Source organism: Hesperophylax consimilis, chromosome 1 (genome assembly GCF_061612785.1).
Source record: "Hesperophylax consimilis isolate HC1 chromosome 1, BYU_Hcon_1.0, whole genome shotgun sequence".
Classification (NCBI taxonomy): Eukaryota; Metazoa; Arthropoda; class Insecta; order Trichoptera; family Limnephilidae; genus Hesperophylax; species Hesperophylax consimilis.
In genome coordinates, this window is record NC_142836.1 from 34,435,953 (window position 1) to 34,670,779 (window position 234,827).

Below are 234,827 nucleotides of genomic sequence, written 5' to 3' on the forward strand. Positions count from 1 at the left end.
AAGGGTATCAATTATTTTTAAGTCCCGTTGGCGTCATGTATCTTTTATCAGGAGATTTTTCAATGTGGATGAGTGTTTCAGGCTAATAATTATTGCTTACAAAAAGAATAGAAACGTTAAGTATCAGGCCTGTAAAACCTCCTTTAACGTTCAGTCTTCTTCTTACGAACTCCTTTTCGGTTCTGGTTTTATTGTATAATGTGGCAAATTGAGTTCTTTAGAAAATGATCTTTAATCATTGAAATGAGTGTGTCTGAACTTAGTAAAAATTAAATAAAACACATTTTTGGCGATGTTTTTTTCTTGAATTAATCGAAACCGGCGGCTGGTGTTAGGCGGGAATTTAAACTTTATCGTCATCTAAACAGGGAGTTTTGTTATTAGCGACCCGATTCAAAAATCGTCAATATTGGTGGTTAGTCGATTGAAATAAATAAAAAACAAGTCTCTTAAAAGGGAAGGTGAAATGGAGGTGATAATAGGGATAAAGGATTATAGAATTAATCATTTATCAATTATTTTTGTTTGTCCACCTCTATTCGGGGTAAACTTCCCTTTTGACGTTGGCGTTCATCAACGCCTTCCTTACCCAACACGGATTAATGGATAGAGACATCGCACTAGCAGTGGATTTCTCGTGATATTATTTGATTAAGACAGAATATCCAGTCCAGGTTCATACTTCAATTTTGAACAAACTAGTAGTACAAGATTCTTATGAAGACAGTTTGTTGTTAAAAATTGTGTAAAAAGTACAGAAGCCTACTTTTTAGTTAATCTTATTTACTATTAGTTGATCTTTACACTTTGGACATAGTGGTAATAAAGTTTTTGAAAGAAATATTTTGTAATATTTTATCAGTCAAGTAAATGTATTCACAGGACGTGAATAATGTAATGCGTTGGTACTAAACAAAGATCAACAAAGGTAGAATCTTCACAAGGCTGTGTTAACCCTAAAAACTACAAGTATGTAAGGTTAATTATTATGTTACAACGAAATAACATATTATGAAATAATGGGGAACCGGTTTCATAAGTATAGCTCATAATTTAACCATGCATTTTCATCGCGATTGGAAACCATCATATATACGAGTAGTTCGTCGGGATCTTTTAAGTTTTCGGTTCTGACGATAATATTCAATAGAATTACTTCCGACTTCAATAATATAATTACCCAAAAAACTATTTTTTGTTCGTTGGTTTGCCCTAAACTAGAACGTGCCTGCGTTATTGGGTGTTCATTCTATGATGTTCACATTAATCATATCGAAACTGAACAGCACGGTTTCTTAAGAGGAAATGGCTTGAAGGTAAAGGCTAGAAAAATACGATTACTCACACGATGAAATTGAAGTAAAGTCAAACCTTTCTTCTTTAAAAAAACATAGGAAGGACTTTAAACTCATCTGCATTTTTGACTCATTTTTCATGATTGACTCACCTATAGTGTTGCAACTCATCCCGTTCAATATCCCTTTCCATAGAATCAAAAATAATTAATTGCTTTTCCTCAATTAATACTCAACAATTTATGGATACCATTCACCAATGTTCAACCTTGTTGAATGTTGTTAACTTAATTTTTTTTTTGTAAGGCTTTATGATTTTTGTCAGTCATTACGCATGTAAAATTTAGTAATGATGCGGCAGAAGTCATGAACTCTATCAAAACCTTGTTCCTGTGTTAACTTGACATTATATTTATGACTTCTCTGCCCTATTTCGTCATAACTGTAATTTTTTAACTATCCTATATTGTAAATTTTCTCCTTTTGTATTTTGTATTAAAATATCATCTATATTATTATACACCATTTACGCATATATTTATACTATTACAAATTGAATTACGTTTTCGTTTTGAGGTTTTTCTTTAAACTAATATTGCTTTGAATAACAAACTTTAAATTTATATAAAGATACAAACTTTACTCTGGAGAAAAATATCCAGGCTGCGGATGTTTACTTTAACACAATAGTGTACTGAAATCTCCGACATGAAGCAATAAATGATCAGCACCTTCATGGAAAACTTTTGGAAATTCAAACGAAAATATTGTTTACCTAATGACAGAATGGAGATGTTTAAAATCGCGTGTTTGCAAAACCAATCAACTTAAAAAAAACATCAGAAACTTCTTTAGAAAGCAATTTCTACAAACGTCTTGTATATGGCTAACAAATCTTCCCAAAATGGTTGGTTCTACCAGACATAAAAAAAAACAGATTTTTAAACTTTTACTTGAAATGTGATCATGGTTAAGCCATTTTAACTAGATATTAAATAAATAACAGCACATGATAGTACAGTATGACGCAAACAGTTAAAATACGGAAACCAAAATAATGGAGCGTTTTCGTTGTTAATTTAATTTTCTATCCCGAAATAAAATTCTAATACCATCATAAAGATATTTGGCTAACGGTTAACAATGTGTGAGTACAGTTTTTTTTTCTTAATTACGAATAGGAATGCTTATTTAAGACATATGAGTAACCAAACAACAACGGTTAAAATGTGTGGAGTATTCCATTAAATGTATATTTTTTCTTATATATATTATTCTTGTCCAATGTGTGAGTGTGAGCTTATCAACTTCACTGCGATTAATTGACGATTTTTTATGAAAGAGTTACCGTTAAATCATTGATGGCGAACAAAAAACATTGGCATAAGACAATTTAGCATTGTTCTTTAAATGGTCTGCCCTAAATTCACAGAAGGCAATAAATAAACACGTTGTTGTTCGCTAAATACAGGGTTTTCCAATAACAGGTGTTATTTTGAATAGCCCGCTATTTAGGTAGATGTTACTTTTGAAGCTGTCATTTTGTGACAAGTAGAAACTACGCCATTAATAAAAATGGAACGATACACGCTTCAACAACGCATTGAAATTATTAAAACTCACTCGAGTGAATCAAATGCAAATCATCTTGAGTGATGAGGCCCATTTCCACCTCGGTGACTTCGTCAACAAGCAAAATTGTCGCATCTGGGGCTCGGAAAACCCAAGAGTTATTGTTGAAAAGCCTCTCTATCCTCAACGTGTGACTGTTTGGTTCGGTTTATGGTCCGGCGGAGTCATTGGACCTCACTTTTTCGAAAATGAGGCTGGAGCAACAGTTACGGTGAATGGATCGCTATCGAGAGATGATTAATGATTTTTTATGGCCGGAATTAGATGGTATTTATCTGAACAACGTTTAGTTTCAACAAGACGGCGCTACGTGCCACACAAGCAACGAAACCATTGATCTTTTACGATTGAATATCAAAATAACACCTCTTATTGGAAAACCCTGTATTACAATTTGTACTGAATTTCCATTTGATCTGCTTTTTATTAGAGAATTTCTGAGGAAAGTACTTTTTACATGTAGCGTAGAATTCAAAGTATGTTTTACAGTAAAAAGCTTTTTAGTTGCTTTCGCAAGCAGTTTTAAATACTTTTTTGTATTTTTTACTATTATTATTATTATTTTTTTTTATAGTGAATACCTCACAAGAGTCCCAACTGCTCCCGTCTGGAGCCAGTGAGACTATGGCATCCCCAATTGGGGGATGTTGTGAGGCTGAAGGTAAGTGGGGAAGGGAAAGAGGAAGTCGGGGAAGTACCTGGCTATTTAGATCTAGTCACTAAACACGGCTAAAGCCATTTGGAGCAACGTTTCAATTTTGAATGGTGGTCTTACACCAGGGCGATACTGGTAGTATCTTCCACTCTGGAACGTGCCGCAAATATACTATATATTATTTTAATTAATTAATTGTGAAATAACACAAATTAATCAAATAAAATTTATTTGCGCACGCCGGGTTCAAACCCGCGACCTTCGGAATGGCAGTCCAATGCGTTACCACTGGACTATGCCGGCCATTATGATGACCACACGATAATTTCTCGGAAAGAATTAATGACATTGACATATTCCTGTGATTTTTCAAAATGAAGAATATTATCCGTTTAAAGATCATGATCTGTGTTTTAATGTGATGAGTTTGATGACTTAACACGTACACGGCAATAATAACATACAATAACATCATTTTTACCATTGTTTAAAAGATTAACACATTAACAAATGTGGTTATAGCAAATAAGAAGATCCGCAATCTAAAAGAAGAATCCACCACAGGCTAAAAAACATTATTTTTATATTTGTATTTGCTTAAACATGATTAAATATATTTTAAAATTTAATTCTGTGGTTTGCTTTTGAAATAGCAAATGTCAATTTTTCGACTTTCGGGGGCCAATGTCACACTATAAAAATCTCTTTTCTTACTAAAAGCATTAAAAATCAAATTCTCTGTAGGCCTTGTGAAATTTGAAAATCTGTAAAAAGTTTCCTAAGAAGTATGCCACATAATTATCATTCATTAAATATTATGTTTATTTAATCTTTCGCTATTTATGCTTTAAATAACAATGCTTATATATAAATGGTGAGTACTTTGTTTTAAAAGTTATATCTTTTGACAATTCTGTTAAAATAACTATATATTTTGACTATTCTATTAAAATAATTTTATAGTTTTAGTATTCTATTAAAATAATTATATATTTTGACTATTCTATTAAAATAATTTTATATGCCATATAGTATATACATGAGAATATTAAACTAACATAGAGGCTCTTTTACTCAAAAAACTTATAATAACTGACCTGTAGAAATGATTTATTCATTAATATTATGATTCAATGTATTAAAAAAAGTTTATTAATAAACAAGTTCTGCCACCGTTCTGCCTTCTGAAAGGCATTATGAAACTGTCAGATAAGTTTGATACTTAAAAAACGTTATGATGTATCTTCTTGATTTGACCTCTCATTTAGAAACACATTAAAAAAACGTATAAACGATTTACGCACCATTCATCTTACAAGAAGAGAAAAGACAAATGGCGTATTTATTTATTGGCGTTAAATGCGCATGCTAAAATAACATCAAATACAATGCGACAAGCGAGACATGAAGTTTGTTAAAAACATTTTTTATTTGATTTAACCAAATAAAAAAAACTTTTATTTCCTCGTACATTTAAACATTGTATTCAGTCATCAACCTACCTAGAAAATATGGGGAGCTGCTAGGTATGGAACCAATTGCTATTTATTTTTTCTGATATCTTCTTTACCATGTGTGCTAAATTGCATCATGCAATTTCGTAAAATTAAACACATATACAACAAAGACATATGAATGTAACTTGGTGGGTTGATTAAAAAGATATTGGTTGGTAATATATAATATTTCATTGATTATTGAATGCCTCTGCGGAATGGTAAGTTCATCGGCGCTGGACTGTAACGCCTCGGTTTAAAAATTCAGATTGGCATATTAATACATGAAATGAAATATTAAACCTTAGTAATATCGTTTATTGGCAACCTATCCGTGATTTATTAATTCAAATTTATTTCTAATATATGAAACAAGGTTACTTTGTTTGAACCACAATACATTTATGTTTTAACAAACTCCTAGAGAGAACCAAAAATTATCAAACTTTCATCTTCTCCTTATCCTTCCTCTCGCCACATTCTTCAGCTTCACAAAACTCACCAACATATTGTCAAAGGTCCACTGATTTCGAGTAGTTGGATTTCTTGTGCGGTTTCACAATGAGGAATAAAATTTAAACGTTTTCTTTCATTGCATTCATAAATAAGTATTACCGTTTCATTTCAATTGATCTTTGAGATGGCGGTGATAATAGTAATGTATCATAATGCATAAATTATTACCAATTTTTGTAAACAGAAAAGTGACCGATGGAGTTTATTTAGCACTTGGTAAAAACCAAGTCATCATTTTTCTTTAATATTGCCAATATTTGCAAGTTTTGTATGACCACCAAACAATGAACCTTTACTTAGCGATGGCGATGGTCGGAAATTGGTCATATTAAATAATGATTCAATAATATGTTAAATATTACCACGAAAAACCATATTTTTTTATTGTTTTTTTTTAATATGTTCACGGAAGTAAATTGGGGTTAGTCGGTATAGACCCAGAGTATGTTTAAAGAGTTAAGAATATAATTAGCATTCATTGCGTGAATTACAATAAGTGAAAAAAATCCAGTCATTGTGAAAATGTGATATCAATTCTCCAGACAATGCGAAAAAACCAGCCATAATACGAGTATTGTCATTAAATAAGGATAACCTAAAACACTGAATAATTGTTCTTTCTAGGGGTCACCAAACTTCAACATGGCATCATTCATGCGCTCATTCACCGAGAACTATGGACAGAAAGGATTTAGTAAGTATTCTTATTATTCATGAATATTATTCAACACACTATATCTGCTATAGTTTTTGTAAAAGCAGAAATCGTACTACCTGCAGTACAGAAAATTGATGATAACGGGACATATTATTTGAATCTTCGCCCCTTAAATGGTGGCATTTATAAAAATAGACACTTTGACCCGGCCCCTGCTGCAATGTGTATGACATAAATAAGTTGGTCGCACAAAAGAGACGATTGACGAGGAATTAGACTTGTGCGAGACACAAGTATTCACACAACAATAATTATTGCTTCTTACCATTGGTCAAAGGGAACAGATAAATTGTCAGTTCTTTGGTGCATATTATTGTATGATCAATGTGAAAGTTTAGATTTATGTTATGAAGACAGATGCATTGGACAAAGCAATCTCTATAGCTTTTCCCATCAACGATAATGCTGAAAATATACGAATGTAATTTATGATAAATGTTAATCTTGTCATGTTGTATCTACTGAGAACATTTATGTTTTTCAGCAACATAATTATTTCCAAAATTTCACGGGAATATGTAGGATAGGATTTATTAATGCGGGTCTTGAAGAGGCCCGGATTATATGAAGGAGGAAAACAGATCGGTAGCTCGTTCTACATACGAGCTGACTTGCACAAAAATGAGTCGAAGAAACGACACGTTCTAATGAAGCCAACATTAACCGTGAACAGGTATTCCGCTGGGGTCTGTCAAGTTTCACGTACACTGGAGCACCGGGGATCAATGCTGCTAGCTCCTTAGATCAGGCTTCATTAAAATACCTGTAGTACAGAGTACGCTTGCCTACATTTGGTCTATGCATCAGAGGTGAAAATCCAATGGATTGTCAATCAGACGGACCGCCCTCCTTTGCACAGATCAAATAGGTTTATCAAGTACTTTGGGGCTCAAGCCCAGAGGTGGCTCTCAAATGCAATTATTGGGCGTACTTCAGATTTGCACAGGGTTAGCAGCTCATTACTATTGATGAATAGTTAGTTCTTTGGAGCCGCAGCTACTTGAGCCGGTCTAATTATGATATTCGATGGATGACTTCATAAATTAGAGAAATCATTTATTTCGCAAGGCTTCAAAAATCTGTGAGAAAATCAGAAAAAGTCCAGTGTGACTTGTTTACTTTTGCAAAGTGTGTTCTTTTGAATTATATTTTGTCAACAAAGAATAAGAGGTATTTTGTACCTCTGAGTAAACATACATTTCTCAGGTTTTGTCATAAAAATTAATGTTTTTAGAAAACCCATAAAATTTCGCAACCATGCTGTATCCTATTTGAATAAATAACAGCGTTTCGGTTGTAAAGATGGTGATCAATATACTAAGATTTCTTCAGAAAAAGACACATTTGTATGGTAAACATCACTCCTTTAATATCAAATAAATATCTGTTCATTAGCAAATATATTTTTGAAAATTTGTAGTTAATACGTAAATAATGATTCAGAGAGAGTTACTATTGAGAAATTCCATAATATTCATATTTTCTGTGCCACTTACGTCATGATCGTGTAGGTGTCAACCATGCTTTCAACAAGTGAATCATTCGAAAATAAAGCAAATTGCTTACCGTTAAAACTAATGTAAGGTACCTTGGTTTAATAATAGAGAGTGGCATAAAGTGAAAATTACAAATCAATGTAATTGTAGAAAGGTTATGAAAATTATTGTATACACTTTTGGAATGAGAAACATTTTAAATTTTAGAAAATTTGTTTTTTAAATTCGAATTTAGTATTGTTGGCTGTGGTAGTATATTCACATCATTTATTTTACCATTTAATGTTTGGTGTTGGAGTAGGAAATTTCTCACCTTCATTTAAAAAAAATCATACATCTAAATTTTAATACGGAGACATATAAACTGATTATATTGCTATATAGCCAATAAATTGAACTATATTGTACCGTTTATTTTATATTTTTTGGATATGTAAAAACATTATAAAAAAATTATAAATGCTTGAATTCTGCGAGTGAAAATGGCATATTATGGCGTGCGTTGCTCAAGACGTTTTGCAAACTTGGTATAGTAAGCCGCAAATCACTTGATTCTAATTTATTATTTTTGGAGAGTTCTTAACGAGTCGAAGGTTTGCTAATTTGCGTTGATGACAAAAAACACAAAAAAAATTTACAGTTTTTTATTAGAACCTAAAAACTATCGACTTAAATTTATTAAAATAATTTGCATAAAATTTTCTGTGCTTTTGGCGCAATCGCGGGGTTAAATTCATGTTTTTGCATAATCTTAAGATTACGACGATCGAAATTAGTACCTACTTATGGGATAATAATCCTTTATCTATATAATGTAGAAGCGCAGGTAGTTCACGAGAGTGGTTTATTTATGGTTCACACTCTCTCACCTACTAACTGTAAACTTGTAAAAACTTTCAGTAATCTTCATATTCAATATATTAAATGTATAACTATTGCTCTCGGAGTTTAACTGTATCTTCATATTCAATGTATTAAATGTATAACTATTGCTGTCGGAATTTAACTGTAGCTACCTGTTAATCTACACAAAATACATATTTAACAGTACCTAACTATAAGTACATCGTTAGCATTAATGTAACTACAATCTAAAAGCTTATTGTTGAAGATCTGCCTGTATCAGTATTTAACATCTGATTTTCTACTTCTAGGTGACGAAGTAGATAAATGGCTATTTATGAAGGACCCAATAAATACGACAATGATCTTGGCAGCATATTTAGCTTTCGTTTTGAAAATAGGACCTGCCTTCATGAAAAATAGACAAGCAATGGAACTAAGAAAAAGTATGATAGTTTACAATGGAGTCCAAGTTTTATTTTCTATGTTCCTGATATGGAAAGTAAGTAATACAAAATGTGTCAGTTTTTTAGGAATAAATTTATATTCATTTGATTCATAATTTTTTCGTGTGCGTACGTTATTGATTTATAATTTCCAGAATACAATTAAAATATTTATTTCGTTAAAACCTTGAATGCGTGTTTTTCACGTATCCAATAATTATTATGCAATAAAAACACAATTAAAGACATAATTTATAAATGCTTTTATAAGTGGCACACGTTGACAAAAACCATCATAATATTTCGTCATACAGCAGGTGCTATAAATATATGGCAGGCTTGTATATACGGCTTAATTTAACGATTTTTATAAATCTTACCTACTTTACAGTCATTGGAAGTGAAAATCCCATTGAGATCGATGTTCTCCCCATCTTGCAGTCAGAAGTTGGAATATACAAACGAAACGAGATTACAGGTAAAACGTTATTTTTTATCATTTACATATTGGCTATATTCCTTCTGGAAACAAGCAAATAAAGTAATTTCGATTCTTTGCCTCCTCGTATGTTGGATAGATTAAGTGACGTGGCAATATTCTGGATCCAGGAGACAGCATATCTATAAGCCCATCCGTGACCAGGAATTAGAAAACAATATTCGGCCCCTCCTATGGCGGAATTTTTCAGTTGAATTGTTCTTGAAAAGTTGTTCTTGAATTTCCAAAAAAAAATCGTTATATTCACATATCTATTGTACAATCGATATGTATATCTATATGGGACGTGTGAGATTGCACTAACCTTCCCACATCCTGGAATAAAAATTATTATTATATTGGAGTCTCTCGGAAGAACAAAACTACATACTTCCTTTCCACTTGTTTCGCAGAAATTCATCGCTATTTTTTTGTCGGTTCAAAGGTTCCACGTTAAATGCCGAATGTAGATCCGTTTCAGCTTTTGAAAAAATTACAATGAGAAGAAGAAGACAACAGTCATGTTATAAGCTTATTCCGATTTGATAGAAAGCTGAAAGGTACATTAGGGGGTGACAGATTACGCTATAAGGACAAAGCGTTTTATATAACTCCATATTGCTCGCCATACAATCCCATACAGACCTGTCACACCTAAAAAGCTGAAACGTACCTTAGGGAGTGACACCGTAATTACGCGGCTGTCACTTGCCAAAGTGACAGATCCTATACAAATAAATGATATTCCGCGGCAGTCTCCCAATTAATCTGACCCCCTCTCCTGAGGAAGATTATAGCGTAGTGTGCCACCCCAACATATAATACGTATATGCCTCGCCAAATTATGCTCGTATAATTTTAGAGCGTTATGTTTAGAAGGCTTAAAGTCGGCACCTTTCAAATGGCAAAAAAAAATGATGCTGAATGGCTATTTGATATTATATTTGAATTTTTTCGAAACAACTGGCCCTTAATGCACTTGTTTCGGCGTGAAAATACAACAACTATCCATGGATTAGAATCTCGCAAGGAAAAAAGACATGCTAAAGTTATGAAAGAACCGAAATTCGAAGGATATCTGGGTTACTACTTACAAATTTGAAAATTGTTATTTTTCTTAAATTTAAATCAATTTTCATAAATTTCAGTTTGCTGAAGCATCGTGGTGGTACCACTTTGCCAAGATGACCGAATTCCTGGACACCATATTCTTCGTTCTCCGCAAGCGGAACCGTCAGGTTTCCTTCCTGCATGTATACCACCACTCAGTGACCATGTACTTTTCGTGGCTGTTCCTCAAGTACACTCCCAGCGAGCAGGGGGCCATTGTGGGCCTCATCAACTCCCTGGTCCACGTGGTGATGTACGCCTACTACATGATCTCCGCCATGGGCCCAGCCTACCAGAAGTACATCTGGTGGAAGAAATACATGACAGTTATTCAGCTGGTAAGTCCGTTTTTATACCTTCTTCTTCAGTCGTTACCGCATTGCTGAAGATCGTGATCCCCACATCAATTTCCCTGGTGAACAAGGCTTATCCACTCCTAGCGGTCCTATGCCGCAAGGAGAGCCACGGACGTCTTCGAAACTTCCGGACACAATCACTCCAACACGTTTTATCCTATATTTTATTGACATCTTTGAAGTAGGTACGGCCACCGCGGTCGAGGGGTAAGGCTCTTGACTAGCAGTCCGGAGGACGTAGGTTGAAATTACTTGAAACGGCTTCAGTTGTTTTTGGTGACCACATCTGGATATCCAGCTACTTCCCCACCTTCCTATTACGCATCTCCTTCTCCCCACTACCTTCAGCCTCATAACGCCCAATTAACGATGCCATAGTCTCATTGGCTCTTGTTGTAGGATATGTATATATCTGTGCGGTAATCTTACACAAGGGGACACTTGAGGGATGTGTGTAGTGTTTTAAAGAAAGGAAAGGAGGGAACGCATGTTGTAGAAGAGAGGAAATATGAAATCTGAGCTCATGACTAATATGTCATTTAGAACCAGTTGCAATTTAAATAACTTAAGTTTCGTTTTGTTGTCTAGCTGAAGGTTTCTGAACTAATTTTTGTTAGTCGCGAGGACTGTTTCATTTTTATATTTTATTATTGTTTCGTTCCATCCCAATCGTTCTTTGGAAATTAATTTTACTAATTATTTACAATCTAACTTTCGACAGTATCTCAAAAATGTGTACAGCAGTAAATACTCATCGGACTGTTGGATGTCTCATAAATGTATCTATGCTTTTAGAACAAGAACTAATGGTGTTAAAAGTTGCTTTGTACGTGACCGTAATGGCCATATAAACATGATTTGCGTGAGCCTGCCTTCATGAATTATTGTAAACTCTAGACTTTGATTTTTTCTGTCATTGTGGTATTGTATCGCTGCATTACCTATTTTATTTGTCCGATTAAATTCTCTCCATTCAGTTCGACGAGCATTCAAAACATTGGTATGTGGGACATGTCATTGTTTCGAAAATATTTTTTGCTTGGGCAGTTAGAAACATGATAGAAGATACTCACAGGGCTAATAGTGAAATGTCGGTCGAGATAATTTCTTTGCAATGTAATACGCAAAGAACAAGAGGTCAATCTAATAATAATATCTTATCAGTCCCTAGATACCTCAACAACGATTATTGGAATTCATTGTTATATTAAAACATCGACACCCGTGTGTACACGTCGGAGATATTTGCGCTAGTTGTTGTTATTTGACCCGAAACGGTATTGATCTTTAAAAGGAACCCACAAGAAAAAAATGTGTATATTCTTGGTATGCCTTATATTGTCACGAATGTTGGTAATAGACACTAAAATCGCTTAACAAACGGAGTCTAGAAACGTTCGATATCAAGCTAAAAATCGTTTTTTTTATTTATTATATAAATAATTTTATAAGAAAGCAACAAAGTGAATCAAGGGAAACGATCACAGATAATCATAGCTACAATACTGTATTTTTTAAAAGTGGTTTCCTTTACGCATTCATACATTTATATTGAAAACAAAAAATTGTTGTTTACATTTATATTTTTCATTAAGTGATTAATTTTGTTATTTGTATTCTACCCAAGGGAAACGAAAGAAAAACCTTCAATTTATCGAAAGCATATTTTTGGTATTCATAATGTACATCAATTCATTATAAAGATTAATCAAAATAGGAATTTAGCACTAAGCTTCGCCTTAAAAAAACCTTTTCAGCACATAATGAATGTATTAATGATGTATTTCTGAAATCTTTAATCCCGCAGTAATGCGAAAATCACTGTGCTTGGATTACTTGGATCACTGTGCTTATTTATCAATAGACGTGTTACACTTTCAGTCATACATTCATATTGAATGTGTTTATTGTTGCAGGTCCAGTTTTGTATAATCATCGCGTACTTGTCTCTTCTGTCACTCTCCAACTGTGGCCATTCAAAGTTCGTCACACAATTCTTCATTGTGAATGCATTCATCTTTCTGTACATGTTCCTGGATTTCTACAGAAAGGCGTACAACAAAAGCACCAAGTCTCTGGCTAGCGACTCACTGAAGAAAGCGGCGACTAACGGTTTGGTCCCCAAGACCTCTTCCAAAGGCTTCGTAGGTGATAATGAAGCCTATTTGCAAATTTCTAAAGATGCCGATCTTATTAATAAGGCTGAACAAATGTGTAAAGTAGAATAAATGACACATTTATTACTAATGTCTGATCATTTTACAGTTTCAATTATGAAGGTGTTAACTTACTTAAAAAGCAATTATTTATTAAATTTAATATATGGTAGGTGTGTTATTTTATAAAACAATGATTCGATTTTGAAAAATTGTACTGTAATTAAGTATTTTTTGTACTTTTTCATGCGCATTTCTAGACAAAAGTTTAACACATTTTAACCCGTTGGACAATTTTGGGAGCTTTCGTCAAAACTTACTTGATTTTGTAAATTGTTCCGTCTTACCAAATAATGTGTTTATATATTTACAAAAATAGTATAAAGTATACCTTATGTGGCTTCCCTAGAATAGAATTATTTTTAAACGTATCCATGTGGATACGCTGGCTTTTAAAAGGTTAGAAAAGTTTTTTTTGTTGTAAAGTTGTTGTTTTAGTGTTAATAAAAAAAACATCGGCAAGCGACTTTAAAAACTTTGTATTTGTGGCCTTCAAAATGCTTATATTCTCAATTGCATACATACGTTGATTTGCAATACCTAGTAAATATCGAAGAGTCTTTCATTTCAAATCATTTTTCATGTCAAGAGCAGTATTTTATTTTGAAATACGTTTAAAAACAGCTAATTTATCTATAATGAAATGTACATAATGTGAAAATATTTCGCGCAGAATGTGTATTCTGACAATTTTCCCAGGACAAGTAAGTACATTGCAAAATATCAAAGGCCAATCGATGAAATAGTAATATCTGAAAAATTGAGACATTTTGAAAATGATTTAAGATTTATATGTACATTAAGTGACAAAGCGGTTTAATAACTGAATAAAAATGCTAAGTTGAAAACACTACAACTGGCAGGGAGAAAATGAACAATTATCTAGTTGTTAGATTTAGCTTTTGAAATATTATAATTATGTTATGTTTTATAAGAAATAAAAATAATTCTAAAAAAATTTTTTTTTTCTAAATGGCCTAAAGCAGCGGTCCGTAATCCGCGGTCGCGACCCCAAATGGAGAAGCGAATCATAATATTGGCTTTTCCAAAAAGTCAACAAGGTTTTGTATAAATTGTATCCTTCTAAAAAGTGAATGAAATAATGAAATCCAGCTAGAACCACCTAGAATCCGCCAACTCCGAATTTCTAAGGATCTATATTCATAAGCACACACTTCGCTACAATCTTTACATGATGCACACTGTAATGCTTTCCAAAACGTCAGCTAAAAAACCCTAAAAATAAATCACAATATCCCATAATTTACTAATCTAAAAATTAAGTAGGTACCTATGTAAAAATTTTACTGTAATAATGTGTAATCATTAAAAGAATAAGGCCATCGCATAAACCATTACAAATATAAGAAAGAAACCTACACATTCTAGATAGTGAAAAATACCTGGACCTACATATTTTCAAACGTCTGACCTTTAAACAGCTCATAGAAAAACTAAAACAAAAAATCATTCCTCTAATTATTCTACAAGACACTAATTAGTGTCTTGTAGAATCGCTCATTCTCTACCAACATAGGTAAAGAGATTCTTATACCCTTTTTAGCCAAATCCAGTCCCAATTAAATTATTTAATAGAAATATTTAAAATATTTGAAAATAATACTGAATAAGATTATAAAAAAACTCTTAAATTACAACCCAAACACCCCAACGACAAAACTATATCTATCTATGAACATATTGAAAATTATACGAATATAACATAAAATGCCTTTTAATCTATAAAATGGACGAAAGCAATATTTATAAAAAAAACGTCAAGTACACGGACACTACACAAGTTAAGGCATAATAATTAGTAAAATAATTAATACAGTAAAGACTGAAAGTGGTAAAAGAGGCATTGGCCACGTATACTTATTTACATTATCCTTCCCTACAGCCTGAAAATCGAGAATGTAAGTGAACAAAATTATAATGTAGGTGCATATATTTTGATTTTTCATTTTTTGACTTTATGTCCGGTTAAATCATCCCCACAGGAAAAACTAAACCCTTCCACACACTTTTCCACAAATGATCATCTGATCAAACTACATTATGCAAGTGTATTATATAAGCATAATAAATACAAAATAAAACAAAAACAACGGTGACCGGATAATTCATAACATCTTTAAAAAGTTATATAAAGTCATGGAAAGTGATGAAACAAAAACTTTATTAACTGGGTTAAGTAGGTTATGTTATGTTAGATTTAAAAAAAAAATCACCGTTTTTAAAGACTATATATAACTTTTTAAAAGTGTGTTGAATAGTAACTGTGTTGAGTTAGCATAGAACCGAATTTCCTTAATTATAATAAATAATAATTGCTTCCGGATTGAATTTCATTATCATGGTGATCTACAGTTTTGTAATGAAAATTTAAAAAAATATTAACTTTCATGAAATAAGCCCACATGGTATTTCTTGTGTTCTTCTTAATTCTATGTGTTCGCATCACTAAGAAATAACAAAATACTAATGAATAGAGCCAACCATCTATGTGAAAATCTGAGAACTAATAACTGTGTCTCCTTATAGTCAGGTTTCATTCAATCACTGTCGGCACACTTGGGAAAGGTTGGTAGGTTTAAAAAAAAACCTGTTGTCAGCTTATATTAAACCGTACAAGGTGAAATAAGTATCTGAAACTTAACCATCTCACCTACAGATGGCGCAGCTTGTATGTTGTTTATAATTTAACTAAATTATTAATAAGCATGTGTATCGAAGGTACCGAAAACCGATGTATTATTCCACCGGTTATGAACCAATAACGCCTCACTATAATTGGTTATTTTAATAATTGTAACTCATTTCAATATAAGTTATGGTGATTCATCAATAAACGAGGCTGTACAAATATGTTGAGTAAAATGAATAAATAAAAAAATAAAAAAATTAAGCTCAATACTAATTAAAATTATAAAAGTTCTTTAAAAACGCAGTGAGAAGTCAAAGCCAGTGTATTTTTAACTGAGAGTATATTTGATTTATTGGTTGTCATGCGCTTATGTTTAAAGTATATTTAGTTTATTTGTTTTCATGGGCTTATGTTTAATCTGTATACCTACACTAAATCGGATTTTGTAAATAGAAAGGAAAAAAACGACGATAATTTTTTTTTCATAAATGCCCTGGTAAAAAAGATATGATGAATTGCTTAATGTTGGTGGTTTAAATGTGCGCATAAACACGCCTCTATAATTATTTTGGTGGTTTAAGTGTGCGCATAAACACGCCTTTATAATTATTTTGGTGGTTTAAGTGTGCGCATAAACACGCCCTTATAATTATTTTGGTGGTTTAAGTGTGCGCATAAACACGCCTTTATAATTATTTTGGTGGTTTAAGTGTGCGCATAAACACGCCTCTATAATTATTATTTATTTTTCTCGGTCAGCAGTTCTAATGTGAGGGTTGCCATTTTGTCGTCCGAACACGTGTATAATTTCAAAAATAAAGCATCGATTAAGCTAGCCAGTTTTTATTACAATACTAGCTTTACCCCGCCACGCGTTTGCTGTGGCTCAGTCTGTATATGCAGATAGGGAAACAATAGCGCTAGGTATTTAAAAACAAACTTATACTCAAAACGAATGCAATGTTGTGTCAATAAAGTAATGGGTGGAAGGACTTTCGGAGATTTAATATTTTGAACAAACGAACATTTTTATTTTTACAGATAGATAGGAAGAATTTTTTTTACTAAGAAGTCTTTCTATATTTTACGTCGACTGATTGTATTCTACGGTTCGAAATTGTCTCGATCTGTTGGTGTTTAAACTAATTTTTAAAATAAGCGTACTGAATATCTTAGAATGATTAGTTGAAAAGATATTATCTTGCTCTCAATGAACGCAAAATAGTAAGTCAAATTAATCATTATTATAAGTAAGTTTTATTTTCCCCGGCTTTGCCCGGAAATCAATTGTAGACAGTAATTATAATCTTATTTTGAACGCCAAGTGTGCGAAATTTCGTCAAGAGTTATCAAAATTCTTGGGAAAAGGAGTTGGGGGTAGTTTTTATCAATTTTGAGAGTGACCTTCCTCCAGTTTTGAAGATCAAATATACTAAATTTCGCCAATCTCGGAATAAAACTGTAGATTTGTTTTAATAATCATGCGCACACCGGAAACTCTTCTTGTTAATATATATACACCATGTTTCACGCTCTTACCGCGAAACTTTGGAAGTTGGTGACCCGTGAAAAATCACGGAAATATTGTAATAATTGAATTTGTGAAGCTAAAACATCGTTGGTAAACATTAAAAATAAATAGTGATCCAGATTTAGATCTGTCAAATTTTTAAACAAAACAAATACACATTTCAAATATAGAAGTATGATTAGTAAAATTTAAATTGGTACCTGCTTTATCGCTCCGTTCCCACAATCAGTTCGAATTTAAAAAAAATTGAACCTGATTTTACGCGAAATATTTCACACCACGCACAACATCATAGACAACCGAAATAAGTATCTTTGATGATGTTAAATAATATTTAATAAAATTACTTTTTAAGGATATATTTTTATTGTGCATTAAGATTACAAGAACATTATATTCTTGTAAGCATATTATTATAAATTATAACAACATAATACCATTCATAAAATTTTTTTACTGAAAAATATAAATCAGAACATTCATCAAATTACCACCCAATTCCTGTACCCTTAACTTGATTGTGTATCTTTTAAGATACACTAACTAAAATTGATCGTTAATCCTTCATTCTAGTTTCCTTCGTATTTTTGATGCTCTTCTACTGTGATGTTAAACTACTGTTAAATTATATTTTAAAAAATCGCTTAGTGATCATCTATAAAATAATTACATACGGTGTTAATTACCGTCAAACACCTTTTTCATTTCTAGAAGTTTTTTTCAAGAGCCCTCTTTAAAAAATGCAAGAAGTTCAAAAATCAAATATTTTTGGAGTTTCTGACTTACAATATACTTTAAACGTAAGTACATTAATATTCTCTCACACATTTATTTATCGGGAAAAAATATTTGACAATTTAAAGAAAAAGATACAATCTGGAAAACCTACTTACGCTGATTTTTCTTTACTGTCTAAGATAAATTTCAAATATAATTCCAAATACAGAAAAACCTAGCACAATAATTTTTTTACTAGAATATTTCTGTCATTGCCAAGTTAAGGGTTAATAGTTTATGAGCAATTAATAATCTGAAAACAATACTCCCACTCTCGATATATAAAACCTAATCTAGCTTTTCTCACAATAAATTTCAGATTTTTTATTCGTTTGTATTACTCGTATTCAAGAAAAAGATAAAACCATTACTAGAATAATGTTATCGTCCTATGGAATTAAAATGAAGGCTACGTCTTTTTTGCAAGCATAAAACCACCATATTTAAAAAAAGTATGATACAATATTTACATTCTTAAATTAAACCTTGAATGTAGTTATGATATTAAATTTAATATTAGAAGATAATTTTAAGGCATTCTAAAAGCATAATTTGATCACGAAATAATTGAACTGAAATTATCATTAGTTAAAATTTTGTGGAAGACAATTTTGACTTTAAACATTGTTTTCATTCAAGTAGGTAAGCTCTTGCAATACATCGATTTAAATATCAATATGATATTCTTTTTATTATTCAAGTTTTTAAGCAAACGTATTTTATTTACATCAACGAGATATCAGCCCTCTCATTAAAAACTGACAATTAAATTTTCTTGTTGGTAACTTACATATTCCAAATAATATGTCCGATTATTGAATTTATTGCTGGAACATTTACTTTTTCTATGCTTAAGTAGGTACTATCCTTTACAATAGGTAGATACTTAACTTGTAAGAAAGGCATCAAGGGTTCCTGCCTTTTTTAGAATGCCATTCCATATTATCTAAATGAATCATACTTATCACCAATTAATTTATGTTACAAAACTCCAATGTATAATACTATTCTAAGAATATAAAAGCATTGATTTCAACACCTTACTCGTGAATGATTTTGAGGTAAAAAAAGTAAAATAGTTGATAATAATACAATGATTAAGTGGTAGAAGAAATAAACTAAAAAAATGAAAAATTATAATTATAATGGTTTCACCAAAAATTAAAGCAGACTGGAGTATTATTGGCCCAGTAACTGATAATCACATTAACGCAATGATTAAGAGATAGGCAATCATTTAAATTATACAAATGAAAAAAAAACACAATATGGCATAATTATAATATATGAAATGTAAGTGAATATCGTAAAGTTTTAACACCAAATCATTTTTGTCGACACAGTCTTATAAAAAAAACTAAAAATAAGTTCACCCTACGAACTTTTAATCTTCCCGTTGCTACCTTCTACTTCGGGAGTTTGTGGCGAATTCAGTCCGTTTTTGACTCCGTTTATTTTGCCGTTGAGAGCTCCATTGGCGTGTCCGTTGGTGGTTGACTTAGAGGCTGGCTTGTAGGACTTGTTGTAGAAGTCTGCAAACAGGAAATAGAAGAAGACTGCGTTGGGGAGGGTGAGGCAGACTGACCAGCGAGGGTAGCCGCAGTCGTAGAAGATCAGCTGGGATGAGTGCAGGAAGGTGATGCAGAACTGGAGCTGTGGAAAGAACAACGTTCACACGTTAGATCAGGATCGTGCCTATTTTCACTATTAATTTATCTATTTCATTATTAATTTAATTAATTAGTCGCTATTTAATTACAATTTTTTTCTATTTAATAATTAATTCATTTATTTAATTAATGTATCTGTCCCAATACTTTACCATGACTCGGTCGTCTTAAATACCTGTACTTTAAATCATGTCTCTATAAAATGTCGTTACTGGTATGTTATTAAAAAACCATCATAATGATTTAATTGAATATAATGTTTAACCTCTAATCATTATAGATGCGTTTTTATTGATCTAACTGACTCCGAAGTGCGTCACTAGCATGGAATTAAATTATCTCGATTTGCGTCGTTTCGGCTAAGACTCCGACTATCAACCACAGACGACAATAACTACATGAGAATACTAAAAAAAATTGTCTCATGAATTAAGAATACAGTCAATATATTAATGTATTTTAATTGTTTCGTGACCTTGAGAATAAACTAAAGTTTAGACAGATTAAAGAAGAGAACTTGTTTTTTGGCCTTTAACTATTCAAGCAACTGCCTACTCTTTTCTTCTTCTTCTTTAAGTTAAGTTCAGATAGACTGACAAAGTTGTAAAATAAAATCTACAGCTGAATCTCGCCTACTGATTATTATTTCTAAATAATTTGAAATTAAAGTGATCATCTCGGTAGTAGAGCGGATATCTGCTTGGTTCTGACTAAATTTACGTTTTTGCACATAAAACCTTAAACATATTAAACCTCAGTCTATTAATGTGGAAAATGCTGTCATTATCAATGTGATGAGAGATCATTATTCAAAATCGGAACACTTAAATAGTTTTAGCTATGTATAAGTGATGAGATACAAACGGTTATTTCCCTCTCCCAATTCCTGGCCTCCAGAAATCATCTATCCAAAATGAGGATGTCATATTTCCAGATGCTCAAAGGAGTATGGATTCAGAAAAAAAGGAACTAATCTTAAAAACAGTTTTTTACGAATATATGTAACAACTACCCTGCAACATACTTTTGACATACTCTCTCTCTCTCTCTCTTTATATCATTGACCTCATACTGTGTAAATGTACATAGGTATCTATATAGGTAAGTGTACATTATACAGTCCAATTCTGAAAAAGGTTTTTTACAACCGAAACTAGTTGACATTATTTGAGTATACTAATAAAGTGGTTCAAGTTCAAGTCAATATCTTTTTATTTCATCAATAGTTGTAAATTAACTCCGTAGCCTCATTTTTAATCAATGAAATTAAAATACTTTGTATACACCACCATTAAATCAAAATAATCGACATATTTCAAAACCAGAGGTTCCTTCGTTAGTACACGTTTATCTTGACGAAGAATCCTTTGGTTTCTAAACATGTCGATTATTTCAAGGTTATTGCTAAATTTTAGCACAATTATAATATTATTATAATGCGTAAGAAAGATTGTAAGTCGATATGATTTCTCACAATTATTTTACTGCTTCCTTGCGTTGATATCTAGTAAAATTGTAATGTTTACTAACTGTCGTTAGTAAGATTGTATTTCTGTGGAAGCGCGGGGGACTGGCGAGAGATAATGGTTGCAGTGATTGGCTGATTTTGGGTGGCGCCAAACCAACATAAATCCGCCGACAAATCAGCGGACGCTGTTCACTTTGCTACAATCTTACTAACTACAGTTAGCAACATTTTTATTTTACTTGGTATCAACACGAAAAACCAGTAAAATTGTGAAAAATCTTACAATATTTCTAATTCCCTGTAAAATTATGACTGCTAAAATGAACCAACAAAATTGTGAATACTACGGACCATTATAATATTTCTAGTAAAACCAAAATTTTACTAATCTTGCAATATTACTGCGGCATATTATGAAGTTTTTTGAAGTGAAACTTCTTTACGCGCGTTATGCATTTTCGAGGACCGGAGTAAAACCGACTCATGACCGTCACGAAAAACCGTGATCATTTCGCTATAGGAGCCTAGCTAATATTATATACCTAGTTTAGGTCACTCTCCAAACTCAGCTTCGCGGTCTAGAGGCAGAGCGCCCCACTCTCGTCGTGAAGAACCGAGGTTCGATCCCCGCTTTAACTTTTTTTTTTTTCTTTTTGTGATTTTTTTAATATGAGGAAAAGTGATAAAATGCTCTCGTGTTGCGACTTTGTAAGGCATACATATACGAAAATATCTACATTTTTTTAAATAATTTTTTAAAAATTACATAAATTTGTTAATTTTAACCGATAGTCTCCCGAAATGTCTAAATCCATTTAGTGAGACTCTAGACCGGCAGGTGTTCACTCGAGTAATTGGCTAGAATTGACGGTCGGTACCTATATGATATTTTTGTCGAAATATAGCTTACAAATCGAGCCGGTAGAGTCGCTCGGTATTTTGATTAATTATTTTTATTTTGAATCATTAAAATTACTAATCAAGGCCGATAACGTGACTAATTATTCTCGCAGACGTGCGTGACAAGTTTTTTTAGTAAAAAACACACCCATTATTAATTAATATACGGACAAATATACGGAAATATTTTTAAAAACGACAGATATGACTACACACTGCCGATATATCTTCTATTCGACCCTATGTAAAGCGTTAACGAGACGTTATGTGATATTATTCATTTGCCGTGTTTGAAAACGAAAATTTACACGTTAAAAGTCAATTGAGGAGTACACGTTATACGCGGTTCTCGTCGCGCGAGATACCTCTCCTCGTGGTTTAGAGGCAGGGCTTTCGACACTCGTTATGCAGGACCCAGGTTCGAATCCTATATTTTTATAACTTTTAATTTTTTTTATCACATGCTACTTATAAATATGTCAATATTAGGAATCTAGTTAAACTTTCATTTGTTAACAACACGCCTTTAAATAAATTTATGCTTTTTAAAACTATAATGTACAGTATTCTAAATAATAATAATAATATGAAATGAAAAGAGAGAGAGAAGAATACTAAAAGTTTTTTTCTTCATTAAATCTTCTTATTTAATTAAAATAATGAGTGTGTACCATCTGCAGGGTGGTGATGTGTTTCTTCCACCAGATATACTTCTGGAACCTGGGTCCCATGGCGGCCAGCATGTAGTATGTGTACATGACGATATGCACGAAGGAGTTGACGACGCCGATGAGCGTGCCATGTCCTCCAGGATAGTACTTGGTGGCTCCCCAGGACACCATGGGCATCACGGTGTGATGGTACATGTGCAGAAAAGTGATCTGGCGTTCCTTCTTGCGCAGGACGAAGAACACGGTGTCCAGTAACTCAGAGATCTTGGCGAGGAAGTAGACGTAACATCCTCTGGCCACCTATTAATTGCAAAAAAAAAGTTATTAAACATAAATTGTTTATCTAAATCTTAATTTTTCGAAGAAAAGGTCTTCTAACCGGTTGTCACTTTTTGATGGAATTATTAATTTTATTAAAAAAGCCAACTAACTTAGTTTACATCGACATTTTTTTATATAAACCATCTACATATTTCGCGAACAACGTTTGTTTTATCAAGAGTTAATGTACACTTTTAGATCACTTTGGCGAGGGATGGTAGAAGGTGGGAGGAGGGGTAAGAGTGGGGGTAGTATATTAGAATTATTCATTACCATATTAGAAGGGTAAAACCGGTTGAATAGGAAAATATTTAAAAGAGATCTTTGATGAACTTATGAAACTAACGTTGTTGCATGTACATTGCGTATATAAAAATAAAATGAAGTAAAATAAGTTATTTGCCTTTTAAATTAAATATTCAAATCTTTTTCTATGTCTACAAGAAGGAACTTTTAAGCTATTAATTTTGCAATGCTTCCATCGAACTATTTTCAACTTTAAAAGTCATTCCATTTCAATTAACGAATGAATTGATAGGTTTCATGCTAAACATTTAGTAAAAGGAGAATGTATAAACACGTGTTTATAAAAATGATTATACTTTTGCATTTCGTCATTATACATGTATTAACAGGGCAAATGCAGGCGCATGAACATGTGTTCCGATATATATGGAAAGTACTAACATTTTATTAGGAAACAGCGTGCTGTCCCGTTTTCGATAGAAACTGTTCAAAAGTTTGAATATTCAATCATCTCAAAGATGATTTCATTTTGACAAATCAAGTAGGTACTGATTATAATTATCCATCACGTGACTTACTCTCATAGCTTCTTGGGTCTCCGATTGATCTACTGGCTGACATTTCCAACTGTATTTGGTGAGCCACGCTGCATCCAATCCCTGGAATAAATTTTAAAATACAAAATTAATCACATAATTTTAGCTACGGACGTCAACAATGCTATTAAACTTTTAAAGATAACAATAAACAATAACCATAATTTACGATTAAACGTCATATTTTCAAGAACGATCTTGGTGACTCATGGTGACTATGCATGTAAATGAGGAATCTAATGGACATATATTTCTCTGAAAAGCAATCAGTTGCCATTTGAAGACCAATAAACAAGTTTCCTTCAAAAATCTTCAAACTTTAAATTTGGTTAAAATAATGATCAAACATCTTTTATTCCCTTTTTACAACAAATAAGATAATAAAACAGTATTTTATTGTATTCTTCGGCGCTTTATTCAGCACGTATTTCTAATTTTGTATTCATTGATAGAGATTTTAAATTCCACGCCTTTTTATAATTCCAATAAAAGATCTATCTGATTTTGTTGTCAAGCCTCTTCCACACGACCCTCAAGAGTTCAATAACACTAACTTATCGTAAGTTATAAATATAACTTTACATCTTACGACTTTTGTCACTGGTTTATGTAAATCATTATGAACAGGATTTAAAAGATGGGTAAATTCATTCATTTGGAATTTTATATTTACATATGGATAATAAAACGTAAAAGTAGTATCCGCCTACCATGCGATTGAACAGGTGGCTAATATATTTTGCGAGAATTCGTCAATAAAAAACTTAGGTTGTGTAAATTGATTCAAATTATTTTAGATTCGTACAATTTACCTTGTCACTCTTTTCTTAAATAGTATTTTTAAATTTATGATGGAGAAGTAAGAATAATATTTTATGAAGTTTTAAAATGGAGACCGGATAAATCATCAAAATGATAATTCATCACACCTTTAAAAAGTTATATAAAGTCATGGAAAGTGATGAAACAAAAAATTTTGGGTTAAGTAGGTTCGGTTGGGTTAGGTTAGGTTAGGTTAAAAAAGATTTCATCGTTTTTAATGACTTTATATCACTTTTTAAAAGTGTGTTGAAAAGTCACTGTGTTGAGTAAGCATGGAATCTTTAAAATATATTTTTTTTAAACAGAAAAGTGAGGAATTCTCTCAGAATCGCCCTAATTAGAGATCACCGTTGTGATCTTAAAGCACATTTTAATTACACTGCGACTGTGTAGCTTAAAGGGAACCAAACCGAATAATGTTTCTTTATGACTCCCCACCAGGAACGGCAGAATAATTGTATATAATGAAAGCTGTCCGTTAGACAAATCCCAGCATTTTCAACGCTTTGTTAGATACAATTTAAAATTTATTGATAAAGGTCAGTTTCTCATCAAACGTAATACGAAGTTATTTCATTAGCGTGCCTGATTCAAAACTGGAATAAATCAGTAATAATTACAGGTTTAATTAATTAAATTGTAGTTTTTATGTTTCTTAATGCCTAAAGGCACAAATACAAATAGGTAGGCTGTAATTCATTTTACATTTATTAAATACCAGCCATCACGATATATTATAATAGGCCAGATGCTTGCATTTTATCATGACTTGGAAACATTTGTGCATTGGATTTCTACTAAGATTTCGAAAATATTCCAAAAAATACCATATATGTTTTAAATAATAAAATTAACAAAACCGGTTTTTTTAGCTTAATGTCCGGTCGACCAATTTTCTTCATTTATTTTTATAAAATTTCACAGTGATTTTAATTTTAATATGGCAACACTCAGACTTCCATTTGACATGATTATTAAGTAATCTTTTTTTTTATTTTTTTTATTTTTTATTTAGTAGCTATATTATACATTTTTTTAAAATTTTTATAAGAATATATATATAAAAAATAGATGTTGATTATATTCATAGTCCTCCTCACTAGGAGATCCTGTGCTGAGGGGGACTAGGTTTTGGATAAGTTATTCAGCGACTTCTATGGTATGACTCCATGTTTTGGGTAAGGGTTTCCAGAAACTTCTACGACGATGTTTTAAATATGCTAGTAAGTTCTTTTTCCGGTAATTCCTTAAGCCAAGATTTAATGTTCTTAACGCAGTTGTTTTTTGTTTTGATTTGTTTGATACTAAGTGGGAGTTTGTTATATACCTTTACTGCTAAAAATTCAGAGCTTCTTTGTCCAAAGGTAGAGTTACACTTTGGTATAGTTAGTATCTCTGTTTGTTTGGCTCTGGTTTTGCTTTGAAAGATGCTTGAAATTAGTTCGGGTCAGTCTGACAATTTTCCAGAAACAGATTCATGCATGATGACAATCTTCGCATAGTCATACACCTTCTGACAACTTCATTTTTCGAAAAAAAAATTGAGCAAAAATCATTTTCCTGTATTGCTCAATGAAACTATTAAATATATTTATTTATTTTTACGATCTCTGCAGACCGTCAAATCCAAGTTTAAATAATAAAACATAACACAGAATTCGCTCCCTGTCATAATTCAAAATTCTGACAGAAATTATGACATGGAAGTTTCGTAAGTTTCTTTGACTTCTGACATAGCGACATTCAAAAGAAAAAAAATTCAATGTTTAAAAAAAAATCAGTTTATCCGGTTTAGTTTGTCCGGACTGGTCCGGTCCTTCCAGTTTAAAAATAATTGTCCGATTTCACGGATAGAAATTTTCAAAAAAACACCATGGTGAACTTTTGCCTGAATTGAAAAAAAAATTAAATGTGACGCAAGTTGTTTCGTTCTTCAAGTTGGATTCGTGAATCTCATTGCCTTTAATGAGGAAATATTGACAATTTTCTGTGTTTATTTTTATTTTAGTTTTTTTTTTTATTTAATAAATAGTTTACAATACATGTGCAATTTACTACCAATTAAAGATTTCCTCTACTAATACATTATGCCAATTAAACAGTATAATAGGTATTACATACATATAATTACAACAAGAGATATTCAATAATAAATCATTATATTTTATGTACTTTGGTTCAGTTGGGATATATGACTATGATTTTACAATTGAAGATATCCACATCAGAGGGAATATTATTATAATATGAAAATAACAACATCAAAGGGAATGTTATTATGATATCATCATCAGAGGAAATGTTATTATAATATGAAGTTTTAGTGTTTTTCATTAGTTTATAAAATAATAATATTTTTGGTGACTTTTTATGAGAAACTGCACAAGAGTCCCAACTGCTCCCGACCCTCTGAAGACAGTGAGACTATGGTATCCCCAATAGAGATATGTCATGAGGCTGAAGATAGTCGGGAAGAGGAAGGTAGGGAAGTACCTTGCTATCAGATCAGTCACCGAATACGGCCATTTCAAGCAACGTTTCAATTCTGAATGGTGTTCTTACACCAGGGCACAATTGAGAGTATCTTCCACTTTGGGAGGAGCCGCAAAAATTATACATACAAGTAAAACAAATAAATTTTACTTGCGCACTCCGGGATTTGAACCCGCGACCTCTGGCTTTACCACGACCGGCATAGACCAAATCTTATTACATCAATGACGACCGGCCTTGAACTCAAAACAAATTTAATTCAAAACAGTATTTCACATCACGCACAACAACACAGACAACCGAAAATTGTATTTTTTATGAGCATGATATGTTTACTTGCTTTCAACTATTATTCTGATATTTTATATTGAAAATAATCTGATGTTGACATTCTCTAGAAGAGTTAGTCTAAAATATTTAAACGGAATAAAGTGGATGTGATAGCTCTTGCAGTGTTTACTCTATGTTTACAGTTTTGTATTTAGTCATTGACACTTATTACTGGTTTCGATTCAATTATTATTGAAAACTAGATTTTTAATTAACATATTTATAATAAGTAAAGGCAGTTAAGTACTTAACAACATTACCAACATCAGGTTTAACGAATACTTCGACAAGATTAGCAGGAATGGAAAATAAGACGTAATACTAGACCAGTTCTTCAATTATAGCAAAATTGCTTCTTTACGTCATTTTAAATCAAATGAAAATAACCAACAATGCATAGATATACCACTACTTTTGATAAAAAAATATCGACATGTTTCAAAACCAAAGGTTTCTTCATCAGAATACAAAGTATACTGAAAAACTAGAATACACGTACATTAGCATAGTCAAAAAATATGGACAAATAAATAAGGTACTTGTACACATTCCATCTAACTGCTAGGAAATCCATCTAGCTTTCGAATTTATCGAAGAAAGTTCATTTTGATGTATAATTTGTTCAGTATTTGGATTTCTAGTTATATATATGTAATTTAATATTTCTATTACATAAACGCTTCAATAGTTGTCTTTTAAGTGACGCTCTAAAACCATAAATTTTTGTGGTAATTTTTGTTACGAATTAGCCTTGCTAAAGTTTTCCTAATTCGATATGTAGCCGCTGTGAGATTCGTGCAAAATCCATCTAATTGCTTGTCAAGTTTCCAGCAAAACATATAACTAAGAGGCTAGTGGAAACATAAAACAAATACGATAATATTACAGAACTAAAAGAACAATTAATTTTTATTACCGTCAATGATATAATTGTATTACATTGCTCGCCATCTCAATAGGATTGTTGACTGTAGAAGACACTAAGCGATTACTATGCCATGACTATGCAACAAATGGAAGAATTTATTCATTAGCGGGGATTCCTGTTTCCCTGTTTATGCATCTCTACAGCTACCGCAACATAATTTATTAAATAAGTAATTGTGAATAGATAATTTACATTTATTTCTAGTAAATGTTTGAATGTATTGTTTTAAAATATAAATTCCAATATCTTGGGAGACCTGTACTCACAGGACTCTCAGAATCAGAAATCACACTTAAATCTACAGATTAACGCGACCCAAGACTCTAGACTCTAAAGATACTAAAGCATGGGAAAGACAAACGGGTTGTGCGTACTATTTATTTATTAACGCTCTATTTTAAGGGCTTTAACATATGAATAGTTAAAAAATACAGTTCATATCCCCTAAACTACCTCATTAATGTTTTTTTTAAATTGTTAAGTGATACATTGAATATGACATCCACTGACACTTGGTGTAATTTTTTCCCTCCATAAGAATTCTGGGCAGTGATAAATATGGTAGTTAGTCACAGAATTTCTGCATTGAAATAGATCCCGACTTCTAGTATTTCGTATTGGAATCCAAAATTCTATGTAGTACTGTAGTGTTGTAGAAAGCTTATGACCGGTCAGTGGCTGAGTTGGCATCGCGTTTGAGTCCCACCCAGGCGTGGTGCGTTCGATTCCTAGCTATGTTCTCCATCACAACACAAGCAGCACTTTCCGCTTACTGTGGTGGCAGTAGAAGATTTTGAAATATTATCAGGTTATTCGTAACCAAGGAATGTTTGTATTTCTTTAAAAAAAAAAATTAAAACTTGAAAAGTTTAACAAAATTTTCTGCAATACCTATTTTAAAACTTAGAAAACGTAACAATTTATTTTGTATTCTTTCAATAGCTTGTACATGAATATCGTAATGTGTGTTCCAGGCAGGAGAATTGTACTCAAGTTGACTTCTAACAAAGATAACTTCTAACAGTGTAATAACTTAATATTATTTAAATTTCTAGTTAACCTAGTTATATATTTGGACTAAACCCCTTCTAGCTTTTACACACAGATTTTTTTTTATTTTCCTTTGCAAATTTGCAAACCAAATAAAAACAAACGTGCTTTCTGTATATTGGCACGATCGAAGTACAAAAGAAAATAGACTAAAATTAAGATAAAATAGCGAATCAACGCTACCGACTAGTCTGCGTGAAATCACCACCGGTTCTTTGTCTTTGTCGTTCCTGGAAAGAAGCCAAATATGAATTACGCAGGGATGGTTTCCCATCGACGCGCGACGTTTTCTACATTTATAAGGAAAATATTCATAGATCATACTTATTTATGTATTGAAGTATAACTACGTAGGTATATTTATGATGAGTGTAAAATATCGAAATTGATTACCTGCCATTTTCAAGGAATAAATTATCAATTCATTATACAACAGCTTCATCGCCACAATTTTCCGTGTAACATAAGGATGCTGACATGTTAATAAACTTTATGAAAATGACTCTACAGCTGTCTTTATGCGCCATAAAAGGCGTCTTTTATTATTGTCAAATTCTATCCCATATTTTTTATTAATCTTGCAAGTTTTATTGAAAAACATTATAAAAATGGGGTATATTCTGTTGCGATAAAGTTATGTAAATATTTATTACGGTGGCATAAGGCACCGCGCATTCTTGTTCACCCCATCTTACTACAAATTTAAATACAAGTATAGAAGGTAGATACAATTCAACCCAGCTAGAGGTATATTCGTTTCGGTACAACCGCCACCGGTGCACTAGGAAATACTGCATTTTGGGCACATAACTTTGGGGATGTGTTTGAAACTAACACTATTCATAGAGAGGATTTACTATCTCTATAAAAAATACTTGATAAAAACATAGGTATATAATGCGTGCAAATAATATAATATTCTAAATTTTTATATTTGACGCGCTTATTTTTGTTCTGGTTCCCTCGTTTGTATTTGACTATCATTATAGAAATCTTCACAACTGCAGTGTGAAGAGCCCGTAACAACTGAGCGGAACTACTCTCGTACCAGTCACGTAAGTTTCGAAGCCAATAGACCACACGCTGCTTAATGTAAAACTGTATGCACCCAACGCCAACGAGCCGAGAAACAGTATGTATGCACCATATAATTTTTTTTATACATGAGGCTATTCTTGATAAACTCACTTGAAAATCTGTTCCACTAGTCGAAACTTGTTATGCTGATTTCACACAGAGTGTCATCATTTATTTATTTATCATTCTTTATATATAAATAAATAAACATATTTCGCTTTATAACTATACATGGTGTCCTGGAGTAAAGTTTGCCAACTTCGGGAGGTGATTCTATATAATGGTAGAAGTAAAAAATAAACAACTTTTTTCGAAAGTTCCGCGTTTATTTTCCCATATAAAAATATTTTTCCATAGAAGAATATTTATTTTCCCACACGAACAATTTTACCCGAAAACTTCTTTAAAACGTGGGAATTTCGAAAAAAGTTATTTGTCTTTTTTACTTGTATAAGTGCAGAATCACCCACCGAAGTCAGCGCATTTTGCACCCGAATACCCTGTATAATTCAATGCCGTTAGCATGAACACATAATAATATTATTCTTATCTAACAGTAATGTTAGGTAATTATATAAAAGATTTTTCCTTATTTTACGTTATGATTTTGTTCACTTATCTTAAGATTAAAGAGTTTTATATTATTTATTTCTTATTCGGAAAGGACATTGTGAACGTGTATAACCCCATTATATATTCTTCTTTTATCACTTTCAATATTTTCTGAATTAGTTTATAATTTATTATATTGTCTTGTGTACTTAAACAATACATCCGTAAAGTTTTACAACATTTTCAATAAAAAAATAATTAGTACATTCAATGAATGTAAAATAAATACTGTTGACTTGCCTCGTAAAATAGAAAGACGCTGACGGCGACCTGCAGGAAGTTGTATACGACCAGAAGGTTCTCAAGGGAGTAAGGCTTTCGGTGCTTCATGTACCGGGGCCCCCAGTTGAGTACGAAATAAAGGTAGGCACCCAGAATCGTCATTCCGGGCATCGGGTCGCTAATCAGGAACCAATGGTTCGTTCTGTGATCTGGAAAATAATATGAACAATATTTACATAAATATAGAAGCCAAAAAATATATGTTAATGCATCAAGAAAAAATAAAAATAAAAAAATGTTGGAAACTCTAAGTCTATAGTATGGTACAGTTAAAAATGATGTAAGTTATTATGATCGAATCAACTCAGTGATCAGAGCACTTCCCCGGCAAGGAAGAGGTACTGGATTTAATTCCTAGATGTTCTGATTCCTAAACCGTAAATACAGTATACCATGCCAATATATTTGCAAAATGTTGTGGAATAACTTGTTAAAACGTTTCATCATTGTATTTTCTGCACCTGAGAATCAACATGATCTTCTATTATTTGTTTTACATTTATTTTCTCGACCCGTATCTGGAAATCATTTCGAGCAAATCAATAATTTACTTGTTTCAAATCCATGTTAAATGTAACGCAATATCCCTGAACTATTTAAACTGATAAAAAAGGGATAGGTTTACATGTTAATGATGTCAGTAGCCGGAAAGAAAGGATAACGCTATTTTTTATTACTATTGTGTGAGCATTTCCCTTTTGTGAGCTATGAAAAAAAAATCATTGACGGGCTATCTTATCAAAACAGTTCAAATCAGTAGTTTATTAAAAAAAATAATGAGCACACGCAGCGATAATTAATTGCATTTAAATCATATTCTTCCCGTGTAATTACCGATTTCAGGAAATACACAAAACAATAAGCGCGATGTTCGCTGGTAAGTGGGTGGATGTGCCGTGATGAACTTCCTCTTTCTCTAACTAGTGCTATGTTTCTTACAATGTGCAGTATTCGTAATCTCGGTTCAATCTAAATACCTCAAAGACTGATGAAGAGTATTGGACAGCTCAAGTCTGTTTGAAGCGATAGCTAGATGTGTAGATAATAGTTAAGAGGAACAGTTGGACAGGGTTTTTAATGCAAAACTTCAATTTGTATTTGAGGACAAAACACTGAAACCCCTACCATACTTAAAAAAAAAATAAGAATTTATTTTTTTTAAAGCCATAATGTTTTTCACTCTATGTAGTTCCTTATTATAGAAGAGCGCATTACTTAATAAACATTTCTTCTACATTATAGGCTGTCCTTAAAACAATACGTTTATTTATATTTGTCACTTGATAGGTTTGTCAAAGTTATTAAATAATTAATCACAACTTACCAGAGAGATCAGTGAAAATGAAGTCATAGTATTTGGTGATAGAATTATTGTATAATGACGTCATCTTGAATTATTATTTTCTCCTATACATAAAATATAAGTTGGTTTCCCCAGCCAACTGTTTCCCTCACAACAATAATTGCAAGCAAAACAACTTTTATCACAGGTTAATTGAACTTTTCCTCATTCGGTCATCTTGTGCTTTCCTCAATATCTGAAACAATAAATAATGACAATGGTTAAAAACAGTAGGTAATAAAGGTATTAATATTGTGTCTTGTAATACTCGTTAAGAATTCTGACACTATGACATTGACTGTATTGAAAATAGATGCATTAATAAAATGTGCCCACTATTCTGTATATTGTCATTTTAAACAAAGACAAGACAACAAATACCAAAAGACAAAACCTAGAATTGGCACTACAGAATACCACAATAAATAAAGTAAACGCAAATATTTTTAATACAAAGGAAAGTGATTACTTGATGCATGGAGTAAGTAAGGAATGCCATTAGAGTCAACAAAATATACTGAAACATATATTAATCGTCTAAGAAAACCTAGAATATAGTTAATAAAAATAACATCCTGGCATCAGGATAGCATTATTTCATGCCAGGTGTATCAAGTACGTAAAATACATTATTATTACCCAACGTTAAATAATGTCTATCACAACAATTATGTAATGCTGTTTTAATGATTGGATCAAGTCTCATAAAAATCGTGAAAACATAATATATTATAATATTCTGAATAAGAATTTGGTTGGTTCTTATCTCGCAACTCAAATCTAGGTCACAGTCAACCACTTTTATTTGAAGAGCAAACTTGAAGTTGAACGTCTGATCAACACGATTATAAAGCTTTTGACATAATGCTTTTTAACCGATGAATAACTTACGCATTTTATCAGCCTTGGGCCACTCGTGGAAGGCTGTTTCAGTTAATTGGTATCACGTTAAATACTCAAAAATGGTTGTGCATCCTCAACAAAATTATTTACGACGAAGGTAAAATGATGAAATTTAGGCCTAGGTTCTATTTGGTTTGTTGATATCGGTATCTTATGCAACAAATAATAACAAAGCTTGTATTATGGATGTTATGTCTTAACTCCTGTATTAGATATGGCGTAATAACGTTGTCCTTGGATATCAAAATGCCTTTTAATTGAATAAACACACTGCCCGTATATAAAAGCACTAAATCTTATGTTTATTAATATTTCACATAATGCCACTGTGTACACATTGGTAACTTATTTGAGCGTGTATAGCCACTTAACCGAGCAAACTCCGGCAATTATTGCAAAAGAATTTAACATCTTACCGCGTCTATAACATCACCTTAAACCAAATAAAACAAATACGAGTTGCCTTAGACAAATATTATAACACGAAGAAAATCGAAAGCGAAGTAGGTCTATACGCAATTACGCATGGCTTATGCTGTACAGGTAGATCTGATGCGAGATTTTAAATCAAAGAAGAAATTTAAAACTTCTCAGACTTATAAGACTTGTACGAAACTTAATCTTTCCAATAATCTTATATTATATGGAGCGGAAGGATGGAACTTAACAAAAGCTATGAAAAAAATGTCTAGAGACCTAGAAACTTCAGTATTTTAGAAATATAATGAGACAATGTTTGAATAACTTTTCATCTAATGCATCCAAAACCTCAATTTTGAATATATTGCTATCGCGCAAAACCCCGAAGTACCCGGAGCTAGTGGGTTTATGGCACCCCTAATTCAGGAGTATTGTGAGGTTAAAGGAAGTTGTAATAGAAAGGAGATTGAAAATAAGTAAAATGGAAGAAGAGATTGTTGGAAAGAGCATTATTAAAAAGCTGGTCTTAAGCCATTTTAAGCAATATTTCGATTCCGAATGGTGTTATTCACCAGGGAGATACTACGATTATAGGAATATAGTTTATAGCTAATGTGAATATCGTAGAGGTTTTTGACCCCAACACTTATCGACTTATCCCAATATGCTGAAGTGTTCATATGAACGTGACATAAAGAAGAAGAAAATGCTCACATTCCAATATATATTCTTTGTTGGTTCGCTCAGTTGAGAGGCGCTGATATAGACGACAGAATAACATTTAAAGTATTTCATGCTGAAAGGAAAACTGCTAAATGTTATTGGATATTTAAAAAGAAAATTTAACATACCAATACATCAAAAACAATTTTACCGTCGAAATAATTACACAAGGACAAATTTTTAATTGACGAAATTACACTGTATCTATTTTTTAATAATATAAAATTTTAGAGCATATAAATTTCCAAATTGAAAAATAACAAAGTAAGGTTAGTTTAGATATTGTTAGATTTTTCTGACGGGTGTAATTCAAGTGGGTGCAATTTAAGTTGACGTTATTCTGCCCATATATAATTTCGTCCATGTGTAATTTCATCCGTGTGTAATTCTGGCAATGAGTGAAATTCATGCCTGTGTAATTTTTTGATAAAACCATATTAAGCAGTCGTTATTAATAATTTATACCAATATTAATGTAGACGATTCTTACGTAACGTATAAATAATATTATTTGTGAAATAGCCGGTGCAAACATTAACCTGTATGGAAAAATGTTGAAACACTTAAGAAGAAGAAGGGATAAAGAAGTGAGAGAGAGGGGGTGAGGAAGGTTTTGACATATCTGTCATTAGGTTAAGCTACGAGTATTTGAACCAATTTAATTGTTGATTTGCGAGATCTCACCAAGGCGTTGTTACTATGGCATTTCGAACCGGGAGATACTAGCAGGATACCGATTCGTAGACTACAAAATAAGATATCGACGTAGGCTTATAAATATCGCCAGCCTCTAGCTTTGATTGATATTCCCAAACTCAAATCTGCCACTATATATTTTAAATAAGTCGTAAAATTAATTCCTGCGCATGGAATTTTTTTTTATTAAAAAAATTCAAGTCAACGAGAACAAATTAATATTTTTTAGGGTCGAATAGTTATTTGGGTTAATGCACCGGCCTGTCCTAACAAAGGTTTGTATGCACATTTGATCGCGTGTCAGTCGGTGAAGATGCCTCAATGAAACACGCTGCAAACCTGTTCCATTATAATACTGCAACATGCATTGCATAACAACCAAAAGATTGCACGGCGCACCGTTGCGCTTTGCAATGAAAGTACGCGCCCGGAGGAAACTGTGTTAGAGGCACAAGTTTATGTTTCACAAACCGGGTAAAACGTCATTATTTTCAATTATGATTTGGCGTTGAAAGTAATACCAGAACGGAAGGCGGCTATACGAAAACCAGTCATTCATAATTCACGCTTGTCTCACTCTGAAGTAGTAAAAATTGCACAGCTTTTTCTGAATTCAATTTTTAGCCCTCGACAAAATTTACGTTATAAGTTATGACGCGGGTGCTTTGAAACATCAATTTAATATATTGAATACACAAAGATAAAAAATGAGACAAGAAGTAAAAAAGTTATTACTTTCGCTCTGTCTTGAATATAATAAAGTTGTAAAGGCGAAGCTTAATGCTAAATCACTATTTTGATTCATTTTTAAAACGAATTTGTGTATATTATGAATACCAAAAAATATGTTTTATATAAATTGAAAGTTTTCCTATCGTTTCGCTTGAATTGAATACAAATAAAATAATAAATTACTCAATTAAAAATATAAATGTAAGCTGCTAAAAAAATATGTTTTCAATACAAATGTATGAACGCGTAAAGGAAACAACCTTTTAAAAATAGAGTATTATAGCCAAAATTATCTGTGACAGTTTCACTTGATTAAATTTTTTGCTTCCCAATAAAATTATTTACAAAATAAATAAAAATCAGTATTGTGCTTGAAATCAAACGTTTCTAGACTCCTTTTGTCAAGCGATTTTTAATGCCCATTATCTACAATATAAGGTATACCAAGAATATACACATTTTTGGTTGTAGGTTTCTCTTAAACGAAGAACCTTACTTATTTTAACCAGTTATGACCAAACATCAAAAAACTCGTTCGCATGTCGTCACTGGTTACTCAGCCTAGTTACCACACAACCCCTCACCCCGACCCTAACTGTCTAACACCTACTGATTTAAAAAATATTTTTTTATTTTAAAAAAGATGTAAAATATCATGATCAAAATTTCGTTGACATTTTTTATTCATTTTTTACTCATTTAAAATAATTAAGAAATGTCAGGAATCCCTGGTGAAAGTCAGTCAAGTGTCTGCCTTTTAACAACATATATGGATCAATGTTACAATTTCATCTAGTAATCTCATTTCATTTCGTTTGAAATAAATCTCATTTCGTTTGAAATAAAGTTAACTTTGTAGGTGGTGAGTAGAGAACCAAAAAATCTTTTTTTAACAATAAATCTACGCCAACGACTGTACATTTAACCAGTACACATTTTACTGACAGTTGTAAAGCAATACTCGTAATAAATTATAATATGGTTCGAATAAAAGTGCTGACAGTGATATTAGTTAATTGAAAAATTTTAAACAAATTTCCTTATAGGCATAGGTATTATGAGCTTCGAAAAGTATATTACTCTTAAGAGACAAAAAAAAATGCTGTGGATACAATTTTTTTAGAAAGAATATTGGTACCGGCCAAATGTGGAAATGTAAATTTGCGAAATTAAAATATTAGCATATAAAGGGTACTCGGTGCGACGCCTACGTAGGGTGAATTCAGAATATACTGCTACATCAGTGGAAAATATAATGTTGTTTATACAACGGTCAGGGCTTAATTCATAATCTGAAGAAAATTTATCAAAAAAAAAAATTTAAAAATTTCACGATTCCCATGATATCAAACATTTTCCTCTCTTTCACGTTAATTATTTGAAATATAACACGTCATCAATCGTGTCCCAGTTGTTTTATTCGCAAATACATATTTTAAAGCTTCGCAGAAAATAATGGAAATTTCACAGCAAAAATAAAATAACTTGGAAAGCTGCTATCATTCAATAAATCAACATATTTATATTAAAATACCTTTAGTTTGTAGTAACTTACTGCAGGAATTATACTTCAATACCAACTAACATAATATGACTGCACTCAATATCACCGGTAAATGACGTATTTTCGCCAGTCAGCACAGTCAGCACGGACAATGAGACTCTACTACTCTAGTGCAACATTAAAATCACCTTGCCATGTCGTTAACCTGAATTTGATATTATCTTCTCCTCATATCTTACATTTGATGCTGTGTGGTCGATGTGTAACTTTTTCTAACTAAGTAAGTCTAACTAACTAACTAAGTTTTCTAGGTATCATAACCTAGACCTGGTGTAGTCTAGATCTTAAAACACTAATTTTTTTTTTCAACTAACGGAAACGCTTATTTCACAAAAAACGCTAAAACAATACAGTATTTTTCGCTATTTCTCGTAACATTGATCAATGAATTGAAGACAAAAATTAATTCTAAATCAAACTCGTTAATGAAACAATCCATTTATGTATGTATATTGTATATATGCATAGTGATATATTTTATCTAATTATTGAAGCAAATAATATTTTTTTTCTGTTTGTTTTGTTGTAGTGTTTGTACTGCTGCCCCGGGAACCATTTATTGGAAAACCTGCACCCCTGTCATAGGTCACACCAAGTGGTTTGCTACGTTTGGTAAATTAGCAGGGGTACCCGGGTTCATCGGGTGAGGTGTGTTCATGATTCGCCTGCCCACCAGCTGCCTGGCTTGCCAGATAGTGTGTCTGTTTCGGGGAGATCTTTAGACCTCTCCAACTGGTTTCTTGACCTATCGCCTTGCACCGCAGTGGGAGAAAAAATAATAATAGGTAGAAATAACTTTTCAAAAATTACGTTGTGAGATAAAAATAATTGACTTGGCAAAGATTTTTTTAAATAGTTACAACATATATCAGATTTGGGGATTAATAGATAAGTTTAATTTGGCCAAAACACAATATGTTTACACGGATTTAAGTTGACCTTAATCAAGATTGTCGGACGAAGAAAAATAATTTAAAAATCACATCTAAAATAATTAATCTGCAAAAAACATAAATATCACATATAATACATTTGTTTTGTTGAATTTATTGTTTTTATTAGTACGACCTTCTTCAAAAATTTAAAAAATATTATTACCATGGGTATATACGTTTCTTGTGAAATATTTTTCAAATGAGGTATTTAATAAATCAGATTATGAAATGTTTATTTAAATTAAGTGGTTTTGCAGAAAATTACGTCATAAATCTTGAAAATTAGGTGATTTCGAAGTGTCCATGATATTAATTATTATACCTGGTGAGATTGCCAATATTTTAAAATGTTTAAATGTGTAGTGCACCAAAAATCCGCATTAGTACCGAATGAAACGAAAATAGCTTTAATATTTAAAAAAAATATGTATGTAAATATATTCCCACGCAAAAAATCCCTTTTACGACATAAAAAGATGCACTTTTGGGCTATTTTTCGAATGAAAATATCTGTCAACGTTATTTTCCGTGTTGATCCATTTTCTGAAAATATTTTTTTTTTCAAATATGAATTAGTTGATATTTTATTAGATTTATGAAAAAATTATTACTTATCATACACTATTATCTAAAAACACACGAGAAACGAGACCTTGCATTTAAATTTAAACTTATGTCTTATCATCGGAAAAGTTTATTTAACAAGAAATTTTTTTAAATATAGAAAATCACATATGAACACGTTATGTATATTTTTTACTCCTCAGCCATTGTATAACAATGAAAAACAGACATTTTTTTACTGATTTCATATCTATATTATGTCATAAATAAGCATTTCCTTTTTCAAAAGAAACGGTATGACCAATCAAAGGATTGTTAATACAAACCCTGTTTTTGCGCTGGATGACTAAGATTTTCTACATGTTTAAAGAATTTAAGGTATATTGATTGAATGCCTCACTAAATCCGTTAATATAAAAACAGTAACACGGAATAAAACTCATTTTACAATAATTAGTTATCAAAGCTGAAAAATTGTTACTATTCTTGTACTGTGAAACAACTGGCCCATAAAGAAAAAATAACAGATCTTGTAAATTAAAATAATAAAACTTTAACAGAACTTGAATTTTGATGAATTGTTCAAATTCTGTGAAATAATCCGTCCTTAGTAAAAACATGCAAAAAATGCTGAGTTGTGATGCGACTAATAAAATCCCCGGATTTTTTGCTTCTTATAATAAACCTGCTTGATTTAGATGATACCACCATTGTTGTCATTATTATAACTAACTGCTGCCAAAACAAGGCAATAAATATATTTTTTTCATAAATCTTGTTCCAGAGTCAAGGATGCTCACTTCTGTCTAGTACTCAAAACATGAGACTTAAGATCATATTCAGATTACAGAAGAATGTTTTGTCATTATAATATGTTTATGCTGGTAAAGATCATATTCTTAAGGTCAGTCGATAAATGTATCCGTACAAACAACTCATCCCCATAAACAAACAAAAAAATGTGACGAAATAGCTGGAGAGTCGCGGTAGGCATAATATAATATCTGAGAATAAAATTTTTTTCGATATGTGATTGACATTTGTAATGGAAAAATCTTCGCTATTTTTATCACTTTAAAATTCAAATATCTCGTTTTGATTTCATGAATTCGTTAACGGGATTTTGATGTCGAAACTCATTATGACATAATATACAAATGTAAGAATATTTCATGAAAATATATGAAATAAAACAATGGGAGATTAGAAAATGAGTTCATTGTTTCATTGACTCACAGATTACTTTTAATAGACATGCATACTATCTTCTTTCTCTCATTATCCTTTATCAATAGAATCTACAAACAAAATAATTTTATATATTTACCCTATCGATGTCGGAATAATCACATTTTATTAGCAACGAACACATTTTCTAAAACAAAACATCAGATTATTTAGCATTTGTTTCTTCTTAACACCACAAACTACGTTAATGTTAATACCCGTCATTTTTGTAAAACAATTATGAATTTTGTTTTGTTATAAAATAATATAATAAGGGAATCCAACGAGCGGAGCTTCCCGACGTGTATTCCGCTCGAAATCACCGGCCCCACTGAAAGCTATCATGGGCAAAGGGGGTGGGTGTGCACTGTGCAGGGTGGAAACACTCTTGAATAACTACAGCCCACCCCCACAAATGCTCATTACTGGCGGTTTCTACGAAAGGATCCAACCCGTCACACCCTGTTTTTTATGAAACCCTTGCACTTTTTATTACTTGTCTGCGATATTATCTGACAATTTTGATATCTCAGAATCTGTCTACGTGGGAAGCTTGCGAAATGGGGGTAAATAATTGTAAAAGGTCTGTGGGGATCGACATTAAGGGGAAAATTTGAAACGTTATACAAAAGGGATCAACTATGCTTGAACCATTGAATTCTGGTTATTTTTTTGCGAGACTTTTTTACAATTTCCCTCATTTTCTTACGTAGGATAGATTGCGTAATTACGGTCTTCAGATGCAAGAAGAAGATTTTCTAAGCAAAGTGTGCCAAAATAATAAAAGGGGACTATTTTTCACGAGGATTAAATAAATATTTTGTATTCTTTATCACTTTTGAACAGGGCTTTTACCAGTCTAGACTAAACTTGCCTGGCTGCGCAAGTGTTGCAGTGAGGGAGAAAGCAAATCGCAATTTGAGTATTATTTTACGACCGCTACAAAAATATGACTATTTTATGTATTAATAAGTATGGCTAATACTGTTATTTTATAAAGATCTGGTACTTACCCGTCTATCACTTAAGTTATTGTGAACGATGTCATAGGTGTTTTAAGTTTTTGACCTTGTAAATATTGTTTATTTTTGTATTAATACTAAGTGAGTAATAACTGAGTGTATCTAAAAACAGATTAAATACTTTAAATGACCAATCGACTAAAATTAACATACTTGGACAACAAAAAGCAAATATTATTGATTCAATTTTCTTAGTGACGAAATTACATAATTTTTTTAATATGTTATTTCCAAATTAGGTGAAAATTTTTAATCTTTACGAGGCAAGAACAAAAATAAAAGATGTCTTCATAATATGATCGTGATCAGTAGATGTAATAGTTCAATGTTAAAAGTAAGTAAATGGAAACATATAAGCGATATAACTACAAAACCCGCTGACTTTGCTGACTTCACGTTGCTGACTTCCTTCAACCTGAAATGAGCAATCATTATTTGACTGATGCAAATGATTACTAGGAAAATCACCACAAACATTCGAACACAGGTGTTTTTGGATGAATCTGATCTTATTCAATCAATCCTTATTACATCACCTGGAAATACTCGATCAGTCATTTAGATAGTCGCTTGTACCTAGATTGCATGCAGTTGGAAATACTTTATCAGACATGTTTTATATGTTTAACTGCACGAAATTTAGTAACAAAAAGGCTATAATGACATACATCATGAATAAATATTAAAATTAGTTTTTATTATTCTTTTGCGTCTGGTCTATATTGAATAACGTTCTAAGACCTTTTGGAATTTTTATTTGTCGATGCCAACAATTAACACAGTCTGCTAAGGCCAACAACTAGTCTGCTGTATTAACCATTTCTTAACTCCACTGGTGAAAAAGTGTAAAACAAAATGATTTGATATGAAGCAATGTTGATATTTAATATCATAATATACGAAAAAAATATTATATAATTTGACCGGTATCTTGATATGGTATCCAATTATGTATTATGAAAACTTCATACCGAAGGTCAGTGCTTGAATACTATTACTGACTGCCTATAAAACCTTATTTAATAGGGTGTCACAATCGTATTATTATACTATTGCCTTAATTTATCATATTGCAAATGAGAATAGCAAGAAGGTTGTACTTAAAACCTTGACTTCTATCTACCAGTCAAAAACACGTGGTGTAACACACGATAATAACAACACAATAACGTGAAATAATCGTGGTTTTTGTAAACGGGGATGATTTCTATACATAAATGTGATTTGATTTTAACGAAATGACTTTTCAAGGTGTATCAAAGATTTTATGTTGCTTATTTTCAAAAGAGTTTTGTACCGTTGCGTAAAAATTGATCAAATTGTTCTGTACTTGTTTAAAGATTAATGACGGTGATATTTTTAACTGGCTTTTCACACTTCAATAAACCACGCTCTCAAAATTGTTGTGTAATGGTGTTTAGAGGCAACACATCGGTTGTGTTGTTTTTTTTTAAATCTAAAGTGAATGTCATACATTGCGTGGGAGGGCCTACACCACTTTGCCTTGGAAAACCTATCACATTTAAGGTTACTGAGAAAAGCCTTGCATTCTGTATGATGTTTAAATCTGTTGCAATATGACTCGGACACGGACACCTCTAGCCTTATCACCTGTCTCCATTTAAAACCACAAGTGTGACAAATTAATGACCTGATTTGAATTTGATCTTTAACCCAAGGAATAAAGACGGCTATTGAAGTTGTTTGGACGTACATGTCGTATACAAGTGCTTTAGTTATTCGATAACTTGTAGTTAGTTGGTCCTAACGCTTTGGTCAAAAACAGGGTAAATATTTCATATATATGAGAAAAAAATACTTATATGTGTACTTAACACAAAGTTAGAAATAATTCTAATTAATTTGACTGGAAGAACAACTTTTGGTAATCCATCTTATTTGTCTAGAAAAACCTATTGATGATACAAGTTGTTCCAAATATTAGAATTCAATGCAAAGATGATGATATAAACATTTTCATGTTTTCTTCAAGATGTCGCAAATATGGCAGCAATATTATGATATAGTTTAAGATGTAAATATTACGTGGCTTAATAGTTGAATGAAATCACTAAGTCACGGTTAGTAAAAATCCCACACTAGGAAAAACTCCAAAGGCATTCATTACGAATCAGAAACGTAATTACTCCATGCACCGTTCTGTAGTAAAAAAAGACAGTTAAACGTGAAAGTGACTACTTTCACGTTACGAAACTTCTGCTTTGGATATTAGTCTCTTCGCAGTTTCGAGTTCCGAACCGATATTCGGTTGAGCTATTGTTAATGCGGTCAATGCGCCTGCGCTATTACGCCAGCAGTGTCTACTCGTGTTTGCACAGTGGGTGGGGTGGGGTTGGGGGGCGATAGAAACCCCTGTAGTCATGGGAGGATGCGGTAGGGAGAGGGTTGAGAGAACCGGGGTGGAACGAGGGAGAAAGAGACACTTGCCGTGGAAAGATCAATGCTGTCGGTATTTATTAAGCGAGCCGTTGTTGCAATGTTACTGAATGAATACGAGATCATCAAGTTTTGCAGGTGAACCATATCGGAGATTTAAAAGACAGATTCTCAAAGACAGATTAATTTATAATTGATTTTTTTTTGTAACAGTATGAATAGTTAATATGATTTAGTGGTGTATCAGTTAAATCTCAATTGCAAATAAGATACTCTGCATGAAGAAGTAAATACTTTCAAACGGTGAGCTTTAGCGATATCAAAAATTCGAAGTGTACCTATTGAAATTATTTTAGAGTCGTAATGCTATTTTCATCAGAGCCATTAAACTTTAAAGATACTATTAAATTGTTTAAAACATAGACAAAACTCTTCAAAACTTTATATATTCTAGCAAAGAGAATTCCTAGAAATCAGTTCTGCTTCTACAATACAACTGCCGCAATACAGCTAACTACAGAAGATGATGACCAAGAATGATTAGTGTCACAAACAAAGATAAATTTGATATCTCAAATATGGCGAGATTTGAATGTTATGTCACTTTACATAATTATTCTAATATTAATGTTATTAAAAAGCTGCAATTAAGCAATTTTTTTAGTGAAACTGGTGGTAATTAAAAAGATCCGGAATATTAAAACTCCCAGTATTTAAAAGCCCACTAAAATTGTATATATGATCGAAAAATATCATCACGTGAGTACAAATTAAAAACTAAGAATTTTGTGTGTTTTTTTAGATGCGACGCTAAATGTCTCTGTCCGAGTAAGCTACACTATGGCATTTGGAATATGTTGTAAGGGAAAGAGAAAAGTTATTAAATACTTCCAGGTTATTCAGGTCGAGTTATAAATATAGGTATCCCGAGCAATGGTTTCGTTATGTATATGATCATGAAATTAATTGCAAATCCCTTCGAAGTTATTAAATTTTATTAATTCCAAGCTTGAAAAGATGATTCATTTTAATACTTCTATAGTAAATTTACGAAGTTTTGATTTCATGACATATGAACCAAAGTTTTCTGTTCTTGCACAAAACCCACTTACTTGTGAAGAACTAAAGAAACAGAACTTACTTTTGCCTTCTAGGCATAAATAAACCACTCACTAGAACGATAACTTCGGGCTTTTTGTATGAAACAAATTGGTCCTAAAAAACCATAGATATGCCAATATATAGACAGAAAAATTCTCATTCGGAGCCTACTTATTATGTTATACACCAATGAAAAACTCTGAAAGTTTATTCCATAGATTTTCAGAGTATTTTTATTGGTGGATATTGCTAGGCAATCATATGACGTCACAATATTTCGGTTCCAATTTTCGATCGGAGTCATACCCCCCTGCTTCTAGGAATCGAATGATTAAAGACGTCATCAATAATTCGTTGAATGATAGAGTTCATAGTCTATGCTATAATCTTATTACGGTGTCAATAAACACCGCAGACAGACTTCAGATATTTAATGAAATTACATAAATCTACTTCATTTTTTTACGTCTGGGATCATAATTCAATACCATATGCTTGCTCTACCATTATTAAATAGATTTGAATTTGCCAGATAAGACACAAAAATACCGATCTGTATTCAATAAATTTATAAAAATTGAAATGCATACCCTGTAAAAATTCCATCTTTTGCAGACACTTGTAGCATTTTAAGCTTAAACCTAATCTTTAAAATTTCATTAAATATTTGCTTTACAAAAAAATATTATACAATATTCACCGACCTAAGTTTCTACGGAATAAAGTTCATACATATATGAATATTACCAAGTATATCCCTTGTTTTTTCAAGTATGTGTTCAAGTGTAAACATTGTTATTTTCATCTTTATTAGGTTATTTTTATAGGCATGAGATATTGATGGAATTTATGATCTGACAAGTATATATTTAATTTGGCGTAGTGCTAAAACGCATCGAAAGTTGTTTTATTATTCTATTTACTACATTTAAAATTACTTTGACATAATACGTCAATATAACCGAAATACATTTAAGTGTAATAATTAACGAAATCTGTTTACGCATCAATATATATAATAGTTTGTATGTGTAAAGTCACAATGTGCTACAATTTACATAATTTACGTAATTTACTAATTACACTAAAAAATCATGTAAATTATCGAATAAATTTCAAAACTTTTTGGCAAATAATTTCTGTATTACTGACAGTACCTATAATTTGATATTAAATATTAACCAGTAGAGTGTTAAGTGTACGTTTTTTTCCGGCAAGGAAATATATGTATGCTCAACAGCAGTTTTTGTTTTTCGATCTTAAAATAAATAGTGAATTTAGTCAAATAATCACAATCCAATATTTTCTCAAAACGCTGGCATTGGAATAAATGCAGTTATTGGTATTATTCGTGGAACAGAAAAAATTACACAACACAATAAAATGGATAACAACCAAGATTGTTGTATTTATTAATCGCAATCAGAATACGAATATGATTAGGTATATTGAAATGCATAAATCTGCATTTTAATGCAATTAAAACGATGATTGAAACAAAATAATGCTTAGTTTATAATATTTTAAAAATGCTTTATTTATCAGCCATTTATTTATCAACCTTTTTAACACGAGTTTTAAAAACAGATATGATGCAAAAAATGTCATCGAGTCTTTTCAATGATTTTCGATTTAGTGTCAAAAATACAAACGAGATTTTTGTTGATAAGGTTTTTAAGCAATAAACATATTTCTTAAGGCGATGTAATTTGAGCCGCTATCAATAACAACCCTTACGTAGATGGCGATAAGGTTTAAATTCCCGCTTAACACCATCCGCCTGTTTTGATTTATGCAAGGAAAAAACATTGCCAAAAAGTGCCTTTTATTTTATTTTGTGGATGTTCAGGCGTAATTTTTTTTCGATCATTTTATAAATAACTTAATTTGCCACATTATACAATAAAATCATAATCGAAAATGGGTTCGTAAGTAGGAGATTTTGAACGTTAAAGCAGTTTTCATAGGCCTTTACACTATTTTTTTCTGGGCTTATAAAAAGACTTATGTAAAAAATACTCGATTATTTCAAATATGTAATGTATTCTACTGGCAGTATTTAATTAAAGCACCTGAAACATTTCTAGGCGACCAAATTTTCAAACCAAAACACATGATTTTGCATTACTACGTATGGCATCGCCTTAATGAGTACCACACTTATATTGTGGGAATAGAATTATATTTACCAACTTTAAATTGAATGCGGTGATTAAACAGCAAATTAATATGTCAAGTGCTAAGCCGGTGGCTCACGGGCTCGAGAAGAAGAGCTAAGTCAATATTTGTTCGCCACAAAACTGCAAAGTCTTTGAAATGGCGTATTTTAATAAGTTAAAATAACGAACCTACGGTGTTAATAGGCAAAAGTTAAAGTGCTCGGAGGGTTAGATGGAAAATGTGTGTACCTAATTTTCGTAGAAAATATTATTTAAATTCTAATGTCTATGTAAAGAGTGGGAATATTACAACATTATCCACTGGACACAATATTACAACATTATCCATTGAACACAATATAACAACATTATGCATTGGACACAATATTACAACATTATCCACTGGACACAATATTACAACATTATCCATTGAACACAATATAACAACATTATCCATTGGACACAATATTACAACATTATCCACTGGACACAATATTATAACATTATCCATTGAACACAATATATTACAACATTATCCATTGGACACAATATTACAACATTATCCATTAGACACAATATAAAGTTCTCGAAGGTTAAAGTGTTAAAATAAATGACATTGATTAAATGTATTTTATACGATTTTAAAATAATTTTTAATATTTATTATTACACCATGGACCATAGCAAAAACTATCAAGAAGCCGCAATAATTAGATTGATCTGAATAGAAACTTTTTACAGGCAACAATTATTTATATTGTGGTTAAATTTTCTCCCAAAACCTGGTACCTGTTACATAATAGTCATAACCCCAAATATACGCAAGGGGAAATTCAGTTTAAAGTTATGACATTTAAATGGTTTTGTAAACTTAAAAAATTGAACGCCAAGCCAGTAACACACGGTTTATAAATATTTTATGCATTTTAACGTTCGTTTTTCTTAAGGTCATTAATTTTTAATTTTGAAGCAGGCATTTTATGAAATTGTACTTAAAATTGAATGATATGACAAAAATTATTTTATTACGTTAAATAACAGTGCAGTGTATAAAGAAGTACTAGAGTAAATAAAATAGAGAAACAACTATTTCGCAACGGTGAAAAGATTTTTTATTTCGTACTGTACAAATGTAATAATAACTCATAATGAAGTCATTAAATATGTAGTCAGTGTGTGCCATTTTAAAATTAATCAAAGTTTTGTCTTTAGAACTGTACGAACATTATATTCAAGTCACTTCTAGATGAAGGAAAGACCATAGATCCAAATACGGCTCCTATCTCAAGGCGGTCATAAGTCATATATATATATACATTTTTTTTTAAATAATGCTAATTAAAGGAGTGGGTATTCCATTACATTGTTAAGTTTTGTTTTTAATTTTTTAATTATTTCCATTATTTTCCAATTATTCCAAGTTAAAATTATACTTAAAAGTAACCATTCTTAAAAATGTAATTTTTTTATTAAATTTAATGAAAAAAAAAATTTAACACTAAATGCATTTGGTTAGTGTTATTTCACCAGCCTGCAAGGGATGTCCCTGTGTTTATCGGGTTAAGTTTACAGATTGATTTTATTGATAATTTAATTGATAAAAATAAGTATAAATTAAGTTTTATTTAAAAATATTTTAAATGATAATTTAATTAAGTAAATTATATAGGGTATTTGAGATAAGTATGAAGGGAGTTTAAGTGGTTAAAGTGTAGAATGTATGGGTATTAAGGTTGAAATATATTGCAAATGTAAGAATATATTAAACAGGATTCATCTTAACAGCTTTTTAATTTTTATTTTAAAATAATGTTTATGGACAAGGTTTTTATGCACACCACAAATGGTAACAAATAAATACGAGCAATAATTACTAGCCTGAAACACCCATACAAATAAAAAAAAATCTTCCGAGAAAAAATACAAATTAATAAAGAAAAATCTAAAAGAAATAATTTTTAATTGAAAACTACTAATAAAGTGAATACTTAGTGGCTTTGGAATTAGCTAACGTAGCGCTGTGGTAGAGCAGCTGACCGGCAATGAGAAGGCTGCGGGTTCAATTCCCATCAGCGGCGTTTATTTTTTCTCTGAAGATTTTTTAAATTATAAATTGTAATTATTTGTTTTACGATCAGTATTTAAACGCGTAAAAAGTCGAAATATCTACCAAATATTACAGCGTAATATTGTTTTATTGGGAGTAGGTACCAATATTTAGCTGAACATTTCTGCGTTCGTGCAAAACGGCCAAATCACAGATAACTGACTGCGGTTCCCGACATCATTCGTTATATCTTGTAATTTTTGTAAAAAAAAGGAAATGATCTGATTATTTCACGGTTGTAGGTTACTGGAATGTGACATGAAGGTTTGTATTACTTTTACTTTCCAAAGCATTTCCTATAGCAGAGTCACTCACGCGAAGTGCAGACGGACTTTAGTAAGAAGTAGTGAGAAGTTTCGCCGGTTTTGCTTTTTGCTGTCCTTAGAACGGCATGTCCCAGATAAGACGGGTTTAAAAGCGACCATTGGAGTTACGAAATTATATCGAGTTATTTAGCGTCAACTATGCAAGAGGCTGCTCTTGCCGCTAAAGAATTATGGGTTAGGCGCTCTTAAACCGAACAAAGATCCTTAGAATTAGCACGGGGGTATTTAAAAAAGAATATATATTGCACTCTACATTTATTTCTCTGAGAGCCTATATCATCCTTGAGGATGGCTATGAGTTACGTGCATATTATCTGCTGCAGCACGTTGTTAGGGGAACGTGGTATATAGTCATTACTTTTTCATCAGGCCATGTAATGTTCCTTTTAATAATTCAAAACTGTTTTGCAAGTAGTTTCGTTTATTTAGTCCCTTTGCTCGTAAGGTTTTCATGGGGATAACGTTTTAATTAACTCCTCATAAAATTTTATTTAAATAAACCACTTTTGAATTTTATTCAACGGTCTGTACTCTTGTCAACAGAATAGGCCGTTCGTACAAGGAGATACTTACAAGCGACTCGAGTTTTGTGCGTGGAGCATACCCGCCGCTCGTGAGTATCCGTCATACAATGTTTATAGTGTTCGTACACGACGCGACACGTTGACTGCGGGTTAGTATTAGAATAATTCTGTTGCACGCTACAAACAGTGTTGGTAGCACGTTATATGAGTTGAATTTGCATCCGCTATTCGTTTGACAGAAATGATATCTTAACATGATTTAAATGTTAAATTTATTCTGGAGATGGGAAAATATCCATGTTCATATAACTATAATTTACCGGAATACTTAAGAAATGATTTAGCGTAGAAGATTTAGATTGAGATTGGAAAGAAAGGTCAATTTTCAGTGCAGTTAAATAGCGGCGACGAATTCCCTAAAATTAAAATTTATTTCGTTGGATGCGAGAATCCAAAATCTTCTTTATGTTCGTCGCGAGAGTCACTTGACATCATATTAATTCCACATCTGCACTAAAAATGAACAAGTTCAGTATATTTCGGGTAGCGCCTTGTACGGAAATAAGCTTTAAAAAGTAACATATCGGTAGGCTACTTGTGGTTGCATCACAGTCACGTAGCTTGTAAATATCTCTATGTACGAAGGGCCTTAATGTGAAACTTGAGAGTTGTGAGTTATTCAGACTTTTCCAATAATAATAATATTTCGAGTTAAGTCAAAGCTAAACAACTCTCATTAAAAAACATCACCTGTATAAATTAATTATAAGAAACGTATACTGATATTACCACACAGAATTTAAACATACCAAAACGCAGTTAAAACCCAGTTTTCCCTGATATGTCTACGTGCTACGTGTATTTTAAATGTGGGATTTCATTATATTATTATTATGATATACAAATTAATATTTCAAAATATTAATCTGTTTACCATGTCAACCAAAGCAGTTGAACATGAAACAAAAGTTGTGCAAGTTCCATTGTATACTCGTAAAAATGCTTACTGCCTTCACTGGACAGTAAATAAATGAATAATTTATTCAAGGTAGCTATCGTCATCGATATACATATTATATATTACATGAGATTGTCGTGCATTAGGCGCACTACTAAATACTATAATAAATTTTGAAATTTTTAAAATTTTTTTACAAACTAAATTATGTTAAAGATACAGAAGTTATCGAATATAATCAAAACGTTGAAATGACAGCATAACTTCAATCAGTTGATTAATACAATTGTTTTAATTTTTTTTTCTGACGTTGGAAAATTAACAGGTATTATCACGAATGCAAGAGCAATTTCTCACTCATTCATGTTATTTTCTTTTATTTATTTTATTACACACCCTAGTGGGCTTTTTTTAAAAAAATACAAGCATTTTGTATCAGAGTAAACACTTAAAAATAAATACAATAAAGAAGAATGTAAACATAATGGCAAAAATGAATCCTCACGCATATAATTGAGTTTAAAAGATTCAACAAAACAAAATAGTAGAAGCGGAGAAGTTATATGGGTACATAGGTCTATTTGTGTCTAGAAGAATAAAAGTGATAGAATATACAACATTTATACTGATTATAAATAAATATATCATGAAATATATCATAATATATATTAATGAAATATATCACCCAGATCAGAATATTTGTTTCCGAGATTGTGAAGTCTCGGAATCCGAGAATTTTGGTAAGCTAGTGTCCTGGTGTTAATGAAGTAAAAAGGTAAGAAATGTCGGCATGATTTTTTGGGAACATGGATATTGATACATTGAAGTAATTCGAGACAGTCAATTTTAAAATGTAGTATTCTTTGTAACAGTATTAAATAAATTTATAAATAATTTATTTTCATTACTTTTATTGGTAATGTATTCTAACCATTAAAGGTTGTCCCATCATTTTCACGGCCACAAGCAAAATAACATTTACACAGCAAATTAAAAATTGAAAGCAATGATTTCATGTATTACGAACATTGATGTTTTAGTCTATGATTACGAAACATATTATGAAAAGAAAAAAAGGTTTTTAATACCTTATTTATTATGTTTTCAATTAGTATTTTATCGATTATCTATCAATCCTTAATCCGCTAAAAATATTCATCTCAAAAAAGTAATATTTATATCCGGAAAATCCACTGGCTCATCTACCGTGGAAAAATTTTTCGCGCTTTGAGATGTTGTTTTCATAAATTATTTAACCGTTTCATACACCGCGAACATAATCGACTGAGTAATAAATTAGCATGCGCTTTCTATGCACGTGCATTTTGCATTGTATAATATTTGATAGCTAATATTGTTAAAAAAAAAAACAGAAATTACTTTATCTAGACTCTAGATTATAAATATTCATATGATCTATTGGAAGTCCGGAACAATATGGTTTGTTCTAATAAAAATATAAATTTATCACTTTCAAACTTATAAAATCAAATTAATAATGAGCGTCTTGCGATTTTTTTTTGGAAAAGTTGTCTTTTCAACGCATGAATTAAAAATTTTAAACTTATTCAAAAATGCAGTTGCTTTAAAATTTGTTCCGGATCAGGAAGGGTTCGCCCACGGTACACCCTTGTAGTCTACGCAAAAACTTTATCTTGACTGTTAGAGACATTTTTTTCTAAATTATCTTTGTCGTGTGAACGGGAGTTATTTAACACCGATTGAAATGCAGAGAAATTGAGAAAATTATTATAAAGTATAAAGATAAACTTTATAGTGCTCCATGTATAATTTCACTACTTTACCAGTGTTTTGAAAGCAATTACAGAAAATTAGCAAAATTTGTTTAAATATAGGGTATTACTTAAATCGACGTCCACTACTAAGACGAATAAAAAAAAACTAATTTATCATTGAAGAAGAAGATAATACTAATAAATCTAAATGAAACGTGAAACAGAACAAGACACAGAAAAATAAAAATAAAATAACAGTCACAACTAGGAATTGAACCTAGGATCCATTGTCTTACTGGGACAGGCGTCTTAAACCATTCGACCATTGTGATCTAATTATTAAGGGTCATATTTGTCGATCTCATAGTTCAAATTCAGAATTAACTATATCATCTTGCAAATAATTTTTGGCATGTACATTTTAAAATGGAAACAAAGCTTCTAACGAAATTGGTTTGTAACCTAGATAGTGTCTCGGATAAACATGTCCTATTTTTATTTAAATAATACATTACGTTGATGGGTAAAACCTTATAAAAACTGAAACAGCGAATGAGCAGGGAAATAATAGAGAATATAGATATTTAAAAATACAATTAATTAGAATTCCATAAAATATTCATGAACTCAATAATAATAAATATTTGGAATATTTGCATACAAGCGTCTGCATTCCATAAATTTATCAATGAGGTTATAATTGTATGCATTTTCTTACACAGAAACCTAAGAGAACCAAGATTTATACCATTTTCATAAACCAAAATAAAATTTATTAAATTTATATATTCAAAGTAATTTATCGAGGTTTAAATAATTACATAAAAAAACGAATCCAAATCCATACACACACCTAAGAAACAACGAATTAATACGTTCATGATCGTAGCTTATTTACACTCGCGAAGCTATATTAAACCCAAGTAGGAAAAACAGCTTTTCATCAAACGTAAAAATATAAATAGACACTGAATTATATTATGTAAAACCATGCAAAAATCATTCAAGAAAAAATATTCAAGAAAAATATTTTTGATCAAATTTTTTTTTGTACAGTAATATGAAATAATGAACAAATAAATAACACACCGATTCAATGCACTACCGATGGTACAGATGAAGAAAAGCCACGAGTAAAGCAAACTAGACTTGTGTCCCGTAAGGCACGCTGGAAGTGACTGTCCGCCGAGACGATATAGCCTCACCAGTAGGTCTCTATGGCCCACCCTTGCAGCTATTGTAATGTTAACATGTTGACAGTTTCCCTCCTCCTACACACACAACACACGGTATCATCACTAACTGGAAATGATTGCATATAGATTAGTATTAAAGCTGTGTTGTTTGTTTGCCGTTTTGCTGACGAAATGGTCAGCGTTCGGCGTCTTCTTACGACTATTATCACCTGCTACCAACGCGCAACGTGTGTTGAGCAAAATAAATACATTTTCATGGTAGTCTAGCAAATATGTGCTATTTTAAATCTTCAAACACATTTGTAAAATTTGAATATTTCTATTGTAAATATTACATTAGTGGTGTAATAAAAATGCTTTACAATTACTTAATAGCAAATCAGTTGAATAAAAATAATAATATCACGATAACATTTTGTGTATAATTATTATTACTATTTCAATGTTCATCAGATTATTATTTTTTATGCTTACTGCAGTTCTAAACCAGTTATTTGTATTTTCTCTGTCGTACTCGATTAATACACGATTAATGGATAACTTAACATTTAATATGTCAGTTTTTTTCTATTATCTAAGTCTATTAAACTTTTTTTTCCCTATACCTATACACTAAACCATATAACTAACTAACCATCACGCCTTTTCTCCGCAGGGGTAGGCAGAGATGACGGACCGCCAAACAACTCGGTCTTGGCATCCACTTCTTGCCTCATTCACATTCATACATCGTCTCATACATACTCTTCTATTATTCTGACTCTTGACATGACCCGACTCGAGTATCTGATTCACTTGATCGTGACATGTCTTCCTCGGGCGTCCCCGACTTCTGCTACCATTCGCACTTGCATCATATATCCTCCTTACACTCCTTTCTTAACTCATTCGCCCAAACTGAGAGACTGTCATCCATACTATTAGCAATAAACACCGCATCATCAGCATACAACGGTCAACATACTTTCAGATTACTCAAAATCGCGCCCAATCCCACCTCTTGAATCTAATCGAGTCGACAGGAAAAAGCTATGGAAGGTTTTGTCCATGTATGGAGTGAATACGAATCTGACTCAGGCAATTGCGTCTCTGTATGAGGGAAGCGTAGAATGTGTTACGGTGAACGGTGGTTTTACGGGGTGGTTTGATATCACAAAATAATTGCGTAATGTCACTGTGGTTAATCTAGACACGGATAATCGTATGCAAGAATTGAGAGATGTGGGATTGGGCACTAAGCCATACAAATTGTAAAAATATGTAAAAGCACACCAGGGTGTTATTAACAAATAAATAAACAAAAATTACACATTCCCCATACGCACGAGCTCAGCTTAATTATGGTGGGTGCATGGTATATATGTAAATATACAATTATATTATTAATAATTTAAATACATTGAAATTTTGAATTCCATAAAAATTTTGTTGTTTTTTTTGTAAATGATTTAAAAACAATTTTTTTTGTAAATGATTTAAAAAATACTCTTTTTTAAATCAATATTTATAAAAAAAGTAATTTTGCTCCAGTCGCGTTTACGCAAGTCGTCAAAATTTAATATTTTATTTAATTAAGAAAAAACAGTTATTACCTCCCAAATAAACGTTTTCACGTGAAAACCTAAAATACGAGTTCCCATTATGATACTGCCACACTATGCTTTACGCATCAAGCGTTTTTTGGAATTGACCTATGACCTACCTATTGAAGTATGAGCGTGGCGATGATGTTATGCCGTGATCTGCAAGTCAGAAGATATTTGACAATGATGTGACTGGATTTGCTGTATTCCCGCGGCTGTCAGCTGTCCAGGTGACAGATTCCATTCAAAGAAATGATATTCCGCGGCAGCTCCCCAATTGATCTGACTCCCTCTCCTTCCGTAGAGGTAGCTTTATGTGACACAACAACATAATTTTAATCTCTGTAGGCCGCGCCCGAAAAAGGTTTGATGAGTATAGCCTGGTCTGATACTGGCCTTATTATACATATTACGATTGTTTATTGAATTGTTTTTACAGAAAAAGTGTTTAATGGGGTTCTAAAAGTGATTAATGGGGTTCTAAAAGCACTTTACGCGTAGGTCAATCATATTAGGTATTGATTCTTACGTGTGCTATCTTTGATGGTTCCACCGCAAATATACCGCATCTTATAGTTAAATATCAATAGCATATCATTTGCGGTAGATTAAATGCAAAATGAGTGAGTCAAAAACAATATGCGTAAAAAAGAGTGGCAAAATAAAATGCTTTGGGTGAGGTGTTTAGTTTCGAGGAATCAGATCGTTTTACGCTAGACAAGATGCTAAATAATATTTACACTACAGTATATTGTGAAAATATAGTGCAAACTTGTTGAATTAAGCTGTCCGGGATATTCTTTAAAATTCGGGGCATACTATGTATTTTGATTGTTTTTTTTATGTGTTTTCTATTTAAGCATCATCGGTGATATGAATAAATCGGAAACGCTCAAAGATATTTTTTTTCAGGGCCTATGCCATCAATCCATCCCTCCCACTGATGTCCACCTCCTGTTGGATAGGTAAAAAGGTCTCCATCAACGTTATCTTCAAATCCGGCCCGCAACGCAGTATGTGGGCAGACGCTTCCTCTGCCGAGAACTAGACAAACCTCACCCCCATGAACTCGGGCACTCCTGCTAAGCCACCGAATGTAGCGAGCCACTTCAGGTGACAAATTAACACCAGCAGGAGTGTTAATTATCCGATAAATGGTTCTCGCGGAAGCGTTTCCCCTACCCGCCGTCAAATTGTTATTCTATATACTAAGTTAGATATTTCATTACATTATAATTTTTATACTATATCCCTATTGTAAAATTCAATATTTTATTATGCAGATATCATGCATATACTTTTTTCAAAAGTGAAGACCCAAATAGGGCGTTAATAAATAAATAGATGAATTGGTTTCTTTATTTTGAGTAATCAAATCAGTTTACATTGGAGTTGATAAATAAATCTATTGAAAAATATGTTTTGAATAGCGCAAACTGGGTACTTCAAAGAAATGTCGTTTGGTGGTATTTCTTTTGCTGGTATATCGGCTTGCAATGCAGTTTGAAATTAAGCAAACGTGAATATATCATTTCTAGTGCAAACATTGTATTATAACTTTCAGTCATAGCCCATGGCAATTGTGTGTGTCTCAATATCAAATGAAAGTGTGAAGACACGTCAAATGACCGTGCATTCTAATCGACTGAATAATCACACCAAATTCTCTATGACCACTGTTATTCAACGAAAATACACAAACATAATAAAACCATAATGAGACATTTCTCCAGTGTTAACTCACTCACCGTCAGCATTAAATTACGTATTACCTGAATTAAACTCCTAAATATAGTTTTGTTATACTGCGAAATATTAATATAATGATTTGAAAACTATGTGCATAGAATAAATGAATCACGTAATAATAATAATAATAATAACATGGCATTTATATAGCGCAGTTTAGCTTAACTACTCGTATAACAAACTTTTTTTAAAATGGTAATTCAGTATTAATGGTTCTTAAAATTATTCCTACAGTGTGCCTTACCCAATACAGATCTGATATTATAACACTAAATACACTGTTTATACAAAGTGATGACAAAACATAGATTAAAAATAACAGTAGGACAGGACAAAACACGAATTTTAAAACTAAAACATAACATAAAACAGGAGGCAGTTTGTGCTCAGAAATGAGAATTTTCTGAGCAGACACTTTAAAAAGGTAAATAAATAATTACAGATAATCCATTTATGGGCGAAAAGAAAAAACCCATAAGTCAAATATAATAATATTGATCAATATTTTATAGATTTTACCCATACAGGGTGTCTGGGGATCAAGTGCACTAACTTCGGGTAGTGATTCCACGTGATGGCAGAAATTTAAAAAAATATATAAATGACTTTTTTCGTAATTGCATTATTTTTTCAAACAAAAAATATTTTTCCACTGTAGAATTTTTTTTTTCATACAAACCATTCATTTTTTTACCTGAAAGTACCTTAAAACGTTGGAATTTCGAAAAAAAAAATTATTATTTATTTTTTACTTGCGCACTTTACCCCCTGACACTTGTATTGAACGAAGAAATATATTCATTGCAAATTCCGAAAGGCAAAAAAAAACACGTAAATGAAGAAAGGGCAAGTAAAAATAAGCAATTGTGAGCCATATTTTCTTGAAATGATTATTAATATAGAGTTTTGCTTCAATTTGGGAGGTGTTGTGGGTACTGTCGCCCCGGGAACCATTTATTTGATAACCATTACCGCTGCCATTGGTCATCCCAAACGGTTTGCTACTTTTGATGAGGAGGGGTTCGTGGGAAGAGGTTTACAGACCCTTTGACCTCTCCAGCCGGACTCTCTCGACCCATCGCAGTAAGAGGGATGAATTCATATTCTGTTCAAAATTTTGTTTTAATTATCGGCATACATACAACAGTATTGTCTCAGTTCAAATCTGCAGCCGAATTCGTCCGGTGGATTTCAAATACGACGTATTCTTCGAAACCTACGGTGAGTTTGCAAGATTTTTTGGTTCTACATTCTAAATGAATCAATGGTATTTTTAGGTATAACAAATTAGGTACAAAACCTGAAAAGTTGTAATATTATCAATAAAAAAAACGTCCCCTACTCCCTACCCTACACCTCCTACCTAACCTTCACCCATATTTCCGGCCCAGAACTTCCTCCACTTCCTGTACTTAAAAATACCCTTCACTCAAGTTCCCCGAAGAGGAATTCGTTTTGCTCGTGGCCTACTGTGTGGAGTTAATGTAAAATGACATTTTTTTAATCAGCCTGTGACAGAACACTATACTTTCGTGGTTGGGTCTATTTCAGCATATCGCTCACCATACATTCCTATTGTTAGTGTTTGGCGAGCGATATACTGAAATAGACCAAGTCACAATGCGTATAGCGTAATGTGTCGCCTACTTTCAAGATTTGTTACTATGGTACATTCATAAATCGAAACCCTTTTATTCCCTTCATTTCACACACTCATGATATTTTGTTAACCGAAAGTTTTGTAAGGTTGGCGTTACACTCGGTAAAAAAAAAGATACGTAAAAGTCGGGTCTCCAGCGACCAAATCACCCAAACATCGGACAAAACAAAAACATTAGGTCGGGGCCACAACGTTTTTTTTTTATATATAACAAGATAGAGTCATTTTAATTAGCATAAAAGGCTTGGATTTATCCAGATCTAAAGATCCTAGGGAAAACCCGAGTTATAAGGTTGCCACTAGAGACTTCGTGCTCCAATATCAATGTACCTGTTGTAGACTATTGGAGACATCGTCAAAAGAAAAAATTAATGAACTTACAAAAAGTCTTGAATCTAGTGGTCAAAAAGTTTTTAAATATACGTCGGTTTACTCATTACTCAAATTTATATCAATTTATTAAATATATTCAAGAAGACGGAACATTCATAAATTTCGCAAACGACGTCAAAATAGAAAACAGGCGTGTTAAAAATAATTCTTAATTAATAGCATTTTACTAACTAGTAGTTCTGTGAATTATTATTACATGCTACCAAAGTGCAACATGTGCTTAGAAGAATAAATAGGCATATTGCTCGTGTTATTTTTAATCTTAGAATATTAAGTAACTATTATTAATAAAATATTAGCGGCGTAATAAAAATACTTTTCGTTTACTACTATTTAATAGCCAATTCAATATTTGAATAAAACGCAATAAAATTACAATAACATTTTTTGTATTCATTTTGCTACAGCCACGTTTGGGGCACGTCAAAATTTCATATTGGTATTTATTACTCTTAATTTTTTTAATATTGTAGACTGTGATGTTTCTTATTGTCTCGTATTTAATAAATCAAAACCAAAATTTCCTCTAAAATCGTAAAATTTGTAAGTAGTTACCTTCTTAATTATAAACCGTGTTTTCAATGAACCATTTAACTTTTTTTTAAATTTCAAATAAGGAATTATTTAATTTTTCCAAAGAAATGTCACTCTCTCGGTGACAATTCTTTTTTCAAACTTTCTTCTGACGCAAATGAATAAAAAAATGTGAATAATGGAGTCCAAGTAAACAAGACAATTTCACATTTATAAATTTAATCTTTACTGAACCATTAAAAAGGCCACTATATTGACCACATCGATACGATTGCCTAGATCTTCGAATCGATATTACTGGGCTTTTTGTTTTAAAACCGTTACAATTTGATTCAAATCCATTTGAATGTTCTAAGTCAATCAAAGGATTATGCATATTTTGATTTTTTTTAATTAACAAAATATAATGCCTAAGCAATAAAATCATTTTATGTTTTTAAACGCTCAAAAAGCCGAATTCACAAAAAATTGATATATTACTTTTGGTAATCCTTCATATTAAAATTATTTTGGGAACCGCTGATCTTTTACATGTTATAATTAGGAACAATATTACTGAACAAGCAAATTCCTTCATCGGATGATGAAATCAGGAAATTCTTTAAATTGAAATAAAGCTTTCTAAGCACTGAACTTCAAACCAATCAATGTAATGTACAATAGATTAGTTGTGACATACATTATTTGTGTTGAGGCCCCCTAGTAAGCGTTAAAAGATGGATTGAAAGGGAGATATATAAATAAGAATGTTAGAGGGAGTGCGCTAATATTAAAAAAAACTATAATAATTAAGCGAAAATAGTGAAAATATTTAATAACACTCATTTGAAGTAGAGCAAAAATTTATCGACAAATACTTTAGTTGCATTCCACACTGGAATTGCATGACAGACTGTGAATTTTTTCATGTCTATAACAGAAAAAAACGTGTCTTAAATAAATTTCTGAGCAAAAATATTTTTTTTTGGTACATAAAAACTAAAAAAGTTAACGAGAAACTTGTCATAAATAAGTAGAATTTGAGTATGCGGGGGCTTAATTCAGCGCGATACTACATGGTCACAACGATACGGACTGGGAATGAAAAAACCTAATGCGATGAAATCATTATGCAACCTTTGGCAATATCAGTGGAAACATCGATTACTTTGAAATATGGACACAAACAATTTACTTACGGTCACTTTGAAATATATTTTTGATATATTCAAATGTGACATTTCATGGCATACTTTCTCAAGGAAACGATTTCATGTGGATAGGTACCTACCCTCTTTTAGAAAATATATTATTTGTATTAGAAAGTTATTTTGTTACCGAATTTTTTTATTCTCTTATGAAGATAGCGTTAATAATTATGTTTAAAACTAAAAAAATTGATATTATTAGATAAATCATACATGTAAGAATTACAGTTCAAACCATGTCTACCAACTGAGCTATTCTAGCAAACTTTAGAACTGTAGCATTTCTCCATTACAACAGATCTATGTTGATATGATTTGGGATTTTCACGACCAAAAGTATTATTTTTATACATTTTTGGGGTATTATTTAGCCAACGTTTCGGACAGCCTTTCACTGTAATGTTAGAGCACAACACGGCGTAATTCCCCAAAATATATCACCATTTTTTTTTTTTTTGTTCATAGCCTGGGAAGACAAACATTCCTGGGTTAGGAATTATCTGACAATATTTGAAAATGTCCTGCTACCATCACAGTAAGCGGAAAATATTACTTGTTCCGAGATAGTCTCAAATCAGCCACTGACCGGTCACTATAAGATTATTCATATTCATAAGATTTCACCTTCGTGCTTTTTTTCATTTCACATTCATAAGATTTTTTGCAACTTTTTTTCATTTCACATACAGAGACTTTTTACAACTTTTTTTTCTTTTCACATTCATAAGATTTTTTACAACTTTTTTTCATTTCACATTCATTAGATTTTTTACAATTTTTTTTGCTTTTCACATTCATAAGATTTTTTAGAACTTTTTTTCATTTCACATTCATAAGATTTTTCACAACTTTTTTTCATTTCACATTCGGAAGTTTTTTTACAACTTCTTTTCTTTTTACATTCATAAGATTTTTTACAATTTTTTTTCGCAAGAGATTTCATAAGGTTGGTGCGATAGCACATTTATTGTATAAATCTTCCAGAAGATTCCGAATTCAGGTTCAAGTCACATTTAATAATAAAAACCTGTATAATGCTCATAAAAAAGCTCTAAAGTTAAAATAATATTTTTACTGCCTTGCCGGCGAGGTAACTCCCATATTTTTTAAATAGTAAATGTGAACAAAATATGATTAACATCTTAATACATGCTTATTGAATGTTTTGGGAATTAAACGCTGCTGTAAATTATTCAGCTGAATTATGTAAAAGGATGTGCTTATTAATTCAAGGTCCAATTAACTCCTCAAAAATTTGGAAACTATCGGTGAATATATGCAATGAGAAAATTTTAATAATACTGTATTTCTTCATAAGACATACTAAATTCAATTTCTTTGCTTCTTTAATGGCCACTTGAAGCATTTATTATAAGTTTTTATCAGCAAGTGTGGTAATATGTATTCTTAGGAAGAATGGCTGCGCGACCTTTTACATAAAAAAAACTTAAATTTGGATTTGAGGCTAACATACCCAATCAAACTGATTTTTTTATTCAATTATTTATAGCAAATATCTAGTATGATAATGTCCTACTTTATTTATTTGTGTTTTAATTTTTTAAATATAGGCCTCTAAAAAATTCATTTTTTTATTATTTTAGAGATATAACTTAATAATTTTGGCAATTATTTGTGAATTGCTTATTTACAAGGTATATAAATATGATGTAATATAAAAATTTTAAAAATTCAAAAAACACCTTTTTTAACGATTCATATATATTATACAGTAGGTATTGCAAGATTATTTTTTAGTAATTATAATTAATCCCAAACCATTTAAAAGTTTGCCTCTAAAATTACGAAAAAATATATTTTTTTAAAGGCTTATATATCATAATCTAAAACACAAATTATTAGAATTGCACATATCTCTAATAGATATTTGTTATACCTCTGAATAAATATATATATTATTCAATTTGGCCGCAAATCCAAATTCAAGTTTTGCATGAAAAAAGCCGTCCAGCCGCTACTCTTATCCTTTCAACAAAATAGTTACAAGTTGTCAATATGTTGTTTTTAAACCTTTTTCTACAATTTTCGGCATGTTTTTTAGACTTCTATTAAATGTGTTTTAATGAATAAGTTATTTTGAAAGCAAGAGACAATAACTCGTCGATTAATTGAAATTTCTAAAAAATGGTCAAGGTCATCTTCTCAAAGTTCAGATACCTTACCTAAAGACACATTGTAAACAGGTACCTCAAAGAGGTTAAACAAAATAACATATGGTCAATGTCTTTTTAACAATCCTTTCTAATTTTTTTTAGAAAGAACAATAAAAAAATGATTCAAAATATCGCATTTTCGCAGTAAAAAAAATATTTCAAAGCGCCACCACAGCTCTTGATGGAATTGTTATTGTGAGCTGAGTAGTTTAGAAAAACCAAAAAATGCAATAACAACAAAATTTGAACAAATTTCATGATGCCAGAGCTCCTTGTTTGCGAGTTTTTTTCTGATCAACATCAGATTTGTAGATTATCCCAGTAGATATCGCCTTGATGAGAGACCACTATTCTGCAACGAAAAGTTTTCTAAAAATCGATTTTTTTTTATTATAAAGCATGTATTCAAATTACTAATTTGTTACCTAACACACTTATTAATAAATTTAATAGAGAACAGAGAAATATTCCAGGGTCTGACTGGGGAGCTAGACTATTAAGGTGTAATCTTATTTAGTTGTTTTTTACGTGATTATTATTATATTTCTCCACCTTCCTATATCTTTCCATTCCTTCTCATCCTCCCTCTCCATTTCCTTCAAATTGGAATATGGGGAAACACATACATTACATATTTAAACGACTTTAAAATAATACAGAACTTTTGTAATTATAACCCAGATACCCCATCAAAAAAGTATACGAAGAAACGAAATTACTGAAAATCACAAAACTGTACGAATATAATATGCTTATTAATTTACAAAATCTAAAATGGATTTATACACATGAACACAACATTTATAAAAACATCACAAGTATATGAACAATACACAAGACAACATAATAAACTATACACACATTCAGCAAAAACTGAAAGTGGTCGAAGAAACATAGGCCACGAGGGTGTACACATACAATCTCGTTCCCAATAGCTTGACATCAGTAAATAGAATGAATATATTTTATAATGTTTTCTCTTAAAAATTAAAATGTACATATGTGAGTTATTTAATAAATTAAAATATTTAGATTTTTAATTTTATTGTGCTCTGTTAAGTTGTTAAATTGAAATTTGTATATTTAAATAAACTAAAATATAAACAACAACAAAAATGCCATTAGCTCGGGACTGTTGGGACGCTTGATTAAATAAATAAAAAACATATTACTTTTCTGGAAAGGAATTAATGTGATCTTGTTTAAAAATAATAAATCCTCGATTCATTCCGCATCTCACACCGGTCGTGAACAAATTGAAGTTTACGTTATGTAGTGCAAGGTCACTTTTCACACCCTGAGAATTTATTGTCTTCTTGTATGTTCGCCTTGTCTCCAACGGTAATTCAATTTCACGCCTTGCGTGTGTGTCTTTTTCACTTTTCAACTTATCACGCTACTTTTTATACTTGTATGATATTTATTTTATTATAAGCTAGTCGAAGGCTAATCAAGAATGATTTTTATGCACATAAGAAAGTTTCCTCGAAAAAACTCCACACTTAGACCTTGGGAAAATAATTTCCGTCAAGGCATATGCCATCTTTGGGGAAGTCGTGTGGTAACGATGGGTCGAGATAGTCCGGTTGAAGAGGTCAAAGGCTCTCCCTCAACCTGCCCGCCACGCAGTTGGTAGGCAGTCGCACAAGCAACCAAGACCAGAACAGAATTCATCCAGTGTATCCGGGCACGTATGTTTTTCGATTCGATTTTTTTTCGAACCAAAACATCTATATCTTGTCCCTTTTAAATTCCCTGTACATTCAATAACCAGTATGAAGCAGAACGCACCAAACGCAAAGCATTTTGATAGTAAATAGAATAAGAGTTTTTTTCCTTAAACCTATTAAGTGTTTTGATTCCTTTCGTATTGCAAAATATGTGTTCTAACATGAAGGCTTTCTTTGACAACACTTAATCAATACAAATATGAAATACAAAAAAAAATTCTCAATATAGGCAGTTAATAAGGTTAGGCTTAGACTTGGTAGGCGGTGGTAACCTGTTTGGTGGTAGATTGGCAAAAGTCTACTTCGCACCTGATACCTGAATTCCTTCATATACCCCTTTTACTTTAAATATACCAGTTAATGGCCTTCATCAGGCCCCGTCAGGTGTGCCTACCTCGCTTGACCTCTAGCAACTGGTTCCTCGATGCTCCTGCTTTTCCTCTCACGCTCAACACTTTGCGAAAGAATTTCATGTTTTATTGAATCTCAAGGATATACTATATCATACTCTTTTCCAAGCTTAATATATAACACGAACAGGTTTGCAGCTTTCATATGTTTAGGACTAACCCTACCTAGGTGTCTATATATAGAACAACCTTTTTAATATTCCTTCCCACAAGAAGAGGAGATGAGTTCAAGGCTTTTTTTGTTTTCATGTTAAATGGTTAAGAAAATATCACGATTCCGACCGGGGTCAGAGAGCACCAATTTTGAGATTTGAATGTCTGTTCAACGGACCGAATTTGAATCTTTGAATGCTAATATATTTAAAAACTGTATAATCATTAATGATTTGAATAGGAGTTGGTTGAAATATCAGCGAAATGACAACGTTAACCTATATATTATACAAGAATCCATCTACGTGTACTGTAATAAGATTGGTGATGAAATCTCACATCACATTTTATTATTAGAGATGGAAAACATGTCCTCATGAAATATCAAATAAGTTGGTTGACAATAATTATTATAATATTATTTGTTAACTGTTTGTTTTGTATATAGAAAGAAATGCCTAATTACGTTCACCTTGGCTATGCAAACAGAAATGTCTTCCATTAAATTGGAATTAACACCGAAGTGTAAATTGAACACTTCAACATCTGCGAGTTCCTTTTGTACCAAACTGTCTCCGTGTCTCTTAAATCTCTACGTTTGAGCATTTTATCATTTGCGCAAAGAAGTAAAATGACGCAAGCGTAGAAGATTGCAGTAGGCACAATCACAAGCTCTCCATTCATATTAAATACACGAGATGGCGTTCTAAGAAATTAAATTGATATGGGACAAGTGTTTTTGTCCCTGTCAAGTACTCCAATCGTTAATAAACCACTGTTTCTTCCAATTTTCAAAAATGTGAACCTCCTCCTTTCTTTCGGAAGTAAAACATATTCCGTTCATTTTTATATTTTGCTTCACGTAACACGATATCTGGATTATACTTTAAATTAGTAGTCGAAAAAATAACACTTAAACAACAAATTGTTGGATGCTTATTAATAATCAATTAAACATGTTTGCCATTTTTTAATTATAAGACAAGGTTTTATGTATAAGCATAAAGGATTACAAATAATTATAAGCAATAATTATTCGATATCTATATTATAATAGACTCAGGAGATATTTTCAATTTGTATTGATATTTCAGGCGACGAATTATTAGGTACTTATAATTATTTGGTAAACATGTTTGGTTTCTGTCCAAAATGTATTCATTAATTCCTAACATATATATTTTTGTAAATTGTTTTTTTTTATATATATAGTACGTGAAAAAGAAGTAGATAAAACAACTACTAAAAAAACTTAAAAAAAAATTAAAATAGAACAAGACACAGAAAAATAAAAAGGTAACGGTCTCAACTCGGAATCAAACCAAAGATCTCTGTCTTACAGGGAAACGCCTCAATCAACTAGTTTAGTTTTTTTTCTGTTTTATGTTTCTTTTTGATTTGTTAGTATTTGCTTCTGCTTCTAACGACATACTACATTAATGGGTATATCTAGCATTCAAAGTTATTAAAAGAATATACCATATATATATATAATATATTCATAGATAAAATCTTCTTTCGAAAGAACGCCCTTCAATAGTGAAATTCAAATACAAAGTAAAAACTGGTTATTTATAAATTCGTAAGATAGGTATTTGGTTGATGACAGATGACAGATGACGATGACGGGGTTGTCTCGGTATTTCACAGGTGTGGGGTCATTTTTGATAAAGCTCAGACCATTCTACGTTTATCTCATTGACACCTGCAACCGTAGTACTATGGTCTTATTAAATAGTTTTTTTCTTGATATCTTTATCCACGGTATTAAATCGTCAATGTAAACCGAAGGTTTGTAACAGATTTATCTTGAATCACATTTTCCAGAGTGCTCACGACCTTACCATCTACTTTTTTAAAAACTTGTTGAACAAATAGCCTTGAGAAACGATTGGAACAAGTACTCTGATCTTCCAAAGTACTGGTCAACCTCAAACATTAAACAAGGGAATATTCTTATCATAATTAGCATACACATGTTTATATAATATCAGCATGTAGCTCATAATGCTTCGGTACAAAGTTCAATTATTGTTAAACTAAGCTCTTAAGATTTTTTGCGAGAAATCACAATTTGGATGTTTGCTTTCTTACGTAAGTGTTGAATAATTCTGGAGTTATTAATTTTTTACAAAATAAATATGGGTATCGAACTTTGCACCGGATCGCTTCGATCACTGACCCATCCACATAAAAAAAAATCATAAGTACCAATAAAATATTAAGTCCCAAAAAAACTTTTTGCAGTAGCATAAGTTAACATTTTGGAACCGCGTCATTAAAACGGAGAAACAAATAAAAATGTTATATCTGATCGGATCACCGGTTCTAGCTTTGTTCGTCTACTTCTTAATAATATTTTTCTAGCACCTACTCAGATATCCTTGCCATGTCAGAGATCATGGCTTACTGGATCAATAAATCTAAATAAAAAAGAATATATACATGAAATTTAATCCTTATGCATATCTTCTTCTATTTTCTATTTGTTATTATTTTTTTCCAATTGTCAGCATAATTTTTTTAATGATAAACTATTGTTTATAAGACAAGGTTTGTATGCATAGCACAAATGATAATAAAATAATTATAAGCAATAATTAATCGCCTAAAATATCAATATCAATTGAAAATATCTCCAGAGTTAAAATAAATGAGGCCGACTATTTCAGGCGACTAATTATTGCTTATAATAATTAAATTTTGAGCATGTTTTTTTAATCCATATGTTTACACAATATTATTACTTTATACAATATTCCATAGGTCACCATAAAACAGGCAGCAACCTAGTATGATGGTTTAATTTATCTATTGTCTGTATATTTCGTAATTAAATATCATGTATTACATAAATTGGATTGGATTCAACAGATTGATATTTGGTCTTCTATGAAGATATCTGAAGAACATAGTCTTCCATATCACGATGATTGATAACTCTAGTTTTTTTATGAAGGAATAACATTTTAAACCGTATTTTCAGTGACTAGGTATTTTCATCAACATTCGTATCTCGAATATTTGGGATCTATTGATAGTTCTTATTTCAGGAGCCGTCTTTTGGACCAGTGATGCATAATTATGATCAGCGTTTAACATCCTAGTTTAAAAACATTAAGTTATTTAATTGATTAAATAGATGAAGTTGCTGTAATTATTGATAAATAGTACCTAAAACAGATTTTAACTGAATGCATCCGATGGTTTGTTAAAATATTAACTAATTTATGTTTTCTACGTTTAAGGCGATGCACTACGTCTTATAGTATTTTGAATCGAGCCGCTATCAATAACACACCTTACGTAGATGGCGATAAGGCTTAAATTCCCGCTTCACACCATCCACCTATTTTGATTTATGCAAGAAAAAAGCATGGCCAAAAAGTGCCTTTTATTTTATTTTGTAGATGTTCAGGCACAAATATTTAAATGTTTTTCAATCATTTTATAAATAACTTAATTTGCCACATTATACAATAAAGCCATAACCGAAAATGGGTTCATAAGTAGGAGATTTTGAACTTTAAAGCAATTTTCATAGGCCTATGCATTATTTTTTTCTGGGTGTATAAAAAGACTTATCTAAAAAATACAAGATTATTTCAAAGGCCAGGATGCATTCTACTCGCAGTATTTAATTAAAGCATCTGAAACATTTTTAGGCGACCAAATTTTCAAAACAAAAATACATGATTTTAAATTACTGCGCAGTGCATCGCCTTAACTGCCACTATACGGGCATGAGTCAAGTCTGGTGATCAAGATTATGCAAATGAATTGTAATGTGAAATTTATATAAAATAATTTAAGAAAAAAAAAAAGAAATAAAAAACACAAAAAACCATAAGGGATTTTGTATGCATATTAAGTACATAATAAATATGCATGTCAACGATTGTGTTGCCTTTTGTTCATGTCAATAAATCCATGACCATGACTATTGACCTCACGTGTCAGATAATTGCTTAAAAATATGACAATAGTTTGTTATGATTCGAAACGTCATAAAACTAGAGATTGTAATAAGATTGGTCTTAAAGTCTATCGTCCCGACACCAGCACTAGCGGTTCTAAGCACAACAATAAGAAAACTCGATGAAGCACTAATTATTGTGACTTATATGACTTGTGACCACTCCACCCATTACATTGTTTGTAACTAAAATCAGCAACAATAAAGAGTTCGAACATCTTTCTTATAATAATAATATAACAATAATAATAATAGTTTGGTTCTAGAATGCTTCAAGTGAACTTTACTATGATAAACTTAAAATTTTAAATAGTTTTCAGAGGTCATTCTTAAAATTACTCCTAAAATGCTCTTTAGAAAATAATATACGTCAAATAACATGACGTAAAAATACACAGTACATACGAAGCAATAATAAGATAATAGATTAACAATAACGTTTGCTATTATGGCGTAGGATAAAATAAGAACATATATTAAAATTTATTCTAAAACAGTTAAGCATTTTGAAAAAATAAATTCTGAGTAGAGATTAAAAAGATAAAAGTACAATAATGAGGCAACCAAAACCAAAAAATCTAATTAAGAACGGGTTGTTTTACAGAATTCATAAAATTTAAAAGTAGAATTCAATGTTCTGCGAAGGTTCTATTCAAGTTCTGTTATTATTTCAGTTTTGTGAAACAACTGGCCTCTAGTTATATTAGTAAGAGCTTCAAACTGTCAAGTCTACAGACAAAATACATTTTCCATATCCATTATAAATTTTAGATTTTACATGAGGTTGCATTAATTGACAATTTTTTTTATTATTTATTCGAACTCTAAGCAGAATTCTTGCCGGAACAGACTATGCAATAATTACAATAGCGTATTATCCAAGGTTGATATTTTCAGTTGCGAACTTACCAAATACAAGAGGTCCATAAAAGAATATTTCTCTGATGGTTTGTGAATAATGTTTTTGTCTCTCTTGTTTATATCTCTATTATGATTTGATTTACATCTACAACCTCTCTCCATGGCTATAAATGTATTGTTTTGTAAATTTTTCGTTTTTTATAAATGTTTTAATAAATTTCGTTTTGTATAAATTTTTTAATTCATATTCCTTTCTCACTGATTTAAATAACATATTCCATATTATGCTGCCTCGGTTAAAGTCACAAGGAGGAAATCCATAATTGGTTTTATTTTACTATATAGTACTTATGCACAAACTGATTAAATGTAAACTATCGATTTCCCGAAAATGTACCCACCTACAGAAAATCGTGGGTTTTTATACTTGCGTATTAAGCCGGTTAGCGTTTAGTTTTTTTAAGGTTATTTGCTGTAAATGATGACACAAATGAAGAGCTCAGGTAAAATGTATAAACTTGCGGTTGAGAATAAAAAATGACCTGATTATGAAATGAACATGCAAACAACATGCGAACTGCAGACATGCAACTGTGGAGAACGAATCAAAGGCTTCGCTTAGTTAACGCAAATCGTTCTCTCATAGATAAAGTTATGTTTTTAGAACTCACATAAATGAAATTGTATATCTTTATCCCAGAAACCTTTATTTTACTTTTATTTAATGGAATATCAAAACATTTTAAAACCTTCTTCATCTTTTTTTATTTCCGACAGTTACCTGTTTCAGCTTATCACGGGCTGGTGGCCGTGATAGGCTGAAACCTATAACAGAACTTGAATAACGAAGTGGAAAAAAGTTAAAAATTGTCATTATAATGAAATTCCACCAATAATTGTCAATATCAAAAATAGAAATCCTTCTGTTTGAGGTTTCTACGATATTTTAGTTCATCTACAACTCTGCTTACGAACATTTTTTTATTTATTTTTTATTATTTTAATATAGATCATATGGGTTACATTAATACATATATATTTTGCAAAATATAACATTTAGGTTCATAATTGGTCATGTATACCTTATCAGAAAAGAGGAGCTCTTGTGCCTGATAAGGGAGCCACGATTCTTACTTAGATTCTATGTTATGATATTATGTTATGTGTAAACTATATATAATAATATATATATAATGGTTTTGCATTTGAGTTTAAAGATTGGCGTAATAAATTGATTTCCACTTCTCATCAGTTTGTAAAATTCTTGATATTCTGTGTTATTTTTTTCTTTACACATTTTTATAATGGAAGTTTGCTTAAATATATCATCAATATTTGGTACTGGAAACAATTTAAAGGGCAATTTTCTTGGGAAAGTAGAGTTTTTTTAAGTATTACCGTAATAATGATTTTTTGCGAGACTTTTACTGAGTTTAGGTTGTTTTTATAAGATCCTCCCCGACCTATGATTCCGTAGATAAGCAGGGAGTAAACATACAAGATGAATTCCAGTCAGATGTACCCTCAGATCTTAGGATGTATCTTATCCTTCTAGACAAAGGAAGTTCCGAATTCGAGTCTTGATCGCGACATAATATTTTAAATTTCATTCGTGTAACGAACTAAGTAACCCCGCTGGGGTAGGCAGAGAGGATGAGCCGCCACACAACTCGTTCTTGGCACACATTCGTTGGCTCATTCATATTCATACATCGTCTCATACATACTCTTCTCTTGTGACGACTCGAGTAACTAATTCACTTGACCGTGCCATGTCAATTTAGGTCATACATTCCCCTTACACTCCTTTTTTCATTCATTAATTATACATAGCCAAACTATCTAAGGGTCCCTTTTTTAATCTTATTAATTACGCTTATTTCAGCTTTGCATTTTTTGTGTCATTTCTCACACGATAAAACACGGTTTTACCACACATACGCCTCAGGGATCTCCTTTCTACAGCATTTAGGCTACTTTAATCCTTCTTCTGGGTACTGCTCCATTGCGTACTGCTAGCTTCTCTTCTTTGTATTTTTTTTCTTAGCTCCAACAGCGTTCCGTCCTCCATTAATGAAGCTACATGCATTTACCCTTCTTTCAATATCTCTATCAACATTCCCATCCCCCGTAAACACACTTACTCCAACCACCTGCTCCAAGTATTCATCATTCACAACTATATTTGACAATGTTTTCGGTCTCTCTTTTTCTTTTTGTTTGTGTATTTTTTTTATATTACTGAAATTTTTAAATGATTATTATGTTAACAAATTATTGGATGCTGCGTCTATTCCGGAAAAAAACATACAGTCGCCATGTAATTTTAAAGGCAACAAGTGATATAAACATGCAATCTGTGACCAGCGAAATGTATTTATTAAAACCACATATTTTTGTCATTGACACACAATTATGACGTCTAAAGAAACCCATGGACATGGACTTCTCCGTTGGGTTATGATGCATTGCGTTTGCAAATATGTAATGCTGAGTGAGCACGCACGCTTTGAATATCGCTAATTATTAGGAAATACCGCGGTGCTTAATGAGACGTGAAGCAATTCCGTCTAGTTTGTATGTAAGTCCGAACCGGAGACCAAGTGCCGGGGAGAGCTGATGGCTAAATACACAAAACACTTGAAAGTACGAACTACTTGAAAATTTTGATATTTTGGTCACATTTGGAATCCTCATAAGATGATTTGATGATTTTAATTTAGAAATTTTATTCCGCGCATGAATCATCATTGATCACATTTGTGCGAAAACTAGAATATTTCCTGCGTAAACGACTGTTGGATCAGTAAATGTAGTTTCACCCTGTATATATATTTGCACCTTCTTAATACTTACCGAAGTTTATAAGGGTTTTTTGATATCTGATAAATTGTAATTGCTAAATCGATTAATCGGTAGTTTCGCCGTGTATATATATTTGCACCCTCTCACTACTGATCGAAGTGTATAAGGGTTTTTGATAACTGATAAATTTTTATCGCTAAATCGGTAGTTTCGTCCTGTAAATATATTTGCACCCTCTTACTACTTACTGATCGAAGAGTATAAGGGTTTTTGATATCTGATAAATTGTTATTGCAAAATCGATTAATCGATTTTTCCTGACTTTTTAATGATTTTCAATCGTTTTCCATGTGCAATGAGTTGATGAGTTTTACTTAAGTGGTAATCTCGAAGAAAAATAATTATTGCTAATTTATTAAGAATCTATTCTTATTGGTAATCCGGTTTAAAACGTGATTGCAGGCCTTAACTAATGAATTAACAGGTTCCCTGACAAACTTTTAAGCAATTACGAATATATTATCACTTATCAAAACACGTGTTCATGAAAATCAAGGCAAATGAACATCCACTTACCTGCAATCCCATTTTTAACCGGATTACCAATAATTTGAAAAGATTCTAAATAGCCATACTCATTTTTCTCCATGTAAAAAGTATAAATTACCTCAGAATTTGAAGTTAATCCCGTAATGTTGAGGAAATTCACAATGTTGATGATTTTTTTATAAGTGACGTCTATTTTTAACTGTACGAATAATTACAATAACTTTTTCTACTTATATATATTATACTTAGGTACTTGAAATATAGTAATGGTTTTATATTACCCACACTCAGGCAGTGCCTTAGTGGGTTTTCCTTTCTTGTGTATACAATTTTGGTAATATATATTATGTTATTATTTACTGTCTATTATTATGTATAATATATGTAAAGAAATGAAAATAAATAAAGTTAAAAAAAAAAAAAAATTGATCAATATTTGCGTTCGGTATTTAAGAAACTGCATAATGGCGTATTGGGCTGGAATACTGAAAATTTAATCGTTTAAGCGTAAAATATATCTTCTCGTTTAACGTGTGCAGTGCGCAGTGCACATCCTTTCAAGATCAGAATATATTTAAATCAAGAGTTTAGATTCTATATGATGGCCAGGGCACTTGGACGGCACAAGGTATATTTTACACTTGATTCTGTTTGTGAAACAAAGGAGAGTTGGGAAAAAAATAACTTACATTGTATATTATTTATTAGTAACAATAGCAAGTAAAAGAGATAAGTGAAATTTCATTACTTCAAATGACTTATTATTTCAGAATTCTTTTTGACACTCCTTTTTCTGTTGTGTTTTATGGATATACGAATATTCATGGTAGGATATTAAAATTTCAGTTCAAACTGCATTTTAGTAAACATGTGGGTATTTATTTAACGACCTCCGTAGTCGAGGAGTAAGGCTCTCGACTGCAAATTTGAAGATCGCGGTTTCAAATCCCGACGTGCGCAAGTAAATTTTATTTGATAAATTTGTGTTAGTTCACAATTGATTCATTTAAAATAATATATGGTATACTTTCGACGAATTCCACAGTGAAAAATACTGTAAGACCACCAATAAGAATTGAAACGCTGCTTGAAATGGCTTTAGCTATGTTTGGTGACCAGATCTGAATAGCCAGATACTCTTCCCCACCTTCCTGTTTCCCATCTTCTTTCCCTCCCTACTAACTTCAGCAGCACAACATACCCCAATTGTTGGGAATGCCATAGTCTCACTGGCTCCAGACGGTTGAGAGCAGCTAAAATAAAAATTGCAGTATGATTGTTGTGCCAATTAAAAAAATAAAGTTTTATAATTTAAAAAAAAATTAACATGATTTTAAATACCAGCATGTGTAGTTATTTTTTGTTTCATTCAGACATCTCATCTGGGTAAAAATCTGTCGGTAAATTATCGGGCAATACACTCTCCTTTAAGCCTCCCTCAGACATATGTTTGTCTGACTGGTATTGTTTACAGTTCCAATTCATGAGGTTGTGATATTTTCTGTAATCAATTGAAAAGCTCTTGTGAAACCAGTTAAAACAACAAATAACAAAGAAAAAATCATTCCATCCAAATTTCCTCATCTAAAGAGACACTAAAACGTCTACCAGGAATTACAATGTTCAGTAAAGTTTGATTATCGTTCTGATTTATAGCAAAATTTAGATATTATTGTAATAATCTTCGGTGTATAAAATAAACCTGTGGCATTAGGAAAATTGATACCTTTTGTTGACAAATATTCATCAAAGTTTTTAGGTAAACACAACTATTCATCAGTTTACATACTTTCACTAAGCCGTATTTTTTTCTACATATTTGTTATAAGCATTTAGTCATAATTTACAATAAATAGATATAAATTTGTTTTAGACCACTTTAACTTTAATTACACTCTACCGGTTTCGGAAGCACCCTTCCTTCGTCAGGAAAATATTAAAACTCAGTTTAAAACCAATTTATATATTTTTATTACGTTTTTTTCTGTCTGAAATTTTTAGTCCTAACTCTTACTAGTTTGCAGCGTAGGTACTCAATTTACATACTTAAAAATGTAAATAAGTAAAATTAAAACATAAAATGATACACTTATAAAAAGAAATGCGTAAATTAAAACTCCGTGAAAAATACCGTTTTTTATTAAAACAAAGTATATTGATTTTTATCATCAATTAAATAGAGAAATACATATTTATATGACAACCCTATTTCAAAATCAAATAAACTATAAATTTTAGGCCAAGTGCCGCAGAATAGACTCTTCAGCTCCGGAGGACACCCGTCTTCAGCAAACATTGCATAAACAATATCTGCGTAGTGTAAGTGGTTGGATTATACGCAGATTACGACTCTCGCGCTCTTCTGCAGGCGCTGGCCTACTTAAACGTGAAGATTTCATCAAAATGATTTATCCACCATTCTTGAAGATGCCTCGTACTATTGTGTATAGTCCTTGTTCCAAATGGGCTCAATAAAAATAGAAAAATCTGATCGGGGAATTTTATGTATAGCTTGACACACGTATCTTAGCGGGCAACCATTTTTTTATTTATTAATTTTATTTTAGCCATTTGAACAACTAAATTTTAAAATGTCTTATTTATTTTCCGACTTTATGTCCGGGTTAAATCTTCTACAATGGAAAAATTAAAACCTTCCCACACTTTTAAACAAATGATCATCTAGTCAATCCACATTATGCAAGTGCCTTATATAAGCATAATAAATACAAAACAATATAAATACAACACGTCAAATCACCAGAGATCAAATGGTAAAATAATTCAGATGCAGATATTTTTATATCAGAGGGTTCGGCTCGGTAGAACTTCTAACTGGACCTACAAATCCTACTGATCCTTCAGTATAAATATTTTAAAAATCTTTCGTAATCCTACATGTATTTAAAATGACTGATTTGTGCATTTTTATGTATAGACTTATTAACTACGTACGTATTATTATTATTATTATATTATATTATTACTATTTTATTGTTTACTAGCTGTACTCCGCCACGCGTTGCTCTTGCTCAGTCTGATTGGGTAGATAGAGAAACAACATCGCGTGTTGCTTTTACTTCCAACAGACGGTGCTGTTTTTCAAAAAAGCATGTTTTTACCTCACACAGTTTACACATATATAATACAAGCACATAAAAACACACGCGTATTTGAATGCAAGTTGTGTCAAAATTTCAAAGCAATTGGTGAAGAACTTTCGGAGATTTAAGATTTTAAACAAACGAACATTTACATTTTTATTTTACCAGAAGATTTCATTTTCTTTCGATTAATATTGCTCCTACAATCCAGCTTGAATCTGTCTATTTATTTGTATAGTAAACTATTTTGTGTATTGGCTTTACCCTTTTTTGGTAGCTTAATGTTTTTTCACATTCTTATGTCATGTCTGTGAATATCCAACATATTTTTATTACGGCTTAGGACATCAAAATCCTAAATTACTTTTTATTTTAAAGGTCGGAGAAAGTCCAGTAACTCGCAGGGTTTTGAAGCAGAAAATGTACGGTACTGTAGAGAGGATGTCCTCTTGGATTAAGGTTAACCTCGACCAATTTGATTTTTCAAATACACAACCGTAGCCGTTCCGGCCAAAGATAATGACACCTTGTCTTCTTCAACGGAGGCAATCTTCCCAATAAGTTAAAAAATATCTTTAAGTGAGCGGCTTAGACACGTGACTCATTTTAAGACCCGGGGACCCATAATGCAGGAGTTTAGTAACTACAAGGTTCACTCAGATTCTATTGAAAATATGCAGCATAAATTATGAACATAATATTACTATTGAAAATATAAACTATAACTGTGTAATGATAAATCTAAAAGTAATCAAGCTTTTCGACAAAAATTTTAATATCTGTTGTCATTTATCTTTTTTAAATCATCAATTCAATTTATGCTTTCATTTCATTTCACCAATTATTTTATCAACTCCCTTATACCAAGCGTTCACAGCTTATGTAACCAATATGCAAAAGTAGCAGATATTTGAAATAGCACCAAAAACCTACGAAACAAATTTAAGATATTTCTTTAAAACAGTTAGTAATTATTTAGTTTTCACTTTGTTTCCTAGCATGATTGTAAATTTTAGTTCATTTGAATCATACTCGTATTTTTACACTATATTTGTAATCTTTTTGTAATGTTTTGTAATACTTTTCTTGCAAATTTTTTTTATTCTCGTACAGTAAATAAATAAACAAATCTTATAAGTTTGTAGAAGAAATTCTGTATAAAGCCCCAAGACACTACACATCCATTGTCCTTGTACAATTCGCAAGTGCACCAAAGGCTGCCTCGTGCAATCTATTTGATAGATTAATTCAACTAAACGGAAGGATTGCAATCGTTAGAAAAACATGACAGGTGTGTGGTGATTGATTCATTTCTCATATGCATGCTCACAGTTCAGCGTTTGAAATGTAATTAATTGTTAAAGTTCTGTGGATCAACCCGTATTTATCGTTTCCTAATAAAATAGAGAATTTTCGCGAATATTTTCGATGCATTATCGTTGAAATTTGATGAAGATTCAAATTCTGTGAATAACCGATTCTACGCAATAAGAGTCGCAATTTGTACAAGATGAAAATTTAAAGTTGAAGTTTGTTTATTGTTTTGCACAAACTTAATTATTTTTTTAAGAAATACAAACATTCCCTGACAATAATTTGTAAATCCCCCGTTGCCATCACAGTAAGCGTAAAATGTAGCTTGTATAGTGATGGAGGACTTAGCCTGCCCAGAAAATGAACTCACGACGCATAGACGAAATGCCAACTCATCCACTGACCGTTCAATATTAGAATACCATCTACGTTTATATGATTATATTTTATGAGATAATCTTCAGGATAAAAATAAATAACCATGAAAAAGACAACTTAAAAAGTACTATCTAACTATGTAGAGTCAAAAATGATTTATTTACTAGTATCGCAAAAGACTATAAACCCTTTTATTAATAAAATTAAAAATTTATCTTTCCTGAAATATCTATAGTTCGTTTAGTTGTTTTTAACAGGATGCTTTTTAAACCGGTGACTTGTATATTATGTTCGTTTCAAGGTAAACATTCGAGCAATTAAATATGCTTGTTCAGTATAAAGACGCGGTTTCTTAAATAACTATAGGTTCTTGACCCCGCCAAGGACAGTAAAAATGAATGAATTGTAAATTAAAATTAATATACGGTGTTCGAAACTCTTATCAAGTGGAAACTAGAGAGCAAGAAGAGATCCTTTGACTTAATCAATCAAATTAAGTCTACTTTACAACTCATTGGTGCTAAGTGTATTGAAGTCGAGCTGCATTATCTGGGCCATTAATTTTACTATTTTCTTTTATATTTTATTCATTTTACGGCCGGAGTGTTTTAACATAAGTTTATGTGATATAATTTTGACATGATGAGAAATTTAGAACATGAAAAAGAAATAATAAAAATAAAATTACAATAAACTTTTTTTAATTTGTAGGTATGCAAAGAGACAACCAAATGTTCAAGAATAGGGTTGGAATAAGTTTTAATATGATCCACAAAATTCACCAAATTAACATTTAACAAGTCAATATCATCGTATTGATATCAATGGTGTAAAACCGCTGTATGGGAGAATTGTTTCATGTTGTTCTTGTGGGCATGTGTAAGTTTATAAGTTTCAGGAGTTCGCAGCAGCCTAATTTAGAGTTTAGTATTTTAAATAAGAAAGTTAAATCGTTTATTTTGCGTCTGTCTTCTAAAGTATGAATTTTACATTACTAATAGGAAAGGATAATTTATGTATACTAGCGGGATATTTATGTATACTAGCGGGATATTTAAGTATACTAGTGGGATATGTATGTATACTAGCGAGATATTTAATTTAAAATTTATGACATTTAAATTATAAACTATTGTGAGCCGTATGGAGCATTCTTCATTCCAATCGTAGAAAGAGAGCCTAAAAATTGAATGCTTCTTACTTTAGCCCCACCATAAATCATATCCTTGGGTAACCATACGTATCTCAGTATGATAAACTATATATATTCACTAAAATATACATCATTTTACTTAATCAACGTTCAAAAATCTAACAGTGGGATTCTGGCAAAAATTAACCTACTTTTGCCAGAGTCCCACAATCGGGGACGCCACCGTTGCCGTCGCGACAACATGGTCTATTGTGGAGCGAGATATACAAGTCTGTAATTGAATTCGTCTGTGAAGAGGGCGACCCGCTATCTGAATATGGTGGATTTTAAATTCTACTTATAACTAGTAGGTAGTCTTCGAATCCTACAATGAGTTTACAAGGTTTTTAGCATAACATAAGATTAACGATGCCGTTATAGCAAATTAAATGGGACAATCTGTAATGTTGTACTATAATATCAAACGAGGATCGTTCCTCATTGAAGAGTCAACTTTCTTTCATACATGTGAATCAATTTTGTATTGAACGATTAAAAATAATTTGATTGCAAACGAATTTAGAATTAAAATTAAATTAATTTCTAGTATCCATAGTTTGTGTTATAAGAAAACAGGCGGTGTTTTTAATACCCATGGTTTTTGTTTCAAGAAAACAAACAGTGATTTTAGTACCCATAGTTTACGTTACAAGAAAACACGCGATGTTTTTAGTACCCATAGTTTGTGTTACAAGAAAACACGCGGTGTTTTTAATACCCCTAGTTCGTGTTACAAGAAAACACGCGGTGTTTTTAGTACCCTTTAGTTTGTGTTACAACAAAACACGCGGTGTTTTTAGTACCAATAGTTGGTGTTACAAGAAAACACGCGGTGTTTTTAATACCTCTAGTTCGTGTTACAAGAAAACACGCGGTGTTTATAGTACCCTTTAGTTTGTGTTACAACAAAACACGCGGTGTTTTTAGTACCGATAGTTGGTATTACAAGAAAACACGCGGTGTTTTTAATACCCCTAGTTCGTGTTACAAGAAAACACGCGGTCTTTATAGTACCCTTTAGTTTGTGTTACAACAAAACACGCGGTGTTTTTAGTACCGATAGTTGGTGTTACAAGAAAACACGCGGTGTTTTTAATACCCCTAGTTCGTGTTACAAGAAAACACGCGGTCTTTATAGTACCCTTTAGTTTGTGTTACAACAAAACACGCGGTGTTTTTAGTACCAATAGTTGGTGTTACAAGAAAACACGCGGTGTTTTTAATACCCCTAGTTCGTGTTACAAGAAAACACGCGGTGTTTATAGTACCCTTTAGTTTGTGTTACAACAAAACACGCGGTGTTTTTAGTACCAATAGTTGGTGTTACAAGAAAACACGCGGTGTTTTTAATACCCCTAGTTCGTGTTACAAGAAAACAGGCAGTGTTTTTAGTACCCTTTAGTTTGTGTTACAACAAAACACGCGGTGTTTTTAGTACCAATAGTTGGTGTTACAAGAAAACACGCGGTGTTTTTAATACCCCTAGTTCGTGTTACAAGAAAACAGGCAGTGTTTTTAGTACCCTTTAGTTTGTGTTACAACAAAACACGCGGTGTTTTTAGTACCAATAGTTGGTGTTACAAGAAAACACGCGGTGTTTTTAATACCCCTAGTTCGTGTTACAAGAAAACAGGCAGTGTTTTTAGTACCCTTTAGTTTGTGTTACAACAAAACACGCGGTGTTTTTAGTACCAATAGTTGGTGTTACAAGAAAACACGCGGTGTTTTTAAAAGCGGCTTAACCCTTTTCATCATGACACATTTCACACTAAATTGATCTTATTATTATTTACGATGACCTGGGTGAAATATTGCATATTACATCTCTAAACATGTATTTAAGTTCTTGAACATAATCGTATTATTAAGTTAAATGAACCTTTATAACGTTCAGCAAAAAAATGAACGTGACGACTCATGTCAAATGAACGAATATAAATAATTAGATGTCTTTGAAAATGAATTGATCAGTGATATAATAATTATCTTTTTTATAAGAACTTGGATGGCACTATCAACGATCACCGCCCCCATGTACATGTAGGTAAAAAGAGAGATTGAAACTACAAATCTTAATAAAATGCTTGTAAATACTTTCAAATATTAAAATACCTATCCTTAAGAAAAATTAAAACACCAGAATCGCAAAATGAAAAAACTTATTAAAACATGTAAATAATTATTTGTATCTATCTCTTTTACGAGATGTATAAATATTTAATCCCCCCTCCCCCCCGCCCCCCTCCCATAGAAAACTAAAACAAATGTTTGTACTTTTCCAAACTTTTACCTGCGATTTGGATACTGTCCAGAGATTTCCATCTTGATATAACCACGTGGAATCTATAAATATACCACTCTAGAGTTTCCACAAACATGAATACAAATAAACTACATTCATATTTTTTTTCCTTTTTTGTTTCAACAATAAATTAAAGTAGCAAAGATAAGATAATTACAAAAATATTCTTACGGTGTTAAACTTTGAATCATTATTTCCAAAACCGCATCCTCCAGATAATAAAAAAACTCTTCTTATTGCAACGTCGTAAAGATTATTTGATTGTTTTGACGTCACGAGGCGACGCTAGATGGTTTGAAAATTGATTAGATGTACAATGATAAAGAAACAATACAACGTCAGTTTATTTTAATTAATAATTAAATGTGAACTTGAATTTCTGGAAACACAATTTGAAGGGTACCTACGTAATCATAAAATGATAATGCAACAGATGTTAGCGTCCGCTGTACCAACAGGTTTTATCCCAGATTATTTATTAAATACACGTTGTCATAGTAATTATAAGAACACATTTATGCGGGGGTAAACTACGCAATAGAACACTGCTTTAATTACATTATTGGTTAAGTACATATATTTAATTATTATTATTTATCTTATCTAACAAATACATAAACCTAATTGTAATATTTATGTGAACATTTTATCTCATTAAAATGAGATATTTGAATATGTATACACTTAACTTTCACTATATGAATGTTAATTATGAAAAAAAAAATTGCTTGAAAGGTTTATTTGTATTAAAAAAAATAATTATGTGATAATTTAGCATGCTGGGTTTAGAACTCTTAACTTCTGGTTACAGAGATGAATATATATGCACCCACACTATTACTGATGTTACCAAATGTTGAAAACCTAGTCATCAGACGCTTTTTAAAAACGTTAATGTTACTTCAAATTATATGACTGAGCATATTAACTATGTAAATAATGAAATAATAATTCATTTCTTCGAAACCATTACGAATGTTCTCAATAAATAAAAGACTACATGGCTCTCTGCCAATTGCTCTTAGAATACGGTATTATTGGATGGGGCCCTGCAAATGACAATATTCGAAAATCCCTCCTTAAATGCCAAAAAGCCATAATGAAAATTATTCCAAAAGTCCCTGTAAGAACTAGCACTGATGAAATCTTCAACAAACTTAACAAAATGTCACTTAAACAACTTTATTCTAAAACAATACTCCTTTACATTTATAAATACAAAACACAAGAAATAACATCTAACACATATATTAGAAACACTAGATCTCAGGGTCAAAAACATATCCAACAAGCAACTACAAATACAAAATTCGGGCAAAAAAGCTTCCTGTAATATGGTACTAAACTCTACAGTAAAATCCCACTCTCATTCAAAACTCACAACAATTTTCTTAAAATCAAAAACTGTATTCAAAACATGAATGAACTGAGATAAGAAATAGATAATATAGTGAAACAAAATACAGACTGAAACTAAAACCTCTCAACTAAACAAAAAACACAATACCTATTATTATTATTGTTTTTATTTTATTTATTTATTATACGCCCATAAGAGATTTTAAAAACATTTTATAATATGAACATAACAATTCAGAGAAACAGTAATAAATATTAAAATTTTCATTTGAAATTATTCAGAAGAATGGTATTATGCTAAACTTAATTGTAATTATTACTGAGGTTCATTATTATAGCCTTCTTGTAACTATATTCCCTGCAGTTGAACACATCATTTATTTCATCAATTATTTTTAAATAGTGAATTCATCTTGGAATTCTGTCACAATGTAATGATTTTTATTTAACCTCCGGTGTGCCAAGATATCCACCGTGGTTCTGAAGTTTGTATGTGAATTCGCCGCACCGTAGATTTGCTAGTAACTCCCTTTGTTTTTGTGGTATTTTGAATCTTTAAAAGTACTCCTAGCATACGAAAAAAAAATCCTTCTGGAAAGAATGTAATGTATCTTAATATTATTCTAGCTCGTCGTTTTGTCTCTTGTTTATTTTATCTGTGAAAAAGGGCTTCGTAAAATTCCATGTCAAATCTCATATTTCTGATTACAATATTTATTTACAGAAAAGCCTCATATAATTTATTTTTCTTTTGAAGAAAGCTTATTTAGCTGAAAAATAAAATGTTAATATTTTCGTTAGTCTTCATTTTTGTAAAACATTAGAGAAGAAAAAAAAAATCTCTGAATATAAAGTAGATATAATAAAAACTACTTGGTAGATATATTTATAATGTTTATAAATAAGTAAATACATTATCTGGTAAGACGGTACATTTTACAAAAAATATCATTTTGTCAGGTATTATGAAAAAGTGTCAGCCGGCGTACAGCGGGCGAGTTTTTACCCTTGACACTAAGGAATAGGTACTAGGTCGCGAGAGGATGGCATTCCGAGGGTTAAAATCTTTATAGCATGTTTAAATAAACTAGCTTATTAAAAAAAACGCAAAGCAAATATTAAAAATGGCAGTGTTAGATATATCAACAAAAATTAATGTTGCCTTAGAGAAATAATTTCAACATCGCATGCGTATCTTATTGGCTTCATTGTATTTCTTAGTCTACTCCGAGACTACCTCAACAATGCTCTTCCAGGAGTCCAGGAGTCCCATAGTGCCTTACTTCTGTGGCATGTGCGTAGCGCAGCCTCTTCATCTGTTTTAACGGCGACCTCTTACGTTTACGCTTGTGACCTACGTCATAAAAGATTTTCCTAAATTGACAAATCACATCAATATATTTATGTCACCGACGCCGTGCCCGGCCTGGTGACAATTTTGAATACAGCGCCATCTCTCTAATTCATGGTGAGGTTTTATGGTATGAATTATTCAGATAGGGAACAGCTGTCGAAAAAAAATCAAATCAGTATTTATAATAACAATTGTAGCTAAATTAATGTTATAATAAATATACTGAATTCATATTTGTTTTTTCAGTGATAACATTAAAGGCGTATTAGCCATCTAGAATAAAGGCTGAAAGTTTATTACAGCGAGCTTTCAAAGTCTACCAACAGATGTTCGATTATCGAAATATATAAACATGTCATCCGTTGTATTTTATAGTTTGCTATTTATTTAACATTGACTTTCAGTGATGCATATTGATAGATATTATAAATTGCAATTTAGAAAAAAATCTTGAAAGTAAAATGTGTAAGGCTAATGGTATTAATAAAAAATACCAAATAAATTGATAAGTCATGTATTTTAATTCTTAAATATAACATGAAAAAGCCAAAAATGATATCCCATAATGAGGCTGTAGAGTGGAAGATCAATAAAAAAATAATGAAACGTGTTTTGTCATTTCTATTTTTTTTTAAATCTAAAAAAAATATCACTTATCCTATATAAATAACATCTTCTGCCATTTGACTGTTTTTTTCGTAGCTAATAACTTAATTAAAAATAATTTTCAGATCTTTAGATTCAGCAAAGAACAAAGAAAACTGTTCACAAGACCCACCAATTTTTCATTTTAGATAGAAAAAATTTAGAAAGAGCTATAAACCAGTACTTTCTCGGAGAATGGCTCAATATAAGCAAAAAATGTCAAGATCAAACCTTTATTTCGTAATTTGGACCAGCATTTGAAATACCGGATGGCCGACTAGTCGGGACACCTTCATAATGGTCTTGCGTCACATTATCCACTACCGGCGCATGCTCATCACAAAGAGGGGGTTACCTTGCTCATAGTAATCACTGTGGTTATTGTACCCTCTCTAAAGAGTAATGCTCTAAGCGTTGTACTTTGGAACTAGATTATCATTCCAATGCAGAATGTTTTAATTTTAGTTTTAAATACGCATTGACAAAACTGATGGACTTTGCGAACATAGCTTTACAGTAAAAAAACTTTTGCTGAAAAGAACACTGATAAATAAATATGGCAATATTTTTCCAATGCAAAATGATTTGTAGTTTTTATATTTTGTTTTAAATATGTTGATAATTTTCACAAACCTTAATGAAAACACTGATACATAAATTTAATCATATTTTTATTCCAATTCAGTTGAATAATTTTTAAATACGCGTTTATAAAATATATGATAAACCTTTCAAACACAACTTTACAACTAGTGAAAAGAAAATTGATAAATAAATGTAACATCATCATTCCAATACAGAATGGTTTGAAATTTGCATTTATAGTTTTAAATATGCGTTGATAAATTTGAAAAACCTTGCCAACACAGCTGTCAAAAAGAAAATTACTAATATACATAACATTATCATTTCAATGCAGAAATTTTTAATACGCGTTGATAAATTAAGAAACTTAATCATTCCAAAACAGAACGATATTTAATTGTTAAATTAATCTTTAAATATGCGTTGATAAATTTGAATAAGCTTTCGAACACACCCATCTGTCGAAAACTAAACTGATAAATTTAACAATAAAATTCCAATACATAATGACTTGATATTTTTAAAATTAGTTTTAATTAATTCTTTGAAACTTGCGAAGACTGAAAAGAATATTGATAAATAAATCACTATTTAGGTATAAACAAAAATGTGTATGAATTAAATGTTAAAAACGTAAGAAAGAACTATTGTTTTTGTTACCATCGTTCGTAGTATCACTGTAAAAAAAGTTTATGATTATGTGCCAAGGTATTTATTTTATTTTTCAACTTATTTTATAAACCAGTATGATTGTAATTCTTTAATTGAATCTTACTTTTCTTGTATTTTTATACTTTTTACTTATATTTTTTTTTTCCATCTGGATGTGTGAAAAAATGTACATACATCTAAATAAATATTCAAAAACAAACATACCTCGTAATTAAGGGTGAAAAGTTTCTCATGTTTCGCTTGTACTTTTCCATAAAACATTAACTTTACATGACAATACAAATAATTTCAAATACTTATTAAATTAATTTCAAGGCAAATTTCATTAATATTTCTGGACATTTCATAAAAATCGGGATAGAGATAGTGTTCCAGAGCTCAGAGTCAATGAAATGAACTATAGAACTTCATAAACACGTATGCACTGTTTTCCGACTTATCTTTAAAATTATCAATCTTTGAATTTTAAATAGGTTTTAGTTCTTATCCAAGCGTTGATATTTTTTCACTGCCAAAAAAGTCATCACTGCTGTCATTATAATATGTTTTTGTATGATCGTTAGAAATTTTGACGTTGGCTCTACAGAAAACTTAAGTTTTCAAATATTAATATCGAAAAATTGAAGTAATATTTGAATTTTTTCCAAAACAAGTTTTATATAACCTTCCTAAGCTACAGCGATTTTGTTTTGTCGTTTTGTAAAACCGCGCGTTAAGCCCGTAGTTACAGACGAAAAAAAAAAAGCAAAAGCACAGTTAGAAAACCCACGCCACCAAAAATACATAATATCCCGGTATTGTTTTGAAAACCTTGAAAATTAATGTATCTCTTTGTTCAACAAATTTTATATACAAACTATATCTATAAAATCATCATCTAAAAATAAATACACTGACATTTTATTTGCATTTCACATTATCGAACTGCAATACTGCGTATTTACATATTATTAGTAGGAGAAAATTTACTAATATGAAATATTGTTAGTTTATTAAAAAATCTGGTGAAATTATTCGTTTTACTGTTAAAAAGGGGACTGGAGACCTAAAAAGACAACTTTCATAACAAACTATCGTATTATATACATTTATTCGGACAAGGCCATCTGCGTTGAACACGTGTTTAGATATATTCTGAAACACTAATATTTTATTAGGGAATGGTCATGCAGTCACATTTTTAACAGTATCTTGATAAAAAGCCGTAATTGTTTTTCTCCTTAATTTCCTTCTTTGTAAATAATTCTAGCGTTTTGGGTTATAATATAGGTAGGTATCTAATAAAAAACAAAATGTTTTTGTTCTTTCCAGTCCATAACATTTTTGGTAATATAAGTACCCACAATCATAAAAAAATCGCTTGAATTGGAAACACTATTTAATAAGACACTCTTGGCTTACTAAATACGCCACTTTGTTACTTAAATAAACTATGGCAATTTGGATTGTCATAGTTTAATTGAACTCATAGCATATCCCTTCAAGTATTGATAGCGAATAAATATAAATAAGTTTACAAGCAAAATCTTTTTTCTTTATTTGTTCAGTCCAAAGTAACTTTTTGTTCAAATTCATTTGTTAATAAATTGTTTATGAAAACTGGAAAAAAAAATTTAATGGGTTTTTGTGCCGTTGGTACTGTTCTTGTTCGTCCATTGACCAAATAACTACAAACATAGTATAATATAAGGAAACTTCAGTAATAAAAAGATGATGTAAATATCAGAGATGTGTTGCACAAGATAATGATATAAATAATAACAAAACAAAAAAGAAAAAAATGTAATACATATTAAGAAAGAGTCAAAAGAGTCGAAAGAGTCCCTTAAAAAAATCACTAAAAAATAATATTTTATAAAACAAAAGAATCATTGGTTGCTCACAAGTTATGTTACCTTGCAAACCGCGCAAATTATTTTAATTTGTATTATTTAATGTGTTTACACATATGTATGTGTAAACACATTTAAATATCCCGCAGCCAAGTGGGGGAGTAGGTTGTACCCAAAATTACTATTCTCCTTATATTCGCTTAAATACTTGACTGTAAATATTATATTATAATATTACATCTTAGTATTTTACGTATTGCTGCGCAAATACATAACTTACCATTAATAGTTGATTGAACAACTGGGATTTCTATAGTTGAAAAGCCCATATTACAGAAAAATCATGGGGTCGTCGGAAGACCCACTTGGTTACAGACGTTTTATTTTGCATCTTGGTCTGTCAAGAGTAAACATTGAAAAAGTAGGTGATACTAATAAATCTAAACCATCGGGACCTATTTATTAAACGTCATATTTGTCGATCTCATATTTCAATTTCAGTATTTACCAATATTATCTTGAAACAAATTTTTTCCCATATAATAGGTCCCAATAGTCAAGTGGTTAAGTCACCTGTTCCGGTAAGACAAGATCCTGCTTCGATTCCTAGTTGTGACCTGTATATTTTTTATGTTCTATTTTGTTTCATGTTTTGTTTCATTTTTCGTTCAGATTTATTAGTTTATCTTCTTCTTCAATGATTTATTACATTTATGGGTTAGAAAAAGTTGTTCTGCAATACACATTTATTTATATTTATTTTATATAGTACTATAATAATAATAATAATAATAATAAGAATTTATTCCAGAATGTATGCAGGGGTAGTGCAATACAATACATTCCATATTTGAAATAATATACGCAATAAGTAATAAAAATAATAATAAGGTTGGTAATAACATGGCGATTCCGATAGGCACAAAAAAGCGGAATTTAAGTGAAAAAAGATAAAATATAAACACAAAAATGAGCGTGAACAGCCGTTTATGGGGGATATTTGCACATCTCCCGTCTCCAGAGGGCCATCAGAGGGGACTCCATCCAGGCAACCATGGCAGCGATGATTTTGTTACTAGATTGGCGAATACTATAAATCAATTCATCGTTTTTCTGTTTTCTCTATAAACGTGTGCGGTAATGTTTGCTGTCATTTGTTTTCTAGATTTTCCCAGTCCCCGTTGACACATCTGACGTAACCGCAGTTGGCAGAATGGACAAGGATATTTGTGGGGCAAATATTTGGCACTGCAAAATACAACAATGTGACAGGTCGGAAGATAGGAGATTCGAGGATATATTATAAACAAACTGTTGCTAAAGGGAAAACGAACTATGAACTCGGTGAGGTTATTTTTCTCGACTCAATGAACAAATAATAAACGTACGATTTTTATGTTTTGTTTTATTGCACCCAGTCTGTTTTATCAATATACATTTTTTTCATATAAAGTAGTTGCGCGTGAGGTTTTAAAATTGAATTGCCTTAAAATGTGTATCCTTCAGCCCCCTTTGCCCCTTGTCCCCTTTCCTTGACCCGGGCCCAAAGACAAAGAGCATTGTTATCGTTGCATCTTCGTCACCGCGAACATTCGTGTCATTTGTGAATACCCGCATATGTTGAACTCGGCTGTGACTGTTTTTGGAGCACACATCGTCCAGTGAAACGTTTTTTACCTGCCGCAGTGAATGTCACTATTTTGTTTTGTGTTGAGTGAGCGAATGTTAAAAGGGAATTGCCCTTAATTGTATGCAAGCTGATAAGTGTAAGGAACCAGCGGCTAAGGAGGACGAGACCAGGGTAAGTCTTTGGCCTTTCCCACTCATTTCCTCTTGCAAACACTAAGGCAAATTCAATTCGTTTTTGTTTGTCTTAGTCTTTATCGCACTTTACCACAACCAACCCCGCACAATTGCGAACAAAGGATTTGCGCACCACCATAAAGCAAATACATTTTGACTTGACATTTTAAAAAAATAAAACGAAAATACTTGGTTTTAAGTCACTTTATTGATATATATAGCGATAGATGGCGCTAGTCATAAAGCTTACTCCAGAGTCCGTCAGATGTCGCTAGAGTGTAACAGATGCTTGTGAAGTTAAAGTGATAGGAAACAAGCTTCTCGAACCAGAGAATTACCAACCCTCGGGTAATGAACAGTGTAATTAAATCCAGACCAATTATTTGTAACGTAAATAAACGCAATTATAAGTAGAAACTTTTACTTTTTAACAAAGAGTTCCCAACCCTTAAATCTGCAAAGTAAGAACAGATATCACAAAAATACAACAAAAAATGAATGGCAAAGAATTAGTGGGAGACAGACATTTAATAAAACAAGCGTAATTTATAAAGCGCCATTTTTATTAAATATCAAATCTAGAGCGCTTAACAAGCCTTGAAAATACCTAAAAAGAAAACGTTGCACAAAAATTACCGTAACAATACTTAAACGCAACGCTCTACGTATTTAAGTATTTTCTAAAAAACTGTAAAAAATATCACCTCAAAAAGCTTTTAAATACTGCCTAGTTGGAAGAATTAATATTTGCATTAAGCGATGATAATATATAGATAACTCGCGTCAAGCAAATGGGTTCATGACCCTAAAAATATTAATAATTAGATTTTAAAAAATAAACTGAAAAATATTTAGTTGCATAACACGTTTGGTCGATAAAATTCGACGGACAAATTTGGAAGAGGTGATTCCCTTGAAAATTTTGAAGACCGGCTCTTTCATATGTATGCGGTTTGCGACAAACCTTCGCTTATATTTAGAATTTTAATAAATCTAACGTTAGTTCCGTGAAAAAAATGTTCAAATGATTGAAGTCGAGAATAAAATTTTGGAATAAATAAATAAAATAAAATAGTGGTGTAAACGAATTCGATTATTATTAATTAATCTTAACAAAAAAAAAGAAATGTTAACATTAACGTAAGTGTTCTTGATTATATTTGATCTCATTACAATTACAGTGTTTTATGTTTTAACAAGCTATGAAACATTTTTTTGCCCATCACAACTGTTGAAATGGAAAGGTAAAGCTAATGTTAGTATTAGCTATAACAATATTAAATATTGATTCGTCAGTTGGGTATAGCCGCGTACTCATCTACAAGCCGTAACTGCAGCTGTTGTAACTAGGTTCTAGTGTGTACGCTAGGGCTGTTATTCGGGCGAACCACGTTTTTTGGTAACGGTTACGGTTACAGCTCGCAAGTGAGTACGCGGCTTAAGTAAGCTTATATCATCGTCATGAAGGCATTCAAATGCATCACAAACCGTTACCAATATCTGTTCATTAAATACATTGTAATAATTGTATTAGGGCGTAAAACAAATAACACAGTTTTTCCAGAATCACTCTTTCTCAGTCGCCAATACCGGTCTAAAATCAGCTTAATTTACTTAATTTGCCAAACTTCATTATACGATTTTCGTTTTTCACCCCTATCTTCTCAAGAACATTGAAATACAAAGATACACATTACAAATAGGTACATAATGATATTCTGTAAAAAAAATGGAGGAATATAAACGGTTTTCTAGGCTACATATTTTATATTACGAGTATACGACACAAATGTTATCAATATTTCGTCATGTTTACGCTTCAATAACAACTTCTCCAATAATCGTAACTCATTGCAAGAGACAATGATTTTTAATGTTCGAGGCAAAATAATTTCTTTCAGAGCTGTATAGTTAAATAGAATTTATGGTTTGGCTAGTAGTTATTCATGATTTCATTTTAAAAAAACTATTAAATCTCATCCCAATTTATTCAAAACCACATAATTTCATTGTCATCCTTGCTTTTGATTCTCATTGGTGTGTCAAACGAAAGGTAAACACCATAAGTTTTTTAACTGAGAAGGTCAAGGAGACCTTGAAAATGGTAAACCAAGGTTTTTGAACTAGTACTAAATTATGTGTTGCGAAAAAACCCACTACGCGTGAAGATTCTTCTCATTATTTCATCTGACGCAAATGTTTTGATTCCTGGTGACGTAGTAAGGCTTCTGCGTATGTGACCTGATACAGCCTTCCTAAATAGTTTTTTCTAAGCTTTAATCTAATATCAAAGTATTCGAATATGACCTCATGTCTATGAACAAGCTATACAAAAAAATGGCGTGCAGACTTTGATGAAAAAAAAATTAAAAGTTTTTTGCTCGCATCTTAATTATGTTATTCGTAAATCAGCGTTAAAACACGGTAGTTATTTTAACTGGCAACCTTATTCAAAGCATACTACGTGCCGAAAAACAGGATTCACCAATAATATCAAGCTTTTATGAAGTTGTCCAGCGGCATGCAATTAATTTAAAAACTCCAAAAATAATATATTACACCGTCTCAAACACACAAAATCAAAATATAGCAGATATCTGTTTTCCTAATGCAACAAAAACTATTGCAGGTCAATTTGTGAATTTCTAGGTGAGTGCAATTATTTTCAGCTACATCGCACATCGCTAGCCTAAATATTTTGTTATATTATTTATCATTATCACATTCATTTTTGTGCTTTTCAATTATTAACTACTGTTGTAATATAAGTAATAAGAATAGATTTCACTCACGTTGTTGAAAAAACAATTATTAAATTCAATAATTTTCTATTACCAATACCAGAAAATGAGAACGCTGAATTCACGATCAATTATCGCATTTCAAAAGCTTGACTTCGCCATGTACAACGATTCAACTGTTGAAATTCGTAGTAGCAAAGCAGCCTTCGGAATTGGAAGCAAAAATATAAAAGCATTTCGTTTGAAAAGTAGGAATCTAGCAACATGCCGCAACGACAGCGATTTCCATCCAAATCGCCCCAGAATCGGCGTCCGCGGAGCGCCTGAATTTGAAGAAACCGACGCTAGTCAACCAGCAGGCAGCAGACAGCAGGCAGCAGGCAGGCAGGTAGTAGCTAATAGCAAGCAGGTATACCTTGAGATGTGATGCAACGCCGGCCAAAGCTTCAGTACCGGCTGCTGCCAGTTAGCTAGTATTATAGTGTGTTACATCAGGCTGCTTGCGCCGCGCGGTCCTGTCCAGTACTTACGGGTTGCTGTGTTCGTTTGATGGTGTTTTGGATCGGTACGGTCGATTCGGTTAAGCGTGGTTCATTCATTGTTTACTGTGTCAAAACCATGTAAGTCTGTGTTTTTTTTTGCCGAACGTTGCTTCATTTTTTTCTGAGCTCCACAATAGTATGTACCTACTGTGTTTTGATTCTACGAGGCCTCGATGCATAGGATTTTACTCTATTAAGGATAGTGTTTCTTAGAATAAGGACATGATTTTATATCAAATTTTCTTCTTTCCTATTCTAGCCTAACCAAATTATTCTTATTTTATTATTACATGGTAGGTACTTAAGTACCATAGTAGGACTTTAAGGTTTTTTAATTATTGTGTTAATATTTACTCCTTCGTAGAGTCAAAAATTACTTAATAGCTATTTGTGATTTTTTGTTGTCGGCTTTTTTCAATAGCTTTTGGTATGATATGTTTTAACATGGTCTGAAAATCATTTAATAAAATGATCACATATCTAAATTATTTAAGGAAAACCTTTACATTTGCTGTCAAAACTTTATTTCACAGCAAACATTTGGTAATGCAAAATATTTTACCAAAAATTTATTTTGATTGGTATTTGACAGCGGCAAGAATACCTAGAAACCTTAAGCATTAATTTATTTCAGAGAGGGACGATTTCAAGTTCAAAGTCATATTGACAGTTTATATGAAAGGTAGTTAAGCCGGAAAAATTTCAAAAAATAAATATTTTGCAATAAACATACGTTTACATTTTAATTGAAACGAAAATAAATTGATATCTTCAATATCACTTTTTTTTAAACTTATCAGTTATTGATTCAAATGTGCATAATATTTTACGTCAATTTCAACTGCATATTCAAATGATTGTATGCAATGTAATATAAAGACAATTATAACATCATAATGACTGAAGATGACAGAAATATATACTTAATAGCGCCTGAGGACGTTAGCGTCTGACTCTTTCACCTTGAATATTTTATAAAACCTGAAATTTGGGACCAGATTCACAAGTGCATGATGGGCGTCTAATGAAGCGATAATTGCGGCAATATTCTTCATGAAAGATAAATGCGTCAATGAGCAATTGCACAATTAGTGAGTGTTTATGTACATAACTTTGAACATAAATGTAAAGATGGATTTTCGTTGCGTGCTTAGAGAAAAGTAGAATGCGGGTACTTCTTTGGTTTAGCAATAATAGCCTCATTTGTAAAATGAGTTTTTAGTGCGATGAAATATTTGCCATCCTGATTTTCGATGGGTTAATAAGGCTCTTTTTGTTACCGTCAATATTCACAATTTATTTACGTCAACGTTAGCTCCGTTTATATACAAAGTGTAAACGTGACGAAACTGACAGCAAGCATGTAGCAAAAAAGCGCCTAGCGCTCTTTGTGAATGGCCGGCTCTTAAAAGTATCGACTACGGACATACTATTTTCTTTAAAATAAGGTTTTAGAATGCATTTCATCATTTTTATAAGACATACAAATATTTTCAGGTTATATCGCATTCTAACAACGCTGCCAATAATTAATTCAGTTACAATAAACCAAGTGGAATGCACTTTATGAAAGGATTTTCGAATAAGTGAATTGAACTTTTACAAGCTGAAATTGAGGCTAACAAAAACCATTAAGTCACTAGAACACTTACTATGGTAGATAATTGAGATGAATAATTATTCAAATGGTCAATTTATTCTAAATATCAACAAAACATTAAAATAAAATTTATTTAGCTCCGAGTGTTTTAATATATGTTCTGGGTCATTTGAGATGGCCGAGATATAACATTTCTCAATTCGGACCTTCAATTTGAAACGGAGAAGGTCAAATGTTGTGAATTGAATATGTTCAGTAATATACGAGTAATCCCACCCATTGGACGTACTTTCCATCCGTTCTTGGTCGGAATTGGTTACGTCCGTGAACAAACATTCTGAAAAAAATGATGTAATGAAGTAAACAAATAATTTTGTATCGGTATTGTATGGAGAACATCTCACACATTAATAAGAAACTAATTCCACTTCTTATACTATATTAGAGCAAGTAAAATCAAGACAAAGGAATAATTTTTATATACTGAAAACTTTATTGAATTGGGGGAAATTTTCTTTCAAGGCAGCGTACCACCGTCTACGGAGAATCTAAGGTTAAATTAAAAATAAGGATAAATACCTCAGAAAAGCCTTGTTAATATCATAAAGTTCATTTTCAAAGTATGTATTATGCAGAAATCAGTTTGTTGACCTCTAAAATGTTTTAATATATCGTAACCATAATGTGTTCAGTAAAATGAATTTTATGACAACTTGTTTATTTTGTTTAATTTACTTATATAATGAAGATTTACCATGGTGTAGTTTTGGTATCATAACATATATGTGCAGAACAACGCCTAATGCCACCAAAGCTGTGACCGGTGAGAAACACTGAACCCCCTTGTTGTCGCTTTGTTCTAGTCTCGAGCCCATCTCAGCTGACTTGTTCAGCCACGTAGCCTTTAGGGTTGAGCGCCATTATATACGAATTGTACGAAGAAGTAAATGGCTAAATTGGCATCGCATCTGGTTTCCACCCAAGCGTCGTGAGTTCAATTCCTTGGCTGGCTAAGTCCTCCACTACGACACAAGCAACATTTTCCGCTTAGTGTGATGGTAGTAGGATAATAGTTATTCGTTATATTTTCCAATTAAAAAAAAGTGTGAATCAAACAGTCAATCACATTATTCCTGAAAGTAAAAATACCTTGAACACAGCTGAAATGATTCTACATTCATTCATATTATCACTTTATTTTTAAGAGAGTCATGGACAAAACTTTTGTTGCAATTTATCACATCCGCTGAACAACGTTTTTTCACCAATTTTATTTATCTGAAAGTTGTTAATAAAATAATTATGAAGGATATTTTGAAATGTTGGTAAATTTTGAAACGCGAGAACATAATTTTATTAATTAGTAAGTAGATACAGACTAATTTATAAAGAGATCATTATCTTACCTTAACTTTTCATGTCCCTCAAATAATATTTTTGGAGTAATAAACGCTGGTAGGTGTGTTAAATAATAATATAAATAATTGAAATATTTACTAGCCTTGAAGATTAAGCACTTGCGTAAGTTACTTGCCAATTTGTTTGCATCAAAACAACTACACTGACTTTCTATATTGGAGGTTGACTGCACCCCGGGGTCAATTACGGATCCTTGAACATCATTTTAAGGGCTATGTGACGAGATTACACAGGGGTGAATTTCACGTGGAATTACACATGAAAAGCCATACACCTACTTACACACTCACATTTACACATTCGAAAATTTAATTCAACTTACGCATAATTTAAGTAGCATTCTTTCCGTGTGTAATTTAGACCATGTGTAATTATATCCGTGTCTAGTGCTGACAGTGTAAAATAGTTACGACGTAAAATTCACGCCTGTGTAATTTTGTCCTGATTTTTTTTTCATAAAACGCATCTGAAATAATTATTCGAATACTGTGTTTTAGTTCGTTGGAAATATTTTCATTTTCTGATTAAAGTTTTGGGACAGTGTTTTCAAAATTATTAGTAATTTCATTAGTATTGGCTAGTACCTATGTTAAGAACGTAGGTTTTTGGTTACGTGGAACATTGTATCAAAAATAAATAATAATTATTGTCTGGGATCATTGTATGACGTTTAACAAAAAAATAAATATATATATGCTTTATATTTTTTAACAAAATAAATATGTCAACTTTAAATGTAAAATAGACAAACATATTTTTCGATTGCTTATCTTGTTTTCCTTCCATTTTGTAACTGTATTATTATTTGATATTGTAATACCTGTGTCTTGAGCTTCAACTATTTTGAATCAACGTTTCAGATAGCCTTGCATTGATTATTTGGGTATCTACTTTGTGATGAACATTTCAAGGCTATCAGAATCTCTGGCTCAATAAGGGTTAGGAAGTTCAACGCGGTGTAATACATCAAAATCAAACAACATAAAACCATTATAGTATTTTTTTTAAATCACGAAATAACAAAAAATCTGATAACTATCTAAAAAGCATTGTAAAAAATGAATATAAAAAGTTTCTTGTCACTATAGGAGGATCTCAGCATAATGCATTCGTTAATTATTTTAGATCTTTTTTGATACAGACATATTCATTAATTGATGATTTACAGTGATTACTACCAATTAATACCGATATCGTGTTTTTGTAACTAAACTGAACTCCCTTTATACAAGGTTTCGAAATTACACTGTCTTACATTCTTTGATAGTGTACCAAATATGCGTAAACGGTTCATCTATTATCTGATAGCGATGGTGAAATATCTTTGTTACGATTTTTATAAAGTCATTTTGTAAAAGAAAAAAAGTTGCAATAAACCATAGTTAATTTTATCTTCTGATTTCTTGAATTTATTTTATATTGGTATATATACGAGTATATTATATTTTTACAAGATGTTGCATGGAAAGTAACCACCGTCTAAAAAGGTAGTCCAGTTTAATGTAATCTAACAAAAAAAAATCTTGTAACAGGTAGTCTGGTGCATTCCGGTAAATAAGTAAACCAGTATATCGTGTTGTAGGTAATCGTACACATAAATAAACCACTCACTAGATCTATATCTTCGGTCTTTTTGTAAGAAACAAATTGGACCTAAAAAACCATAGATATGCCAATATATGGACAGTAAAATTTTCATTCGGAGCCAACTTATTATACCCTACACCAATGAAAAACTCTGAAAGTTTATTCCATAGACTTTCAGAGTTTTTCATTTCATTTCATCCTACACCAATGAAAAACTCTGAAAGTTTATTCCATAGACTTTCAGAGTTTTTCATTGGTGGATATAGTTAGGCAATCATATGACGTCACAATGTTTCAGTTCAAATTTTCGATCCAAGTTATACCCACCTGATCGTACAACACCATTGCAAACATATATATATATATTATTGGATGATGACGATGCCGATGTGGTGCTTAATATTATCATATAATTATTCTCTAGCTTTAAATATTTTTACTATTATTTCTGTGTGATTTACGCTAAAATTCTAACTACACGGAGTCTAAAAAAAAACTACATAAAGTGTATCCAAAGAGAACGATTATTTTACCCATTTTTTCTTATATTAGACTCTCATTCGACTGCCGTAAAATTTCATTTTGTATGGATGCCGGTTCATTTAAATGGCTTTAACTTTCGTACATCTATCCTGTGAAGTCTAGGTGGCTAGACCAGTATTTCTCAACCTTTTTTGTACCTTGCCCCACTTCAATGATTAAAAAAACCCCATTTCATAATTTTATAGTAAAATTGATACATGTATCCTTTAAGCGCTAATCGTTATTTTTGAACATCTCCAAATAGGGTACGTTTTCGTATCCACGAATACACTGTAGATGGCGCCACAGTTGAAGATTTCGATCGGTTTATGGTAAAATTAAAATACCAATTCCAATTAAAATACTGTGGATTTGTATCTTTTGGAAAGTTTTGTTCCAAATAATTGTTTATCGTTTATTGTGTAAAATTTTATATATAACATGTCACCCACGGATCCCAACCAAATGCGCAAGTTTTATACTTTTAAAGCCAAATAACAATTTACCGTCATTTGTATCGTCCAGAAACAAATAATATGTTTTTAACTGAAACAAATAATGTTTCATAAATTCGAGGGAAAAATTTTGCTATTCGAAAGCTCAAAAACAATTGAATTAACTATAACTACAACACCCATCGTGTTCACATTTTTTTTAGTGTTACAAGGAGAAAAATGAGTAGTGCTGATTTATTCAATCCTGTTAAAAACGGGATAGCATTCCATTTTCTAATAAACTTTTATTACATTCTTAACATATCGGAAGACGTGTTCATGCAGTTGTATTTGAAGTGGTCACATAGTTAGAAATTGCGAACATATTTGAATTTTTACGAACACGTGTTCTAATATCGCCACAACACATTCTTGTTTTTCTGATAATTTATTAGAAAACCTGTCTATCCAAGTCTTGCAGTCCCATTTTTAACCGGAATATGAATAATTTGTAGATATTCTTAATCAATTAGCAATATTTTCTCCGTGCTTAAATATATTTGCGCATTGGCCCCAAAACATTCAAATTGCACCCGGTGGAGGGTGGAGCGCCGCATGTTGAAAAACACTGATCTAGACCTTTGTTGTCATTTTATAAAATAATTGTGTTGCACGCTTCATGGAATCTCTCATAATTTAGGAACAAATTACATTAAAATTTTATAACATTTTTAACATTTACGTCGCACCACGTGCACGTTTCCGAGGAGGTATCAATTTGTAATTTGAGCTCAAGGGAAGCCACAGCCGAGTTGGGAAATTAACAAGGCCGTAAATAATATTTTGTTAACATACCTTCAATATTATGGAAACCAGACTTTTAGAAATCCATATAATTATGTTGATTAAGTCATTGGGGCATATTTTAATGAATTTAATTGATGATGCGTCATTCGCACATCTCTTTGAATTACAACATTCCTGTGAAGCAAAAATCAAACAATTAAAATCAAACCGGTAAACAAACTGTCATTTAGTACTATGTATCATTAACAATTTTTTTCACAACCCTTCATTTGGTCTTGCCATGGAATTTGTTTTTTTATGTTGTGTTATACCTACACTTGTGATGAAATTGCATCTATAATATAAAGGTGACTGGCTTGTAATTGAGTGGTCTAAGCCGGCAAATGTGACTGCATGACCATTTTCTAATGAAATATTGATCATTCAGAATATATCTGAAAAAAATTAATGAGATGCTAAAATATTATTATTCGTCAGAATACGTGCTCCGACTTCCTCATTCCTGATAAACTGATAGTTTATTATGAAATTTTTCAAATCATTCGTTATAGGCCTCCAGTCACTTTTTTAACAGAACAAAGAATAATTTAAATAGATTTTTAATAAATTAACAATATTTTATATCAGCAAGTTTTCTCCGTGCGAGTTCTATCATCCGAGAGCAAGTTGTTTATCTTTGCCCATGCAACAATTTATTTTAAAACAAAAAATAACTTAGTAATCACCACTAATATAATTTTAATACGTAATGCCCAGCGGGTTTCACTACTACCATAGCTTCGTCAGGGCAATATAACACTCAAAAATGAGCTAAGCTCCTGTGGAGGAGGTAAGGGTAGGTGGAAAAGAGTGCTCTTTGTCAATAAGGAACAACCTACCTATTGGACTTTAATTCAGGTTTATTTGGTTGTTAAGGACTTCGCTATTATGTTTTTGGCTTTCCGTATCTCTAATGCTTCTAAGTTGTTTAGTGCAGTAAACTGACGCCAGTACTTTTATTATATACATCTGCCAGTATATGAGGTCTGTTTCTGTGAGGAGGTTAGAAAATTCCGAAAAGCCATCAACATTTTAGGTGCTTTTTGACACTGAATCACTACATTGAAATGAGAAAAATTAAAAAATATGAAAATATGAAAGAAATTTTTAATTATTTTAATTTTCGTAAGAGAGAATTCAAATATTTTCAGATTATTTGTAACTCATCAAAATTCACATTTCATACAAAAATTTATATTTTCCAACCTATTAAAAATATATTGTAAACAAGGAAAAAATATAAGGCATTTTTAATTTGAGCAGGTATTAGACTTAGGTACATTTAAAACGTTGTACGCTACGTAAATAAAAAATGTTATTTGAAGGTATTTAGATTTTCTTTGAAAAGCAATCTAATACTGTGAATAATAAATACCACATTAGATACTTTTGTGTGGGAATGGTGTAGGTACACATTGAGAAACAAATCGTCACCAACATGTGAACTGTATTCTATAATTCCAAGATTAGGAAGAGGAACGGGCAAGGATGTCAAGTTCTAAGCCCAATAAGCGGGTAAGTCGTGACCCGTCGCATTAATAAACCGGTTCTCTCAAATATACGATATCTTTGAACAGAGTTCTGCAGATTGAACCCAGCCAACAAAATAATTACAATAATTTATTGTTAATTCGTATGGTGCGTCATTTAATATAAATATATATTTTTTATTATCATCACCTACAATTAATATAGTACCTATCTATAAATTATAATAAAATAAATAATAAAATAACTCTGTTTTTTAATACCATATTATTATTATTATTTTTTAATATGTAAAAACCAACCGGTTTTGGTCTGAACCATCATCAGTTATTTTATTCTAATTATTACAATTATGTATATACAGAAAGTGTTGGCTACGTGAAAAATTGTTCATGTTATTTGTGCAAGCATTCAACAGCTTGTTTATTTTAGGTATAACTATTCAAAATGTTCACGCCAATACTAATTATAAAGAAAATCATTTGATACCCCAAAAACTAACAATTTTACAAAAGTTTTTCTAGAAAGAAGGTATTGTCTGAAGTAGGTGAGCAGTTTTACAGTAGAGACCGTTTTTTTTATTTTTCTCAGTTATTTTCTTACACACTTGATAATAAACGCGTTTCAAATTTTACACAATTGATAAACAACCATTAACCATTCATAATGGTTGTTTATCAGTTATGTAAAACTTAAAACAGGTTTATTAGTAAGAAGATTGTTGTGTTAATTATTACATTTCGTTTTTTTATACCAGAAGTCCAGAAGTGAAATATTATAATTCCTTTTAAAAAATTCCTAATTTTTATTTGAACACTTTACAAAAAAGTTCTAATAAATTATTTGTTTAGCGTTGGTCTGCAAAACAAAGCCCATTTATTAAAACGGAAAAAGTAATTTTAATATCTACTTTGCCGGTTTCAGTGACGTGCTTTATTTGCTATAACCAGATAAAAAGAGCCATTTTTCCAAGATTCGTAATTATTTCTAAGTATTCTATTATTGGAATGAAATTTACCGCAAATTTCCTATATAACAATATAAATATTATGTTATGAAAAGAAAAATCACATATAGAAAAAAATTATATATTATAGTAAAATTATTATTACAGGAAATACAGTCTTAAGAGGAACGGCTGAAAGGCCATTTTAACACAAAACTTAAAATTGGATTTGAGCCCAAAATACACAATCAAGCGGTATAATTATTTTTTTTAAATAAAAGGGTAAAGCAAATATCAAGTACAAATATGCGCTAATGTATTTATCTGTGTTTTAAATTATAAAATATCTGCCATTTTTGCATGATTTTGGAGGCAAATTTAGCATTTATATGTATCAATAAAATAATCTTGCCTTATCAATTATTAATACAGTAGTGTGTTAATAATACAATTAAAAATAAACATACAAAGAGTTTTTATTTAGATTGAAATTAAAATTTGCGTTTCAACTTTATTATTTTAATTTTAATTTACGCCCATCAATGTTTTTATTTCTTTATTTTACATTTAATCGTATTTAAATAGTAAAAAAAGAAAAAAATATTTATTTTTAAATAATTACAATATCTCACAAACCTGTACATCATAATTTAAAAAAAAATAATAATAAAAATAACACATATTCATACTAGATATTTGCTTCACCTTTAGAAAATTATTATTCAATTTGGTTCGGTAGTTTGGCCTCAAATCTAAACTTAATTTAGTTCGGTAGTTTGGACTCAAATTCAAACTTAAGTTTCGTTGGCAAAAGTTCCGCTTAAACGTTCCTTCATACTTTTTGAATCCTTCTTAATTTAAGCGTATATTAACAAGATATATAGATGCCTTTCGATTTCCGGTCGACAGCTCTGACCAATGAGCTATGGCGGCTTAGTTGGTTGTTTTCAGGTGTAAAAATGTAATAAGCAGTAATTGTTGAATGAAACACTAGTATATATTGAATTATTTCGCGGATAAGAGATAAGCCGCCATAGCTCAGTGGTCAGAGCTGTCGACCGGAAATTTTTCAATATGGATGAGTGTTTCAGGCTAATAATTATTACTTACAAAAATAATTGTTACCCTTTGTGCTATACATAAAAAAATTGTCTTAAACATTAGATTACCAAAAAAAATAATGATGTAAGTCAGTATCTTCAAATACTGTAATCCGCTTAACTGAAATCAATGTTATGTTGATGTAAAAAAAAATTGAGTAGATAATGAATTTAAGAGTATCGTATTGTTAAAATTATTTGCGTAAATCAAACAAAAAAATATTATTGTAAATTAAATTATACAGATTTTTTCTTTACGTGTCATTTACATATCATTTACGTGTATGTCATTTACGTGTCATTGACATATAAAGAGCTTAAATTTTAACAATTAAAAAAAATATGTAAGATGTTTTGGCAAAGATTTCGGTATTCATTTTTTGCGGTTTTATTACGATTATTGTTAGAATTGGTTTTAATTTTCATTTTTTTATTTGATACCGCACAGGAGTTCCAACTGTCTGGAGCCAGTGATGGAATCCCAAATTGGGGTATGTTGTGAGGCTTAAGGTAGTGGGGAGGGGAAGGAGATGACGAAGAGGAAGGTGGAGAAGTATCTGGCTATTTAGATCTGGTCACCAAACACGGCCAAAGCCATTTCAAACAAAGTTTCAATTCTGAATGGTTGTCTTACAACACGGCGGTACAAGAGTATCTTCCACACCAGAACGTGTCACAAATATACTATGTATTATTTTTGATGAGTAAATTGTGAAATAACACAAATTAATCAATTAAAAATATAACCTGCGACTTTCAGCTTGCCGTAGATACATTATTTATTTATTTTTTTTTATTTATTTAGAAAAAAAAAGTTAACATTCACAAGAGATAAAAATTTATTACATTTCATATCAGACATCACTTGTAAAAAATATAAAACATATCAGACATGTTTATAAAAAAATATCACAGATACTTACCCCCCACATAAATTACCACAGATACTGACCCTCCACATAAATTACCACAGATACTTACCCCCCACAAAAATTATCACAGATACCTACCCCCCATATAAATTATCACAGATACCTACCCCCCATATAAATTATCACAGATAACCCCCCACATAAATTATCACAAATACTTACCTACCCCCACATAAATTTGACTAGTTTTATAGTAAGCTATGGGCAGAAAACTGAATGTTTTCCCTGTGAATTTGATAAATAAAACAGTGAATGAATTTTTCAATTGGAATTCCTCTGCAACTATATAAATAACGAACGTAGATACCTGTCTAAAAACCAATCTGAACACGAATATCGATATCACCTTGTAGATTATGAATAATCATGACTATCTTGTTGTCTGAGCCGGCCCAAATAATTTCATAAGACTCTGTAACTTTATTTGATCTACCGACTGTGGTTAGAATTTCACCAAACTTGAGAACAACTCAAGGCAACGCGAAGTAGGACATGTGACATGCTTAATAAACAATCATCATTGGATCATTCAGACTTACCTAGATACTCCACAATTGAAACTGTTCATTTAAGTAAGTCAACACTGATGACTAGGGCAATCTGAGTGCAGTTTTTTTTCACGAATTTGTACTTTGGATTAATCAATGGCGTACGCATAATAAATTTATCAAGTTAGAAATTGACCTGTCAATTACTATTTACTTTACGTTGGATGTGTTATTATTATCATGATATATCATTAAATCCAACAATTTTGGCGCGTTAGGTTACTGCCGCTCCGGGAACCATTTATTGGATAACCAATACCTCTGTCATGGGTCACCCCAAAGGATTCACTACGTTTCCCGAGTTTATCAGGTGAGGAGTGTTCAGAATGAGCCTGTCCGCCAGCTGTGTGGGGTGGCAGATGGAGAGAGCCTGGTTTGGGGAGACCCGAAGGGAGACCACAGTGAGCAAAAGAATCTGACAGTATACAGCCAACTCGTATTGTAATATCACCATTTAGTCTGCGAAAATAAAATCTGCTTATTTTATCGTCCTTACGAAAAACTGAAATTTAACAAAACAAACTTACCCCATCAAACTAAAAGCTAATAATTTAATCAATTTTAATTTAATTAATACACTAGTTGCAAGTTTTATGTAGGATAAATTAAGTTTTAATGCGCATTAGAGTTGATTTTTCGCGAGAACCGTACAGTAAAAACGTATTATAAACTTTAGGTATAGTTAAATATGTACATATTTAACGTATCTGTAAATTATTAGTAAATAATATAACATCAAACTAAACTAATCGTTTTCGTTTTAGGTATATTAATTAAACTTGATTTGCGGACCAATTTAAAAGCAGATTAAAAAATGAAAAATTTAAATGAATGTGTCATAGTTCTTTAAAAAACTTCAAAAAACCTTGGAATAAATAATGGAAACAAAACAATATTTTCGTTTTTTAATAAATGCACACCACGGGTTTTTGCAAAACACTAAACCACTTTTTTACGATTTTACAACAAAAATATGTAAAGATTGTCAAAAAATATGCCTGAAACTACACTGACTATTAATTTCGCGATTAACGTGGTTGAGGCGTAAACAAGTACATTTATAAACAACAAAAGAAATCACAAAAACTGCATTCCAATTCACAGAAAACTTATAAAAAACACTATAAAGTATTCAATAACATCAAGCACATCAACATAGAGCTAACAATAAAAAGATCCTGCACAAAACCTTTAAAATACTTATAAAACTAAAAATCTGCTTCATTGTTCTACACAGCTGTGTAACATCATTACGCTCAGCAAAATATTGCATTCATGTAAGAAAAATATTGAATTTATGGAAACAAAATATTGAAAAAATACGGTTTATATTTTATTCAGCTGATTTTTCACGAATGTTCCAATCCCGACTTTCATAAAACACATCAATTTTAATGCTCATTTAACCTTTTTTAATCTTCTTTATCCATCTGTAAATCTTTAGCAAAAGTAAATTGAATGTATTTATTAATTAGGTAGAAGTGTTACAATATATATTTATTACATGCACTAGGACGCAATTTGATCAATATTATTACGTCGTTAATACAAGTGTGATGCAACTAAAAATATTAAAGATATTTTGTAATCGCTTCATTATCCTTGAAATCTGATTTATTGTCTAAAACTGGTTTCGTATTTCACAAATTAATCAAGGCTTAAAACAACTAAATATCTGGGTCATCTTTACGCAAAACCTATGATTATGATATACCTACATTCAAAAGACTAACTCATTGAAAAATTACGTAATAAAACAGCTGCCGTCTGTGGTTGCTAGTTTCTTCATTATTCGATGCACTTTTAACTGCCCCATTTCCACTCTCAATTTTCAGGTTCTGGCTAAAGATAAACCCTGACCGATATCGCTTGCATCTACGTGACTGTACGAAAATATGCAATTAATTGTATGTAAATTATTTATAATGATTTTTTAAGTGCATCAAATTACGCCTAATCATGGCCTTTGACCAGTTAATTGATAACGGCAATGTGTACGTCTGCTGATGTTAGTAACAAAAAAAAAACGATCGACGATTTACGAGAAAACTTAAGATTATATATCATGCAATCAATTTCTGAGAAAACGAGATGGAATTTTAATATTTTTCGTGATCACTAAAAAATCTAGGCTAACATCACTGCCAAATAATTTAAAGCAATTAAATTTGACTTGCATAACAATTCGTTCAAACGACATGCTTGGGTGGATAGAATAAACCGATTACAAATAAATTATCCGTTAATAATTGATTTTATATTATTTAATTCTTTCATAAAAAATCATAGCAAAAAATTCAAAAGAAAGTGAAATGGCCCAAATTTTCTTTTGGGAGTTCTGACACCTTTGATTTGACTAAAACCTAGTAAAGTAACTCAATAAAGAGTGCATTTTAGCACGGTAAAATGATTGTAGCTATGTATTTGCTTCTCAGTGAGTTGACATATTTTTCTTGACTTTTATATTGCGGAATTCAGTAACGCTTCGATGCGAAATGAAACAATGTCGTAACCGATGATGAGTGCTTTGTGTGGTCGTTGTGCTAATCGAAGAAGAATACGGACTTCGTGTGTATGTGGCATAACCATTTCCTCTCGAAGTACAATATTTGCGTCATTATTTTTTCCTCGGTCGTATGACAAAGTGCTGGAAAAAACTACAATTCTCATTATTTTTGCTTCGGTTCAAAGACGTCTTTAAGCAGACATATTTTTATTACAAAGTCCTTATTTAAAATGTATTCAAATGATGACTAGAAAAAAATAAACAGTTACGGCTCTATTGACGATGTAGGTCTCAGTTTCCAAGAGCGGTTAAATATTAAATTTTTTATTCGACGTCTGGATTTTTTAAGTGGCCTGTTTAATTTATGTTGTTTGTCACATATTTAACATTTTAATTTTTTGTTAACTTATTATAAAATTTATTATTATAGATTTTTATTGATCTCAGAGGTCTTGACGGCTTTAGGCTGTTCTTTTTATAATTTTACATTGAGTTGATTGACTCAGGTTGATTAATGTTGTTGAAACACGAATGTGCTTTAAAAAAAACTTATTGGAAATAAATCCAAAAAAACATTTGTCTGGATGCATTAAAAAATTAACCTGTTGAAATTCTGTTTTGCGCATAACACTGAAAGTTTTTTTTATTTTATTACTTTTATAGATAGTGGGTTGAGGTGGGGGGAGGAGAAATGTCGATTCAAAGAAGTTATAAGAATGAAACACAGATCGTCTTTACACTTTTATCGTAAATATTATACTCGTACAATTTGTAACAAATTTATGGATTATCTTACGTGATGAAGAAATATTAATTTGCCTCAAAGTAAGATTTTGTTTTATAACTTGTTTATCTCGAGTGATTCCAAATATAATTTTTAAATAAAACCTAAAAGTTATTAATTGGACTGTGTTGAAATTATGTTAGATTGAACGAATTTAAATGAATTATTAACTAAAAAAGTAAAATAAAGGAAACAAAATAAAATAAATAAATTAAAATGGTTTAACATAAATAAAGTATGGTACTATTACCAAAATGAATTAATGTTAAAAACTTAAACGACACTCCCTCCCTAAACACGAGTTACTCTCAATTAGGGAGGTGTCAATTAATAAATTTTAAAAATACAGTTATGAAATTAAAATAGTTATAAAAACTAAGCAATATGAATGTAATTATTCGTTCGGTTGTGTATAATATATGTACTATCTAGGTAATTTTATTATTATTTTAAGATTTTTTTGTAATGTATCCTTTTTGTTCTTGAATCCATTTCTTAATTTCGTTTGCGAAATGTTTTTTCACAAACAAAATTAATTAATTATTTTCATACTATATTGACTAAGTCCGTCATCTATAGTCAGTTGGCGATGTTTGCAACCACTATTCCATATTTTGTGTCAATATCGGTTTACCTATCGGCAGCGCTACCGTGCTCGGAATATCAATGTTAAAACGTTAGAAGCTAATCATATCCATCCGATATTGTTAAGTTATCAATTTAACAGTGCTAGACCCCCAGGGCAGGTTTCGAATTATTCCTTATATCCATAAAACTGATTCACTTCACTTGCCATTCTTCTTCAGTCTTCTTCCACGCAGTCTGCCAAAATATTCCTCCGTGTGCTCCTAGGGGCGTATTTTGGTTTACACAGTCCATCACCGACTGTATAGATCTTCAAAATTCTATAATTCTTTCATACTCATACAATAAAGTTTTGAAATCCTAGAATGTCAAGTTAGAAGCCACATCTCACTGCCGTTAGTCTAAAAAAATTACAATAGTGAATTATTCAAGCCATTTGGAACCGTTTCGGAATGTGCGGTTTTAGATCAATATTAAATATACATTTTTTTAAATTAAATGTTTTTAGCATGACAATCATAATCAGAAAAGTAAACATGAAATCTTCCGCACGTTATTCATTTATTTTAAAGTACCCCATTATATTATATATTTAAATAAATATATTTGAAAATATTGTTTAATTTATATAATTAATAAACATATATTTATCAACCCATATTCCTTGCCATTTCGATCAACCTCATAATAGTTGCAAGGAGTGAAGATACCCACGATTTAACTACTATTTTTGACTCCTCTCAGTTAACAGATTAATTCGATTGGGGGCACACAATCGAAACTCAGTAAGTGGACAAAAAATGATTATTTTTAATTTTTTTTTTTAAATAAAAAGAAAATATAATAAATCCGGTTTACGATGACCCAAAGCACATTTTTTTAGTTTCATAAGTTAAACTTGCGAGAATAAGTCTATAATTATTCAAACAGGTTTTGATAACTGGAATTCTACGTGAACTACGCCACGAAATCTTTGATAACTAAATCAAAGTTCATTTCGACACGTTCGCCAATTTTAGATGCGTTTTTTTTATTTGTTATCAGGTTTTATTTGTGAAACTCCATTTAAATTTAATCTCATAAATTTAAAAACTTTAAAAATAAATTAACTTTGAAACGTTTCATGACAACTTATTAATGTAGGTAGATATAATCCGAAAAGGACCAACGCAAGAAATAATTTATTTTTTAATTGTAAAAAGCATTCACTTTGTAGCTCATCATAATTTACAATAAAAACACATAAATTTGTTTTGACCACTATAGTTTTATTTTCACTCTACCGGTTTCGGAAGAACCCTTCCTTCATCAGGAGAATATTCAAAATATTCAAAAAGTTTTGAATATTCTCCTGACGAAGGAAGGGATCTTCCGAAACCGGTAGAGTGATAATAAAACTATAGTGGTCAAAAACAAATTTATGTGTTTTTATTGTAAATTTATTTTTTACTTATACTAAATTTATCACTATTACTCGTAAATATAAATATATTATTTATAATAGAAGTTCTGAATAACCACAGTAAATTGTTCTATTATGCTTATTTTGTGATAATTATTATAATTTTCTCATTTGTTGTCATGATGTTATATTTTAAAATTATTTTTCTTCATAGTATTTTTGTTTTGATTTCATAAAATTTATAATTTCCTCATCTATTCTTTTAAAAAATTTATCTCCGTGTTATTTTTATTTTTATTTGTACTTATCAAGGCTTCATAATTTTTATAATTTTCTCAACTTCATGTTTTCTTAGCTAATTTGAATATTGTCTTTTGAAATTGTTTATTACCCTGTAATTTTTTATCGTGTCTTCATATTTTTTATAATTTCTTCGTCTTCATGTTAGCCATCTTTGATGTCAGCCACGACTTTTCTTTCAAAACTCTAATACTGAATATAAAATGCAGTAAGTTTGTATTTAAAAATATGCCTCAGCCAATAATTTATTTTTATTTTTTAAGAACTTTTATGGTTCATATTATTGATGCAACTACATTAAAAACTTGTGCTTTATAACGTCTGTATATCATCCTTTATTAATATGACAATTAAATTTGATTACCACTATGGCAAAATTATAAGATCTTTTGCTTTGAGCTTGTAAGTTCGGCTTTCGGGGCGCTACTAAAAATGTAGTAAATTTGTGTAACAAAATATATCGTGTAAGTATTTGCAACTTATTCTAGGATAAAAAGTGAAACTAAACACACTATCAATACCTATTGAACTGGCGTGAGACCACCATTCAAAATTTAAAAATTTTTGGAATGGCTTTAAGGTTAAACGCAACGCTCGTTGTATTCTACATGTTCACAGATGGCGTTAATTAATTAATTTTGTTTAAATACGCTTTTGCAGGGTATTGCTTTACAGTATTAAGACAAATTATTTGTTTGCGCCCTCATATACGCAATATGAATATTAGGGTGTCCCAGGACATAAGGAAGAATTTTTTTTTCATGAATTTAAATATGCATACCCTCTTATTTTATTCCATTTGATCCCAATAACTCAAATAATAAATATTATTTTGATTAAACACCGGCAACCCGTGCCGACTTGATGCCAAACATATGGTACAGAGTTAATATGGAAGGATTTTCAACTTTCATTTTTGTCGGATAAATAAAATTTAAAAATGCACAAATGTTCAATTATCTAGTATTTTATATTTAAAAATGGTTTATTAATTAAATTTTTTCTTCATAGTTTGTTTTTTACAGTCAGGATAAATCTTCCGGTGTTGCTGAACGCATCGTAACAAAAATTATTTTTGTTCCTCTTCGACCGTAAGATTAAACCATGAAAATCTTGCATTAACTTAACAGCTCTTTCAGCTGTATCATTCACTACCCTCAGCGGCGACACCTTCTTTCTGACTTCTTGATACGAAGCATTATTTGACCACATCGTAAGGAATTTGTTAAGAAAACTGGCATCTGTTTTCAGACGATCAAACAAATACTTGCTCTTGACTGAAATGAAGTCGTAAATATTTTTCTCTGAAACAAAAGTCACTAAATTATGATATAAACAAAAACCTCAATACAAAACATAATTTAAACTTCTTAATAAACTTACCATACAATTTACCATCAAGATCTTCCTTCGATGGGATGGAACGTTTGTCATGGGTTGATAATTTTTTTTTTTGATATTTCGAACTTTTTTATTTTAGTTGTTTGATCCACAGCGTCGTCAAACAGCGATAAAATAGATCCTTCATCGGTCAAATACCATAACTGCTTACTGAACAGAAATAAAGCTGCCATTGAGATTTTTTCATCAATTTTTTCTTAAGCCTTCATCGATTTCAAAAAGTACAAGTCCTGGTAAGGTGCTTTAACTGCTATAAAACATTGTAACCATGGCTTGACATAGGATGTTACTATGAACAGGCTAACGTCTAAAAATGCAGCCCTTATTCTTACCGGTAATTTTAAATTACGCACAAATTAATGATATTTTCAAGGAATAAAGCGCCTTTGCCATCCATTGAGCACCTGGAGGCCGAATCTTAAATTTTATCACACAGAGCTCTCAAAACTCTCAATAGTCATCTCCAAGTATTTCTGTTGTCAGTGCAGTACGGTAAAAGTCAAGCAAATCATCGATTTCGGAAGCGGTTAGGTGCATTGTGAGATTTTCTCTGTAGCACTGAATTTTATCGGGATCAACATTTTTCCAGTTATCTCGAAACTTTTTGAAGAGTGGTATGTCAGGGCTTGTAGTCACTTGACTGATTTTTGCTTCAAACACAGTTTTTAATACCAACTATGGCTATATTTGGTATATATTGACAGTTAAATTCACTTTCCGGATATTGTAGAACAAAACTTCAAGAACTTGTCCATTAGATGGCAGTTTAGAACCCGATATTTGGTGTTTTCCGACTTCTATTAAAAATATACTTTTTTTAGAAGTGCGTAAATCTAACAACATCTTGCCTGAACGAGTGATTTTCGTTTACTAACAAAATAGCAAGTTACTACAAGCTCATCAACACGTTTGCTCGCTGGCGTCTTAATGTACAAGTACTGACATCTTTCGATGCAAGTCGGCACGGGTTGCAGTTGTCCAAAGTAAACGAAAAAAAAATTATCAGTGTTTTTTCACTATTAAAACAAAATTAGAGGGTATGCGTTCAAAAATAACAACTTTAATTTTTTTGGGACACCCTAATGAATATGAATAAATAGTTTTGTCCATATAAAAACTCAATTCTATCGAGAAAGGCATACAAATACAATATTGGATTGAATCATCGGTAAAATATTGTATTTGTGTGCCTTTCTCGAAAGAATTAAGTCTTTAAACGAACAAAACTATTGATTCATATTCATATTGCGTATATACGGGCGCAAACAAATGATTTGTCTTAATATTGTAAAGCAATACCTTGCAAAAGCGTATTTAAACAAAATTAATTAATTAACGCCATCTGTGAACACGTAGAATACAACGAGCGTTGCGTTTAACCTTAACAACATCTCGCATTTTTTTAGGCTTTGCAACACGATTCAAATAGGTACATCATAGTTCCACCTGCTCCTCGCAAATGAGATTAAAACGCACTTTCCGACGTACCTACGCATACATGTGAATAACAGAATTTTATTGATTTTTTTATCTAAATTACTATTTCGTAGACCCATCTTGACTGAGATTTTATTGCGGACTGAAAATAGTAGAATTAACCAAGAATTTATTCTAAAACAAAGCCCATTTGATATTACTAGACATGAATCACTATTGTGAACCGCCGGAGAACGTAACATAAGTCCACCAAATTTGGCCCACCTATATGATTGGATAAATACCTGAACAAGCAAGTTTTTACAGCGATATGTGGGTGATGCAATACCTAGCTTGGAGCGCAGTTCTGGTGTATTGGAGTTTAAGGTCACGTGATGCAAGCAGTTATGAAAACAGACAGTCTAAATTTCAAGTTTAAAAACCATGAAGAGGAATCACAAATTATTTTCGTATGTGGCCAATATTTTAATTTACTCCCAAATGTGGTTTTAATTACTAGAAAGGATGGCGGACTAATATTTTATTTAATTACACAGAATTGTGGTTTAAAATTAATATTTGTGAAAAAAATTGACATCATGTCGGGAAACGGGTAAATTTCATATAGGAGATTCTAAAGAAATGATTTTACAACGAAGATACATAATATTTCAAAAAAGATTTTTTGAAAAATATTATTTACTAGATAGACCATTTTAGTTTATCCGATGATACAAAAGCTTCTACAAAAAACAATAGTAAAATTCGTATTGGTAGTCGCTTAGAGTATTTGTATGGTCTAATTTATTATAATAATAACAGTGTGGGTAGGTTTCTGCAATCTCACATATCCCATAAAACATATTCAATAATAATATGATTATGTGCAATAATAAGAACAACATAAAAGCCCAGCTACACTACTCGCTTCGACGCTTCGACGAAGTCCTCGACGAAGTTAGCCGAAGTTCGAAATGCGTGCCCACACACTCGTGCAACTTCGCGAGTAACTCAGTCCAACCAGTCAGTGATTGGTTTATTTATGCCGTGACGCTTCGAGTCCTTTGACTCGGGCGCATTTACCGACAACAATCGGAAGTCGGGCGAAGCGAAGCGAAGTTGCCCGAAGCGAAGCGAAGTTCGTGCCCACACTATCGTATTCGGTCAACGTCGATCAACTTAGTAGTAACGCGAGTAGTGTAGCTGGGCTATTAGATTGACGGGGCCAACACCTTTCTTAAGTGTGCTGCGATATTTGAGTCTAGACTCTGGCGGGATTTAACAATAAGGTCATTCATGGTGTTGTTTGTCCTCTCTCTTAAAGCTGTAACCCGGATTCTTATAAGGGCTGCAAAACCTGATACTCGTCCTTCCGTGAGCATGTTGAAAGCACTGCAGTATATGGGAATGCATCATCATCATGCGGCATGCTTTGTTATGTGTATGTATATAAAAATATATATTTGAATATGTAAATAATATTTGTATATTTTAAATATAAATCGAATTTAATAATATTAGTATCTACTTTATCAGTAAATCGGTTTAACCGGTAATAAATAATTTTGGACATAATAAAATTTAAATTGGGAGAGTTTAAAAAATAAGACGTCTAAACGTGGTATGACCACAGTTTGAAAATGGCCTGGAAAGCCGAAACAGCTGTAACAATAATAAAAACCAAAATACTTGCGGAACTTTATAGTAATATTATTAAATTTAATTGATATAATTTTTTTTAAATGGAGTTCTACGAATACAAAAACAAATAATCCTTTGTTACACTGTTACACTGTTAACCAAAGTTGGCCAAAAGCTCGCACATATATAAAGATATACAAAACGTTAGGAATAGCTTTTTTTTTATACGTGGGCTGCAAAACCGGATCCTTCTACTGTAGTCCAGTCAGTGGGGGATAAAAAAGGGCTCCACCTTGCAAAAGGTTAGGTAGTAGCGATTTTCACATATGTTGTTAAGATTGGGACTCTAAAGAAAAAAAAAAGTTTTCGACCTTGGGGGGGTCGAGCTCGATCCGCCATCTTGGATTGAAGGTGCCAAAATTTGGTTTTTTCAAAATAATTATGAAGTGGTTGATTTTACAACCAAATTGTTGAGAGCAAACTTAAAGACAACTAAATTACCTACATTTTTTTCTAAAAAGTTTTTTTTTGTAAGTCTAATAGGTAACGAGTTACAGCGGTTGAAAGAAGAAAATTTTGACAAAAAATTGTAAAACTCCAGTTTTCTTGATGAATTTTGTACGAACATATTACACAATATCATTTTAACGTATTTCTACGTTACAATATACTTATATAGCATCATCCGTGTACTCGATGACGTTGATTTGTTATAGTGGGATCCTAGTCTACAGCTGACTTGGCAACACTGATTGAGTCCTGGTTACAGGACGTTGCCTGGATGCAGATGTTCTTTTCGATGAAACAATGCCAGTTCAAGTTTCACAAGAACGATTTTTAGCCAATGAAAATAACAAAGTCCGTCTGATTTCGATGCTAACAAAGCAATTTATACAGGATGATTTTACAGTTAAACAGGCTGAAGAAGATGCTGATGAGTTGATTGTCAGTACTGCGATTTCCTTGTGTTCATCATATGACACTGTTTTCATTATTGGCGAAGACATTGATCTCCTAGTTCTGCTGACAGCATTAGCACCACCCAAAAGTAGTATATATCTTCGCAAACCCGGGAGAGGCAAAACTTTTGAAAGACTGTGTTCCGCGAATAGTGTGTAATACAAAGAGGCGGCTGAGAATATTCTGTTTCTTCATGGCATTTAAGGCATTTAGCGGCTGCGATACAACATCGTCCTTCTTCAACCAAGGAAAAACAAAATTTTGTTCGCTTGTGCAAAACGACACAAGACTCAATGCCATGATAGGAATCTTCAAACAACATGATGCAACACCAGAAGACATAGCAGTTGCAAGAACACGCTTTCTTGTTGCTTTGTACGGGGGTGACATGGATAAGGAAACCTTGGAAGAAGTCCGCTACAAACGTTTCGCAAAGTCGACAACAAAAAGCAAATTCAATCTTGCCTCTTTGCCACCAACGAACGACGCTGCACAGTACCATGCATTTAGAACGTACCATGAAGTCCAAAAATGGTATGGAATCCAAAAAAATCCAGAAACTGGGGCTGGAAACGTGACACCAACGGGCTTGTTCCAGTAAGAATGACAAAGAAACCAGCACCCGAGACTTTATTAAAATTTATTTCATGCAATTGTAAAAAAGGATGCGGCGTTGCATGTAGCTGCACGAAAGCTGGATTGAAGTGTTCTATTGTATGTGGGTGCTGTGATGGTCAAACATGCTGAAATTCGCTAGAGGTTCACATCGATGTCGAGGACGAAGAAGAAGAGATTTTGTCAATGAAAGCCCAGAATCTCAGTATCACAGGCAATGAGTTAGATGATGACATTGGTGACGAAGACTGTTATTAAGTAACATAATTTATAGTAACATAAATTATCGTAACATAATTTATAGTAACATAATTCATAGTAATGTAACATAATTTCGAAATCTACCATCGCTGGTATATCTGTGGAGTAGACCTACTGGAGATACCACAATAAAAAAATGCGCCATGTTCTATACCTCATGGTGGTGTGGAAATGAGTTTACAAAATTATTATAATTATGTAATGAATAACCCGAAAAAATTACAAAGTTGGGAATTTCATCATTTTTTAGAAAAATATTCACATTTCCGCCACTGTAACTCGTTACCTATTAGACTTACAAAAAAATACCATCTACAAAAAATGTAGGTAATTTAGTTGTCTTTAAGTTTACCTTCAGCAATTTGGTTGTAAAAACGACCACTTCACAATTATTTTGAAAAAAAAAAATTTTGGCACCTTCAATCCAAGATGGCGGGTCGAGCTCGACCCTCCCAAGGTCGAAAACTTTTTTTTTTCCTTAGAGTCCCAATCTTAACAACATATATCAAAATCGCTACTACCTAACCTTTTGCAAGGTAAAACTCCCCACTGACTGGACTACTGAGCATATTCTTCTTTATCCTGAGCGCTCGTCTTTGCCGTTCGATGTCGCTAATGATGCCACCGATACAACTTTATTTGAATATCAAAGATTGGTAACGAAAAAATTTCGTTGCTTTTGAGTTTTTTTCTCTTTTTCCGGTATGCTAAGGAAAATCAATAGCTATTATTTGAAGTTAATGAATAAATCAGCGTTAATATTATATGTATAATATCGAAAATATAAGAAAATAATTTTTATGCCGTTTCTGGTTTTCTCGTAAAAAAATAATGGTAAGCTTTAATAATCCGAACTTTTTCCTCAAAATATGTGATAAAAAATAACGAATGTTCAGAAAAGTATTGTTAAAATTTGAAAAGTTTGTGATATTTATTCTGTCATTTATTTGATGAATGCCTACGGATATATATAACCTAAGAATGCTTGCCGAATCTCCGGCGATACATACTTATATTTACATGTATGTATTTCAAATTATTGAAGTTTATAGCCTTTTTGTGATTTTGATTATTAAGTTTAACAGACTTCATAAAAAATTAAACTTTTGTGTAAAGAACACAGTAAAATAGAAACATCATAATAAAATAAATAATTTTAATCAATTTTTATTTGAATAACGCTTATATCCATCATTGTAATACGAGATTGAAGAAGAAGACAATACTAATAAATTTTAATGAAACATTAAACAGAACAAGACACAGAAAAATAAAAAAAAATAACAGTCTTAACTGGGAATCGAACCCATTTCGGCCATTGAGACTTAATTATTATACGTTATTTCGATTCTCAATTGAGACCGTTAAGTTATTATTTTTCTGTTTCTTGTTCTGATTCACTCTTCGTTTAGATTTATTAATATTTTATTATTCCACAATGAATTATATCAAACTTACAGCATATGCTGAGAGATAATTGTTTTATTGACACCACTATATTACTCGTACATTATTGCATATGTGACATATATATATAGATAATATTGTTTCAGAACGTGAATTGTCAAAATATGCAAAACTCAGTAACTTAAGGCGATGCACTACGTCGTGTAATATTTTAAATTGAGCCGCTTTCAATAACAACCCTTACGTAGATGGCGATAAGGTTTAAATTCCCGCTTAACACCATCCGCCTGTTTTGATTTATGCAAGAAAAAAACATGGCCAAAATGTGCCTTTTATTTTATTTTGTGGATGTTCAGGCATAAATATTAAAAAAAATTTCGATCATTTTACAAATAACTTAATTTGCCACATTATACAATAAAATCATAACAAAAAATGGATTCGTAAGTAGGAGATTTTGAACTTTTAAGCAGTTTTCATAGGCCTTTACATTATTTTTTTCTGGGCTTATAAAAAGACTTATCTAAAAAATACTCGATTATTTCAAAGGCCAAGATGTATTCTACTCACAGTATTTAATTAAAGCATCTGAGTCATTTCTAGGCGACCAAATTTTTAAACCAAAAACACATGAATTTGCATTACTACGTATGGCATCGCCTTAATTAAATAAAATAAATTAATCAAAAAATGTTATAATATCTCAACGGTATCTACCTACGTAGGTTATAATAACAATACAGAATGGCGCAAAATTACCTTCATGATTTGAACTAATTAATTTTTTTTTCTTTTCTGGGTAAATTAATTATAATCATTTTAAGTACAGCGTATAAGGAATGTTATTGTCCTAAACATGAAACATTACGTCTCGTATGTCTTGGCCATTTTGTGCTTCGCACGTTCCTGCTATTTCTAACACATTTTTCATCACCTTTCGCGAAATTTCAGATGTTTTGGCACAAAGTTCATTTCGAATATTGGTTTTCAGTTGGGGAATTATCGCTAGCTTATACGTACACTCTTTCTTACAAACAGACTCAAAGAAAATAATCTGGTGGGTTAAATCCTATGAACGTGTCTACCAATTTAATCTTGCTACTGCCTGAAATAATGCGCTCGTCGAAGAACCGCAACAGAGCCATTGTGGACGGTTATTCTAACATTATCCTATTGAGCAGCAGTGATAGTAACCGCGGTACCGACTTCATTTTCAAAGAAAAGGGGGGGAATGGTATTTCGTACGATGCACCGTACCAAACAGGACACTTCAGTTGGTTTAATTGTTGCTAGTGAATTCCCCAAAGATATTTTTTATAACGATTTTATACTGCGAAGGATATTTTGCGCCCATCCTGTACATTCTACGTGACTTGAAACGAGTAGAACAAAAAACTAAAAAATCATTAAGGTAAGAGGAGATCGTCGATTTATCGTAAATGCTAATAAAATAACTTGTATGGTTATTAACAATAGTTAATCATTTCTTGGTTATGAGTATGTGGCCCATAAGTATTAATAGTTTGCAGAAATGAAGAAAATGGTGAATTTCTTTTTTATAATAGTAAACTCAAGGTTTTCAAATTATGCGACAAGATTTTTAGGTAGAAGAAATAATAAGATAATGGCGTTTGATGTGTGTTATTGAAGTTAGTGTTTATTTCCTATTATAAAGACGGCCGTTTGAAAATAATACTTTTACTAGAATTATCATTATTAAACTTAGGTATTAACACCCTTTTCAAAGGTCACCCCAAGTGGTTTTCTTCGTTTGGTGATTTGGCAGGGGTGCCCGGGTTCAGGTGAGTTACTGCGTGGCGGGTCGGATCGGAGAGACTGGTTGAGGGAGACCTTTTGACCTCTCCAACCGGATTCTCTCTCGACACATCGCCTTGCACCACAGTGGGGGGGATGAATTCATACGGCCGTTACTCCCGGACACAATGACCCCCAGATTCTTACCCACCCCTAATACCTTTTTCCTTTCAAGAACTCTCTGTCCTTCATTTCCCTAAAAAGATCCCCTACACAGCATCCACAAAGATTACACAGTCCCTGAGGGATTTTTTCCCCTCCGGGCCTGTGTGGAGCTTATTTAAAAAAAGCCTACTTGTGTCACGAAAATGTGTCAAAAAAACATTAAAGCAACATTTTGTTTACTAATTTAGCTTTTCTTTTACTCCAAAATAAGTTTTTTTTTACCCGCTTCAAGTATTTATCTCATTTTACCACGTTTTATATTTTCCTGCGAAATTTTATGTTCCTTTAAATGAGATTAGTGCTCATTATAATCGTTTTCCTTTTTTGCTGCGATTATCATTCCTGAAATTTTAAAAATACACAGAAGTATATTTCCTTCAGAAATATGTTATTCAAATCAAATAAAAATGGTAAATAATCAAAAAAAAGTTTTTGCGTAAACATACACTAATGATATTTAGTTATTATCAATCTTTTAACAAACAAAACACTCATAAATTAAAAATTCAAACAAATTTTATTGGAAAAAAAACTTCGTAAATACTATGTGGGGATATATCAACATAAACAGGTCGCAAAAAATATCATGCAATTGGCACCTCATCTCCCCTCACACAATCCATTAACAATTCATCATTCATTTTAATTTTGTACTCGTGGAAGTTATGGCAGGTAAATAAGAGTAGGTATCATTGGTTGTAATTCACGTTTTTTTTACATTTTGTAGGTGTGATGTAATGCATTGATTATATTATTGATACTTATTCTCAAAAGATTTCTTGTACAAGGTGGGAAAAAAGTAATGTCATCGTGTGAATTGGCTGCCATTTCTTTAGAAATGAAAAAAACGGGATCCGTTTTCACTCAAAGTTTATTTGAAGGTATAAAATTGATAATTGAACAAGTTAAAAAAATATTTTTTGTATTTCTTTGGCATTCACTATGTAACGATTTTTAGACATTTTTGTTTTTAATGAGTTTTATTATTTATTTTTCGGAATAACTTTATTGAGTAAAATCTCAAATTGTAATATTTAATTTATTATTTCAATGTACATTAATTAGCGACCGGTTTTGACACGTCCGTGTCATTAACTAGCTATTTTAAAACTAATTTTTTAAGTGCAGAAATATGGGGTTTTATTTAGTTTGGTTCTTTGGTGGGAGGGGATTTGAGGGAGGGGGAGGGGGTTGAGAATGAAACGGAGGGAGGAGATAGTAATAGAGGTGATTTGCAAGGTGCTATTATTTTATTAACTATATTAATGCTTGAATTATTTTTTTGTTAATTTCTAATGTTTCTAATGGGCACAAAATTAATATTTATTAATGTTAGAATGTTTAAACTTAGTTTTATCCCGGTCGAAGCCTGTCTCTATCAAATGATTAGCGAACTCGGAGAAATTATTATTTTTTTAACATAGTTCGTGTTCCCTGATTCTAGTTTTAAAATTTCTAGTAGTCATACCTACATACTGTGCGTCACATTCATTACATTCTAAAGTGTATATCCCATTTTTATCTAATTTATTTGAAACATCCTTGTTATAAATTAAGTTCTTTTATTTTAGAATTAGTGTAAAGTCGAAACCGGTCGCTAGTTAATAATATTTAGAAATGAAAAAATTGGGATCTGTTTTCACTCAAAGTTTATTTGAAGGTATAAAATTGATGACACCAAGTTAAAAAAATTATATTGATCAAATGACCACCTCTTGACTTGATGCACACTTGTGCTCGTTTTACGTATTTTTAATTGTTGATTGCAAAACATCTGGCTCCAAATTGTAAATTTATTTTTCAATGTTGGCTTTCAAGACTTGCAAGGTTTGTGGTTTGTTGTTATAAACGCGACATTTCAAAAAGTCCCAATTCAGTCTGGCGCCGTCAGATCTAGAGATCCGGCCAGGCAGTTCAAATCGCCAAAATGGGAGATCACACGGTCCGAAAATTGGTGTTTTAAAATCTCTATCATTGCCCGAGCTGTGTGAGCGGTTGCTGGAACCAACAATACTCGAAACTCAGTTCAGCAACTTGTGTAAATAAATAAAAAAACTAGAGTAACATCTGTCTGTAGCGCTTACCAGTTACGATTACGGTGGTACCATCGGCATCCTCAAAAAAATAAGGGCCTATCAATTCTTCACTTAAAATTCCGAACCAACGGTCATTTGCGCACATGGTACAGGACGACGAAATAAACAGAATGGAAATTGGTCAAATAAGCAGTAACAATAATTCCACGTTCTTCAGGTGTGTATCGCTCCATTGCTTGTTGTTTACAATATAAACGTCAAAGCACTATGACATTTGACGCCATTTACAAAAATTATGGCACATTCACACTATGACATTACTTTTGCCCCACCTTTTATAAGTTGTTGTTAACTAAAAATTGTATAATGTTTATCCCGAGACGGAAGAATATCTAAAATCATATATATGCGTAGTTATAAAGTTTATTATCGTACTTCATTTGAATGGCGATTGATTTGTCGGTTCGCACAATCCTGCTCTAACAGCACATCAAATCATTCCATGATTATGATTATTAATAAAATTATATTAAATGCATTTAGAATGAATAAACATACAATGCATCAAAATGCAAATGTTGATGCAATCAAAACCTTACCTAGATTTCCTTCGCCTGAATAGAGGTAATGCCAGCAACATGTATTTTTAGATAAATAATTTACAAAGTTTAGATCAACAATTTCCTGGTTTAAATGAATTTACTGCTAATGGATAATTTGATATGGGCAAATAAATTACATAAATTGTGACCTTAATGATCGGAATTGTAAAGAAGTGGTAATCCTTTCATTGCTTGCTAGTTACAATCCGTTAATAAAGTATAATTTGTAAACGTTCTTGTATATGGTAACGCAAATGTGGTTACACAATGTATTTGTACGTAGAAATCAACAGTTTACCTAATTCGATAAAATTGAATGTGCTTTGTGAAGTTCTTAGAACAGAACATCTTTATGTATTTATATGACGTAAATAGGGGAAATACCATGGGACTAAATTTCCTTTTGGAATTTTTTTGGTGTTGGATAATTTTATACCGGAGATCAAATTAAATTATTCGAAATTTTTTTACTAGACTAAGGACATGACGTGAATTAAGCCTTCAATCTCAATGTAAACGCGTGATTAATAACAATTTAATTAATTTCTTTCTGTAGTAGTATTGAATTAAAAATACAATTTCCGGTTAGGTCAGGGTAATTTAAAGCATTGCTTACTGATAATTTTCGTAAAAAATTACAATTGATTAAAATCTTACGTTAGTTGCCCATCCTAATTTCTTAATACATAAATAAACTACAGGGTTTTCCAATAAGAGGTGTTATTTTGAAATTCAATCGTAAAAGATCAATGGTTTCGTTGCTTGTGTGGCACGTAGCGCCGTCTTGTTAAAAGTAAACGTTGTCCAGATCAACACCATCCAATTCCGGCCACCATTCACCGTAACTGTTGCTCCACAATCGAAAAAGTAAGGTCCAATGACTCCGCCGGACCATAAACCGCACCAAACAGTCACACGTTGAGGATAGAGAGGCTTTTCAACAATAACTCTTAGGTTTTCCGAGCCCCAGATGCGACAATTTTGCTTGTTGACGAAGCCACCGAGGTGGAAATGGGCCTCACTACTCAAGATGATTTGCATTTGATTCACTCAAGTGAATTTTAATAATTTCAATGCGTTGTATCGTTCCATTTTTATTAATGGCGTAGTTTCTACTTGTCCGATGTCAAAAAATGACAGCTTCAAAAGTAACATCTACCGAAATAGCAGGCTATTCAAAATAACACCTCTTATTAGAAAACCCTGTATATGGGTAGAGTGATTATTTTTAATTAAATAACTATTTTATGAATTTTTGTACATTATCAACAACTCTACAAAACCACGAATCTATGTTGTAGAAGCAGAATGCTGATCTTACGATAGGCAATAATACAAAAAATTGGTAGCTTTTTCTTTAGTATCTTTGATGAGTAATTGACCACCCTTACAATTTCCCTGGTGATGTCTGTATCATAAGTATTAACTGTCATTAATATTCATTGGCATTTAATGATAAATAATTATGGTACGCGTAATTATCGGATTTCATTGATATGGTTTAGTTAATTGGTTCCGTTTGGCTCTGCAGTTGAGATGGCGCATGTCGGACATGTTGGCCTTGCAGTGTCGCTGAACTCAGAGTAGTTAACGCACTTTACTCGGGAGAATGAAGGTTGTTGATCTTCGAGTAAAACTAATCTGACGTTGGTCTATTGCATTTCCTGAAAACCGTAAATAATTAGAGCGATGTCCCTGATATTTAAAAGAAGACTACCTCGTGAATTTACAATTATTGGTCTAAACTAAATATTGATAGAATAAATTGTTTCCGCAAATATCTGATTAAGCTGTTGTGCAAAAGCGTGCAATGGATTTTGGGGCTTGACTTTCCGTGTTTGTTTTTATTAGGACTATTAGTTAAGAGATTGGTAGTATTTATATTTATGAGATATTAAGAATGTTTAGAGACAATCTCGCGTTCGTATTTTCTTTCGTGGAGAAAACTGATTTAATCAGATAACCATTTCGATTGATTTTATTGTTTTATTAAAATTATCTGCGAATTATTGGCACTCCTATTTCTTGCATAACTCTTAAAAAAAATAAAACGAATACATTCCTAATGTTATTCGTTAAAAATACATGTTGGTACCTGCTTCAAGTTGCCAGAGAAAAACAATAAAAACTTTTTTTCATAACTCTTGTCCAACTGGTTTTTGTCTTACTTTTTCTCATCTTGATAAAAGCCGCAAACATTATTTAATATATTTTATTTCTTTTTCAGATGATATTCTCAGCACAACAGATTGAATCGCAAACATCTCCAGCATCCGCCCAGCCAGCATTTTAAAGGAATTTAGCTTATTCAAAAGTTGAACATAATTTAGGTACTATTTAACAGACTAGAAAACTCCGTGACTAAGACATACTTACATTAATTACGTTCAAGGGAAAGAGCATATCATAAGTATACTAACAAATTTATTACGATTCGATTTTATTAAAACACCAAATCGATTGTACGATTTCCTTTCAATCTTAACAACTTATTTCTTGACTTATAAAAATCGCAATGAGTTTTTTAATATATTTCATTTATTTTATTTTCTACACAATTCTGCTCTCAATTGGCGGAATTTGGTGTTTTGAAGACTGCTATATGGTTGAAGACCCTGACTACTCACACACAGACTTATAAACGAGCTTCTAAGACGATACTACATTAAATTCAGGTATTTTATATATAACACGTCATTGGAGTTCATTCGCGAGGCGGATCTTCAAATCCAAGATTCGAAGCTTCGGGACGTACGTCACGAGAGGTCAGTAATATAATAGTAATTTAATTCATTTTTTATCGCATAAAAATACCCGCCATTCAAAATTTTAAGTCATATTTCCATAATGACTATAAAATATGAAAAATCCACTTAACGCGTTTTACGTATGTCGACATTGACGACATCCTTAGTATGTTTCAAATAACTAAAACGTCGTAGAAATATTAGTCAATCATTTTGTTAATTTTTCATACATTCACAAAATTGCTCGAATAAACTATTTCTGAGAAGGACAATATCATGTAAGCACTTAATATTAACGGATATAAATGAATCAGAAAATATATTGGAAAATATTTTTTAAAGAAGAGTCTTACATATATATAACTATACTTTGTAAGATCACACAAGAGTAAATTGCGGCCGGTGAAATAAGTTTTTTTTAAACTTTTATGACATACCTACGAATATTTTTAAACAAACGAGTTTAGTCGAGTTTATCAGCTTGGCGACTGACCTTCATCGGAAATATATTCATAAGGATTCTGGAATTTTAAGTCTGCAGGCTGACTTAAACGTGCAAATTTCCATCCCATAGGATAATAAATATCGATATTTTACCTTTAAAGCATCACTTGTAACTTTATACAGAAAGTTATTTACTATAATCAACTCATTTATGGTATTCTTAATTCAGTTTATTCTGCATTTGTTTTTATATTAAGCTTATATACATCCATATTATTAACACTAATATAAAAAAAATCAATACGATATCTTTTACAATTTACAAAAAGCATTAAAATGTATTTGATGGTTATAACCCAAGATAAGTTTATATGTTTGTGATTTATGACATTATCTTTAAAAATAATGACGAAATGATTTACTCTGCTAGTAAATATAAAGAATATTTAAAAAGGAACGAAATAACATTTTCAAACAACGACAAAAACGTGACATAGTTCATAGTGCTGATCATCTTATTTTATGTAGGAAGTAAAGGCAATGTAAAAAAAAACAAAATAATCCAATAGTCGGTCAATTGAAACACCAATGAATTTATGTTGCTGAATATTTCGAATAACCTTTGCACCCATCATCTGCCACCATTCATGGCTTAAAAAACTATAAATTCAAGACATATGCAAGCATGTAAATAATCATTATGTGACAATAAAATCAAAACACGTGTGTGTATGTAAATAAATTTTATAGGATAATAAAATAATCGGATAAAAAAATTATCGAATTTTCGGATAAAAAAATTATCGATTAAGTGAATGAGTAAACATGAATGACAATTTTCGATTCTTATTTATTGTATTTTGGTAACTCGCTTCTATTCATCTTTTAACGTAAAATTACCTCATATATTTCTAAAGTACATTTAACAGTACAATCTGGCAATAATGAAGGATCATTAATATCACCTGCTAATGATGAAAAGACGAATACAGTAGTTCCGTGAACTGTCATAATAATAATTTATCTTTTCAAAATTAAATTAAATAGTTTCTCTTTATACGTTAAAATAGAAATAAATTAAATCTGTTCAATGTGAAAAAAAAAATCTTTTATTTGTTCTTACACCCGGGCAAAATCACAGATGAATTCTTGACAAATCAGTTCCATTTTTTTCCAATGATTTCTGTTAAAAATATTATATTATATGTAGGTACTTTACCGCTTATTCGTCTCACAACCCGTTAAATTTTTTTAAGTGACACTTAAATGAAGACATGGCACGATCAAGTGAATCAGATAATCGAGTCGGGTCAAGAGTCAGAATAATTTAAGAGTATGTATGAATGTAAATGAGGCAATGAGTGTGTGGTGTGACCGAGTTGTTTGGCGGTCCGTCCTCTCTGCTTACCCCTGCGGGGAAACGGCGTGATTTTAGTTAGTTAGTTAGTAAGCTAGTGGTCGTGTTTAGAATAGGAGTAACGTTACTTTAAAAAAAACTGTAATTACAGTGATAAAAAATAAAATGTTTAAACTAAGGAAGGATACGAATTTAGAGGCATGAATAACATTAAAAAAAATTAAATCATAAAATAAGTGTGTTATAAACACTACACGTATGATATAAAATGTGTATCTCAGTAGAAATCATAGATATATGTCATCGGTGTGTGAGAAATAGTTGATCATGGTTAAAAAATAGTATGTACATTTCAACAACTTATAGTATACATTCAAACATATTACGCCTACGGAGCCCACACACATTTAAACATATTATCACAACAACACCTACCGAGCCCACTGGCGCATACAAAAAATCTTAATAATGTATTTATACATACATTTACCAAAGTATTTAATTGAAAACGCCCCTGAGGTGATATCTCACAAAAGCGGCGCTATTCAAATTTTCCAATAAATAAATAGATAAATAAAAATACCATTCTTCAAAATATTAATAAGAATTTGTATGATATAAGGGGAGTCAAACCAGTACTCGTGATTTTTGGGTGTACTAGAGTGCAAATATTACAAGAAGAAGGCGTTATTGATGTTGTTGTAGCCGGAAACATGTACTTTTTTTTCGTAAATGGATTTTTGTATGAAGATTTTCAGGAAACCGCGAAACTGAAATTCCTGAAAATCTTCACACTCAAAAGTCACGAGCCGCCACTACAAAATCAAATTTCCGAAAGATGGTCAATAAATATTTATCAGTCCTGGTCAACAGACTTATCTAGATTTCTCTTTCCAAAAGAAAAACATATTTTTGGTGCATTAACTAGCCACTAGCCATCATGTCATTTCCTCGTATAGTATACCGAGAGGACGAAACGACAAAAGATTTTATGTTGGCATACATTTATGTTTCATTCAAATGATGTAATCTTCCATTACATCGACTATATACTTGTCTCAAGTATTTGATTATGTTTTCAGCGTAGTCGGGGACGCCCGAAGAAGACATGGCATGACCAAGTGAAGCGGATACTTGAGTTGGGCCATGTCAAGAGTCAGAATAATAGAAGAGTATGTATGAGATGATGTATGAATGTGAACGAGGCAAGGAGTGTGTGCCAAGACCGAGTCGTTTAGAGGTGCGTTCTCTCTGCCTAACCCTTAGGAAAAACGGCGTGATGATTACTTAGTTAGTAAGTAAGTCAGCGATGTTTTAAAAAATATTTTTTTATTAAAGCAAAAAGTATGTATTTTATGCAATGTGTTCCATTGTGTTATAATAAAGAAAACGGTGTCTTTCATTAGATATCTTCATTATATCATTATAATACAGGTACAAACGATCACACATTATTTTCAAGCAACACTAATTTGCAATTATTTCTCAAATAAAAGCGTAATGACTCTGTACTCGGAAGCGATGTGTCTTCAAAGATTTTTTTACATTTATTTGTTAGACGATTTCCCTATGAATCACAATAATGATATATTAATATACAGTACAAACTGCTATCATTTTTTTACCGAATCAGCAAAAAGTACTTTGTAATACCTGCCACCTTGTCATTGAACTTTTGATCTTCGTGGTTAATTCAAATTAATAAAATTTTCAACACCTTCAATCAAAGCGTCACCCAATCGGGTGACGATATAGTTCATCTTGAGAGAGGTTATATTAATTCATTTAAAACATACGTCATTCTTTCCAAAAAAAAATTTTTGGTGACAGATTTAAAAAAATATATTATTTTCATATGTACAAACAAGGGTTCGGGACAAGGTTAATCGATCTGAGATCGACTGTATTTAATTATTATTAAGGAAAAAATAAAATAAAAATAAACGGTTCGAAGTTCAGTTTTTTACTGCCTCTTTGCATCCAAATTAAGTATGAAAGTTCAATTAGCAGGATTGCCATATTATTAAGCACGTTATTTAAACTATAAACTGAAAATATCTTAGTAACAGTATAAAAACTACCACAGGTGTGCTGTAGCGTTATGAAAGTTGAACAGCTGTCTTAAATGTTCCATCTTAATTATGGAACTTATATCATAAGCTATGGAGTTTCAATAAATTGTCTATATTACTATTAGGTGTAAAAAAGTAAGTACTTGGCGGGTAACTACTGTTTAACAATTATATCATTACTTGTATTTCAATTTGTCATCATCCCTTAAAATAAATATTTCAAAGTTTATGCAGATAATTTATTGAAGTTGAAATGAAGCCGGGTAAGATAATTCAATTATTGAACCGAACAAGGAGCAAAGAATTTTTGGAATAATATAAAAACAAATTCACCGCAAATAGCATTAAAAAGATTTATTTTGGATCCAGCAAATAATGTTCTGCAAAGGTATGCATAATCTGGTTCAATGTAGTGGAATTTATACGGCAGAGCAGAGACCATAGCTCAGGATTATGGGATTAGTTTTCTGTCAAGTAGGTAGGAAATCAGTAAATAAAAAGAGGATGAACTTTATAAAACTATAATGTAACCATCAAAAGAACAAAACATGGGAGTGCAAAATTATACCAATTTAACATTAAGAATACAAAACATAAACATACCAGATGGACTCCTGAACACACTAAGCTAACTAAACGAAGCCGAATATCGTAGGAAAACAACGAATGACGAACGAAAACTTGGTTCTGGTAGTGAGGAACGGACCCGAGGCGGGACTTCGGACCTAATCAACCGGGGACGGCGTGGAATCCAGGGAACCTAGGTCATCTTTCTCTTTGGGGAAGAAGGGCGCTACACCTCCAAGGAGCGTCTCTAGCCTCAGGCTGTCTCAAGAATCTCCATCCAAAAAGCACGTGGTCCAACCAGTCTCCACGACTTACGGATTTCGGAAGAACCAACAGCAATCCGTGACTTCGTGACGCGGGGTTAAACAGGCATAATATTTTAGCCACATCCAGGACCAATCACTTTACAATTTTAAGTTCAAAAAACAATTTCCACAAAATGGCCAACTGCCAACACCGAAAAAGTGGGATTCACATAACATCCACTAAAAATAATACCGTACACGAACTATTCGTATTAGGAAAAAACACCCCGCGCCCTTTTTAAAGATAAAAACACCTTGGATTCACATGATTTACATAGATTAAAACACCTCCATGGTGAGTGACTAATCCACGAACAGCCAGCCCATCGCTGTCCGGGAGGAAGTGACCATAAACAAAAACCAATTTGTCTTCCCCAAAAAAATTGCCAAACTCCAAAAAAACAACACCATAGACAAAATATCCAAATAGGCAAGAACTGTACTAGTCATATAATATTTATGTGACAGTTCATATTAACTTAAGTGGAATATATGTATGAAAAAAGGGAAAATTACAAGGATTTGAAGCTGTTGAAAACAAACCAATAATTTACAAAAGAAGGATGCATTGGGTATTTTTAAGGAACTGGTTTCGGGTGCACAACTTGTTTGTGCAAAGTTACAGTTTTGTAATGACAAATATTTGAAATAATACTGAAAAAATTTTTTTTAGGAGATTCAGATGAGGTGTGCACTGTATGTGTTCTAGAACGGTTTCCGTAATGAAACAAAATAGAAGATTATCATAATGGATAATTTAAGATTTTGATACACATGTACAATGTATACTCATACGATCAATAAGAGAGAATAGTACATTTTTGGGTATGGAATTCTCTATCAATTTTCATCCAGCAATTTTTTGTTTTCCTTTTTTGTTTCTTCCTGTTTGTTCTACTTGACCTCCCTTTTTCTATTTGTGTACTGTTTTGTAAGTGAAACTTATAATTTTGATATCAAAATATCAATGTAAAATCGTACCTATTAACTCCCACCTATTTATTGTATAAGTTCCTCTCGTCCTACAATGAGTTTTTGTAACTCAACGGGATTGCTCTAGCAAGGAATAAAAAAAAAGAAAAAACTTGTAAAGTCATTTTAAAGTCAAACAAACGTTATTACCTTAAACAAGGCTTATTACGTGTAAACAAATGTGGTTAATAAAATGTGCGGAAATACGAAATGAATAAACACGCAACAGACGAGCGCAAAGCTTTCTTGTTTTAGTGTATATTATTATGTATGCTTTTCTCGTTCGACGTCAGAGTGCGCCAATAGACCAGTACAATGCAAATGTTGTACAAGTCATCACATTACCGATGCACTAAGTACTATCCACAGAGGGTGTGGGTTAAATATTAGAAGCTGAGATTTCTTGGGCTTGGGTTTTTTTGTGCTTGGTTTATTCTGATGCTCTTCGCATGCTTGGGTTATATATATTAGAGTGCGCCGGCCGAAGCACGTTTAGTCATCGGAAGAATACCGCACTGGCAAGGTTGACGATGCACAAATGTGAAGTTTTCTAAATTATAACCATTCGCATACAAACAGTGTTTTGAATGTTCTGAAGTGAGTTTTCCAAAACTAGTGTACATTCAATGGTTGCTTTTAAATACAATTATTAAGTTTACAAAATATTTAGTTTTGAGTGTAATGAAAGTGAAACGTGATTTAATTACTTTATAAATGTAAGCATACGATTCAATTACGTAATATTTACCACATTATTCTAATGTATTTGTTTACATCACTAGTGGAAATAAATTATTGGCAGTTTTTTTTAATTTTTTAATTGTGTTCCAACATTATACGATCGTCAAAAAATTGTCGGCATATTTTACAATAACATTTTTCAGGTTTCTTGCAACCCTATTAAGTTACTCTTTCTATTTTCAAATAAAACAATAATAACACATTTACTATAATCGATTATTCTGTTCAGTATAAAAAATATCTAATAACAATATTACATCTTAAAAATGTAATAATAATAGACAATATTAATTTTAAGGCTAACTTAAAACTTTGGCTTCTTAATTCAACAATCTTCTCATCAAGCCAGGGTCAAGGCCAGATTAGATCGAATCGTTTTCAAAATACATAATAATTGATGAACAATAAACGGTTCAGAAAACGTTGTTGATGCAATCAAATTCTGACAGCCCTCTATTAGTTGTAAACATCATTGTATACCTATAACTTCTTATAAATATATCAAAATCGAACATAACCTTGTGACTAGACCATCACGCTATAAGGGCCGACATAATTGTTAAACAGCTATTACCCGCCAAGTACTTTTTTTTTTTTTGCACCTAATATAGACAAAGCTTCCTAATTGATCATCGTTTATTTATTTCTAAAAAGAAAACAACATATTTATTTCTTCAATAATTGTCAAATTACCTTGTGGCGTTATTTTATTTTAAATGAAATTAATTACTTTGTATACAACACTATTTAATCAAAATAACCGAAAATAAGGTATTTGATTAATAATAATTTTTCAAAATTTTCCTACCACATTTTGGAAACAAATCATTATTTTTATATTAATAAAGGATTTCAAATTTAAAATGTTAATACAATTGGTTTGAAATTCGATAATAGCCATCTTCAAAATTTATTTTCACATATAAAACACTTGCATTCTTAATAATTTATTCTCGTGATTTTTTGGTTATTTAGACACGTTAGTACTTGGTACATCAGACATCCTTGATTTGGATGTGTTATAAAAGTTTTTGTTATTTAAATATACTAATTACACTTTTCATAATTATTTTTTTTTAAATATAACTTATTAATCACCCTTCATTGCAATATTTTTTGTCTATGTTTTAGATACTTATTTGTCTATGCTTATAAATTTTCACTATACATACGTTTATCCTAATGAAAAAACCATTGGTTTTGAAACACTTCGATTATTTTGAATTAATAGTTTTTTTATTTATTTTTTTTTATTTAATATTTGTATGTTTTTTACAATAAATATACTACTATACATATTATACAGTGTTATCAAGGTAAATAATAATAGCTTTTCCTCACCATAAAGAGACGAGGCTCTTGTGTTTGGTGAGTGAATCCTAGCTCAATTATATGGAATCATGTAAGTAAGTAAATAATATATTTGCAAAACCAAAGGGATAAGTAAGAAATAGGCAAGATTTATCAATAATACAGTTTCAAGATTTGAAGGAAATAATAATAAGAGTAAGATATGGACTTTTATAGTAGTTTTAGGTAATTTTTAATTTTATTTTAGTTGCGTATACAAAGTGATTAATTTTATTCAAAATATGTTTATAATTACTACCACAATACGGGCATTAGCCTAGTATGGTAGTTAAAAAAATGTCAAAAAATGTAACATGTAAACATTTATTAAATAGTAAAAAAATAAAAATTAGAAACCATTCAAAATTATCATTTCAGCGTTAACGGCCATAATTGTACTATGGTTAGGTTAGGTTAGGTTAGGTTAGGTTAGGTTAGGTTAGGTTAGGTTAGGTTAGGTTAGGTAACATGTAAACATTTGTTAAATAGTAAAAAAATAAAAAATAAAAATTAGAAACCATTCAAAATTATCATTTCAGCGTTAACGGCCATAATTTTACTATGGTTAGTTAAGTATGAAATTAACACCCGGAATATTTCACGCTCCACACTCAGTTACAATCGTACAAATCGCTACTTAAACAATAGTGAGCAGTGGTCTGAATCGATAAAAAAACTTTAATTTGGTTGAATTAACGCGATGATTACTCATTAGCCGATACTTTATTTAATTCATCGCTTGCAAGCGGATGGTGCTTGAAGTGAAAACGATGCTAAGGTCAGCTGAGCGAACAAAGAAGCGAGTTAACGCTTTACGGATGTTAGCTTTCGATGTTTACGTTACATGTTGCGATGTTACACGTTGTTACGTAGTTGTTTGTTACTCGGCCTTCGGAATGACAAAGATTTGACACTGGGGAGGAACCCAATAATAAACTCCACACATATCAAGTATTTTTATTTTTTTATTATTTTTTTTAATTGATGTGATTATCTACAGACCTTCATGTTTAGATTCCAATTTGATTGTTTTTTTTATACTTCTGTATATTGTTACTACAATCCTTAAGCTAACCTTAATTCTTGGTAGGCGCTAAAAATAAGTGCAAACGTTAATTTTATTTGGACATCCATATTCAAAAATGTGTATTTGTATTCAATAAGCATAATCGAGGTATTCATAGTTAAAATATCAATTTAATTTTAATCGAAACGTTACGACGCTGATAAAAATAATTATCTAAAATTCATCAATGTAGGGGAAAATACGTAAGAAGGTTGGTTACAATGGAGATCTTAGTGGAAGAACCAAAGTATTTTAATGAAATAAAACAATATTTTTTGTTTAAAACCACGAATTTTTATTAATTTTAAGACCGACCAGTTTCGCTTCACTCGAGCATCGTCAGAAATTGTTTTATTTCATTAAAATTTTAAACCACAAAGTGATTGCTTTCTACGAAAATACAAAGTATTTTAGTTACACCAGCGTTTTCCTCAGTGCGTGGCGATTGATTCAAACATAATTCGATTATTATTGGTGTTTCTGCATATAAAATGCTTTCATTATTCCCATCACTAATTTTACCTTAAGGAAAACATCAAAAATGTTTTGTGAGTTTTTGTTACATGTAACTGAAAACGTAGGCGCTCGCACGCATCCGTAACGCACGCACAGGTATGCAAATAAAGAATTTTCCACAACGACATATCTCCATAGATAACTAACTGTAGAATAACACAGATTCAGTATGTTGAAAAAACATAGGTAATTACATAACAATTTTTGCGGGTATTTAATGTATTTTTACTATCCATGAGTTCTCGTCAGCGGAGAACGTGTAACAGTCAATTTTTTAACGCTCTAGACTATTTCATTATATCTTCAAAATGTAAGTGATTGCAAGATTAATTAGTAGACTTTATAAACTTTGAAGATAAAATAAGAACACAAATTACGTAGGTACAGTAAATTAGGACAGGTTATTGCGCGATGAGTTGTAAAAACGTTAGAACAACAACGGAAAGAAGAATGAGTCCATTTTAAGATTAATTAATGTTTAATAATAATTATGCCCATTTTTTTAATCTAATCAGGTTTTTGAGTAGCACCATAACAATATTGATATTTTGACGATACATTTAGCGCAGTTTGTGTAAAAAATCACCTCAAGGATGCTGTGACTATCTTTTTGAACATATTTGAAAACTAGTATGTTACAGATATGTTTTACTGTACAACGAATTCTAACACTTTAATACAGTTCTCAGCATAAAATTTTGAATTAGTTTTCTGCAAATATATTCTTCTATGGAAAAAAAAAGAAAATAAAAAAATAATTAATCTTTTTTCACTTCTTCCATCGCGTAAAATCACCTCCCGAAGTTAGTGCATTTTATCCCCGGACATTCTGTGTATTTCTCTAAATGTCGCGTCATAGCACGGGAATTAAGCTTGATACGGACAACTTTGCAGTCGGTAACATCTCCAGCAGTGGCGGATTTTCTAAGGAGGTCATTTGGTCAATGACCTGCCAAGATATGCTGCAATAGTATTAATATAAAAAAAAGGATTTAACGAACTACCCGATTATTAATTTAGTTTTAATATCCTTGCATATTTTTACGGTAATAGCGAATTCCAGTGCCATCTAGCGTCCAAATGATAAGCTACTGTATGTACCTACCATGGGTCATTTTAAATTTTGTCCCCAAGCTATCTCCTTTCTTTCTTTTTGCTATTCAGACAAAGTAGGCAAACACTATCATGTCCGACGTATCCTTAGTATCATACAAAATTTAATTTAAAAGGGTTTTCGGACATGACCGCGGTGAGATAGAGATATTTATTATCTAAGATTATTAAGGTATTAGAGGGAGATGTGAAAAAATTTCAATCGAAAGTTTTTTGTGTGATAAACGATAGCCGTCTTGAACTTAAATATTAGTTCGCAAAATTATGATTATCGTTGTAGACGTAATTTGAATGGAATAATTTAATGTATTGAAAGAAATTGCAAACAGTTCCTTGAATCATGACAAATGTATTCAAATAAAGTGATAATTATTTTATGTGACGAGAGAGAAAAATAAAGAGGTTAAAAACAAAAGTTATAATTTTTGTCCGTGAATTTTCGGATGCAATGAACTGTAGGTACTTTTGTTTTCATCGTTTACTTTTTAAAACTGCTGATAAACAATAGACTAAGTTTGGAGTTAGTGATTAAAAAAATTTAAAGAGAAAAGAAAACATTAGAAACGTTATATGTGTAAATAATATTGAAACAATATTGTACTACTGGCTTCAGAATGTGTGGGGACCGGCAAATTAAGTACATACATTGGCGTTTTTACAATATTCACTACGCATTAGAAATACATATTAAATTCCAAATTTTTTTTGTTCAATTCACCTTTCAGTTCTTGTACCCTAGATCCGCCTCTGATCTCCAGTATATAGACTTTGTGTATATAAAAAACTTTGGTTATAACAATTATGTAGTTCTTTCGTTTGTTAGTTCCTCATTCGACCGCCTGCAAAGTTTACTGTCTCAAGCTTTAATCGTGTCTTTAAGCGGTGAAGCATGTCAAAAAGGAAGCAAATTATTATGCAGAGTAAAAGAATGTAACACGAATAATACTAGTAAATACATACACGTAGATACATGCGTACTTTATAACTGTACAAAATAAAACGTTTTCTTCTGGGCTTAAAATGAATTGTTTCGCCAGTCATTTAATCTGCATAATTTTAAAGTTTTATTTATTTGTGTACTTGAACAACTCAGTCATGAAGTCACATAATTTGAATGTACGCAGCAACAGCAATTAAATTTGAGTTATTTTATGAGGAAACTAGCTCAACTATCTATGTTGCCGTTGGCATTCAAACCTACGGAAATATGTTTATGACCATAATGTTATTATAATTGTTATTTTAGCGATCCGAAGTAGACAAAAAATCAGCGGTATGCATATTTAGACATCCGCGTGTTTTCCATACAATATTTTTTTGTTGTCTGAAGCAAATTTAACGACATCTTTGCATTATTTCGGCATTAATTCGTATAATTAAATGCCATAATGAAACGTTGATTCTCCTACACTATCGTCGTATCTCGCTTCATAAAACTACTCTGTAAATTAAATAAATCTCTTTGAAAACTAAAATAAATTTATTCTTCTGTGAAGCATTTTAATTCAATTAAAAACAAGTTTACATGTGAATAAAATAAAGTTCTGCTGTGTATTCACTACGCGTGACAGCTGTGTCGCCTTCTGAAGGCATTATCAAACTTTGGTTAGGCCACTTACAAACGATATATTTATATTATATTCAGAAAGATACTCGTAATAAAATTAAATTGCTTTATTTTTTTGCCATTGATGGTTATTAATTACTCCGCGTTCAATAGGTAATTATAAAAAATTAAATAAACATAAAAATACAAGTAAGTAGGTATAATAATCATGCAGAGAAAAAGAAACCAAAGTCTCCCAAATTTTTCAATCGGAAACAAAATTATTTGAGAAACTTTAAAGGATAATTAATAAACATCAATAATTTTATTCGGAAATCAACTAGCATTTTTTTCACTCTATGGGTATTTACGTGGAGATATTAATATGTCATCTATAAGTGGCCTAACCACTATTAGGTAATGTCTTCAGAAAGCGATACAGCTACAACGCATAGTAATAATTACACAGCAGAACTTATTTATAAATAAAATCTTTTTTTATAAATTTGAATAATAATAATAATATTGAATACATAAAAAAAACTACAACTAATTTTTTTTATTATTTCGGCTACTGGCATTATACCTAGCTCTCTCATTAAAAATTTAGGCGTATTAGATCTATCAAAAAATTTATATATAAAAAAGCAAAAATCAGTCATTTTAAATACATGCAGGTCTACGAAAGATTTTTAAAATATTTATGTTGAGGGATCAGAAGGATTTATAGGCCCTGTTAGGAGTTCTACCGAGCCGAATCCTCTGATATGAAATTATCTGGAGTCCGTAAATTATTTTCCCATTTGATCTCTGGTGAGTTGACGTGTTGTTCTTGTATTTTTTTGTATTTATTTTGCTTATATAATGCACTTGCATAATGTTGATTGACTAGATGATCATTTGTGGAAAAGTGTGTGTAAGGGTTTAGTTTTTAATAAATATTACCTCTCCTGTGTAGTTACCGGAAACGTAATATTAATTCTTATTTATTTACTTATATTATTATGTTCGTGTTTATGTATGTAAATTTGAAGAACCGTTTCAATAACTTGTTAACTTGAATGCGTAATACATATTTCCTGTACTTACCGTACATGATATTCTTAGATTATGATTTATTTGCAGGCATTTATTTATTAATTTAAATTTACACACAGTACAATATTTTATATACAAGATATAATTAAAATATTTTGTGATTATTGATTATTGTACCTTATCAGGTCGAAATTATTGGTTCCTAACTAGGCAAATTGCCCGTTCCAAGAAATTATTGGTTCCTAACTAGGCAAATTGCCCGTTCCAAGAAATTATTGGTTCCTAACTAGGCAAATCGCCCGTTCCAAGAAACCAAATGTCTTGCATGTCTTTACATTTTAAATTTGTTTGTTTCTACTTAATAAATATATTGTTATGATTTGAGATTTTCACGGCCAAATTATCGTGATTATTTTTTGGGTAATTATTCCGTGTCGCGTTTCCTTCTTCTTTAGCTATCGTTTCGGACAGCGTTACAGTGTACATCAACAGACATCTGCCCCAATGATATACATTTCATTTATTGCATATTTGTAAACTTAATGTGTTAACGCGCACGGCGTAAAAAATATCACCGAATTCTGCTAATTCTGTAAATTATTAACTATGTTCAGTATTTTTTTTAAATTATACCTGTTGATCAATGATTGAAAAGCAGATTTAGGCTGAATAAAAAATAAATAAAATATTAATAAATTCAACAATCATTAAAATTTTTCTTATATTAACTGGATTCGGTGAAAATATTGCAAGTGAAAATTGTACGCGCAAATGGATTGACTAAACAGGATTTGTAATAATATTGAAAATCTTTAAATTACCTGTGTTATTAATAAGATACGAGTTATAATACCTTCAGGTAATTATTTCAATGGCCTTTTGTAGGTTATGCATTGTTTATGTGTTAATTATAACTGGATAATAATTATATGCCTAAGTACTGTGTCGTTTTTGCATAACAACACTTCTTTCGAGCACTCCGGAAAATCCTTAAATTATTAAATGCAATGTAACCTTTTCGACAGAAAAGGTTAACAACAATCTTTTGATAAAATCATATTTCATTATGGATAACTAATGACCTACCTGTCCGGTCGATCGAACGATCGGAACTATCCTTCTTCCTTAAAGGATTAAACAATCGTTATTCTGTCGGTTTACATTCCTCTTCAAAAACGTGTTATACAAATGACTTAATCTTTGTATTACTGAGTTGTTGGGTACAGTTAGAATTGCGTGTGCCCTGTGTAGGAAAAGCATAATTAATAATAAAATCAATCATTCGATAAAAAATAAATAAAAATGTAATTCGTATTTTAAAAACAAACAATCGATACAAATGCATGTTCAACATAACTGACTTGAAAAATTATGGATTATTCTGAATTCCTAAATCTTCTGTAAAAATATTATATTTTAGGTAGGTAGTTTATCGCTGCATTATTTACACAATTAGTTCCAATTTTGAAAATGATACTTAAATTTAAAGCACGAGTTCCAGATTTCATTGGACCAAAAATTACACTGAACACACGCACAAGATAAATTCTTATTTTTGATGACGATATTTATGATCCATTTTTAAATGGAACCCGACGATAATTAGAAATATAAGATACTTTCATAGAAAAGAATCAATTTCACTAAAAGAAATTGTGAAAACAGTATACTTACAGTGTAAATTTGAATAGTGAAAATTCTTCTCACAAATAAATTACATCAGTTGCGCCATAAAGTTATTGATCGTTTATTAAAATAGACCTCGTCAGTAAAAATAATTGAACTTAATGAAAAACACAGTATCATTCATTTGACAATACTTTAATGTGTACATTTCATAGAAGATTTATTGAAAAACGGAATTTCAATTAGCCCAATCCAAACACTGTCTCTCACACTTAACCACGTTTAAATGAGATTAGACTACTTAAAAAATTTTAAAGTTTGCTAATAACGTAAGAATTACTATTACTAATTATTTGACTATTAAATGCCTTGGTACAATAATAAGTTAACTCACCCAAATCCAAATTAAAAGTTTTTAGTACCATTTTTGTCACTAATATCAACCTAATTTAATTCAATCGTACATGTTTTTTTCTTTTTTTTTAAACGTACCTAAATGTTACCGAAATTAAGCTTATTGAACAAAGAAAATAATTGACAAATTTAAAAAAAATTGTATACTAGCCTCATAAAAAATCACTTGTGATATCCTCGTCATATGATATAACAGCTGATATTTTTACATAAGCTCATCACATGAGGCCCAGAGGAAAATAATTCTCCTCAGAGCCTATGACATTAAGAAAGGAAGAAAAGGAAGTTCTGGGAAGGAATGAGCTAAGAGGGATGGGTAGGAATCTGGGGATCAGCGTGTCCAGGAGTGAAAGACGTATGAATTCAACACTCCCACTGAGGTCAAAAGATCTCCCGATCTGGCCCGCCACGCAGTTGGTGAGAATGAACCCGGGCACCCTTCCTACAAAGTGACCAATTGTAGCAAACCACTTAAGGTGGCCTATGGCAGAGGTGTGTATCCAACAAGTGGCACAGCAAAAATAATAAGAAATAAACAATCACTTATAAATTGTGTGGGTATTTTAAATGATGCTAAATTTTTCAGTATAACTTAGTGTTCTTTAGTGTGTCCAGGATTGATTAAGTTATAACATAATTTAAATAAATTCTTGTAGTCTTGGGTAAACAATGACATTCAAATACCTAAAGTACTAATAACGCTTTAGTAAATTTGTATATTTTTAAGAAGATACCTGTTTCCAATGTTGTGGGTTTTTGTGATGTAATGCATATATCAACTTAATTGGTCCAATCTTAAACATCTCTTTTAACGAAAAACATCGTAGAATATTTGGCCGGTATCGAGAGTCGTCCTACCTGCAAACAAGTTGGTCGGAAAATAAAAATAATAGTTAATTATTGTTGAAGAAGATAAAACTAATAAATCTAAACGAAACATGAAACAGAAAACAAAAATGTAACGGTTGACCGGGAATCGAACACAACAAAAAGGAAAGAAAACAAAAGAAAGAAAAATCCAATCATATTTCAAGTGTTTTCTTGGCGGGTGTTCTCTATCCCTACGATTCAGAAATTTAATTGTGATTCCATCATGTTTACTTTCAGATTCAATCTGACAATTGATTGATACAATTATTACAGTTTTCAATAAAGATTTTAGATCCAATGTATCGCATGTCACGGCCTGTCATAATTTTTCATCCGTGTCACAAACTCTAAAAGGTAATGTAGGCAACCGGATTAGTTCGTTGTAGGGTAAGATTAAAATAGATGATTTAGAGTTTAGTTGTTAAAGATGCTTCTAGGAATACAAGAAAAAATATTATACCTTTCATGAGAAGACATTTGTCAAATTATGTTTCAACCCTGTGTTACTAGATCACGTCTTACCGTTAGTAAAACATTATGTACAAGGTACAAATATCTATCCATGAAGGTTATTTCATGTTTTCAAAGCGCTACCATCAAAAATATATAAAACTATTTCTTAATTATATTTGACCATTCTTAAACGTGCCACAATTTCTTTCGATGACGAGTCTCATCTGTGAAGGCGAGTTTGATCCAAAACGACTCACTTATTAGTTTTTCAAGTCGGTTCACAAAATGAATATGATGTCATAATAATAAATTGATCATTAATCGTTGGTGTATTAATCACCGTGATGATAACTTTAATGAATAATAATGAGACGCCGCAGAAGGTTAAAATATACTACATGATTAATTAAAACATTGTAGTATCCTCTTATATTTATTTTTACATTCATAAAAAAAATGTTTAATTATGTATCGTGTCACCATTATCTTAATTAATCAGCTATGAACAACATAATTAGATATTTTTCTACGTATTATATATTTTCATTAGAATAGTAAATGTAATAGCTGAAAAAATGTATTACTTTACATGATATTGTACAAATCCCTTGCGCGCTCTTGAGGAAATTATTAATTGAAAAATAATTGTCAAAATATAACAATTTGATAAAATAACATACACACACTCAATAGCAAAGGAAACAAGAGGAACACGTTTATAAAATAACATCTATACCCTCAACAGCAAAGGAAACACGTTTATAAAACAACATTCATACCCTCAACAGCGAAAAAAACAAGAGGATCATTGAGTGAAATAAACATTAAATTATTAGTTAGTTCAAAAATACTCAACGCACATAAAACGAAACCCGAGGTGATTTTTGCATAGTGTCACAGCATTTTCACAGATAATAGCATAACTTACATATAAGCTATATTTTAACTGCCTTGTTTACTATCTGACATTGTTACATTTATTTTGTCCTTTACTAAAGTTCTTACTTAATTTACTAACAATTATATTTTTGTCTTTTCTTAAACCATAAAAAGTAAGTGAAAGTAGTTATTTTGACAACAAATAGATAGCAACGCTAATTAAGTCACATGTAATTTGATAATAACGGTTTTTTGTGGGTTTTTACAGATTGGCATCAATGAAAAATAATTTACTATATTTCATTAATACGTCATTATTAAAAATTCTTACATTTTGTATTTTTATATTTTTTTACACTATATGTATACTTTGTACTTATAACTGTTTAACTTTATATCTATATTAATGACACATGTTATGCCGTATGTTTTTAAATAAATAAATAATCAAACAAAGCCAGAAAACTTTAAAAAATACTCCTATCTATCCCATTGATCAATGTATAAAACAAACCAATCAGAAATAAATCAATCTTATTCTGTTTAAAAAAAATAACAACGCTATTTAAAAATATTGTTTATTTATTCATCAAATTACTTTTGCATACTTTTGGTTAAAATTTCTCCAAATTTTATTTTCGTTTTATTACCATTAATTAGTTTAAAATATTAGCATAATAATAAATGGGTACAGGCCGACCGCCACACATGTTCTCTGTAGCGAATTCAGAGTGGTAAAAAGCGAATGAAAGTGAAGATTATGTACCTGTACGAGTGGTAACGGGCGAGATAATTCTAGTTTCAGTGGTGGCTCGCGCGGAATGGAAACTGCTTTCCGATCAAAGCAGGGAGACGGGTGGGGGTCGCAAGTAGCTAAGTATTCAAAAGTCGCGGGGATGACAACATTTGGACGTCGAAACCAAAACAAAATGGTTTTAATAAGTGCATTTGGAACAGGAAGTTTCTACATTTTCTTGGATTATTGTTTCTTGTTTCGTAAATATCAGCATATTCTTTCATAAAAACTTTTTTCTTTTAGATATTTTATGGCGGGTCAAATGTTTTCAAAACATTGAAACATTGGGGCGTAGCCATAAACGTCGGAGCGTGGCAATACACATTTGTGTATGCATATTCGATGTTTTGCTTTTGCCTTTGCGGGCAGGAACCTGACTTTATACGACATAAAAGAATATTAAATAAATACTTCTGTTTTAACAAACTTTCTTAGCAAATAATTGAATAAGTGTAGTTGTTTTTTATTTACATTCAGACGTCCTTTACCATCATTAAATTGACTCTACGTCTAACATTAAAATATGTATGAGTTAACTAATATTGAAGACATTGTAGCATTATGCAAACGTATCATCCTATTCTGACCTGAGTCTAGTGATTTAACTCAGATGTTTAAATGGCTTCTCTCACGAATTATTACTGTAGACAGTTACTTTCTTGTTTTGAAAGTCAAGTTTGCCAAATTTCATTAATCTCGGAATAAAACTGACGAGTTGTATCAAAAACGAACCCATACGTCACACCGGAACACTCTTCTTCACATAATATACATATTGAAGATTGCTGAATAAAATAATACAGACAAAGCTGTGATTTTTAAAAACTAGATCCTTACACTACAATAATGTATAATGCTTAAATTTGATAACTTTGGGATCCTATTATTAATTCTTCGCTTTTGAAAAATCATTTGGAATCGGTTTTCAATCAAATTCCGTTACACGTATTGGAAATAATAAAGTAACATTACAATTGTTTTAAGAATCTCCTCAATTTGTTTGCAATCCGGTTAAAAACGGGATTACAGGCCTTGAATAAATTGATATATTTCTTGACAATCTTTTTTAGTAAAATACTAATATTGTCACGATATCAGAACACGTGTTTATAAAAAACCTAAATAATAATTTTCCCATTTTGTCACTATATATATCAAGACAAACGCAGGTGCATGAACCCGTGTTCCGATATTATAAGAAAATTTACTTAAAAATTTATCAAGAAACGGCCTGCAATCCCGTTTTTAACCGGATGATCATTAATTTAAAGAGATTCTTAATAAGTTAGCAATTTTAAATCAGTCGTAGTTCGAGCTTTAAGTTGTATACAATATAGTTAAAACTACCAAAGATTGGGTACAACTCTCATATTTGAGATATTTACAATTGTATCTCTATCAGAGAATCGCTTTCTCTCTCACCGAAAGATCCAACGCGTAACTAAGGCGAGAGCGCTGCAGAGAGACAACGACTAAGTTCAAGTGTACGCCAGTCGAAGCGAGAGAGTGAACCGCGACCCAAATGTAACACGCTTTACCGTCGACTCATAAACATGGACTGCCCGTCTTCCTCTAATTAACGAATCGTACGAAGTTTTAACAACGCCTCTATTAAATTAAGTAGAGTAATCAATTTTAAAATCAGTTTTTATCGTATCACGAATTTAAAATGGCAAAAATTGTCATAAAAAAGTATATTAAAAATTCTCTGACAATTTTTTAGTAGTGTGTTTGACTTAGTACATAAATCATTGACATAATATTCGTTACATGTCAAATATTTCTTGTGAGTGAAAAGTGTACGTTATCTACCTATCATTTATTACGGTAAGTGGCTACTACGTGACGGAGGGATATTATCGTCTGTCGCTAAATGCAAACTTATATTTTGATTTCCGTTTACCGTATCTCTAGATTAGAAAATATGTTATTTGTGTCAATAAGCTTTTAGGTGCATTCTGGCTCACCCCACTTATGGTTAAAGTTACTCTGTTAAAAATTTTTCAAATTTTTTTTTTTATATTAAAAGCTCTCTAAATAGTAGTTTACTTATAAATGATACCAAAAAATATTTTGTGCGAGAAAGTTGTTTCAAAACTGCAACTTTTTCGAATACCATGACTATTTATTTATTACGAAATTGTTATTAAATAAATACGAAAAACTAAACTTAGTTGCTTTCTGCTATTTATAAATAACAATTATACTCGAAGAAGATCCCATGCACTCTTATATGCTTCGAAAGCGAGGACTTCTGCCTATCAGAACGCGCCAATAAACAGAGCGACTCAACTGCTTAACGACTCTGCATTAGCCATCGACATTTTCAATGTCACCTACAGACAATTCAGTAACTATCTTATAACACATGTGACAAAATAGTAAAACTGCCTGTGTAAACCTTTTAATATGTAATCTTCTCCATGATATATTGGTGTATAACCGTTTCATGGAGAACACGAAATAAAATAAATAAATATAGCAGAAAGTAATAATTTGGAATACTCAATACCAATGTACATTTTTTTAACTCACAGAAGTTATTGAAGTTTTCTAATGCTTTTTAAGATACGAGGTTTACAAAAGTGAATACAATTTAATGGGATATTTTTGTTACTTCTTTGTTATTTTTGTAGACTACAGTCTTGAATGAATTAAATAAATTAAGGTTACTGAGAACAATAACTTCCAGTTTTCCATGTGATATTTTCTCCCCTATCAAGAGCGTATTCTGCACAATACAGCCTCCAGTTAACGTATTCATTAGTTTCGCACTTACTTCCGGTGCGAATAATGTGTGGTTGCAAAAAGTGAATGCCTTTGAATGTCGTATATGTTAAAATCCGAAATAAATTTAAACTCTTTTTTAATGGGACATTGAAATTTATGATTTATTTTATGGCTGAAAAGAATGCTCTGATTTGATGTTTATGTTATGGTCACTATTCTAGAAAACTCGTTTATAAAATTTAAGCCTTTTACTAAAGAGATTTGTAATGCTCTTAAACTTTCCGATTGATTTTTGAAACTAACACCATGAAAAATGTGACTCTCCCTAGTTCACATCGATAATTCAAGGGCTCAATGTCAAACAACTATATCTACAAAAAACATACAAGCTATTCTTGTATTCTAGGTCAGTTAGACAACTTTTTAATTGAGGATTAATTAAAGTTAAAAAATAGTATGTTTGACCAGTTTGCAAAATGCTTGCAGTAGTCTGACTTGTACGTAATTGTCGCCAATATACATATGCTTACCCTTTCTCGACTCGAATGTAATTTATTATCGACTCGAATGTAATGAAATTATATCTCGAAGTTCTGGCAAATTAGACTGAATTGTAACAAATTAGAAAGATAAGAATGTAGGTAGGGCTTTAAGAAAAATAATATCTACATGGGTAAACGTTTAAAAAATAATAGAAGAAAATTAAAATTAAAGAAAGAAGTAAAATTAACAGGTGTATTCGAAACTAATCATGTTTGCTTTGATGCAGAGTCGAAAAGATCTGTACAGGTATTGATAGTTCGGTGAAGGTTGGGTACGCGTACGGTCCGATGATAATGATAATGCATAGGTCGTGCTGTGATATCCACCATATTTTTCACTGTTGTCACTGTAGAAAATATGGCAGAGTCGAGTAGATAGCAAACGTTTATACAAATAACATTTGAGGTTGTCTCAACTTTCAATTTATGAAATATCCTTTGTACTTTCTCCAACCGGTTTATATTACAAGTATAAATAGAAGACCAGGAGTTGATAGCTGCGATCTCACAAAGGACCAGTAAATGAGTTTCATTGACTCAATATGTATTATGATAAGTCCTCGCGTACGTATCTTATTGTTGAACTTAGTAACAAAGCATTTATTAGTTCAGTACAAAACCACTTTTGGCCTCTAGCTCGTAAACTCAACTAGTTATCAATTTTAAATTTATCACATTATTTTGTCAGTGGTACAGCTTTTACTAATCTCTAAATTATGATAAAAAATAGACATCTTTATCATTAATCTGCCCTTCCTAATTAGGTAATCTATTTAAATCACTGGCCCAGTCATTTTAGAGTACATCAAAAGAATGTTTCTTGAGAAAATTCCTTGCGATTTTGTGAAATAGGTTATTGAGTTTTATGGACCTTGGAAAAATCAATCTCTTAAGAAGTTTTGTAATGAATATTTGGAATAGTTTTATTTAGGTGTACCAGATTCTGTGCAAGTAACACGAGATTTATTTCGTTGTATTTCCTTGATGTAAGTGCAGTGTTTGCAATAACTTTACGCATGATTTGTATTAATTTTGATTGTATTTCACGTTAAAGCCATTTGCAACATTCATCTAGACGACCTCGACAAGTCGGGTACAGAAGGAAAGGGGGAATATAACCGCAATAGTAAAGTAGTTAGTTGAGTTGGTGGGTACTTATCCGGGCATTGGCCAATGTATCTCCTGACCAGGGGCGAACTGGCAAGTCTTTTACGGAAAACGTATGCCGAAAACTATACTTGCGTTTCAAATTTAAATCAATTACATAATTTATTTTATAATAGAATTTAATTGTGGTTTTTAAACGTGAATGTGTTATAATGACATATTTTTTTAACATTAAATAAAGGTCTTTTCTCATCTGCACATGAAGATATTGCGTCTAAATCAAGTTTTAATTTTAAACAATATTGAATGTCGCTTATCATCCGAAGCCATTTGAGATCGTCAGCAAAAAGCAAGAAAGTATTACTGTGGATGCATTCTTGAATGTCATCAATCAATTTTAAGAGTATTAGAGGAACCAAGTTTGACCCCTTAGGTATTCCTGAAAATGCCCGGATTTCCATGGACTAATGACCACCGATGGATACATACTGTATAATATTTCTAAAATATGTCACAAAAATTTAATAGATGTTGATAAAATACTAAAGACAGAGATCTCAAATCTGGAAAGACGTAAAAAACAAATATTTTAACGATTTACAAATTTTTAAATATGTGTTATCTCTTCGTTCCAGAGAGGAAGTTTTTTTTTTCAATTATTTCAAATATTACCAAAGTTTTTAAATTAGTATATCTATCTATCCTAAAATAACCAAACTTCCAATATAACGCAATACAAAATGCGAAATCGCCAAGTATATGATTCACAAAAACATATTGCTATTTTTATAACTGCCAATGTTTAGATTGGTAAATCGGTTTTCCTTCTAGATTTTTTTTAGTTTTAGAACTAGACTACAGATTACCTTGAGCAAGATGTTTCATTGCAATAAACATCAAAACTTTTGCTTAAATGGGCATTCATTGTTTTTTTTTAAATGTATAAATTCGTATATTTTAAAATGGGGGCCTCAGCACGGGTGAACAACCCATTGAGGCCAACGTTGCTGAATTGAAATGTGAAGTACTGTAGAGTAATGTATCAATAAATAAATAAATAAATTAATTGCTTCTAATTTTCTTTTGGTTGTGAGTCCGCTACTGCACCTACATAGTTTTGGTCATATCCACATGCCTTCACTACGCAGCCAGTTAGCAGTAGCGGTAGCAGTCGCAGTAAGCTAGCTCGCCTGAAATTATCTCATAAACGAGTTTTTCGACACCGAATGCAATGTGCTGCATATTGGGTGGTACAAAGGAGTGGGTATTCTCTCCGCATTAGAACGTTCCACTGCACCAGAGACGCCTGCATTAGTGCATTGGCCAACCTGGCGAAGGTGTTTAGACTCACGATCGACCGGTAGGAATTACCCATTCCTCTACATATACCCATGGTGCAACTCTCGATGCATTCTCTGTAATACCATGTTTTCCCTTCTACCTAACGGAAAATCTAGTACAAAGTAGAGTTTCCAATGTCTTAGCGTTTAATGGAGCAGTTGTATCAGTGAACAAATAAAAAAACATAACCTAGGCATTTGCTCACATTACGATATGAATGTGTGACAACGTATTTTTTTTTTTTACTTTCCTTCCAAATTTTATTCTACGAAATTTCATATCCTTTGTTCATATATTGCATAAAGTTTTCTTTTAAATAAAATTCTACCAGAAATGGACATCCCAACTTCACCCGAACGGGTCCTAATTTGTCGCGTAGGACGTCAACATATACAAATTTAGCATCTTAAAAATTTGAATTTTACGTATTTTACAAACGGACACGTTATATGTTTCTTAAGTGGTCTTAGATTTTTTTATGAAGGTGGCTTTTCCCTATTTGAATTGTTGTGAAAAAAATATAAACCATTCATAGTCGTTGGGCTAACCTTTTTGTGTGAAGTGTTTGTACTGATTATTTTTTCACTAAAATTCACCGGTCACAAAACTGGCCTTTAAAGAAAGCTGCACATTTAAACATCACCTGGTTATGTCAACAATATCTTACTATCTTTTAATCTCGTAATCACCGCTCTAACAATAATTTCTCCGTGAAATTAGTTTGAACTTCTCCAAGCTTCTTAGTATTACCTTTTGTTACGATTCAAGTCCAAGACTAGCGTATAGCTTGTTACAATAATAATAGCTGGAAGTCAATGCTTCGAGTGTTTGTATAACCAACTAGTACCGTGGGTCTACAGTGCCAGTGGTTTGAACTTTACCGACTAATGAAAGTAGTCGTCAAACTTGTATGCAAGTAGGCAAACGGGAAGAACTTGCCGCAACATCAAGCGCTTTGCTATTGCAAACTGCATTCTGGGATAATTACATTCAATGTGCAAGATCTATTGACGCATACTCTAAGCTCGCTTTTATTGGTTAATCCATGCTTTAATGTTGCATTGCGTTAGTCAATGATATAGTTTACAGCTGGAAACATGTGCTATCGTATGATGCTATCTGTCACTTTGCGAAAGTGGAAAAGAGCTTTAGGTACAACGTGTTGCATAAGTCTTTTTATTTTTTATTATGAAATAACTCATGTATATAAATATGATGTGGAAAATTGCATGTAAGAATTTACACCAATGCAGAAAATTGCACATATGACACGTTATCTTAGAAGACTAAGTAGCCGAGTGGTTAAAATTCCTTGGTTCGGAATCAGAGGTGGCGGCTTTGAAACCATACATATGAAAATACACATTATTTAATTTATACTTACTTGTTAGGTATTTCTACGTACAGCTATGTATTTGCTTTATGTTTCACAGTGGTAGATACTCTCAGAATCACCCTTTTGACTGGCCACCATTCCGAATCAAAAAGTTGAAATGGCGTTAGTTGTGTGGTGAGATCTGAATATCCAGATACTTCCGAACCTTCCACTTGCCGACAGTGGAAGGTTCGGAACGACATCAAAATATATTATTGATGTCGTTGTGACTGAAAACGATTTTTTTGTTTTTTTTTAAAGAGTTTCAGGAAATTTCGGTTTGGCTGAATTCGAATTTGAAAATGATTTTCATCTACAACATCAAAAATGCCATTTTTTGTAATATTGGCACTCCATTACAACCAAAAATCTGAAGCCGCCACTGCTTGCCGATCTCCTTCCCCTTCCTTCCTTGAGTCTCACAACACGTGGGTTTTAACATAAAACATGTGGTTTTTCAAAATCCATCAAAATATATCATAATACATCATAATTAAATAATGGTCATTTTATTTCTAATCGACAACATCTTTGTAAATAATTTCTCAAGTATCGCATTTCTCCACTAACAGAATAAAAATAATTTCGTAGTATTTTTTTGTTTAACTTTGTCAAACTATTTTTTTATTATTTGATTGTCACCTACACGCAAGAAATGTGCATCGAACTTGCTTACCGAACGCATGTTGGATGTTGGCATACCAGTTTTTGGAAATGAAACTTGCTGAAGCCGCCGATCGCCCGGGGGGCATTTTATTTCCCATCCGCGTGTCTTTCTCTTTCATCTCGTCGGAGGACCGCTCGACAAGGCTGACCTGTCGGATTGTCAGGTGGTAGAAAGCTCGCAAAATATTTATGCACTCATTATCTGATATATTTATTTACAAAGATAAATTTTATGAATAATAAGAAGAAAAAATAATGCAAACCTATTTGGTGCTAAATAAAAATCTTTAATCAGATGATTCATGAAAGTACACGCTTACAAATGAATCGCATAGCAAACAAAATCATAATTATTATTATTATAATATTAATCTTAGACTTGCAGAAAAGTCAATAGATGTCGCACATTAAAAATAAAAATAGTATATATTTATCCAAGACACTACACAGATTGTATTTAGTTCGAGTTGAATCTTGGGATCATAGATAAAGAAGCCAGTAAAAATGTGCAGTGAGAAAATGTAAATAATGTTGGTAGTTCTTAATCGAACATACAATACAGGAAAATATGACGAAGGGAATAGGGTCCCATTAGCTCAGTTGGTAGAGCACCGCTCCGGCAAAGCCCTGAGTTCAAGTCCAAGATGCGTCCGTATCTGATTTTTCTGTTTCAATTTATGTTTAAAAATCACATTGTCTTCAATAATCAAAAATTATGTTTAATTGAAAAACTTTTCGTAGGTGGGTATATCCCTTTATTTGTGCAAACGGACGAAACGGTTTCGACACAACCGTGCTTTTGTAAAGACAGCCGGTGTTCATATTCGTAAAAATATTATGTTATTCATATAGTAGTGACCGCCGAATTCAATGGGTAAGGCTTTCCACTAGCAATCCGAAGGTTGCGGGAACAAACACCGGCGTGCGCAAGTAAATTTTGATGACTTTGTGTTTTTTCATGATTTATTCATTAAAAAAAATATGGTATACTTGTGGCACGTTCCAGGGTAAAAGATACTCCCAGTATCGCCCTGGTGTAAGATCACCATTCAGAATTGAAACGTTACTTGAAATGGTATTAGCCGTTTTTGGTGACCACATCTGTATAGCCAGATACTCCCCCCACCTAAGTCTTTCCTACTGACTTCCCCTCCCTTCCCCTACCTTCAGCCTCACGACATACCTTACTTGGGGTGCTATAGTCTCACTGGCTCTAGATGGATGGGAGCAGTTGGTACTCTTGTGCAGTTTAAGTTGCCAATTTCCCATATTCGTTTCAGAAAAATTTATTCAAGAAAAGCACGTAAGTATAATAACGGTTTCAACTTTCTGGTATTATCCAAATTTCATGTTTGTTGACATACTTTATAAACCGATCGTTAAAATGATTAAAAACTTTGTTCCAAAGCCGGCTTCAATCAAGAAGTCTCTACGTTCATCGAACCTCCGAGGCTAACCTTTGGATACCACCTGTGACCTGTGATTGGATGCGGAAGATAATGTCCGTGTTACTATGGGCAAGAGATTTGACAACTACTTCGCTTTTTTGGTCGTAGATATAAAATTATTATAAATGCGTACTTCGTCACCATGAAAAGAATACATATAACTCTAACGGTGCAACTAATAATAACATTATGATAAATGAAGTAAACCTTGAACTTGGTCAAACCCTGAAAACGTACAGAGGCACTAAAATTTTCTTCACACCTCTCAGACGGATATACCTAAAAAAAATATGTGACATATGTATTATTGTCGTGTGGGGTACTTTTTTGTTTGTGAATTCTACGGTTTACGCAATCAATAACTAAGAAAATCAATAAAATCATGCTCCATTATCTTTACCTTATATTTGATATATGAGATTTATTGAAGAGAAGGTCAACATATATCACGGAAAGACGGATTGCCTACAAAACGAAGGAGTTATCATTATTTTGAAAGGGGCTTGTCACGGCCTAGCGGGCTTACCTCGAAAAGCCGTAATTTGGAGGTTAAATACCTGTCTCTTAACCAAAAAAAAAATCGTATGAACACAGTATGTGTGTGAATTATTTTGGATATTTTGATGGGTCCAAGCGCGTATCGGGCTCGGTGTGGAGCCATTCACGTTTCAACCGCGATGAGATAAGCAGTATTTCCTGCTATCCGCGCGTCGCCGTACCGCGCTCAGAGCTCATTCCGTTTCTGGCGAAAGTTTTTTTTTCACCGAGCGTCGATTTCATTTTATGACACCATTGGTTCCGGAATTTCCATCCGCAAATGTAACTTGCTTCGTATTTGTATTTACAATAAATCAAATGTTTCAAAGTTCATTAATACTTGTGCTCGCTTCAACAATCAATCAATCAACAAGACATCCAAAGTGGGTTTAAAATTAGATGTTTATTTATTTGCAGTAGTTAAGTGACTTTAATAGTTGGTGCAAAAATATTATATTTCATGAAACCTAATTCGAATTATGTTAAGTTATTATTTTCTTCGATGGATTGAATCACGTATTGACAAATGCCATTATTAATACATCTTTAAATGATGATTCAAATATTTGCTAAACCTAAACCAAATATGGTGACATTCTTTGACAATTGAAAACTTTGTGTTATCTGATTTTCTCTTACAGAACAACATAATAGTGTCAAAGAAGCAACATAAATTGGCTAGCAACGCATTTTGAATCTTTGAAAAGCGTTTTTTTCACCATGGCGGCTCAAGCTAGAAAATAAACAGCATATATTTATAACATACAAATAACTAAATTACATAACACTGTCACAACTTAATGTGATTTTTTTTAAATAACGAAAAACTTCAAATAAGCAGGTTTTTTTATATATCGTCTTCATAATTTGTTTTTTTTTTTACAGAACGCAGCTTGGGGACTTCTTTCAGCCGTGGACACTGGCTTAAATTTGGATTAAATTTAAAGTGTGATCAATTTAAGTGTTAAAGTGCACGTGGAATCGTGTTTGTGGTAAATATTTGATTTGAAAATCAGCCTGAAAATCTATCAAAATGTCGGGTTTTGTGAAAATTGCTATGGACGATTACTACTCCGATAATAATTGGACAACTATCATAAATAAATATTGGATGCAAGCAGAAACTATAGCTGGTGAGTCATTTGTTACATAATTATTTAATACATCGTTACCAATTTTCTATTGTCAAACGCTTACAAAATAATGTATGAATATAATAACCATTGAAAATTATAGGAGATAAATAAGGTTGAAAACTGACCATTCTAACATTTTCCTGAACTTTAATGATCATTATGTCACTCGTTATTAATTCAAATCTACATAACTTCTATAACGACAAAAAGAAAGTAGTGTTGCCAGTTACCATCACCTGATGACCAAAATGGCGAAAGTGCCTGCCCACTGTACCTACTAGTGTAATTTATGGGGTAGGTACTTTCACCTTTCCATTTTATAAATCAACATTTTTTGGTCGCCTCGATCTTGGCCACCGCACACGAGACGCACAATGTTGTCAGTATAATTTAACGCCAAATTTAAACCGCTGACTGAAACAAAGCATCTTGGATATTCGATGAAGGTTATTTCTATTCACACATTTGGGATTATTTTCGGTTCTATTAATTAGTGAACCGCGGGCCACAACGGTAAAAAAAAATATTATATTTTTCTAGTAATTCACCTAGGTACCGCTAGGTTGAAAGTGAGATATACAATGACCAAACCAGCTTTAAATCGTAAAACATTTTATGATGACGTAAAGAACTGGGAATCAGATATTCCATCATGATTTTAATTTGAGGAATACCTAAGTCAAAAATGTGTATATTATTGGTGTGCTTTATATCACCGCGAATATAAGTAAAAGCATAAAAATCACTTGGCAAACGGATTCTAGAAACTATCTAAATTAGTGCATAAGTTACTTTTATTTATTTTGTGAAAAAAAGTTAAACGAGGAAAATCATCACAGATAATCTTGGCTACAAAATTGTATTATTTAAGTTATTTCTTATATGCGTTCATACATATCTAACGAAAAATATATTTTTTAGTAGTTACGCACATATTTTTTATTAAGTAATTAACAATTTTATTTTAATTCTATGCAAGAGAAACAATATGAATAACTTCAATTTATTAAATTCATTTTATGATGTATTCATAATGAAAAAGAACCGTAGTAAAGATTAATTGAAAATAGTAATTTCACATTATTCTTGGCCTTACACCATTCCTTAATGGTTTTTAGGACGGGTTGTTTCGGAGAATTTGAACAATTCATCAAATTTCAATGTTCATTTTCAGGTTCTGTGAATGTCCTATTCAAGTTCTGTTACTAAATCATTATAGGCAAGTAGCTTGACAGAAAGAACTTGAAAAATATAATTCACAGAACTTGAAAATTAACTTTGAAATTTGAGGATTTGTTCAAATTTTCCGAAACAACCCGTCCAGCTTCTGTTACATTCATTCATACTCTATTTTGTTATTCGGAATATATTTTTATTTTATTTATCTGTCTTCCTGGGCCGTTCTTATCTTCTAATTCCATCATTTCTCACTTCATTTCAATTGGAACCATTCCCTGTTTGGCTTATTGTTTAACTCTTATTATTTATTTTCTTAATAATATTTTCTTAAAATCTGACTCTAACGGACTTCAGTGAATATCAATATAAATTGATTTCATATTTTTTACAAATAATATAGAATAATCATAATTAAATTAAGAATTCCTACATTGAAAGAGAACATGTTTTAGTACTACCGTGTCCATATGCTCAACTGCTCGATTCATAATAATTTAAATATAAATTACACTGATTTTCCACTTAGTAACCATAAAGTAAATTTCTTAAATATGAGCAGCTTTACGCTAAACTTGGTGAAAATATGTATTGATGTATTATTTTTAATTGGCAACCGTCTACAAATTAAATAATAATTCCAAATTGATTAATATTTGGATATCTGCAGCTTATTTAATGATCATTTTAAAAACTTGTAGATACTTTATCAATCGATAGAGAAATCAACACTTTGCAAATGCCATCCGGGTTACCATTCGTCCTGATATATCGGGACTGTTTTCGTTACCGAAACCTCTGTCCCGATAAAACCTATGATTACCCGATTTAAACCTGCACAGTGCAGCAACACTGGTTACTAATGATAGTGATACTGATACTCCAGCGCGCCCATAAGCGTTCCAGTGTGAGTAACTGCGGGGCGGCACACAGTGGCTTAAATTTGAGCGCTGGCGCGACATTGACCCCAGATCGGCATGTTCCCGAAATGAATTTTTTTTTACCAATATGTTCTCAATTAATCACTGACATTAAAAAAAACATTGTAAATAACATCCGAAGCTTACTTACTCGGTAATTACGCAAAGAACTGAGATGTTCGGGCGGGCAACTATGCTGCTGTATCTAGGCGAGTTTGAAGGCGTGCGAAATCAGGTTGTTTGTGTACTTATTTTAGAAAAAAAGTATTTTTAAAAATCACTTAAGATATTCTTTAAGATACGTGCTTTATTTAAATAACTGAAAAAAATTTTTTTCATAAATTATAACTGTTGCCTTGGTTCAAAGTTTACTTTTTGTCAATTTTTTTACCTTTAATGGAGCAGGCAGGGCGACTCAATTCATGTGACACCTGGCACCCCCACCCCCCTCTCCTCCACCAAAACGGTATCTACTGTCATGTGTATGACCTTGGTCTGTAAAATACCGCAGACGAACGGTCACCTTTGAAATGCATTCGAAAACTTACAGCGTTTGATTGTTTTTTTTTGACACTTATATGAGAAAGACTAAAATCACATATGCTTAAAATAAGAGTCGTAAATTTAAATTAATTTTTAGTTTCGACTAAGTTTCAATTTTTTTAAATCTATATCCGTCCACCTTTTTTTAAATGTACAATGATATCGATGATTTTCGTAGCATTAATTCAAATCCGAATATCTGTACTTTAATAATGAACTTTGTTGGTTGAAAACTCTCAAATGCTCAGCTCCGAGTATCTTGAGATTTACATAGTTTTTCCGTCTTAATTTTTTAGGTCATAGCATTTTTAAAAAATCAAGTATTTTAAAGATGAAATTTTCATTTAAATACCAATAAATTTACGACAATGGTCAGTTCAGTAAGAAAAAAGAATTAAAACCAAATCAGGTAGTACGTAGGGATTATTATTATTATACAGATTATTTTTATAAAAAAAAAATTCGTATTTTTTGTACTAATACTTATTTATTTTACACTTTATATTTATGTTAATGGCATATGTTTTGCCTTTTATATTTAAATTCATTAATAATATTAATAATGCTATAGTTTTGTATGTAACATTTATAAATTACTGTTAATAGTACAAAATAAACTCTTGTTTGAATAAAAGAAAACTATTTTGCATAAGTTTTGTTGAAATTGTTTTATTCTCAAAGAATTGTTTGTGCCTTTTCTTGTGTCATTGCTCGACCTGCCAATTTAAAATTACGATAAGCATATGTTTATTTCGTCGTAATTCGTCAATGAAAATGACATGCGTGTTTGTTGTTTTTAGTTAGATTTTTGACCTTCGTGGAATAAACATCATATATCATGATTAAGCCATAGACATTAACTATCACGAAAAAATAATATATTAACGTAAATTTTCAAACGTATTTAAACATTGTAATTTTATGCTTTTTGTTGTTTTTTTTCTCTACAACATATTTTTATTTGTTTTCGGTGATATTTTTTACCTACAACTACAAAGTTAGAATAAAAACTTCAATGCCAGATTTAGTAATAATAAATTGAAAAACACATGCATTCATGCGTAAAAATAATGAATAAAAGTTAAAATCACAGAAAATATATACAATTTGTATGTCGGTACACGTTTGTTCATTCTACAAGGATTTTCCTAATATTTAATTTTTCAACTTCAATGTATTAGGTCTAATTTTATAAAATTAGCATCACGGAATTTTATTTAATTAATTTTCAATTTTAAGAAGAACCTGTAAAGATAAAACAGGAAAAAATCTAGAATTTTGAGACCGGTTTTGGGGAATTTTTATATTTAAGTCATCGTAACTATTATCAGCTCCGAATCTTATTTATCCTATCAGGTGTGAGACAGTTTTTGGCATGTTGAATAATTGCATGTATATGCATAAAATTTGTATTACCTGTCAAAAACTGACACTTAATTGTTGATTGAGAAAAACAAAAACAAAAAAATCGTTTTAAAACTCTAGTAAAGCTATGTAATATCTCCACGAGCAAGAAAATAACTTTTGGGTTTTAGTGTTTCAGCTTGCCCGTGCGTTGGTGTATTTTTCATGTACATGCCCGATAATATATGTTTTACGTTCAGTTGTTCCACTCTGATAGGTCGAGGGAGGCCAATTACGTTAGTACATTTACTCGCATCCGAAAGTGAAATATCCCGTTTCATAGTAAAACCGTTCTATAATATACATACATACTAAAGTGTCATACAACATTATATTCATGTAATAATTATTATTGCTTGACACATACATTTTTTTTTAAAGAAAGACAAACATTTCCGAGTTACGAATAACCTGACAATATTTGAAAATCTCCTACTACCACCACAGTAAGCTGAAAATGTTGCTTGTGTTGTGATGGAGGACTTAGCCAGCCGAGGAATTGAACACACTACGCCTGGGTGAGACCCAAACGCGATGTCAACTCGGCCACCGACCGGTCGAACATTGAACGAACAACGATGAACTACCTTGTATCTTTCGGTTTCTTTACGTGCGTTTTTAAATACAGGTGAGATTTCGGAAAATAAATTATTTGCAATACTGCAAAAGTATTTATTTTATATAAATAAATCGATTGAGCGAGTATTTATTTATTTTGGTACAATATTTTACATTTCTTAGTACAATTTAGTAATGTTGGCCTCACTGAGTGGCTTAGGTACCCGTGCTGAGGTTTCCATTATTAGTTTTATTATTATTAGTATTCTAATTAATGTATTAAAGTGAAATGGAAGCTTGACACGTTTTTTTTTTAATTTCATTAAATATGCGTCAGCCAAAGATAATAGAATATCTTTGGCGTCAGCGGTGCTAGCTCTTTGTTATTTGACCATGTGGATGAACTTACTCAGTTAATTATTCATTATGTATGGAAAAAAATCTGCAAGGACAAATATTTGTATACAGTAAAGTAATAAAATTAATAAAATCAGTAACAATTATTTGTTGATTGGCAAATAAAATAGACATTTTATTTGTTGTTTGGCACATTAAATAGATTTTTTAAATTTTTTTATTGGCACATTAAATAAATCCTAGTTTTACCTAAAGTTTGGGTAAAACTTTACCTACAACTACCGTTTTTGATACGCATTTAAAAAAAACATTTTTATTAATTTAGTTTAGACAAACGATAAAGTACCTACTGATAATATAATATTCTTAGAAGAAATTATTTTAATAGTTATTTTCAAAATGTGGTATATTTGTTAAGGGATCTGAATTTCATAATGGTTGGTAAGTTGACTAGGTACTATTACAAAGAATTATTATTTATTATAAAATTTAAAAAATTGTTCCAAAATTAGAATAAGACAAAACCAGAAATACCAAAGAATTGAAATATTGATACCGGAACTTCACATTGTGCTCAGCGATATAGCGCATACTTACCACAGCGATTATACCATGTGTAAGGCTTGTGTTATATTACAGATGTATGTTTTACTGAATTATTTAAGTTCAAACATATATATCGTTGAAATAATTAAGTGAAGTGAATTATTGTATGCAAACTTTTAAAATACATAATTGTAATTCAATTCAATTCAATTCAATTAGTTTATTCCTTTAAAAACATTACAAAATTACATTTTATTTCGTTTTTAAGTACATTTGTAAAATGGTATTACATAATAAGTAAACGGTGTATAAACTATACCAGCATCAATAGAGCTTGCCTTTTAAAGGCAGCTTCACCGATGCTAAATATGTCGATATCCGAATTAATTCTGTTCAACAGCAAGACTGCTGGTAATGTAGGTTAGTATCTCTAATTTAAGTAGGGGATTATGTGGTACAGAAAGTCAGGAGCTTATCTCTGTCAGAGTAGATCGAGACAGATGTATGATAGTTGTATAAAAGTTTATGTTTTAGTTTGATCTCCCTCTCATACCTCAGCTCGCAACCAGTAGCCACGTATCCGTAATATTTGTACTCTGTTAACAATACACGTAATAATCAATCTAGGAGTTTCATTCATATGAATAATACCGAACCTTATATTAATAATGGTACAGCTTAAAACCATATAATAACAGTATAACAAGGGTAGAACGTAGTTTAAAAGCTTACCCGTTACCATTAAACCATATAATAACAGTATAACAAGGGTAGAACATAGTTTAAAGATTACCCGTTACCATTAAACCATATAATAACAGTATAACAAGGGTAGAACATCGTTTAAAAGCTTACCTATTAGAACAATTTAAAAAATCAAAAGTAGAAAATAAACGAAATTCATGCCTGAGATATGGACAATTTCCTATAATGTATGGTGATAAATTATATTGTTACATTATAAGTAAATAAAATAATTTGCCTACACCACTACAACATGTTGATCCTTTTGATCAAATAGTGGTGTATATAAAGTATTTTATTTTCATATAATTTAAATGACGCCGCAAAGTAATTAAAAAATTTTGAATAAGTAAATTTTTACAATTGTTATGCTTGCAAAAAGTAGATTTTTCAATATTTTTTAGTATAATTTACACATCTATACAATATAAGAACGTTAATAAATTAATTGTAGGATTAAAGTAATTTCAACACTGCCTTAAATACTTAATGCACTAAGTAGTCATTAGTTTAAAAATAATAAGTGGTTGATATTATAATCGTTGCATTCAACTTAAAGCATTAAACCACTCTAACCGTGAGATTTATCTTCACGGCCATCAAAAACTACAATTTAGTAATAAATACCAACTACACATACATCTTAATAATATATACATAAGTAAATTTACACAACGAGAAAAAAATCTAACGTGCTATCGTTACCCACTTGTCAATCATACATAATATGTACAATAACAAGTATTATGACATTTTTCATAATTTATGAATAAAATACAGGATTTTCCAATAAGAGGTGTTATTTTGATATTCAATCGTAAAAGATCAATAGTTTTGTTGCTTGTGTAGCACGTAGCGCCGTATTGTTGAAACTAAACGTTGTTCAGATCAATACCATCCAATTCCGGCCATGAAAAATCATTAATCATCTCTCGATAGCACAATGCATTCACCGTAACTGTTGCTCCAGCCTCATTTTAGAAAAAGTAAGGTCCAATGACTCCGCCGGACCATAAACTGCACCAAACAGTCACACGTTGAAGATAAAGAGGCTTTTCAACAATACCTTTTGGGTTTTCCGAGCACCAGATGCGAGATTTTTGCTTGTTGACGAAGCCACCGAGGTGCAAATGGGCCACATCACTCCAGATGATTTGCATTTGATTCACTAAAGTGAATTTTAATAATTTCAATGCTTTGTTGAAGCGTGTATCGTTCAATTTTTATTAATGGCGTAGTTTCTACTTGTCAAATGTTAAAAAATAACAGCTTCAAAAGTAACATCTACCGATATAACGGGCTATTCAAAATAACACTTCTTATTGGAAAACCGTGTATTATAGGAAATTAATATTGGGATAAAATCAGAAGTTAAAATAAACAAATTAGTGAAGATATTTTAATACGCTCATATTTTCTAGTTGTCCTCAGGTCAATTAACTAAATGCATATTAGAAAAAAAATCAAAGGGTTATTTACGGACCCTCTTCTGTGTGTAAGATCAAGTAACATTTTTCTTAATTTTTATTTACATTATATATCTGATTGTATAATTTTAATGTGTTTTTTTTTTTAGATTTTCTTATTCTATAGTATCTATTTTGCTTTTTTATTATTTAGTGATACACTTTACAAACATAAAACATGTCGAAAATTTACAAACATTATACAGAAATACATATCAGTACTAAAACAATCAGCACAATTAATTATTTTTATTTACTCATTTTGCAATCAAAATACATAAACATATCAATTATATTATATATCAGCAATCATGTACATTTGAATATAAAACTTGGAATTTTCTCTTGGGGTTCATATTTCTAACTACGACGGTAAGATAGACAACGATCTATGAGACCATATTATGAGCTGTTCCGAAAAACGAACAAATTGACTACGTGTAATTGCGGTTTGTTTCCAAAACCGAACAAATTAGCCTGAAGACTTAAATGAGTACATCAATTATTTATTAGGAACTATTAATTTAATCATATTTTGATCGAAAAATATTATAAAAAAATTAAATTGATGATTACATAAATAACCGAATCAAACTCATGTTTTATACCTTGGTTTTCTTATATTCTATAACTGTATGGATGTATTCGTTATTAATCCTTTAAACCGCAATGAACAATATTTCTTAAAACATATATGTATTATTTCGTGATTCTCCATCTACATTAATTGACATACTTATAAAACTTATAAAGTACGCGTCTACCATCTTAAGGCCTTGCGTTCGTATTATAATATCCACATTAATCTCTAATATCGTAAATACTAACTAATAAATGAATTTGAACATGACCTTTGCTGAAAACGAAATGTTAAGTCAGCCAGTGAAAGTAAAAATGACGAGAAAAAAAGCTTTTTTTGTCCGCGTGGATGTATTACCGGGAGTGACGATTATCCATAGGCTACAGGCTATAGGCGATACCTCAGAAGAAAGTGATTTACGTTGAAACGGAAATGACTTACGCTGTCGTCGAATAACTAACAATGAAGAAGAATCAATTCGAGAAACTTGTCAAATTTATCATGAATTTTTGGTTAGAACCTTAAAAAAAGGTGCAGTTCAAATGTCTCTAATTAGTCTCTAATTTGTGTTTCGATAAAAGCCATGTTTGGTAGGTAATTTACTTTACTGTAAAATCATTCTCACTGATCATTATTATTTGACCTCGATGCACGAAAAGTAAACATTGTTCGACGCATATACAGGGTGTTAAAGGACGTTCCAGTTACCAGTGTTTCCCGACACTATTTGGAGTAAAAAATAAAATAGAAAATTTTGGAATCGGTTGACTTTTTAAAATTAAATTAAGAAATGTTTCTTCCTCATATCGTCACTGGTCAATCAGTAACTAGTAACCGACCAACCCCTCACCCCAATCTTAACTATCCAATACCTACTGACTTTTCATATTTGAAGTTGAAAACAAAAAAATCAAAAATGACACCGAAATTTCATTAACATTTTTTACTACAAATAATGTCAGTAATCATTTGTTAAAATAAGTCAAGTACGAGACGAGAAACTACAAGCCAAAAATATGTATATTCTTGGTATATCTTATATTGTAGGTAATAGGCATTAAAATCGCTTGACAAATGGAGTCTAGAAACGTTCGATTTCAAGCACAAAACTGGTTTTTATTTATTTTATAGATAATTTTATAAGAAAGCAAAAAGTTAATCAAGTGAAACTGTCACAGATAATCTTAGCTATAATACTGTATTTTTTAAAGTTGTTTCCTTTATGCGTTCATACATTTCTGTTGAAAAGTAATTTTTTTTGTAGCTTACATTTATATTTTTTATTTGAGTAATTTATTTTTTATTTGTATTCTACTCAAGCGAAACGATATGAAAACCTTCAATATATCTAAAGCATATTTTTGGTATCCATAATGTACAACAATTCGTTATAAAGATTAATCAAAATAGTGATTTGGCATTAAGTTTCGCCTTAACACCCTCTATGTAATCCGATAAGTTATTATTAAAAATATCACAGATGTACGAACTTCTAGTTGAAGTCGTAACATTTAAGGCGTTACCTTGAACGCAGAAACAGCTTTCACAATACTAAAAAAATCAAAATTCTTCCAGAATAAAATTTGATAATAGGATCATAAAAAAAATTATATTAAATTTAAAAAAAATTATGAAACTCTCCGAATTAAATACAAAAACAATAAATATAGTAATTTTTGGTTTGTTATGTTCTTAAACTGGCTTGTTTTTTCATTTTATTTGGTTCATAAACTTTATTTAAATTAATAATCACTAAGTAACCACTTAAGAATATTGTTGTAAAAAATGTGTTTGAACATGACCTTAATAACTAAGACACAACGTATAATCAATGGATAATTATTATTTTGTCCGACGGCGTATTTAGGTAGTTTTTCTACAGCTTGCTACACATATTTAGGTAACAATTCAAGGACAATTACATTTTATAAAAAATATATCTCGGCGCGTTGATAAAATTAATTCATTCTTCGTCAATCTATTTATCTCAGTTATTGCCACAAATTATTGGCAGGCAAGGTCAGCTAAAAACATAGTTAATCGTTATGGCATTATTTTTTAGCGATGGGGTATGATAAAGTTCAATACCATTTAACAACTTGTTGCGTGATATTGATTTAATTGGGTCAAATAAAGTTTTGCACCAAGTTAAGCCTGAACTTTTTTTTAGTGAATACGACCTTAGAAAGTAAACAATTTAACTACAGATTTAAAGATATAAAGAGATAAATTACTGTATATATATGTAGAATAATTTTCTCGGTTTACTCGCGTAACGTATTCCTTCTCCATTCTGTTCGATTGAGAAATCAAAACGTAAGTGATTGCTTATCAATTATTATTATGTCTAGGACGGAGTACACGGGTTTTTAGTGATTAGACATAATGAGAATTGGTAAGCACTCACTTAGGTTTTAATTTCTGGATAGAACAGACACGTGAAATCGATCCCTTTAAGACAAAACTCAAGACATATGGCCTCTGAAGAGGGACAGTGAGATCTGTCCGAAACGTGAGTAGTTAAAAAGTCCTTTTAAGGACTACGTTACGCGGGAAAACCGAGAAAATTATTCTACATCTTACTCCCGTGAAAACCTTAACCATAAAATATATATATATAATTCTGATCAGACATAAGAAAAATATTTATCGTTCCTAAATCGGTAAAACCATCACTTTAATCCACTTATGTGTAGGTACATAGTCAGGTCATAATGATGAAATGCAAAAGATCAAAATCACTTTGTTTAAGTGGTCTAATTTGTTGAAGAAGAACAAAACACTTCCCGGGTTAGTACTGCGGGGTCAGAGTTTTGTATTTACTTTAATATATTGTACTTCTTTACTCCTGGTACCCATTGCAATTAAAAATAACTCTTGAGTCATTGGTTTTCAGCAAGTACATTACAAAAGAAAATATTAAAAAACATTCGTTTATAAATAGCAAATTAATGATGTGATGATTTCTTTCGATGCAGGCGATGAATTGCATCAAATGACTTCCGTTCACTTACATGATAATGAAATGCATTCAATTATAATAGAAAGTCTCTCAGATAAATGTATATCTTATTAGATTCCATATAGATGATAATAAAAAAGCTATGATTTAAAAATATTTGTTATAGCTTCTGCTTATACTATTAATACCGTGATAATTACAAATATATGGTGGGCACTTTTAAATACTATTTAAATTTAACTTTTATTTTCGGTAATGACTGAATCCAAAATCTTGGGAGCGGAAATTAACCCACTTCCCAACATTCGAGCAAGCTGAAAATCGGCATATAGACTCAATGTTGATGATAGTGCATTCCATCAACTTTTGGTGACAATCACGTGTACACAAGTGGTCATACATGCATTTCTCTGAAATCGGATGGCATTACCACAGTTAATATACGAAATAAATATCGGTTCCACCCGTTTGGCATTTGGCGAGGGTGGTAGAGTTGTCGACTCTGATTTCTGTGTAGGAGGGTTCAATCCTCTGTCAGAAAAATATTTTTTATGTTTTAAAAGACATTTCAAAATAGATGTATTACAGTAAAAAAAAACTTTGTTTTTACAGCCTAATTTTTGATGTAATAATTTTTTTCGTTTTAGTAATTTTTTTACGTGGATATGAAAATTAAATTTAATATTCTTAAGTTTTATGTTTTAAAGAATTGTATGTTTTTGGAGATGAGCTTAATTTCTTCTGCATTTATCATTAATAACTCTTTTTAATTAAATTTGATTGGCATTTCGTTAGGGTGTGCTCCACAAATACAACAACAACAATAGACGACACACTATTCCATTATTATTTGTCCGATAAGTTTTTAATTTTACGTTTTAATCACATTCACAAAACAGGCGGATTCTGCATTTTTGGCATTTAATTCCTACTTTTTATCATTGAGTATTTTCTTTTTATTGTTAAATCCTTGAAGATTTCAAATGTCAGCTATAAAGGCGAAACTAACATTCGAATATCCTTCAACGTTTTTTTAGTTGTTTAATTTATTACTCCTAACCAATATACCAACTTATGGTTATTGTGAATTAATTTGTACCAACAACACATTCCGTGAGAAATAAACTACACTATTTTATACAAAAAAATAAATTTAAATAAAATCAACTTTTTCTTATTCTTGACCTAAAACATAAATAAAAATTTATGCCTAATGATTACCACTTTTTTATTATTTTACCTGTTTAATTGACCTTCTTTTTATTAGCACTCACGTGATGTATGCCTTTGTTCCAATGAATGCGAGTATAATATGATATCATAGTGAGGAGATTATTTTGATTGTTATAAATGCTTTTTTTTTCAAATCCCTACCAAAATATTGTTCGGAGGAATTTTCGACTTCGATTATGTACTAACACATATCAATTTTAAGTATTCCCCTTTAAAGTTTTAAAATTATAACTAATAAAAATAAACAGAGTAACAAAAAACATAATTTTTGACTTAATTGATGAATTAAGTCAAATAAATAAATCATAATAAATAGCCTAATATTACCATGAGCTTTCAGTTGCGTAGCGACGAATTATCAATCCATTCCATTTTAAACGTGATGCAAACATAACTATATTTTTTGCTGATTTTGTATTGCATTGTAAACGAAATTTTTTATATGTTAGGTCCAAAACATCACCCACTCATTAAGATGGATAGTATTTCAGTTATTAAAGCTTTGCCATAGAACAGTTTTTGTAAAAGGCATTGGTGCACTATTATTTTTTAATGATAAAATAATGTTTACAAGACAAGGTTTTATGCATAGCATAAAAGATAACAAATAATAATAAGCAATAATAATCCGCATGAAATAATAATTATTGCTATCCTTGATATTTAAATTAACTAAATATTTTATTTAAATATCAAGGATATTAAATATTTCCTATATTTAAATAATAATTATATTAAAAAATTATTCGTTATCGTTTATGCTTTGCATAAAACCTTGTCTTATAAACATTAGTTTATCATTTAAAAATAATAATATTTGACAAGTCAAAAATATTTCACCAATAAATGAATACATTAGAAATTTAGCACTAACAAAGCCTTTCCTACAAAAATAAAGTTGGTTGTTTACAGGTGGAAAAAAATTAATAAGCAGTAATTGTTGATTGAGGTACGAGTACATATTGAATCATCTGGCGGGTTGGAAATATATTATATTGCCGACATAGCTCATTGGTTTCAGACCACCTGACCGGACATCAGAAGGCACGGGTTCAATTCCCGTTGGCGGCATTTATTTTTACTCGGGAGATATTTTCAATTTGTATTGATATTTCAGGCGACTAATCATTGCTTATAATTATTTGTATGGGTGCAAGTTATTTTAAATGATAATTTAATTGCCATTTTTTGTTCAGATCCTCGAGTAGAAGGATGGTTCCTGTTCAACACACCCCTGCCCACGCTTGCCATGGTGGTGGTGTACCTTGCCTTCGTTATGGTCATCATCCCACAGGCTATGAACAACAGGAAACCCTTCAAGCTTAAAAACACCCTCGTGGCCTACAACGCAGGACAAGTCTTACTCTCTTCATACATGTTCTATGAGGTAAGTCTCAACTCTATTTTTAGCAAGGTGATGAGGTGATGCTTAATGCAAAGTGAAATTACTTTTTTGATTAATCTTCACTACGAATCGGTTTTCATTATGAATACTAAATTTTGGATTAATTGAAGCTTTTTTTCGTTTCGCGATGTTATATTATAAAATATCTTAAAAAAATATTCACAAAATAAATAAAAACCACTTTCTATACTCCGTTTATCAAATTTATTTTAAGCCTATTATCTATATTCTATTATCTATATTAGGAGCACTAAGGATATATTCATTTTTGGCATGTCTATTCATCTCGATCCATTTTTAATGTGTGTTCCAAAAAACGCACTAGGTGGACCTAATTTAAGGCACCTCGCAACATAGTGTAGGTAGTAGCACCATAAAGGGATAAAAGGCTTTTTTTTTTGCTATTTGTTTTTGGGGTATTATGCCGTGTTGCGCTAACTCCTTCTTTAGCCAACGTTTCGGACAGCATTGCAGTGTCCATCATCAGGGCAGATGTATTATTTGAGGTTGTGTTAAAAAGTGTGAGCTTATGTATGAGGTTGTGATACCGTGTTGCCAGCTCCAACCCTCTGAGCTAACATTAACGTATCATTTTTTTATTTTTTTTTATTTTTATTTAAAGTGGTTTTCTTCGTTTAGCTCTGGTGTATCCGTCAATTACCGGATACCAAGAACTATTAAGCTTAGCTCCATCGTCTCTATTAATGTTTACGGGATTTTTATGAATTTCAATGGCCTCCGTAATCAGCCGTGCTCTATAAGTTTTCGGTCTCCCCAGGATTTCAGGAACAAATCCAAAGTAATGCCCGGTGTCAATCAAATGCTCGGCAATTGCCGATTTGTCAGGGTGGCCGAGTTTACAAGCTCTGAAGTGTTCTGAAATCCTTTTGGAGATAGTCCGCTCTGTCTGGCCTACATAGACCTTGTCACATCCGGAACAGCTGAGTTTATACACTCCATCTGTTTCCAGAGGAAACTTAGTCTTTGCAGACCTCAGTAAGTCCTGTATCTTTGTTGTTGTTCCGAAGACACAGTTGTCCGAAACGTTGGCTAAAGAAGGAGTTAGCGCAACACGGCATAATACCCCAAAAACAAATAGCAAAAATACTTTTGGCCGTGAAAATCTTAAATCATATTTGGATAAAAGGCTTGTTTAAAATTTGTTAAGAATATATGATAAATTACACACATGGATTCCCACTACCCAAGGGGAAGCCGTGCCTAAATCCTTTCAAATCTGAGATTTATTGCTAAGTGCTTGAGGCAACTTAGAGAAATGTTTGTTTATCGATTTCTTGACGTTAAAATGTATTAAATAGGCTAAACTTTCATTTATCTAGAGCACCTGACATAGGTATTCGCATCGTTCAAATAAAGGATGTTTTAGAGTACTTTCATATACCTACATGAAATTACCGAAACTAGCATGGGCACTTCTAGCATAAACCCCCAGAGATAATCTCCTGGCTGTTGGTGCAGTTATGGAACAATGAGATCGTCACCTAATTGAGTGTGTTGGGTCAAGTTGGATTGAAAATGAAGCTGATGGAGATTTTTAATAAGTGGCAGGGAGGTCCGGGCTAAACGACACCATGCACGACGTTAGTAATGTTAATAATGCCTGCAACTCGTTTCATGTAAACCCCGATTACAAAAAACGACTAATGCATTTAGTTCTCATAACCTATTTAAGCATTTAAAACTCCTTTTTACTGTGAATGCGTGATTTAAAATGTGTCGTGCATTCTCTGAAAAATAATTTTAAAATAAAACATGTCACGAAAATTGAATGAATAGTTTTTTTTAAAGACGTTGTGAAAAATCCACAGCTTTTGTCTGTAATTTTGAGGTTGTTTTCAGCTTGCAACCTCTTGCTGCTCCATTACGAGCACTACTATTATTACTAAACTTTTACCGTAAAAAATCAAACAATAGTCTCAATTCTTGAAATACCAGATCCAATTTTGAAAATGACAATAAATCTTTTAGAAAAATATTACGTTAATATAAGTCATATTTGACATTTGTTGACCAATGAGGGAACTATTCTGCGGCTTACCAAGGCTTGAGAGACTGATTTAGCACGCTTAAATTTGAGCGAGGAAAGTTGCATACCGAGCTATCCTGTGGATACCGAGGACATACCAAGCCATAATAAGATTGAGCATAGACAACAGGACTAAATTAATAAGGAGAAAAATTATTGGTGGGGAGTATTTTGCCTTTATTTTTATTTTTTTTTCTATTTTAGAGTGTACCTATTATGTTATGTTACATTATTGTTATAGCTGATATAAAACGTATTGATTATTTGTTTTCAGCACCTCATGTCGGGCTGGTGGGGAGACTACAGCCTATCTTGTCAACCTGTCGACTACAGCACCAATGAAACAGCCACCAGGGTAAGATAATAAAACTTTCTTTTTGTTTTTAATGAGTTTTTTTATTCACAATGTACATTTGTTACGTATAATTTTTTTATAAAATTAGCGACCGAGTTTTAAAATAGCTAGTTAATGACACGGACGTGTCGAAACCGGTCGCTAATTTTATAAAAAAATTATACGTAACAAATGTACATTGTGAATAAAAAAACTCATTAAAAACAAAAAATGTCTAGAAATTGTTACATAGTGAATGCCAAAGAAATACAAAAAATAACAAAACTTTCATTAGTAAAATGTAATGCCGAATTCAAACTCTGTTGATATATGACATTATAAAGTTAATGCACAGCAAATGAATGGTCTGGCCTCTAAGAGCAGGCAATGACATTTTAATGGGATACCTCTGTTAATTTAACTCCGATCCGGATAAAACCACCTAAGTTCCAACGAGTTTTATTATTCTATATACGACGTGTTCGAGTGCTTCTTAGTCGTTTCAACGACAGACCCTAAAGTTTTTGAGAAGAGTCGGAAATTATATATACATTTAATTCATAACAAACATTCTTATACAGCGTTCCTTTTATGATTGTTGGAAATAATACACACATTTGTAAGGAAAAAGTTTTAAAGTGTATTAATTGAGGAGCGTTTTAAAAAAGAATTATTTATCCAAAACGGTTTTTTTTCATTCTTATTCTGTATATTTTACTGATTTATGTTTAATAGAAAATGATATATTTTCACAAAGTGTAACATCTGCAAGCCTACTTCTATGTGATGTATTAGAGCCATTATTATCTTATTTCAATGTATCTGAGTAGACCTCGAATTAGGTAAAAAAAATATTATATATACATATAGTCGGTGTATTATATATATATATATGGTCTTAGGCTCCTTGAAATATATTGTAAACATAAATTTTTGTTTTCATTAAAAACGGAAATTTTACTGTAGAATTAAAATGTATGGGTATTTCGCTTACTGAAAACATTTTTTTTTCAAACATATAGATACGAGTATATCTTTTATTATTCATCTTGTATAAACACTTAATTAAATTTCCATTTAAAGATAATCATAAAATATTGACCCCGATTGGTTTTTCACTTAAAATTGCAAATGGTGCCCATTTGGAGAAATAAAAAATAAAGTTCTCTTGAAATTTGATTATGTGCCGCTTACGATTGCCGTTTCCGATGTTTATGCGCGTGCAAAGGCGCTACTCAAAGCAGCAGAAAGCTGCTAATATGTTTTAGTATTTGTAATAATGTATTTTTATCTTCTATGTAAGTAATTGAGCAAATATTAATTTGACCAATTTTTGTGGTTTATGGAGTAAAATAGATTTCATACCAATTGTTTCACTTCTTATAATAAATTATTGACTCCTTTTTGTATTGTGCTTTCCCATAGCAACATACAAAAAAAATTACTGTGAGAGGTTCTTCGGATATAACCAAAACCTCCTGGATTACAAGGCCGGGACACTGAATGAAATCAGCCTCCTAACTTGTATGGGAATCTACAAAAAATGTATTTTTATTTATTTTTTTAAATTGTGTACAACATTTTAAGATGTTTTAATAAATAGAAAAAAGAATTGCAAAATCCCATACAAGTTAGGAGGCTATTTTGAATGAGTGTCCTGGCCTCGTGATCTAGGATTTTTTGATATAACACACTGATAAACCAGATTTCTGTTAAAAACAACCTCATAATTTGAAGTATCTTAATAAAATTGGTAAATAGAATTTTACGGTTTTACGCACCACAGAATACGCATATTTTTTTTAAAATTATTATTTATGATTAATGATCAATGATTGTTTCTGTTTTTAATGGTGGTCTTGACTATGGTTCGTTAGTTGAAACTAGATTTTTTACCTTCCTTCCCAAATTAATTCTTGAACTGAAAACGTAAATTTGACTAATTAAAAATAATTTTTGATGTTGTAAAGTCACGTTCTTAGTTTCGACACATTAAGTACTTTTATTTGTTAATTTTTGGCACTATATTAAACACAGAAAGAAAAAAAATTATTCGACCGGGATTTGAACTCGAAATGTGCTACTTGCTGTGCGAGCCTTTACTCCTTTAGTGGCCAAACCCCCCTTCAAAATCATCGTTTTACTCAACCACCATTTGTTCAAAGCCTTCAAAGTATCTATTTTTCTTATTAATGTAGCTATCATTTAGGACACGTTTCGACCATCCACCAAAAATAATTATTGCTGTTTAGTTCTTACGTTTTTAAGTCGTTAATTTTGATGTTTAATAATGAACGATAAAAATAATACAATCTACGTTCCTACCTACATCTAGTAGTTATTTACGACAGTTAAAAAAACTTAACCCGATTAGTTTTGCTATACATTTACAGTACACGTTTTAGGTGTCAATCGCCTGTACACAAAATATTATAAAGAATGTAAGTGTATTCGTCTTGCAAGCTCATGCCATATTATAATTGTGCGAACAAGTCTTTAATTTGCAATGGAGAGAGTTTAAATTTCCCACACAGAATGTAATTCATCAGCATCACATGTTTAAACAAATAATAATATTTCGTGGGTTCGCCAGTACCTACTCGTCGGTGCCTACTTTGCTCGGTACAAATTAAGTAGGCTTCCAAGCACCTCTGTCAAGATCATGGCCAAAGCATCAATGGCAAATAATTGTTTATGAACGAAACCTGCTCCGCGCACTTTCTAAAATACTTGAATGCGTAATCGGTGAATGAAAACCTTTCCAATTTTCGTTTCCAAACATCGAGATAATGATATCTGTTCGCCGTATGTGGTCAATCGCTTAATCTTGTATATTCACAATAACAAATGGCAGACAATCAGAATAAGAGATATATTTATAGTTTATAGACAAACATTTGATTGAGGTATGAAGCATTCGAAACAAATTTCAAATTAAATTAAGAACAATAGATGCTTTAATTAAATACTGCTAATAGAATACATCTTGGCCTTTGAAATAATCGAGTATATTTTAGATAAGTCTTTTTATAAGCCCAGAAAAAAATAATGTAAAGGCCTATGAAAACTGCTTTAAAGTTCAAAATCTCTTACTTACGATTTTTCATTTTCGGTTATGATTTTATTGTATAATGTGGCAAATTAAGTTATTTATAAAATGATAGGAAAAAAATGTTTTGCCTGAACATCCACAAAATAAAATAAAAGACACTTTTTGGCCTTTTTTTTCTTGCATAAATCAAAACTGGCGGATGGTGTTAAGCGGGAATTTAAACCTTATCGCCATCTACGTAAAGGTTGTTATTGACAGCGGCTCAATTTAAAATATTACACGACATAGTGCATCGCCTTAAATAAAATAAACTTAAACTTCAAGGAATGGTGCATTCGTTGGTGGTAGCGTTAATCAATTACGTTACATTGTTTCATGGCGTAGTTACAAGGTTGCGACGGCAGGTGTTTCGATATAAAAATGAATTTATTGTTATGCGTTCTGTTAGTAATATTTTTTAAATCAAATCTAAAAGTATTGAGTGAGTGCGGTGACCCTAGAAAATGAAGGTTGTAATAATTATTATTACACTTCCATAAAACATTTTGTTCAATCAGGCGTAATAATTCATATAATTACTACCACCTTCGCTTTTTGTATAGATGTAATTACTTTTAGCACTTTTGAAATGAATTAAAATAGGTACCTATACGTACTACGTAAAATAAATAATTAAACTCTTCCTTAAAAATCATTGTGTTTCGCAGAAAATTTATGATTTAATAAAGTTTAGTTAGGATGTTATGATCTTTTGATAAATACAGAAATTTTTCGTTAAAAAAATATTACTTAATAACGCCTTTACAATTTTACACAACTGATATAAAACCATTCATCATGCAGTAATTTTTCTCGTTACAGCCTGGTCAAAACCTTTGACCTACTTATTGCCGCTTTTACCCCGGTTAATTAGGGTGATCGACACTTTAGCTGTCTTTCCGTTGAATGACCACAATATTACACAAATTAACACTGTAAAAATTAAAACACGTTCATTTGTAAGGACCTAAATATCTTCTAAACTAGCGATGTGTATATTGTGCAGCATTTACATGTTAAATTATTGTCATTCAATGGACAGACAGCGAAAGTGTCTGTCACTCTTACTAAGCTATGTAAAAAGGGTTTGCTTCTATACTGTCTGAAAGAAATGAGAAGGGCCAGTACTGACAACAACACTAGATGTTTGGACGGGCTCAATAGACGTAAATTTCTGTATAATACCTGCTTTGTCAACTCGATCGTTTTAGACTTATCGCATATAAAGCATAAGAAATGTGGTAATTTATGGGTTCGCGCACAAATTTATCGTTTGCGTATCTACCGAAAAAGTCAAAAACGTGCTGTGTAGCGGAATCATTTGTTACCATATGTAGTGCAACCGTTTACGCCCATATGGATATAAATAGTGTAGAGGGGGTTATTTAGAAAACAGAGAAGTTTTACGTTGTGCGTATGCTTGATATTAATCGACTTAGTATATAAACTATTCCAGAAACTGGAAAATAAATAATAAATGTGTTTATTTGTGTTATGGCCCTAATTAGACAAACGTGATCAATCTAATTATATGGACGCAAATTTTAAGAAAAACAAGTCGTTTTTTCTTCATTGTCTTACTCGTAAAAAATAATTCATTGTAATGGAAAAAACAACTCACATAATTTTATTTACATAAGAAATTATCTAAGTTATATTAAAATTTGTTAATTTCCTCAAGGTCTTACATTAGTACCTATCTTCTTCTTATAAACCTATGACATACTGACTTAATTACATACTTATTGTTATCACAGTTTTTACACAATGAATATACTCCTTTTTATCAAAACACTTTTAAAGTTTGCCACAAAAAAGTATAAAGTCGATAGAATAAGAATCTTGAAGAAATAATCATTAATGAATAATAACTATTCGTTTTTTAGTGATAAATTGTTCGCATTTTTATACTTACTTTATGATATTTCAGATGTTGAGCCTGTGCTGGGTATACTATTACTCAAAGCTGTCTGAATTCGCCGACACGATTTTCTTCGTCCTTCGTAAGAAAAACAACCAAGTGTCCTGGCTGCACCTGTACCATCACAGCCTGACCCCCTTCGAGGCCTGGCTATTAGTGAAATTCATCGCAGGTAATATATCTTCAAACCTACCATTTCCAAACTCGGACTTACAAGGTCTTAAGCCTTGTTCGAGCTTCTTGAAACCAGTCTACCTTGCTTTACCTCCGATAAAAACGTGTTCCGGTAGGTATTTCTTTGGATGACAATATTTCATCTTAAAGTAATGGAGATAAGCTGCCACCCTTTAAATTCTTTTAAAGCTTTTTATGGGTAACCATTAAATTCTCTCGCAACAGGAATTACCCATCATTTTAAACGATGCTCGGGGGTTATTGCCCTTGCTAAATCTCTTTTTTTTATTTTAATATTCAAACCATTTTTATAATCCGCATATCATATGCATTTTAGTGTAAAATTATTTCGTTAATGAGCTGTGCATTTTCTGTTGATATTTAGTTATTATTTATTCATTATAATCCTCGTCAGTGACAGTGGGGGTATTGCCCCCATGAGCCTGTCCTGCTGAAATAAATAATTGGTAAATATTTCATGAAGCAAACATTTGCAAGGATATGTCAATGCCCTAGCGCACACATGTTTTTAGTGCAGTATTCAGTTAAAACAATTATGTGTTTTGAAAAGCATTTAATCAATCAACAAATTTTATCTAGAATGAATAAAAAGCAGATAATCACTTTTTTGTGTTCCATCTTATAATGTACCTAGAGTATTTTAATTGAATTTTCAAATGTGTGCACTAGGTCATCGATATAATGTCTCTCACACGTAGAAATTTATCAGATAAGGTAGTAAGGTTCTTTCTTTCCTTTGGTTTCAAGCTTTACGACAGATCAATTGCTTCATATCAAAATTACGCAATCAGTTACAGAACATGCTTTTATCTAGATATTTCTGGTGGTGATTTAAAAGTATATAATAATATCATGGTCTTGTTTTTTATTGAGTTTGTCAATAAGGCCGGCAAATCGTCTGTCACGGCGCATTAAACGTGAACATGGTTCTGGTCACAATTCTATTGTTTGACTCTTTTCAGTACTAATCATAGTAATTATCAGCTTAATGCACTCATAGCGTTACTCAAGCTTACACAACATGTGGAAGATGATCATATTGATTAGCCGCATTGTAAAATAGCCTTGATTTGTAGCAGCATTAATGCAACGTGCAGTGGAAAAGAAAAAAGGGTTTTCCTAGCAAGGAGGATATTGCTAAAGACTTAATTAATCTGAAAGTTTTCCATAAATGCAAACATTACATTCGACTTTTAAATTCGAACATACGTATTTTTCCCACCACAATCAATGTCTGAAAAATATGACCAACGTAAATAAAGATCTAGGCTGATGTCACTAAAATAATAACATCATGCCATCATTTCGTCAACTAATGATTGTATCGTTAAACTTACCTTACTCGTAATCATGGAGTAAATATTATACGGGTGTATAAGAAAACGTTACTAACGTAGGGAGTTTACAAACTTAATTGGGATGATTGTAATTTCTTTTACAAAGGTAGAACCAATAGAAACTTTGAAGTCAGAACTAAAGAACATATCGGAGCTCTAAATGGAAATAGTGAATCTGATTTGATCATCTTTTGAATAATGATTTCACTTTTGGTAAAAATTCAGGTCTTAAAATATAATGTCAATATAAAATCATATATAATTAATAAGCAAAAAAAATTATAAACCTTCTATTAAATATTTTCCCACTCAACTGGTCTTTCCTGTCTAACGATATTGTAATTCCTAATTCTGATAAACCCCACCCACTCTAACCCCTCCCCCCTCCTTCCACATCTTCTTTCCAATTGCAATCTATATTTCTTACTCCTGATGAGGTGAACTTCGTTCATGAAACATGTACAGGTTGTATATAATAAACTGATGTAAACAAAGTTATTTGTATTATAATGAAATAAAGTGTAGTAAGATTACATTATTTTATCTATTTCCGTTGTAAATCAATGCATATGTACGCAATAAAATGTAAACATTATAAATATTTGGTAAGTTTTTAGATTCTCACGGCCAAAAGCATTTTTGTTGTTTGTTTTTGGGGTGTTGTGCCGTGTTGCGCTAACTCCTTCTTTAGCCGACGTTTCGGACAGCGTTGCAGTGTCCATCATCAGGGCAGATCTACCGGATCTGCCCTGATGATGGACACTGCAACGCTGTCCGAAACGTCGGCTAAAGAAGGAGTTAGCGCAACACGGCATAACACCCCAAAAACAAACAACAAAAAATTATAATTATTTATTTATTGGACAATTTTTATATCGCTGCTTTTGTGAGATATCACCTCAGGGGCGCTATATTGTAATAATCTATTAACAATATATACTCACCCTCTCTCTGTGAATGACCTTATATCTACCTATTAAATGTAACTGTTGTCAGTGTCACTTAAACTGGGCGAAGCCCAACTAAGTGCCGCCCGCAGGGCCAAACAGCAAAAAACCCGCGGAGCGGGTTTTTAACTGCTATTATAATATTAAAATGGGAAAATCCTTGGTGTTTCATTGTTAATATTATTGCAAACGCACTCACATCTTGGTGAAGTATGCGGGCTTTCAATTGAAATGACATTTGTTTAACGAAACTATTTATGTCTGTAGGTGGGCACGGCACATTCTCCAACATCATCAATAACCTGGTACACGTCATCATGTACTTCTACTATATGGTGGCCGCCATGGGACCAGAATACCAGAAGTACATCTGGTGGAAGAAGCATTTGACCACGCTACAATTGGTAAATACCCGAAACATTTTTTATTTACTTACTACCGCAGACATGTAAAATCAAGGAATGTTATACTTGTAGGATTTGTGAAGCTGAAAGCTTAAAATATTGCCTCAGGAAAGAAGATATTCACCTGTCCAACGTTGCCAAGACACATTATACTCACACTAATCAAACAAAAAATGTAGCATGAAAAAAATAGCTATTCAAAGAATTTTTTTGCACGTCTATATATGTGGGGTTTACACATATTTTTTATTACCTCTCTCTCACTAGCGTAGTGATATCCTATATCGATACAGGCTAGTTTACAAATATTTTTACAATAGGTGCCTACATTGGGGGTTAATTTCGAAAGATATATTTTTTGATAAGCTGAAAGCACAAATATTTGATGAAATTTTGTGATTCAGGTTGGTATTGGTATTTGGTGACAATAGTTGGTTTAGAGAAATGTTATTTTATATTTGTGTGAGTTGACTAATGCATAATCTTTCACATGTCGACGCTGGTCACTCAGCTAAGTAACCGCCCAACCACTCACATTGACCCTAGCTCTTTAATTCTTACTGATTTTCTATGTTATTTATTTCTATGTATAAGAAAAAAAACATCAAAAAAGTCACCGGAGACCAAAATTTCACTTACATTTTTTACTCCAAATAATGTCAGAAATCACTGGTTGAAGTAAGTCAAGTACGTTCTTTAACACCCTGTATATGTTACATTGTATTATGTTCAACTGCGTGCCAGTTTTTGTTGGATGCAACAATCTTTGAAACAAAATCACAACATTTAATTTGATTATATTTTTCTGCGCTATGGCGTAATCAAACCTGCAAACTAATTCAAATTCAAACATGTGTATTGAGCATTATTAGAGGTATTCCACCTTATTCCAGATATGCGTTACTCGTCGAGCAATATATAAACTTATCTGTTTTATCACTTTACCAGCGTCATTGTCAATTTATGTCTGTTTTTGCCGTCATTTTAATCATATGATTAAAGTCACTTACAGAGTAGTCGCTCAACAGTTTACTCAGAGGTTGTGAAATAACAATAGAACGATACTAGGAGTACAGAAACAGATTAGATGCTTGGACCTTGTTGTCTTCAGATAAGATTGACGAAATGGTGACGGTAATTGAGCGGCATTGGAGAATATTTTACATTCGTGCAAACATGTTCTCCTGTCGTTTCTCTCGATGCGGCGAAGTGAAAAGTAAGAAAATTTCATAGAACCGCTTACAATTGTACTAAATTAACGCACATCAAATTTAATTTGTGCTCCCGCGCTATTGAAGCACTTTGATGCTTTACCTAAAGACGCACACAAGGTTTTGCCTTCATTCAGAAAAGAGAAATAAGTTAACAAAGGAAACAGCATAGATCAAACGTCATTATGTAAACAAATCAATAAAATGCAATCATCAAAATAATTCATGAATAAAATACGAACACACATAAATTTTATACGTTGCTATAATTTAGTTTGTATATTTTTTAATATCTACACGCTACATGGTTTAGGCAATGCAAAATAATGTGTTTTGGTTTGAAAATTAAACGCCTAGAAATATTAAAGATGCTATAATCAAATAGTTCGATTAGAAAACATCTTGGCATTTGCTAAAATCTAGCTTTTTTATGAGCCTAGAAAAAAATTAAGTATCAGACATAAAAAAATGCGTTGAAAAGAGAAATATCAGCTTCTTACAAACTCCTTTTCAGTGATGGTTTAATTTGTAACGAGGAAAAAGCAGTTCTTTACATTATGATCCAAACATTTGAAAATTGTAAATCATGAAGCGCTTTAATATTTGCACTTGAACTTATTTGATATTATTGGGTGTGTACCATGTTTATACGGTAATATATTTGCTAGACATAATATTTATAGTAAATGTAACGCAAGGCCGTTAGAACTAGTATTTCTTGTAATATGTTATAAGAATTCCTCAGGCGCAAAACGGTATATATCTGATCATACGAGTTCCAAATTCGAACAGGTTATTTTGGTTGTATTTTCAGTGAATGCAGTTATTATTACCATCATAATGGCGTGCCACAAACGAACGATTATTTAATGCAATCAAGATATCCATAATGGGTACAGATCAAAAGATCTCTCTGTTATTATCGCTGCGCCCGAGTTTTTAACGCCGCCCCACACCGGAAGATTATTCAAATAACCGGTAACCGGACAACTCAACACAAAAAAATTACATAAATTCGTGAAAATTGATTAAGCAAAAACTAGGTTAAATAGGTTACATAGGTTCCGTTCATAGGTTAGATTTTTTTCGTCGAATCGTCACTGTGTTGAGTTATCATGGAACACTTAATTCGACATTTGGATCTGAATACATAATTTTAATAAATATGCGTGTTTTGTGGTTTAATTCAGTTAATTATATGAGTATGGCAAACTTTTTTACGTTCATCCGAAGAAAGGTATTATTTTGGTATTGATCAGTTGATTTGTAATTGCGCCGGTAAGGCCGCATCTGTTGTTAGATGCGTGTAAGTAAGATTGCCTGTTTTTTTTTGTCCGGCGCCAATACAATTGACTGTTTTAACTAGTGACCGGATAACTCTTCAAAATGACAATTCAACACACCTATAAAAAGTGTTAAATAGGTTACACATGTAACTATTTAACCTAGTTTTTTTACATCACTTTTCATAACTTTATAACACTTTTTATAGGTGTGTTGAATTGTCATTTTGAGGAGTTATCCTGGAACCGTTTTAACTCGACCATTTGGCATTTCAATAAATTTCCTTGTTACGTTCGGGTTGTGGTTAAAGGTGGTAACAGTTCTGAATACTACCTTTTCATCCCGCCAGAGTTTGCATGATCGTTGTTCCGGTAACATATATTTTGTTCAACTGTTTAATTCCTTATTTGAAATTTCTTTTAATCTATTGCATTAAAATGTACAGTTTATTTTTAAGAATGTGTGTATTTAATATTCTACCTACAAATGGATTCAGGGGAAATTTTGGTTTTGATTTATTAAATGAGAAAAAAAAATTCTCAGTCGCAACGTCTACTGTTCACAGAATTACTAGGAAAAATAGTATTTTCTCTTGGGTTATTGGAATTACTTACAATTGGAAAAAATATATTTAATCTTTAAAAAATTATATTAAATCTATAAAAAATTATATTTAATCTATAAAAAATTATATTTAATCTATAAAAATAAAAAGAGTGATTTGCAATGAAGACTGGTAATTATATTATACTGATGACAGAATGTCTGCACGTTTTATTACAAATATATTAAAACAAATAGAAGTACTTTAATTTGGAAAAAAAATGGTTTTTAAATATTTACACCAAATCATTCAAAATTGAGCTACTGAGCTAAGGCAAATAAAATATTTTTGGCAAGCATCGTAAAAAAAGACTTTTGATCTTCGCTGAGGACAGGATTCGAACCTGCGCGGGTATAACCCATTGGATTTCAAGTCCAACTCCTTAACCACTCGGACACCTCAGCTGTTGGAGAGTAGGCCAGACTATCGTGTTTTCTCCGCGTCCACATCTACACACTCTCGTATACATCTTCCATTGGCACTTGAAACCCAACTCATAAAATACCTACAATCTGTCTAGGAATTCTGGATAAAAATGGATGGCGCTGCGATCATTTCAATGGTTTTAAATGGTAACATCAATTTAGTCCAAGTGAATATTTTTCATATCAACATCAAACGGTGTTCAGAAATTAGTGAATCCAGAAAAAGTTTCTACATAATTTTCTAAGCAAATTATTCGAAATTGTTGTTATTTTTTAATACTGGCGAGACTAATTTCGATTTCTTTTTTAATTTTAAAATAGAAAAATCCATTTGTTAGTTGATAAATCAAAATAATAACTACGTGAAGAAAGCGCTCCTTTAGCATTTAAAAATAATTTAAAAAAAACGTTACTTAAGGTAAATCGAATTACTTGAATTCAAGTCTAAGAGATTCGGGAGTCAAACATAACCTCACTTTTAAAACTACTTTCATTTATTTTAAAATTGGTGTTGCCATTGTAATGAAAAAAAATTATATCTTTTTTACATTTCTAGAATTTGTTCACAGACTGTAGGTACGTACCTTTAATATTTGTTCACCTATTTTATGGTATGTTATGTGATTCATTATTTGAACAGCTTATAAAAAGCGCAAACATTTATTTGTTACACGACTATTATAAAACAATCGGTAAACTTGACGAATTCCGCTGCACTCAAAGTCTCAAAAAACAACACTCGATTTCAACATAAATATCTAATGGAGACAACTATTTAAGTCGGGATTTCATGCACAAAATAGGTTTTTAGGGTGTTAGTTTGGGTTATTTTAATAATTTATGCATATCTCCTAACCTTTAAACACTTTGATTGAGAAAAAATTAACTTTAATGCATTTTTTACCATCATAAATAGTTATTTCTTTTAGTAATTAAGTTGAAACCATGTGCTATTTATATATTTTTGAGTAAATATATAATACATAAAATATATAAATTATGATATTTTTATTATTTGCAGAGTTATTTAGCCACATTTTCCTGTCATAAATCACACCTTCTTAATAAAGAAATTTTGGGAGAAATGGGAGAAAAAAAAATCCAATAATATATTATTGTTATTCCTCCAACATTTAAAAATATACCGGTCGGTGGCCGAGTTGGCATCGCGCTTGGGTCTCACTCGGGCGTAGTGTGTTCAATTCCTCGGCTGGCTAAGTCCTCCATCACAACACAAGCAACATTTTCAGCTTACTGTGGTGATAATAGGAGATTTTCAAATATTGTCAGGTTATTCGTAACCCGGGAATGTTTATCTTTCTTAAAAAATAGTATATATTTTTAGTAAATAAATAAATGTTTTTGAAGTTATAACTCATGTATACCTGTTCTCTATCGTATGGCGTTTTAATTATTTAGAGATATTATGCCTCCAGGTATTTACACAATCAATTATTAATTATATTTCCTTTTTCTTCACTTTCTATGTGATGAAATTTTGTAATTCAGGTTGGTATTGGTATTTGGTGACAATAGTTGGTTTAGAGAACTGTTAATTTAGATTTGTGTGAGTTGACTAATTATTCCACGACATTTGTTGATGATCCAATGTTTAGCCAAGGTTTTAAATTAGTTTAGATTTTTAATTGTCTTGTTTTGTCAGGTATATTATAGTATATTTTAATTGCAACGTACTTGAAATTTTGTATTTGCTTTAGGTTGTAGGAGATCGTTGGTTTTAAGCTGCGCGTTTCGTGTATTTTTAAAGAGATGAATATGTCGAATGAATATTAACGGATCGCTAAAGTATGTCCCGCCAATGACCCACGTCTCTAGTGATTGCATATTACCGGCATTATTTATTTCCCATGGAGACGAATTCTTACCGTATAATTAATTACGTAGTCATTCCAGTTGTTCCAGTGGCTTTCATTTTAAAGATATTACAATAAAACTTAACTAATTTACACCAGACACATGCGCACTAAATACATATTTGGGATGCCTATAAAATGTCTTCGATTATAGATGTTTTTTTGAGGATTTGATAGGACGTTCTGTCGCCGCTTAATGTGATCTCTGTTAGTAAAATTATTTTATTTAATATTGATTTCTGGCTATCTAATCGTATATGGAGAGCAAATGGAGATATTACGGACCAAAGAATTCAAGAAACTCACATTAATTGTAATGGAATTTGAAATTGAATCCTATTTAGCGTTAATTAATAAGTAGTTTTAAATTCAAACATTTCCCAGAAAAATTAGGAACAATAATTGTCTTGAGTTGTCAGACAAGAATTTTAATGTTATAGTTTTCTTGTTCGTCCAAGAAACCAAATATTTTGTTGACGGTTATTTTTAATTCTCTTCAGTTCTTCCTCTAACATTTAAAAATATATTTATTTAATTAATTAAAAAAAAATTTAGAAGACATAAACCATTCACTATCTTATGGCGTTTCAATTACGAGTATTTACGGATATTATGCCTCCAGACATATTTAGACAATCAATTATTAATTATATTTCTTGTTCTCCACTTTCTCCAAGTCATAAATTTGCAAATTATTCCGGCGTGACTCAAGTGCGCATCTCTGGGATATTACCACCTATTCTATAAACATTCGGTGTATATTGTATAGGTACCATGGGTACAATCATACATTCTTCCGTGGGTCCTTTCTTAAAAACGGAAGTCTCTGAAAATTGGTCCGGTCTCTAAAAGTATGTGCATTTTCTCTCTTACACATTAATATTAACACGTAGGGAGTGTGGCAAACCCATCGCTCGGGGAGTGGAAATACGACCTGAAATAACCATCCTTAGCTAAGGTGTGAGCTATCGTGCTCAGGCTGAATGACCTGGGGAACAGGTTCGTGAACTGTCATGAACAGTGCCTCCGTGAAACAGGGTCGAGTCTCGGAGTATTTAGACCTTACCCCAGCACTCGTTGCTCTGCTGGAGTGGACTTTCTATTTCCCTAGATACTCGTGGGACCAAAATTGGACCATTCGAAAACTCCTTCTTCCCTCGTGGGGCATTCAGGGAACCAAAGGGGATGGACTATTCTATCCTGGGGCCTTTATGGAACCAAGAAGGAGTGGAGGGAAGAAACCCTCTTCCTTCGTGGGGCCTTCAGGGAACCAAGGAGGAGTGTGGAGGAGAGATGAGGCCACCTTCGTTAAATCTTCTCTTGTGGTGCCTTAAGCGAACCAAAGGGGAGTGGAGATTAGATATGATGCCCTCTTCCCTTGGAGGGGGAGGGGCTTCAGAGAGGGGAGAAGGGGGGGGTGGACTCTCCCATCGTGGGGCCTTGAGGGAACTAACGGGGAGTGGATTCTTCTACCACGGGGCCTTCGGGGAACTAAGGAGGAGTGAAGAGGAGAGATGAAGCCCTTACCCTCGTAGGACCTTCAGGGAACCAAGTAGGAGTGGAAAGGAGAGATGAGGCCACCTCCGTGAACTCTTCTGTTGTGGGGCCTTCAGGGAACCAAAGGGGAGTGTAGAGGAGAGATGAGGCTCTCTTCCCTCGTGCGGCCATTAGGGAACCAAGGGGGATTGGAGAGGAGAGATGAGACCTGGGAAAACACTTTGTGGAACCAGAAAACATAGCCACATATACAATGACAACTTTTGTAAACTTTATAAAATAGACAGGGAGACTGTTAAAAGAATGAGGTAAAATGGGAGATAGCACAATGGGTCTACGTACTCACGGGAATTATATGTAAACCGTATCCTCCCTATAAATATATATAAACACTGTTTTCCTTAACACTTGCCCTATCCCATTTGCACATTATAATTTTTTTGTCATAGTATCTTTCTACAATAGTCTTATATCCTATACCAGCTGTCTAGTTTTTGAGATGCTCTTGGCATATCTGTTTTCAACTTTTGCTGTTTTTTTCGTCCATGTTTCACACTTCCGTTATTGAATTTCATAGCTTCCTGATTCACTCAATGCTCCATAATTTAGAAATATCTCCATGATTTGACACATTAGTTTCTTGGCAGATAGGTACATACACATATCAACGCGAAAATATTTTATTCTTTCATAAGAGAAAGCTGTGGAACCGCCGATTTGTGTCAAGTTTGTTGAGCAACCTTGCAACAGATTAATCGATATAACTGAGTCAACGCACTGGACAAGTGGAAGGTCTACTAACTCAAATATTCACTTATTTGCTTCGAATAAAAACTTGACAACCTACTTAGCGAAATTTTCAAGAACAAATTTAGGTGTTCTATTCTTTTTTTATTTCACATTACTGATATAAAATGCATTGGATATAAAATATCGGCAAACATTTTAGTTCCAATGTTTAAAGGCCGATACGAATTCGATTTATAAATGTAATTACATTTATTTTACATGTATGGTTTAGAACAATACGTAGTTAAAGTAATTTGTACTATTTTTGAATACCAATAACAATAGTAATGTAATTGCACATTTCTAATTGCATATACCTGCACATTTATTGCAATGCATTATTAACACTCTCTCTCTGGAGTGTTATTTGATGCTGGGAACTTGGATGATTAGTCGATTAGATTCGCGCTGACCATTCATTTTATTTCACACAGGAAATAAATATAATCACTGCACAAAAATTGAGCTGTCTACATAGTTAACTGGAAAGTTATTTTTTACATCGTCAAATTTTAGTGTTATATTTACTGCTAACGGTTGCTAAGCATCGCATAAAATATAATTCTATTTTGACCTCAAATTTTGTAGACTTTTTGTGGTTGATATTCAACCTTGATTTTGTCAGAAGTGTACCAATGATTCAAAAACAGTATGTATCGAATATATAGTATAAATATCGTAAAATATAGTATAAACCTGATGTAGTTTAAAAAATTGCATTCAGGTGTAATATGCCTATTTCAGGGTAAACTATCACAGTCGAATGTTTTAATTATTGTGAAAGATATAAAATCAAGCGTGCGGTGTTCCTTTTCCTCGAGTTTTGTCATCTTTTTCCACTGAATTTTCATGATTTTTTAACGCCCAAGTAATAGTTATTTTAAGCGCACCCATGCACTGCGTGAGTTCAGTTTCGCTCCGACAAATTTGAAAGTTCTAGATTACTGCAAAAAACCACCTATAAATTATTGTACATTGCGTTTAACATTTTAAAACATCATTTAAGCTTGTTACTCTTTTTGGTGCGAAGTGTGTATTTTATTTTAAAACAATTAGATAAATGCTGAAAAACTGACGACTGACGAGATTTTTGACGAAAGTCTCTAAGCAATCTAACCATTTCTAAAAGTAATGGTCTCCTTTTTACCGATACTGACGAATATACAGTATATACACTTACTTGCATTTTTTGCTACGTATTTTATCTTTGCACATTCATTAAATACAAATAGTGTTTTAATTATGATTACATTAGTGAATTCACTATTAATTTGTGTATGAAACAAAGTCATCCTTGATCTATGGAAAAGAAGAAATGTTAGAAAGGACTTTTCCATCTTTGCGAAGGTTTTATTTCCCTCCGGGTAAATATAACCTTCGAGACGAGGGTCAGATATCTTAATTCCTGTTTTTTTTTCCACTACCTGCTGCAGTTCAACGAACTTGTTGCAGAGAGGTCACCCTTCGTTCAACAGTTGATTATCATATCTGTTTAAAATAAGACAAGCAGAACTCGGCACTCCGGACTGTGGTACTATTGCTTGCTTTGGTTTCACGTTTGAAAAAAATATGCACAAATAACGTTCAATCTTTTAGTAATGTATTTATAATTGTAATACAGATAAAATAAAAAAAATATTGAAGACACATGGGTTTTTTATCTTTCTATTCATCGTTAGATACAAAAATGAAAATAGATATGTAATATTTAATAAAAAAACTTCAAAGAAGCTTTTCGAAGTGGGTTTTTAAAAAACTTTATATTGTATTGTCTAACGAATAAAGGTCATCATTCTTGTGATTTGTCAGTTGATGCGGTGTAATCGGTTCAGCGACTTTGCAAGATGTATAAATGTTATCCTCTTTGCTTTCTTTGTTATTTATGATTAAGTTAACCTGTTTCATGTTCCGCACAGCAAAAGTAAAGAACGTTTTGTGAAATCTACTATACAGTCATTGTATTTTTGTTTTATTTCAGATTCAGTTCTTCCTCGTGTTCTTCCATTCCTTCAGCGCTCTGGTCTACGATTGCGGTTATCCTAAGTAAGATTTTTTTAAACGTTTTTTCTTCTCATAAACAATGCTTTTAATTGAGCGTTGTTCTGAACAGTTGAGATTTGGCACAAAAACTCAAACAGAGGTATCTTGTTAAAAGAGTCTGTAATTGAAGAATATTATTTTCACCATAAAAATATATGTTTGTCACGGATATGTCGAAAAAGCTTCATTCTCTGAGGTTTTAGTACCAACCCACTAAAATCACAGGTAAAAGGCTGGGGAAAACAAACACATTAAATTGTTGTTTATCTTTTGGGATATTTTTTACAGCATCTGATAACACATGTCCAAACTTATCAATGTTAACCCTTCAATATTTATTTATTGATTTACGCCCGTCGGGCTTTTACATAAACCAAGTTTAAATTTATTATATTACATAGTGCATTCAAATTAACATAATAATAAACAATTATAGAAATATACACCGATACATAGACTACAAAATAAGAGAAAAAGGTAATAATACCTGCCTGGAGTAAAAAACAAAAATTAATATAAAAAATTAAATTTTAAGTTAAATATTTATATAAAAAAGCGAGTTACAGATTATATAAATAATTATGTTAGTGAAACAAAATGTTAGAAATTTCTGATTTAAATTTTAGTATGGAATGAAAATATCAACGGAACTGAATTTATTTCCAAACCTACGTAGCCTTTGGACTGGGGAATTAATAAAGTAGCTGGTTTTAGATTAATGAACAAAGAACAACTCAGGAAGTCTCGTGTTACGATTTGATTCTTAGGTATGTTATGTCAGGTGCAAGACAAAGTCTTCTACAAGATATGTCGGTTAAATCAATTAAATTAACATAATTATTAAATTTTACTAATATAATAGTGAATTCATCATTAGAATTTAAATTATTAACAAAAACATGTTTTAAAATGCACTTGACAAATCACAGCTGTCTTATAACATTCATATTATAATATTATATTACACATTGTATATTATTATTTTGTTGGGTGGCTTAAATCCGCTAAAAGCCTGTGTGGGTTTTTTTTATATCACGAGGCACAAAGTCTTATTTGTAGTACTTACCTTCTTATCTACTAACTAAAAAATATACTTGAAATTTTTTTAGTTTGGTGTATACTTTTCTGTGAATTAATTTTAACCTTGTGATTTAATTTTCCAGACTGATATCTGGCGGGCTGATGCTCCATTCCGTGATATTCATCGTCCTCTTCTCGAACTTCTACATCCAGAGCTACAAGAAGAGGTTGGAGGAGGAACAGAGAGTTGAGAAAGCTATCAAGCAGGATTAGAGAACCAAGACTTAATCATTCCGTCCAGTCACAATAATAGCGTATTGTACGAAGTATTTTATAATATCATTGTTTGCCTTAGAAATTAGGTTGGCGGACTCTGACGTAGGAAAATAATTCTTACCAAAGTATAATATTCGATAATCTGATATATTTATCAACGCAATCACACATAAAAACCATAATAATAGGTTAATAAAGAAAAAAATACCATGCTTTTTTTTTAATGAACATCTCGTAATGAGGAATTCCAGTGCTTAGTAAAGTAAAATGTATCACGTATAACTTATTACACCCGGCTCAATTTATTTGAACTGGTGGGTAGCAGGGAGGAGTTTTGCGTCACATGACGTCATATGCCCACACCCATCGTCAATTTTCCTGCCTGGTGACATCCCGGACGGTACATGTGACGTCAGAACTCGGAGCCTACAGATGTGTTGTTTATTCATTTTTCAAGATCGTTTCATTGATTGAATGAATAATCAGATACAATAATTAAATTCGTACATTTATAATCTATGAATATTTTTTTAAATCATTGGGATTCCTTTTTTGCATACTTTCAATAATGAGAAATCATGATTTCAGCCGTACCTTTATTATGTTTATGACATTAATATAATTTTTTTCCTGTTTATAATTTTATATTACGTGTAAAGTGTGCATATCTATATATATACTCGTACACCTGCCGTTAGGTATGTGTAAATCGCACTAACCTCCCCACATTCAGGAATAAATAAATTAATTTTATTATTATTTAGTGAAAATTGTACATAAATATTATACATAAATTTCTTAATTATTCTTAATTAAAATTGTCAATGTAATTATTCGGAAAAGATCATTTCCAATAGGTATTTACAATTCTTGTTCTTTTCTTCCAGTAATTGTGTCAATGTATAAGTTTTACTTTGTAAAATATAAATGCAAGCGACGCTAGTATTAGATTAGATAAATCCGCACTTAATTATAATTATCTTAATGAAGAACAACTAAGTCACCATTAAAGGAGGTCACTTTCCTAATTAGTGTTAGTTTTAAGTCCAATTGCGTAAATTAATTTATTATTATAATTTCTTTTTGAATCTGTATGGAGTATCTCACCAATATTGCGTGGTTTATTATTATTATAATTTTGTCTGCAAAAACCGACTTTTATGATCAATCTCCAGAAAAATATCTTTTTTTTACAACTTATAATTTAATGACAACATTAAAATGTTACCTCTTTAATAAATAAAAATACTTTACTGCCATATTTTGACACAATCATAAATAATGTACAGTACCTACTTAAAAATTTGAGGAATGTTAATTAAAACAAATTATTTTTTTTTGTAAATGACTAAGTAGTGCTTCATATCATTTACTAAATTAATTGTACTTACAATACATGTGGTTTTATCTGCAAATAATAAGAAATCATCTTTTATGGTTGAGTGTTTTTATTTAACTTAATAAATTAGGGTATTATTTTTTTGTTAATGTAAACTCTACTTATGATTAATAATATTGCTCAATTCTTTGTAAGAAAAATGTGCCTTAGAAATAATTAGACATAGTATTATATTATTAAGGGAATTATGTAAAAACGTCATATTAATCAATATTTTTAGTTTTCCCTTATAAAACCTTTATAATAAAAATACCAATAAATAGTAATTTTTGGTTTAGGAGACGCCATGACATGAGTTTATCAGTAAGAAATAGCCTATTGAACTCTGATAGAAAATTATAAAAACATATTTTAGTAAAAAATAAAACCACTTTTATATATTATTATACACAGCTACTTGTAATTATTGTATAAATGTTGTGTTTTTGAAATATGACGATAATGAAATATTGTGGATCATCCTTTTTGACGTCTTTTATGAATTTAATTTATATCGAATCGAATTGTGTCTATTTTACAATAAATTACATCCATATTTAATTAAATTGGTACAATCTGTTATTATAGGTAAGTATAATAAATTTAGTTTAATATTTATGTATGAACGTCAAAAATAATCACTGTAAAATTTAATTATCAATAAAATATGATGATTTACATAGTGTTTTATTTTTTCAGTCTTACGGAGTAATATTATGGAGTAAGTATTTTCTGACAAATTAAGTAAAATTGTCTCCTGTCTTACCATCAGTCAAAAAGATATGTACTTTACCTATCTATGTAAAGTAGTAGGGAGATTCTTTTTTACCAGTAGGCTCTGCCACACGTAGGTACACTTCAGAGTTAAAAAAAGTTAATTACAGGCCACCGCGCTGAAAAGTTAAGTACGAAAGTAAGGTAACGGCTTACATCGCAGTCCATTGTAAGACTTTTTTGCGCGGTGGCTTGGAGAGACAAATAAATTATTTTATTTTAGTTTTAAAGCAAATGCGAGATCTAGAGATCATTGAACCGGAGTTACAGACAGATAGTAGTTTCCGGACACGTATACACGGTTTTATTTGGGTTCCCCATGTGGTGTAGATTCACCAGTTTCCCGCTTGAACTACGAGTTTCCGGACACCCTGTATATATATATATACATACATTATATATATTCTGGGCATTTCATGACTATCCATATATATAAATATGGATAGTCATGAAATGCCCAGAATCTCCGAATTTTCCCCACAAAAAGACCAAATTCTTGAAAAATCTTAGAAATTCCCCACAATTTGAGGAATTCTCCATAAATTGGCAACCCAGACGTGGATGATCTACACCATAGATATATTACTAACGTAGACTGGTTGTGATGAAACTGCAGGTTCAGTCGTACTATGAGTCGTACCAACCACATTAGCCTTAGACACATTACGCTATTTTATGCGCGCATAAATCGGGCGTGGCATTTACGTATTATATGTTGGGCTGACAAACTACACTATAGTCTTCCTCAGGAGAGGCGTTCAGATCAATTGGGGGACTGCTGTGGAATATCATTTCTTTGTATGGGAACTGTCGCTTTGACAGATGACAGCCGCGTGATTACGCGCGCCGTAAATTGTTCTTACCCCTTCTCTTGCCTTAGGTAGGAGAGGGGGTCGCATAATTTTCACATATAGCTTGGCTAGCAGATCTCAGCGCATCACAGCACATATCGTCGCCACGCCCATACTTATAGCCCATCATCTTTTTAGTTGTGACAGGTCCGTATGGGATTGTATAGCTAGCTATATGGATTTATATAAAACGCTTTGAACTTATAGCGTAATCTGTGACCCCCTTTCTGCTCCGAAAGCGAGGAATTCTGCCTGTCAGAACACGCCACTCATACTCATAAATAAACCACTCACGGAGCGACCATTGAGAGGGACCATAGAGCGACTTAACCATAAATAAATGGACTCATCTACTTAAAAACGATTCTGCATTAACCATCGACATTTCCAACGTCATTTACATACAATGTATCAACTATCTTTTGACATGACGTCACAAAATAGTAAAACTGCCCCCCATGATCTTTTTATACTTACGTGTACCTCAAATTAATAATTTTCTCCGTGATATATTGATGTATGACTGTTTTACGGAGAACTAATAACTAAATTAATAATAAATAAATATTATTTTCTATTAACCTTTGCACTGACCTCCCCACATTCCGGAAATTATTGCAATTACTATAGGTGCATAGGTAAGAACACTGTTAATTATATATATATTTGCAATCACTCTGGCAGCACCGACTTTCCGATTTGACATTTCTTAACCATAGATTTTCCTTTTGACATTAAAAAACAATCCACTCACGTGGGTTTATGTGTCGTTATTTAAATTATTAAATAACTATATTTATTTAAGTTGCCTGCATTTATAAATCTGTGAACATAAAATGGCAAAGTTTAAACTAAGTGAGTTGATATATTTTGTGCATAATCCATCCTCCCAAATATCTAAATAAGTTCCACTTAGCTCCCTCTAGGTTATGTTTTTGTCATGCTTTCGATATATTTGAATTTTAACGCATTTTCTCTTTATTCTGTTTTTAATAACATTATATATTAAGGTACCAATGTAATAATTTGATGTATAGTGTTGTCATGTTGTTGATGTGATAATTTGTGACTAATTTTAATGAATTATTTTCAGATAAAAAAACCAAACGCACACCTTGCGCTATCAGATATAAGGTAGAAAAGAAAGTGAGGGATCACAATAGAAAAGTTAAGAGAGAGGCAAAAAAAAACCCGAAGAGTGGAAAGAAACTAAAACCCGTGATCATTCCCAATATATGTCCGTTTAAGGATGACATCCTCAAGGAGGTCGAGCTAGTCAAACAGCAGAAGATTCTAGAACGTCAACAGAAAAAGGAACAGGCTGTCCTAGATCGACTAAACAAGAAGGAAGAAAGGGAAGAATTTGTTAAATCTGGTGGGATTGAACGACTGGTAAGCCAAATTTACTATTGTAATTTTTTAATTGTGACTTATGAAATATTGGCATACAGAGCTCCGGGCCAAAAAGGCCCCTTTCTCTTTCATCATGATTTTAAATATTGGTTGTAGGATAATTTTAATTTAATTTTGGTTGTTTTTGGAAAATATTTTTGCAAGGTAATATGGCTGCAATATGGTGGGATTTAAGGTTTACGGAGGATTTGTTTGGGTTTTTTAAAGGTAGTTATTATATTTTCATTGTACTGTGCAAGGCAGTTGATGGACGCGTTTTCATGGGTGGGGAGGCCCGCATAAAATGATTCCGCGAGACTTAAGATATGATCTTTAAGGAGGGGAACTTCAGAGTCCTGGTGTAGTTGAGAAACCCTCATCCATCTAGGAGCTCCCAGGGCAATGCGAATGGCTTTGTTTTGAAATGTTTGTAATCTTTTTAACTGAGGCTCTGAAGCGTGTGCCCAGATAGGGCTAGCGTAAGTGAGTTTAGGTCTTATTGTGGATTTATATATTAGTAGTTTGTTCCTTGGAGATAATTTTTTGTTCGTTTTGCATATCATGGGATAAAGGGCTGCAAGAGTTCTATTGGCTGAATTTAGAGTTTCGGTGATATGCTTTTTCCAAGTTAATCTGCTCTTTTTTAATTGTATTTATTTACCTAACCGCCGCACTTCTGGCACAAATTATAGAAATTACACTTCGATTCTTGTAGTAGTTGAGACAAAGTGTAATTTCCATAACTGCGTATTACAGTTAGGTAAATATATACAAATATTTTTTATTTAATATTGTATGTATTCAGGCTCTACAATAAGAGGTTTGAAATGAATTCACAAAGTTAAAGCCAGCATCATCAGCTACTCCCAATGGTATGTATCGTTTACCCACGAACAATACCTTTATTTTTAAATGATTGTTTATTTTTCATTTCACATGATTCAAATCCTTTTACTTCAAGCTTAAAGTAAGAACTCTTGTATGTAGGCACGTATAAAGTCAAACAACAAAGGGAACAAACTAAACTGAGTACTAATCAAACAACTATTACAACTTACAGATAGAGAATGCCAATGCCCGAGGAAGAGTCCATGACACGATTGGAGCTCAGCTCAAAAATATCAAAGGTGATGAAGCCCAGTTGAGCAGTGAAAAGAAGGCAGAGAATTCACTGAAAGCTTATTACAAGGAGTTCAAAAATGTTGTCCAGGAGGCTGATGTTGTATTGGAGGTAGTCGATGCCAGAGATCCTTTAGGTATACTAAACATTTTCTTATTTTATGCTTTGTCTTTCAATTCTTTAAATGTGTTCATCTACAGTAGCAATAAGCAGCCTGCCTCACCGGGTAGAAAGATTATCTCCTCGTTTATGCACATCTACCCGCAGTTGACACAGGAAGAGGGAAAAATGTTCACTGGCCCTGTTTACAAATGTTGCAATGCAAAACGGCGCTATGCAATTATTATTATTAATATAACTATTTATAATAATAAAATTCGAAAGCGTATATTTCATCACCTTACAAAAACACTTTTTTCTGATATGTTCAGAAACATTACAGTTATTTGGACTTCATTGCAATGGACAGTAGCTAGATTTTGTATAATTTATTAATATACTTTAATCCACAATTCTAGGAACCCGCTGCCTTCAAGTGGAACAGGTGGTAAAGGATGCCCCCGGAAATAAGAGACTGGTCATGGTCCTCAATAAGGCGGATCTGGTTCCTCGGGAGAATCTGGACCAATGGCTCAAGTACCTGAGGAGATCAATCCCCGCTGTGGCCTTCAAGGCGTCCACCCAGGATCAGCAACACAATCTGGGACGCAGGAAAATGAAGAAGGGAAAGGGGCAGAAGAACAGTGATAAGTTCATGAAAGGTAAGATCTTTCTGAACTTAAAATAATCATCACACAGTTTCCCCGCAACACTAAGCAGAGGATAGACCGTCACACATTCATAAATCGTCTCACGCATACTATTCTGTTATTCTGACTAAGTATTTTATTCACTTGATCGTGATCGTGCCATGTCTTCCTTGGGCGTCCCCGACTTATTCTACCAATTATTCTGGACTTAATAAGTTTAATTCTAAAATGCCCAGACATTTGTAAATACAGGGTGGGGCAAAAGTAATCACCCGATGTTCTTTTGCTGTAATTTTTTTTTGGATAAACTTTGGTACTGCTTGTTATTCCGCGTTCTTGCGGAGTAAACCGATTCATGTCTTGTCGATTTGTATTCTGCGTTTGTTTACTTGACAAATGTCAAAACCTAATTGACATTTGGCGCCATTTGCAAAAGTTATAGCGTTTTCCAATAGGGTGATTACTTTTGCCCCACCATGTACAACAAGTTATTTTTAAATATATCTTTTCGAATTTAAAAAAAAATATATATATATATTTAGTACAGAAATAAACAATCTTGCAGATTGCATGGTTGCAAAAGAAGTTGTGTTTTTCTTCAATACAATTATAATGTGCATTATTATTTTCCAGTGAACTTGTTCAATCTAAATATGTAGTCATATTATAAATTTTCACATGTAGCAAACACTTTGTGGATATGCATAGTTTTAATAATTAAAATAAAATAACTTTGTTTTTAATACCACTTTATTGTATATATTTTCAATATATAAATCCAACCGGTTTCGGTTCACCCTGAATCTTCATTAGGGTTGTATAAAAACATCGACGGCCGTCCAGTGGTAACGCATTGGACTGCCATTCCGAAGGTCGCGGGTTCGAACCCGGCGTGCGCAAATAAATTTTATTTGATTAATTTGTGTTATTTCACAATTAATTAATTAAAATAATATATAGTATATTTGCGGCACGTTCCAGAGTGGAAGATACTACCAGTATCGCCCTGGTGTAAGACCACCATTCAGAATTGAAACGTTGCTCCAAATGGCTTTAGCCGTGTTTAGTGACTAGATCTGAATAGCCAGGTACTTCCCCACCTTCCTCTTTCCCTTCCCCACTTACCTTCAGCCTCACAACATCCCCCAATTGGGGATGCCATAGTCTCACTGGCTCCAGACGGGAGCAGTTGGGACTCTTGTGAGGTATTCACTATAAAAAAATATAAAAATATTATTATAATTATATTTAAAATATATACAATAAAGTGGTATTAAAAACAAAGTTATTTTATTCTAACTATTATAGTCTTATTATAATTGTATCACTAAACATCTTCACATTATTTATTCAGTTTCAATAACATGAAAATATTTTTTAGGCTCCGGGTGCGTCGGTGCTGAACTCATAATGTCCCTGTTGGGAAATTACTGCCGCAACAAGGGAATAAAGACCTCAATCACCGTGGGAGTCGTAGGTCTGCCCAATGTGGGCAAAAGCTCCATCATCAACAGTCTCAAGAGGTCCAGATCTTGCAACGTTGGCAGCACACCAGGAATTACAAAGTATGTTTCGAAATTCCTTTATTACCGTGTAATCTAGTACATATCTCTTTCTGTGCCATTTCCACGTCAAATGACCAAATTTCCAAAAGCTTATTTTGTTTGAAAATAGTTCCACAATCAAAGCTTGTAAGTTTTAAACTTAAACATGCCTCATTATCACGGTTTATGATACTGGAAAATGATAAAACCATAATACATATTGATAAATCATAACTTAAACGAAATATCTACATTAAACCTTTTCACTCATGGAATAAAGAATAATGCAAGAAGTGCCTTGTAGGCTTGTTTTGTGATCCAAATATAAGCCCAATTTGGGCCTGTATTTCCATACAAAACTGTGATCTACGAAATTCAAATGGGATGGGCGATACATATACAATTTCAGGCAAGTGTAAGAGAGACCTCGTTCTAAATGGTCTAGAACCAAAAGGTGCTAAGTCAGTGGCACATTTGTTTCCATTTATATGGAAGGCACTTCTAGTTTTCTTCTTTATTCTATGTTTTCACTGCATTCCTGATTTTCTTTTTAAACACACACATTCATTTAGGTGTATAGCACTGAAGATAATGATTAGTCACGCCTGTTAACCCTTCAGGCTAATTTGTTAGCTTTTGGGAACCATGGGTTCATGGTAAGAAATATGATCTGAACGGTGTTAGAAAGAAAAAACACTACGCTGTATATACAAATCTTGAAGTTAACCTCAGAAAAATTAAAATGTGCACCTTTATGAAGATTTGTGAATTATTTTTAAATGAAGCACCAAAAAAGTCAGGTGATTAACATTTGTAATACATTAGTATTTCAAAAATTATATGTTTTTCTAATAATAAAATTTGAAAGTATATTTCATCACCTTTCAAAAACAGTTTTTAGTTTTCGGATACATTCAGAAATATTCCATTAATTTGGACTTTTTCGCAAAGTAGAAATACTCCGACCTTCTGACAATTCTGTATTATGCAAGAGACCTAAGGGGTTAAATAATAGTTCACTGTGCAGATAGAGGGGTGATATGAAACTTTTTGGAAAAAACATGATGAAAATTTTATGTCGATTATGGTTGCAATTAGTACTCACTCTAAATGTTATTTTGTTTATAAAACTATTAATTTCAACAGGCAAATGCAAGTCATCCAGTTGGACTCGAAGATCAAACTGTTAGATAGCCCTGGAATAGTGTTTTCAAGCAACACCCAGGAGAGTGACAACTCTGTAGTGTTGAAGAATGCGCTGAAAGTGGGAAGCCTGAGAGACCCACTGACCCCCGCCGCTGCCATCCTTCAGAGGGCCAACACCACAACCATCATGGAACTGTACAACCTGCACACTTTTGACTCACCACAGGTTTGTAATCCCTTACAAATATAAATAACGAAGCCACCGAGGTGGAAATGGGCCTCATCACTCAAGATGATTTTTCGATGGAATTCCGGATCATTTTCACGCATTTCAAGGACCCAATCAGCAAAGACACGATGTTGTTGATGATCGGCCGCCTTGAGTTCTTGTGTTAACTGAACTTTATAAGCCTTAAGACACAAATCTTCATGCAAAATACGGTGTAATGAAGTTTGTGGAATGCCTAATTCCAAAGAACGACGAGGAATAGACAAACCTGGGTATTCTTCAACACTTTCGGCTACAGCAGCAATATTCTCGGCTGTTCTTGAGCGACGTGCACGGGTTTTATTCTTCACATCACTAAGTTGTCCCAACAGCTCGAATTTTTCCACCACTTTCTGTATTGCGGTCTGACAAGGTGCTTCACGACGACCCAAAAATGTTCAAGTTTTACGAACCGTCTCTGCCAAATTTTCACCATTTTTATAGTGAATTTTAATAATTTCAATGCGTTGTTGAAGCGTGTATCATTCTATTTTTATAATTATCGTAGTTTCTACTTGTCAAATGTCAAAAAATGACAGCTTCAAAAGTAACATCTACCGAAATGGCGGGCTATTCAAAATAACACATCTTATTGGAAAACCCTTTATATAAAGTGTCATATTATAAAAACAGCATTAGAATCATTCAAACCATTCTGGAAAAAGGGCTCGAGCTAAGTATTTCTTAAGCGTGGTCCCCTGTTACCATTTTCATAACAATAACAATAACAATACATAACAATATATATAACATAACAATACATATATAACAATACCTCAAACATTAGCCCAAACATTATTTATTTTCGTCCACATTCCGTCTGCTCCCTCCGTTGAAACATTGGGGCTCGGTGGGTGTGGCCACACACCTTTTTTATTGAGTGTTCTGTTGTGAAGACGTATCTACGCACCTCAAACTTTAACGTCTTAACTTTGACGTGTACTTAAATAATTACATGGACATGAAAAAATGTCTAGATGAGTTCTGAAGAGGAAGAGATTTTTAGAGATAAGGTAGTAGATTTTGCATCAGGGAGAAAACACAGATTTCGAGTTAGATTGTACTTATTACCTCAAAATTTCGTATCTACACACCGATAGATACGAAATTTATTTACGTAATTACAAAAAATATCTACGTAATTATGTTTACGTAGATGTCAAAAAATGACAAGGTGAGTTTTCATAATTAAGAGATGCATACGGTTTTAGCGATAGGATTGCAGATGATACATCAGAGAGAAATTACAGATTCGAGTTAGACCGTACTTACTACCTCGAAATTTTAATATGTTTAAGGAATTAAGAATAGAATACCGATTTGGATTTGGCAATTTCTTCCGTATCTCTGAAACCGATTTGGAAGAACTAGTTTTAATTATACGACATGTGTAAAAAAATATTTCACCAGATATACGAATTGGCATTAGATGAAGATTTATGGGAACTGGATAGCTAAATGTACCATTTAAAAATTTTCTAAATTACAATTAACAGGCTTAAAGGACTTTATTGAAAGGTGAGTTTGTGATAGAAACAATCATCCATTATGACATAATTTATTTACAAATTATTATTCTCTAAGTTATTAAGCTCGCTCAATGCACATGACCTCGAAATCTTGTGCGATTTATGCTCTGTGACTGACCGCACCGCACGGTAGTTGTCAAAAAAATCCCTTCTCCTACCTTCCCTATTTCACCCGCCCCGATAATTTTAATATAAGATAAGTTTTCCATTGGTCACGGAAAACACAAACATGACATCTGCAAACCAAAACGTGGACAGTTACACCCCCATTTTGAATGTTTAAGACAATGTTTGTGGAAACGGTCGGAGGAGACCGGCCTTTACATAGGGTTTTAATAAGATAGTAATTTTTCTCTTGCAACCAACCGTGCCTCAACAGGTCAGCTGATATTTCGTGAGATATTATTATGCACATATTAAATTTAGGGAACCTATTTTAACATTGCCATTACTAGGTAAATTTTAAAAGTAATGATCTTTTCTGTGCGTTTCTCATTTGCAAACTTCACCAACACGTGAAACGTTTATTGTGTGTTATTATGTAGAATTGTTCTGTTATCGCTATTTTTGATATAATTTAATATCCTTGACCTATTAAAATTGAGTGCTTGTAAGTAGGTGCAATGCATTATGTTTTTGATGTGGTGCTCGGTGAACCATCAAACATTTAATGCACCTGCTACGCCTGTCCATCACAGGCACATTTTGACACAGTGTATGCTTTTAGTGAAACTTAGATCACAAATGCGACAGTTGTGTATATCATGTTAAATGTGGTTCAGCTGCTGAAACCCAAGATTATGATGTCCCAATATGGTTAGCGGTAGATTAAAAACACCTGAATATATCATCCCAATCTTTTGTCTTATAACATGCCAATATCGTTATCTTCCCCTTTTTATGTGAAACTGCACAGTCCCAACTACTCCCTACCATCTGGAGCTAGTGAGACTATGGCACCCCCAATTGTGTTATGTTGTGAGGCTGAAGTTGGTGGGGAAGATAAGGATGCATGTAAGAGTGATGTGAATCTGTCAACTAGGGTGTCCAATAGCCAGATATACTTATAAAATATGTATCAAATGGTGGAAGTTTGCTTTTATGTTTCTGACTCCAAAGACCATTATTTTACGTTTGTTTCTGCTTATGGGAGTTCCTTCCAAAGATAATTTTTCTTGCACCATATTACTCTAATTCCTGGAATGAAGAACATCTTTACCTTGGAATGGGATTTAAAAATAATTTTTGTATGTATTACGTTTTCAGAATGATTTAAACATTGAATTGAGCAACCAACATTTATTTTCACGGTTAACTAACTCAACTTAACAGGAAACAGTAATATGTATATGCCGATGTTCGACAAGATATAAATCATTATTATTTATGTAGTTAGTCCATGAAAAAAAAAATGTCATGATGTTTAAAATTATTTGTGATTTTCACCACTCTTCAAGCTTATACATAACATAATTTATTACAGAATAATGATGTAAATTTATATATTATGATTCTTTCCATTCGAAACTATGTTTTTAATATCTTTGTTGCTGCTTTCTGTTACATTTTTTAAAACTTCCGATTTTGTTGTCCGGGTTAAATCTTCCCCAAAGGAAAAACTTAACCCTTCCACTCACTTTTCCACAAATGATCATCTAGTCAATCAACATTATGTAAGTGCATTATATAAGCAAAATAAATACAAAACAATACAAGAACAACACGTCAACTCACCAGAGATCAAATGGGAAAATAATTCACCGACTCCAGATATTTTCATATCAGAGGGTTCGGCTCGGTAGAACTTCTAACAGGGCCTATAAATCCTACTGATCCCTCAACATAAATATTTAAAAAATCTTTTGTTATCCTACATGTATTCAAAATGACCGACTTTTGCATATTTATATATAATTTTTTTGATAGATCTAATATGCCTAAATTTTTAATTAGAGAGTTAGGTATAATGCCAGTAGCCAAAATAACGAATGGTAATATTTTTATAGTCTGAGATTCCAAATTCTTTTTATTTCATTTCCTAAATCTGTGTATTTTCTTATTTTTTCACTAACAGATTTTTGAATATTACAGGAATTTGGAATAGCGACATCAATGATATAAGTTATTTTTTTAATTTTGTCATGTAAAACTATATCGGGTCTATTATGACTAATCGCTCGGTCTGTTAGTATAGTTTTATCATAATATATTTTATAAAATTCGTTTTCTAAAAATGAATTTGGTTCGTATTCATAATATGGTACTATATTACGGCAGTCAATCAAGTTATGTTTAATTACCAAATTTTGGTGAATTATTTTTAAAACTTGATTGTGCCCAAATGTATACTCGGACGGTGCTAATATAGAACATCCCGATATAATATGTTCTATAGTTTCCGGAAAAGCCAAACATTTTCTACACAAATCATCAATTTGATTTGTATCTTTGATTATATGCTTTCTATAATTTTTAGTATTAATGACTCTATCCTGAATGGCAAGCATAAATCCTTCTATTTCTGCGCTCAACTCTCCAATACTCAACCATTTGTTTGACGAAATTTTGTCAACATACGTTTTGTTGAGATAATTGAAGTGTTTTGCGTGTAAAATTTTATTTGACCAGGAATCTAATAATTCCTGGTTGGGATTTATAAAAATGTTGGCATTCTCATCATATAAATTTAAAGGTGTAATATTTCTATCTGCCTTGCAAATTATTTTGTGCATTTCTGAGCTATGAGCTTTCCTATGAAAAAAAGTTCTTAGCATTTCTACCTGATTATATTTCAAAGAAGTTATTTTGACTATACCTCTACCTCCTAAATTTCTAGGTAAATTAACTCGTTCTATAGCTGAATTTGGATGATGGCAATTAAACTTTGTTAGCGTAGTTCTAATTAATCTTTCTAAGTTATCTAAATCTGTATTAGACCATTTAATTATGCCAAATGAGTACTGTTATGTTTGCACAAACTTGCAAGAGCTAACTGCAAAGTTAAGTATATGCTCACGCGTTGCCGGAATTCGATCATACACCCAGAGCGTGTAAACACACTAGTATATACGCATCTCGGCATGTCTACAATCGGGTGAACACCAATACATACACGTACATCCGCGATGTCTCCGACCTGATATTGGTCACGTAGGCCTATAAGTACCTACAACCAATCATATGGCTAAGATGCAAAACGTGTCCTTATAAGGGCATGGGGCACGCGCCAAAGAGTGGGACAAGCCCCCCCCGCGAGCGACCAACGCGGGTCAAGTACTCGCGGCCAGCTACCCACGCGTCAGTTCCCTGGGAAGCGCGTGGATTGCAACATGCTGTGTTGGTTCCGAGTTAACTTTTGCCGCTCAAATCTGTGACGCCGTAAAAATGGACCGGCGGAATTGTTTCACCTTGCGTGTCGCCTCTCGAGTACCAGTTCTCCACTTCAAAGGGATCCCCCGAATCACCAGCCCCATACGTTGTAGAGCTGTGTCATGTCTCCCTCTGCCTGAGGCCCACCAGCACGTAACATTATATAATTGGGTCATGTCTCCTCCGTCCGGGCCACATGCTGTCTACGGCCCAGACACCTCTGCTCACCACAGCCGGGTCGTGAAGTACCCCTTTGGCGAACCGACCCGTGCTCCAGCTCTTCCTCGCCTGTTGATGCCGGCCGCCCTTCCTACCGTCCACGCCAGGCTGAGAACAGTGAACTTGTAGACCCCTGCCTCAGCCCTGGGCGTCTGCCGCTCCAGCCTGTTTGTGGGGAGCCCCTTGGCCCTCCAACCAGTGCCCCCGCCCTGCTCCATCGTCTCTGCGCCTCCAGCCGCCGCTCTGGCGTCCTTTGTCGTCCAGCGTGGCGTGCCCACGTGGCAACCCTTCGGCTTCCATCCAGCACCCTGCCATGGCACCAGCCCTGGCACCTGCTGACCGTCTCACCGCATCCACCGTAAAGTACACGTGAGCTAATATTATACCTTGTCAATCAGAGCCCTTAGAGTCAATAGATTGCTAGAAACAAGTCAGGCCTTAAAGAGCTATGTACCTTTTGTAGATCTGTTTGATAACCTGTATTACCTGTACAATAAAAACTCATATCAAGAGACTTGTTTCATTTGGGAAATTGACTATATATAAATCCACACCCTGAAGATTGGAGTACAAGCTCAGCTGGTGTACTCACCTATAGAATATTACTTGGCTTGAAGGCTAATGTAACAACTTATAACTATAAGTTACGTTAATAAGCACTAATGTAACACTGGCGCCACAACTGGATAGTCAATTACCCGATGGAATGTGTCTTTTCTTATAATGTGTTACTGTAATATTCTTGTCTATTAATGTTTTTATCCACAGCTGTGTGTAATAATTCATTTCTGATCCGGGAGTGTTTGTTCCGTCGACCGGTACACATACGTAGTAATACGCGCTTTGTCTGCCGGGTTACGCATGTACGTAATGCGCAGTTCCAATTTCTAAATACGCAATAAACAAATACGAGAAATTACGGCGTAATAAACATTAAATGTGGTTGTTTCCAAGAGATAGAGGTGTTATTTCAATTTTGAAATGCAATTTAATTGTTTCATATAGAAATGATTCTTTTTGTCAGGTTAAGCTTTGCTTATCTGTTTCATTATAATAAGTTGAAATAATTCAAATACTATAAAGAACTTCCAAGTGTCAATTTGCGATAGGATTAAATTCAGTTATTGTTTTAATTCACGTTCTTTAATAAATATCGTATTGGTTGTTTTTAAATTAAGATCCATAGACTTTACCGGTCGTTCCCATTATTAAACCATGGATCCTCACAATATTGGTAGAATTTTAAATTTTGAAAAAGCGACGGCGTCATCAATAAAAAAATGGTTAATAGAAAGAGGGATTGTTCCAAAAAGAGCCGTGTCATCTCTAAGAGAACAATGTGTGGCATATAATGCATCTCTTAATTTGAACACAGAAACTCCAATTATTTCCTTAAGTTCGCCAGAAGTTAGTACGACACCTAAAACAAGCAGTTCCGGTTCCCACGATGTGATAAACCCGATTGTGGTGCACCATAACGTTGATAGAACCAATTTAAGATACGTCGAAAAGAAAATCGTTAATTTAAATAATTGGAAAATTTCCTTTGATGGCAATACGGACGTTCGTGTTTTTTTGGATAGAGTTACTGAGTTACAATATGCCAGAGGCGTGGATTGGGAAGACCTAGCTAGAGGGTTCATTGACTTGCTGACCGGTTCCGCTTTATTATTTTACAGGAAAATTTTTAAGACTAACCTGAAATGGGAAGAAATTAAGATAGCTTTTTTAAAAAGATTTGAAAACCCGTCATTCCAAATAACTGAGAAGTCGAAGTTATTTAATTTAAGTCAGAAAGTTCATGAGAGGGCGTCAGACTACATTCTGGAGGCATTAGCGATAAATTCTAAACTAAATATACCTCTTCCGGAATCGGAACTTCTATCATTAATCACAAAAGGTCTCCTGCCGGTATATGCGCAATTAAAAATCGGTCGTGAAATCTCTAATGTTACGGAATTGCAGTCGTTATGTGACGAGATGGACAAGATTAAATTCAATTCCGTCTCGAGTTATGTTGAGACCGATACTGCCTCGGGCTCTAAAATTCTCGAAGGTGATTCCAGAATTAAATCTAAATTACACCATTACAAACAGTTATATAATGTATCTGTTAGACAATATGTAAATTTAATGTCGTCTTTGAATAATAAATTAACATCTCCATTGTCCGAGGAAGACTTGGCTTTAACAGTTAAAAATGGTTTATTAACATTAACGCCCGCATGTAACATTTTATGTCAAAAATCGAATGTTATCAGGTTTATTAGATTCGGGAGCATCTTTGTCTTGTATTGGAGGCGATTTACACAAACATTTCTCTTCTTATACGTTGTCACCCTGCAACTTGTTAATTACAACGGCAGATAACAAGAGACAGGAAGTGTTGGGAAAAATATCACTTCCAATAACTTATAATGGTATATCACAAACTATAGAGTTCGTAATAATTCCCTCACTGGGTCAAAAAATCATTTTAGGTATCGATTTCTGGAAGAAATTTAACATTGCTCCGAATTTATTCACGTCGGAACAAAATATTTCGTACACTTCTATCTCAGAGGTTAATGTTGTAAAATCTAAAAACGATCTTACACCGGAACAAATGAAATCACTTAGTGATGTAATGGAGGAATTTCAATCCATATCTTTTGCTAAACGCGGTTTGGGTAAAACGAATTTAATCGAACATGTTATTGAAACCGAAGGTTTACCAATTAAACAACGCTATTACCCCTTATCTCCTGTGAGGTTGAAGCAGCTAGAAAACGAAGTTGACAAAATGTTAGAATTAGGCGTGATCGTAAAAAGTAAATCTCCTTGGTCAAATCCAGTGATACTGGTACCCAAGAAGGATGGAACTGCAAGGTTTTGCCTTGATAGTAGACGTCTTAATATGGCTACCAAAGCCCAGGTTTACCCACTTCCAAATGTGCATCGTATTTTGGACAATCTTCGTCATGCAAATTTCATAACATCGCTAGACTTACTTAAAGCCTTCTGGCAGATTCCATTACACATGTCGTCACGCGAAAAAACCAGTTTTGTAGTACCAGGTAGAGGTACATTTATGTTTGTAAGACTTCCTTTTGGTTTACGAAATGCTCCAAGTGAGTTACAACGTCTGGTAGACACTCTTTTCGGTCCAGAATTTGAACCAAACCTTTTTGCATATTTAGATGACTTAATTATTATTTCGCAAACTTTTGAAGAACACATTGAACTTCTTAAAAAAGTATGTGGTATACTTTAGAATGCGGGATTAACATTAAATATAGAGAAATCTGAATTTTGTAAATCAAGACTAAAATACTTAGGTTTTGTTATAGACAGGGAAGGTCTCCGCACAGACCCGGCGAAAATTGAAACTATTAAGAATTTTCCCCGTCCTCAGAATACAAAACAGGTGAAATCATTCTTAGGTTTATGTAGTTATTACAGACGTTTTATTGACAATTTTTCAAACATTGCCGCACCTTTAACTCATATAACTGGGGGTAAGAAGAACCTACCTAATTATACATGGAATGATGAAGTAGAAAAGTCATTTTCCACCTTGAAGAATGCATTGATCTCGGCACCGGTATTAAGTTGTCCTGATTTTAAATTACCTTTTATAATACAATGCGATAGCTCAAATTTTGCAATCGGAGCATGTCTCTCTCAACAGTTCGAAGACGCAGAACACCCTGTAGCATATTACTCGAGAGTATTATCAAAAGCGGAAAAAAATTATAGCACCACAGAGCGCGAATTATTAGCCATTCTTGACGCCGTGTACAACTTTCGTTCATACGTAGAAGGGTCAAAGTTCACAGTAGTCACAGACCACTCGAGTTTAAGGTGGTTGATGTCACTAGAAAATCCTTCAGGAAGACTTGCCAGATGGGCAACTCGTTTGTCTCAATTCGATTTTAATATTATTCACCGTAAAGGTTCTCTGCATATAGTACCGGACGCACTTTCACGTATAGAAATTACTCAGCTAGACTCATTATTAAGCGCGCCTAATACTAAAGACAAATGGTACACAGAACTTTATAAAAAATGCGTTGATACCCCACAAAATTGTCCTAACTTCCTGATACAAGAAAATAAGTTGTTTAAACATTGCAAAGCTAATTTTTCTTTACAAGAAGATTACGAATGGAAATTAGTGTCCCCTGTAGAAGATCGGCAAGCTATAATATCGGATTGTCATGATTCTTCCACGTCAATACATCCAGGCGTGTTTAAAACCTTTAAAAAATTGTCATTAAGAAATTTTTGGCCCGGTATGTATAATGATGTGAAGAAGTTAGTGTCTCGTTGTAATACTTGTAAGGCTTATAAACATTCAACGAAACCAGCTTTAGGGTACATGTCGCATCCCAAGAACGTCGACCGACCAATGCAGAGTTTAAGCATAGATTTGATAGGTCCATACCCGAAGGGTTATGACGGTAACTTTCACATTCTAAGTGTGGTAGACGTTTTCACTAAATACTGTTGGTTATTCCCACTACGCCATGCTACGGCTAAAGCCATAATAGAAGTTTTAGAATATAATATTTTCTTACCAATCTCTGTCCCTAGAACACTGATAATGGACAACGGTCGACAGTTCATATCAAACACCTTTAAAGCCTTCTTATCTCAGTACGGCGTCCCAGATATTTATTACAACACATTCTATACGCCTATGAATAATGTAGTGGAACGCTATAACCAAACAATCGGTACTACATTGGCTATTCTAGTAGGCAATGATCACCGTCAGTGGTCAAAACACGTCAAAACGGTTCAAGCGGCGATAAACAATACTGTCAATCTTACGACTGGTTTCACCCCATTTTTTCTTATGCACGGGTTCGAGAAGACAGTACACGGAACTTCACATTGGCGTATCTCGTCTGGTAGTCGAAATGACGAACAACCAGATACAGTAGCAGAATACGCGGAAAAATTACAAGAACTAATAGCTATTTATGACAAAGTGAGTGATTCTATGGCGGAAGCATATAAACAGAGTGCCGCTCGGTACAATACAAGACACAAGTTGGCTTCTTACGGAATTGGTGACATCGTATGGAGACGTAACTTTGCACAATCGAAAGCTGGGACGTACTTCTCAAATAAACTAGCGCCTCGTTTTGTAGAAAATCGGGTGAAACAAAAAATCTCTAGCACGGTGTACCAGCTAGAAGATTTAAACGGAAAAACTGTAGGAAGGTTTCACATTAAAGACATAATAAAACTAGGTAACAATGTCACTTAATACGTGTCACTAATCGGGTTGAATTTGTTGTTATATTACAAAAAATAAAATCATTGAACAGAATAAAAACTCGCAACAAAAAATATTACACAGAAAATAAATGTTTGGTCAAAAATAAAACACGCTACGAGCAGTAACTTGATATATCTTAATAATTCACGACTATTAAAATACCGACAAAGGATCCATTCCCGCGTCGCAACAGACAATATTTACGCATAATAATAATAAATATGAATTCGTCAAAGGTCGCCGCTTTCATGTTGATACGTATATTTCATTCTCGCACCCAGTTTAATGCGATATATTATGTAAACTATAATACATATTTCGTGCATTTTTAATAATATTATTTGAATAAACAAGGGGCTATGTGTCATTCAATGTTTATAACTCAAAGACGTCATGAATCTTTGAGTACATTTATTTTGGCTGACATAGTAGCCACTCTGTTTATTCTATTATGTTTCTGTGAGATTCTGACTAGCTAGCAGACATCTTATAGAAATACAATATAAATTTTTTTTCTCTCTCTCTTTTCACCTATCTCTTCCATAACTATAACTCGTTTTAAAGTGATAATAACAATAAATCGAAACTCAGACACCTTTATCACAGTAAGTGAGTATTGTGTTATAGAAGATATAAGTTGTAGTTATGAGATAACTACATAAGTTATATAAAATTATATTTAAAAATATACATTTTGTATATATTTCGTTACGAAACACGACACGTTACATTGATTGAGGGTTAAATTCAAGAACCTTAAGTTTTAGTGGAATTTTTTTTATGGTAAGGAAAAAACCGCCTTAAGCATTCAATATCCTGCCCGGGACCGAAAAATAAACTTAATTTATATTTCGTGGAATTATTGTACTAAGAATATATACCAATTTTTAGTACAAATTAAGGTTATATTTGTATATATAATCTTCTTTTCGTTGACAGGAAACGGCGTAAGAAATGTCCTGTACTTTTGAAGTGATGATTTCGTTCTTCATCACTTAAAGTTATCAGTGGTAGATTAGGAACCCATTTTGTAAATATAACTCAAATATCTTGTGTTATAAATTGTATAGTTCAAATGAGAAACCCCGTATGTGGTTTTTGTTCAGACATTCTCTTATATAGAAAATTATGTCAAATGTTTTTGTATTTAATTGGTTACATACCAATTATTTGTTTTTTCTGGAATTTTTTTTCTTTTCTCCTTCTTGCGTAGTGAATACGTGTCGTTATTTTTAAGGAAGTCAATCTCTAGAAATCGGATTATGTAGTTCTCGATTTTTAAATTAAAAAGACTCGAATAAGTCTTATATAACAGAGATTGAATTATCACACACAGTAGTTGTTGAGTGGTATGTAATATGTTTGTAAATTATAATTGTGTAAATTGTTCCCTAACTAATTATTAATTGGTTATGGGTTGTGTATTGTAATTTCTTGTAAACACGTAATTGATTGCCTCGGTATCAATATGGTAAAAAACCAGCGTGTAAAGTCCTTCATAAAGTTGAGACGAAATAAAATGGTGTAATTGTATTATATGTTATGCCATGTCAATTATGGTGTAAATTTTTTTTTAATTGTAAACACGTATTTGATTGCCTCGGTATCAATAAAAAAAAACCAGCGTGTAAAGTCCTTCATAAAGTTGAGACGAAATAAAATTGTGTAATTATAATATGTGTTACGCCATGTCAAGTGCGGTGTGTATGTTCTCATAGGAAGATGAATTATAATATATACCCGGTAAGAAGAAATAGTTTTTGTAAAGATAACGTAATTATGTCTTAGATTTGGAAATCTAAAATTGTTGGTCATTAAGGACAAATGGTGGTTGCATATTTATGTCATTTTGGGACATTATTGAATCTTAACCAATGAATTGGGTTAATAATTGCACTTAAGGTCATTTTGGGTTTTGTCTGGTCATTTGGTGAGAACACTTTATGAGTGTTCTAAAAATTTTGTCGAACGTTTTCGTTACGACGTGCTGGTGTTTCTTGTTAACACCTGGTACAGCGCTGTACGGTTTATAGGAAATAAATCGTTAAATGTCATAGGATAATATTAGCCTTATAATTAATTACATGGTAGGTCTTGGTAGCGTTGACCTGTATAATCAATATGCGATACGAGAGGATTGGTCTATATGCCTAAGAATTATTAGCAACCAGACAAACCATGACTAAATGAGAATATATTGTTAAAATCTTGAGTAGAATTTTTGTTGTTTTCCGTTTTTCAAAATTATCAATGGATAATAAGAAATAACATAACATGTGTATTGATACTTGTGTTGTATAGTGTCAAGAATTTCATTGTTAAAGACGCAAATATGGGTTGATTTCGATCAATCGCATGATATAATCAGCGTACACATTCCATAACAGGAATTTTGTGTATAAAAAAAACATGTCTAGTTTAAGAATTTCATTGTAAAAAAAACGCGAAATATGGGTTGATTTTGGTCAATCGCATAAGCGTATAATATTCTCTAACCAGAATATCATTTTGTATAACATTGTACAATTGTGAACATTGTTAATTGTTCTTCTTTTGTGGTTTGATGGAAAGTGTAGGCCTGGTGGTAAATTGTGTACATCCATTCGGTAATACCACATTGTATGCTACATTTGTTGTTTTGGTATTGTCTTTTTTTTAAGAAAAAAAAAAAGGAGGCCAGGTATATTCTTTTTGTTTGGAAAGAAGGTGATGAGTATCCTTTTCTGTTGGGAAGAAGGCCATGTGTATTCTTTTGTTTGGAAAAAAGTTGTGTATGTAAATCATAGCGTGTTTTGTATCGCGCCTTGGAGATCATTTCTGCAATTATTTTTGAAAGAGGTTTGGCAACCCTTGTTCAGTGTATTTGTTAGGGATTGTTCAACTTGGCTCTCAGGTAGTTAAATTTTTGTTTTGGCTCTTAAGTTAGGGAGTGTTTAAATCTTTGTGAAATGAGGTAGCTCTGTACCTCTCGTACGGCAAACAGGAGGACGTTGCCCTGCTTCAGCCACGTTGCCTGGGATCTTGTTTCATCGACAAGGAGGGTAGTGTTATGTTTGCACAAAGCTTGCAAGAGCTAACTGCAAAGTTAAGTATATGCTCACGCGTTGCCGGAATTCGATCATACACCCAGAGCGTGTAAACACACTAGTATATACGCATCTCGGCATGTCTACAATCGGGTGAACACCAATACATACACGTACATCCGCGATGTCTCCGACCTGATATTGGTCACGTAGGCCTATAAGTACCTACAACCAATCATATGGCTAAGATGCAAAACGTGTCCTTATAAGGGCATGGGGCACGCGCCAAAGAGTGGGACAAGCCCCCCCCGCGAGCGACCAACGCGGGTCAAGTACTCGCGGCCAGCTACCCACGCGTCAGTTCCCTGGGAAGCGCGTGGATTGCAACATGCTGTGTTGGTTCCGAGTTAACTTTTGCCGCTCAAATCTGTGACGCCGTAAAAATGGACCGGCGGAATTGTTTCACCTTGCGTGTCGCCTCTCGAGTACCAGTTCTCCACTTCAAAGGGATCCCCCGAATCACCAGCCCCATACGTTGTAGAGCTGTGTCATGTCTCCCTCTGCCTGAGGCCCACCAGCACGTAACATTATATAATTGGGTCATGTCTCCTCCGTCCGGGCCACATGCTGTCTACGGCCCAGACACCTCTGCTCACCACAGCCGGGTCGTGAAGTACCCCTTTGGCGAACCGACCCGTGCTCCAGCTCTTCCTCGCCTGTTGATGCCGGCCGCCCTTCCTACCGTCCACGCCAGGCTGAGAACAGTGAACTTGTAGACCCCTGCCTCAGCCCTGGGCGTCTGCCGCTCCAGCCTGTTTGTGGGGAGCCCCTTGGCCCTCCAACCAGTGCCCCCGCCCTGCTCCATCGTCTCTGCGCCTCCAGCCGCCGCTCTGGCGTCCTTTGTCGTCCAGCGTGGCGTGCCCACGTGGCAACCCTTCGGCTTCCATCCAGCACCCTGCCATGGCACCAGCCCTGGCACCTGCTGACCGTCTCACCGCATCCACCGTAAAGTACACGTGAGCTAATATTATACCTTGTCAATCAGAGCCCTTAGAGTCAATAGATTGCTAGAAACAAGTCAGGCCTTAAAGAGCTATGTACCTTTTGTAGATCTGTTTGATAACCTGTATTACCTGTATTACCTGTACAATAAAAACTCATATCAAGAGACTTGTTTCATTTGGGAAATTGACTATATATAAATCCACACCCTGAAGATTGGAGTACAAGCTCAGCTGGTGTACTCACCTATAGAATATTACTTGGCTTGAAGGCTAATGTAACAACTTATAACTATAAGTTACGTTAATAAGCACTAATGTAACAGTACGTTAATAGAGGTATTGCCCAAGTATTTATTGCTTTTACTAAATTTTTAGCAGATAGATTGCATTTTAAAATTTTCCTGATCCTAGTTTGAAATTTAATCCTAATATCATTTTTAATACTACTATGGTCTAATCTATTTGATTGTGGGTATCCTAAATACTTATAAACCTCATACCTTTTCATACTAGTAATTTGGAAATTTCTAAATATGCTCTCGTCCCCATCTACAATTTTGCCTTTCCCTATATGGATCGTTCTACATTTATCTAAACCAAAAGTCATTTTGATATCATCTGAAAAGTTTTTAACTACCTCGATCATTTTCTCTAAATTTTGTTCAGAATTCGAAAATAATTTTATGTCATCCATTTATAATAAATGCGAAATTGTACTACTCTCCCTTGTATTACCCTTAACTTTTATTCCAAACTTGCTTTTAATTAACATTTTAGATAGAGGATTCAATGCTAAGCAAAACCAAAGAGGACTCAATGAGTCTCCTTGAAAAATTCCTCTTTTAATTGAAATGCCCGGTATTACTATTTTCTTACCTTTTAAATTGATAAGTAAATTGGTATTCCAAAAGGACATGATATTTTCCAAAAAGCTAATAATAATGGGATCAATTTTATAAATATTTAATACTTTGATCAGTCACGAGTGCGGGACACTATCGAAAGCCTTTTGGTAGTCTATATAGCAAGTATGTAAATTACGTTTTCGAGTTTGAATCTGTTTTAGAATTACAGAATCAATAACTAATTGTTCTTTACATCCCATATGTTTTCTGCGACAACCTTTTTGTTGTTCAGATAAAATATTTTTTTCATCTAAATGAGTATATATTAAATCTGTCAAGCAAGAGGTTAATATTTTGTATATTGTCGGTAAACATGTAATGGGTCTGTACTGAGAGGGATTATTAATATTTTCGCTTTTGGGCAACATAATATAAGTAATGCCCTTAGTTAGAAAATTTGGAAAATTTTGTGGTTGACTGACAAATTTTGAAAGATTTTTTGCCAAAAGAGGATGCAAAGTAGTTAGACGTTTGTATCCAATCGCAACCCGTGGCTTTCCAATTATGAGTATTTTTAATAATTTTGGTTAACAATTCAACCGATATATTAGAAAAACTCATTTGTTCAATGCCTGAAAAATTGAGTTCTTCATTTTCTATCCAGGGACTTGACTCGTTATGTTTTATATCTTTACTCCAAATTTTAGTCCAAAAATCGCGCATATCTGATTCAGATGGCAACGGAATATTATTATTCGAAATAATATTTTGTTTATCGTCAAGTTTGGAATAAAATATTTTTTCATTTTTATGGAATAATCTGTTATTATTTTTTTTATTATACGTATAATTATATCTTTTTAATCTACTAGCTTTTACGCCTAATTTTTGTTTTAATAAATCCAATAAATCATTGATTATATTTTCATTATTATGACTATCTATGTTATAACCAAATTTTCTCCCAATTTCATCTACATGTCTCAAAATTTTCCTACTTCTATTCCCATTTTTATATTCTATTACTCTAGCTATGTTACTTCTTAAAAATACTACATCATTTTCTAATCTGATCTGCCATTCTGGTTTACTATGACTATATGATCTATCATCAGAGGATGATAATTTGATTCCTAACTTATTACAAACAGTAATAGCAGTAGCATATACTATTGTATGAAGATCTAAAAAACTAATTTCGTCAAATATAATTTTTGGTAAAATTATGTTATTTAATTCAAAAATTAATTTAGATAATTTCTTTGACGTATGTAATTTTGGTCTAACTGTTGGCTCTACATCTAGGTATATATCTGTTTATATTATTATGAAGTAAGTTAGCTAATTATACTACATTATCATCAACAAAGTTTAAATTTGCAATGTTGATTTCCCTAAGATTATAAATAACGTCTAAGTTATTTGAATCTACTGTAATATCATTGGACATTTCGACTAGAATATTATACAAATTATCTACATTCAATGCATCTGATATGACATTACTTGTGTTAATTTGTTCTAAATTATTTACCATTTGCAATCTATCTGCTACTTCTCTTTTAATCTGTTCTAATGTGACTAAATTTCTAAATTCCATTATTATTGACGAGCTTATATTGATTTGTTTTTTTGGGTATTATGCCGTGTTGCGTCACCTCCTCCATTAGCCAACGTTTTGGACAGCATTGCAGTGTCCATCATCAGGGCAGATGTGTAATCAGGCAGATCAGATTACACATCTGCCCTGATGATGGACACTGTAATTCTGTTCGAAACGTTAGCTAAAGAAGGAGGTAGCGCAACACGGCTTAATACCCCAAAAACAAATCATTACATGATTATATTACTTTTGGCCGTGAAAATTTCAAATCATACTTGATGAACTTCATTCACACGCTTCACACAGAAGAAGGAAGAATAGATAATTATTGCATCATATTGAATAGAGTGTATCAATATAAAAGAAGTAATAGTTTTTTTTTTTTGCCCAAAATGCATTAAATTCATTACTATACTTTGTAACACTTTCAAAACATAAATACATTTTTATTTTTAATGACAAACTAAAGTTTAAAAGACAAGGTTTTTTTATGCATAGCACAAAGGATAATGTATTATTTTAAATCAATAATTATTAGCTTAAAACACTTATATAAATATATTTTTTTTAAAGGCTGCAGGTTTAATTCCCGTCAGAAGTATGTATTTTTTCTTGGAAGAATTTTTTTTAAGAGGAAGTGTTTCAGGCTAATAATTATAACTTAAAAATAATAAATTATTTAAAATGTATTTATTTAGAGCACAGTATAGTCTTTGACGAGTGCATATTCTTTTGAATTTAATTTTCCTGTCTGATTATAAGACAAAATGAATATTGCTGTTGTCAAGACTATTTTCAATGCCATTTTACTAATAATTCACTTTTTAATCTTTTACACGACCAGTGGCAATAAAGATTACTCTATATCTCTTTTGTATTGCGTGTGATGCAATAAAAAAAAAACAACAAATTCATCAAAGGTATTAAATAAATGAGATAAGGATAGTAAATGCCTAAAAGTAGTCGGTAAAACATAAAGAATCTCCCTGTTTTAATAAATTTGTAATAAGCTAGCGATTAACAACCGGCTATTGCCAGGCCCTGCTGGGGACCCTGGGAAACATTGTCTTGAATATAACCACACTTGTGTTATAAGATATTTAGATTATATTGACCCTTATGAGCTGAACATGCCGAGAGATCGGCACACCATTCGTGTATTAAAATGCCGACACCGCTGATGTACCGGCGCCCTGTGTTTTAAACCACTGTTTTAACAGTTTCGTCCAAAAAAATTAAAAATCCTCTTTTTATATGCACGGTGTCCGAACACTTGTGGTACAAGCGAGAAACTGGTGATTTTACATCACGAAAGAGAACCGAAAAAAAAATTCAATGTAATAATTTTGATATTCCTTTTTTTTTTTCACCAACTGAAGAAAATGCATTGATGCATTTTGAAAGACAATAAACAGCTGATAGCAATCTCTTGCACGGGTGCAACGGTCTATAGGCAGAGACAGATTTTTTTTTATATGGAAGGTGTAAATATCACATTAAAGATTTATTTAGAACTCGTCAAAATGTAGCTAACTTTATTTCATTGTTTTAGGAATTCTTTGCCCAGTTGGCCTCAAGGATGGGACGCTTCAAGAAAGGAGGAGTCCCCGACCAGATCTCTGCTGCCAGACAGCTCATACAAGACTGGAACATTGGCAAAGTGAAGTACTTCACCCTGCCCCCCGAGGACCTGAACGCAGCCAGTATCCACCTCGATGCCAAGATTGTGACGGAGATAGCAAAGGAGTTTGATATTGAGAACTTTGAGGCCATGGAAACTGAGACATTGGCAGCCCTGAAGACTTCAGATCTTAAAGACTGCACTGTTCAGGTTTCTATTTCCAACATCTTCTTTTTAAATGCCTTTACACTGACGAGATGGCTGCCGATCTAGTTCAAATGCATGTATTTTCTAATACGATGCATGTTAATTTCTCAAGAAGTAAATACGTTATGAAAATAAAATCCACACATTTGAATTTTAACGTGATGCCTTGCTTTTGACGCATTTCCCTTGTTTAAGTAAAAGGAGTAGGTACTGTAGGAGACAAATAATATTTGTCACCCATGAACAGAAGAACAGTGATTTCACATGAACATCATTCCCACATAAGACGGTTATGCTTAAAAAATTTAGTTTTTTCGGACCAAAGAAAACTGAAGGAAAAAGACTTATTTGAAGCCCACGCATAAAGTTTTTTTCACAAAAGAAGTTTATTTTCCGGTCCCTTGAAAAGAAGAGTTTGACTGTAATTATCAAACAGCATAGCGATTACTTCTCCCAAAACATGATTTTATCTGAAGTACATATTTTTGAAGCAAATATATTTCTACTTCTGAAACGTTTTTCTTTATCACTTCCAGGACAGCACAGGACCAGTAACAGCCAGCGGCATGGACGCCATGCTGATAGAAGGCGAAGACATCAACCCGCTCATTTCTGCTTCCGTTAACATAACGGGAAAGAGAAATGGCAAAGTCAATAAACCGCAGAACCCCATTCGCAAGCGAAAAACTGACCCGGAAATGGAACTTGAAGGCAACTTGCACTCAACCGTCAAACGCAAGAAACAGGAGCTGAAGAAACTGAGAAAGAACAAGGTCCGCCTCGAGAAGAAGACCGACTCCCTGGTGGGAGTGCTGGAAGCTGTCAACCTCATCGGCAACAAAGAGAGCGATGACAACTATGTATTTAGCGAGCATTTTGAGGGAGTTAAAGATGAATAAATACAATATTGTTATTTAGATACATTCAGTCTTTTAATTTACTTTTGTTATTCCTCAAAATTCTTATTTTTACTAAAATACTATGATTTTTCATGATCTTCCAATACATTATGTTAACATCATAATATACAGCTAAATTCCACACATTTTTCTATTAATTTTCCAGAACAGCATACACTTACTTTAGTCAAATACCTTTTAATATGAATAATCTGCCCAAGTCCAGCAAAATATTGGCAGTATTTACTTTTATTGGTTGGCAACTCTGCCCGCCAGAGGCGCTAGGCATGTTGCATTCCGTCCAGACAATTGCAGTAAATAATTGAATTTATATAGTACTTAGTGGCGGTGGTAGACTTAAAATTTTTAAATGAAAGACAAACATTCCCGGGTTACGAATAACCTGACAATATTTGAAAATCTACTACCACCACAGTAAGTGGTTAGTAAAATGTTGCTTGTGTTGTGATGAAGGACTTAGTCAGCCAAGGAATTGAACACACTACGCCTGGGTGGGACCCAAATGCAATGTCAACTCAACCACCGACCGGTCATATAACTGTAAATGCAAACCTAAAAGTCGCTTTCATATTTTTTATGTATCTATGATCAAAACAGCAGTAGCAGGTCTTATGTAGGTAGCTAATATTTAATTTTCGATATCTAAAATTTATTAACATTAAAATCTGCTAAAATGCATGAAAGAAAACCAACCCGAAGAACTCGCGCCACTAGGAGGCGCTAGTGTAGCATACTGCCATCAGAATGCATGAGAAATGTCAGTTACAGATTGATAAGTACATATCTACAATATTTGCTTTAGCCAATGTGTATACAGTTTTATGTGCATCTAAAAATATGACCTTTAAATTAGCATTTGTTTGCGTCTACTAAATGTGGTTGGATCAAAAATTTTGCCCACGCTCGAAAAATCTTGAGCATTGTGTATTTGGAGTTAACAGTACCGGACTTACTGGTAGAAGGAGCTATGGCTTAGAGCCTCATATTTATTTTAGGTCACAGTAGATCTTAATAGCTTTTTTTGAGTTACTGTCTTTTTTATTTTGAATCTAGTAGGGCGTAACTGGTTATAGTAATGGCGTCAAATTTGTTATAGAACCTTTTCAAGAAGCAATCCTTCAGCAGGTTGAAGAGGATAAAAAGATATGAATACCAAACCACCATCCTACAAGAAAAACTGCATAATGCAAAATAATTAGAATGCTATGTACAGGGTCTCCAGGGGTAAAGTGCACTAACTTGTGGAGGGTGATTCTACATGATTTTAGAAGTAGAAAAGATAAATAACTCTTTTTGAAATTCCAACATTTTATGGTAGTTTTTAGGTAATAAGTTGAATTGTTTGTATAGGAAAATAAATATTCTATGGAAAAATATTTTATTAAGGCAAAAAAAAGTTATTCATCTTTTTTACTTCTACCATCATGTGGAATCGGTTCCATGATAACTCAACACAGTGACAATTCAACACACTTTTAAAAAGTGATATAAAGTCATTAGAAATGATGAAAAAAAAAATTTTAACCTCTGCTAACCTAACCTACATAACCCAGTTAATAAAGTTTTTGTTTCATCACTTTCCATGACTTTATATAACTTTTTTAAGATGTTATGAATTATCATTGTGATGATTTATCCGGTTACCTGTAGAATCACCTCCCGAAGTTAGTGCACTTTACCCCCGGACACCCTGTATGTTATGTAAATTCTTACAAAAGAATACAATTTCAAAATGATATCTATTTGATTTTCATTTTTGTTTTGGGGAATGAATAAATGCAAATCTTGGAAGCGGAAATGAACTCACTTCCTGACATCCAAACGAGCTGAAACTCGGTAGATATACTCACTATCTATGATAATGTTATATATATACATGATAATGCATTCTATCAACTTTTAGTGACAATTACTTAAACACACGTGGACACATACGTATTTCTCTGAAATCGGATGACATTACGGCAGTTAATATACTAAATAAATGTCAGTCCTACCCGATCGGTATTTGACGAAGTTAGTAGAGTTGTCGACTCCAGTTCCTGGGTAGGAAGGTTCAGTTCTTAGTCAAACCAGCCTGGGGAGATATACAGTAGAACCAGAAGACATAGCCACATAACCAATGACAATCCTGGTGATCTTTATTAAAGGGACTGGGTTGTTGCTAAAGGATTGAGGTAAAATGGGAGATAGCATAATGGGCCTATGGCCTAAGTGCTCACGGGAACTACGTGTAAACCGTCTCGATTTAAAAAAAAAAGAATAGTCAAACCAAAAAAAATATATTATTTAAATTAATTATGTCTTTCCGCCATGAGAGATTGTAAGTTTACACGTTTTTGTAGTTTTCAGTCTCATCAATAATAATCCGGCACTGGATTTAAATGCAACATTTGTTCAAATAAAAAGCAAATTTGCAAGTGATGAGACATCAGAAAATAATTATTCATAACCGCTTTGTAAGTCAAATAATCAAATAAACCTTAAAATTTAAGCAATAATACAAATAATGAGAAATTAATGCTAGCCAACCAGAATTATTTTTGAATACATTTTTAAATTGTTAGGTACTTAACGATAACAGGTTATCTTTTCTCTTTTGTTTGATATTTTGTATAATACTGTATTACCAAATAATACATACATTCCAGGTCACTATATTATTATTAGAGAGTGGATTAGGGTATAAGAACACAACATGCTAATGAACTACTATTATTATTTTGCTGCCTTTCTCTATTTTAAATTTAACGAAATTAAAACCTTTTGAAAAGCTAAATTTTCTTTACAAATAACATATTTATATTTTCGTCTCGTTATACAAGAGTTGAAAAATTCTAATTAAAAAATTATGATTATACGATCAGTTTCACACAATCCAAATACTGATAGGATCAATGCTGTATTTTTCGTACTCCTAACACAAAAAACAACATTATTTTCCCCTAATATTTTTTAAACGAAGTATGGCAGACGTGCCTCCCTTTGAGGCGCGAAACATTACGTTTCAAAAGAGAGCCCTTGATGATGCTTAGTGAGTAACTACTTAGATTAATTATGAATAACAGATAAATTGATTACTGGGTACGATGCGTATTGCAATGTTTAGTGATTGTATGTAACGAACCATTAGCGAACAATATTTTTTTCGAAAGGTGCGTATTATGCCTGGGCAAATTTATCTACCTACGAATAGAACGCGGACGAATACGATTCGGCCGCCTAGATATGACGTTTCATACAAGTACGCTGCCTTGTGTGGTGTAGAAGCCTGATTGGTCCAGGATTATCCAATAGAATTTCTCCATCTGTCTCTGAATATAGTCGAAAGAATTTGACAGTTGATTTTATATCTGCCTCTCTTTTTCATACGCAGTCTTTTCTGTTTAACATTTGTCACGTAAGTGTACTGTAGAATATCGGTCATTAACAGTTTACTAAGAAATGTGCAACGTTTATATATCTATCTCTTTCTGACTGTGTTGTGACGTTGAAACAGAATACTTTCGCATTGTCGTCAGGATTTGATACTTATAACAGTTGACACACCGTCCGAGACAAAATTATTCGTGGCTTGTCTGTCTTTCTGTGCGGGTGTTGCGTGTCAAAATGAAGAGTTTATTCCTCGCGTTTGTCACTTTGGTGGCGATTTGTGCCGTCAATTCCGAAGTATACTTCGAAGAAAACTTCGTCGATGGTAAGTTTAACATATTTAACCTTCTTTTCTGGGAATTTTGACATATTTCACTTTACCGGCAAACGCCTCCGAAGTTGAATGATCGATTTTACTTTCGCCGGAAACTATTCATCTCTAATTTTATTTTATTTACGTTTACAGATTCGTGGGAAAAGAACTGGGTTTACAGTGAACATCCCGGTAAAGAATTCGGAAAGTTTGTTTTGACTGCTGGCAAATTCTACAATGACGAGGAAGCAGATAAAGGTAGGCCGACAATTTCTACACATTTCTATTTGTAAAGCTCAATTATATCATCACCCAATTGGTGTTCAGAACGTTTGGATGTGCTGTCAATTTCCTAAATTAGAATTTTGTTGATTATCAGGTTTGAAGACTTCTGAAGATGCGCGTTTCTACGCCCTCTCCAGAAAGTTCGATGCTTTCTCCAACGCCGGCAAAACCCTAGTGGTGCAGTTCTCCGTGAAGCACGAGCAGGACATTGACTGCGGTGGCGGATACGTGAAGGTATTTGACCGCCAGCTGGAGCAGAAGGACATGCACGGCGAGTCCCCCTACGAGATCATGTTCGGCCCTGACATCTGCGGGCCTGGTACCAAGAAGGTGCACGTCATCTTCAGCTACAAGGGAAAGAATCTGCTGATCAACAAGGACATCCGTTGCAAGGATGACATCTACACCCATCTCTACACCCTGATTGTGAAGCCTGATAACACCTACGAAGTCCTCATCGACAACGAGAAGGTTGAGTCTGGTTCTCTGGAAGGAGACTGGGATTTCTTGGCTCCTAAACTGATCAAGGTAAAACATTTATACTTTCCGTCTGTAACAAATTGAAACACAAACATTGTGTTTTATGGAGATATGTCCGTTTTGCTCTAAGTCAATTTAATAAATGGTCAGACCTTACCTCTGGTCAGGTTTACCTTCTTAAGCAAATTGAATGACACTTTCCATTGTGTCTGAGCTAACTGTCTTGCTGTAAAGTTGTCCATTATCAAGAACACACTTATTTGTTTCTCCCAATACTAAAAGTGTGGTTATTTTCCAGGACCCTGAAGCAAAGAAGCCTGAGGACTGGGACGAGCGCGCGACCATCCCCGACCCCGAGGACACTAAGCCCGAGGAGTGGGACAGGCCCGAGCACATCCCCGACCCGGAGGCCACCAAGCCTGAGGACTGGGACGATGAGATGGACGGAGAATGGGAGCCCCCGATGATCGATAACCCTGAATTCAAAGGAGAATGGAGCCCCAAGCAGGTACGGAAACCAAAATACCAGAGACTTTTTCTTCTTCCATATCGGACCTACTTCTATCTGACACAGCACGGTTGTGGAATATTGAGATATAAAATATCTTCTTCTAACATACATTATCACATAACAAGGTAAAATATATCTTTTACATCAAGCTGCATCTTAACTGGTGTAATGTTATTGGATTCACTGTTTGAAACAATAAATAACATCACTGTGTGAAGTGGAACCTTGCTACTGCAAGGGTCCGATGCTGAACACCCTTTTTTCCATATCTAAAATGATTGTTGTTCATAGAACGTTCTGAACATGCTATAAAAAATTTGCCCACAATTGAGTGTGTAGTTTTTAATTTTTGTTTATTTATTGAACTCTTTCACAATCAAACGGCAAAATCAGACAATGATTATACAAATTGCCGTGTCATTACATTAACATTTTGTTCCGCGAATTACCCGACCCAAAAACAATTATTTTAACATTATATTGTTATTTTGCTGGCATGACTTTATTTCCCACCAACGATTTGGGCAACAAAATAATGGCAGTATGACACAAGTATTTAAACTGAATCATCACATTCTCCTGGAAATACAAGTCATCCGATTGTTCTGATTCACTACTGTAAGAAGGACTTTTCAAGACCCTGCTACTAACTTGGCCACTATAATTTGGCAATACATATCTCCTTCCCTTCCACCCTTCCGAAAACCTCACAATTAGGGTTTGTAATCAGCTCAGTTTGATTTCGGCAATATTTGATCCCATGGATTTGGCGTTGAAAGAAATACTCAATTTACACCATAAACATGCTGTTTTGATTTGCATGTACTTGCGAGTTACGAACAACGTGATGTGCAATAGCAGAATGCCCGGAAGTCAGTAATGTCTGACAGGCCTCTCCATAGTCTGCATTTTTTACAATGTTATTTTTTTTCAAAGTCTTCTTAAAATACTTATTATCTTACGTTTTCTAAGTATTTTTTACAATAATACTTACTTGCAAAGATTTCAAAATCAAAATCTTTTTAAAATGCTTATTATGTTACGTTTTAATAATAATACTCACTTTTTATAATATTACTACATAATTCCAAAGATGATTAATACGAAAAGCGCTCAAAAGAATTACTACATCACCTTTTCAATGTCTTTATGTGAGTTCTAACTGCTGCAACCAGTAAGACTATGGTATCCTCAACAGTGGCGGCTCGTGACTTTTGGGTTACTAGAGTGCTAATATTACAAAAAATGGCTTAATTGATGTTGTTGTAGCTGAAAACGATTTTTTTTTTTTTCGAAAATTGATTTTTTGTATGAAGATTTTCAGGAATTCCGTGCGGCGCACGGCTATACTGAAATTTCCTGAAAATCTTCATACAAAAAATCGATTTTCGAAAAAAAATAAAAAATCATTTTCAGCTATAACAACATCAGAAATGCCATTTTTTATAATATTAGCACTCTAGTACACCCAAAAGTCACGAGCCGCCACTGATCCTCAATAGGGGATTTATGTTGTGAGGCTGAAGGTAGTGAGATGGGGAAGAGGAAAGTGGTGAAGTACTGGATCTGGTCACCAAACATAGTTAGAGCCATTTCAATATGCCGCAAATATTAAATTATTTTAAATGATAACTGTGAAATAATACAAATTAATCAAATAAAATTTATTGAGAGCCTTACCCCTTGTCCATGGAGGCCGTTTTTGTATAAAATATAATTAATACCAATTATAAAAATGTTTGCATTATTTCAACCTCTAAATTCTATCCCACAATCCGGCGGGATGAGAAAAAGGTGTGGGATTTGCAAGCCCTCACTCACAACGAACCCCAATTGGTAATTCTATCATCTAACTGACTACGGGCAGTTGCGTCTCGTGCATTTGTTTACTATGTGTTTGGTTGCATATTCCAGATTGACAACCCGGCCTACAAGGGCGTGTGGGTGCACCCCGAAGTGGACAACCCCGAGTACTCCCCCGATGACAAGCTGTATCTGCGCAAGGAGATCGGCACCTTGGGGCTGGATCTGTGGCAGGTCAAGGCCGGTACTATCTTCGACAATTTCCTCATCACCGATGATGTGGAGGTTGCCAAGGCCGTCGGTGACAAGATCAAGGCTACCCAGGTAATATACTATACATCTACTATTTTACCTAATACTGATAATGATTGGTTTGATGCACTTTACATCATTCCTTCCATTATTATCAACAGCGTCCACTGATAATCTATTTACTGAATGCAAATTAAAAGTATTGCACCATTTTTTTTTATTAGTGATCTATTTTAACAATCATGCAAGTTAAAATGCAGAGACTTCAAACTGTGATCAGTCACAAAATTAAAAGCTGAAACAGGCTTATAATCGGCATTTAATAGGAATCTTTCCTGTTTTCTGGAAAAATTTAAAATGGTGCTGATCTTATTATTGTCAATCAAAGGTGAGGAACTTTGAAACACTCCAACCTTATTCTTGTATTTTGATTTACGACATACATGAACTACCCTGCTAAACAATAAGTCTCACATCAGGAATAAATATCAGATGAACTTTATAAGCTTCTGTCTGTTGATTTTTTTTTTGCTTTTAATCTGCCCCAAGACTAACATCAAATTTGGCCTCACGGAACAGAGAAATTCCTCTTATTATTAAAATTTCTCGACCATCTTAATTCACTTCACAGCAAAATCAAGTTCACAATAGAGCTGGAAAACCAAGATAGAATCTTGCCTTTTCTAGTTGTATGCAAAAAGAATATGATAGCCTACGGCACACCGTGTATAGTAAACGAACTCATACGAATCGGTATCTACACGCTGAATCGCATCACCACCCAGCGCAGAAAGGAGGACTTAGACTTGACTCCATACGTTGGTGACCCGAGCAACCCGAATATGTGAGGAACCAAAAATCGGGTCGGAACTTATAAAGATAAACCGATGCATGAGAGCGGTCCCTGCAAAACAGATAAGGCGAATCATAATAGCCAAATCTACCCCCAACGAAGACGAAATTGAACAAGAGCTAAAAGGCTGTCTTGCTTTATGTTCACAAGATACTGAGAAAAGAAAGCATCAAGACTGTCTTCGGTACCACGACAAAATTACAAGACTAGCCTGCAAAGCCAAGTTTCCTTTTGAAATAGATGGAGTTTATAAACTCAGCTGTTCCGGATGTGACAAGGTTTATGTAGAGCAGACAGAATGGACCATCTCCAAAAGAATATCAGAACACTTTCAAGCATGTAAACTTGGCCACCCTGACAAATCTGCAATTGCCGAGCATTTAATTGTATTCAGCAATAACTTTAGATTTGTGCCTAAAATTCTAGGAAGACCTAAAATACATAGAGCACACCTTACTATCTAGGCAATTGAAATTCATAAAAATCCCATCAATGTCACTAAAGACGAAAGGGCTAAGCTAAGTAGTTCTTGGTATCCGAGAATTGACAGCTACACCAAAACTAAACACAAAAAATCGAATTTTTATGTGTTACCAGCTCTTAGAGAATTGGAGTTGGCGACATGGTATCACATCTACATACATAAGCACACACTTCACCATAATCTTTACACATATGCCCTGATGATGGACACTGTAATGCTATCCGAAACGTTGGCTAAAGAAGGACGTAGCGCAACACGGCATAATACCCCAAAAATATATAACTTGAAAAAATCACTTGCTGTGAAAATCTTAAATCATATCTAACTGTCAAATAGTTAGTTAATCAATTTATTGGTACCAAATACCCTTTTACCCTTTTGGCATCCAATATGCAAATAAATTTTCAATTATTCCATTAGGATAATCATTAATTTTTAATAGAATGTAGCATTTCATATCAGGAAAGAATAATTATTAATGCAAATCGTTTGCACTGTCATGTAATAATTATCATCAAGAAGGATAAATATTAATATAAACTATTAATACTAGTTTATCAAAATTGTGGGGCCAAATCTCAATCGTTTACCTGCTTTTCCGTTAATGTTAACTGCTTGTTTTGACAGTTCTCACATACTAGAAGAGCTTTAAAAATATGTGCTTAATGGTCACAGTAATGCGCGTACAAAGATAGTCTAGGCCCCTGTTAGCTTAGTGGTATCCACCTAGTCGAAAATTCACACCAAGATAAGGAAGTGTGTAGAAGATAAGAAAAAACTCACCACTCTCAAAAATGTTTTGAAAGAAGAAATAAATATTCATTTACTTGATAATAGGCATTTAATCGCAACCGATAATTTGATACTAAGTTATTATCACTGTAAATAATAAAATCAGCAGTTTAATTCTTAATCGAAACACGCTCATCAATAAACGAGGTGGCAAGCAGTCAGATGGACTGAGTTTTATTACTAATGGTAACCGACTCCCTTTTCGTCGTAGCTGTATCACAATTCTTAGAAATATATTTTCTTATTTTTTATTAATTAATTTGAACATCGATGTCGAAATACTATCTAGACCGATCGTGTGAATTTTAAAATTAACACCGAAACCAAAAATATGGGTTTAAGAAAACATTTATCGAAAAGAAAGTGCATTATCTCACTCACAGTTGGAAGATAGGAAGAAGCATTGCCATTTGTCTTTCTTCAAGTTCCTCCCAGCGCTCACTACTAACTTTGTGAATCATTGTGATCATTTTTCAAACACGAAATTATAATAGGTAGGGGCTTACGCTGATTTTATCATGACCTGTGACAGACCACACAACAAGCATGCTATATTCTCGTAGCTTGGCCTATTTCAGCATATTGGGAATGTACAGTGAGCGATATGATGAAATAGGCCAAACCATGAGAGTAGCGAAAGTGTGTCAGTCTCAACAATTTAAAGAGCTATATGAATATTTTTTTAAAAGTATATGTATATAGATAACTGTTTTATATTGTAGGGAACTAGCATTAACCGTTTGAGTGCCAAAAAAATTCATACAGTTGCTTGTAAAATGCCACCAAAAAAACATTTTTTATGAAACTATATATTTTTTTAAAACCCCATAAACTCTTTGAATTTTCAAGGATTTCGATGATTTTTTCGGTGTTTTATTAAAGAATATTGGTTTAGAATCACGCGGAGGAGGATCCCGAAGTCCAGGCGTTTCGAAAAAATTAGAATTTTACGTACCGACGTACGCGCGAATCAGAACACGACTGACGGAAATCGACGATCGGCAATCTTCGTTAAAACACGAATCGACGATTGGCACCCAAACGGTTAATATCTAGGCTTTCGAAACGAGCCATCTGAATTCAATGAGGAGTTGTATTATGAAATTACTCTTAGACAGTGTTATTTCTGGATTGAAATTATGTATAAGAAGGCTAATCTTTTGTCGTGAATTGAACGATGAATTTGAATGAATTTTTCTAAAATATGTGTTTCTTCCTCAGGAGGGAGAGAAGAAGATGAAGGATGAACAGAATGCAGCGGAAAAGGCAGCCAACGCAGAGAAAGACAGCGGAGACTCACAACCCTCAGAAGATGATGAAGATCTCGATGATGAGGAAAGTGAAGAATTGCTGCCCTCATCTGATGTACGTATACATTTTCCACACTATTAGCCCTGTTTCACAATAATTTACATTTATTACTTTCTTTTGATCTGATTGTGTTTATTCGCTATCTGCCTCTTCTGTTTGCACTGGTGCAAAAACATTTGCTCATTTTGAGACCTGCTATTGTTATAATCTCATATACGTCATCAATTATTGTGTTCATGAATATTAGCCATTTCCATCTTAAACCTGTGACAGACTGCGCTATATTTTCGTGGCTTGGCCTATTTCAGTGTATGGCGAGCAATATGCTGAAATAGGCTAAGCTATGGTGCGTATAACATAATGTGTCGCCTACCTTAATCTCTTCTGATACCTTCCCAGATATACTATTTGTAAAAAGATAGTAATTAATGTTTGTTTCTTTTGTTGCAGGACGTTGAAGAGCACGACGAGCTGTAATTAGTGGATAGTGTTCGATAGACTGAGTAATATTGTATTGTGAGTGGAACGAGTCCAGTAGTCAAGCAGGGACCCAAACGGTGAAGTGATCGGGACATTGACATTTTCCATTTTTTTATGTTTTTCTCACCGTGTGTTTGTGCCGTGTAAAATATTTTTACTACAATGCTGTAGATTAATTTCTCACTTTTATACTCGCAGTGGTACAGTCGCAAAATCCCCACTTATTATATTAGTGTCTGCTGCAGCCGGCTTCCTGAGCATTATATTTCTCCGTTACGTTTTCGTGAACGGAGAGTGCAATTTGTACCGGGAACCAAACACTGGACTGTCCGTTAATAAGTGTACAATTGAATACAAACTAAATGAAGTCATAATTTATAAGTTTAAACAAAGCTAGTGCGCTTGTAGTTCGCTACAAGAAATTCTTTTGTTGGTACACTCGCTACGGAGGTGCATACTTTTTGTTTTTGGTGAATCACTTTTGTTAATTGTTTTTATTTTTAATTGATTTTCTGTACCAAGTTTGCAAATGTTAAAAGTGAAAAATAAAAATCCTAAAATTAAAACGATTGTTATTCTTTGTTCTCCTATCCTATATCCATATGCCTTTTGTCTATTATATTGTATGGTTGGAGAAGTTAAGTGTCAAAATTGCATTGCAGTTGCAGTTATGGAGGTAGCCCCGCGACTGGGTGAACTTTGGTTTTCAATAGAGCAAACAATGATTTGATTGTGTATAAAGAATTATTTTTGTACAATGTCAAGGTAGGCGACACATTACGCTATACGCATCATGGCTTAGCCAATTTCAGCATATCGCTTGCCATACACTACCAATGCTAATATATGGCGAGCGATATGCTGAAATATGCAAAGCCACGAAAATAAAATCCTTGGCTTAACCCTTCGGGCCTCTGACCGTTGACTGTTACATTTCTTTAACGTACTGTCAGAAAGTCTGAGAATTTGTGTGTATTTTCGCTTCTCAATAATATCCAAATAAATGGGATATTTCAGAATTTATCTGAAAACTAACTTAACTGTTTTTGAAAGGTGATGAAATACACCTTCAAATTTTATTATTAGAACTAAACATTTATTTTTTTAGATACTAAAATTTTTAAATCAAATATATTACAAACATTTGCCACCTCACTGTTTTTGTCCTTTCATATAAAAAAATTGATTATAAATTTTTCTAAAATTGCGGTCGGAACCTTTGGTTTCATATAGTAGTACATTTTAATTATTCTGTGGTTAACTTCCATATTTGAAAGTAGAGCTTGGTATTTTTTCATTCTTCGTTAAGTTTATATGACTAAAACATCACTTCGGTGTCTGGCCTGAGAGAGTATCGTTGAACATCAATATAAATATTATTTCTCCAATGAAATTATTGTTTTTTCGTGCAATTAACCTCTGAGAGCAATGTGATATAATAACATTTTAATCGAAAATTGGAGTTAACGATAGAATTTTGAGTGACAGAAAAAGGACTATCTCTGACTACCTGCTCCGCAGTGAGCGAGGGTTGACGCTTTTTGTAATTACAGGTTATTAGGGTCGAAGGATAAAAACCACTTCAAGCGGAGCAGATAAGTTTTTGTTTCCAGATATTTCCCTAAATAAATAAATTTCTCTTCCTTTTAGCTTTTATTTCCAAAACATTCATTATTAATATTGGTAAATAATGGGTCCCAAAAAACTACCTTGAGGGTCTCCATACCTTATTTCTGCCGTGTAAATAAAGCATTTAATATTTGTTTCCTATTTATAGTGTAGCTAATAAACCGATCGAGTGGCTCTTCAATATTTTAAAGTTTTTCATATAATAGGTTAAAAGAGATGGTGTCAAAGGCTTCAGCGAGGTCTTGGGAAACTCCTATTACTTTAGATCTATCATAAATTTTTTTTATATGTGGTTAGTTAATTCAGTATAGCCTGTTCTGTATTCAATTTTACTCGAAAACCGAATTGACGACTTGAAAATAAGTTTGTTTATCTAGGTAGGATAGTAGTCTTTTTTCATTGCTTTTTCCTCAAGTTTCATGATAAATTTAGTAGTGAAATAGGTCTGTAGTTAGAAATTAAAGTTTTGTCCCCAAATTTATAAACCGGCGTTATAATGGCAATTTCAGTTTTCCGTTACAATCCCTTGGCAGAAACTAGTGCTAAGAATTTTACATATTATTTGAGTAAAAAAATGTGAGACCCACAGCATCCAAATGATGAGAAAAATGTGGGAGCCAAAACATCCAAATGAAGGGAAAATGTGGGACCCACAACATACAAATGAAGGGAAAACGTGGGATCCACAACATCCAAATGAAGGGAAAATGTGGGATCAACCGCATCCAAATGAAGGGAAAAAATAAAATTAAAATAAACTAGCTAAATCATTAGTCTAAGGTGTCAGGTAAAATGACGATATCATTTTGTTCTGACATCGGTAGAGATAACAGTAACGTATGGGGGTTATTATAATGGCAGCCTTTAAATATTGCAAAAAATCGGAGTGTATTTAGGCACTGGTTCTTGCACTGAGATGTTGGTGTACAGCAGCGATATCATATGTACCGAAATTTCGGTAGATCTCCCGATTTCGGCAAAAAGCTGCCGATATTCGTAGAAAATCTGCCGAAATTTTTTTTAAATTTGTAAATAAATATATTGTGGGGAATCATACCTTCCCAAAATTCTCTAGCTTACCCCCCTACCCGCACCCCATTTTTATTTTCGCGGTATGGAATCACTGGTGTGCAGCGAACGGTTGCTGGAATTGGTACCCACCACGACTTTCGTTATTTTCCCTCCTACGTCCAATACTTGCCATTTATTTGTCTATAGGATCATGTCCTAACAATATCTTTGCGCTATTCGGATTACAAAGATAGAAATGTAGCGACAACCTCCACTAACAGCGAAAACGCCTCTCTGTCTACCTTAGCTCAACACTTGTGGGCCGCATTGGCTTATGCAGGCGCAATTAGAGCAGTGCGATCCGTGATTGTCAAGACGATGATAATACCTAACGTCCTAACACATCGCCCTTGAGATTCTTTTTCACAAAAACGACGCTACACAAAAATACAAATGATCCGAATATTATTGATTACAGTAATCACCTACTTAGGCATCTACTTGTTTTGACAAGGGGCGTTAACCCTTAAATGCATGATTTATTAAATTTTCTGGAAAAAAATATATTTTGTAGATATTTACATGCATATGCAAGGAAATATAAAGAATTTATTTTATTTCTAATTTTTTAATGATATTTGATTTAAAAAAAATTGTTGCAAATTTACAACACCATGTATTTAATAAAAAATAATATGAACAATTTACGTATGAAAAAAAAAATAAAAAACCTAAAAAAAAATCTCAAAACTAATAAGTGTACCGGAAAAATACGAGTTATTATATATAAGTATTGTATTATTTTATCTACTAACCTAAGAAAATCAAAATAATAACAGCAAAACCAAACTGTAATTCTAACCTCCAACCAATTTTCGAGAATCTTCACTTTGTTGAAGAAAAAGTGACATTTGACATTCGCGAAAGAAAAAAAAGGTGATGCCACTCGATAAAATATATTACCGTGAACTTGATAATTATAAAACGGCATGCATTAAGTATACACCAAAGAGTTAAAGGTGGTTTGAACGGTATGTTGCAGTTTTACAACAGTATGCATTTAAGGGTTAAAATTGTACTATTGCCCAGCGCCATTTGGCTCAGGGCCGACCCTGGTGGGCCGGTATATCAGTCGGTTTTGGCTCAGCTTGAGAGATATTTACGTTCGTCGACCCTTAATTTAACTCAAAAATCTTTGAAGCGCTGCAGAAGCGCGGTAGCCCAAACATCATCTGCATGTATTATTATCTATGATGCACTCGCAATTATTGTTTGTATGAAATTTGCTCATATTTTTACACTAGCTCCACATCTTTAGGGTAAGCTGTGCGGAGGGCCTTTTTACGGAAATGAAGGAGAGAAAGTTATGGGAAGAAAAAAGTATCAAGGGTGGTATATCGGACGTGCAGAGCCAAAGTCATTATGAGATAACAAGATCTCAAGTTTTTACGATGTCCTTAATATTTTTGATAAAACCATTTAGATATCTGCGTCAAAATAAATATGATACTATAATATTATTCCACATCCTTAATGTGCGACTGCTATAGTTAATATTAATGGATTTTCGGCGCCACCATACATTTAAAAACTAATGTTTTTGTTTTGTTCAACACAGTGAAGAGATAAGGGTGATCGCTAATTACTCTCATTGAACATGTGTGAAATTTAATGTATAATTTTGTCCAATAAATAGAGAAGTAACTGGTACAAACAGTCACTTCTCATCCGAGAGTTCTCGGGAAAGTAATACTTGTTTAATTTAATGTTTTCCTACTGCCCCTGCAAAAACTCTCAGATCAAGGTGTCAATGTGTGCCGGTGCCCTATTGAATTTGCAGTATTTGTGCGGGCTTCACTAACTTGGTCCCGTACAAATTGGTCCTTCGTGCCGGTTCTACGCATTACGCCTTTAATCGTGCTTCAGTAAAGATGCCTTCGCTCCGCAGTGGCCATAAAATCTCTACGTCATCCGGGGCGTCGCGATCAGCAACCAGCGTTCCCGCAGACCGAGACAAACGTATGTCTCGCCGAGCCCCGGACCCTACTTCCAACTCTCCGACTGATGTTCCCATTAGCCAAGATGCACCCCAGCAAGCTGATCAAGCTATGCTTGCCTCGGACTCCATTGAACAATCAACCACAGCTTGGGGTCCCATCCTGACCCACAGTTCCCCGGCCCCCCAGGAGTCCGACGGAGAGGATGATGACCAACGGTCAGAGTCAACTGAGGATGCAATACAAATGTTGCGCCGT

The 234,827-nt window shown here is 32.4% G+C and overlaps 5 protein-coding genes and 1 non-coding gene across 14 annotated transcripts; 4 read left to right on the forward strand and 2 right to left on the reverse strand.

Moving 5' to 3' along the window:
• Positions 1–6,236: 6,236 nt before the first annotated feature.
• Positions 6,237–13,269, forward strand: LOC149426719 (very long chain fatty acid elongase 7-like). The gene is made up of 4 exons (XM_089646206.1): positions 6,237–6,288; positions 8,963–9,153; positions 10,724–11,023; positions 12,958–13,269. The coding sequence occupies exons 1-4, from the start codon at positions 6,237–6,239 to the stop codon at positions 13,267–13,269; spliced, it is 855 nt and encodes a 284-aa protein (XP_089502332.1).
• Positions 13,270–17,798: 4,529 nt separating this feature from the next.
• Positions 17,799–54,339, reverse strand: LOC149426720 (very long chain fatty acid elongase AAEL008004-like). Of its 2 annotated transcripts, none has more exons than XM_089638079.1 (6): positions 54,207–54,339; positions 33,006–33,219; positions 31,640–31,830; positions 24,070–24,150; positions 22,925–23,224; positions 17,799–19,868 (listed from the first exon to the last, which is right to left on the reverse strand). In XM_089638079.1, the coding sequence occupies exons 2-6, from the start codon at positions 33,067–33,069 to the stop codon at positions 19,590–19,592; spliced, it is 915 nt and encodes a 304-aa protein (XP_089494205.1). In that variant the 5' UTR covers positions 33,070–33,219; positions 54,207–54,339; the 3' UTR covers positions 17,799–19,589. The 2 variants fall into 2 exon arrangements, with proteins under 2 accessions (XP_089494205.1, XP_089494214.1); XM_089638088.1 differs by lacking the exon at positions 54,207–54,339 and adding an exon at positions 40,888–41,108.
• A 39,504-nt stretch (positions 54,340–93,843) lies between these two features.
• LOC149426721 (very long chain fatty acid elongase AAEL008004-like) lies at positions 93,844–192,175 on the forward strand. Of its 8 annotated transcripts, none has more exons than XM_089638109.1 (9): positions 93,844–93,978; positions 125,446–125,983; positions 154,722–154,969; positions 168,658–168,848; positions 171,188–171,268; positions 176,269–176,431; positions 179,006–179,142; positions 188,805–188,869; positions 190,030–192,175. In XM_089638109.1, exons 3-9 carry the CDS (start codon positions 154,870–154,872, stop codon positions 190,157–190,159), a joined length of 867 nt encoding a protein of 288 aa, XP_089494235.1. In that variant the 5' UTR covers positions 93,844–93,978; positions 125,446–125,983; positions 154,722–154,869; the 3' UTR covers positions 190,160–192,175. The 8 variants fall into 8 exon arrangements, with proteins under 8 accessions (XP_089494235.1, XP_089494258.1, XP_089494276.1 ...); XM_089638132.1 differs by having other exon boundaries at positions 125,446–125,548; XM_089638150.1 differs by lacking the exons at positions 93,844–93,978; positions 125,446–125,983 and adding an exon at positions 132,183–132,279.
• Positions 182,564–182,645, reverse strand: TRNAS-UGA (transfer RNA serine (anticodon UGA)). Its single transcript has one exon. It is a non-coding gene; the product is annotated as a tRNA-Ser (tRNA).
• A 1,714-nt stretch (positions 192,176–193,889) lies between the features above and the next one.
• Positions 193,890–218,999, forward strand: Ns1 (Nucleostemin 1). The gene is made up of 8 exons (XM_089638171.1): positions 193,890–194,020; positions 194,259–194,557; positions 195,618–195,813; positions 196,196–196,438; positions 197,808–197,991; positions 199,117–199,342; positions 217,801–218,079; positions 218,613–218,999. Exons 1-8 carry the CDS (start codon positions 194,002–194,004, stop codon positions 218,973–218,975), a joined length of 1,809 nt encoding a protein of 602 aa, XP_089494297.1. The 5' UTR covers positions 193,890–194,001; the 3' UTR covers positions 218,976–218,999.
• A 3,536-nt stretch (positions 219,000–222,535) lies between these two features.
• Positions 222,536–230,498, forward strand: Calr (calreticulin). Its single transcript, XM_089633041.1, has 7 exons — positions 222,536–222,693; positions 222,835–222,939; positions 223,061–223,494; positions 223,745–223,954; positions 225,872–226,084; positions 229,363–229,506; positions 229,903–230,498. Exons 1-7 carry the CDS (start codon positions 222,606–222,608, stop codon positions 229,927–229,929), a joined length of 1,221 nt encoding a protein of 406 aa, XP_089489167.1. The 5' UTR covers positions 222,536–222,605; the 3' UTR covers positions 229,930–230,498.
• Positions 230,499–234,827: the final 4,329 nt, after the last annotated feature.

Coding starts and splice junctions, on each gene's coding strand:
- Ns1 (XM_089638171.1), top strand. Junction 195,814..196,195: donor CGATGCCAGAGATCCTTTAG/GTATACTAAACA, acceptor CCACAATTCTAG/GAACCCGCTGCCTTCAAGTG. Junction 199,343..217,800: donor ACACTTTTGACTCACCACAG/GTTTGTAATCCC, acceptor TCATTGTTTTAG/GAATTCTTTGCCCAGTTGGC.
- LOC149426720 (XM_089638079.1), bottom strand. CDS start 33,069: ATGACGTCATTATACAATAATTCTATCACCAAATACTATGACTTCATT. Junction 31,831..33,005: donor CATTTTCACTGATCTCTCTG/GTAAGTTGTGAT, acceptor ATTATTTTCCAG/ATCACAGAACGAACCATTGG. Junction 19,869..22,924: donor ACATCACCACCCTGCAGATG/GTACACACTCAT, acceptor TTCTTTCCACAG/CTCCAGTTCTGCATCACCTT.
- LOC149426719 (XM_089646206.1), top strand. CDS start 6,237: ATGGCATCATTCATGCGCTCATTCACCGAGAACTATGGACAGAAAGGA. Junction 6,289..8,962: donor CTATGGACAGAAAGGATTTA/GTAAGTATTCTT, acceptor TTCTACTTCTAG/GTGACGAAGTAGATAAATGG. Junction 11,024..12,957: donor ACATGACAGTTATTCAGCTG/GTAAGTCCGTTT, acceptor TTATTGTTGCAG/GTCCAGTTTTGTATAATCAT.
- Calr (XM_089633041.1), top strand. CDS start 222,606: ATGAAGAGTTTATTCCTCGCGTTTGTCACTTTGGTGGCGATTTGTGCC. Junction 222,694..222,834: donor CGAAGAAAACTTCGTCGATG/GTAAGTTTAACA, acceptor TTACGTTTACAG/ATTCGTGGGAAAAGAACTGG. Junction 226,085..229,362: donor ACAAGATCAAGGCTACCCAG/GTAATATACTAT, acceptor TTTCTTCCTCAG/GAGGGAGAGAAGAAGATGAA.
- LOC149426721 (XM_089638109.1), top strand. CDS start 154,870: ATGTCGGGTTTTGTGAAAATTGCTATGGACGATTACTACTCCGATAAT. Junction 176,432..179,005: donor ATTAGTGAAATTCATCGCAG/GTAATATATCTT, acceptor TTATGTCTGTAG/GTGGGCACGGCACATTCTCC. Junction 188,870..190,029: donor TACGATTGCGGTTATCCTAA/GTAAGATTTTTT, acceptor TTAATTTTCCAG/ACTGATATCTGGCGGGCTGA.